The 243,793-nt window shown below is 50.0% G+C and overlaps 5 protein-coding genes and 2 long non-coding RNA genes across 27 annotated transcripts; all 7 read left to right on the forward strand.

Annotated features, from left to right (window-relative positions):
* The first annotated feature begins 13,852 nt into the window (after positions 1–13,852).
* On the forward strand, positions 13,853–21,405 carry LOC142070155 (uncharacterized). The gene is made up of 4 exons (XR_012666133.1): positions 13,853–14,228; positions 14,662–17,277; positions 17,711–20,326; positions 20,760–21,405. It is a non-coding gene; the product is annotated as an uncharacterized LOC142070155 (long non-coding RNA).
* Positions 21,406–24,547: 3,142 nt separating this feature from the next.
* LOC125626467 (uncharacterized) lies at positions 24,548–29,918 on the forward strand. Its single transcript, XR_007353781.2, has 4 exons — positions 24,548–26,424; positions 26,858–27,107; positions 27,715–27,836; positions 27,959–29,918. It is a non-coding gene; the product is annotated as an uncharacterized LOC125626467 (long non-coding RNA).
* Positions 29,919–33,629: 3,711 nt separating this feature from the next.
* On the forward strand, positions 33,630–69,181 carry PIWIL2 (piwi like RNA-mediated gene silencing 2). Of its 3 annotated transcripts, none has more exons than XM_075123433.1 (23): positions 33,630–33,707; positions 34,138–34,339; positions 36,484–36,583; positions 36,727–36,868; positions 38,452–38,667; positions 39,758–39,868; positions 40,656–40,773; positions 41,820–41,944; positions 44,378–44,458; positions 45,569–45,682; positions 46,070–46,258; positions 46,528–46,612; positions 47,442–47,531; positions 48,510–48,650; positions 50,343–50,456; positions 51,369–51,557; positions 54,745–54,846; positions 56,194–56,313; positions 56,993–57,081; positions 57,944–58,049; positions 60,474–60,727; positions 61,628–61,735; positions 65,575–69,181. In XM_075123433.1, the coding sequence occupies exons 2-23, from the start codon at positions 34,145–34,147 to the stop codon at positions 65,729–65,731; spliced, it is 2,946 nt and encodes a 981-aa protein (XP_074979534.1). In that variant the 5' UTR covers positions 33,630–33,707; positions 34,138–34,144; the 3' UTR covers positions 65,732–69,181. The 3 variants fall into 3 exon arrangements, with proteins under 3 accessions (XP_074979534.1, XP_074979535.1, XP_048685428.1); XM_075123434.1 differs by lacking the exon at positions 33,630–33,707 and adding an exon at positions 33,719–33,864; XM_048829471.2 differs by lacking the exon at positions 33,630–33,707 and having other exon boundaries at positions 34,078–34,339.
* A 15,953-nt stretch (positions 69,182–85,134) lies between these two features.
* On the forward strand, positions 85,135–115,001 carry SLC39A14 (solute carrier family 39 member 14). Of its 4 annotated transcripts, none has more exons than XM_048829277.2 (10): positions 85,135–85,223; positions 96,537–96,630; positions 98,549–98,830; positions 100,464–100,650; positions 105,814–105,983; positions 107,596–107,718; positions 108,417–108,602; positions 108,782–108,989; positions 109,977–110,161; positions 110,770–115,001. In XM_048829277.2, the coding sequence occupies exons 3-10, from the start codon at positions 98,564–98,566 to the stop codon at positions 110,914–110,916; spliced, it is 1,473 nt and encodes a 490-aa protein (XP_048685234.1). In that variant the 5' UTR covers positions 85,135–85,223; positions 96,537–96,630; positions 98,549–98,563; the 3' UTR covers positions 110,917–115,001. The 4 variants fall into 4 exon arrangements, with proteins under 4 accessions (XP_048685234.1, XP_048685235.1, XP_048685238.1 ...); XM_048829278.2 differs by having other exon boundaries at positions 85,135–85,218; XM_048829281.2 differs by lacking the exon at positions 85,135–85,223 and adding an exon at positions 87,406–87,694.
* A 2,267-nt stretch (positions 115,002–117,268) lies between these two features.
* On the forward strand, positions 117,269–171,518 carry PPP3CC (protein phosphatase 3 catalytic subunit gamma). 6 transcript variants are annotated; one of them, XM_048829170.2, is made up of 15 exons: positions 117,271–117,518; positions 139,086–139,283; positions 139,584–139,708; positions 151,001–151,112; positions 153,632–153,777; positions 155,091–155,230; positions 156,263–156,340; positions 156,455–156,549; positions 158,480–158,605; positions 159,669–159,746; positions 160,433–160,459; positions 161,344–161,425; positions 162,073–162,170; positions 165,223–165,252; positions 166,597–171,518. In XM_048829170.2, exons 1-15 carry the CDS (start codon positions 117,467–117,469, stop codon positions 166,770–166,772), a joined length of 1,563 nt encoding a protein of 520 aa, XP_048685127.1. In that variant the 5' UTR covers positions 117,271–117,466; the 3' UTR covers positions 166,773–171,518. The 6 variants fall into 6 exon arrangements, with proteins under 6 accessions (XP_048685131.1, XP_048685127.1, XP_048685128.1 ...); XM_048829171.2 differs by having other exon boundaries at positions 161,347–161,425; XM_048829174.2 differs by lacking the exon at positions 165,223–165,252 and having other exon boundaries at positions 117,269–117,518.
* Positions 171,519–180,110: 8,592 nt separating this feature from the next.
* Positions 180,111–217,306, forward strand: SORBS3 (sorbin and SH3 domain containing 3). 9 transcript variants are annotated; one of them, XM_048829250.2, is made up of 23 exons: positions 186,745–187,419; positions 192,892–193,001; positions 194,496–194,615; positions 195,472–195,861; positions 196,682–196,790; positions 197,655–197,899; positions 198,871–198,934; positions 199,386–199,421; positions 199,880–199,955; positions 202,465–202,561; positions 203,312–203,383; positions 203,991–204,050; positions 204,629–204,715; positions 206,368–206,420; positions 208,815–208,960; positions 210,466–210,557; positions 211,072–211,118; positions 211,830–211,944; positions 212,654–212,779; positions 213,825–214,346; positions 214,700–214,806; positions 215,245–215,351; positions 215,585–217,306. In XM_048829250.2, exons 2-23 carry the CDS (start codon positions 192,972–192,974, stop codon positions 215,644–215,646), a joined length of 2,763 nt encoding a protein of 920 aa, XP_048685207.1. In that variant the 5' UTR covers positions 186,745–187,419; positions 192,892–192,971; the 3' UTR covers positions 215,647–217,306. The 9 variants fall into 9 exon arrangements, with proteins under 9 accessions (XP_048685210.1, XP_048685209.1, XP_048685214.1 ...); XM_048829253.2 differs by lacking the exons at positions 186,745–187,419; positions 192,892–193,001 and adding an exon at positions 180,111–180,458; XM_048829252.2 differs by lacking the exons at positions 186,745–187,419; positions 192,892–193,001 and adding an exon at positions 180,111–180,449.
* A 6,087-nt stretch (positions 217,307–223,393) lies between these two features.
* On the forward strand, positions 223,394–242,896 carry PDLIM2 (PDZ and LIM domain 2). Of its 3 annotated transcripts, none has more exons than XM_048829259.2 (10): positions 223,394–223,521; positions 226,979–227,123; positions 230,199–230,350; positions 233,961–234,030; positions 234,351–234,544; positions 234,714–234,798; positions 238,655–238,794; positions 240,451–240,596; positions 240,847–240,964; positions 241,969–242,896. In XM_048829259.2, the coding sequence occupies exons 2-10, from the start codon at positions 227,031–227,033 to the stop codon at positions 242,165–242,167; spliced, it is 1,197 nt and encodes a 398-aa protein (XP_048685216.1). In that variant the 5' UTR covers positions 223,394–223,521; positions 226,979–227,030; the 3' UTR covers positions 242,168–242,896. The 3 variants fall into 3 exon arrangements, with proteins under 3 accessions (XP_048685216.1, XP_048685215.1, XP_074979514.1); XM_048829258.2 differs by lacking the exon at positions 223,394–223,521 and adding an exon at positions 226,459–226,566; XM_075123413.1 differs by lacking the exon at positions 223,394–223,521 and adding an exon at positions 226,817–226,838.
* The last annotated feature ends 897 nt before the right edge of the window (positions 242,897–243,793 follow it).

A 243,793-nucleotide genomic window follows, 5' to 3' on the forward strand; every position in this document is an offset into this window, starting at 1 on the left:
CAGAGTAACTATGAAGAGACCACCCCATGCTATGATGCAGGAGAGGGTCCTGCTGCAGGAGGGGGAAGTGAAGGCAGTAGGTCAAGCCCCACCTGTCCTCAATGGAGTCCCCACTATCCTACAGCATCTGGGTGATTTGCTTTATCTGCTGCTTGTGGAAGTAGTCACGGGCATGTGATAGATAGCAGCATCCCTGCACTGCTCCCACAGGTCACTGCTCGAGTAGCTGGCTGTTTTCTCCATCAGCTCCTTCAGGTTCACAGCACTGCTGGGGGCAGGGCTGGTGCCTGTGCCAACATGCCAACCTGACCATTCGCACCCCCAGGCTTGGGTCCTGACGCCAGCCTCATCCAGATGGGGAGAGAGGTGGTACTTTGAACTGGGCACTGCGAGTGGCTGACCCTTCCCTATGCCCTTGGGCTCCTCTTGCTAATATGGCCATGACCCTATGTACACCCATCCTGTTGCTGGGTCCTGACTCCTTTATCAAAGAGCATCACATTGGGCAGGGGTGGGGAGAAAGTGGCCCACAGGTGAGCAGCAGTGGAGGGAATGTGGGTCAGCAGGCTGAGGTGGGTATTTTCCTGAAGGGAGCAGAACCCCAATGACCAACCTGCTGCTGTTTCTGCTGGGATGAGGGGTTAGCAGCCACCTGTGTACGTGGCCACTCTTGCTCATCCCAGTGTAGCTGGGGCTTTACAGGAGCTGGTGTGGGAACACAATGTAGGCTATCCATTGCATGATGCATGGGGTATGCTCATCTCCCCTGCCTCCCGCTTCTCTGGTTGGGGGGAACTTTGCAATGTCAATGCAAGCTGTTTCCTTCTCCCCACCTGCCACCCATGGGCTGGTCACTCTTGGATCATGGGCATCTTGCCTTTTTGGAGGCTGTGCCCCTTGCCAGACCACAGGTCTGTGCTGAACAGAGCAGAGAACGGCCTCCTGAGCACAACGCAGAAGGAGCAAAGTGCAGAGACGCATATTTATTCTGGTCAGAATGAGCTTCAGAATATCCTGCTGCTGCCTCAGCATCTGCAGGGAGAGAGGAGGGCAAAGTGTGAGTGCTGGGGTGCTGGGGGTGGGAAGATGTTTTCTTACAGGGTAAGATCTGGAAGGTGGCAGGCGTCCTCCTCAGGATGGCAGGGTCCACACTCGCTCCAAGCACCATCACCTTCGATGCAATCAGACACACAGATTACGTGTTACCAGTTGCAGCCTCTGAATCATGGATCTGGTGGGAAGTGCTGGGATTTGATCTGCTGCAGCTCCCCCTAGAGGTAACAAACTGGAACAACAAAGCACCAAGCCAGGTACAAAGAGGAAACCAAAAACACCCGCTAGGCTCCCAGCAACAATACTACCAACCCCAAATGTTCAAAAATCATGAGTTAGGCTCTCTAAAAATCATGAGATTGGCTTTAAAATCATAAGATTATGTAAAAATAATAGATGTGGGGTTCTTTTTATTTGTCTTCTGCTTTTTGAGCCTCTAGGGTGCACTGGGGCCACATTTTTAAGCTTTCTTCACAGCCATGAGGGCTAGAAACTGACTTTTTCTTTCAGAGGGAAGGCTGAAATCATCACATATCCACTTGACTCCAGGAGCTGGGGCTTTAAGGAAAACAATCATTATTATTAGACTCATGACAAAATCATGACAGTTGGCAACACTGTAACAACTGCCCTCTCCCCTGTCAGCTGGTACCTGGCAGTCAGATCGGCTCTCCAGCCCATCCCAGAGGCTCATGGCATTGGCTTCATGGTTAGCGCTGGAACAGTTCTGCAGAAAGGAACCTGTCAGAGACAGGAGCACAGGTACAATACTATAGCTGAAGCTCCAGCCTCATCCTGCCTCCCATTCCCCTGCACCACTAACAACCTTACCCCAGCACTTTATCCTGACACCCCTAATTGCCCCTCTCTGCAGAAGTGATGGCATCGTGCCTAGACGAGAGCATCTATTCTAGGATATCAGTATGGGGGCAGGAGACCCAGACTCTATTCCCAGCTGAGCTGGCTCTGCCATGGATTCAGTATGTGGATTTGAGTGAGATGCATCCCCTGTCTGGGCCCCAGTTTCCCCTTCTGTAAAAGGAGCTAATTATATCCCCTCTGTACAGCAGTTTGAGAGCAATGGGTGAAAAGGGTGATCTAAAGGGCTGTTACTGTAGCATTAGACCCTGCAGGTGTAGGGACCCTTTGCTTCCAGCCCTGAGGCTTGGAGGCATTGTGGTCCTGGGGCCTGAGCCTAGGAGCTTGTGTTCCTGGGTTCAAATCCCAGCTTTGCCACTGCCTTTCTGTGGCCTTGGACAAGTCATTTAATCTCTCTGCCTCTGCTCCCTGTTTACCTATTTTATCAATGAGGATGATGCAGAGCTGGATCTTGGTGACCAGTAAGAAAACAGCTGCTGTGAGCTTCTGTGATTCCCTGTACCGCTTGTCAGCCAGGGACGATGCCTGCAGGTGTATAAACTGGCACCCTGAGGCCTGTGCGATTGCCTTGGCAAAATGGGTCTTCCCACAGCCAGGGGAGCTATACAGAAGACCCTGCAGGGGGAGATACTTCAGCACCACCTCACAAGCTCCCCTTTTCCCTGAGAGCCCACTCATACCAGGCTAAAATCCCAAAGAAGTGCTCAGCTAACTGGGCCCCATATGACCATGCTGGAACCAGGAGGGGAAGGGAGCTACACTGCCTCTTAATCAAACAGATTCCTAGCTAGATGCTCTCTTGTTTGCATTGGATGGGCAGGCCCCTCTCCCAATGAAAAGTGCTCTGCTGCTATTGGAGATGTCCCAGCCTAGTGGGGATCCTTGGGGACTGTTATCAGCCCGAGTGAACATCAGGCCTTGGGGGTGAATGAATGTCTCATTCAGCCTTGCCTCCTTTGGCAGAAAAGGGTGGCTCTGTGCAGAGAACTGCTGGACCTTCATTGATTAAAACCCCAGGAAGGGAAGGGGAGGGTCCATTCCTAACCCTGCCTCAGAGCTCAGGCTCCTATTAGTTCAGCCTCAGTTTGAGAGTGGGGAGAACAAGGCACTTTTCTGTCCTCTCCCTACCCCACCTATCACCTAATCAATTAATTTACATTTCCCCCTGGACAGCTACAACTTTGATTTATCATTTACCTTTTTTTTAAAAAAAATAGTTCTTTCCAAACAGATGATTATAGTTGAGCATAAATAGCTGGTAATTGGGATTAAATAGTGTGTGGGTAATTCATTATTGATTATATGTGGGGGCATTATGGAAGACTTCCCCTCCCTATCTATTCCATCTCTCTCAGCATGCTGCCACCTCCTTATTCTGGGTCCAGCAAGGAAAGCTTCCCCATCTTTCCTATTGCTATTTGGAAACCCACCTATCATTGTGACCTTTTAGTCCCAATTAAACAAAAGGCCTAGGAAGCTTTCTACAGCCCAGTCCATAAAAGCGAAGGGTGCAGGGGGATTTAGGTTTGCTCCAGATAGATCCTGCCTCCCCACAAAAAAATCTGAAGTGTGAGTAGATCAATTTACCCTCACTAAGAACTGCATGTAGCATATTCTATTTCTTAAGGGGGAATAAAGGACAGAATTTCCATTTAACTCAAGTATGGTTTAAAATTAAAGGTACTGGATTGTGACATTTTGTTTCCTGTAGATATAATTGTGAAACTGTAAGCTCTTTCTTTTTGTGTACAATAAAACACGGGTTGAAAGTCTTTTGCCTAGAAGATTTATTTACACCTCTATGGATAAAAAGAATAACCTTGAGAACACACTATACTGATGGGTTGATAGCACCTCAGCATATTTCAGTGAGCAGGTAATTCCCTTTCTGATGCCTGTACAGGGGATATCTATTTACACTAGAAACTTTTGCTGTATCTTTTGGCTATATATGGCCCAGATCCTCAAAGGTGTTTAGCCATTACGGGAGTGAGGAGCCTAAAAGCCTTGGAGGATCTGGGCCGCTGTCTCTTGGCTTCTCTTTCCCGACAGTGGAGTCAGGCTGTGCAAATGGGAAATTGCTGCCTAAGGCTGGGAGAGGCCCAACTCCTCCCTGGGCTGGTGATGGGCTCTGCCAAAGTGCCTGGGATGGCACCATGGTGCTGGGGACGAGGAAAGCCAGGGTGGGCTTGGTGCTAGAGCCTGGGCAGCAGGGATGGGGACAGGCTTGGCGCTGTGAGGAAGCACAACTTTTTTTGCCTCTGTTTTCACGAACAAGGTCAGCTCCCAGACTGCTACGCTGGGCATCACAAAATGGGGAAGAGATGGCCAGCCCTCTGTGGAGATAGAGGTGGTTAGGGACTATTTAGAAAAGCGGGACGTGCACAAGTCCATGGGGCCGGACGAGTTGCATCCGAGAGTGCTGAAGGAATTGGCGGCTGTGATTGCAGAGCCATTGGCCATTATCTTTGAAAACTCGTGGCGAACCGGGGAAGTCCCGGATGACTGGAAAAAGGCGAATGTAGTGCCAATCTTTAAAAAAGGGAAGAAGGAGGATCCTGGGAACTACAGGCCAGTCAGCCTCACTTCAGTCCCTGGAAAAATCATGGAGCAGGTCCTCAAAGAATCAATCCTGAAGCACTTGCATGAGAGGAAAGTGATCAGGAACAGCCAGCATGGATTCACCAAGGGAAGGTCATGCCTGACAAATCTAATCACCTTTTATGATGAGATTACTGGTTCTGTGGATGAAGGGAAAGCAGTGGATGTATTGTTTCTTGACTTTAGCAAAGCTTTTGACACGGTCTCCCACAGTATTCTTGTCAGCAAGTTAAGGAAGTATGGGCTGGATGAATACAAGGTGGGTAGAAAGCTGGCTAGATTGTTGGGCTCAACGGGTAGTGATCAATGGCTCCATGTCTAGTTGGCAGCTGGTATCAAGTGGAGTACCCCAAGGGTCGGTCCTGGGGCCGGTTTTGTTCAATATCTTCATAAATGATCTGGAGGATGGTGTGGATTGCACTCTCAGCAAATTTGCGGATGATACTAAACTGGGAGGAGTGGTAGATACGCTGGAGGGGAGGGATAGGATACAGAAGGACCTAGACAAATTGGAGGATTGGGCCAAAAGAAATCTGATGAGGTTCAATAAGGATAAGTGCAGGGTCCTGCACTTAGGACGGAAGAACCCAATGCACAGCTACAGACTAGGGACCGAATGGCTAGGCAGCAGTTCTGCGGAAAAGGACCTAGGGGTGACAGTGGACGAGAAGCTGGATATGAGTCAGCAGTGTGCCCTTGTTGCCAAGAAGGCCAATGGCATTTTGGGATGTATAAGTAGGGGCATAGCGAGCAGATCGAGGGACGTGATCGTTCCCCTCTATTCGACATTGGTGAGGCCTCATCTGGAGTACTGTGTCCAGTTTTGGGCCCCACACTTCAAGAAGGATGTGGATAAATTGGAGAGAGTCCAGCGAAGGGCAACAAAAATGATTAGGGGACTGGAACACATGAGTTATGAGGAGAGGCTGAGGGAGCTGGGATTGTTTAGCCTGCAGAAGAGAAGAATGAGGGGGGATTTGATAGCTGCTTTCAACTACCTGAAAGGGGGTTCCAAAGAGGATGGCTCTAGACTGTTCTCAATGGTAGCAGATGACAGAACGAGGAGTAATGGTCTCAAGTTGCAGTGGGGGAGGTTTAGATTGGATATTAGGAAAAACTTTTTCACTAAGAGGGTGGTGAAACACTGGAATGCGTTACCTAGGGAGGTGGTAGAATCTCCTTCCTTAGAGGTTTTTAAGGTCAGGCTTGACAAAGCCCTGGCTGGGATGATTTAACTGGGAATTGGTCCTGCTTTGAGCAGGGGGTTGGACTAGGCAGCAGTCCTGCGGAAAAGGACCTAGGGGTGACAGTGGACGAGAAGCTGGATATGAGTCAGCAGTGTGCCCTTGTTGCCAAGAAGGCCAATGGCATTTTGGTATAAGTAGGGGCATAGCGAGCAGATCGAGGGACGTGATCGTTCCCCTCTATTCGACATTGGTGAGGCCTCATCTGGAGTACTGTGTCCAGTTTTGGGCCCCACACTTCAAGAAGGATGTGGATAAATTGGAGAGAGTCCAGCGAAGGGCAACAAAAATGATTAGGGGACTGGAACACATGAGTTATGAGGAGAGGCTGAGGGAGCTGGGATTGTTTAGCCTGCAGAAGAGAAGAATGAGGGGGGATTTGATAGCTGCTTTCAACTACCTGAAAGGGGGTTCCAAAGAGGATGGCTCTAGACTGTTCTCAATGGTAGCAGATGACAGAACGAGGAGTAATGGTCTCAAGTTGCAGTGGGGGAGGTTTAGATTGGATATTAGGAAAAACTTTTTCACTAAGAGGGTGGTGAAACACTGGAATGCGTTACCTAGGGAGGTGGTAGAATCTCCTTCCTTAGAGGTTTTTAAGGTCAGGCTTGACAAAGCCCTGGCTGGGATGATTTAACTGGGAATTGGTCCTGCTTTGAGCAGGGGGTTGGACTAGATGACCTTCTGGGGTCCCTTCCAACCCTGATATTCTATGATTCTATGATTCTAAGCAGGTGCAGGCAGGCTCTGTGAGCTGCTGAGGGACAGCAGGGGATGGTTTGGTCCTCTCTCCCCATAGGAAGAGGCCAGGGTGGGTGCAGTGGGAAATGGCCTGAGAGTGAGCTCTGTCCCTTGCACCTCCGGGGCCAGCTCTGCTCAGGACTGACCCCGCTGCGACCACAGCACCAGGCACCAAAACAGCCCCGGGCACAAGGGCTGAACGGAGCCCACAGGGAGCCACCCGGGGGCAGGGCTCGGGCCGGGCGGGAATGGGTTCAAGAGGGAGGGCGTTAAGTGTGAGGGAGCCCGAGTCAACTTGAGCTTGGGCCGGGGCTTAGAGTGAGAGGACGACGGGTGCCGACTGTGAGGCGACACTGAGAGAGAACCACTGAGGCGGCACGAGCCGGGGCAGGGCGCAGGGGCCGAGAACCATGTTTCCAGGCGGGGCCTGGAAATGCTGATGCTGCTCCAGGCCCTCAGGGAAGGGAAGGGGGAGCGCAATGGGGAGAAGTGGCAGAGGGAGGCCACCCCCGCACTTGGAGCCAGCGGCAGAACCGCCCCAGAGCAGCAAGAAGGTTGGCGCCAGATGGAACAAGCGCTGCAGGCTGGGCAGGGGGGTTCGGACCAGGCTCCCACATGGGGGCAGAGCTACGGGGCTGCGGCGGGAAGGGGTGGAAACACCACAAGGAGGGGGGCTGGGAAGCAGCAAGCAGCGCTGCCTGAGAAAGAGGAGCAGGTAGCCGGGCTGTGAGGTGGCAGCAGGGGCAAAGGCGAGTCTGGAGCGAGAGGGCACGAAGCAGCCGGGCTCTGGTGGGAAGCTCTGAGGTGGTGGGAGCTGGAGCCTGGGTTGGGCAGTCAAGAGGGACGTGGGGCGGGCACTGAGGCAGGAGGCACTGAGATTGCTGCAGAGCGGGAAGGGGCAACGCTAAGTGGGTGGAGGAGGCTGGGGGCAAACCCAGAGAGGGGGTACGGGCGGAGGGAAGGGCTGGGCTTGAAGGGGGAAGCGCTGAGGTCACTTGAGGGGGAAGGGGAGTGTCTGAGGGAGCACCAGAGGGCAGGGCTCCAGCCAGGCATGGAGGGGTCAGGGCACAAGGGGGGTTCACGTTCAGGCGGGAAATGTCGACGTCACTGGAGGGGGAGAGGAAGGTGATTCGAGGCAGCAGGCTGGTCAAAGACCTGAGGTGGCACGAGTTCGGGGATGGGGCTCAAGCTGAGGCAGGAAAGATCTGAGGTGACACAAGAGGAGAGGATCAGAGCCAGGGCAGGAAAGGCTGAGGTGATGCTGGAGGAGGGCTCAGGGTCTGAGTGGGAAAGGCTGAGGTAAGGCTGGAGGAGGGCTCAGGGTCTGAGTGGGAAAGGCTGAGGTGATGCTGGCGGAGGGCTCAGGGTCTGAGTGGGAAAGGCTGAGGTGATGCCGGAGGAGGGCTCAGGGCCAGGGCAGGAAAGGCTGAGGTGAGCTCAGGGTCTGAGTGGGAAAGGCAGAGGCGATGGTGGAGGAGGGCTCAGAGCCAGGGCGGGAAAGGCTGAGGTGATGCCGGAGGAGGGGCTCAGGGTCTGGGCGGGAAAGGCTGAGGTGATGCCGGAGGAGGGGCTCAGGGTCTGGGCGGGAAAGGCTGAGGTGATGCTGGAGGAGGGGCTCAGAGCCAGGGCGGGAAAGGCTGAGGTGATTCTGGAGGAGGGCTCAGGGTCTGGGCAGGAAAGGCTGAGGTGATGCAGGAGGAGGGGCTCAGGCACTGGGCGGGAAAGGCTCAGGTGATGGTGGAGGAGGACTCAGAGCCAGGGCAGGAAAGGCTGAGGTGATGCTGGAGGAGGGCTCAGAGCCAGGGCAGGAAAGACTGAGGAGATGCAGGAGGAGGGCTCAGAGCCAGGGCGGGAAAGACTGAGGAGATGCAGGAGGAGGGCTCAGAGCCAGGGCGGGAAAGGCTGAGGTGATGCTGGAGGAGGGCTCAGTACCAGGGCGGGAAAGACTGAGGTGAGGCTGGAGGAGGGCTCAGAACCAGGGCAGGAAAGGCTGAGGAGATGCAGGAGGAGGGCTCAGGGTCTGATTGGGAAAGGCTGAGGTGATGGGGGAGGAGGGGCTCAGAGCCTGGGCAGGGAAGGCTGAGGTGATGCTGGAGGAGGGCTCAGGGTCTGGGCGGGAAAGGCTGAGGAGGGGCTCAGGCACTGGGCGGAAAAGGCTCAGGTGATGGTGGAGGAGGACTCAGAGCCAGGGCGGGAAAGGCTGAGGTGATGCTGAAGGAGGGCTTAGAGCCAGGGTGGGAAAGGCTGAGGTGACACTGGAGGAGAGCTCAGGGTCTGGGCAGGAAAGGCTGAGGTGAGGCCAGAGGAGGGCTCAGGGTCTGGGCGGGAAAGGCTGAGGTGAGGCTGGAGGTGGGCTCAGGGTCTGAGTGGGAAAGGCTGAGGTGACGGTGGAGGAGGGCTCAGAGCCAGGGTGGGAAAGGCTGAGGTGATGCTGGAGGAGGGCTCAGGGCCTGGGTGGGAAAGGCTGAGGTGATGCCAGAGGAGGGGCTCAGGGTCTGGGCGGGGAAGGCTGAGGTGATGCCGGAGGAGGGGCTCAGGGTCTGGGTGGGAAAGGCTGAGGTGATGCTGGAGGAGGGGCTCAGGGTCTGGGCGGGAAAGGCTGAGGTGATGCTGGAGGAGGGCTCAGGGTCTGGGCGGAAAAGGCTGAGGTGATGCAGGAGGAGGGGCTCAGGCACTGGGTGGGAAAGGCTCAGGTGATGGTGGAGGAGGACTCAGAGCCAGGGCAGGAAAGGCTGAGGTGATGCTGGAGGAGGGCTCAGGGTCTGAGTGGGAAAGGCTGAGGTGATGGTGGAGGAGGGCTCAGGGTCTGGGTGGGGAAGACTGAGGTGATGCTGAAGGAGGGGCTCAGAGCCAGGGCGGGAAAGGCTGAGGTGATGCTGGAGGAGGGCTCAGGGTCTGGGCGGGAAAGGCTGAGGTAAGGCTGGAGGAGGGCTCAGGGTCTGGGCGGGAAAGGCTGAGGTGAGGCTGGAGGAGGGCTCAGGGTCTGGGCGGGAAAGCCTGAGGTGAGGCTGGAGGAGGGGCTCAGAGCCAGGGCGGGGAAAGCTGAGGTGAGGCTGAAGGAGGGGCTCAGAGCCAGGGCGGGAAAGGCTGAGGTGAGGCTGGAGGAGGGCTCAGGGTCTGGTCGGGGAAGGCTGAGGTGATGCTGGAGGAGGGCTCAGGGTCTGGGCAGGAAAGGCTGAGGTGATGCCGGAGGAGGGGCTCAGGCACTGGGCGGGAAAGGCTCAGGTGATGGTGGAGGAGGACTCAGAGCCAGGGCGGGAAAGGCTGAGGTGATGCTGGAGGAGGACTCAGGATCTGGGCGAGGAAGGCTGAGGTGATGCCGGAGGAGGGGCTCAGGGTCTGGGCGGGAAAGGCTGAGGTGATGCTGGAGGAGGGGCTCAGAGCCAGAGCGGGAAAGGCTAAGGTAACACTGCAGGAGGGAAATCTAAACTCGATCAGTGCTCATGTTTTTGCATGACTTACTTGGAGGGAAGAGAATCTGCAATGATGTTTGAATAAATAAAATGTAGCTGTTTGTATGATACTCTTAGAATAATTAAATGAATACAGCCTTTTCTAATTCACGGTGAAATAAAAGGTTTTTCACAGAAATAATAATTAAATAACTGAATTTTGGTGGAGAAGTTGGGATTTTTTTTAATGTATGTCTTCTATGATATCACTCTAATTGCAGAAAATACAAACACAAGACGAAGAAAGTGTCTGAGAATTACCAAGCGAAGAAGAGGAATAAAAACAAGTCACTGAAGAAGGAGGAGAAGGAAAGGGACTCTGGGCACAGCAACCTCCCTGTATCAGGCCTCAGGTCATGTAACTACACTCTACGGGGATCTCGAGCCTTTTAATACCTTGAGCAGCGTGACCGCCCTGTAAGCAGGGTCCAGTCCTGTGCTGTTTTGTCCTTTTCACATTATGCTCCGTTAGCTGGCTAGTGAGAGTGACTGCCCTGTAATCAGGGTGCAAGTCACACCCCCTCGCTTTCGAGGGACATTGAGCTCTTTGGTAACTTGAGCAATGTGACCACCCTGTAACTAGGGTCCGGCTCTCTGCCCACTTGCTCGTCTGGCATTACGCCATACACTGGCCGACTAGTCAGCGTGACAGCCCTGTCATTTGGGTGCATGTCACAAATATCTATAGAATGGGACATATTGAGCCTTTTGGTACTTTGAGGAGCTTGACCTTCCTGTAATTCAGGTTACGGTCTCTGCTGTTTGGCTAATCCCTGTGACCACCCTGTAATCAGGGTACAGGTTGCATCTCTCTTTTGAAATCTTATGGAATTGGAACCATTTCAGTAACATGGGCAGTTTGACCTCCCTGTAACTAGGGTTTGAGTCTTGGAGGCCCTTTGGGGTTCTTGGCATTGTGCTGTCTTCACAGCCCTGAGGCGAGGGACTGCCCTGTCTTTCAGGGCTCTGGTCTTTGCCTTCTAGTCTCTTGGCACTAGGTCAAGTGCAGCCCACTGATCTGAATGAGCACCCTGTAAACAGGGTACAGGTCTCATCAGACACTTTTTATGGTGCCCCCATGAGACTGTGTCCAGAGTCCTGGCCCTTTGCACTGCGCTTTCAACTTGCCTGGAATTGTGCAGCCAAGTCTCCTGCTTTCTGCTCCGCTTACTGTGCTCTTGGAGACCCGACCTCCTGCTGCTGTTGCTGGTAAGCTCAGAAAGGGAGGGTCCTATGGACTAAGTTTTGGACTAAGTCAATCCAGGCAGTTTCCCTTGTGACAATGACTTTGGAACACTTGTCCATTAATTCCGTACTGCCCTTACTCATCTAATTCCTCTTGATTTAGCCTGGAGCCCGCCTGGTGTAATAGTTGTCAAGGGGAAATGTGGAGATTGTGCCTCTGGAGTAGGATGGGTTTGGTATTTTTGTCACCCGGGGTGGGGCTTGGGAGAAGGGGAAAGTCCTTACGGAATTGTCTGAGGACCGCAGAGAACTATCTTGGAGCTGAACAGCCAAGCTGTCTCAGACCCGGAAAACAACACTGTATCGGTAGTTTACGCTCAGTTTGCGTCGGGGATGCGGAGTTGTCGTAAGAGCTTCTGACTGACACACGCCTGTGTGCTCCCTTTCTCTGTTTCAGACAGCTCGAAGCACAAGTGGCCAAGAAGGAAGTGTCAGGAATGTCAAGCAAAGAAGAGTACAGAGGACAAGTCACTGAAGATGGAGGAGAAGGCAAGGGACTCTGGGCGCAGTAACCTCTCTGTATCAGGCCTCAGGTCATGTAATTACACTCTACGGGGATCTCGAGCCTTTTAAAACCTTGAGCAGCGTGACCGCCCTGTAAGCAGGGTCCAGTCCTGTGCTGTTTTGTCCTTTTCACATTATGCTCCGTTAGCTGTCTAGTGGGAGTGACTGCCCTGTAATCAGGGTGCAAGTCACCTCCCCCTCGCTTTCGAGGGACATGGAGCTCTTTGGTAACTTGAGCAATGTGACCACCCTGTAACTAGGGTCCGGGTCTTTGCCCACTTGCTCATTTGGCATTATGCCTTGTTGTAGCCCTGTAGTCGGGATGACAGCCCTGTAATCAGGGTGCAAGTCATATTCCTTTTGCTTCTGGGGGATACTGAGCTCTTTGGAACCCTGAGCAGGGTGACTCACCTCCCTGTAATTCGGAGTCAGGTCTCTGCCATCTTGCTGTTTGCCGTCATGCCCTGCTGAGAGTCTACTCACTGTGACCACCTGTAATTCAGGTGCGTGTCACAAGTTTCTGTAGGATGGGAAATACTGAGCCCTTTGATACCTTGTGGGGCGTGACCGCCCTGTAATTCGGGGTCGGGTCTCTGCCCTTTTGCTCCCTGGCTTTATGCACCTTTATCTTTCTAATCGGAAAGACCACACCGTAATTAGGGTGCAGGTCGAAACCCTCTCATTTATCAGGGATTAGGGTTATTTTAGGGCCCTTAGGAGCATGACCGCCCTGTAATCAGGGTTCAGGTCTCAAGTTGTCTTCTGTGATTATGCTCTTTAATTCAGCTAGTCAGAGTGACCACCTTGTAATCAGGGTGAGAGTCACAATCCCCTCGCTTACGGGAGCTACTGATGTCTTTGATACTTGAGCCGGGTGACCTCCCTGTAACTAGGGTTCAGGTCTCTGTCCTTTGCTCCTCTGGGATTGCGTCTTGTTCTCAGCCTGGTCAGTATGACTGCCCTGTAATTAGGGTGCAGGTCATGCGCCTCTTATTTAGGGAGGACTAGGTTCCCCTTCATGCGTTGGGCTGAGTGACCACCCTGTAAGTAGGGTTCAGGTCTCCCCCTTTTCTCTTACTCGTGATGGATTTTCCATTAATCGGCTAGCCCGGTGGACCGCCCCGTAAGAAGGGTTCAGGTCCTTTCCCCTGTGGCTCCTTTGGGCTGTTGGGCTACTCACTTTGACCCCACCCTGTAATCAGGGTGCAGGTCTTGTCCCTTTTCCCTTTGCTTTTTTTGAGGGGAGGAAGATTGGTCGAGTTTAACACTGTGGGTCGAGTGACCTCTTTCGATGAGCTCTCTTTCTGTTCTGGGAAGTCCCCCTTTGTTTTGTATGGATGTGTTTGTGAGAGCACGTGATAGAAGTGGGTGTGCAAGCTTTTTAATTTTTAGTTATTTATTTTTATTTTTTTAAGTTAAATCGCTGCAGCGCTTTTTCTTTACTCTTCTCAGAATCGGAAAAAGAGCTCAAAGTGTATTAATGTTTTTATCCTCCTCCTCCCCACAAAAGGGAGGAGTAAGGGCTCAGATGTCATCTTTTATTGCCGTGGACAGTGTGACCTCCCTGTCAACGGGGATCTGGTCTCTCCGTTTAGGCTGAGTTCCATTTAGTGGGCTGATGACAATGACTGGCCTTTAAGGAGGCGGATTTAGCTCAGGTGCCTGTGACTCACAGGAAGTACAGCATCCCTTAGTACTTGGGCAGCATGGCCACCCTGTATCGAGGGTTCAGGTCTCTGCCCTTTGTTCTTTTGCCACCCTGCTACTTCAGCCGGTTGGTTTGAGTTCCTGACCTTGTAATTAAGGGATTGTCTGTGTCCTTCTGCCTGCTGGGGGATATTGAGCTCTGTGGAACCCTGAGCAGTCTGACCGCCCTGTAACTAGGGTCCAGGTCTCTGCCACTTGCTTATTTGGCATTAGGCCATGCTCTGGTCAACTAGTCAGCGTGACAACCCTGTCATTAGGGTACATGTCACAAATATCTATAGAATGGGACATATTGAGCCTTTTGGTACTTTGAGGAGCTTGACCTTCCTGTAATTCAGGTTACGGTCTCTGCTGTTTGGCTAATCCCTGTGACCACTCTGTAATCAGGGTACAGGTTGCATCTCTCTTTTGAAATCTTATGGAATTGGAACCATTTCAGTAACATGGGCAGTTTGACCTCCCTGTAACTAGGGTTTGAGTCTTGGAGGCCCTTTGGGGTTCTTGGCATTGTGCTGTCTTCACAGCCCTGAGGCGAGGGACTGCCCTGTCTTTCAGGGCTCTGGTCTTTGCCTTCTAGTCTCTTGGCACTAGGTCAAGTGCAGCCCACTGATCTGAATGAGCACCCTGTAAACAGGGTACAGGTCTCATCAGACACTTTTTATGGTGCCCCCATGAGACTGTGTCCAGAGTCCTGGCCCTTTGCACTGCGCTTTCAACTTGCCTGGAATTGTGCAGCCAAGTCTCCTGCTTTCTGCTCCGCTTACTGTGCTCTTGGAGACCCGACCTCCTGCTGCTGTTGCTGGTAAGCTCAGAAAGGGAGGGTCCTATGGACTAAGTTTTGGACTAAGTCAATCCAGGCAGTTTCCCTTGTGACAATGACTTTGGAACACTTGTCCATTAATTCCGTACTGCCCTTACTCATCTAATTCCTCTTGATTTAGCCTGGAGCCCGCCTGGTGTAATAGTTGTCAAGGGGAAATGTGGAGATTGTGCCTCTGGAGTAGGATGGGTTTGGTATTTTTGTCACCCGGGGTGGGGCTTGGGAGAAGGGGAAAGTCCTTACGGAATTGTCTGAGGACCGCAGAGAACTATCTTGGAGCTGAACAGCCAAGCTGTCTCAGACCCGGAAAACAACACTGTATCGGTAGTTTACGCTCAGTTTGCGTCGGGGATGCGGAGTTGTCGTAAGAGCTTCTGACTGACACACGCCTGTGTGCTCCCTTTCTCTGTTTCAGACAGCTCGAAGCACAAGTGGCCAAGAAGGAAGTGTCAGGAATGTCAAGCAAAGAAGAGTACAGAGGACAAGTCACTGAAGATGGAGGAGAAGGCAAGGGACTCTGGGCGCAGTAACCTCTCTGTATCAGGCCTCAGGTCATGTAATTACACTCTACGGGGATCTCGAGCCTTTTAAAACCTTGAGCAGCGTGACCGCCCTGTAAGCAGGGTCCAGTCCTGTGCTGTTTTGTCCTTTTCACATTATGCTCCGTTAGCTGTCTAGTGGGAGTGACTGCCCTGTAATCAGGGTGCAAGTCACCTCCCCCTCGCTTTCGAGGGACATGGAGCTCTTTGGTAACTTGAGCAATGTGACCACCCTGTAACTAGGGTCCGGGTCTTTGCCCACTTGCTCATTTGGCATTATGCCTTGTTGTAGCCCTGTAGTCGGGATGACAGCCCTGTAATCAGGGTGCAAGTCATATTCCTTTTGCTTCTGGGGGATACTGAGCTCTTTGGAACCCTGAGCAGGGTGACTCACCTCCCTGTAATTCGGAGTCAGGTCTCTGCCATCTTGCTGTTTGCCGTCATGCCCTGCTGAGAGTCTACTCACTGTGACCACCTGTAATTCAGGTGCGTGTCACAAGTTTCTGTAGGATGGGAAATACTGAGCCCTTTGATACCTTGTGGGGCGTGACCGCCCTGTAATTCGGGGTCGGGTCTCTGCCCTTTTGCTCCCTGGCTTTATGCACCTTTATCTTTCTAATCGGAAAGACCACACCGTAATTAGGGTGCAGGTCGAAACCCTCTCATTTATCAGGGATTAGGGTTATTTTAGGGCCCTTAGGAGCATGACCGCCCTGTAATCAGGGTTCAGGTCTCAAGTTGTCTTCTGTGATTATGCTCTTTAATTCAGCTAGTCAGAGTGACCACCTTGTAATCAGGGTGAGAGTCACAATCCCCTCGCTTACGGGAGCTACTGATGTCTTTGATACTTGAGCCGGGTGACCTCCCTGTAACTAGGGTTCAGGTCTCTGTCCTTTGCTCCTCTGGGATTGCGTCTTGTTCTCAGCCTGGTCAGTATGACTGCCCTGTAATTAGGGTGCAGGTCATGCGCCTCTTATTTAGGGAGGACTAGGTTCCCCTTCATGCGTTGGGCTGAGTGACCACCCTGTAAGTAGGGTTCAGGTCTCCCCCTTTTCTCTTACTCGTGATGGATTTTCCATTAATCGGCTAGCCCGGTGGACCGCCCTGTAAGAAGGGTTCAGGTCCTTTCCCCTGTGGCTCCTTTGGGCTGTTGGGCTACTCACTTTGACCCCACCCTGTAATCAGGGTGCAGGTCTTGTCCCTTTTCCCTTTGCTTTTTTTGAGGGGAGGAAGATTGGTCGAGTTTAACACTGTGGGTCGAGTGACCTCTTTCGATGAGCTCTCTTTCTGTTCTGGGAAGTCCCCCTTTGTTTTGTATGGATGTGTTTGTGAGAGCACGTGATAGAAGTGGGTGTGCAAGCTTTTTAATTTTTAGTTATTTATTTTTATTTTTTTAAGTTAAATCGCTGCAGCGCTTTTTCTTTACTCTTCTCAGAATCGGAAAAAGAGCTCAAAGTGTATTAATGTTTTTATCCTCCTCCTCCCCACAAAAGGGAGGAGTAAGGGCTCAGATGTCATCTTTTATTGCCGTGGACAGTGTGACCTCCCTGTCAACAGGGATCTGGTCTCTCCGTTTAGGCTGAGTTCCATTTAGTGGGCTGATGACAATGACTGGCCTTTAAGGAGGCGGATTTAGCTCAGGTGCCTGTGACTCACAGGAAGTACAGCATCCCTTAGTACTTGGGCAGCATGGCCACCCTGTATCGAGGGTTCAGGTCTCTGCCCTTTGTTCTTTTGCCACCCTGCTACTTCAGCCGGTTGGTTTGAGTTCCTGACCTTGTAATTAAGGGATTGTCTGTGTCCTTCTGCCTGCTGGGGGATATTGAGCTCTGTGGAACCCTGAGCAGTCTGACCGCCCTGTAACTAGGGTCCAGGTCTCTGCCACTTGCTTATTTGGCATTAGGCCATGCTCTGGTCAACTAGTCAGCGTGACAACCCTGTCATTAGGGTACATGTCACAAATATCTATAGAATGGGACATATTGAGCCTTTTGGTACTTTGAGGAGCTTGACCTTCCTGTAATTCAGGTTACGGTCTCTGCTGTTTGGCTAATCCCTGTGACCACCCTGTAATCAGGGTACAGGTTGCATCTCTCTTTTGAAATCTTATGGAATTGGAACCATTTCAGTAACATGGGCAGTTTGACCTCCCTGTAACTAGGGTTTGAGTCTTGGAGGCCCTTTGGGGTTCTTGGCATTGTGCTGTCTTCACAGCCCTGAGGCGAGGGACTGCCCTGTCTTTCAGGGCTCTGGTCTTTGCCTTCTAGTCTCTTGGCACTAGGTCAAGTGCAGCCCACTGATCTGAATGAGCACCCTGTAAACAGGGTACAGGTCTCATCAGACACTTTTTATGGTGCCCCCATGAGACTGTGTCCAGAGTCCTGGCCCTTTGCACTGCGCTTTCAACTTGCCTGGAATTGTGCAGCCAAGTCTCCTGCTTTCTGCTCCGCTTACTGTGCTCTTGGAGACCCGACCTCCTGCTGCTGTTGCTGGTAAGCTCAGAAAGGGAGGGTCCTATGGACTAAGTTTTGGATTAAGTCAATCCAGGCAGTTTCCCTTGTGACAATGACTTTGGAACACTTGTCCATTAATTCCGTACTGCCCTTACTCATCTAATTCCTCTTGATTTAGCCTGGAGCCCGCCTGGTGTAATAGTTGTCAAGGGGAAATGTGGAGATTGTGCCTCTGGAGTAGGATGGGTTTGGTATTTTTGTCACCCGGGGTGGGGCTTGGGAGAAGGGGAAAGTCCTTACGGAATTGTCTGAGGACCGCAGAGAACTATCTTGGAGCTGAACAGGCAAGCTGTCTCAGACCCGGAAAACAACACTGTATCGGTAGTTTACGCTCAGTTTGCGTCGGGGATGCGGAGTTGTCGTAAGAGCTTCTGACTGACACACGCCTGTGTGCTCCCTTTCTCTGTTTCAGACAGCTCGAAGCACAAGTGGCCAAGAAGGAAGTGTCAGGAATGTCAAGCAAAGAAGAGTACAGAGGACAAGTCACTGAAGATGGAGGAGAAGGCAAGGGACTCTGGGCGCAGTAACCTCTCTGTATCAGGCCTCAGGTCATGTAATTACACTCTACGGGGATCTCGAGCCTTTTAAAACCTTGAGCAGCGTGACCGCCCTGTAAGCAGGGTCCAGTCCTGTGCTGTTTTGTCCTTTTCACATTATGCTCCGTTAGCTGTCTAGTGGGAGTGACTGCCCTGTAATCAGGGTGCAAGTCACCTCCCCCTCGCTTTCGAGGGACATGGAGCTCTTTGGTAACTTGAGCAATGTGACCACCCTGTAACTAGGGTCCGGGTCTTTGCCCACTTGCTCATTTGGCATTATGCCTTGTTGTAGCCCTGTAGTCGGGATGACAGCCCTGTAATCAGGGTGCAAGTCATATTCCTTTTGCTTCTGGGGGATACTGAGCTCTTTGGAACCCTGAGCAGGGTGACTCACCTCCCTGTAATTCGGAGTCAGGTCTCTGCCATCTTGCTGTTTGCCGTCATGCCCTGCTGAGAGTCTACTCACTGTGACCACCTGTAATTCAGGTGCGTGTCACAAGTTTCTGTAGGATGGGAAATACTGAGCCCTTTGATACCTTGTGGGGCGTGACCGCCCTGTAATTCGGGGTCGGGTCTCTGCCCTTTTGCTCCCTGGCTTTATGCACCTTTATCTTTCTAATCGGAAAGACCACACCGTAATTAGGGTGCAGGTCGAAACCCTCTCATTTATCAGGGATTAGGGTTATTTTAGGGCCCTTAGGAGCATGACCGCCCTGTAATCAGGGTTCAGGTCTCAAGTTGTCTTCTGTGATTATGCTCTTTAATTCAGCTAGTCAGAGTGACCACCTTGTAATCAGGGTGAGAGTCACAATCCCCTCGCTTACGGGAGCTACTGATGTCTTTGATACTTGAGCCGGGTGACCTCCCTGTAACTAGGGTTCAGGTCTCTGTCCTTTGCTCCTCTGGGATTGCGTCTTGTTCTCAGCCTGGTCAGTATGACTGCCCTGTAATTAGGGTGCAGGTCATGCGCCTCTTATTTAGGGAGGACTAGGTTCCCCTTCATGCGTTGGGCTGAGTGACCACCCTGTAAGTAGGGTTCAGGTCTCCCCCTTTTCTCTTACTCGTGATGGATTTTCCATTAATCGGCTAGCCCGGTGGACCGCCCTGTAAGAAGGGTTCAGGTCCTTTCCCCTGTGGCTCCTTTGGGCTGTTGGGCTACTCACTTTGACCCCACCCTGTAATCAGGGTGCAGGTCTTGTCCCTTTTCCCTTTGCTTTTTTTGAGGGGAGGAAGATTGGTCGAGTTTAACACTGTGGGTCGAGTGACCTCTTTCGATGAGCTCTCTTTCTGTTCTGGGAAGTCCCCCTTTGTTTTGTATGGATGTGTTTGTGAGAGCACGTGATAGAAGTGGGTGTGCAAGCTTTTTAATTTTTAGTTATTTATTTTTATTTTTTTAAGTTAAATCGCTGCAGCGCTTTTTCTTTACTCTTCTCAGAATCGGAAAAAGAGCTCAAAGTGTATTAATGTTTTTATCCTCCTCCTCCCCACAAAAGGGAGGAGTAAGGGCTCAGATGTCATCTTTTATTGCCGTGGACAGTGTGACCTCCCTGTCAACAGGGATCTGGTCTCTCCGTTTAGGCTGAGTTCCATTTAGTGGGCTGATGACAATGACTGGCCTTTAAGGAGGCGGATTTAGCTCAGGTGCCTGTGACTCACAGGAAGTACAGCATCCCTTAGTACTTGGGCAGCATGGCCACCCTGTATCGAGGGTTCAGGTCTCTGCCCTTTGTTCTTTTGCCACCCTGCTACTTCAGCCGGTTGGTTTGAGTTCCTGACCTTGTAATTAAGGGATTGTCTGTGTCCTTCTGCCTGCTGGGGGATATTGAGCTCTGTGGAACCCTGAGCAGTCTGACCGCCCTGTAACTAGGGTCCAGGTCTCTGCCACTTGCTTATTTGGCATTAGGCCATGCTCTGGTCAACTAGTCAGCGTGACAACCCTGTCATTAGGGTACATGTCACAAATATCTATAGAATGGGACATATTGAGCCTTTTGGTACTTTGAGGAGCTTGACCTTCCTGTAATTCAGGTTACGGTCTCTGCTGTTTGGCTAATCCCTGTGACCACCCTGTAATCAGGGTACAGGTTGCATCTCTCTTTTGAAATCTTATGGAATTGGAACCATTTCAGTAACATGGGCAGTTTGACCTCCCTGTAACTAGGGTTTGAGTCTTGGAGGCCCTTTGGGGTTCTTGGCATTGTGCTGTCTTCACAGCCCTGAGGCGAGGGACTGCCCTGTCTTTCAGGGCTCTGGTCTTTGCCTTCTAGTCTCTTGGCACTAGGTCAAGTGCAGCCCACTGATCTGAATGAGCACCCTGTAAACAGGGTACAGGTCTCATCAGACACTTTTTATGGTGCCCCCATGAGACTGTGTCCAGAGTCCTGGCCCTTTGCACTGCGCTTTCAACTTGCCTGGAATTGTGCAGCCAAGTCTCCTGCTTTCTGCTCCGCTTACTGTGCTCTTGGAGACCCGACCTCCTGCTGCTGTTGCTGGTAAGCTCAGAAAGGGAGGGTCCTATGGACTAAGTTTTGGACTAAGTCAATCCAGGCAGTTTCCCTTGTGACAATGACTTTGGAACACTTGTCCATTAATTCCGTACTGCCCTTACTCATCTAATTCCTCTTGATTTAGCCTGGAGCCCGCCTGGTGTAATAGTTGTCAAGGGGAAATGTGGAGATTGTGCCTCTGGAGTAGGATGGGTTTGGTATTTTTGTCACCCGGGGTGGGGCTTGGGAGAAGGGGAAAGTCCTTACGGAATTGTCTGAGGACCGCAGAGAACTATCTTGGAGCTGAACAGCCAAGCTGTCTCAGACCCGGAAAACAACACTGTATCGGTAGTTTACGCTCAGTTTGGGTCGGGGATGCGGAGTTGTCGTAAGAGCTTCTGACTGACACACGCCTGTGTGCTCCCTTTCTCTGTTTCAGACAGCTCGAAGCACAAGTGGCCAAGAAGGAAGTGTCAGGAATGTCAAGCAAAGAAGAGTACAGAGGACAAGTCACTGAAGATGGAGGAGAAGGCAAGGGACTCTGGGCGCAGTAACCTCTCTGTATCAGGCCTCAGGTCATGTAATTACACTCTACGGGGATCTCGAGCCTTTTAAAACCTTGAGCAGCGTGACCACCCTGTAAGCAGGGTCCAGTCCTGTGCTGTTTTGTCCTTTTCACATTATGCTCCGTTAGCTGTCTAGTGGGAGTGACTGCCCTGTAATCAGGGTGCAAGTCACCTCCCCCTCGCTTTCGAGGGACATGGAGCTCTTTGGTAACTTGAGCAATGTGACCACCCTGTAACTAGGGTCCGGGTCTTTGCCCACTTGCTCATTTGGCATTATGCCTTGTTGTAGCCCTGTAGTCGGGATGACAGCCCTGTAATCAGGGTGCAAGTCATATTCCTTTTGCTTCTGGGGGATACTGAGCTCTTTGGAACCCTGAGCAGGGTGACTCACCTCCCTGTAATTCGGAGTCAGGTCTCTGCCATCTTGCTGTTTGCCGTCATGCCCTGCTGAGAGTCTACTCACTGTGACCACCTGTAATTCAGGTGCGTGTCACAAGTTTCTGTAGGATGGGAAATACTGAGCCCTTTGATACCTTGTGGGGCGTGACCGCCCTGTAATTCAGGGTCGGGTCTCTGCCCTTTTGCTCCCTGGCTTTATGCACCTTTATCTTTCTAATCGGAAAGACCACACCGTAATTAGGGTGCAGGTCGAAACCCTCTCATTTATCAGGGATTAGGGTTATTTTAGGGCCCTTAGGAGCATGACCGCCCTGTAATCAGGGTTCAGGTCTCAAGTTGTCTTCTGTGATTATGCTCTTTAATTCAGCTAGTCAGAGTGACCACCTTGTAATCAGGGTGAGAGTCACAATCCCCTCGCTTACGGGAGCTACTGATGTCTTTGTTACTTGAGCCGGGTGACCTCCCTGTAACTAGGGTTCAGGTCTCTGTCCTTTGCTCCTCTGGGATTGCGTCTTGTTCTCAGCCTGGTCAGTATGACTGCCCTGTAATTAGGGTGCAGGTCATGCGCCTCTTATTTAGGGAGGACTAGGTTCCCCTTCATGCGTTGGGCTGAGTGACCACCCTGTAAGTAGGGTTCAGGTCTCCCCCTTTTCTCTTACTCGTGATGGATTTTCCATTAATCGGCTAGCCCGGTGGACCGCCCTGTAAGAAGGGTTCAGGTCCTTTCCCCTGTGGCTCCTTTGGGCTGTTGGGCTACTCACTTTGACCCCACCCTGTAATCAGGGTGCAGGTCTTGTCCCTTTTCCCTTTGCTTTTTTTGAGGGGAGGAAGATTGGTCGAGTTTAACACTGTGGGTCGAGTGACCTCTTTCGATGAGCTCTCTTTCTGTTCTGGGAAGTCCCCCTTTGTTTTGTATGGATGTGTTTGTGAGAGCACGTGATAGAAGTGGGTGTGCAAGCTTTTTAATTTTTAGTTATTTATTTTTATTTTTTTAAGTTAAATCGCTGCAGCGCTTTTTCTTTACTCTTCTCAGAATCGGAAAAAGAGCTCAAAGTGTATTAATGTTTTTATCCTCCTCCTCCCCACAAAAGGGAGGAGTAAGGGCTCAGATGTCATCTTTTATTGCCGTGGACAGTGTGACCTCCCTGTCAACAGGGATCTGGTCTCTCCGTTTAGGCTGAGTTCCATTTAGTGGGCTGATGACAATGACTGGCCTTTAAGGAGGCGGATTTAGCTCAGGTGCCTGTGACTCACAGGAAGTACAGCATCCCTTAGTACTTGGGCAGCATGGCCACCCTGTATCGAGGGTTCAGGTCTCTGCCCTTTGTTCTTTTGCCACCCTGCTACTTCAGCCGGTTGGTTTGAGTTCCTGACCTTGTAATTAAGGGATTGTCTGTGTCCTTCTGCCTGCTGGGGGATATTGAGCTCTGTGGAACCCTGAGCAGTCTGACCGCCCTGTAACTAGGGTCCAGGTCTCTGCCACTTGCTTATTTGGCATTAGGCCATGCTCTGGTCAACTAGTCAGCGTGACAACCCTGTCATTAGGGTACATGTCACAAATATCTATAGAATGGGACATATTGAGCCTTTTGGTACTTTGAGGAGCTTGACCTTCCTGTAATTCAGGTTACGGTCTCTGCTGTTTGGCTAATCCCTGTGACCACCCTGTAATCAGGGTACAGGTTGCATCTCTCTTTTGAAATCTTATGGAATTGGAACCATTTCAGTAACATGGGCAGTTTGACCTCCCTGTAACTAGGGTTTGAGTCTTGGAGGCCCTTTGGGGTTCTTGGCATTGTGCTGTCTTCACAGCCCTGAGGCGAGGGACTGCCCTGTCTTTCAGGGCTCTGGTCTTTGCCTTCTAGTCTCTTGGCACTAGGTCAAGTGCAGCCCACTGATCTGAATGAGCACCCTGTAAACAGGGTACAGGTCTCATCAGACACTTTTTATGGTGCCCCCATGAGACTGTGTCCAGAGTCCTGGCCCTTTGCACTGCGCTTTCAACTTGCCTGGAATTGTGCAGCCAAGTCTCCTGCTTTCTGCTCCGCTTACTGTGCTCTTGGAGACCCGACCTCCTGCTGCTGTTGCTGGTAAGCTCAGAAAGGGAGGGTCCTATGGACTAAGTTTTGGACTAAGTCAATCCAGGCAGTTTCCCTTGTGACAATGACTTTGGAACACTTGTCCATTAATTCCGTACTGCCCTTACTCATCTAATTCCTCTTGATTTAGCCTGGAGCCCGCCTGGTGTAATAGTTGTCAAGGGGAAATGTGGAGATTGTGCCTCTGGAGTAGGATGGGTTTGGTATTTTTGTCACCCGGGGTGGGGCTTGGGAGAAGGGGAAAGTCCTTACGGAATTGTCTGAGGACCGCAGAGAACTATCTTGGAGCTGAACAGCCAAGCTGTCTCAGACCCGGAAAACAACACTGTATCGGTAGTTTACGCTCAGTTTGGGTCGGGGATGCGGAGTTGTCGTAAGAGCTTCTGACTGACACACGCCTGTGTGCTCCCTTTCTCTGTTTCAGACAGCTCGAAGCACAAGTGGCCAAGAAGGAAGTGTCAGGAATGTCAAGCAAAGAAGAGTACAGAGGACAAGTCACTGAAGATGGAGGAGAAGGCAAGGGACTCTGGGCGCAGTAACCTCTCTGTATCAGGCCTCAGGTCATGTAATTACACTCTACGGGGATCTCGAGCCTTTTAAAACCTTGAGCAGCGTGACCACCCTGTAAGCAGGGTCCAGTCCTGTGCTGTTTTGTCCTTTTCACATTATGCTCCGTTAGCTGTCTAGTGGGAGTGACTGCCCTGTAATCAGGGTGCAAGTCACCTCCCCCTCGCTTTCGAGGGACATGGAGCTCTTTGGTAACTTGAGCAATGTGACCACCCTGTAACTAGGGTCCGGGTCTTTGCCCACTTGCTCATTTGGCATTATGCCTTGTTGTAGCCCTGTAGTCGGGATGACAGCCCTGTAATCAGGGTGCAAGTCATATTCCTTTTGCTTCTGGGGGATACTGAGCTCTTTGGAACCCTGAGCAGGGTGACTCACCTCCCTGTAATTCGGAGTCAGGTCTCTGCCATCTTGCTGTTTGCCGTCATGCCCTGCTGAGAGTCTACTCACTGTGACCACCTGTAATTCAGGTGCGTGTCACAAGTTTCTGTAGGATGGGAAATACTGAGCCCTTTGATACCTTGTGGGGCGTGACCGCCCTGTAATTCAGGGTCGGGTCTCTGCCCTTTTGCTCCCTGGCTTTATGCACCTTTATCTTTCTAATCGGAAAGACCACACCGTAATTAGGGTGCAGGTCGAAACCCTCTCATTTATCAGGGATTAGGGTTATTTTAGGGCCCTTAGGAGCATGACCGCCCTGTAATCAGGGTTCAGGTCTCAAGTTGTCTTCTGTGATTATGCTCTTTAATTCAGCTAGTCAGAGTGACCACCTTGTAATCAGGGTGAGAGTCACAATCCCCTCGCTTACGGGAGCTACTGATGTCTTTGTTACTTGAGCCGGGTGACCTCCCTGTAACTAGGGTTCAGGTCTCTGTCCTTTGCTCCTCTGGGATTGCGTCTTGTTCTCAGCCTGGTCAGTATGACTGCCCTGTAATTAGGGTGCAGGTCATGCGCCTCTTATTTAGGGAGGACTAGGTTCCCCTTCATGCGTTGGGCTGAGTGACCACCCTGTAAGTAGGGTTCAGGTCTCCCCCTTTTCTCTTACTCGTGATGGATTTTCCATTAATCGGCTAGCCCGGTGGACCGCCCTGTAAGAAGGGTTCAGGTCCTTTCCCCTGTGGCTCCTTTGGGCTGTTGGGCTACTCACTTTGACCCCACCCTGTAATCAGGGTGCAGGTCTTGTCCCTTTTCCCTTTGCTTTTTTTGAGGGGAGGAAGATTGGTCGAGTTTAACACTGTGGGTCGAGTGACCTCTTTCGATGAGCTCTCTTTCTGTTCTGGGAAGTCCCCCTTTGTTTTGTATGGATGTGTTTGTGAGAGCACGTGATAGAAGTGGGTGTGCAAGCTTTTTAATTTTTAGTTATTTATTTTTATTTTTTTAAGTTAAATCGCTGCAGCGCTTTTTCTTTACTCTTCTCAGAATCGGAAAAAGAGCTCAAAGTGTATTAATGTTTTTATCCTCCTCCTCCCCACAAAAGGGAGGAGTAAGGGCTCAGATGTCATCTTTTATTGCCGTGGACAGTGTGACCTCCCTGTCAACAGGGATCTGGTCTCTCCGTTTAGGCTGAGTTCCATTTAGTGGGCTGATGACAATGACTGGCCTTTAAGGAGGCGGATTTAGCTCAGGTGCCTGTGACTCACAGGAAGTACAGCATCCCTTAGTACTTGGGCAGCATGGCCACCCTGTATCGAGGGTTCAGGTCTCTGCCCTTTGTTCTTTTGCCACCCTGCTACTTCAGCCGGTTGGTTTGAGTTCCTGACCTTGTAATTAAGGGATTGTCTGTGTCCTTCTGCCTGCTGGGGGATATTGAGCTCTGTGGAACCCTGAGCAGTCTGACCGCCCTGTAACTAGGGTCCAGGTCTCTGCCACTTGCTTATTTGGCATTAGGCCATGCTCTGGTCAACTAGTCAGCGTGACAACCCTGTCATTAGGGTACATGTCACAAATATCTATAGAATGGGACATATTGAGCCTTTTGGTACTTTGAGGAGCTTGACCTTCCTGTAATTCAGGTTACGGTCTCTGCTGTTTGGCTAATCCCTGTGACCACCCTGTAATCAGGGTACAGGTTGCATCTCTCTTTTGAAATCTTATGGAATTGGAACCATTTCAGTAACATGGGCAGTTTGACCTCCCTGTAACTAGGGTTTGAGTCTTGGAGGCCCTTTGGGGTTCTTGGCATTGTGCTGTCTTCACAGCCCTGAGGCGAGGGACTGCCCTGTCTTTCAGGGCTCTGGTCTTTGCCTTCTAGTCTCTTGGCACTAGGTCAAGTGCAGCCCACTGATCTGAATGAGCACCCTGTAAACAGGGTACAGGTCTCATCAGACACTTTTTATGGTGCCCCCATGAGACTGTGTCCAGAGTCCTGGCCCTTTGCACTGCGCTTTCAACTTGCCTGGAATTGTGCAGCCAAGTCTCCTGCTTTCTGCTCCGCTTACTGTGCTCTTGGAGACCCGACCTCCTGCTGCTGTTGCTGGTAAGCTCAGAAAGGGAGGGTCCTATGGACTAAGTTTTGGATTAAGTCAATCCAGGCAGTTTCCCTTGTGACAATGACTTTGGAACACTTGTCCATTAATTCCGTACTGCCCTTACTCATCTAATTCCTCTTGATTTAGCCTGGAGCCCGCCTGGTGTAATAGTTGTCAAGGGGAAATGTGGAGATTGTGCCTCTGGAGTAGGATGGGTTTGGTATTTTTGTCACCCGGGGTGGGGCTTGGGAGAAGGGGAAAGTCCTTACGGAATTGTCTGAGGACCGCAGAGAACTATCTTGGAGCTGAACAGCCAAGCTGTCTCAGACCCGGAAAACAACACTGTATCGGTAGTTTACGCTCAGTTTGGGTCGGGGATGCGGAGTTGTCGTAAGAGCTTCTGACTGACACACGCCTGTGTGCTCCCTTTCTCTGTTTCAGACAGCTCGAAGCACAAGTGGCCAAGAAGGAAGTGTCAGGAATGTCAAGCAAAGAAGAGTACAGAGGACAAGTCACTGAAGATGGAGGAGAAGGCAAGGGACTCTGGGCGCAGTAACCTCTCTGTATCAGGCCTCAGGTCATGTAATTACACTTTATGGGGATCTCGAGCCTGGAATTGTGCAGCCAAGTCTCCTGCTTTCTGCTCCTCTTACTGTGCTCTTGGAGACCCGACCTCCGGCAGCTGTTGCTGGTAAGCTCAGAAAGGGAGGGTTCTGTGGCAGTTTTCTAAGAAGTCAGTTTGTACATTTTTCCTGTTTCCATTAATTCTGATATCTGTGTGTTAATTCCATGCTGCTCTTGATTTTGTCATTCCTCCTGGTTTTGTATGAAGACTTTTTAACTGCTTAGTGTAATATGTGTGAAAGGGAAATTTTGAGACTTTGGCTTTCAAATACGGTTGATTAGGTAACATTCCTGTGCCTTTTTGCTGTCCCTGTATGGTGGTAATTTATTGAGTCAGGTAGAATTACTTTTCTTAAAATACATTGATAAATGCTTTAAATATTCCCCTTTTAGTTTTGAGGCATTGTTTTCTGGAAATATAGTTTTTTTTTTCATTTGTGGTTCTATAGGTATGTCTACTTTATTCGTGCATTCTAAAGCTTGAAATGGATACCTGTATTTTGACTATCAGTCTTCTTTTTCAATGACTGAATCTTTACTTTATCCTTTTGTCTACTTCTTTTTGAAATATATTTTGTTCTGTCTTTAAACATGCAACATGTTTCTGTTGTGTTTATCAAATAGCATTGCAAGTCTGATGTAACTGTCTTGCACACCCTTTACATCCTCTTAAGGAAAATGAGACAAAACAGAAGCACCCAACCGAAAAATGAGAAAAGAGACGCTAACAGCCTGTGAAGAAGAAGAAAGGAAACAAATTCTGAGAGCAAATTTTGTTGTGTGATCTATTTCAAAGGTAAATCATACTATAAATTCCTCTAATGTATCGCATTACTAGATTTCCTTAAGCAATATTAAATATTTCTTGTGTAATGTAATTAACATGGCATTAAAATAATATTTTTGTGTTCTCTTTAGGTTTATATCATGTCCAGCACCATGGCATATGAGTGCACTGGAAAGATAAATTGAACAAAGTGACTCACATCTGTCACCTTTCAAATGCTGTTTTATGTTAATAGGCAATATACAACAAACTCTGAAGCTCAATTACTTGTGGCACCACAGCATAGCCTGAAGATTTCCTGCTATGACCTTTCAGTTCTGTAACTACCTGTGCCAGATGAGAACTGATATATCATCTTATTTTATAATCATGTATGTCCTCTCTAATTGTCTTTTATTAATGAGTCCATAAAGCATACTTTGTGCATCATACTTTCACATTCTAGTAGAAAAGTGGGATGTATTTTTTATTTAATTAATCTTTACAATTCTTTGACGAGTCATTTTCATGTCATTGCTTAGTGATTTGGACTTCTGTTTAGCCATTTCCTTAAAGTCACTGTAAGCTACAACAAGTTGTTCAAAGCTGAAAAACTGTTTGAAAAAGATGGAAGAAAACTGAGATGTAGGGTGGCCACCCTAAAGAGTGTTGGAAAACCTCTTTCAATAGGCACACTATTCACCTTTCTCCTTTTTCTCAGCCCATTTTTTATACCACAACAGTACCATAGCAATGATACCATATGGAATTATACTAAGTTTCTACCTATCGCCAGTTAGAAATTGTCAGTACAACTGGTTATTTGCATCTAAATGTTGATTTTATGTAGATATGTAACCAAATATTTTAAAAGTATTTTAACAAGGTGACTACCTGATTTTATGTAAAAGAGTTACACACATCTTAGAAAATGTGTTCCTTTGACTTAAGTGTGTGACTTTTATATAGTTGGGCGACTAATGCTTTTGTATTTATTGTTTTTACTAACAGGTTTGTCACTAGGCACAAAGGAATAATTGTGAATCTGTAATGCAGAGATTTTAAACACACAAGCACTTCTATTATTAAGAAATAAATCATAATTTCCTACTGGAAATGCAAAGATGTAACTGAAGGGAGGGCATGTGTTTGTATTCTCCACTTACCCCAAGCTCCCCGCAAAAAAACTTCAAAAAAGTTAACGTTGAAAAGATTAACATTTACTCCAGATACTGTCTAACTTCATATTTTTAAAGCTCTGTATCTCTCACGCATCGCTAAAAACAAGCAACCAAAACTGAATGTTGTTCTGGAAACTGGCAGTTACTGCCCGCACTTCACAACTTTCAAACACCTACTCTACTTCAACGGTCACACCGACCAAACTGCACCACACGTTCAATTTTAACTTTGCACCTATTGTGTCAGAACAGTTAGAGTATTTTTTGGTAGTTGTGTATATTGATGTACGTGGTAATAGTTGTGTTTTAATGGATTTTTATGCTTATTGAATTAAGTGGATTCTTGAGGATGATGATATGGATGTTTTAGGTAGGTATTTTTCTGTGAAGTGTTAGTATTTTTGTAGAGGCGCAATATTTTGTGATAATGACTGTTTCTCAGGTATTGGTTTACAGTGAATTGTTGAAAATCTTAGATGTTTTTGCATTTGTATATTATTAGATGTACTTAGGGTGCAAAGTTGAGGTTGCCTGTTTGGTGCAATTTTATTGGTGTGAAAGTTAATTTAGGGTAGGTGTTTGAAAGCACTGAGGTTTGAATTTTAAGCTCAACAGGGATCCAGGACCTACCTGGCTACCTCAGTTCTTACCGTCATTACTAATTCCAAAATCTGGGATGAAGATGACCCAGAAGAATAAAGATATCTTCAGAGATTTTCAAAAGTTAACATTTCTTCAGCTGTTGGAGATCACTAAAACCTTATTGAGCTTTTTGAAGTGCAATAACTAAAAAACTTTTTACTTCTATTTCTGCCAGTTAAGTGTTGAACAATGATCTTTCTTAAAAGATTTACACTGGTAGTTAATTCTGTTCTGTGCTAAGGTCTTGCTAATATCACCATTTTATGATGTGTGAAATGAATTCACTAGATTTGATTATACCTACTTGATAAAAATTGGAATATTCCATGTTAAATTAATACATTTAACTTTGACTGTCATATCAACTTACTTTGCTTTCTGTAACTCTTTGTTTATTAATATATTTATTAATAGTTAAGTAATTAAATTAATAAAATGTATAAATTCAGGTGTAGTCTCAGTTCTGTCTTTGGCTAAACAAAAAAAACCATAAACTTGTGAAGAATTTTGGTATCATTAATTTTAACTTAATTATTATCTGTTTTTACCTTTTTCATGTGGGCATTGGAAGTAACTATCCTGTAATGGTGCAAGTTTCATTTTTCTCTTGCATCACACATTTTTGGGCAGACCATGGTGCGACCTTAAAATTGCCCTCCTTGAGCTTCTAACGCGCACAAGAATGGGACTTTGTTTGGTTCCTTCACTGCTCACAAGCTTGTAGATTTCTTGAGATCTGCAGGCTCTGTTCTTCTTGAGCACATTATTTGAGACCACTGTTTCTATGATAAGATTGGCCTAAAATTGGCAAGGTCTTCTGGTTTCTGCAGCATTCCAATTCAGAATTTTTTAAAAAGTTGATTGAATCAAATATGAAATTCAATGTTACATTAATCTCTTTTCAGAAATTAACTTTTGCAGTGTACTAAATTTTTAATATGGTTCTACATGTGAGGTAGTGTGGTCTAGTGGTTTAGAGTACTGGACTGGGATTCAGGAGATCTGGTTTGTATTCCTGGCTCTGCTAATGGTCCCTGTTGGAAACAGGGCACTGAACTAGATGGACCACTGATTTGACTCAGTATGGCAAATCCTATGTTATTCTATTGTGTTTAGCCATTGTACAAATGTCCTTCAGTAAGGAGCCCACTAGAATCTTTATTCAGAACAGGAGATGGAGGCTTAAGGCCTTGTGAAAATGGAACTGTATTCCAGGAAGTCCCCAGCCATCCTTCTGTGGGTGCCTCTTTGTCTCTCTAACAGGTGCCCCTCCTTTCCTCACCTTCACACCTATCTGCATGATCTCTGAAGTGCCATACCTTTTTTTTAGGTTCATCCTCTGTTTCTGAGTGGAGTCCAGGGCATCTGAGACCCACTTGATGCTGTAGTAGGTAGCAGCCCCAAAGACCGTCAGGCAGTGGGGAAGACCCAGCACCTCATTCCTTTATTTAAAAAAAATCATTATTTTTAACTTGTGTCTACTAAAGTTATATTAACAGTTCAATCCTTCTTTAATTCTACTAAAACAATATGAAAGATATAGTTTGATAACATGGAACAGATGGAATCTCTCTCTGACCCCCCCAAATAAATTATACCGGCACACTAAAAGCAAGGATTTATACATAAATTTCTAAGGGCAAGGAGACACACAAAGGTCACCAAAAGTACTTACAGATGGAGGTAAACACATTATGCTACTAGAGTGTCCAGTACTATCAGGTGCTGAGTACCTTCAAATCCTGTCATCATCAATAGGATTTGAAGAGTCCCACGGAATCTGGCTGATATTCAGGAAAAGGCAATGCAAGCCATAGTGAAAAGGAGAGATGAAAATCAATCTAGAACTCCCTTGCCTGGGAAGAGACTCACCATGTAAAGTCAAATCCAGACCTGGTGTAAGAGGGTGTAAACCAACTCTGAATTTGGCTGACGCCTAGAGCACAGGAATTACAGGACTTGATCCTCTTAATTCCACTGAATAATACAATGGGGCTGTTGCTACTTATCTCCAGCTGGAGCAGGCTCAGGTCCTGAGAAGCAGGGGAGAAGTGAAGGGGCAATTTCAGAGACAGAGTGAGGCACACAGAAAGAGGGAGAAAGGAAGTATGGGGCTGGGTTTCTCAGTCAGAAGGCCCAGCAAAAACAGGGTTCAGGCTCCAGGCACTGGAGCCATGCAGCATCGGTAAATGAGCAATTAAGAGAAATGCTCACATGGACACAATCTCAGGCTATGGCTACACTAGTGTAAAAGTAGAATGAATTATATTGAAATTATAATTCATTAAATAAATGCTACTTGAAGGGTTTGTTGATATATAGTTGTCAGGAAGAGAAACATTAAGGAGTGTGAGACAATGGGTCCTCAAACTAATTAACTTAGAGTTCCTACTGAGCTAGGAGATTGGTAAATGTTAATATGCAAATAAGATATGCATGTATATTTGTCAGTTTCTGCTTCCTTTTGTCTCTTATGTTAAATTGCCTTTGGCTTGTCTGTATAAATAAGTTAGCTTGAGCTTTTGCAGGGACTCACATATCTGGGTGCATTGGCAAAGCGCTTTGCTAATAAACAGAGTGGTCTGACAATTTATGTGAGTCCTGAATCTGACTCTGACACTAGAGAGCTTACAAGTGCTGCCAGTGTAGCCACTCCAAGCGATGGAAAGGAATTCTCCCATTGACTTAATTAATATACCTTGTGGGTTGCTGTCCGTGGTGCTGAATGCAGCTCCCGAGGGCCCAGCGGCGACAGAAAGGGATCAACCCCACAGCAAACGCATTGCCCCCTCTCCCAGGAGTGACTCCGCATCTGAACCCCCTTACTCCCCACCCCCATCCCGCGCATCCTGGGGAAAAGGAGCGTTATTCTCTGAGAGTCGGGCGGAGACTCACTTGCTGCAGCTTCCTCCTCTCTGGGCAAAGCACGCCAGACGAAACAAGGGCAGAGAGAATGAGTTCTATCTGGCTGAGAAATGCCTGTAGCCCTTCCCGCTCCCTCTACTAAGCTGGTGTGACCAAACTCTGAGGACTGCTGGTTTCCCTTCTGGCTCTGCAGTATCACCTAGCCTAGGAGCCCCTGCCATGGACCAGAACTCCATTGTGTTAGGAGTTCTCAAACTGGGGGTCATGACATGAGCTGTCAGCCTCTACCCCAAACCTCACTTCATTTATAATAGTGCTAAATATATAAAAGTGTTTTTAATTTATGGGGGGGGGGCGCTGCACTCAGAGGCTTGCTGTGTGAAAGAGGTCACCAGTACAAAAGTCTAAGAACCACTGCGCTAGGCTCTGTATAAACACTGAACAAAAACAAGGTCCCTGACCCAAATAGTTTACTAGCTAAGTAAATAGATTACCCTGGGCAAGTTGCTTCACTCTGCCTCAATTTCCTCATTTGGTAATAATGCCTAGCACACAAAGTGGTTGTGAGGTTTAATTGATTAATGTTTTATAGCACACTGAAATCTTGGGATAGTTGCAATTTTTCAATCTTTTCAATGAAAAGGGGCCTTTTTAAATGACATGTTTGTAGAATTGTAATTTTTTTTTTATTTAAAAACCAAGACTGGAAAAGCCAAATTTTTATTTCCATTTTTTTTGGGGGGGCGGCTTTTATCGTCTCTCCTTTGCCCCACTCTATCCGCAGGAAAAGGAGGTAGCTACTTGCGTTACATTCTAAATTTGGTTGTTTTTAATTGAAATTTAACAATTAGAGGCGCCTCTCTCCCAGGATAAACACAGAATGCCACGTGGGGATGAATAGCGCATGGGCTTCACCATTCACTATGTGGGGGTGATACTACTATATCCCCTGCGCTGCCCGCAGTACTAGGCACTGGATGGGAGGATAGCACCCCTTTGCTCTGCCCCCCCCCCTTCCCCTTAAATTTGGTAGCTCCCAGGCAAGGTCTGTGACATGGGCGGGCCCCGGGGGGGATAGTCTCCAATGGGAGGGTGGAGCTGAGTGACAGACGGCGGCGTGGCCCAATGGAGGGCAGCCGTGGAGCCGGGCGACAGGGCGAGGCGCTGAGGCTTGGCCGTGAGCGCGCGAAAGGGGAGGATCGCGCCCGGCCCGGTGAGGGCAGCCCCTAGCGCCGGGGGCAGGACGCCGGGCGAGGCTGGGAAAGGGGGCAGCGGGCCCCTGGGTGCCCCGGGGAAGGGGCACAGGAGGGGGCTGGAAAGGGCCGAGATCCCCCCCCCGCCTCCTCCTCGAGAGGGGGAGCCTGGGACAGGTTGGACCCCCGGGGGGGCGGCGGGTTGGACCCCCGGGGGGGCGGCGGGTTGGACCCCGGGGGGCGGCGGGTTGGACCCCCGGGGGGGGCGGGGCGGGGCGCTGGCGTTACAGCAATGGGCGCTGTACCTGGAGGTTGGCCCTGGACGGGGTCGCCCCCGAGCTGCCACCCTGGATGCTAGGCAGGGGGCTGCACCCAGGTCCCTGGCCTGTTGGTGACCCCACCCACCCCCTCGTACCTGCCTCCGTGCCACACGTGTTTTCTCTCCGGCAGCCTCGCCATGGATCCCTGGAGGCCCCCTTTCCAGGGCGCTGCCCCCTTTCGCAAGCCCTGTGGGGCCCGCATGCCTGGGCCTCAGCTGCAGCTGCCTCAGCCTGAGCATCTGGTCCGTGGCAGGGCAGCGTCCGTCCCACCTGCCAGCAGGATGCAGAGGGTGCCGGAGGAGCCACGGCAGCCAGCAGGGCTGGTACAGCAGGTAAACGTTCCAGTGGGGCCCCATCGCTGTCAAAGTCGTATGTCTCGCTAGGGAACATCTTGCCTATTCACGTATGTATTTGTATTGCAGTACTGCCTAGAAGTCCCAGTCACGGCCCCATTGTGCTGGGTGATGTACAGACTGGCTGAGCCGGGGAGTGACTGGCATTCCCATAACTGACCGGTTAGATGGAAGGAGATATTTATCTCTCTTAGGATATGTTTGTTAGAAAGTGTCATTTCCAGCTTGAATAGACAAACTTTCCCTAGCTCTAATCCAGCTGGCATACTACTGGTTAGCCCTGCCCTGAGTACAGCCCCACCCGAGATCCTCGTTATGTACTTGGGTGGCTAGTCCCTCATGCTGATCCAGCTATGCTTCTATTTTTAGCATGCTAGCTTGATCAGAGCTAGCACAGGTGATGTCTGCTTGAGCTGGAAAATACACCTTCCAGCTCCAATGTAGACATAGTCTTAATTTGTTTACTCTGTGTTGGCCAGCACTTTGCAAAGGGTCCGTTTCCCTTTCCTATGTATAGATAGTCAGTTTCTCTTACTGTGGTTGTGAGTTATTCTCGCCGCAACAAGCGGGAGGAAAACCAATTTTTAAAATTACAAAAGTTGCAATAAGTGTATGGGGGGCTTGGGCTGGTGCAAGGTGTGGAACTATCTTTAACTTATTTTAAATTGATTGGATCTTGCTGCCTTGCCTCTCAAAGTTCCCTCCCCTATCAAATATTTAATTTCATTTAATTGCTGTGGGTCATTTCAACACTAATCTAAAATGTCTTATTTGCAATGAGACCTCTTGGACAGGATTGGAAGAAGCAAGTTTTGCTTCATTCCTTAAAGCAGTGGCTCTCAACTGTGGTCCACCGCTTGTTCAGGGAAAGCCCCTGGAGCGCCGGGCCAGTTTGTTTACCTGCCGCTTCCGCAGGTTCAGCCGATTGCCGGCTGCGGTTCGCCGCTCCAGGCCAATGGGGGCTGCAGGAAGGGCAGCCAGCACATCCCTCGGCCCGCGCTGCTTCCCACAGCCCCCATTGGCTGGGCACAGCAAACCGCGGCCAGTGGGAGCCGCTATCGGCCTAACCTGCGGATGCGGTAGGTAAATAAACCGGTGCGCCGGGGCTTTCCCTGAACAAGCCGTGGACCACAGTTGAGAACCACTGTCTTAAAGAGAGCTATATAAATGAGCTCACTCATTTTACTCACTTCCCCCTTCAAAATTATAGCTTCTTCCCATCAAGGTAGTCTTTAAGAAGTGTAGCAAAATCTGACTTTTGATCTTTTTAATTCTTAATATAACAACTTCTAAGTAACTTAATCAGAGACTTGCTATGACAACTGTATTTCTAGACTCTGAGCTCTCCAGGGCAGACTGTCTCTGCTTAGGTGTCTACGGATCCGTGATAACATTCTAATTGCTTAGAAAATAATAGCAGTGAATGTGTTTGTTCTAGCTAAGGATAGTATGTTGACATTAACCTAAACGAGTGCAACTGAATAGCAGTTCTTATCACTGTGTCTGATGATGTTGACTAGTGGAATAAACTGAATATGCTCTCTGCAGCATGGATCATGTCTGAGCATTCGTTCTGTTGCTCTTAAGAGGCCTGGACATGTTTCCTCGTTTACTTTTTTGTAGGGGCTCTGTTGAACCTACAGCCAACTTCCTAGAATGCTACCTGTTAAGGTGTGGAACAAAAACTTATGACTTTATTATAGGATAAGAACGTCACCGGTAATTCAACTGCTTTTGTAATAATTTTAAATTTAAAAGGTTTAGCTTTAGAATTAATTGCTGCTTTGCAGTTGTGAGTGTGTAACTGGAGGTCTGTAGTCTACAAACCTCTGCAGGGAGACCTTACAGCTGCAGCAAGTGGATATTTTTTGCGGGAAAGCTAAGAAAACTCTGCTTTTGGTCTGCTTGGGTTGCATGCAAACACTGCTGTCAAATAAGCTGCTCCCTTAAGATTTCCCGAGAGAGGTTTTCCTTACTTTGTAGTTATGCTTCAGTACCTAAGAAAGAGTTTCTTGCATGATATGTACCTTGGAAGTACAGCTAATCCATTGAGATTGTTCCTTTAGGTCTTAATGAGGCTTCTCTGTCCATTCTTTAAAGCTTTATCCTTTGGCTTTCTGCAGGAACCTCTGGCATCTGTCATGACTCTGCCTTCCATGTTCCAAGGACTTGGTTTTGAGACCATCCCGAGACCTGCCTTGGGACGGGCAGTTCAGCCTTTGGGTAAGTTATCCCAGCCTTGTATAAGTTTCTGTTCTCTTCCAGCAAAGGCTGTTGTGTGGTGTAGTATTTAAACGGGGAAAGAAACCTCTTTCATATCTTGGGAGGTTTCTTCAGGCATGTTTTGAATCTATCCCTTCATTCAGGTCGAGGCATCTTGGGCAAGGGCATGGGTGGTATGGAGGCCAACCCTAAAGCAGTCATGCCAGTGCAGCCCACCTTTCCATCACCAAATGTCATGCCAGCTGGGTACAGCAAAGGGGAGAGGATGCCGCTTTTTCCTGGCAGGTGAGTAAAATGTTTGCTTGAGCTGAACTCTTGGTTCAGAAAGAACTGTGTATGTGCTACTTAGTCAGCAATAGCTTTCATATACCAGTGAACTAGGCTTGTACACTGCACATGTGCAGTGTATGTAACAGACATTGGAGATGGCTTACTAGACTAAACAGCAGGTTTGATCTACTAGTGCTCCTCAGCAGCACAGGCTTGAAATGCAGCAGGGCTGACTGAATCTTTTATTCTGCCAAGGCAGGTCGGTTGAGTGTGCTGCCATTTGCTATGTGCAGGTCTTTTGAATGAGATTGAAAACAAGGTCCATCTGCTCTATATGGGTGGTAAACATGGTGCAGTGGTTTTTTGTGTGAGTTGAAAAGTCCTTTGATGTCCTTGGCCAGAGTTCCCTCTCTTGTGGTGTTTGATTGCAGGCCTGCATGCCAGAGGTGGCTGCATTTCAGTGATAAACAAATTAATGCTTGTAGGTCAACTGGGGGATGAAAATGCTCTAGAAATGAGGTTTATTAGTATTAACACAACTCAGAGGGATGATCTTCGTCTCTCAGGGAGATCAGTACAGTAATTGCATTCAACATTGCCAGTCTGGAGGATTGTATGCAGCAGTTGGTATTGGTTGGGCTGGCTGATGAAAGAGCTGCATTCTAGTTTTCTGTGTCATTCTGCTGTAGAGTGTGTGTGGAAAGGGGATTGAGGTAGAGTGCCATTAGACAGATTGTCAAGATGTGTGTGGCTCCTCCACTGCAAGCATGCCTGCTAGTAAACTTCCTCACGCTCTTTGTAAAGGGTCTGGGCTGCTGTTCTGTCCCAAGGTGAACTAGGGTAGATATAGGAAGCAATTGTACTGATGAAAAATCAAATATACAATCCATGCGGAGGAGCAAAATGGAGATTATGGGTTGTGCTAAGAGCAAACAAATAAACCTCTGTTTTCAACCACATTTCAAAGAAAGTGGGTGAAGAACTTACTTAAAACTAGACTGGATAGAGTTTTGGGAGAATGGACTGTATCTTTACTACAGGCATAGCACAATGGCGCCTCATGCACTTAAGCACTACTGTAATACAAATGATAAATAAGAAGAATGTACCATAGGGAATTGTCTTGTACTGGCTTGTGGGGAAGGCTGAGATGGAACGTTAACAGCTCTCTTCCATCTACAATGTCCATGTCTCTCCTAAAACTCCCTGGGCAAGAGTCAGGTATCACTGGCATGCTACTTTTGTAGAGTTTGGGCTCTGGAACAGGGATACCAGGGAGCCCTCTGGGTGCAAGAAGTCATAGCTGTACCATTTGGTGAAGGACAAATCTGCAGAAAGAAGAAATGCCCTCTGGCTAATGATGCACAGGTGTGTCAAGTTTGGCCGCAGTCTGAGTCTTGTCAGGCTTGGATCTTGGTCTTAGGCTTAAATAAGCTTCAGCCTCAAAACCAGAGGAGCGGAATAAAGACAGACCAAAACCTGTTTTAAACATTATTTGACTGATGTGAATGCAGGTTATGTAATGTATAATGGGGGTGCAAACTTAAAGTTGGGGAAGGGTTAACGTTTTTACTTTTCTTTCTTGAATATGGATTCAGAATTCTTGGCCGTGGGCAAATGGAAGCTCCACCTGTCCCTCTTGGAAGAATGGCTGTGTCACTCGGCAGGGTGTTGTGCAAAGTTCCTACAGACTTGACTTCCCTGCACACAGGTGTGCTTCAGCCTCAGCTCTTGCAGCCACTGCTGTCACCCCTCAGGTTTGCATCCCAGCCAGAAAGTCCTCTTCCCATCCTTGTTGAACAGATGGAGAGAAAGTAAGTGAGAGATGGATGTGGTGAGTTGCACACTTATTTCTAAACGTGTCTTAGATCAACTAGTAGGTACATGGATGCCGTAGCCATTTATGCTGTAGAAACCCCTAAGGAAAATCCTCTGTTCAGTGATGTGGCTTGGCGCCTGGTGGACTCATTGCTGCAGACTCTCATCTTTTCATGTACTCTGTGTGTGTGTGAGATTATATTCCTACTGTATTTTCCATTCCATGCATCTGATGGAGTGGGTTTTAGCCCACGAAAGCTGGTGCCCAAATAAAATTGTTAGTCTCTAAGGTGCCACAAGTACTCCTTGTTGTTTTTACAATATCTAGGTAACCTTTCTCTGAAACTGGCTCATGAAAAATGCTGACAGTGGCGGCGTGTGTAGCTTTGTGCAGCTGCTTCCCACTGGTAGCTGCTGTCTTACACTCTAACTTGCTAATTGTAGAGCAGGGGGAGCCATTTTTGAATATATTCTAAGATAGACTGGGCACCTGGCTACCTGACTTAGTTTAGGACTAGTAACATGGATCATGCTGCGGGAGAAGGGTTGGGAACAATACAAGTGACCTTCAGGAAGACCCTTCCAGACCAAACAATCCAGATTCTAAACAGACTTCACACAATGTGAATCTACAGTATTGCAAAGCTGAGCCAACTCTACTGGGATAGGATATTGCTACAACTTGTCTCTCTTAAAACTAATATTTTTTTAAACAGGCATTGTGATAAGAACACTCAGTCACTGAACAAACTTTGGTAGGTCACTTAACCTCTTCTTTTTTCATAGTTTACGCATCTTGAAAAATGGATACCATATTTCCTGCCTTTCAGTGGGTGTTGGGAGTTGAAAAATGTTTGCAAAGTGCTTTGAGATGCACATGTGGAAAGTATTAATGAGATGTTCTCAGCACATACTAATTGTTGCACAGGTGCACAGTACAGAAGAGGTCTAGGGGTGGTGTTGATGCATTCAGATTTTTTTTTTCTCAGATCCTCAGCCAGTGCTGGCATCCTGTGCTGCCTCTTTGCATTAATCTAGACAAAATTATTATATGCCTTTGTCTTCCTTCCCTTCATATCTTTACAGAGAACCGGTAGTGAAGCAAGGATCTAAAGGAACTCCGTTCCCCTTGGGATTGAACCTGATTAAAATACACTGCAAAAATGAAGCCGTTTACCAGTACCATGTGACTTTCAGGTAGCGACACCTTGCACACTTGAACATCTATCTCAATTATAGTAAGGTTTGTAGAGGTATAGAAGCTAGTGAAATTAGCAGTGGAACTCATATGACTTCTGTGAACTTGCCCCTCTGAATGATTTTCAAGCGATTCCCATGGAGATTTGGACGACAGAGTGCCCAGGGAAAATATCCTTAATTTAAATTGATTTCACAATTCCTGAAATTAAGCATTGGGGAACATCCTATCCTTTGAGTATCTGGATTTAATTAGAGGAATGTTATGGTAACAATTCTTCCAGAATCCTTCTGGTGGTCACAACTATCCTGGAGATGTAACACAATACAAATCCGTTCTCTTGGCATAAGGCATTAATACTGTACCACGAGCATTAATAATGGCTCTGGAATAGCCACTAGATGGGGCAACAGTCACAAACGTTAGGTGATGTTTTAGGTCTTCGTTGCAATAAGTTGCCCTAGCACAGGGTAAGGATTGTGGCTGTGTCAGTTGCAATAGAGTTGATTTGAACCCCTGCTTTCTTCTTGTGTGTTGATATTCATCTGCATATTGCACTGATTTGTTTTCCTCTGTTGCGGTTTTATTGGCTCGGGTTTGGGTTATGGCTGTGACAGAGTTGTAAGGTGTCATACTAAAGCTCTCTGAGAGCCTGTAGTGGACACAATAGCGTTAACTAGAATTTGAATGCATACTCATATTTTCCAAGTAAAAGGATATTGCAGACCCTATAAAACATTCTCTCTTCTCTTCTCCCCACCTTCTCCTTAACTCCCTGACCTGCAGTCCTAATGTGGAATGCAAGAGTATGCGGTTTGGGATGATGAAGGAGCATAGATCGGTGACAGGAGACGTTACGGCATTTGATGGCTCTATCCTCTACCTGCCTATCAAGTTGCCTCAAGTAAGACATGATACTGGTGCAGAAAACACACAGGCTGACTCTTGCCTGGTGCCACATGGTTTGAGCTATTGTAGGGTGCCAGAGTGTATCATTTGAGTACCTGGCTTTTTAAAAAAGTGAAAGTGAAACTTATCAGTAAAAACTGAAGGTTTTTTATCCTGTGACTGGCATATCCTAAACCAGTAATTCTTAGGGCCTGGATTAGATTTCCATAATCCATGGGATATGTGTAAAATTCTTGTGAGCACAGAAACAGCTGGTGATTTCAGATGTTTTAAATGGCTTTCCCCCACTCTCACAAGTAAAGAAAAGCACGCATTCCCCATACACTTCAGGAACTAGAAAAGGGAATAATTTGCCTCTCTAACAAGTAGAGATAAAGAAGAGAGCCTGGAGTGTGTGGCAAGGGATCATGGCTTTGGTACCATTCTGTCTCCACTTAGCAGAATTGCTGCACAATTGGCAGTTTGGGGGACCCAGGACTAGAATAGACAAGGAATTTGCATGTCCAAATTGGTGTACTTCAGCGGTTACATCTGGGAATTTTGCACAGCACCTGTCTGCAGTACTTATCTTTCAGGAGCACAAAACTGTCTTTCACCAGCAGGCAGCGCGCACAGAGATTTTCCAATATAACTAAGTCTTGGAAGTTTCAAGACTGTATCACAAAACATATCGCTACGAGTCTACTGGGTCAGAACAAATATCTGGTTCAGCATCTTCATCTATCTCAGGAGCTGGAAGCAGGAGAAGGGAGCAGTGATTTTGCCAACAGCACTTCAGGTGGAGCGATGTGCCGAGACCAGATACTTGCATCTCCCCAAAAAAGTTTCCCCTCCTAGTGAGGATTATCTTGCATGGAGCCACTCTTGCTTGGAAGACATTGGATGCTCCCTGGTGATGCAGAGATTAATCCTTTTGGACAGCAGGAAGGACCTGCTGTAGCAAAATCTCAGCTACAAGGTGGCTCCAAAGGGGTTTTCTAGTTAATGGTCTGAGTAATTTCACTTCTTGCTGCTGCTAAGATGTCTTCATCTCTGTACTAGACTGTTGATCTGATATGTCAGAGAAAGACAGATGGAGCTGACATCACCATAAAGCTTCAGATGACCAAAATCCTAGAGCCCAGCTCGGACCTGTGCATTCCGTTTTACAATGTGGTCTTCAGGAGGTAAGGGAAAAGTTGAGGCTGGTGACTTGGCATGATGCTTAACCATTGACTTAAATGCAAGGCTACCAGCCATTTGACAGGACATCCCAGGCGTGTAATGGCTATGCTTTACTGGAGACTTGGGTTGCCTTTATTCAGTCTCTTGCTTTTGGGATTTGCTCAAGCTTCTAAACGGTTGCACATCTGACAGACTGAAGGGATGATGTTTGCCTCAGGCTGTACAGTGCTTCATTCCTGGTCTGAAGGTTGATGCCTGAGAAAAGCGAGGTGGTGGTGGTGGTAGGGGGGTGGAGAGGGGATTGTGGTGTGGAGTATAAAGGGAGAGGGAGTTCCTCAAAAAACATAAGGAGAAGAAGTTTGAATCTTCCAAAGCTAGATAAGGGACTGAGGAAGGAACCTACTACCCATATACCAACACCCTATTACTACAGGGTAATTTTTGCAGACACCTGCATCCTAATCTAAAATCTATCTGCTTATTCTGAACCACGTTCAGTGACCTCATCAGCTATTTAAGCACTGATCTCAGACTAACCATCTGCCTTGCCTTCTGATTATGAATGCCAGAATCTCTTGCAAGGATTCAAACAATACTTTGTATGTGTAGTCTGGGACATCAGAAGTTTCAGTCCTGTCTCAAACAATCAAGGAGAGTCTTGTTTGTCTTGTATTAGAACATCTATTTTTTTTGTATTGTGCTGTTTCACTCACTAGAGTCCCATTTCCTTGGCATGGTGTTTATAGTTCATTTAGGCAGATTGAACCTGTGAGCAATTTTTTTTTCTTTTGCTCTTCTCCTTTCTTTGCTTTGTTTTAAGGAACACTCAGTTCTTTATTTGGCAAGATTTCTCTAATCCTAATCCTGCGCTATGGTCATGAATGAAAGTTATGTCACTGACTTCACTGGATGCAAGATCAAAACCAATGGAGGGCTGGAGAAATTAACTGTTAAACCCAGGGACAACCATTTTATTTCCTTGCACACAGGGGATGAGTGATGGGAGAGAAGCACCAGGAACCATATTTTGGTTCTTCAGAGAAACTGAATGAATCTGTTTTTGTCCAATTACTTTATTTTTTTCTTCCATGTTGAAGTTGCACACGGTTGGTTTGTTTGTTTGTTTTTCAGGAGGTTCTATTTGTATTCTCCAATTTTCTTTGAGTTTTCCAATCTCCTTAAAATGAGTAAAATGGGCATTGGTAATTTATGTTAATTTAAGAAATTTTTTTTTTGGAGGCAGGGGGCAGGAAAGCTGTAAAGCCTAATGACTAAAATGCTCTCATGAACGCTTACAAAAAATGTCAATTAAGCCGTTGTTTTGGATTTAAAATTTTAAACCTTTCCCCTCCAGTGTGTTTGTAACACAGACATTGCCCCATTGGGCTAGTGCATGAGAATCTGAAAGTGAAGCCAGCTAATCTGTTTTCATTGCCCTGGTTGAGAGAGATGCAAAAGTGAACAGTAGTTTGTTGGTGAAATGTTGATTAGATTTTGAAATTATTTCAGTTTGAGTAATCTCAGGTGGAGATAGAAACACAAATGTACAGATTAATCTGATAATGGTTAACCAAATGAATACAATAACTTAAAAGGTTAGTTTCTTCACACATAAGGTATTCTAAAAGGGGACCTGCAAAGGGAGGGGCAATGTGTTTTGGGGCATTATTGGGAAGAAACATTTGCTTGCTTTCTGATAAAGGCCTGGAGGATTTTTTGTTTGTTTTTTTTTCCCAGAAAACTTTTTATATTGGAAACTCAGGCCTTGTCTGCAATGTCCTTACTGGAAAATTCTGTGGTTAACTAGAGAACTCATAGGATTATGATACTCCAGGAACCAAGAGACCAGAACCTGAGCAATGGAGAGCAAGAGAGACTTGATTTTTATTCTCTGTTTTAAATGTTTTTGTTGTTGTTTACACCAATTTAACTCGAACACTGACAAACTTGTGGGAGAAAAGAATTGTTTTGAAAGATTCAGCAACACCCCTTTCCTCCATGCCCTCAACTGAGGTCTTAGAAGGCTCCCTCTCCAGTTCTTTAGTCCTTCAGCAAAAACAGGGGAGGTGACATTCCTAATATATGAAGGTAAAAGAATAGGCAAGGAGAAAAAATTTAAAAACCAAGCCAAAACCTGCTTCAGGTGTCTTGCCTCAAAGCAAAAGGGCGCATACATATGCCTTTTCCTTGGCAGACGGTCCATTACTTTTTTCTTTTTAATGCACATAGGAGCCCAATCCTGCAAAATGGAGTTTTCTCCATTCATATTGACTCCATTGTGTGTTGAGGATACTAAGCACCTCACAGGATGAGACCCTTAATGACTGTTCTGTGGTGTCTTCCTAAGGGTAAAAGCTATGCAGTGCAGTTTTATTGGCTACATTTATCTATCCCCGTCCCCAGAATCCTGTAATTATCCTAGTTTTCTATTCTAGGGTGATGAGGATTTTAGATATGAAACTTGTTGGGAGAAATTTCTACGATCCCACCAGTCCTACAATGCTGCAGCAGTATAGGTTAGTACTGTTATTTGTCTCCTATTGCCATGGTACCCATGCACCTTTCAATGCTTAAAGTGAATAAGAGTGAGAAGAGCCTGTCCCTTCAGTAAGTTAGTCTAACAAGCTGCAGGATGTGTGCAAATGTTAAACATTCTAAAGGCCTGATTTGCAGAGGTCAAGGGCTGCTGGCAGAAATGGGTTCTGTAGGTGAGGACTATTGATTGAGAACACTCTCCCAACTGACCTGGGGGGAGGGGAACTCCAGGAACTGACTTTGGAAATGTCCCAGGAGAACATACGGGACTGGACAAAATGAGGGGATCTCTCAGCTACTAGCTCCTGAACCATTCACAGATTATTGTTCGCACTGCGGTAGTACACAGAGGCGTCAGTCTGGACTGGGGGCCTATTGTGATGGTGTTCTGGATGTTGTACAGGTTCAGAGGCAGATATAGTCCGTGCCCGTAAGTTTACAATCTGTCCAGGCAAAAGGAAGACAACAAACAAAGTGGATAGGGTGGTGGTTGGCTCACATCTTGTTTCCCACCTTCATGGCTTCTTGTGAGCAAAAGGCACGTCCCACAGCGGTCATGTCATGAAAAATCCTTCATTAATCTCCATCCTCATTCAGTGTGAGTAACCCAGGATAACAGTATCTGTCCTGTCCCTGACTAGTGGCTAAACCACTTACAGAGGTTTGGGTCTGCTACTGCCTCTGAGCTTATGCTTTTGGATCCTGAAGTCCCAGGTTCAGTCCTTCCAAACAAACCTAACCAGGCTCCACACTTGCGTTATTATTGTATTGGTAGGCTTATCACCATTGTATTTGAGCACCTCAGGTCTAGAAACTCAGACCTTTACAGCAAGGCCTTTGTCACATGTTTTCTGAATGCTGAGGTTCCTATCTAGTCATTGTTACCTGAAAAAACCTGCTTATTTTTTTGTATGCAGTTCAGAGATTTTAGCTGAAATTCTAGCTGCTGGCTAGGTTAAATGTATTCCCTGTGCCATGCTTGCCTTGTGTTCACTGTACATCGGTAGAACAGCTCTTAGTTCATATGCCGAAGTTCCCTATGACTTTTTTGGATGAGCATGCTGATTTGCATGCAATCTGTTTTTCCAAAGGTTGCAGATATGGCCAGGTTACTCAGCCAGTATCCGGAGGACGGATGGAGGTCTCTTCCTGTTGGCAGATGTCTCCCACAAGGTTATCCGGAATGATTCTGTCCTGGATGTAATGTGAGTAAGAGAAGAGAAATCAGAATTAAACATCTAGTGGTCTCAGAAAACAATGGTGGTGCATGCAAAGAACTGCTGTTTCAGTAAGTATGCCTTGGGGAGTAGTTCTCTGAAAGGGGGAGTGAGATGATCACCTAGCATTGTCCTCTGAACCTCTCACAAGGTTAGTTTCAGACAAGTGCAATTGAGTTGGGAGTTTAAGCACTGTTACTGTGCATCTTCTGTTTCATTACAGAGCAGTTAAACAGCACAGGTAGTGCAAGCTTCCCCCACGCTGTCTTGTTAGGGCAAATCATCCATGGCCTAGAGAATATTATTGTAGTGGTTCTTCCTTGTATAAGGAGGTGGTTGAAATCTGAGAGCTTTTACCCATCCTTCTCCACAAAGGCATGCAATCTACCAGCAGAGCGCAGAGAACTTTCAGGATGAGTGCACCAAGCAGCTAATTGGCAATATCGTCATTACCCGCTATAATAATCACACTTACCGTGTTGATGACATTGACTGGAACAAGACTCCGAAGGACAGTTTCACCATGTCTGATGGGAAGGAGATCACCTTCATAGACTATTACAGGTAGACACTTCTGTATTTGCCACAATGGAGGGAGGTGTTGTGGGAAGAAAGAATCTGATTGGTAGGCAACATTGAACAGCAAGCCCCAGTTTGTGTGCCATTCTGGAGCGTCGCCTTACTTTAACTTTTAATGAAGATGTAGTCTGACCCTTCAGTTTTCATCTCTAGCTCTGTTATGACAGAGCCTCTTCTGCAGTCTGGGAGCTGAGCTTGTTGTTCTGGTATCAAGAAAGTGCTTCTTTAAAATTGTTCCCCAACTCCTTTTCCAGCAAAAATTATGGTATAACAGTCAGGGAGCTGGACCAGCCGCTGCTGATTCACAGACCCAATGAAAGGCAGACTTCCCAAGGGAAGGTGAGTTGTTTTTGTAGCCGGAAAGTCCTAGTAGTGGAATTTCAGCCCCAGATTCCCAGTGATAGGCTGGCAGCCTTGGATTATGAAGGGGTCTACTCACAGGCAGTGGCCTCCCTTTCATGCCCATGTGCCACAATCCTGCCATAGAGGGGACCACTTCTAGGAGTCAGAGGAGTTCAATCCCGTGTCCTATTCAGTCTTTGACCTCTCTGCTGAGGCAAGTTAGTGCTGAATGTGGTGGCCCCTTAGGCAAAGACTACCCCACCCAAGTCCTCCCATCAAACCACACAAACAGTTATTTGATAAGGCAGCTTCACTCACTGTACTGAAAATTATATCTCATTACCAGTCCTCTCAGCCATCCAGGTCTCCTTCTGCAATTGTTCTGTGGCTTCTTTTAACTCTTCTGGTGTCAAGGGTTGGTTCTGCTTGATGTATGCCCTTATTATAGTTGGAAGTGAATTGTTTTGCAGCTCTACAAAGTCCTAAGCCTCAGAGTGTTCACTGACCTGCTGTTAGTTGGGAAGGAACCAATGAGGGCAGGCAGAGTATGTCCAAACTCTGCTCCACATGCAGTCTTCTGAGCCCCATCGAAGGCAACTGGGATATCCGCAGTGGCAGAAATAGTCCCTTAGGGTTCCTGGGAACTAAACCTGGGAAACACTTGATTCCATTCTCTCTCTTTTTCCGGCAGTACCAGCTCCCCCTTTTTTGCTTACCCCAGCAGTAGCAAGGGCTGGTAGTATTTTTCTTGTGCACGATATGGCTGGGAGCAACCAACTAGGCAGTATGTGTATGTTAATGTGTACTGGCTCCCCTTTCCCTTCAGCTTCAGAGGGGTGAGATTCTGCTGCTGCCAGAGCTCTCCTACATGACCGGGATCCCTGAGAAGATGAAGAAGGACTTCAGAGCCATGAAGGTTGGAGCTTTGCTGCAGCAGGGCAGGTCGTCAGCCCCCACAAGCAGACATTTCTCATTGCTTATGTCCTCTTCTCCCTCTCCCAAGACTTGCAAACTAGCACCCAGTTGGTGGTTTATCAAAGTGGGTCTAGAAGCCAGTTTGTACTGGATCTAATTACGCTAAGCACCTCTAATGTAATAACATTCATATTGATTTCTATCCACCCTGCTCTCTTTCCTGTCATGGGAGATACAGTGCACTAGGTTGTCTGCATGGCCAGTTCTGAAGATTAAACTCTGCACAGCCATTGGCTTGGTCTTCTCAAACCTAGTCTCCCTCTAGTGTTCTGCCGTAGCCCAAATTTAGAGATCTTAGGGCTCAGTGTTTGGTCAGGCCTTTGCAGGATTATGGGTTTATTTCAACGTGGGAGATTGGAGTTGTTATGGAGCTGGGGAGTGGGTATGGGTTCGCTAGAAGACTTGGGGGGCGGGGGTTGGGCTGTACAAGAGCGAGAACGTGGGATGGAAGTCAGAGGAGCTTGCAATGTCTAATAATTGCCTATAAACGTAAGGCACCTAGGTGCTTGGTAACGCTATTATAAACATCTAAGCAAATCCCCCAGATGAAGTGTAACGTGGCTCCAGATAAATGGGATTCAGTATCACTGTCCTTCCACCTTTGCTGTAAGGGGTTACCTGGGAACAACTGGACCAGAACTTGCACTTTGCCACACTCTGATCCTCGTAGCGTGTGACTTATTCATAAGCACACCGCTTTGTTATACCCCTGTCCGCCTTGTCCGTGCTTCTACAGCGCGCTGCTGCGTGTTTGATGGCTTATGGACCTGCAGCTGGGTTCCCTTGTGCCAGCGGAATAATGTGTGACCTCACCCTGAAAATGATTGCCTGCACGAGGCCCGGTATCGAGACGCTTCCACCTCAGGGTAGGGACATTCTCCAAGGTGACTTCTTTTGTCCCCTCACCCATCCTCTCTAGGACCTAACCCATCAGATTAATCTGAGTCCCAAGCAGCACCACGCATCCCTGAGTAATCTCCTGCACAGGATTGAGGAGAATGAAGCTGCCAGCAAGGAAATGTCACGGTGGGGACTATGTTTGGACAAGGACGTGTATAAGGTATTTCCCATCGTACATGAGTATTGTCTAGTGCTTGGAGCAAGGGACTGGATAACAGGGCTCTTCCATTCTATTATAGATTCTGCCACTGGCTTGCTATGGCCTGGGATGAGTCACTTAACCTTGCTGTCTCAGTTTTCCCATCTATAAAATGGTGATAATACTTCATAAGGGTGAGGGGGTTTAATGTATTTGATACCATGCTTTTATAAGCACTCTGAGAGGTACTATTGAAATGCAGAGTATTGTCACCCGTTGGGATTCTTTAAGGGAAGTGGTTAGTTCCTGCATCCTAATGCTGTAAGACTATGTAATATCTTTCTTCCTCTTCAGTGCAAACCCTGCAGATCTTATCCATCTGTAATAGTGACTTAGTAAGAGCATGTGTGAACTCCATAGAGAACAAGACCAGAAGCAGGTTCTGAATGGTGGGGATGTGGCATATCCTCTTGTACACGTGTACCACACTGCCAAGAGGACAATATGGCATTTGGTCACCACACTGCCATCTCCTATGCCCAAAACAAACAATTGTCTGGCTTCCTGGTGCAACCACTGGAAATCTGCCGATTAGCTAACTATAGAATGTCAAAAGGGAAAAGGAGTACTTGTGGAACCTTAGAGACTAACCAATTTATTTGAGCATAAGCTTTCGTGAGCTACAGCTCACTTCATCGGATGCATACTGTGGAAAGTACAGAAGACGTTTTTATACACGCAAACCATGAAAAAATGGGTGTTTATCACTACAAAAGGTTTTCTCTGCCCCCACCCCACTCTCCTGCTGGTAATAGCTTATGTAAAGTGATCACTCTCCTTACAATGTGTATGATAATCAAGGTGGGCCATTTCCAGCACAAATCCAGGTTTTCTCCCCACACCCCCCTCTCCCCCCAACACACACATAAACCCACTCTCCTGTTGGTAATAGCTTATCTAAAGTGATGACTCTCTTGTCAGTGAATTAAAAACCCAGCACGTTCTATGTCCTCCCATTGACTCCTAGACAGAGATGGAAAAGACCCTTGTAGGTGTCACTCCCTGCTAGTGCTGGATTATTCCATACGCGATACTCAAGTGCTTTGTCAATTCATTGACTTTTACTGGATCCTGTTCTCCATCAACTTTGCATATAGCTGAAAACCAAACTGCACCTCTTACTGTCCCCTTTCTTTAGTAACACACAGTGCGTTTAAGTGATGGTGGAAGGAGAGATCCCCTCAGAATGCTTACACACAAGGGCCAGAGTGTAAAAACAAAACGAAAAACCTTTAACTCTGGCTTTCCTGACTTCTATGCAATTAGTTTCAACCTTAACTCTGTTAATCAAGCTTTGATATTAATAGTCTGGATTTTTCTTCCCCATGGCTATACTCTTGACTGTTTAAAAAAAAATTTTAAAACAAGCTAAAAAAATTCTTCTTCAGTGTTAAGACACAGCTTAGACATCATCTCACAATACGCAGTTCAATTGACGCTATTTACGTAGTCTTCATTGGAAGACCAGTAGGAAGAAAGTCTCCTTTTCTTCCCATGTTGATGTATTTGGCAGTGGTATGTTGCACTACATGAAGTGAGATCACATGAAGTACTCATACTAGAAGGGCAGAGGGGCCTTCAGCAGCGTTTCCTGATGTCTGCACTATGTGTGTGAACAACGGTTGCGCATGGCTCTTGTTTTCTTCTCTTCAGACGCAAGGGCGCGTTCTCCCCATGGAAAGAATAAACCTGAGGACCAGCTCTTTTATGACTTCTGAGGACTTAAACTGGACCAAAGAGATAACAAGAGAAGCCGCCATCTCTACGGTAAATTCCTTCGCAGACAAAGAGGTTGCTTCCCAATACCAGGAATACGGTGGAGTAGCCTGTTAAGCCATGTTTTTTGAAAGTGTCCCTTTGATTTCTAAATTGGGAAGGCCACAAGCAGCATTGGTGCTGCCCAGACTGTTTCAGTTAGGGTGACCAGATGTCCCAATTTTATAGGGACAGTCCTGATATTTGGGGCTTTTTCTTATACAGGCTCCTATAACCCGCCCACCCCCTGTCCCAATTTTTCACACTTGCTGTCTGGTCACCCTAGTTTCAGTCCCTACTGGACATGGAGTTGGATTTTTCCAAAACACTAGATTTGTTAACACCAGCGATTGGTTGTCTTTCCAAGGTGTTAGTAGGAAAAGTCTTTCCTCAGAATGCTCATGCTCATTGGAGTGTCTAGTTAGGAGAAAGCTGTTTGGACGTGCTCCATCTGGAACTAGAAATCAGGATCCTCTCTTTATCACTTAATGCAATTTTTTAAAATTTTCTCCTCCCAAACTTGTGTAGATTGAAGTACACAGTGAGTCTATGCTTCAGGAGAGCAAGGAGCAGGGCCTTTGGAAGCTGACTCTGCAGTGCAAATGCACATTTTGTCTGCTTTCTGGCTGTCTTACCTCAAATTTGGTGGGATATGAAGGCAAGAAGTGTCTAATAGTTGAGTCTTCTGTGTCCTTTTCCCAGCTCTTCCTTTGATTAGTTCTTTGACTTTGGGCACGCCACTTAATTTCTCTGTGCCTTGGTTTCCTCATCTGTAAAACAGAAATATATCTATTTTGGTGGGTGGGTAGTGAGGCTTTATTAATGGTTTGATAAAGTGTTTTAAGATCCTCTGGGGAAATCACCACCACCTTCACTTATACAGGCTATTTGATGGTGATGTTGGCTGTCTGGTTCTGCTCCTAGATTCCCATGCATTACTGGGCATTGTTTTATCCAAAACGGGCTGTGGACCAAGCACGAGAGTTGGTCAGCATGCTGGAGAAGGTCTCTGGCCCGATTGGCATGCAGTTAAACCAGCCTGCCTGGGTGGAATTGAAAGATGATCGAATAGAGACCTATGCCAGGACTATCAAATCCATCTTGGGCACTGAGGTAATGGGGAGGAAGGGACAGAGTGAATGGGGTTTGAGTAATCCTTTTTAGAGAGCTGTTCAGTTGGCATTCTCGTACCTCTAGGACACTGGGGCACTCGGATTGCACATATGAGAAATGTATTGGAGTCTGTCCATTTGGGAGGATCCTTTAAAGTATCATCATCCATGGGCAGTCATGTGCACATAGGGTAGTTTCCCTGTGTTTCTTGTGCGTGCACCACATTTCCACTGGAGTCTGTAGGGAGGGCTCTGGTAAAGCATTGACTGCTGGCTTGACATCTGCTAAGTGCTATGTAAGCCACGCGGAGCGATTATGGCTACAGTATGCCTGGTCCTGCCTTGAGGTGGGAAGAAGCTGCACTTTGCCGTGTGTCTCATTTCTGCCCTGGAGGGTTGTCGTTGTGCCTCAGTGGGTCAAAGCTTAGAATGCCAGTTTCAGAACAGACTGCTGAAAAATAGGGTGGACTCACCCCAAACTGGTGGTTATTCTATCATTAGATTACACCAAGCCAGTAACAAAAGTAAACTTCTGTCTCACCACGCTGGTTAACCAGGAGTCAAAAATGCAGTCTCCTTAGGCATTCCAGCCCTTATTTCACCAGAGACCCATGGACTCTGTGTGGTTATTGAAAACCAGTTTCATCACATATGGTGTCCTTCTAATCCCAAGAGATCAGCCATATAGCCAGATAAATATGTAACTCAGATCTTACCCAATAATCATGCTGCTGCCAGTCCTTTAGTAACTAAAATCTAAAGGTTTATTAATAAAAGAAAAAAAGAAGAGGAGTTGTTAATGGTTAATAGATCATATACATACAATAATTGCGAAGTCCATATATTGGGTTTGTAGCAGTGATGGTACAGATGGCTGGCTTGTAAAATCTCTCCAGTAGCTTCCAAAAGATTGGAAGGTCCTCGGCCCATAGTTCAGAATGCTCCTTTTTAGTTGTAAATCCACAGTCCAGAGAATCAGGGCAGGAAAGAGACAAAATGGAGTCATCTCAGGGGGTCTTTTATACCCTTTGCCATGTGCCTGGAAATTGACTGGTTCAGACACAGCTCGCAACCTCTGTTTGTGCAAAGTCACTGCCTTAAGATGGAGTCTAGGGTCACATGAGCATATCACATGTCCTTTCACGCTTTGACGCACTGAGGCAGCCATTGGCTCCTTGGAGCCTGAAGCATTCTTCTATTGGGATATGTAAGGGTTAAGTAGAGACCTGGGAAACCGCTGGTGTGCTGACATGGTATTCGGGAGTAGAGTCACGGGCAGGCACTGTTTTTTGCGCTTGATAGATAAAGCGCTACCCCTCTCCCTTCCCTTCTATTTGGTAAGGATTGATAAGCGTTGCAGCTGCATAAGGAATGTGGTTGCTCCAAGGGTCCCCTTTGTGCAAAGAGGTGTTATCTCCCCCCTCCCTTCCTTTGCCAGCTACGTAAATGAGCTCGGGGTCATGGCCCCTTCTTCCCTTCCCTGTGAACTGCTGATCTAGGGAATTTGTGGCTGCAATTATTGCAAAGAAGTGTATCTTCAAGGTAAAATTGTCTGTAGAATATGCTTAATGCTGTAAACAGTAATCGGGGTCGGGATAATTATATTCAGCGTATAGCTTTTAATATTCATTGTCTGGGCCTTCCTATTACTCAGTAAGGATTTCGGGGGTGTTGTAGTACATGTAGGTATTTAGATACTAACATAGATAGAAAGAGTGTGTTGTAACGAATTTAGCACTTACTCGACAATTGGATCCAAAAGAACAAGTACCACAGTAAAGAAGCCCGTTTACTCAATCCGCCTCTGGGTCCTCCTGCTCAATCTCGAACACCCTCCATCCACAGAAAGAGTTGTCTGGGCAAAATGAGTTTCTTCTATGGCCCATTGTTAGCATGAAATGCCCTTAATGGGCCATCAAGCTTGAATAGCCCATTCACAATGGGCTGGCTAGACTGGATGTAAAGTACCTTGTGTTTATTCCTGGGGTAACCCCCACATTTGAGATACAATGATGATACGTGGATTTAAGCAGGATAATGTTATTTAGCCAATCATAACTTTTCCATTGACACCTTACATGACATACTTTGCACAAGATTTGTTGCAATCGAATAACAGTGGCAATATCAAGGATGTAAATGGTCATATTTCAATCCTACAGCATCACAAGAGTATCGGACTCTGGTATGCCCTAAATACAAATCATGGGAGCTGGAAAGCTCTGCAGTGCTTTGAAGGCCCTGTGCATGGGGAAGAGACCTACTTATCCACATTAGACACAGTCTACCCTTTGTGGACTGTTTCTATGGGACTTGCATATGGTGTTGCTCTACTCTTCAACTGCAGGCTATCAAAAGCTTATCTTGAATTAATATATTAACTATAAAGAGCTGCATGTTGATTGCGATGCTTGAAGATAAACGACTGATCAGCAAAGGTCTTGAGAGAGACTTTGCTACCTGCCCACATTCTGTTCCTGGGATCTAATACAGATGTACTTGTAATGTTCCTTTGCACTGTTATGGTGATAAGGCCTTGGCCTGTTTATGTTAGTTATTTGTGGAACAATTGTTTCCCAACCCTCCGCAGTAATGACTTCTGTGCCATGGGATCTTTCACAACATGCAGCTATGAATGCCTTGGTGCTTGTTATCTCAGTTAAACGAGGCACGAGGTTTGCTTTAATTGCTGTAGTTCATGTGATGGAGGTTGGATGTGAGCCCATAAGTGAAGGGCTTTGATACTAGAAAGGAACACTGGGGTTGCACAGTTCATGGTGGTGTTACTGAAGGCCTGTGCTCCCAAATCCAGTCCATCTCCAAGCCTTATGTATAAACAAGGGGGTGGAGGGAGCTGGGGAGACCTGACAACTAATGAGGTGCACAGTTGTTACTGTGAAGGTGCTAATCATACCAAATCTGTTCTTAAGAGTATTGGCGTAACTCCAGTAACAGGCTCTTGGCGAGGATTTGGCTCGCTCTCTGACAAATAGCTGCGATACTGCTCTTGGCTGCTGCTTTATTAGACAGTGGGCACCAATGTCCCAGGGTTGCGTGTTCCTTCCCTTCAGCACAGTGCTGCAAGGGGGGGGCGCTGCATTCATTCCATTGCAAAGGCAGAGCAAAGTCTGTGAGCATCCAGCAACATTTGTGGTGCGAAAGCCTGACTCTGCATTTGTCTCTTGAAGGGTAAGATGCAGGTGGTCGTATGTATCATCGCCGGGACCAGAGATGACTTGTACGGAGCCATTAAAAAGCTGTGCTGTGTGCAGTCTCCAGTAACCTCTCAGGTGAGTCAGGTCACTGTGGTATTATAACTTCTCGGGGTGGGGGTAGACGTGGGGGAGACAGGGATTCCATGCACACGGCTCTTGCCTGGCAGACCACAAAATCCTGTCCATTTCACCCTCATCTGCATTTGAAGCTTCCTGGCACGTTTCTCTCTGGAGCCAGTGCACCCCTAGAAGCAGTGGAGCAGGCAGGCTCATCTGGCTATATAAACAAAACCCTACAGTAACACAAAATCATGACCATTTAACCTAACCCTTAAGTGTACAGTAAACAGCCATATAATTTACTGTTTACCTCTAAATTAAGTCCAGTATAGCAAAGTTGGCATGCTTAGAAAAAGGCCTCGTGTGGCTGGAACTTCATCTTGGTCATCATGTTGTCTGTAGTAGAATAACAATAGATTGTATTTAATCTTGTAATTAGTCACATTCAGTGTGTTGTGGACTCTTGCCTTGCTTGTGACTATAGTGTCTAGTCTTAAAGAACTGTTGCATGGTTATCTCTGTAAGTATCTGTGGCTCGCTGGGGCTTCATAGTGTTTCACATCTCTGCCAGCGGAACAGCAAGGATAGAACTCCAATCCCCCTGTTCCAAAACCTCAGACCCCTGCCAATTGAGCAAAAGGAGTTTCTCTAGCTGTTGTGAATGTAAGACCTATGGCAACCGTTGAGGAGCTTGGATTCCATTCAGAAGAGGAAGATAGTGCAGATACAACAGCCAGCACATACAGTGTGTGTTTAATAAAAAAATAAAAAAAAAAAAAGTGAAAGTTGCTCGAAAGACAGTTTAGTTTGCTGAAGGATGTAATGCAAACATGATTCCGTTTGGGGAAACCTCTTTTCTTTTCCGATGGGTGGAGAGGGACATAAATGCTCGTCGAGGGTGTAAGCATCCTTAAAAATACTTCCCAGCTTTGGATGAAGTGGGGGTAAAGGGCTGGATGGGTATCAGTTTTTGTGTTCACTGCGTATGAGACTTTTGTTAAGTGAAGGCTAAATTCTGCCCTCAGATGAACATTCAAAACTCTTGACTTAATGAGAATTACACTTGCAGATCCAGGGACCAGAACTTGGTTACACGGGCTTTAACAAATGCAAAGTCTTTCTTTTACTACTTTGTTAAAAGATTTGAGAAAAAGCAAAGAAATAGAATACTAATGGAAAAACTTAACAGCCATTAAAGTTGTATAGTTGGATGCCTTGCAATATGCAAGTATAATCTGTTAAATTTATGATAGACTTTTATAGTAGGAATACAGTCTGGGGCGGAAAAAAGTAGATCCTGCTTTTGCAGTCTTAAAAACTTCGCTGGAGTTAACTGATTTTTAATATTTCCCATTGCTGCAGGTCATCAATGCTCGAACCATCATGACCCAGCCAAACAAACTAAGGAGCATAGCACAGAAAATTCTGCTGCAGATTAATTGCAAGCTAGGCGGGGAACTCTGGGGAGTGAACATCCCATTGGTAAGCCATGCAAAAGTTATTTCCATCGAGGGAGGCGTCAGCACACTGAATGACCTACCTGTAGGTGCAGGGCTCTCATCTGTGACTTCTCTGTGGCCTTTTATTCCTTTCCCCCACACGCGTGCATGCACAAATATTAATTCATCCTAGATCGGATAGAGGAAGAATAGTTCATAGTGTAAAAGGGGTATTCGGCCTCTCTGAAATGTATCCCCCTTCTTCCCTCTTTCACAGGGGAATGTACTTAACCTGTCTCTTACAGGCCATCAGCCATGCTAGCCTGGGGCTCAGGAGGCTTGGGTTTAATTCCCAGCTCTGCCACAGACCTCTTGCATAGGCACTTATTCTCTCTGTGCCTCCATTATCCGTCTGTAAAATGGGGATAATAGCACTTCCCTACATCATGGCAGGGAGGGTGTTGTACACCACAGTACCGATGAAGGATAGATAAAATGAACGTCTGGTTAGCTCTCTGGTAGTAACTAGTACTTTTGATTAATTCCAGGGATTTTATGACCACTGCAGGACTTGAGCCCGAGGGTGGAACTCCCTCCTGGCATTTAATTCAGCTCTGCTTTTTTGCTCTTTAGAAAGAGTTCAGATATAGTTTCCAGTGAAATGGTGAGTTCTGCCTGTGACTCTGTTCCCCACTGCACTGGGCTTCCTTTCTCCTTTCCAGAAACAGCTGATGGTGATTGGCATGGATGTGTACCACGATCCCAGCAGGGGAATGCGCTCTGTGGTTGGCTTCGTTGCAAGCACCAATCAGTAAGTTGTTTCTAAATTAGAGTAGGTTCTACCCCTTTACATGCCTGTAAAACTTGGACCTCTAAGCAGCTCAGTGTTTGGCTGATGTGCGCGCCTCACACTGCAGCCAGTGTTAGTAGAGAATCTGACACATGCCATGGACTGTAGAGGGAGACAGATGGATCTGTTCTTTAATGGAGCGTTCCAGATTACTCTGTCACAGTGAAGATCCTGCATAGTTCTCAAGTAGGGTAGTTGCTGTTTTGATCAATTTTCAACTGGTGTATTCCCCTCTGCTTTCTGAAGTGTTGGTCAACTAAGCACACAATAAGACCTGGCCAATAGCAAACTGGGAGACTCTCTGGGAAGCTTGTCTTACTCTTCCATGCTTTTGACAGTCTCTTGCTGGAGGAAAAAGTGGTGTCTGTGATTAAACTGCACATTGTCAGACACAGATGAAAAGCCTTCAGATCTTGAGTGTTTTCCTATACTTGCACTGCTAGGGAGTTGCATTTGTGGTGGAAAAGTTGCAACACTTGCCTGGAAGCGAAACTCTTTTCTTTATCAATAAAGTCACTTTATGGCACTGCCTTGCCCTTACTAAAAAAGAGGAGAGATATTGATTTAACCTTGGTTGTCCTTTTCAATGGGGTTTAACAACTTGTTTGTTTGCAGTCACCAATTCCCAATGCCAAGGACCAGCTGGCATTATCTCTGATCATCTGGTGCCCCTATTGCCATATGCCTGAATCCTTTTAGAAACAGTCTGAGAAAAGATGTATGCAAAGCCGGAGCTGAATTTGTTTTGATTTGTATAACTGTTTTGGGCTTTGGCTCACAAGAGTTCTGTAGGTAATATTTACCTCTCTCCTTCTGCCATGAGTGCTGTCACAAAGTGGTATTCTAGGGTTGTGTTCCAGATGCCTCATCAGGAAATTGCAGACAGTTTGAAGCTTTGCCTGGTCGGTGCCTTACAGAAGTTTTATGAGGTGAGGAAATGTAGTGGGTGACTCTTTGCTGACCACTACAAGAAATGGATAAAACTGCAAAGAGAAAAGTGTGCCTAGCTTGAAACATACATCTCCTTTTGTGTACTCAGGAGTGCAGGCACCATCTCTATTCAGTACCCTAGGGTGAAGAGTTGTGGGTGCCATTTTATTGATTTTAAAAGATGGGATAGTTCTATGGATATCAAGAATATCCAGAGTTGTTATATTTAATGACACACAGATTTGAAAGGAATATGAAACCTCGTGCTTCAGGGCTTAAGCCGATCTCTAACTATTAGAGACCAGTGTAAGGGGCAGATTGTCCCATATCTGAACGTGCACCTTGCACCTTTTTCTGAAACATCTGGTGCTGGCCACTGTCAGAGACAGAATACTGGATTAGATGGGTTTAGGTCTGACTCAGTCTGGTAATTCCTATGTACTGGATTGCTGTCCAAAGAGAGCACCAAAAACGGGATCTTACCCAGTAAGTGGCATCCACCTATTCACTGTGCTTCAGTGCATGAAAAATTAGGTTTGTCGCTCCGTGTGTTCATGAGGGTTAACATTCCCAACACAACCTGGAGTTCATTTTGACTGAAAAACTACTATAGTATCAGTGGAAGACATTAAATTGGGCTTTCTAAATGAAAAGTAGAACAAATAAAAGTTAAGCAAGTGAGTAAAAGACTTTGCAGACCTCACTTTGAATTTAAAAAGTGAAATGGCCCCTTGTTTGGCACAGCATGCATAATCTTCCTTCCTTATCTCAGGAACTTGCTTAATTACCTCGATGTGGCCTAGTGCACCACTGTGGCGATTGCTCAATGACTCTTCTCGCTTTCAATACCGCTACCTGTCTTAAGCGGTTAGATTCTCCTGTCTCTGAATAACCTCAGCCCTTTTATCTCACCATAAATCCCCTCGGTGCAAAAAAGGGAATGGTACGTTCTGTATGAAAGTGTAAGGACCATGATGTAGCTGCTTGATTATTTCACCACTTCAGCAGGTCGTGTGTATGCTTTAATCTACAGTGGGTGTCCGCAAGTAAAGCCATGCTCCCATACGCACGGTTAGGTCTGCTTTAGGGTTTTGGGTTGCAAAAGCACTAATTTAAAAGGCAATCAGTCCTATTTATAAAAATGTAAATTAGATATGGTAGATTTTTATCTCTTGAGTTTTTCTTGTGGAAGGTGCCGGATTAACAGCTCTGGAAACTGAAGTCCAGTCACCGGACAGGTCCTTCATGGGCAGTGGTCGGGCAAGCTTTTCCCAGTACTGTCCTGTGAATATGCCTTAATGGTGCTTTGGAACGAACCCCTTTCTAGTGGGAGAAGAGGGATTCAATTTCCATGGCCCGTTCAGTCTTTAGCCTTTTTGATGAGGCTGTCCAGAAAGGTGTTGATTGTGGTGGTGGCTTTTCGAGTGTGGATACTTGTCAACTTGGGACTGGAATGAGACCCAAAAAACTCATTTCACATGGGAGTCGATGAACCAGCATCTTCCAGGGCAGCAGTTAAGTTGGCATCATTTGTATCCAAAAGCAGACTGTCTGCATTTAAACCCAAAGGAAAAAGATCAATCGTCAAAGCCAGAAGTGTCAGTGTATTTGTGTAGTCTTTGTGGCCCATTCTGTTTCACAGAATGCAAGCTTTCACTTCAAGGAAAGAATGCGTTTCTAGCCCATATGGCTGGGGTTCTAACCTTCCAGATAGAAACTGATGCAGCACTGTCTCAGCCTGAGAAATACTTCTTCAAAATTAGGCGTTAACTCTTAATGCTCATAATAACACATTGAGTCAGATTTTTTCAAGCAATTTAGGTTCCAAGTTACTGACTTCTTTCCCACCAAGTGATGCTGCATACAGCAGTGACTTTAACTAAAAGGTCCATGTCCTACGCTCAACTTTGCAAACTGCCCTTTGATGTCAGTGGGTACTCCATTACGGATCAAGAATGGTACTTGACCTTATATTTGTGAAAAGAAAAGGAATACTTGTGGCACCTTAGAGACTAACCAATTTATCTGAGCATAAGCTTTCGCTGTAGCTGACGAAAGCTTATGCTCAAATAAATTGGTTAGTCTCTAAGGTGCCACAAGTACTCCTTTTCTTTTTGCGAATACAGACTAACACAGCTGTTACTCTGAAACCTTATATTTGTGGACTCTCAGACCATACTCTCCAAATATAATTTGGCCTCCTTCACAGCGTGAAGGTTCAATAAGACATCAAATTCACCCATGTTACCCTAGACCATTCTTAGAATCATAGGGTTAGAAGGGACCACTAGGGTCATCTAGTCTAACCCCCGCCAAGGTGCAGAATTTGTTGTTTCTAAACTATCCAAGATAATGGCTATCCAGTCTCCTTTGGAAAACCTCCGGTGAAGGAGCTTCCATTCTTTGTCTTGTTTCTTATTCAGGTGAACCACTGTCTCCCTGAGAAGATAGCAGTTTATAGAGATGGGGTGTCAGACAGCCAGCTGAACACAGTGGTCAGCTACGAGATCCCACAGCTCCAGCAGTGCTTTGAAGCCTTTGAGAACTACCAGCCCAAGATGGTGTTCTTTGTGGTTCAGAAGAAAATCAGCACCAATCTCTACTCTGCTTCCACTGAGCACTTTGTAACCCCTGCTCCAGGGACTGTAATTGACCATACTGTCACCAGCAGAGATTGGTGAGTGGCAGGCAACCCACAAAAGTCTGTTCTCTGCCAGCATCCATATATTCCCCCCCATCACCGTTCTGTAACCGCCAATAAAAGCGGAGAGTCAAGTTGCATTGCATTACTAGCTTGTGGAAACCTAGTGCATATTTCAGTTCCAGAGCAAAGGGTTGAATATGGCTCAGCCCTGGCCTGCCAATCACAGCCAGAGGGGATGGTCTAACGAATTTGGTACCTAGACTTTCCAGACCCCGAGAAGCTCAATTCAGTCCTTCGTTTACCTGCCTCAGTAGGATACCTTATGTAACAATGCCATTTACTCTGGAGCGCTTTCTCATTAGACCTTGCAAAGAGGGTCCCGTCTGTTCTCTATGTATGTTAAACATACCCCTGAATAACAGCTCTTTGTAAGCTCAAATTTGTTTCTCTCACCAGCAGAAGTTTCTCCGATGAGAGATTACCCCACCCACCTTGTCTCTCTCATATCCTGAGACCAACACTGCATAAAACATACCCCTAGCATTTTATAAGAAGGGGTTTTGCTCTGTCCTTACTCAAAATTTCCCATCCACTTCCCCACGGTACTGGTTGCTCTCCATCACAGAATGTGTGGCATGAATATAGACTGAAGTGGTTTGGGAATGAAAGGCCCTCTTACATATGTAGCTCTTAGGCATTGTTGCTGTATAATTGGTGTGTAGATGCTAGTGTACCCATGGGGAGGGTACGCTGAGGGAGTAGACAGTGAGGTCATGCTGTGATTTCAACTTAGAATGAAACCTTGATAAAGCAAACTCAACTTCAGGTGTAAAGCCCCTTTAGCAGACCTACCTAAGGAACTGCCACAGGCTTTTCTCTTGTTTACAGGTGGTCAACTTGACTCTTTAAAGTGTTTCTCTTTATCCTTCTCAGGGTGGATTTTTACTTGTTGTCTCATCACGTCCGGCAGGGTTGCGGCATCCCAACGCGCTATATCTGTGTGCTTAACACGGCCAACCTCAGTCCTGACCACATGCAAAGGTGAGAGCACTGAGCAGAGCGGTCTTCCTCAAACACCCACTCCCTACAAAGCTGCATGGCTGAGTAGCTGGAGGTGGCACTGATGACATGTAACTCGGGTCTTGAACGTTTTGTGACGTCGTCCAAATACTGCCCTAAAGAGAAGTGGAAGTTGCTCCCTTGTGCCTTCTGATGTGATTGCAGAGGTGCATTTAGCAGCTGCTCCACACCTCCCCCAGCCCCCCGAAATGCTGGCTATCTACTGCTGCGAGAGTCAGCATATTGGACTTACTGGTGCAGTGGTCTGATCCAGCATGGCACATCTTCATTTTGGAAATAGCTTCTGAGTTTATTTGCAAAATTTGTTCTACTAGGTGAGGCAGGATCGCTTGCGAGTTGGGCATTTTCGCATATTATTTCCCATTTTTCTTTTTCCAGGAAATACTAGCTCGAGATATTTCTGAATTTATTGAAGGGGTGTGGTGGGAAATTATGGCCAAAAGTCCAGCAATGATGATGTCAAACTCTGATTGGTTTGGCCATTTCTTGTAATCTCTTGTTCTCCAACAGGACTTAGTATTGAGAAATACTTTTTCAATGCACAGCTGCAAAGCTGGAACTTTCCCCAAGGCCTGTTGTTGCAAAACAATCTCCATTTGGAAATTAGCTAGAGATCAACATGTACCTTTACAAAGAATGAGGTGAAATGACTTCCTGTCATGCCTTAATTCATTGGCTCAAATGCTAAAGACTCAAAAATGAATGATACAGAGAAGGCAGATTGGACGTTCCTGTTTACCCTTCGTCATTATACAAGAACAGGGAGAGAATCAATGAAATTTGAAAAAAGTGATAAATGTAAATCAGATAAAAAGAAACTCTACTTTATACAATGTATAATTAGCAATTAGCCTGTGGAACTGACTGCCAATGACAATATATAATTGAGCAGGATTCAAAAAACGGTTAGAAATCTACGGATAATGAGCATATACACAGTTTGCATTAAGTAGGTCATTGCTGTCTTTTTAAAAGAGGATCAGAAACATACTTCCCCTGTGCTTAGATTATTCCATAATTGTGCACTAAGGATTTTTGTACCTTCCTCTGAAGTAGCTGGTGCTGGCTGTCACACTTGCTGAGGTAACTGCAGCTCTGATCCCCTTCATGGCCTCTTCAAGGGTCTCAGGCTTATAGCCATCACCTCTCTTGGGGCACGGTCCTTTCAGTCCCCTCCTCTAGACTGAGGATTTAAGTTGCAGTTCACTGTGATACTGTTGTCAAGTCTGACTTAAGTTCAGTACCTGCCGTTCTTCTTTTTCTTGGGTAATGGCAGGGTTAACCAGTGACCATCCAGCCTTCAGAAAGCAAAGCAGTATTTGTTCAGAACAGAAGCATTACAGAGAAAACATATCTTAACGTGTAGGTCTCGGCTTACCAGCCAGTCACCCGTCTTCTACATGGAGACCCTGTTAAGAACAGAGTCCTGAGTGTCTGTCTGTGTTGGTCACAATGTTGTTGTGACGCTTTCTGGGGTACCCAGGATCGTGAGGCACCTTGCTACCACCTGCCCTTAGCATGAGGAAGCCTTGTCTGTGCCTGGTGGGGGGTCGGCTCCACAGGCAAAACAAGCCCGCCCCTGTCAGCCTAAGCAGGCTCCACTGTCCCTCTGCGGGCTATCTCTGGGCCCATTTCAACCATCAAGCCCTCCGAGCTTCTCCATTGAGTGTCCAATCTCTGCTCCATGGACACTCACGGTATTCACCAATCCACTGCTCCCAAAGTAACAGTGTGCCCCACTTTCACCTCTGCTCACCACTCTACTTAACATAGATTCATAGATATTTACGTCAGAAGGGACCATTATGATCATCTAGTCTGACCTCCTGCACAACGCAGGCCACAGAATTTCACCCACCACTTCTGCAAAAAACCTCTCGCCTATGTCTGAGCTATTGAAGTCCTCAAATTGTGGTTTAAAGACTTCAAGGAGCAGAGAATCCTCCAGCAAGTGACCCGTGCCCCATGCTACAGAGGAAGGCGAAAAACCTCCAGGGCCTTCCAATCTGCCCTGGAGGAAAATTCCTTCCCGACCCCAAATATGGCAATCAGCTAAACCCTGAGCATATGGGCAAGATTCACCAGCCAGATACTACAAAAAATTCTTTCCTGGGTAACTCAGATCCCACCCCATCTAATATCCCATCACAGGCCATTGGGCCTATTTACCATGAATATTGAATTACCAAAACCATGTTATCCCATCATACCATCTCCTCCATAAACTTATCGAGTTTAATCTTAAAGCCAGATAGATCTTTTGCCCCCACTGCTTCCCGTGGAAGGCTATTCCAAAACTTCACTCCTCTGATGGTTAGAAACCTTCGTCTAATTTCAAGTCTAAACTTCCTGGTGGCCAGTTTATATCCATTTGTTCTTGTGTCCACATTGGTACTGAGCTTAAATAATTTCTCTCCCTCTCCGGTATTTATCCCTCTGATCTATTTATAGAGAGCAATCATATCTCCCCTCAGCCTTCTTTTAGTTAGGCTAAACAAGCCAAGCTCCTTGAGTCTCCTTTCATAAGACAAGTTTTCCATTCCTCAGATCATCATAGTAGCACTTAGATATGTTTATAGTGAAATCAAGTATAAGTCTATTTAACAACGCACAGGGTCAAGTAGTAGCAACTAGAAGTATTGGAAACAAATGGTTACATAAAAAATAAAGTCATAGCATGCATTCTAGAGCCTAGACGTAATTAACACGATATTTTATTAGATGTAAGAGTATTGCTCACCCAAAATCCCTGTAGGCAGGCCATGACCTTTTTGTTGTGAGTCATGCACGGTTAGCGTGCCTCTGAAGTGAAGGATTAAGTCTCTCTTTTGCACTCCAGGATATACCAGACCAATCATTTGTCATAATTCATGAACAGGACATGCACACTCCTGCTGTTTGTTCCTGTAGATTTCAGAATCTCCCAATTCACTCCTGCCTAAGTATGCACATAGGCACACAGCGTAAGGCATACAGTACACAAATGGCCAGGCAGGGAGATAGGTGTCATTTACGTCCTTCCTGAAAGGAACATTTCCAATCTGTCACCTCCTGGTGACATGCCTGAACTCTAAGAGCATAATTTTCAGTATAGTTACATAACTCCTTAAATATTATCTGTATGTACATTTTTCATGGCTTTCAGCAAAGGCCTCACACGCCCCGCTTGGTGAACTAGTATGCAGATGTCTGACCCAGGGGATCCCTGTATAACCCTATGCATCCCATGTGCTCTCTATCGGTTGGTATCGGGGGTCCCTGGGTTATAGCTATGTCAGTTCTCGGATCAAGTTAGAGTAACCTCTCGCTTACGTGAGGGTGGTCACTTTATACAGCTGAGTTCTTTGTTTGGTAGCCTCCTTTTAACCAGCTCAAACTGGTATATGCAACTTCCCACACGGCGGGAGCACTTCTCCTGACTTGTATACCTGCCTAGAGATTTGCATAGATGTATCACCTCCCGGTTATTTTAATTCCTGCAGGAAGCTCCTTGTAACTCCCCATGGAGCCAGAAGACAATCCCTAGCTCCTAAATATACATATACTGTTAATAAAGCTGATATAATACCCTTTGGAGATTCCTCGTGTTGCATGGGCTGCTGTCAGAGCTAGGTTAACGGTTTGCCCCAGGGTGGCAATTCAGTGAGAGAAAGTTTTGGCCCTTAAAGAGCATCTATCTGGTGGCCTTGAAAGGACAGCCCTCCACAAACACTTGGTGTTCACTGTGGGTTAGACATACAGTGTCCCAAGTAGGGAGGTACGAATTCTAATGGAATCTTCTTTCCTCCTGTTGTTTCTAGGTTGACTTTCAAGCTTTGCCACATGTACTGGAACTGGCCAGGTACTATCCGAGTTCCAGCCCCCTGCAAATACGCTCACAAGCTGGCCTTTCTCGCAGGACAGTTTCTGCACCATGAGCCAGCTATTCAGCTCTGTGAGAGACTCTTTTTCCTGTAACCTGGAAAGCTGGGAGGTGAAGGGGAGAATCTAGCTCCTCAAACAGCAGATGGAGAAGGAAGCCTCTTGGATGGGGCTTTCATTGCTCTGTGGTCACCCCCTGAAAGGACACTGCACACCAGTGCCTCTGACAGCCATATAAAAGGAGACTCTCTTCTAAGTTTGTTTTTATAAATATATATATTCTGCATTTCTTTTTACTTGGTTACTTAAAAGACACTTGAACATTAGACCCAGAAACACGACCTCCTTTAAAATGGATGCAATAATCTGGTGGGGAATTTTGCTTCTTGACTTCTGTTGCTCTCCTGCGTATGAAAACAAAAGCAGTATGCTGCCTTTACAGCAGCATTTTAACCCCACGTCCCCACTGCTGGGCTAATGGCATTGAGGTTGGCTCAGCAGCACAGAAGTAAATAGTGTTAATTTCATACTCCAAGGGAGGGGTGTGATCAGGTCATTGCTGGTCATAGGAAAGGAACAGAATCAGCAGAGGTAGGGCTGTCTTTACTGGAATGTTGACCTAAGGTTAAAGATACTTAGCAGTGGCTATTTATGAATGGGTGCCTGGTAACAGCCATTTGCAAAGGGATGTGAAGATGCGACAGGAATGGATAAATCTTGTTTCAAAGGGTAGTGTTCAGTTTGCAAACAATTAAATCTGTTCCCAGTCAGCTGGTTGCCCCAGGAAATGGGACTGCAGGGTTCCATTGTGAGGGAGAGTTTGAGCTTGCTTGCTTGCTTGCTTGAGCATATGCAGGTGACATGCTAAGGGCTAGTCTACACTACCGCGCTCCATGGGCTGCGCCAATGCAACTGTGCTGCTGTAGCGTGTCTGGTGAAGATGCACTATGCGGATGGAAGAGCGCTCTCCCATCAGCATAATTACTCCACCTCAACGAGAGGCAGAAGCTATGTCGGTGGGAAAGCGTCTCCCGCTGACTTAGCACTGGTGCAGACAGCGCTGAAGTCCATGCACTGTGTGTTCCTCAGAGGGGTGGCTTTTTCACACCCCAGAGCAATGTAAGTTACATCGACTTAAGCAGTAGTGTAGACAAGCCCGAAGAAGACAGTCAGGTATTTTTGAGCCTGGTGCCTGGATACACTGTTCAGAAGGAACATGGCCCACCTTTTTTATTTTATTTTATTTTTTTCTACTTTTTAAGAGCTGTCTCCGCTTGTACTGTAAATGCAACCTTCAGGAGCTTATCTCCGACAAACAACAGCAGGTGTTGGGTGGCGGAGAAAGCTAGATCTTCCCACAGAGTTCCTGTTTATATCTGGGATGATTTTGTTGCATTTCAGTGCTCAACAAATAGTTCTGTAGTGCAGGCTAAGGCCAAGCACAATGTAGAAACTATTTATGCATCATCGTGGTGGAAGGCAGCTTTCCCGTGAGCATTTCCTGTGAGTTTCTGCACTTCTACCCTAGAGCAGGCTGCAGTAGGAGAGTTGCATTAAGCCAGAGCCCCAAAAAAACCACTAAATAAGACAGCCTCAGACTTGGCAGGGGGAGGGTTATCTACAGATCGTCTGCAGTCCCCGCCTTCCTCACTCCCACATGGGCTAATAGGATGTCCTAAGGCAGAAGAAGTGGTGTGCATGGGTAGTCGCGCACACAGCTAGCGCTTGCAGTGACTGCTAGGATTATCTTCAGCTCCATTAAAGAGTGTGAGACTGAGTGATGATATGATGTAGGTGTACATTTTCACTCTGCCAACCTGGTGAACTGTCTTGATGATCTGCTCCTTGTGCAAACTGGAATTTCAGGAAGTGCTTGCTGCTGCTCCAGTCCTGGGATTGCCTTGCTGCTCTAGCACTTCGGTCGAATAGCAGGGCCAGCTGCTGCAATCGCTTGAGAGATGTCTGGTGACTCGGTTGAGACCACCATACTAGTTCCACTTGTGACTTAAACCATTTTAGTTCCTTAGCTTTCAGAAATGGAAAGCCACAGTATATTAGCCCACTGTACCAGCTACCTTCCATCAGGTGCTGCCTTTTGCGCCTATAGCTCCCTGAATAATCAGTTTTCTGTGTATATTATCCCATCTTAGTCTGTGCTTTGGATTAGAGAGTGTGAAAGTAACTAAATAAAAACTGCATTTGTTGTATGTTCATTCCTTTTTTCACTGCCTCTCTGTAAATTTTTTTACACACACCTATTCTGTGTAGTTTCTAATGTACCACAACAGATTACAATTGACCAGAAAACTCCTGAATTATATGAAACCATATTGGCCGGTTTATGCCCAGGATTTACACAGCAGTCTGGGAAAAAGTTCCTTTGAAGTTGTCAGTTGATCAGTTCAGAAAGCCAGAAGCCCAAACACAGATGACTCATGTCTCCAAATGTTGGTTTACAGAAGAACTAGATTTTGTGTCATTTAAAAAGGTGCTGAGGTTGTGAAATGATTCATTGTGGTCCATGAAGTAAGACTTCTAAAATATACCTTTAATTAGACCATTGGGTTGGCCACAGTCCATGCCTCAGTAGTAGTACATTTACAAGCTGTTGTATTAGTGACCAGGGAGCGTTTCTGGAACTGTTGTTGATCTTTCTGGTAAACCAGTTCAAACAAACGGTTCATGTTCCAAAAAATGGCTGTTTCTGGAATGAACACCCTGCCAATGCAAAAGTATTGAATACTTACCCTTTTCCTAATTTCTGAACCAAATCACTGGGTGTACTTGAAAAATCTGACGGTCTTCCAATAGCTCTTTTTGGTTTTTTTGAATGTAGTTTTCAGTGTGTGTTGCTGTGGGTTTTTTTTTTTTTTTTTTTGTGCTTTACAAACATTGGTGCTTGTATGAAACCAAAGACAACCTATTTGCTGAGCCAAGTCCAAAAAATCCCTTGTGACACCCTGGAATTTATTTGACGCTTTTACAGTTTCTACTTCATTTTCCTTTTTTTTTAATCTAATGCTTTAAAGAGCAGAATCTTACATTTTATTTCTTTTTGCAAATATGTGCTTAAAAGTTACTGGTTACTGTAAGAAAACTATTTTTTACTTCTTCCTCTTAAGGCTGGGATAGCTGTTCAAAGTACCAAAGTTTTCCAGTTGCCATGTAAGCATGCAGCATCCTCAGGAAAGATGATATATTTGAGCTTTTCAACTATTTAGCATGTTTTTACTTGTATGCGAGGGGATGAGGCTAAAAAAACCTAGAATTTTAAAACTGTCTATGAATATGTTGAGATGCTGATCTAGAACTGACTCTTGGCTTGAAGATTTCTCTGTGAATTGATTGGAATTCATTTTGCAGTTGCATTTGCAAAGTTTCTGCATCTGTCCAATGGAATGACGCCTCTCAAGATTGGGGGTAGATTAAAGACTCTTGTATCTGTTTCTGGTTTTGTAGCCTCTCTTCTCAGTTTTAATACCGAATGGTTGAAAAACTTTTGTATAAATGTGTAGTTCTGTTAAACACAGTAAAATTATAACGGAACTCTGTTAAACATCTTCTCTTTATTGTGTTGAAAATGTGTTTTGCATTGGACTGTACCAATTCTAAGTGGTGAGAACTCCAGTGAAATGCCAAAAATCTCCCATTAAAGAGATGGTTTGCTAGACTGGAGCAAGTGGGGGAAGCCCAGGATATTAAAGCAGGCTCTCACCAGGCATGTATTTAGAAACAGACAAATTCATCAGATTTAACAGGTATCTGAATGAAGAATGGTTTCAGAGGAACAGCCATGTTAGTCTGTATTTGAAAAAAGAAAAGGAGTACTTGTGGCACCTTAGAGACTAACCAATTTATTTGAGCATGAGCTTTCGTGAGCTACAGCTCACTTCATCAGATGTGTACCGTGGAAACTGCAGCAGACTTTATATACACACAGAGAATATGAAACAATACCTCCTCCCACCCCACTGTCCTGCTGGTAATAGCTTATCTAAAGTGATCAACAGGTGGGCCATTTCCAGCACAAATCCAGGTTTTCTCACCCTCCACCCCCCCACACAAATTCACTCTCCTGCTGGTGCCAGCCCATCCAAAGTGACAACTCTTTACATAATCAAGTCGGGCTATTTCCTGCATAGATCCAGGTTTTCTCACATCCCCCCCACCCCCATACACACACAAACTCACTCTCCTGCTGGTAATAGCTCATCTAAACTGACCACTCTCCAAGTTTAAATCCAAGTTAAACCAGAACATCTGGGGGGGGGGGGGGTAGGAAAAAACAAGAGGAAACAGGCTACCTTGCATAATGACTTAGCCACTCCCAGTCTCTATTTAAGCCTAAAGTAATAGTATCCAATTTGCAAATGAATTCCAATTCAGCAGTTTCTCGCTGGAGTCTGGATTTGAAGTTTTTTTGTTTTAAGATAGCGACCTTCATGTCTGTGATTGCGTGACCAGAGAGATTGAAGTGTTCTCCGACTGGTTTATGAATGTTATAATTCTTGACATCTGATTTGTGTCCATTTATTCTTTTACGTAGAGACTGTCCAGTTTGACCAATGTACATGGCAGAGGGGCATTTCTGGCACATGATGGCATATATCACATTGGTGGATGTGCAGGTGAACAAGGCTCATTCACCTGCACATCCACCAATGTGATATATGCCATCATGTGCCAGCAATGCCCCTCTGCCATGTACATTGGTCAAACTGGACAGTCTCTACGTAAAAGAATAAATGGACACAAATCAGATGTCAAGAATTATAACATTCATAAACCAGTCGGAGAACACTTCAATCTCTCTGGTCACGCAATCACAGACATGAAGGTCGCTATCTTAAAACAAAAAAACTTCAAATCCAGACTCCAGCGAGAAACTGCTGAATTGGAATTCATTTGCAAATTGGATACTATTACTTTAGGCTTAAATAGAGACTGGGAGTGGCTAAGTCATTATGCAAGGTAGCCTGTTTCCTCTTGTTTTTTCCTACCCCCCCCCCCCCCCCCCAGATGTTCTGGTTTAACTTGGATTTAAACTTGGAGAGTGGTCAGTTTAGATGAGCTATTACCAGCAGGAGAGGTTTCAGAGGAACAGCCGTGTTAGTCTGTATTCGCAAAAAGAAAAGGAGTACTTGTGGCACCTTAGAGACTAACCAATTTATTTGAGCAAATAAATTGGTTAGTCTCTAAGGTGCCACAAGTACTCCTTTTCTTTTTACCAGCAGGAGAGTGAGTTTGTGTGTGTATGAGGGTGGGGGGATGTGAGAAAACCTGGATCTATGCAGGAAATAGCCCGACTTGATTATGTAAAGAGTTGTCACTTTGGATGGGCTGGCACCAGCAGGAGAGTGAATTTGTGTGGGGGGGTGGAGGGTGAGAAAACCTGGATTTGAGCTGGAAATGGCCCACCTGTTGATCACTTTAGATAAGCTATTACCAGCAGGACAGTGGGGTGGGAGGAGGTATTGTTTCATATTCTCTGTGTGTATATAAAGTCTGCTGCAGTTTCCACGGTACACATCTGATGAAGTGAGCTGTAGCTCACGAAAGCTCATGCTCAAATAAATTGGTTAGTCTCTAAGGTGCCACAAGTACTCCTTTTCTTTTTGAATGAAGAATGTAACCAGTGTGGTGATAACCATCAGGAAGAGGAGCTGATGGTCTCCCAAATTGGTAAAGGGGGATGGGCGGTGTTATATGTAACTGCTCCCAAGCAGGGTTTCATTTGATTGATTCATTCACTCACTCAGTTTATTTCTTGACCTAACAGAACTGACTTTTTGCTTCCTCCAATCACTAATCTGGGTACAGGCATGTAAGTCCCTGGTGGCCTTAGGTGAGGGTGAGATTATATACCCCTCAAAGTCTGAGGCTAAAGAAAGGATTAGGTTGATAAAAATTGACGTGAAAGACATGTAGGGTTATCCAGTCGTTATCTGTCTTTTTCCCCCTCCTTCCCCTTCATGCCACCCTTCAGCACAGGGTCTTCTCCTGTGTTTTGTGTAGCCATCTTGAAATAACGCTAGTGTCCAGCTTTCCACAGAGTTGGCTCTTGTCATTTTTGCGGGAGGATTTTTTTAAAGAGGCAAGCTGGCTCGTCGGAATGTTTGCACGCTGTCTGGCAGATGCATTTATGGGAAATAGATGACACTTTTATGCGCAGGCTACCCGCTGCCCCACCCTTACTGTGCAGCCCGTGGGGTGTGGGGCCATGGTGTGTGCTTTCAGCCCTGCAGTAATGGAGAGGTAGCTCTGGGGACTGCAAAAAACTACATTCGATCCGTTTTTCCTGCTTGACTTATCTCTGTTACTTGATCTTGTCAGGGTGTAAACCCAAAGGGTCAAAACTGTGGTCCAGGTTTTGTGCATGAATGCACTGAGGGCCCATAAAAGCTGCAGAAGGCATGAGTGCGATGTATCTGAGAAAAGGGACAGGACAGGGAGAAATCAGTAAGTTTGATCTATGTCATTGTTCACCCTAAGTACATGCCCTTAGCAGTGTTTCTCCCACACATACTTATGTGCCCTATAAGTAAAAGTTCAAACTTGTGAAAAGTGCCCTGGAAACCAATATCCCCCGTTCGGGGGATGGTCATTTGGGCATTGCCTATTTCCCCCACTCTGCCAAAGTCCCTGATCCCTGATGTGAGAGAACCACCTCTGGAGGGGAAAGGCGTTGAGTCTCCCTCCGTAGCCCGTTCCAATCCAGATTGCTAACGAGGAGGGCAATTTAGTGCCAACTGTCACAGCTTTTTTTGTGGTCTAGACCCCTCTCCACTATGAACTGGGCAGCCACTGAACTGTAGTTGGATGGTAACCACTACTAGTCAGTGCTGACGTGGATTAGAGTTGAACTGGTGGCCTAGAAAGGAGCCGTCCCTCTGAAGATATACTGGTTTGAACAGGAATTTGACTAATGTAGAATGACTTGCTTTAATGCTCTTGAACCTGAATGGGCCATGACTTGCAATTTCCAGTTAAGTTCTACTCGGAGCAAGAAGTGTGGGGCTCTCACTTTCATACAGGAGATTTTTCAGTTCCATTGAACGTTCTTTTCAAATCAGGCTTCTGCCCCTCACCCCTGACTGTCTTGCACATTGGTAATCATAGATCTTAGCTGGTTCTGCTGAGTGTTGAAACAAGTGGCGGCTTCGGACTGCCACTGAGACCCAGCGGTGCTGTGCTGAAGAACGGGCAAAGTGCAGGGAATCTATCCCACTACGAGGCCTAATTCCCCCGCACCTCTAAGACATTGGTTGAACAAATCATCATTACAGTATCTGCAGGTGACTGGAGTTGGAACAAAACAGAGCTTCCCCTTTGCATTCAGGGTACTGCCTGACACCTAAGGCCTGCAGGTGTGCTTTTTGTGTATCTAATGCTGTATCTGCTATTGTGCAATAGTGGCTCCTCTCCCTTGATGGGATACAAGACATTCCCTGCATTGCTGCAATTCCTCTTACACCAGATGCTAAGATGTAGCCTGGGGACATTATTTTATATTGTAGCACCAGTGGTGTGCTAGGTCCTTTAGATAGAGATGAAGTCTGTGCTGAAGAGTTTACAATCTAGCTAGGTGATGTAGAAACAAAGCTGGGCGGGGTGTGTCTGTCAGTCAAAATCAAGGCAATGAGATGGTGATGCTAGACTCTGGTTCTGTTTTGGGGGGGCTGTTGGCCTTGTACATGTGAATATCAGCCAGAATCTTTGTTAAAACACCAGTCCCAGATTTAAAGGGGCCGAAGTTAGGGATTCTGTGCCCCGTGACTTTTGAACTCTGGATGCTTCATTTCACTACCTTAAATCCCCAGAGTTAGGCACACTGAATAAACTACCTGACTTCCAATAAGAAAAGGAGTACTTGTGGCACCTTAGAGACTAACCAATTTATTTGAGCATGAGCTTTCGTGAGCTACAGCTCACAGTGAGCTGTAGCTCATGAAAGCTTATGCTCAAATAAATTGGTTAGTCTCTAAGGTGCCACAAGTACTCCTTTTCTTTTTGCGAATACAGACTAACACGGCTGTTACTCTGAAACCTGACTTCCAATGGTGCTGGGATCCTGTAGCTCCTAGTGATGGAAGCTGAGCGTGCTCAGCCCCTGGCAGAATTAGGCCACCTTTATTTAGGTGCTTAACTATGGAGCTGGGTGCCTAACTTGAATTTTTGGGTCATCATTTCTAATACACTAAAATAGGGGGCTGGGTTGATAAGGCGTTTGGCCTCTTTGTGGGTTATGTGGGGAAGGAGAGACTCGTGTCTGGCGTTTCTCTGCCATCTGCAGACAGCCTGATGTTTGCTGGGCAACGATACCTGGGCTGCAGATAGGGCAACCTCGGTACCAGGATTACAAACCTATCAGAGGCCTTGAAACCTTTGTTTAAATATTAAACCGTATCAAGGTGTCCCGGGGGTGGACACAGCCAATGCCAGGGTGTAGTTGGCTCAGGCTGCCATGCTGGTGTCACAGATGGTGCTTCCCAACACCGGAAGCTGGCGGCACCGGGTCTAAACGCTGCTTCTAATGAAACTCGTCTCCAAAGGCAAGAGGGTCCTTGTCATGAGGGGCTGAGCGGAAAGATGGCAGCTCTCCTCAAAAGTAGGAGGCTGCAGGACAGCCGGGGATGGACCACCCTAAGCAAGAAGTCAGTGTTTTCTCTCTGCCCCCTTCCAATCTCCAGAACTTCTGAATGCGTCACATACTTCATTTTCTTCCTTTGGTTAATAATTTACCTTCTGTCAACTATATTCTCCTAACGTGCTAGCGATAGCAGGTTTTATCCTGTTTTATTTGCCAGTCCCACCTCAGCCCACGTGGATTTTGTCTGCCTTTACCAAAACCTGGTTAAGAACAAACTAGTACTGGGCTGAAGAAAGGACGGGGTTGGTATCCCTGCACTCGGTGTGAGCAAAAACAACGAGGAGTCCGGTGGCACCTTGAAGACAAACAGATTTATTTGGGCATAAGCTTTCGTGGGTAAAAAACTCCACTTTTTCAGATGCATTCTTCCTGCAAGCAAATTGCATTCTTCTTGCATCTGAAGAAGTGGGTTTTTTACCCACAAAAGCTTATGCCCAAATAAATCTGTTAGTCTTTAAGGTGCCACCGGACTCCTCGTTTTTGTGGATACACACTAACAGGGCTACCCCTCTGTTACTGGACACCATGCAAGGCTCTGTGTGAGCCATTGCCTGGGGCTCTCTCAATTCTTTGCAGATAGTTACATCCAAATTGCAGTGAGCATTGCGTTCAGTTCCAGGGATTGGTTATATTTTTGCAGTGACTGATGAATCCACAGTTGTATTTTTGGGTAAGCTTTGGCACTCTCCAATTGCTTGGTTTTTAAGGCTGAGATTTGCTCAGATTAATAACTGTTTCCTGGTATGAAATACATTTGGGGAAAGGTGCATGGGAAGCAATCCAGCAAACAGCCCCACATCCGCTCTTCCATGAACATCAGATCTTTGGTGCAGGCAAAAATCAGTTCTCTGGATGACAAGATGACCTCTTAGGGTACTTCCACTCAGCCAGCAGCAGCCCATGGCAGCATGCCTCCAAGCCTGGGTTGACAGATTTGGGGGGCTTGCACTACGGTGCTAAAACAGATATGTAAACAGCACTTCTAAATTGCAGCTCAGGCTCTGAAGCCCACCCCACTCGCTAGTCTTTGGAGCCCAGGCACCAGCCTGAACCGCAATGTCTGTGCAGCTGTTCTTAGCACAGTAGCATAAGCCTGAGCAAGAAGTACTGTGGTCAGCACTCCGTGGGTGGGATCCGACCAAACACCTGCTCCGTGTTGTGCTCTGATCTGTGTATGTTACCACAGCTCTGCCATTGGGCCGACTAGCTCTGGATGCTGAAAAGTTCTCCCTTCTTCAACAAATGTAGCATTGATGTATTTTGGCAAGATTCCATTCCTGCTTGTTGGCTGGAGGTATTTGCTTACACCTACTGTTTTGATAGCTCTCACTGTGACCTTTGCCAGATATTGTGTTCCACTCTTTGTTTAATCTTTTGATTTTTTTCACTTAATAGTTTTAATAACGCCGGGTGTGTTTCATAGAGTCCAAGGCCGGAATGCAGCCGTGTGATCATCTAGTTTGACCTCCTGTATAACACAGGTCATAGAACTTCCTCAGAATAATTCCTAGAGCAGATCCTATAAAAAAAACATCCAATCTTGATTAAAATTTGTCAGTGATGGAGAATCGCTACAGCTGTTCATCTTCAGAGTACTCAGTCCACATCTGTTGAGCTCTGTGATTGGTATTAATATTCCCCTGCTCCATTTTCATAGAATCATAGGCTGGAAGGGACCTCAAGAGACCACCTACTCCTGCCCCCTGTACTGACGCAGGACCAAGTAAACCCAGACTATCCCTGACAGTTGTTTGTCTAACTTGTGCTCAGAATCCTCCAATGATGGGGATTCCACAACCTTCCTTGGAAGCCTAGTCTATCTGACTCTCAGAAGTAAGAGAAAATGGACATGTATGCCTTGCTGCTAAATAAGGAGGAGCTCATTATTTCCCCCTGATTTTTTTGACTTTTTTCATAAATTATAGGGGCAGCTTTTGCCTTTGATCAGAATCCAAAAGAGTCTCTGCTGTTGAGAGACATAAGATATCTTAACTGACCAAGTATTTGGCCAAAGAAAACAGTGAGAAATAAAAGAATTTAACAAAACTGCACTGGAAAGAAACAAAATATTTTAAAACTCTGTTTTCGTCTACAGCATGAACTTACCTTCCTGTTTCCCTGCAATAACCTCTGCAAGAGAGTCTGGAAACACAAAATCAGAATGCACAGGAATATCCGTGAGCAGACCTAGCACTGCTTTCTAACAGAAGATGCATGCAATGGTGGTGTAGCCATATTGGTGGCGTGTGTAACCACAGCGGTGGTGTGTGTAACTTCAGTGAGCTGCTCACACATTGTCGTGTGGATGCCAGCTACAGCCATGCGAGTGCTGCTGGTCTTCCAGCACCTTCCCACCATTCTCCCTGTGGGCCCCAGAAAGGACAGACAAGTTCTCCTCCAGTAGGAGGAAAGAATTCATAGAGGCGCTTAGCTTACTGCATCGCAGAGGCTCGTGGGATGTGGCCCCCACGTGTCTTAGTGCCACATAGGAGTGAGTGCAGCTCCACTGATGACATGGCAGCCGGTGGGTTAATTTGCGCTGTGGCTGCTGCCACGCAAGTTAGGCCAACTGGAGGAATAACTCACGTATAGCTAACTCTGCGATGGAGACGCTATACGATGCCTTCACTGGGCACAGCTGTGCTAAACTGGACCAGACCGTGTCAGGCTCAATGTGCCCCAGAAAAATGTACTATCTCAAGGCTGTTATAAGTCAGACAATACTTAATCCTGCCATGAGTGCAGGACCTCGTGAGGTCTCTTCCAGTCCTGTGATTCTATTATCTACACTAGCCACATCAGCCAGGACAGTTATTGTCCTGCTCTTTTGAGGTCTCTGACATAGTTATAGCAGACGTTGGGTCCTGTTACAGCATGTGATTCCCCCTTTGCTTGGAATTACTGACTGACTTTGGAGGCTTTACAGCTAGCCTTGTTGAACTGTTCTGCATGGAATAAATCAGCTGGCATGTGGATTACAGCAGCAAAACCATTCAAGTAGGGCAGGAAGCTTCTGAAGTTCTAAATTGGCTTCTGCCGCCAATCTCGCTGAGCTGGGCAAGCAGCATCAGGATTCTGCCTGTGCTGAGCCCTAGGCACTGAAAGGAGAGCGGTTAACTCTTGGGAAGGAGGCCAGGTGCGAATGGAAGTGCGCTGCCCCGCCTCTGAATGAGGGCTCTGTGTGTGAGTGCATGAAGACATGCTGCTTTGTAAGAACGGCCATCCTGGGTCAGACCAAAGGTCCATCTAGCCCAGTATCCTGTCTTGACAGTGGCCAATGCCAGGTGCCCCAGAGGGAAAGAACAAAACAGGTCATCATCAAGTGATCCATCCCCTGTCGCCCTTTTCCAGCTTCTGGCAAACAGAGGCTAGGGACACCATCCCTGCCCATCCTGGCTAATAGCTGTTGATGGACCTGTCCTCCATTAACTTATCTAGTTCTTTTTTGAACCCTGTTATAGTCTTGGCTTTCACAACATCCTCTGGTAAGGAGTTCCACAGGTTGGCTTTGCCCAGACCCACTAGAAACAAACCCTGGTGTTTGGCTTCAGCTGCTATTCAGCCTCTCTCCAGTCTTAGTGCAGTAGTGACTGTCCGTTACTTTTCCTTGTTGTGCATTGTGTTGGCCCACGGCTGTCGTGGAGAGAACCCTAATCTCCGCGCCTGTACAGACAAAGGTGAAAGTAAATCTGTTGTGCGCAAAGAGCAACTCGCTCACCTAGCATTTTAATTTGAATCATGCCCTGCTGTAAAGTGGTAGATTTCCCCTTCAGACACGACCTGCTGCTTCTAGGGCCAAATCCAGGTCCTGGTTTTGCATCCCGTGAGTCAACACTTTTTCTTGCTGACGTGGTTCGAAGCAGCTTCCCACGGCCCAGCCTTGACCAAAGTCCCTGGGATTGGCCTCTTCAGTTTCTGCTGGAGGTATTTTCTTAGCCACTCAGACTGCCTTGTCATCCTTCGGTCACTGGGCACATCCCCACCTGCTAGAAGCAGATTTTGAGATAGCAAGAGGCAGGGTAGCTGTGGGGCCAGCCCCATGCCTTTGAAAAGCTTGGCTGGGGTTAAAAACTTTACTATATATTTTTAAAGCCAAACAGGCTTCCGTTTTGGCAGGTTTCAGAGTAGCAGCCATGTTAGTCTGTATTCGCAAAAAGAACAGGAGTACTTGTGGCACCTTAGAGACTAGCCAATTTATTTGAGCATGAGCTTTCAGCTCACAAAAGCTTATGCTCAGATCATAGAATCATAGAATATCAGGGTTGGAAGGGACCCCAGAAGGTCATCTAGTCCAACCCCCTGCTCGAAGCAGGACCAATTCCCAGTTAAATCATCCCAGCCAGGGCTTTGTCAAGCCTGACCTTAAAAACCTCTAAGGAAGGAGATTCTACCACCTCCCTAGGTAAAGCATTCCAGTGTTTCACCACCCTCCTAGTGAAAAAGTTTTTCCTAATATCCAACCTAAATCTCCCCCACGGCAACTTGAGACCATTACTCCTCGTTCTGTCATCTGCTACCATTGAGAACAGTCTAGAGACATCCTCTTTGGAACCCCCTTTCAGGTAGTTGAAAGCAGCTATCAAATCCCCCCTCATTCTTCTCTTCTGCAGGCTAAACAATCCCAGCTCCCTCAGCCTCTCCTCATAACTCATGTGTTCCAGACCCCTAATCATTTTTGTTGCCCTTCGCTGGACTCTCTCCAATTTATCCACATCCTTCTTGAAGTGTGGGGCCCAAAACTGGACACAGTACTCCAGATGAGGCCTCACCAATGTCGAATAGAGGGGAACGATCACGTCCCTCGATCTGCTCGCTATGCCCCTACTTATACATCCCAAAATGCCATTGGCCTTCTTGGCAACAAGGGCACACTGCTGACTCATATCCAGCTTCTCGTCCACTGTCACCCCTAGGTCCTTTTCCGCAGAACTGCTGCCTAGCCATTCGGTCCCTAGTCTGTAGCGGTGCATTGGGTTCTTCCGTCCTAAGTGCAGGACCCTGCACTTATCCTTATTGAACCTCATCAGATTTCTTTTGGCCCAATCCTCCAATTTGTCTAGGTCCTTCTGTATCCTATCCCTCCCCTCCAGCGTATCTACCACTCCTCCCAGTTTAGTATCATCCGCAAATTTGCTGAGAGTGCAATCCACACCATCCTCCAGATCATTTATGAAGATATTGAACAAAACCGGCCCCAGGACCGACCCTTGGGGCACTCCACTTGATACCGGCTGCCAGCTAGACATGGAGCCATTGATAACTACCCGTTGAGCCCGACAATCTAGCCAGCTTTCTACCCACCTTATAGTGCATTCTTCCAGCCCATACTTCCTTAACTTGCTGACAAGAATACTGTGGGAGACCGTGTCAAAAGCTTTGCTAAAGTCAAGAAACAATACATCCACTGCTTTCCCTTCATCCACAGAACCAGTAATCTCATCATAAAAGGCGATTAGATTAGTTAGGCATGACCTTCCCTTGGTGAATCCATGCTGGCTGTTCCTGATCACTTATAAATTTGTTCGTCTCTAAGGTGCCCTAAGTCCTCCTGTTCTTTTTGCGAATCCCTTTTGGGAGGGATTTATTTATCGGGTGGCTTCTGGGCTTTGGAGGTTGAACTTGGTTCATGTTCTTCAGCTTTCCTCAGCAACGAGCAGGGCTTGACACTTTCTAAGCTGAAAGCTGAGGGTCTCACAGTCACATGAGTCCAGGAGAACACCAAATAGCATGAGACTTGCAATAAAATCAGGGGTGCTGGCACAGCCCCTCAACCCAATTAGGTCGTCTGGGTGCTTCGTTGCAGCTTTACCAGCCTCGTTATCCGGGCTTCCTCACAGTTCTGAGAGTTTCTGCCAAGGGGCATCATTTTATTGTTTCTCTTTACAGTAGCCGCTGGAGGCCCCTACCAAAGATCAGTGCCCCAGCGTGCGAGGTGCTGCACAAACAAGTACAGAGATGGGCCGTAGCTCCAATTGCTCCAGCTCAAGCCTTATTTTTGCAATAGCTGGAAGTAGCAAACTGTGCCCTAGCGTCAGCAGGCTGGTGTACCTTGCTGGGGTAGGGCAGGAGACTAGGTCCACTCTTCGTGGAGGGACTGTTCTAAATAACAGGATGTAGTTATAAACACTAGTGATTAAAGAATAGTAGCTATACTCCAGGGGCACTTGTCTATCACCTTTCCGTGTGTGCTTGGGAGGGTGTGGGGGGAACGGGATCAGAGCACATGCATCTCCAGGGAAGCACAATCTGCAGCAATATAAACAATGCTCCCCGACCTCTTCCTTTCCTCCACCATGCTGTGCTCATGGGAGTATAGGGCAGAGCTGCCTGTGATAGCAGGGAGATGCACTCAATCACCCAGGAAGTCCCTTCCAGTCCTGGGCCCTATGAAGCCCTCACTGAGTGAGTATGGCCCTCTCCCTGTCCTGTATATGCCTCCTGGCCACGCTGCTTATGTCGTGTCTGAGCTCCACTTTGTAAGCGACTTAGGGCGGGGGCCTGTTGGTTTGAGGCACTGAGCTAGCCCACTGTGAGGTGCTAGCAGATAAAAGACCATACAGGTGGGGAAAGAGCACAATTTCCTTTGGAAAGAGTTAGAGGAGGCCTGGCCCATGGCTTTTGTCTTCCCTGTAGCTTTTGTTCAGAGGGGCTGCCTTAGCCTGTGCAGGTAACAACATTAGGAGTCCCCTGGCCTGCTGTGCATGGCCTGGCTAATAGGGGGACACCCGTACCGTCTACTCACATCTGCCCCCTCTGACATTACCTGCTCCACATCCTCTGTCTCTAGATACCTCCCTGGCCCCCATCCCTGTGGTTTCCAAGTATTTATAATTATCTCAGTTCCCAGGGCTGCTGGCCTAATAACAGACTTCTTTTTATAAACCGTCTTAATTGCTGCTTTAAGGGGACAAGGCCTGCTGTGTCCTTTCCCGGGACTGGGTTAAGCCCCTATCCCTGGAGCCTGGGAAAAACGCTGTCTTTTCAGCTTCAAGCTAGACAGCAACTGGGCCTTCTGCCTCCAAGGCCAGGAGTCTGCTCTGTAAGCTAATAAGTTGGGATAAGTGACCGACTCTTAGGTTAGGAATCAGAAATCTAGTACTGTAGTGCAGTGGTTCTCAACCAGGGGTCCGTGTGCCCCTGCGGGAACGCAGAGCTCTTCCAGGCGGGTACGTCAGCTCATCTGGATATTTGCCTAGTTTTACAACAGGCTACCCAAAAAGCCCTAGCGAAGTCAGTACCAACTCAAATTTTGTGCAGACAATGACTTGTTTATACTGCTCTGTATGCTGTACGCTGAAATGTAAATACGATATTTATATTCCAGTTGATTTTTTACCATCATAAGGTAAAAATGAGATAGTAAGCAAGTGTGCTGTTTTTAAGTGAGGTGAAACTTAGGGGTACACAAGATAAATCAGCCTCCTGAAAGGGGTACAGTAGACTGGAAAGGCTGAGAGCCACTGCTGTACTGTAACTGCTTTGTTATTTACGCTTGATACTCTGTGGGATGCTCGTACAAAGGGTACCGCAGCAGATAACAAAGGGTGAGGAGCAATCGGAAAGAGAATCGTGAAGTAGAAAACAGCCACCTCTGGTTTCTGCCTGCAGCAGCTTGTTTCCCCCTTCCAGCAGCGGAAGGGATGCTGTCGCTGGGGAAGGCTGTGGTTCTCTCTGGTATTGCCAGAAGAGGCGTAGAAGGAGAATGGGTAGCTTATAAACTATTCATGTGTCCCAGATCCCATTTCTTACTGTTCAGGCCCTTTGATCCCATTAGCAACTCTGATGTGTAATCCTACACCTGCTCCAGGGCCGCACTTCTGGCTGGGTCCAAAGTAGGGGGGGGGGGCCCTTGCTGAGCGGTAGCAGAGCTTGGGGGCCAGCCTTTCCATTTGGAACAGAAATTGGTGATGTGGAGTCAGGAATTTTCTTAGTATGATTTGCTAATTTACAAAACATGCCCCGGTGCTCTATGCAAACTGCCCCTTAGCAACTCCCTGGTGCGGGAGCCTCAGACTAGCCCTGCTGCCCTGTCCCAAGAAGCAGCTACCCAGGCTTCTGTCCCTGTCCAGAATTCAGACCAAACTCCACACTCCGTACCTATTTTTCTTCTCCTACCTTGCACTGTTCCCCTAGGAAGCAGCACGGCTCATAGGGACCACATGGCCTGGAGAAGCATAGCTACTCTGCAACATACGGGAATATTGGAAAGGTCTAACAGTCCAGACGAAGCAGAGTGCTTTAACCCACACAATTCCCCTAATGACCTTTGGATGCGATTGTCGCATGGCATCTTTGTGCTGTGGCATACCCTACAACACAAGATGAGAGCACAAGATCTGGAGACAACCTGGAATTATTTACATTGAATTGTGGGATTTCCTCAGGCTTATACCAGTTCTACCCGCAATCCCCAAAAGGACAGACACATTCTATCCCCTATACCCTGCAGAAGACACCCTGCAACAGTGCGGTTTGCTGGGGCACTACGAACCATGGCCAGCATCCCCTAAAATCTTTGCATTTCCCACAGTTGGGTGCAGTGTCAGTGTGGGTGCAGGGTATTACTGGAAGCACATGGAACTCAACTGCTCTTTTGCAACATGGCCAGTTGTGTTCTCTCGAAATTGACTCAATAGCAGTAACTCTGTGGTGAAGCTGAACCCTTCAATGGTTGTTCTGGAAAGTTCCACTCGTTCTTTAATAGCCCTCGTTCCTGTTGAGCATGTCCCTCTGTGGGGCTACGGGGAGCCAGGCTGCTGAAGATACTTTCTATTTAATGAGGCTTCAAACGGACGCCTTGACAACTTGTGATCATTAACAATCGCATGGCACACCTGCAAGAGTGTGGGTTTATTAATCCTGAGTCCTTGACGCCTTCTAGGTAGCTTGATTAACTGTTTTCTGCCTCCCAAAATTCTGCCAGCATTTCAGCTGGACACGGTGTTCTTTGCTGTCTTGCCTAAGCTGTTTCGTACTATTATTGTGCCCTGTTGAAACTGCTGCTGTATCTCGGCCCCCAACTAGCTGCAGTGAGTCTCCTCGAAACACTTCTTAAAATGCTCTAGAAATGTAACTAGGGATGAGGCTAGAGGGGCAAGAGGAAAGGCTGCCAGAAAGACAGGCATTTAATGGCCTTTTCCCTCACAACTGACATGGCTAGTGCCCTGGCTGAGAATTCTTCCAGAGTACTCTCGGCTGGCTATAGTTCAACAGTTGGCTCCAGCCCATGTGTGGTGTGCCGACTTGGTATCAGGCCCACAGATACTGTGTCCTCTCCTTTCCTTTGTTTTCACAATATGTAAATAGAAGTCTTAGCCGCTGCCATCACCTCGATATTTCTCCGCATACCAGCCACATTTAATGAGACAAAGACCGATACCCACGAGGCTGGTTATAAAGAACAGAAGATTTATTATCTCTGGTTTCTCAAAGACCCTGTTTTCCATTATCAAAGGGGTTGGTTAAGCTTGACCCATCTCTCTAAACGCTGAGATGACAGAGTTGCTGTGTCACTGCTGTGTAATTTACAACAGTATAATTACAGTATAATTTGGGGAATGGGATGGGGGCTGCACATAACAGAAGGGTTTCTAAACCTCTTAAATAGGATTGCTCTGTGCTCATTTGCTGTAAGTGACCAGCCAGGCTTATGACCGAAAGGCTGTTGACCCGGTCACGTTCTATCTGACTTCCAGGGACAGACAAGCAGGTAGGCGAAGGTTTTGGTTTGTCACTATCAGCGCTGGTTCTGTCATGCCAAAGAGATGTCAAGAGGAAGAGATGCTAGACTCAGAGGATAGAGCCTCAGACGGGGCCTCAGGAGATCTGAATTCCATGCCCAGCTCTGCCATAGGCCTGCGCGATGACATGCTCGTGCCCGGTTGCTGTGGTGGGCATTGGCTCTGGGTCCCAAAATCAGTTTGCTGTGCTTCAGTTTCCCCATCTGCAAAAGGGGGACCTCCTTTGTAAAGTGCTACCAGGTCTGTGGGTGAAAAACGCTACAGAAAAGCCGGTTATTGTTGCAGATGGGGATGAAAAGGCCAGTGCTTGAGCATGACACCAAGGGCGGGGAGGTGGATGTTCTTTTGGTTAACGTGCAGGTCTGGGAACCCGGATGCTTGTTTCCTGTCTCTGCCCTTGACTTGTGTGTGACCTTGGGCCAGTCTCATCCCTTAGTTTCTCTCTGTCTAAATCGTGGATGAGGCCGCCTTGCTCCATGGGACTGTAACTGAATTCATTAGGGTTTGTAAAGAGCTGTGAAGGCCTCAGGGGGAAGGGGCTAGAGCAGGGCAAAGGGTCATTTGTATTCATTTATTATTTATGCTCTTGTCATGCACCCTGTTATTATGTTGTCATCCACCCTGAGCCTGTGATTCCAATCAGGCCCCACTCTGCATGGGAGAACTGCAGAGCCCTGCATTCCTGGGGCGGGGTGCGTATGGGTGCGTACACACGCAGACGCACAGGCAGATGTGCAAGTGTAGATCACAGTTTGAATGCACAGCTTCCCTCCTCCGCCTACCCCTTATTTATTAGTGGTAGTGCAGAAGCGTCTAGCAGCCCCAGGCAGGAACCAGGAGCTCACTGTGCTGGGCGCTGTATAAACGCAGAACAAAACGAGGGGCTCCCCCTACCGACTACCCCGCCCCCTTCCACCGCCACTGCGGCCCAGGAGAGAGGCCTCCCCACCCGCGCCACGTGGTGCTCCTGGCTTCCGAATGGGCGTGGCGCGGAGCCAGCAGGGGCGTGGCTATGCTAATCGACGCGGGCCAGTGGCGAATGGCTGTGTGCAGGAGGCGGAGCCGCCCAGCTCACCCCCTGCTACGTAGCGTGCGCCGCCAGTAGCGTGCAGCCTGCGCGGGCCCGTGGGGAGCTGGGGACAGGCCGGGCTCGGGGCCGAGCGGACAGCGCTGCGGGGGCTGCAGCTCGGGCGGTGAGGTCAGGGCCGCGTGGCTGGGGGGGGGAGAGTCAGGGCGCTGGGCCGAGGGGGGGATCAGGGCACTGGGGGGCCTGGGCTGGGTGGGGGGAGAGTCAGGGCACTGGGGAGGGCTGGGATGGGTGTGGGGGGTCAGGGCACTGGGGGGGGCTGGGCTGGGTGGGGGGAGAGTCAGGGCACGGGGAGGCTGGGCCGAGGGGGGGATCAGGGCACTGGGGGGGCGGGGCTGGGTGGGGGGAGAGTCAGGGCACTGGGGGGGCTGGGCCGAGGGGGGGATCAGGGCACTGGGGGGGCGGGGCTGGGTGGGGGGAGAGTCAGGGCACTGGGGGGGCTGGGCCGAGGGGGGGATCAGGGCACTGGGGGGGCTGGGCTGGGTGGGGGGAGAGTCAGGGCACTGGGGGGGGCTGGGATGGGTGTGGGGGGTCAGGGCACTGGGGGGGGCGGGGCTGGGGGGGGGAGAGTCAGGGCACTGGGGGGGCTGGGCCGAGGGGGGGATCAGGGCACTGGGGGGGCTGGGCTGGGTGGGGGGAGAGTCAGGGCACTGGGGGGGGCTGGGATGGGTGTGGGGGGTCAGGGCACTGGGGGGGGCTGGGCTGGGTGGGGGGAGAGTCAGGGCACGGGGAGGCTGGGCCGAGGGGGGGATCAGGGCACTGGGGGGGCGGGGCTGGGTGGGGGGAGAGTCAGGGCACTGGGGGGGCTGGGCCGAGGGGGGGATCAGGGCACTGGGGGGGCGGGGCTGGGTGGGGGGAGAGTCAGGGCACTGGGGGGGCTGGGCCGAGGGGGGGATCAGGGCACTGGGGGGGCGGGGCTGGGTGGGGGGAGAGTCAGGGCACTGGGGGGGCTGGGCCGAGGGGGGGATCAGGGCACTGGGGGGGCTGGGCTGGGTGGGGGGAGAGTCAGGGCACTGGGGGGGGCTGGGATGGGTGTGGGGGGTCAGGGCACTGGGGGGGGCGGGGCTGGGGGGGGGAGAGTCAGGGCACTGGGGGGGCTGGGCCGAGGGGGGGATCAGGGCACTGGGGGGGCTGGGCTGGGTGGGGGGAGAGTCAGGGCACTGGGGGGGGCTGGGATGGGTGTGGGGGGTCAGGGCACTGGGGGGGGCTGGGCTGGGTGGGGGGAGAGTCAGGGCACGGGGAGGCTGGGCCGAGGGGGGGATCAGGGCACTGGGGGGGCGGGGCTGGGTGGGGGGAGAGTCAGGGCACTGGGGGGGCTGGGCCGAGGGGGGGATCAGGGCACTGGGGGGGGCGGGGCTGGGTGGGGGGAGAGTCAGGGCACTGGGGGGGCTGGGCCGAGGGGGGGATCAGGGCACTGGGGGGGCGGGGCTGGGTGGGGGGAGAGTCAGGGCACTGGGGGGGCTGGGCCGAGGGGGGGATCAGGGCACTGGGGGGCCTGGGCCGAGGGGGGGATCAGGGCACTGGGGGGGCTGGGATGGGTGTGGGGGGTCAGGGCACTGGGGGGGGCTGGGCTGGGTGGGGGGAGAGTCAGGGCACGGGGAGGCTGGGCCGGGGGGGGGTCAGGGAACTAGGGGGGGCTGGGCCTGGGGGGGGGTCCGGGCACTAGGGGAGGGTGTCTGGGCACTAGGGGGGGCTGGCCCGGGGGGGGTAAGAGCACGAGGGAGGGCTGGCCCGGGGGGGGGGTCAGGGCACTAGGGGGTGGTCAGGGTACTGGGGCTGGGTAGGGGGGGTCAGGGCACTGGGGGGGCTGGGGTGGGGGGGCATCTGAGGATCTGCAGGTCCTGGCCAGCAGTGCGGGGTGGGGCCGTAGGGCCTGTGGGTGAGTGTGCGGGGTTTAGGCTCCAGGAGAACTGGGGGTTGGCCGAGGGGGATGTGTGAGCTGGGTGTGATGGTACAGCAGAGTTGGGATGCTCGTGCCCGGTTGCTGTGGTGGGCATTGGCTCTGGGTCCCAAGGCACTGGAGTGATACCAGGGCAGGTGCTGAGGGCACTAGGAATTCGGCGGTATCAGTGTGGCTGTGAGCGGGTGGGTCTGCCTGCGGGGCAAGCGGAGAAGGCCATGGCTATGGAGTATCTTGGGGTATGACAGCAGGGAGCTGAGCACTGAAGGGCACTGGGTAGGTAGAGGGTGAAGAGAAGCCAGGGGAGGGGGAAAGAAAGTCTTTGTTGGGGGTGGGGAAGGGGATCTCCTGTTCCTTGGGAGTGGAAGAGGTAGTGGCATCTTTGAGAGGGTGTAACAAAGACAGCGGGCTTGGGGGAGAGCTGATATTAAGGCCTGGGCGGGGGGCATGTAGGGAGCAGAGGTAATTTGTGGACATTCATTTGCCTAAAGGGGCACTGCAGGGCAGGCAGGTACACGCTTTGGGAGAGCAGAGAAACTGGTGGGCTGGTCACAGTGTGCACTTACGCCTAATGGGTGCCAGGAATAAATTCCCCCCAGAGGAGTGGATGCTGCTAGAAGCCAGATATTGCACTGGAGGGGCTGCTCTTCTCTTCTTATCCCAGAAGGTACCCTAGCTCCAGGTAATGCTGTAATTGTTGGCCAGGACTGCAGTCCTCACATAGAGCACATCTGCTACTCACAGCTCTGGGAGGGAGGCAGAGGGTCAGAACTCTTGGGTTCTGTTGTGGTCCTGCTATTGACTCCCTCTTTGGGCTTGTGTGAGTCACTTACTCTCTGCCTATCACAAAAGGAGATAGGGTTACTTCGCAGGTGGATTGAGAGCCGGTGGGTGGAATCTGCACAGCCTATTGGTAGAAATTTTTTAATCACGCAGACCCTTCCTTTGTGTTTAAAAGTTTCCGTGTCACAACTTTCCCTGCCTTGCCACTTGGCCCTTGTGGCATTGGACTGAGGCTGGAGAATGGGAAAAAGGGTTAGAAATAGAAGTGAAACTGGCTAATCCCTCATCTCTCCCTGAGCTGGGGGAAATGCAGAAGACCAACTAATAGCATAAATGCTGTGAGGTCAGTTTCGCTTTCACAGGTCCCTCAGTTCAAATTACTAGGGTGTTACTAGTAGTGTGGACTTCTTGTTTGTTTTGTTTTTTTCTTTAAACATGATTTTTAATCTGCTCTCCTCCCTTGTTTGTGAATTGCTGTGATATCTGTAGATGAAAAGCAATACACAAGGCAAAGGGCAGCTGGTATGCCATTCAGTCCTTGCCTTCTGCGGGGAGACTGCCAACAAGAGGGTTAATTATTGCCCCTGGTGGCAATGATTTTTGCTGTCTGGACACCTGCCTATGGGGAACTGGACTGAGACACACCATCCCATGCCACATAGGACTCTCCGTTTTGAAAGAGAAGGCACGTGGGCCAGATTTAGACAGCCAAGAACTGTTTAGATGGGCATGCCTATTCCCAGTAGGTGGTAACAGGGATACCGTTACAAGGCCAAATGCAGTACTGGTGTGAGCAGACACAATTCTGGTGAAGTTAGTGGAGTTGTTTCTGCTTGCACTGTTGGCCTGTTGTGCATGTGGTGTAAGATTGTGGCGTATTGCACACTCCTTTATGGTTGCAGTGAGCAAAAATGCGGGGAGAGAATGTGCTTTAGAGGGTTGAGAAACATGCCTGTAGCGAGAGAGGAGAGGGGAATGCATCCTTGCTGTGGTACCAGTGTTAGCATTATGCTTCCCTTTCCGGCCACGCTCTGGGAGGAGAAGTGGGGTTGAAAACATCAGTGTTGAAGGGCTCGAATAGTCTGGAGAAGTCTTAGCTTAAAGCATGAAGGGAGTGGTTAGGCATATGGAAAATATGCCCTTTTGACCTTGTTTCAGTAAAAGCTGCAGTGACTTCTCCTGTCCCCTCTGCTGGAGGTTTCAAATGCCGTTCATGTTGACACAGCAAGTGTCTTGTGCCGTTTCTGGAATGTGGCGTGGGTTATGAAGAGGCGTGATGCTGAGACATCCCAGGGCCTTTGTCAGAGGATTGTAAGCTGATGGGTAGCACCTTACTGGTGAGCAGGAAGGGGAAGGGAGCATGATGCTTACACCACCATATGCTCTTAACTCCTCCTAGTTTGTGTGTGTTTGAACAAACAATACACATGCTTGACAATAATAACTTTCTCACACCAGGGTGTCCTCTTGCCCTGGGAAACATTGGTTCTCCCTCTAGCTGAAATTAACATGTTACTTCCAGGCTTGTGCTCAAGCATCACAATAATGTGTAATACTTTGCATTTCCGTTGCCCATTCAAAGAATTAGATACACTTTAAGGACTAGGGTCTACCCCTAGCTCTGCTCCCGACTCATTGTTTCCCTTGGGCAGGTCGTTTTCCTGCTCTGTAAGATGGGAGTAATGACTAATTCACAGGATCCTGGTTCTCAGTCCTCTACTCACTGTGTTTCCTCCTGACATTCAAACATCCTGGGCTTTGATAGCAGCGGAGCCAAAGGTGGGGAGAGAGACAAGGACAAAATATTGTTCTCTTCGATTCCGAGTAGGTCAAACGTCAGCCCTGCGCTGCTTTTGACTGTGTCATTTTCCAGGTGTTGGGGCTGAGCCATCAATGGGTGCTTGGGAGCTAGATCTGCCCTGATTGAGACTCAGGCCTCCCATCCCCTCTGTTTAAAAGTAATGCGGCAAGTCTCTTCTCGAATGAAAACGCAGTGGACTTCACAGTTTTATCAAGAATGTTCCTGGTCAAAGGGCTCGGTGAGCTGACAGAGAGGCTAACTGGTGTTGAATCAAACAGAGGATACCTCAGAAGGTCAGTCTGTGGTGGAGGTGGAGAATTCATGAGATGGAACAGGCAGGATGCCAGCCAATCTAGCAGGGGATTTCTGAATGTGTGAGAAAGGGGGGGAGGTGGTGTTTTACTGCGAGTTGTGTGAGGTGTCTCTTGTAACCATTGCACACAGGCAGCTGGACTGCTCCTGTTTCCAGCAAGCCCTGGAAATTCCTCCTCCGTTCAGAAAGGAGTGCTCCAGACCCGCAGCTTCTTTTCTTTCCAGGTTATTGCCCTGTACTGTTAGTCTCCCCTGTTCTCAGGCTTTCGTTGCCTTTCCTTCCGAGAAGGCCCTCTATCCTGTCCTGCCTCTTCTCTAAACGACACCGGGGGCTCCAAACAAATTAAGTCGTGAATAGGGGACAGGTAGGGCTTGATCCCTCCAAGCATAGGGAAATAAATCTTGAAAGACATCCTCCATGCGTTTCTTTAGCACCTTTCACTCAGCAGCAGCATGGGAGTAGATGTCTAGCGACACACAGGATCTGCACTATAGAACTCTTCCTGCATGCTGTGTCCTCACTATTCCTGCATGCTGTGTCCTCACTATTCCTGCATGCAGCAGGGATGCTGTTGCCAATCTGAAAGGGTCCCTTAGAAGAAACTTCTGCGGTCTCCCAGTGCAGCAAAAATGGCTGCAAAGCAACATGGGGTTCTTCTGACTAGGGGGTTGTAACATTCTGAGAGCTACACGTTGTGTAGTCATGATCTAGGAAATGCTGACAAAGGCAAGAGGCGCCATGAGGGTGTGATGGGGAATCTCTTTGCGATTAGATCCGATCTGTGATCCCAGTACACTATCCACTGAGAATGCCTTTGCTAGCTGGAGAAGCTTCTGAACCTTTAAAAGAAATGCAGAAAAAACACCCTGCTCCCCAGTGCCAATGAAGTTCAGACTGAGCTCCTGGAGATCTAACCCTTTGTAATTCCTGCAGTGCTAGTGAAATATGTTGGCTTGCCATCCCTGGAAAGTGAACTATCCCCAGGGCAGGCACAGCATGTGGCTCACCATCCACTGCCAATGGGTTTCAGCCCCACTTGGGAGGAACTTCCTTTAGGGAAGCGAGGAGCTTGCTCCCCATGGCCCATTCCATCCTTGGTCTCTTCCAAGATTGCCAGCAGGCACGCGGCAGTGACTTGTGAAACTGACACCAGTCCACCAGATCTTTCCAGGTCAGCCACTGAACAGGTGTCGGGGGAACGAGTTTTGAACTCGAACAGCGTGGTCTGGTTTTGAACTGCCAACTTCAGAGTGAGACTGAATCCTGTCACCAATTCTCCTTTGCCATTGAGGCCCATGTAAACCCTCGTCATGTACTGTGATGGGTCTCTCTCTGGCTGCTCTTGCATTGTTGTGCTCCACTCTTGCAGTGGTTATGGGGTATGTTCTTTCACAAAGAAGACCAGGCACTTTAGTTTTACTGTGAGGTAAATTTTTCCAGAGGTCAGCTGCGGGGTGGGGTGGGGTTTCCTGACGGTTTATGTGCTTGGTGCGTGTTGTGTTTTTTACCTTGGGACAGCTCACACGTATTAACCACCCTAAGGTAAAAAACACAGCACCGTTAGCACTCAAGACAAGACCCACGCCACATGCATTGCTTAGCAGGCGTCCTTTTAAACTGTAAAGCGGTGGCATATGCGAGAACAGTGCTGGAACTTTTACCGCATTGAATAATCATTCTTGTTTCACGCCTGCACCTCAGGATACAGAGCTGGCAGAGAGAAACTTGGGAGTGGTGTGATCTTAGTGACATACTCATAGTTTCCATGAATTCCAGCAGCTCAGACTTCTGGGAAGGTTTTTTTGTCTGTGTGTGGTGTTAGTTTAAAATTTCTTCTCCAGGTAGTATAATGCACATACTGTATTTACTGAGCAGATGACTTAGGTGGTCAGTTTTGAGCAAGGCAGGAGATTAATAGGCTGTATATTTTGGCCTGGAGCTGTTCAAATATATTTAATCTGGGAAAGGGGGTTGGACAGTGGAGACAAACATTTGTGGGTTAGCTAGAAATAAAGGATTATGAGGCGCTTCAGAGGGACCTAACCACATGGAATCAAATGAAATTCATTGCAGGTATGCTGGAAGCAACAACTTGAATTACTCCTACGTGTTGATTGGTGAGAACACCCTTCAGGGAAACAAACCTGGGTGTCATTGTGGGCAGCTCAGAGAGGAAGTGTTTAAGGATTAGACATCTCTGTGAATAAGGATATCGTCTGCAGTGACAGTAGCTAGGATAAAAACAAGAAGGAGTCCGGTGACACCTTAAAGACTAACGGATTTATTTGGCCATAAGCTTTCGTGGGTAAAAACCCCACTTCTTCAGATGCAGGGTAGAAGTAGCTAGGATAGAAATGTGTAAGGGGTGTAAACCTTCACACCTCAGGGTACGAACTAGCCACTAACGGTTGGTTGTCAAAAAGAAAATTCGTATGGGCAGGTTATTGCAGGGTTTTACTCTCTTGTAATTGTGGCACTGTGCATTTGGACCATTGGTGTGGTTGGCTCTGACAATTTCTTTGTTCTATGGATTTGGGGGATGGAAGTAGCTGGTAAACTGAGTGCTGGGAAGGGGGGAGACAAGAAACCTGAGGCTATTCTTCCCTTCTCACCTAGCTGCCAACCCCATTTAAAAAGACAGGGGGGGTTGCAGCTGTGTCACACTCCATCCTCCCAAGGGTGAGTATGTGGTCAGGCTGGGCTGTACCTTTAACCTCAGTTGCCTGTCTACGTGCTGCAGATCTTTACCAGGCCTTGTCCCCAGTTCTTTAAAGCAGCAAGGAGCTCTGAGACGGGGTGGGAGCAAGGGGTGGGTACTGCAGAGTCTTCAGGGAGACTGGCGGAAGCACTTGTGTCCCTAGCACGTCCCGAAATGTGCGCTGCACTGCTTCCAGATGCATTGCCTTTCTCCAGATTTGGGAGGGGAGGGGTTAAATCGGCAAAGCATCCCCCTCCCAACCCCCCCCCCCCCCCCCCAAGCCCTTGCTAAAACCTCCCTGGCCAATTCCTTCTCAAGGAGTTCCTGGTGCTTTTTAAAAAACAAAGATTTCAAAGTTGCAGTAAGCTCTTGAGACTCTGAGAATGTCGATCCCTTTTTAATAAGAAAGCATTGGATGTGGCCTAATAACAGTGTTGAGCGCCTGAGTTTGGTTTGCTCTGATTAGCCTTGAATTGGTGACAACAGATCCTCTGCTTCTCCCGCCCAGCCCTGGTCAATGTGAGGGGCTGGGAGGACTGCTCCTTGCAGGGCAGACCCGTCAGGAGAGGCCTTGCCAGTCCAAATATGGCTCTGGCCAATGAGCCAGACTTATTTTCAGAACATTTGGTTGAGTGGAGTCCAAAAATGCCTTAGGTCAACTTCTAGAGGAGACCAAAGTCTGTAACACATCAGCAAAGGTTTGTTTTGAATATGGCTGTGGGCCTAGTGAACGGGAGCACAGCCCGAATTCCGCTCTAGGTCATAGATGAGGGAGGGAGTGTTTGTGTGTGTGTGTGTGTGGTGTGTTAGCAGAGCAACAAAAGTCCGTGTCTTAAAGTGAATGCGCTGCTCGTATGACGCCGTTCAGGCAGAGGGCATGTTGCACCTGCATCCCACCCATAGCCAGAGTAGGCACCACGAGGGGAGGGGAAGGGAGATCAGTCCCCCTGGCCCATTCCATGCTTGGCCTTCTCACTCTCTGATCTTTCCCCACAGACTCATTTCACAAAGAGCACTAAACAGCTGCCAGGAGGGAGCAACTTTGAGTCCCTACCAGCCTGAGCTGAATACAAACCACCTCCAAGACCTCACAGTGAATTACCCACCCCTGAGCCTTGCGGTCGTCTGTCTGTGTCAAAATATCAGAGTGTGTGTCAAACTTCAGTGCACTTATTCTCACAACACCCATGTGTAGCAGGGGTGTGCTGTTATCAGATGAGGAAGTGATGCACAGAGAGGCTAAGTGCCTTGCCCAGGGTCACACAGGACATCTGTGCCAGAGCTGGGAATTGAACCTAGATATTTGGAGTCCTAGGCTAGCATCTTGTCCACTTCACCACCCTTCTCTTGGGCAGTTGAAGTAGTTTATGGAAGCCCAGAGTCCTGAAAATAACTATGTCCACAGCAGGGACTCGGAGCAGCTTTTCCTTAGGCTTAGTGGCTAAGATACCCCACTTGCTAAGATACTGGGCACCACTGTGGGATGTGCTGCTACTCCTGTACCAAAGTCTGCTTCAGCAGCACGTGGCCTGAGATCTGGGGAGAAATCTAGCAAGGTCTAAGCTAAGAACCTAAACCATACTGAAGTGTGCAGCTGACCTTCCTGGAGAGCTAGTCCAACATTCCCTGGCACCCAAGGTTTTTTCCCTGATAAGGTCTCAGCAGCACAATATGTCAATGTTCCTGTATCCCAGAGACACAACTTTCCCCTCCCGTGGAAACAGTCCAGCTCAGCAGTGCTCATCAGAATTGCAAGCCATAGCCTCGTCCCTGGACTGCAGCAAGAAGCCCCGTGCATGCTGTGTCCGGGCAAGTGTATTCCGTTTCTCAGCCTTGTGGATTTATATGGAGGCTTAATGATCTGTTCTGTGCTGGGTGCTGTAATGCACCTCCTGTTGCTGTGCTGGGGAGTGTTTTCCTGACCCCAGCTGGCCATGAACCAACTGGGACAGAAATAGCTGGAGTTGCCCCCTGAAGCCTTCGCATGGGTGCCAGGTGGCTTTACCCTGGAGAGATTTGCCATGCAGAGCACAGCGGGTGAAATTCTGGCCCCCCTTAAGACGATGCTGTCACTGCCATTTAACTGGGCCACTGTTTCACCCAACACACCGGGGTGACTTCACTGGACACAGGAAACATTACCTACATTAAGGCACTCTGTAAGCCTGTTTATTAGAATAGGTAGGAGAAGCCCTAGATCAGCTCCTGTGCGTGGTCTGGTGACTGTCCTGGCAGTTACAGGACACTGGTATTGGTCAGTAATATTTATAATAGTATTTTTTAATAAGAGCCTGGAAGGGATTTTGACCCTCACGCTTCAGAGCTTCAGCTGGTCTCAAGGTATCGGGGGGGGGGGGGGGGGGTCAGGAGGAAACTTCCTCTGATGGCAGGTAATTCCATAACTGCCTTCTACAAGGTTCTTGCATCATCCTCTGAATCAGCTGGTACTGGCCACTTCCAGAGACTGGATGCCAGACCAGATGGGAGCACAAGTCTGATCCAGCCTGGCAATTCCTATGTTCTTATGTAAGGCTGCCCTCTTTGTGCCTCCAGGCATATTGCATGGCAGAGCTGGTGCTGCCCAGCGTTCGAGCTCCATGCTGTTCTATTGATTTATATAAAAGATTATCAGTCAAGGACCCGGTAAATATAAATACATATACGCCTCCGCCTGGGGAAGAGGCCGCTGGGATGTGGTTCAACTTATAATTAGCAGCATGGTTAAAATATAACATAATGAACGAATCTTATTCCTCAGGCCCTCGAGCTGCTGCAGGCATCTCCTGGGCTCCCAGACAGCTCAGAAGGACTCGCTACAGCCCGGAACCCAGATTTCCACAAAGCTGCACATGCTGATCGCTGTGCTGTCCTCTCTGTGCCTCCTGTCTGAATGTGGCTGTGGGATTTGTGTCAGTTAAGCTGGAAGCCTGTGGAGTTAGGGGCCTTGTCTTGAGTGTGCGAAGCCTGCACTGGGGTTACTCAAGGCCCTATGTAGGCTGTCAGGGTAACTGACCATATGGGGAGGGATGTGGTTGTAGGGGCAGAGGTCTAAAGCCGTCGTCTCGGCAGGCTTTGAACAGTGGTTGTAACTTAGAAGATAGAGAGGGGTGAATAAAACCAGGCCTGGTGCAGCTTTCAGGCCCAGAACTCTGCACTCAGCTAATGTCCTGGCTCCTGGCTGTGGTGCCCATCCGTCTACACAGAGCCCCAGCTGGGACCTGGGTGCAGTAGGTGGGCACAAATTTTCCACCTGCACCCTCTGTGGGTCTTTGTGGAGTGGGCCTCCTGGTGCTCGGTGTCCAAAGGAAGCGAAAGCTGCCGCAGCCAGCTGCCAACTCCTTGGCCTGGCCCCTTCGCAGGAAGTTTCCCAAACCTCTGACATGGCTGCTCTGGTTTGACCCCATGTTTGTAACGCTGGGTCAAGGCTGCCGTGTTCAGCCTCCAGGCACTGCAGGGACTGGGGCAATGTTTGCGCCAGGGCAGTGGTGGCTGCTGGTGCATGGGATGTGCTCCAGAGAGCTGTGCAGTCTTGGAGGAAGCGTGTTTTGTGGGCTGTCTCCCTCAGGGCCCTGTAGATGTGAGCGTCCCCTAGAACGCTCCACTGCATTACTGCGGTGGCTCTGCTGGCCTGGTGTGCTAAGAGCCTGACAGCCTCGGCGTGCTGGCGCGAGAAGATAAGAGGTAGGGGAAGCAGCCTGCAGCTGGCTCATCCCATGCGTTGCAGAAGCACAGAGGGTGTGCTGGGTCTGGGGCAAACACCTTTCAGCAGGCAGCCTTAACCCCACATGTAGACAAAACACTTTGCTCCTCAGTAGCTCGCTGTCCTGTCCCCTGGGCAGAGCGTTGTGGCAGCAGGAGAGCAGCATGAACGCTATGGTCCTCCTGCTGCGAACTCCATCCTCCCTTCACACTGCCTCTCCCCCCTCCAGGGACCGTGAGCTCTGCTGCCCGTGAGCATTCGGCGCACCCTGCTTGCCAGCGGCTGTTCCGGGTTACTCCAGCGTGTCTCTGGACCGGACGAAGGTGAGTGCCCTGTGTCGGGGGAAAGCTGCTATGAGCATAGCTGGGGTTCTCCCAAGCAGGCAAATACCTGTGTGGTTCTGGCAGCAGATGCTCCGAGGCTTCTCCCTTCATTCATGACACCATGTCTCTCGAGGTCTGCTCTTGCGGTGCCACATGGGGGTGGGGTGAGTGAGGCAACGTGGCCCTGTCTGCCACCAGAGCTCGGTTAGTGCTGCTGGGCTGGAGAGATGGACAGTCCCCTTCCGCTGCTGAATCCCTTCAGTGAGACAGCACTGTCTGGTGCCAGGGCCTCCCAAGGATAATTCCCGAGTCTGACGGAGAGTCCCTCTGTGGGTTGGGGCAAGTCACGCCTCTCTGTGCCTCGGTTTCCCCACAGGCCAAACATTGGTGGTAATCCTGACCTCCTCATGTCATCGGGGGGAATGTTTCTGTATCTGCTGGATAGCACCATCCTGCAGAGCGGGGTGCCAGCCAGGGAGCACTGTGTAGCTGCATGAGCAGCTGAGAAGCTGCTAGGCACAAACCCAGCACGGTGGCCAACGGAGACTGAAGCGGTGGCCTGTGGTACCATTGCCAGGCCTGAGAGTTTGGAAATTATCTCCCAAGACTGATCTGCAGCCTGGAATGCGCATCGCCCCCACACCCAGCTCCTAGAGCTCCCAGCTGCTGTGAGAAGCACTGTGTCCCCCAGGGCTTGCCTATGCCACCAACCCCTCATCTGACCTCACGGCATGCCAGACCTCTCCATTAACGTTTCTGCCCATCTGCCTGGATGTTGGTTTTCTCCCTTAAAAAATCTTGACCTGACTTGACCTTCCTGGAGTCACTTGACAGCAGCCGTACAGCCTCTCTCTCCCTTTCCGCTCCAGCTCCTCACATGCAGCAGATCAGCAAGCAGAGCCTTTTCTGGCAGGCCTTGCAGCTGCAACCCTTCGGGAATGGGCCACATGGCAGAGCTGCTTTCCTGGCAGTGTCTGCCTGTTTCGCCCCGTGAAATTCCTACGTGGTGCAATTGCTGGTGTTTAGTAGAGCTGTCATGGACCCTGGGGTCCTGATCCGGGTACAGACTGTGCGGGGGGGGGAGACTCCAGGTACCTTTCCTCTGCCAGAGGGATCGGTGCCACTAACCATGGCAAGTGTTGGAGTTCTGTTCCACACTGAATTGTTGTCCCTGTGCTGGTGAGAGAGAGTGTGGCTATCACACTAACAGCTGGATGCCTGCAGGTGGCATGGGGTTCAGTGATGTTCAGCTGCAAAGGGAATCTGCTGCCCCCTGCAGGGCACACCGCCATACCTTCACAGGGCGTAGGAAGGCCTGTGTCATCCGCACCGCTGGGTGCACGTTATCTTGTGTGGGGAAGTCGAGTAAGGGATAGGACAGCTGGAAGGACGGGGCCTAACCCAGCCAGGCAGGGGTACTGGAACTATTTGTATAATGGGGGTGCTGCGAGTGATTGAACCGAACTGTAAACTCTGTATAGAATTCAGGGTAGCAGCTGTGTTAGTCTGTATTCGTAAAAAGAAAAGGAGGACTTGTGGCACCTTAGAGACTAACCAATTTATCTGAGCATAAGCTTTCGTGAGCAACAGTTGCATCTGATGAAGTGAGCTGTAGCTCACGAAAGCTTATGCTCAGATAAATTGTTAGTCTCTAAGGTGCCATAAGTCCTCCTTTTCTTTGTGTATAGAATAGAAACCACTTCAAGTCAGAGGGTGCAGCAGCACCCCCAGTTCCAGCACCTGTGCAGCCAGGTGTACCCACTGGAGAAGGTCTGACCCAACAAGGTGCTGACTGCATACCTTAGCAACTGGGCTGTCTGTGCCCTTTCAGTCCAGCAGCCAGTGGTTGGTGATTCCCTTAGTGCTCAGGGCTGCAGGGAATACTAAAGTTAACCACACTGCCTGTCTCCTTTTGCAGGATCGCCTGGTCACCATGATTCTGGGTGTGAGTCCCCGATGCCACCTCCTGGTGATGCTGCTCTGCCTCCTGGGCATCTCCTGCCAGACGCAGGCTGGCACGGACGCCTCGCTGCAGCCCGCCGTCACTGCAGCTTCCTTCCTGCAGGATCTCCTGCGCCGCTATGGCGAGAGTGACGTGCTGACCCTGCAGCAGCTCAAGGCCCTGCTGAATCGCCTCGATGTGGGGGTGGGGCACGAGAACATCTCCCGATCGGAGCCGCAGCGCAGGAACCTCTCCCGGGTAACATGCCATGTGAATTCCTGTGTCTCTTCCCTGCAGTGCCCAAGGAGGGATGGCCCAAGCTTAACACACTGCTGCCCCCCTGCCCCTCGTAAACACAGAGTGCGAGGTCACCATGCCATGGGCTAAGCTTGTCCGGAATGGACAATCAGATGGGCCATGTTCTCTGCAAGGATACTCCTTGGGCTCACGTGGGCCCTGTGTCACCCATGCAGGGAAGCTGCTTGAGCTCCACTTGGGAGACCATTGCTTCTCCTGCTATATCAGCTTGCTTCGCTCGCTGCCCCAGCTGCTGTGCATTGTGTTCCCATTCCTTCGGTGTTCTGCTCCCAGGGAGCCAGCGGGTGAAGTTGGGTGAAAGCGGGGAAACCCTGGTTCTTGTGGGGTGGGGGAATCCATTACAGTGCAACCAGAACTGCTGTGATGGTGGCAGGCAGGATATTGCCTCTGTGTGGAGAAAATTCTCAGGGAGGGGGAGGAAAACAGCCCCTGTAGATGGGTGGTTCGTGGGACCCATTAGACCTGCAGAGGGGGCTAGGGCCTCACATGCAGTGAGATAGGCCCGAGTCCAGTGAGGGGCTGCTGTGTGTGTATTGTTAGAGAGCTTATTCCTTCACTCTCCCACTTCCCTCGTTCTTCTCGCATGAACGGAGAGCAGCAATACCCGAAGTCCGAAGGTGCAAACAATTCGATGTTTATTGGGGTGAACTTCCAGCAAAAGCTTAAATCCAAGTTCCTTTTTCCTTATTTTTGAATCCCAACTCACTTCCTGTTTGCCCCTAATTTATATAGTAATAGTCTTAGCTATACCTTAACTAATCATTCTACTGAAATTTAACGAACCAATCCTAACATATTGTAACATGATTAGCTAACCAATTATATCCCACCACCTTAATTAGTTTACACCCAGCAAAATTAATTATACAGCAGACAGAAACAATCACAGAACCAGACAGAGGCCATGCCAATAAACAATAGCAAAGTGGGAACTATCATGACAAAACAATACAGAAGTGAGGATTTCACAACTACATCTATAAAGACATAAGGGTTTCCCAGCTGTGTCTATTGATAAGTGAGTTCTTACCAGACAGAAAACTATCAACCTAAATTTCCTTTTACATCTTCTAGGCACTTCCCTTTCTCTGGAGGTGATAGGCACTATCAGGACAGGAGTGTATTCCTAACAGCCCAATAGCACCTTCTTTCAATGTGACTAGTTTGGAATGTGAGGATGTGACCGGTTGCTTCCCAACTTATGGCTGCCTCTGTTGCTTCCCAACTTATGGCTGCCTCTGTTGCTTAGCCAAAGGCCTTAGCCTAAGAACAGGGCCTCAGACTGTCACAGTAAGAGAAGGACCTTACACTGGCAGACAGTGATTTTGATTCTTTCTTTTATTCCTCTAACTAGCCAAGTGATAAGAATACACCTAAATTCTTAAAGTACAGGCCTTTGCAGACAGGCCTGAATATCTGTATCCTAACGTGTATTGGGCCAGGAGGGGAAGGAGTTAGCAGGGGGAGGAGGGAGAGGATGCAATCGAAGAGCCCTCTGGGGATGCCCATATTGCCAAGCCAGACAGCAGAGCACAACCATGGGATGCTCAAGGTCTCTCTTTCCCCACGCCAGTGCTTCAGCTCCTCAGAGCTCTTCACCGCCCACAACCTGAGCGAAGGGTCCCATGTTGGCCCGAGCAAGTTCCAGGAGTTCTGCCCGACCATCCTACAGCAGCTGGAATCTCAGGCGTGCACAGCAGAGAACCTGGAGAACGAGGAGAATGAGCAGACGGAGGAGGGGAAGCCCAGCTCGGCAGAAGGTGAACAGATAGCCAGTGGGCACGGAGAGGGGACCGGGACCGGCGTTAGCTCTAAAGGCATTGCTGAAGCACAAGCTTTCCGAGCGCCTCTCTTGAGTGCAGGGCACAGATGCTTTTTCTAGCCCTCACTGCAGAAATGGGGCATATTCTGGGCTTAATGTGATAGCACCTGTTCATAACCCTTCCCTTCCCAGCCTGCTAGGGCAAGCCATGGCTTCAGCCCTGCAGCAGGAGCGACGCACTGGGGCTGTGTCTTTGGCCGACAGTAATTAGAAAATGGCGCTAGCCTGCCCAGAAAGAGAGGAACCATGGGATGCAGGGAACGGAATCATGGATTTTGGGGAGTTTGACTCCCAAGTCCCAGAATTTCACTAGCTTCACGACACATCCCACCATGTGCAGCGAGGAAAAATCCCAGAATGCACTTGGCGAAGCAAAGAAGCATGGGATACCCACCCGGAATACCACACGCTTAGCGTGCCCCGCGCCCCGCCGTACGTACACAACGATGTGAATTGAAACAGGGCACAGCTGTCCCACGTTCGTGCCGTTAGCACAGCATACGTATCACGCACCAGCTAGTGCGTGTCAGCACAGTGTGAACTCATTCCCCATATAGACCAGCCCTTAGTTACACAGGGGAGTTGTGGGGACAGAGATCCTAGACAGCGGGGCCTTTTTTACATTTAAACCTGAGCTTTTCCAACAGGCAGCCCTTTGAAGGTGCTTTCTGAGTTGAATGTGGATTCGGGCTGGCACTCGTGATGGGGCTGCTTGCTAGGTGCTAGCCCTCCGAATGCTAGATGGCAGAGTGCAGGGACAGGGTGGTCTGTCGCCATCCCCCAGCTGTGTTACGTTACAGAAAGTCACATCAAACACCTCCCCACAGCTCTGTTTTCCCATCTATGATCTGAGTGGCAGTCCTTACCTGCCTCCCAGGAGGCTTGCCTGAGAGTGAAGTGCTTTGGGATGAAAGATGCTGTCAAAATGCACTGTACTGCTATTAAGCCTGTCCTCTTAGCAGTGGCTTTGGGGCAGTTGTTTGGAACCAGAGGCACCCCAATAAAATCACCCCTCCACACCTGCATATGCAGGGCTGGATTTTCTGTCTTTCCTTAGGTCATTCCAAAGACTCTTCGTTGTAGGTGAGGAGAGACATTTCTCTTGTGATAACCTTGGAAAGCTAACTTTCCAAGGGTAGCTTGGAATCTTGATGGTTTTCCTCCAGTGTAATTTTCTTGCAGATTCCATGGAAAGTGCAGAGGCACTAGTGTTTGCAGCCTGTTGAATCTGCCCTCGCCTTTCCTACCCATGGCACTGCGGGGCAGAGAGAGAGCAGGAATTGGACCATTGACAATGCAGAGGGGAGAATTTGCTGCTGGGACATGTGACTTTAGTTCCCAGAGCAGTCAGCGCGCTCTTGCTCCATAGTTCTAGCAGAGGCAGTGCTGTCTATCAGTGAGGAAGTGGTGCTTGATTACCTGTGTTTGTTACTGCTACCCCAGCCCCACACACACTCTCACATTCTCTCTCACACGTGTTCCAGGTTAATTCAGCTCAGGAGGGCCTGTTTTTTATCTTTCACTAGAGGATCTTGTTGCAGGTTAATAAATAACAGGGATTTCTATAGCCCCTTTCATCCAAAGCACATTACAAACGGTTTACATGAATTGTATTTTGCCCACCTCTGAAACGCTGCTGCCACCTCTGAATGGACCGTGGCAGCTGTCTCAATAGCCACACAGCAGCGCTGTGGGACGGACTGTGAAGAATAGCACGCCATCCGTCACATGGCAGTTACGGGAGTTCAGGGACGCAGCATGCGGTTGCTCAGATTAGAATTTCCCACGTATGCCAGGGTGCTGGTGGTTTGTAGTGCCTAGGAGCCCAGCCGTGGACCCTGTTGCGCTAGGTGCGGTGCAAACACTGCCCCAAAGGAGCTTTTCAAAGCAGAGTCCTAGGTTAACTTTCCAAAAGTGCTAGGGGACCTGTAACAATCCAAAGCGGCCCAGACGGCCGATTGGCTTCTCGGAACCATAACGCCCCCTATTGGAACGCACAGTTATGGTCTCAGGAACTCCTTGTTAGACCTTCTCTGGTGCCTGCGATTCTCCCCGCTGCTCGCAGGTGTTCCTGGCTCTGGCTCACTCTTTCCAGCCTGTTAATGGCATACAACTGAGCTCAGTGCCTGGAGCTTAATTATTCCCAGTGCCCTTTAAAGTAATTCAGAGACATGGAGAAGCATTAACCAGATTTATTTCTCCCACCGTTTCCCCGTCCTGTAACTGTCTCACCATTAAAGTATCCCAAGCAGCGCAGTGGATGGGAGTGATCCTCTGTCATAACAAGGCCCCCTCCTCAGTGAGGCCTGACTCCCCTGGCCTTCCCTGCCCAGCTGTATCCAGAGCTGCTGGCGTCTGGCCCTTCCCACCCCCAAATAGCCTTGGTAATCCAGCCCTCATTTCTTCTTGTTCCGCAGTGTGGGGCTTTGGCTTTCTCAGTGTGTCACTGATTAACTTGGCCTCCCTCCTTGGAGTCTTCATCGTGCCCTGCACCAACAAGGCCTTTTTCCGACGGCTCCTCACTTATTTCATCGCGCTCTCCATCGGGACGTTGTTCTCTAATACGCTCTTCCAGATGATCCCAGAGGTGCAGTAGAACACACCCTGCCCTTCTCTCTCTCTCTCTCTCTCTCTCTCTCTAAGGGCTGGCTCTCCCGCTCGCCTTTACAACCCAGCTCCTCCCAAACAGATTTCTCTGTCTCCAAGGCAGAGGGAAACTTCTCTTCCATACTGGCTTCCTGCCAGTGGCTTTCCAGGACCTTCTTGCTCCTCTGAGCACCAGGAAACATCACGTGGTCTCCTCAGGGTTAACGTTTGGTGTTCAGGCAGCATGGGGAGCCCTGTGCCATCCTAGCTTGCTTCCTCCTTCCTTCCTGTGGGGTTGCCTGCAGCCTCTCTGAGAACAGCAATATCCTGTAGTTGCAGTGCAGCTGGCAGGGATCCTAGCTCTGGAGGGAGGGAGAAGAGAGCTTCCTCCCACACGTGACTCCTGCTGGGTGGTTACACAGCCCCTCTCTTCCGCCGGTTATAGTGGTTCGAAACATGGGTGGTCCTAGCTCCTGTGAGATTGTAATAATAAAGATCTCTTGCTCTTCATGTTCCTGGTTGCCAAAGGGGAGACTTCCCAAAGCTTGCCCGTGATGAGTGACACTAAGCATAGACCAAGCATGTGCGAGTATGTCAGGCAGCATCTGGGAGCTTTAAGAGGACAGGGCACTCCTGTGCTGGGTTGGCAGCATCTGTGCTGTGTCAGCGTTGGTCTGATGGGCAGAGGCTGGTGTAGGGGCGTTCCTGGGGCTCATAAGAAGGGTGTGTGAAAGAGGGAGGAAGGAAGGAAGGAACAGAGGTAAAAATGCACAGAAGGAATTGAAGAAACCCCTCCTGCCTGGGGATCCCAGCTTTCTTCTGGCTCCCAGTCTTGCTGATTAAAGGCAGCAGAGCCCCTGGAAAGATCTATGCAAAGTGAGGTTTCCTGGTGCCCTGATGGGTTTGTCAGATACATTACAAACTAATTTTTGTTTTAATTGCACAATTCTGGAGCTAAATAAATATTCCCATGTGCTTTACAATCAGGTGTTGGAAACACACGCGTTCCTCCAGCATCCTGCTCTCTGGCAGCAGGATTTTCTCAGCAGGGTCTAGGTACTTAGGGACCTCAAATCCATTTAGATCCTCAAACTTTCAGCCTAGAAGTCATGGAATTAAAATCTCAGCTTCTCACTGGAGTGATCCTTCCACTGTGATCCCAGGGCTGCTTTGCGTTCAGCATTTGTGTGTGCATTGTACTGCCCTGAAGAAGACAGGATATCTAGTCGTAAATGGATATTACCCTTCTTTGCCAGTGCTCCAGAGTGCAAGATCTCTTGGCTGTTTCAATCAGCTGCCTGCTGGCAAGCAGAGGGAGTTGGGGACAACAGGATTGGTGCTTGTTTCTCTCAGCCCCTCGCAAGCTAAAACAAAGCTAGTATGTTTCATGTTGGGTCTCCAGGCCTGGTGGTCTTAACCTAACTCCCAGTATTCCTGCATATTCCATGCTGGCAAGGGCTGTTATCACATCTCTAAACCAGAGTCTGATGGAGCCCCTTGTTTGTGGGACTTGGGGAGGTATTTTTCAGCTCCAGAACTGTAACTTTGTTGTATTTTTCCTCTTAAAAACCAAACAAAATGCCTTGTTTCTGGATCTGATGGGAACTGAAATGATGGTGTACACTCCACCCCCATGGTATGCACGTTGCAGGAGAACTCCCACGGCATGGAACGCAAACGCAGGTTAATCCATTAGGCCGGAAGGGTCTCGGACAGCCCAGGCAGAGCACTTGGCCTCTCTGATTTTGTCTGGTGCCCAGATACTCCAGTGATGAGTGCACTAGGCATGCACAGGGTGAATCGGCTCCACTGTGCGATGAGGGTGGAGTGTACGAGATGCTGGCTGTAAAACTGAAGTGCTCCATGGAATGCTGGAACTCTGACCCCGCCCCCCCCCCCCCCCCCCATTAAATGGGCCTTATGCCTCTGGGAATGACATGTGCCCACTGGGAGTCTGACAAGGTCACCAGGAAAGTGAATCTGTTTTGGGAGTAGAACCCTGATTTTATTTCTCTCTTCAAAATACACTTCACGTCCACCTGCCACAAGCTAACTTCCATTCTTGGAGTGTTTATTTTAAAGTAAGAGCCTTGTTAGGATGAGGAATCTCATTCCTTCACCCAAATCCCGGCTTCCCCAAGGAGAGAATCCATCCTCTCGTCAGTCTGTGGTGCAGTTAGTCACAGCAGCCGCATTCTGGAACGTGGGCTGTAGGGCCAGCTCTGATGATTCACGTTCCCTGTAGTGTTCCAGCCACGATCTTTCCCTCCCCAAAGGGGCCAGCATGTCAGAGTTCCAGAGCCATCTTGTACCAGGTTTGCTTCTGGCCTCCCTGAACCAATTCGAGATTGATATGAAATCACTAATAAATGTCCCTTTTTCTCCTCCCTTCTCCCCCTCCCGCTCTCTCTCTCTCTCTGGTGTGGATTCACTTCTTTGCTGTCCTGTGTTGATTTCCTTGGACTCTCCTGCCTTCTGTGGTGTAACTGGGGTGGGGTTGGCACGCACGCTGAAGTCTGGGGTTACGGTTTCCTCTGCGTGACCGTCATCTCCCTCTGCTCCCTGGTGGGAGCCAGCGTGGTGCCCTTCATGAAGAAGACCTTTTACAAGCGGCTGCTGCTCTACTTCATAGCTCTGGCGATTGGAACTCTCTACTCCAATGCTCTCTTCCAGCTCATCCCTGAGGTATGGTGAGGGCCCTCGGGCCTGTCATGTGTGTCTGTCTGCCTGCGCTCCCTGGTTTGAGGAGAAGCCGGTGGAACTTGAAGAGAAACATGAGTGAATGTTGCAGGGAGACAAAGATCTGGTCGGACCTGGTCTGTGCCTGCATCTGGGAGCTGGAAATGTTTAAGATCCATCAGCAAGGCAAAATGCTGCTGTATGACTGTGTTAAGCTCCTAGCTGCTTTGCCATTGACCATGTGACCGTGGACAAGTCACTTCCACCTCACCTTTCGGTGCCTATCTATAAAATGACCCTGATTGTATTTACTTATCTGCCAGGATGAGGTTCTGGCCATGGTCTAGCACTGCTCAGAGGACCTCAAAGCCTTAGGGTACGTCCACACTATGGAGACTATATTGGTACAGCTATGGCTCCATAGCTATGCTGGCATAACCCCATAGCTTAGAAGCAGCCTGCACCAAGGGAAGGGGTTTTTTGTTGCTGTAGGAAGACCACCTCTCTGAGCTATAGTTGCTGTGTCAAAAAAAAGCATTTGTCCGTCGGCCTAGCTATGTCCACCGTGGGGATTAGGTCAGCATAGCTGTGTGTTTTTTCACACCCCTGAGCTATGGCAACCTAACTTTCAAGCGTAGACCAGGCCTTAGCTGTTCTCAGGCCATATAAAGAAAGTGGCTTTGACGTGTGAACAAAGCCAGGCTTGACTGGGTCACTTTTATGGTAGAGAGCAGATGGGGTAGAGAGAAGATTCCATGTTGAGCGGAGTCTGAGCTGCCTGTTGGTGCCACTCGCGTCCCTTATATACGGCTCAGTGTTCATGCTGGCTGAGAGTGGACGTGCTCCAGGCTATAGTCTCAGTGGTGAGTTCGTTGTGAGAAGCGACTTACACCATCTGGGCTTTGATATAAAAGGATCCCCAGCCCCTGTGCTAGAAAACACCTTCTATGCACACAAGAAATGAATAAGCTGAGAAAAGTGGAGTTACTGTCCAGAAATCCCCAATGCAGGTGCCTGATCAGCGATTGTTGGTGCAGTTGCTTCTCCTGATTCTGTGCTCAAAAGGGAGAGGACAGGACAGGACAGCTAATGATGTTTTCTGGGAGTGGACTTGCTAATACAATAGATTTAATTGGCCCACCTGCCTATGTTTATACTCACATCTGACTTGTGAGAGGAGGGACAGTGAATTTAAAAACCAATAGATTTAAAGCAAAGGCATTTTATAATTAACCGGTGGAACTCGCAGCCACAGGATATCAAGATGAGTAGCTGAGAGAGATTTATAGAGGTATTGGACATTTTAGATTAATGTGAGTAGGATCTGCAGTGACACTGTCTGAGCTAAAAATGAGATGGGCTAACAATCCTCATGCATCAGGGCATGAGCTGATTACGTCTGGGGTCAGGAAGACAGTCCCTTCTAGCATGCAGTAGTATTGCACAATTAGGTGTGTTAAGCCTTTCCCTGAAGCATTCATTGGGGGAGAAAAGACTAACTGAAGTGCTCTTCTGCTGTCCCTGTACTGAGAGCTCCTAGAGACATGGGTAGGGGAGGTGAGGGACGCTGCTGGCGTTTATGGTTCTCAAATCTTTCTCTGTTGCCCCTTGTCTACAGGCCTTTGGATTCAACCCTCAGGAGGATTATTATGTCTCCAAATCTGCAGTGGTCTTTGGAGGCTTTTACTTGTTCTTCTTCACAGAGAAAATCCTGAAGATGCTTCTCAAGCAGACAGATCAGGTGAGGTTGAGTTAGTCCCATAGGAGCAGGTTAGGCATTCCCAGACGGTACCGCTGCCAGAAAGGTGCTTCCCAATGGGTTTACTCTGATGCAATTTTCAAAAATCCATTTTTTTTCACCCCGTTTTTCAGTTTGGAGTGGAATCTAAATCTGCTGCATGCCCTTGACTGGTGCACTCTGGAAAGGCCACCTGCTTTACTGACTCTTAAATCCTGTGTGTGAATAGAAAAGCTTAATCTTTGTACAACAAACAGTGGTTCCTTTTTACATTTGGGGGAGGATGATATTTTTGACAGAAAAGGGGGAAGTAAGAGGCACTTGGGCATGATGCTGTATGTTTCTTCCTTCTCCTGATCCACCCCAACAGCTGTCACATGCCATCCCAGAAGTAGTTATAGTGACTCGTGTGTGTGTGTAGTTTGTACAGTCAGTTAGCAGAGGTGGAAGTGCTCTGGGATGAAAGATGCTATGAAAATGTACAATCACAATGTTGGGCTTCAATAATCAAAGAGACTCTAGTTTCCTAGTGGTTTTAGTCAGCTTCAGCATTGCCGTGTCTGTGAGGTTTCCTGTTCTAGCTTGTGGGCAAGATAAAATAATCAGCATGCCCCAGGCGTTTATGAGCCAGAAATGTACAAGTGACTGCATGCATCCATGCTGCATGTGGCTAAAGCCTGTAAATCTGTGTATCCTTCCAGCACCATCACGGGCACAGCCACTACAGCCCTGAGACCCTCCCCTCCAAGAAGGACCAGGAGGAAGGCGTCACTGAAAAGCTGCAGAATGGGGACATGGATCACATGATCCCTCACAGAACCAGTGAGCTAGAGTGCAAGAACCCATCTGTGGATGAGAAAGTCATTGTGGGCTCTCTGTCTGTCCAGGTTAGTGCCTATCTCCCCTGGGGTTACCAGTTACAGCTGTTTGGAGGCGTTGGCTTAGTCTGCAGAGATGGGCATGACACTGGGCAGCGCAGTAAGACAAGTGGAGTTGTCCGCAGTCGGGCGTGGGTTGGAGACCCAGCCAGTGGGGTTCACGTGTGACTTGGGGTGCTCCCTTGCAGGACCTGCAGGCTTCCCAAAGTGCGTGCTACTGGCTGAAGGGGGTGCGATACTCTGACATTGGCACGCTGGCCTGGATGATCACCCTGAGTGACGGGCTCCACAACTTCATCGATGGCCTGGCCATCGGTGCCTCCTTCACCGTGTCTGTCTTCCAAGGGATCAGCACCTCCGTGGCCATTTTCTGCGAGGAGTTCCCCCACGAGCTGGGTACGTGGCTCTTCAGCTGTGCACCTTAACTGCGTTTGCTCCCCATCCAGCCAAATATTTAAGCATGTGCTTAAGTGCTTAAGTCCTTAAGGAACGCATGAAAGCACTTGTTTAACTTGAACCTATTTCACCATTGTCTTTCAACCGTCAACAAAATGTACCAACTTCTCAGTCATTTAAAGAGACGCGTGTGCATGTGGTGGAGGACGGTATGTGAAACCGTGCTAGCCAGGGTAGGAAAACTGTGGAATCACATGGTGTAATCTGTTCTGAAAACCAGGGGTGTTTGTGATTAAATTTAGATTGAGAGACAGCTGGTAAAACGCCTGTTATGTGTTTGTGTTTGAATGTAGAGAGTGACACATGGAAGTAGATGTGGACCTCAGGCACCTGGCGAATCAGCGATTCTGTCAGTGTTGCAAAGTTTTGGTTCCCTTGGGCTAGGGTGGCCTCATTCTTGCAGTTAACTGCATTGATTTGTGGCTTGACACAAGACTGCTTCTTGAGCAGTGTAGGGCACTGCTCTGAGGGTTAGGAGGACCTTGGTTCTATTCCTGCCTTTACTGCCAGCTCACGATGTGACCTTAGACCAGTCACTTCCCCTCTCTTTACTTCTGTTTCCCCAGGTGTAAATCAGGATGATGATACCCTACTCTCTGTTTAAAAGCACTTTGAGGTCTATGGATAGAGATGCTCTATAAGAGCAAGGCATTATTATTATTTATTTTTATTATGTAAGGCCTTGATTCAGCAAGAGGAATGAGCATTGAAGCATTTGAATAGTCCCATTGACTTTGACTTCAGTGGGGCTACTCACATGCCTAGAGTTACGCATATGCTTAAGCACCTCAGTGAACAGGGGGCCTGATTGCTGAGTGCTGTTCTCCAGTGGGATGCTGCATTTGGGCAGCTGATGCATCCATCCCATAGATGGTCATGTGTAGCTGTCTGTCTCCTCCTCTCCTTACGTGATCCTCCCTTTTGCAGGTGACTTTGTCATCCTGCTAAATGCCGGAATGACAATCCAGCAGGCGCTCTTCTTCAACTTCATCTCGGCCTGCTGCTGCTACCTAGGGCTGGCCTTTGGGATCGTGGCAGGCAGCCACTTCTCTGCCAACTGGATCTTTGCTCTAGCTGGTGGGATGTTCCTCTACATTGCACTGGCTGATATGGTAAATCCCAAACCAACAGTAGCTGCTGGATAGGGGATCGGAGCATTGCAGGGTTTTTTTCTGCAGTGACCACTGGCCAATGAGCGCTGATGAGCCTCTGTCAGGATTATTGTTGTACAGGAAAGCTTTGACGATACAGGGCTCTGGGAGCTAATAGGACTTGCCTAACGGCAATGCTCTGTAACATCACGTGCAGTACAGTAGGGTTCCCTCCTGGCTTTTCACAGTGAGGCCTCTGGGTGATTTTGAGGAGGGGTATTGACTGGACCTGTGTAAGTCAGAAGTATCTGCAACCCTGGGCACGGAGGGGAGAATGGGGGAAAATAGAGCATACAGAGGGATGGTTATTCCCTCGTGCCCACCAAATGTAGGGTGTGTAGCTAACCCATAGCCAGACCACTTTGAGCTGTAAATTTATCAGATTTTAGCCTAGCAGGATTGGACAGGGTCAGGGTCAAGAACACTTGGCCTTGATTGTGAACAGCTTTATATAAATTAATGCCTAATAATAGATGGGGGTATACAGCGCTGGGATCTGCATGTGCAAATTCACAGAGATTGGAGGGCAGAGAATTTCCACGACTGAAACATTCCAATTCTTTTCTCAGTTCCCTGAGATGAATGAAGTGAGCCAGGAGGACGAGCGGAATGGCAGCGCCTTGATTGCCTTCGCTATCCAGAACGCAGGGCTGCTGACGGGATTCATTATCATGCTGCTGCTCACCATGTTCTCAGGCCAGATCCAGATAGGGTAGGGACGGGCCTGGTTTGATTGGGCTTTCCCACCTGCAAGCATACGGACTGACAGCACCTGTATGAGACATCAGCATTGCAAAAGCACTACAGAAAAGAGGCATTTCTATTAAAACTGTTCCATAGACTTTGTATCGTTTATTTCAGGGGGGCTGATGAAGCTCCTTGCCCTATATCTAAAGTGACCCAAGGACCTATTTCCAGTGTAGCATCCCTTCCTCTACTCTCCTTGCGTCAAAGGGACTCCTGGAAAGGACATGTGTGAGGATCAGGAGAACGGGCTCACTGGCTCCTTTCTGGCTACATCAACCCCTTCGGAGAGCTCCAACCATGGACATGACTTCTTCCCATCCTCTTCGGGTGGCTGCGGCTGGGGGATGGATGTGGGGTCAGCGCTGGAGGTGAGGCTACTTTACCAAGGCAGACGCTGTGCTTGAGGCTTGTGCCTGTCCATCCCTCGTACTCAGTCCCTCCACGGGCAATGGAAATGCGAGGCAGGGGAACAGCCATGGGTCCCAGGACAGCCCCAGTATTTACCCGCGTTACCTGTAGCCTCCAACGCTCCGATTGTGCAGGTATCTGGTGTTTCTCTTGAGCATGGGGAGCATGCCTGCCTTTTGGACCTAAATATGCAGTCAAGAGACCTGTTCGAGAAAGGGTCTCCTTCCTCCAAAAGCTTCACGTGCCAATGTCTCTGCAGAGTGTGCTGGGCTGGAGGAAAGGTGCGGCGTGTGAAAGAGAAATGAAGAGGTCTGGGAAGGTTGCACAGGGAGAGGGATGAGCAAGAACGTATCCTGCTGCTGTGCTGGAATCGATCCTTTCCTGGCACAGGTAGTGGGTACTGAACTGGGCAGGCAGCCTTGGTTTCCCTGCCCCCCCTGCGCTTGAAAACTAGTCACAGCTGTTGCTGCTCTGGTCTCTTCCCACTGGCTGCAGAGGCAGCACTGAAGATACCAGGGCAGGAGAAGTGTTTGATATGCAGTCAGACTGGCTTCGGCGGGAAAGTTATGCTGCTCCTGTAGGGGTTTAATGAACTATACGGTTGCATCTGCTGGTCAGAATGACACTATTGGACACTCCTGGGTGGCTTCCAGGAGGTAGAACAGCTAAACGCCGCGGCCTCTCCCAGGAGTCCCTCCATCCTAACTCGGGACACTTTGAGAGCGGAGGGAGCTGTGCCGTGAAGCGAAGATGCTGCAGGATCTCACCATTGCAAGGGAAGGGCATGGCAGCTGCATTCAGACCGGGGCGGTGTGGAGCACAAGTCCTGGTGCCAGTTTCTCAGGCTTTCCTGCGAGAGCGATCCTTACACTGTGACCAGGTTCACTTGGAATTGGACATCTGGTTTTAAACACTGACACTGCTGAGTTGCAAGGTTGTTGTTGTTGTTTTTTTAAATACTGTACTTTTTCTTCACGGCACAGGGTCCCAGGAACACAGTCTGGAACTGGAACCCAGCTCTGGGTAGCAGCAGGAGTTGGGAAGGGAGTTAAAGGCATTTCAGAGCTCTGCTTCTGGGCTTGCTTTCCTTCGATTCACTAGATGAACTGACTTATCGTTAATGTTTGGCCCCTTCAGCTTGGGCAGGGAATGAGGTTCCCCTCACCCTTGGGTTGTTCCAGATTCTGCCTCCCATGGTTGTGAATTTGTGGCTGCTGACTAACAGAAGTTCCTGCCTCTGCTACTAGCTTGCTGGGTGACCTCTGGCTAGTCACTCCCCCGCCCCGCCCCCCTTTCTGTGCCTCAGTTTCCCCATCTGGAAAATGGGGATAATGATGCTGACCTCTATGGTAAAGTGCTGTGAGATCTACTGATGAAAAACACAAGATAAGAGCTAGGGATGGTGATTATTCTTATTTCTGTGGGGAGTGTCGAATTTATTGCTGCCAGTCTCTCTTTCTCTCATGATCATTCCATCTGCCTGATCGGCTCCCTGGTAAGGGAACAATTGTTGTCCAGTCCCTTGTCTCGTAACTTGTCCGTTGACACACAAAGTTGTGTTGCCTTGGTGTGCTGTCCTCGTGGCAGAGGCTGAGCAGAAGCTATTCCTGATGGTTTCCCCCTGCAACCCTTCAGAAGAAAGGTGAAAGGCCTGTTCATTTATCATACGCAATGCTTTCACACCCTACACCTCAAGGGTTTAGGCCCCTCTTTGGTAAATGTGAGCTGGGCAGCTACACCCAGGCCCACTGCCTGCCTCCCTTCAGTAAGGGCAAGCTGAGATCGGAGTGACTCCAAAGGAATAGATGTCAGAACCAAAACCACCTGGGACAACAGCATGCGCTGTGGCCGGCACAGCGCCTCCAACAGGATCATGACTTGGTTTGACTGCCGGACCTCTGCCTTCTAATGCCTATTTCCTTTTAACGTGCTCAATGAAGACTGGATATCAAACCCCAATCTCCTGTAGCTGTCAGTCATCCGTCCACGATTGGCCCTAATGGAGAGAGAGAGCTGGGTGTCATTTACGTACGGCAGAAACCATAGTCCCTGTCTCCTTTGTAGCACTCCCAGAGTCCTTGCAAACATGTTGAACAGGAGAGGGTACAGTGCAGAACCCTGTAGTAATCTGTGCAATACAGCCTTTTGTTTACATGACCAATTATCCATAGTAGCCTACTGGGCTGCCCTATTTTAGAAAAGGATCAAAACCGTTTCAGAGCAGCTCTGTCAACTTGGGCAAGGGACCACAGCCTTGTCAGCGGTATCTCACGTTCACTGCCTGTATCTTAGGTAGCTGGCATACTGTCTTCCTCCATTGCCAGGAGAAAGACTTTTCTTCACGCCATTCTTGCTGTTTATGGCCCAGGCCTAAACCCTACTTAGTTGAGACCATCTTTTACCAATGAATGCTTGATACGGGTTGGCCCAACTTTGCCAACTCCATTTCACCAAACCCTTCCTTGACATGTTTATAAAAGAACTAGAATAGGGGCCTCTGGAAAGCAGTAGAGCCATCTCCTTTCCCACAGGATAACCATCATTGTGGGATTCCTGCTGCCCAGTTGAGAGGTGAATGGAATAGGATGGCACTCTTTTGTGTGAGTCACACGGGAAATTTTTTGGTCAGGCCAGCATCTGTCATCAGCAGCTGACCAGGAGAAGTTCTCATTGTAACAGTGAGGAGGCGAGCTTCTGGGAACAGTACTAGAGAGGGACGCTGCCTGCGGTCAAAAAGCATGCACTACCACTAGTAGGAGAGCTGCAGCCCTCTAGCTGAGTTACGTAATGTTTGAGAGTGAGAGATTTAACCCCTGTCTTAAGGGGAAAGGTCTGGCTTGCCTATTCTCTCTCAAGGAAATTTTTGGAAAGCACATGACATCTAGTGCATTCCAAAAGGGAGAAGAAAATGGCTTAGCTTTTTCATAGTTCCAGAGCTATCTCTGGCAAGGATGGTTCAATGGTACATGGAGAGGAGGCACTGCACTGTCAGCATCTGGCAAATCGGCCCATCTCCTGGAACAACATCCCCCCACCCCACCCCCAAATTGTACTTACTAACAAACCAACTAGAAACTAAGCTGTGCTCCAGGTGGTAGGAAACTATAAGAACCGATGTGTAATTTCCTCTGGGCTGTTCCGAGCCCTTGAACGTGACAGAGAAATCCTGAGTCTTTTCTCTAGTTTCCCTTCAAGGTGTTCTTGGGAGCTGACTACATCAGGAAATTTGCAGGCTGGAAATTAGGGAGAGTTACCTACGAAACATTCTCTAAGTACACGTGTAGCTGGGGGAGGCAGGTAATCAATGTGTTATTTCAAAGGGGTGCCTGGAAGAGGCTCCTCTCTCTTGTTTGTGCAGGATGGTAGAAACCTGAGGGAGGGAAGGTGTGTGTGAGAGGGGCCGGAGGGATGGCTGAGAAAGGAAATTGACATTAAGTTGAGCTTGTGAGTGTTTTTATTTATATTTCCCTTTACACATCTGATTAGAAACTCAAGTTCCATCTCAGTATTTTAATATCTCAGGTGTTATAAGAAATACTTGTTGAAACACTTCTTGAAACAAAGAACATAACTTATGTCTTGTGAACTGTAAAGTTTTTATTTGTAAAATTCCATAAATTAAAATCTATTCTGTAATGAAAGAGAATGGCAAGTGTGCTCTGTGCAGTATTGAATTCTGATTTAAAGGCAGTATATAGCCTGAATATTAAAGAACTTCCCTGCGGTGAGATCTGTTCAGGTTGCAGAATAGTCTCCCTTGGGAAGAGACTGAAGCTTCATTACTTCAGATGTTTAAAACTCGACTGGGGGGCGCGGGAGGTAGGGGTGGCCTGGAGGGAGCGATCCTACATTAGAAGGCTGGGCTGCATTGGATGATGTAATATGACTTTTCCATCTATAACTTCTGATTTACCCAGCTTGGGCGGATGCTGGCTTTAAGTGCAGTGCTGCATTTTAAACAGAAGATGGCACTGATGCCCACTCACGCATCATTTGATCGCTTGGATACTTTGGTTTGTGGTGCCCCTTTCTCACACTTTGACTTTGTAAGTGTTCACCTTCTTAAAACGATATGTCCATTCAAAATGCTGTCTTTGTGCATGCAGCAAGCCAGTTGCCTGTTATGACTTTAGAGTCCCCTAGAGGGGCTTGGGGATGCCTTGTGGATTTCACTCTAGTTCACGTGAAGCGAGTCTGGGCCAGAGGTGCCTGTGTCATTCTGGCTGCTTTATTTATTTTTTTAAAATGAGCATAGTCAGTTTTGACTCAATATCACGTTCCAGGCTCTTGTACGCTTAGCCCAAAACTGCAGTAGCCTGGTTGTAACCACTTTTGTTTAAATAAATTTTTTTTTTATTGCTTTCAAAAACAACAGTTTCCCACCAAGTTTAAACAAACAAACCTTGAACCATCCTGGCTGCGCTTACAATACATAACACTGAACAATAAATTTTGGACAAATGTGACTTACTGCTTTCCTCCTAATGCAGTGTTTGAGTTGAGAAATCAAGCATGCTCATCCAGATCGTTGATCAGTAAGGTTTCTTCAGGATTAACTTGGCTATGTTGGGCATAGACCAGAGCTTCTTGACTGTTTTAAAATCATGGCTACACAAGTACCTCTTTTTATTTATTTATTTATTTATTTATTTCTGTCAGCAACTCTGTACCTCAGCCTATTGGCTCAGTTGAAATCCCAGAAACGTTTGCAATTTTTGCTACAGTTAACCCCTCTTCTCTGCTAATTTAAAATGACTTTTCCCCAATTTTAAAAATGGCTCATTTAAACTGTTTTCTCTAAAGATGGGTACCTGTTTACCAATAATTCTCACGCTCCTGGTTTCAGTCACTGCTGCCTATCCTTTATCTCTAAATTTGTCAGTCTCATTCAATTACTCTGCCTGTATAGGAGTACTTGCAATTCCCTTTTTTCCTGTTTAAAGGTGAGCCTAGTATTCTTGTTTTGTTAAATGCATACCCTTTGAAGAGCGTGCCTGTCAGATTAATGGAGCCCTGTGTTCTGAGTGGGTGATGTCTCCTTTTGCCTTTTGAAGGGCTAGCTTGAGCCCTGGGCCTAGGGATGATGGCTGAGTGCCCTGCAGCCTGTTATTTCTAGGGCGGCGGCGAGGCAATGTGCATTAGCAGGTAGGTGGGCGGTTGGGCAGAGTGGTGGAGGCAGTGTCCTCTGTGCATCGCAATCCCTACACATGTCATCAAAGGAAAACTACTGCACGAAGCTGGGGAGGCGGGGTGGGGGGAGGAGAGGAGAGGGAGTGTCCTCTCACGACCCTGCCATGCTTTCCTGCAGGATGCAAAATCCTGTGGTCTGGGCCACGCTTTGGGCCTCTGCCGCCGTTGGGCAGGAGGCCTTTCCCCTTAGGCGGTCCCTTCTGTGAGAAGAGGATGCTGGGTTAAGGGGGCCCCTGCAGCTCTGCCCTCAGAGCGAGCAGCACCAGCCCCCTCTTCCCAAGGGGGCAGCGAGGGCGACCCTGGGTCTCCTCCCGGAGGGGGCACGAGCTCTGCGGTCCAGGAGCTGAGTCAGGCTCCGGGAGGCGACCCTTAGCCCTGGGCTCAGGCCGCAAGCAGGGCCGGACCCTCGTCACCTAGCAACACTGGTCAGGCAAGATGGGGGGGGGAGGAAAGGGTTCCCCGCAGCTTGGTCACGTGCCCTCCGAGGCGGGCCGTTCCGAAAGGCGCCTGCGGGAGAGCGTCAGCGCGGGCGGGGCCCTGCGCGTGCGCCGGGCACGGGCCGGGCGGGGGGGGGGGCGGGGAACTGGGGAGGAACACCAGTGGGGGGCATGCGCGCAGAGGAGCACAGGGACGGGAGGTGGCGCCTGCGCACGAGAGGACATGAGGGGGTTGGCGCCTGCGCGCTCTCTGCTCGGGAGGCGGAGGCAGGGCGGCGCCTGCGCGCTAACGGCGTAGGCTCGGGGACGGGGTGGGGAGAAGAAGAGCTCGGGAGGAGCCGCCGCTGCCCGGACACCGAGCGGATCCGGATCCCTGCGGCGCCGCCAGCAGCGGGGCCTGCTCAGCCGCCGTCGGAGTCCCAGCTCCCCGGCGGAGGCCGCGCGGGGAGGGGCGGTCCGGGAGCCGACGCGGGGAGGCGGCACCATGACCGGGCGCGGCCACAACAAGCTGCCCACGACCGAGCGCATCGTGAAGGGTGAGGGGCCGGGGCGCGGCCGGGCGGGCGGGGCTGCCCCCCCCCCCCCCGGTTCTGTGGCGACGGGGCTGCCGCGCTGTGACTGCCGAGGGGAGGGGCCTGGGGGTTCCCGCGGTCTGGGCCCGTAGGGGGAGGCTGGGGCGGTTGGGCTGGGCACCGTTAGAGGCGGCGGGGGGGGGGGGGGCGGTTACTGCGCTTGGGGAGGGGCCCCCGAGTGTGCGTGCGGGGGCTGGGGGGGGCCCTGCCTGCAGGGAGCAGGTGGGTGAGCGGTGCAGGGTGGGGAGCTGGCTTTCCTGTTGAGCTCGCTCTTCACAGGTAAAGGAGGGGGGCGAGGTCAGGGAGTTGAGGGTTGCGCCCCCCCCTCCCCCCGCAGGTGGGGCGGTGTGGGCACGTGGGCGACCCCACTTGCCCATTTCCAGTCTGGGCACTCAGCTTCACGGAGAGGAGCCCTGGCCAGTGCTGATGGGCTTTGGGCTCCAAGAAGGGTGGAGATTTGCCCTTGCCCTCCCTAGCCCCTGATGTGCAAGGCACCTCGTTTTGTGCCTGCGGCTGAGTGTCTTCCTGAAGTCCTTCTGCTTTGACATGCTGTGCTTGGTGCATGCTGCCCTGGGCTGAGCACCTCACCTCCTCGATGCTATTTTAAAAGAGCTGATGATGTTGGAAGCGGTTAATAGAGAGGAGGGCAAAATGTTAATCGAGAAGTTCCTGGATTAGTTGGAAGCTTGTACAATGTAGATTTAGCTGCCCTAATTAATTTAATGCCATCTCTCATACCCACGTATTGGAGAACATCTATGTTATATGTTTGATTTGTTTAAATTTTTGCTCAGCAGCCATCCCTGCTATACAATTGCACCGTTACAACAGCTGCTCACTTGGGCATCTTAAATTGTTCTATTCAGTCATGCTACCCTGAACCCATCCTGTGACAGGGACTGAGATATGGACAGAAATATGTCAAATTTCACATGTATAGAGCCTCTGCTGACCATTTAGCTGCTTACACTGTCACTTCTACCTACTACTCTAACCTGGGCCCAAATTAATTTTTACCTGTTCAGATGTTAATAGCTGCTGCTTGATACATAGACAAAGTGAAACAGGGTGACAGCCAGGACCCTGAGGTTCCTATGAGTTGGTTAGATGTTTAACATTTGGTCTTTTTTGTGATTTTAGTTTAATATTGCTGCTAGAAATGAGAGGGTAATGTCAATTCAGCTCTCTTGTATATTAACACAATGTAAGCTTACATTGTAGCTGAGCCTTTGGACTCATTTCTGGGAAATCTTATTAACAACGATGTGTGCGTTGTGGATGCACTAGATTGAATACATTCAGTAGAGAGAGTATCTTTGGGTCTAGACAGCAGTGCGATATCTAGAAAGCCAGAGTTTGGGAATGGCCTTTGATAATTAGTCCTCAGCCAGGTGGAGCTCACACACATGTAGTGAGTTATTCACTGGAGCTTAAAGGGAGACCGTATGATCATTCACTACACAAATGCATGCTGACAGTATGTAGTGAAGCATGGGGGATAGTCTCATAAGGAGGCTGCCCTATAGCTAGAGTGCTGTGATTTGGACTGGCTTTGGATGCCTCGGGAGGAATTTCATCGATCTTTTAAAAAAAAATATTAAAAGGTGGTTGCATTGCACTTATTAAAAGGTGGTTGTAAAATGTATTCACATTTTAAACCTAAAGAGAAATCAGAGCTAATTTTGTTCAATTCCTGCACTGAAAAAGTTTCTCCTGTTCTGTTACAGATTTTAATAATGTTTGTCTTAAGAACTTACATTTCCAAAGGACTGTGAAAACATTAGCCTTAATTATGTTCAGTCATAAGCAAGTGGAAACACTGTAGTTCCTCAAGTTTGTCTACTTATACCTATTATTTTAAAGCAGCTCAGTTTTTCAGTCCTGTGTTAGACCCCCTTGTATTTCTGGTTCATGAGATATCACTATTAAGCAGCTCGGCACAAAACCAAGTGATGTCTGTTTTAACCAAACATCTTAATCGTCAAACATTGTTAATAGTTTCGACATGGCCAGAAGTAGGTCTCAGTGGAAGCTGTCAAGACATTACTTGAAGCAAAATCACTCAGCTATTAAGATAGGTATAGTTTTGCATATTTTTTTTTTACTAAAAAGGCCTGGCATAGATCAAAAGCCTCTGAAGTTTTGTTGCATTTCATAATGGTGGAATGTGATACTTTAGTTAGATGTAAACCCTCTGAAATGGGACTGCAAATGAAATTTCTATTCAGTCCCCTTATTAGCAGTCTCAGCAGTGAGGTTAAGAATTGGTAAAAAGAACAGGAGTACTTGTGGCACCTTAGAGACTAACAAATTTATTTGAGCATAAGCTTTCGTGGTCTGCGGCCCACTCCATCAGAGGCATAGAATGGAACATAGAGTAAGAAGATATATATACATACAGAGAACATGAAGTTGCCATTCCAACTTCCACCTTTTCATGTTCTCTGTATGTATCTATATCTTCTTACTCTATGTTCCATTCTATGCCTCTGATGGAGTGGGCCGCAGACCACGAAAGCTTATGCTCAAATAAATTGGTTAGTCTCTAAGGTGCCACAAGTCCTCCTTTTCTTTTTGCTGATACAGACTAACACGGCTGCTACTCTGAAACCTGTCGTTAAGAATTGGGTGGACCATGGGGGCTGACCTCCCTTCTCACGCCTATTGGTGGATCATCCAGGACAGAGGTGAAGCATGTTGTCAGGGAATAATGCTGTACACCTCTCCTCCTCTGGGTAAATAGGGCATTGATCTACAAAGAAGTAACTTGTAAAAATAGGCCTTCAGACATGTCTGTTGTACGGTAAAGGTTCTATTTCGTTGTACATGAAGGATAAACTATCACCCTTGGGTGTAAAATAAATAGTCTGGAAAGTAGTGGTGACAGTGAGAGTAGCTGTCTGCAGTGGGGATCCTGATTTTTTTATCTTAACTAAAAGTTATGTCCTGATGACTCGAGTGGACTGGAGAGAGCAGCCTGACGACTGAGCTATATTTACATTTGTCTTTATGAAGAATTCTTAAAAAAACCTGATATTGTTATTTTAACACTTGGCCAGATCAAGGCAAAGAAACGAGAGCCTCATCTTTACTTCTTCCTGAAAAAAAGTCACCAAGTTATGTCAGTGTGTTGGGATCTTGACTAATCGCTATGAGGAACTGAATTGCTAAAATCTAGTATTTTCTCTTTTGGCTACAACCACCGTTTCATGTTTCTCAGTAATCCGCGTAATAGCTTTATAATGTAATACTTAACACTTATATAGTGCTGCTGGCTAGCCACTAATTTGCAACCCTTCTGTGAAATAAGGAAGCATATTCACTGTTTTACAGCTGGGCAAACTGAAGCCTGCAGTTTCCACGGTATGCATCTGATGAAGTGAGCTGTAGCTCACGAAAGCTCATGCTCAAATAAATTGGTTAGTCTCTAAGGTGCTACAAGTACTCCTTTTCTTTTTGCGAATACAGACTAACACGGCTGTTACTCTGAAACCTTAAGAAATAAAGTGACTTTCTTAAGGCCATGCTGTGAATGATAGCTAATGCTGGGATTAGCATTTAGCAGTTCCTGCTTTGGTCGAGACCACATTGATAGACATCTCCCACAAACAAGAATTGTTTCTTCGGGTTAAGATAGTTTATCATCTTTCAGAACTCCCTGTGTGCTCTCTCACAAACACTCAAACTTTGTCAGTCTCATAGCTGCATACGCAGCTTATTTGTATTAAGGGAACAGCATAAGAGGGGGTGAGTTTACAAGCCCTCAGCTTTTCTTTGCTAGTGCTTGAGCTGCTGCTCTGACAATTCACCCAACAAATTTATCATAAGAACGTTTAGTTGATAAAACAGTGTTTCCTTTCTCGTTTCAGGAGTCTAGTTCTTGGTTTGGATTTTCCAAACGTGAGTTAGATCTCAAGACCTATGGCAGCATGCCATTGAGGAGTTAGCCAAGAGAGTAAATAGCAAGTCTAGGAAAGAAGGACTCCTAATAAGAGGTAGCCAAAACTTGGAGATTTCAGTATTTATGGGAATGGAAGACACTGTGTGCTGGTCAAGGTGATGTCTTAACAGTATGCTTGTTCAGCTCAGATGAGGCATAGTTTTTGAGTGGAATATAAATGCACAAAAGATGGTTCATCTTGCTCTTTTTGTGCAGGCCATGTCCCATATATCAGTTGTGGCATGGGCAACTCTTAGTATAGGGCAGCTGTTATTTTTAGAAAGATGGGGTCTGATTATGCAGTCCATATTCGGGCAAAACTCCCAATGATTTCAATGAGAGCTTTACCACTGAGTGAGAGCTGTAGGGTTGATTCTAATTTGGTATATTCTGCTTTTCTGTGGCTTTGAAGGGGTTCCTTCAGATTGTGTCAAAGCGAATCAAGATGGAGCTAGAAAATTCGCTGCTTTACCATGCTAGGTCAAAACTGTTCTGAGGCCTTGCACTTCGTAAAAAGTTGTGGTTTTAAAATATATACCTTGTTAATATACAGTATTCTTATTTTGAAGTTGAATATATTTCTCCCCTATCTGAGGTACTCACAGATGCTGTACAGCTATTTCATAACACACCACATGGATAAAAATATCAAATACTAGCCTAAAACTGCATACACTGGGAATGGGAATCTTATAAGGAGGCACAGAGTATCTATTCAGGGGACACCATCACAGGGCCTAATAACATCAGCCTAATAACTATCAGAGGCTCGTTCACCTGCACATCCACCAATGTGATATATGCCATCATGTGCCAGCAATGCCCCTCTGCCATGTACATTGGTCAAACTGGACAGTCTCTACGTAAAAGAATAAATGGACACAAATCAGATGTCAAGAATTATAACATTCATAAACCAGTCGGAAAACACTTCAATCTCTCTGGTCACGCAATCACAGACATGAAGGTCGCTATCTTAAAACAAAAAAACTTCAAATCCAGACTCCAGCGAGAAACTGCTGAATTGGAATTCATTTGCAAATTGGATACTATTAATTTAGGCTTAAATAGAGACTGGGAGTGGCTAAGTCATTATGCAAGGTAGCCTGTTTCCTCTTGTTTTTTCCTCCCCCCCCCCCACCCCCCCCCCCAGATGTTCTGGTTTAACTTGGATTTAAACTTGGAAAGTGGTCAGTTTGGATGAGCTATTACCAGCAGGAGAGTGAGTTTGTGTGTGTATGGGGGTGGGGGGGATGTGAGAAAACCTGGATTTGTGCAGGAAATAGCCCGACTTGATTATGTAAAGAGTTGTCGCTTTGGATGGGCTAGCACCAGCAGGAGAGTGAATTTGTGTGGGGGGGTGGAGGGTGAGAAAACCTGGATTTGTGCTGGAAATGGCCCACCTGATGATCACTTTAGATAAGCTATTACCAGCAGGACAGTGGGGTGGGAGGAGGTATTGTTTCATATTCTCTGTGTGTATATATAAAGTCTGCTGCAGTTTCCACGGTATGCATCCGATGAAGTGAGCTGTAGCTCACGAAAGCTCATGCTCAAATAAATTGGTTAGTCTCTAAGGTGCCACAAGTACTCCTTTTCTTTTTGCGAATACAGACTAACACGGCTGTTCCTCTGAAACCTTAATATGAGGGAAATGTTTATTAAAAGACATAAATATATGTGTGAGGGTCTGCCATAATATTTAATGTTTTCTTTTGTGAGATTAGACAAGATGAACCAACTTAATTGGTTTATCTTGTCTAATGAGAATGAATTTATGAAACACTTGGGGGGTGGGGGAAAGCCTGCTGTAGGTAGTGGTTAAAAGTAAGGACAAAGGGTGCAAACTTGTTTGGGGGACAAGGGGAGCTTTCTCAAATCTTTGGAGCACCACGCTAAAAGTGCCAATACCAGCTGACTTAAGACACATCAGTGGGATCCCTAAAAGCCAGGTGGTGTCACAGCACAAGTACTCATCTGGACAAGGCTCAAGATCTTGAGCATAGATATGGCTATACCATTAAGGGCTATAGAAATCTGGAGATCTCACTGAATATTCCTTAATTAATGACTGATCTTTTCTGCCCCAAAGACACTTCTTAGCTCAGGTGGTCTTAATTTGATGTGGTTTGAGATGGGACAGCTTGCAGCCTGGGCTTGAATTGTCTGCTGCAAAACTCATGCTAACGCTATCAGATCATGTGATGATACATCCAAAAGTGCAACAGAAATCAAATGCATTGCAGACCGTGGCACTCTAATACCTTATGGAAGAGTGAAAGATTAAACTATAATGTGCATCTGGGATTAAATGTCTCCTGCTCAGTCCTGCATATTAGAAGTGGGACCACCAGTTCATGTGTCTATCAACCTTTATAATATGAACCTGGCTTGAGCAAGTGCTCTAAACTGGGTCTTGGTAGCTAAAAATATGACTGCTCTCTCGTCATTATGCTATCCTCTGATTTATCTGCATTTTAGCAGAGGTGTCTAGGCTGCTACCAAAGCCTACAATATGGTAGCAAAGATATAAAATCATTAGAAATCATTGATGAGGCTTTGTGAAAATATAAAATATTGAGGTGCGTTTGTATTCCTTTGGAGAACCACATATGAAGTGCCGGAATGGTGCAACAACATGGAAAGGAGGGGGAGAATCCCATGTGTAAGTGGCAAGAGTTGCTGTTAATGGGTGAATCTTCTGTATATAATGTGATTTTTCTCTATTCCTACTATCTGGATATTCTTCTGTGAAAGGTTAAAACTCTGTTCTTCATATTAAGGTCTGAACCTGCTGCTCAGAAGCCCAGTTCTCTAGCAGTCAGAACAAATGAGTTCAAATCAGCCAGGTATCTTGATGAAATTAAAATGCTTAGCATTTTTCATTTAATAAAACAAAAAAGACATGACTCGAATCTACCACTCCTAGCTGTAATATCATTTTCAGTGTTTAACTGGTTTTATGGCTAGAAAATGAAGGAAGGCTGCTTGCTTAGGAATTGAGTCTGCAGGAAGTAGGGCAGGGTGCCGGCTTAAAATAGTAACGAAGGCTGGCCTGTTTGTGATGAGCAGAGCTATTTAGGTAAATCCTGGAGTCCCAGTGGAGGTAGAGCCACACGTTAATCTCAAGATATTAGCTTGTAGACCAGTAATTGACTGAGTTTATCTCTGATGACTCTTTATTGGTTTTCAGGCATCTCCTGTTCAGTCCCTTACGCTTCTGTACGGATTGCCTTGCGATGCCGGGTATGTTTACTAGCTGTACAGTGTGTTAATGGGTTTAGACATTATTAAGCAGTTTGAAGCAAGGGAGCGGGCTATGTGAAAGCAGCAGTGTTAATATATAAAACTCAGCTGTAAAGCCCTTCTTCAAGACTGGTCTCTTGGCCTGCAATACTGAGCTGGGTTGGAGTCCTGGGTCAGGAGTACAATGAAAGCTTATGGAGAACAGAATGATTTCTGTTTGATTGGTATTGGTGGGCTCCACAGGGAGGTCAGTCTCTGACTAAAAGGCTGATGGGCTGACAGGATGAAAAACAGAGTTGGGAGGATGGGGGTTGGAAATGGGATACATGAGGAAAGTCCACATTGATGTGGCAGACCCCAGGAAGGATAGGAGAATGAAATCCTGTTCTGCTCTTTTAAAAGACTTAATTTGCAGGGAATGGTAGTGTTGTGCTATCTAGACTGCACTCCTGACTTCAAACCTCCAATCTCTGAAGAGGAAGTCTCTCTGGCTTCTCTAGCAGCAGCATCTCCAGCTATGAAGCTATAATAGATTCTCGCTATGTTGCCATTAGTAGCAGAGGTGGAGGTGAGTGTATTGAGTAATATGACCTCTTCCAGCTGGGAGCCTGGGTATGTTACTTACGTGAGACTCCTAGATTTTATTTATGTGGGATCCAGAAATCTAAATCCATCTCTACACTGTTAATTTTTTTGAGGGTGGGGGTGATGATAAATACCTTCTGGCTTCTGCAAGAGCAATGATGATGGTTTCTGAGACTTACATTTTGCCCCTCTGCCCCCACCCCAAGCTGAGCAGGACCAGGTGAGAGAGAATATGCAGTGTTAGCTCCCATAGCTAGCTGCAAAAGGCTTTCCATTTCATAAGCAGGCGAGGGATGGTGATCAGGCATAAAATGGCTTTAAAACCAGTAGCAAGATAATTCATCTTATAAAATTGCAGTGCTCAAATTTGTAACCTGAAGATTTCCTAGAGCATGGCCAATAATAAAGATATGAAGAAGAATGTTCATTCTGGTGATAGTTGTAGGTTTCTTTGTATGATTACTGTAAAGTGATTTCACTTTTTACCCATGTTCATACCTGTAGGATTAATTTTATGGCACTTACCAGGTTTTATAACTGATTTATGAGTAAGGCTGTAAGAAAGTCCATGATTTTTTTGGTTCAAAAGTTGTTGCCACGGTTTGCTAAAGCTGTGGCTTTGGTGCAGGGCCAAATTTGAGTGTGCCAGGTGCAGTGCCATTCACTCAGTTGGCCTGGCCACCTCCCATCATGACAGAGGGGCAGCTGGGCCAACTCTGAGTGAGTGGCTCTGAAACCCCGTGAGCGGATGGCATGACGGAGAGCTGGCCAGACCAAATTTGAGTGAGTGGTATTGCGACTTGGTGCATGTGATCGCAGTGCTAATCAAATTTGTGGGAACTACAAGAAGATGTGATGTGTGTTTAAAAGTTTCTGTTTCTACAACAAAATCACAGCCTGTGATTTTCTTACAGACTTGTATAAGAATCTTTTGATATGTTACAATGGGGTGGAATAACTCCTCTTAAAATGGTGATTGAATTTAGGTGATTTTATAAAGGGGGTTTGCTCCTGCTTCGCTTTATAAGTTGCTTGGAGGTGAACTGCTCCAATTGAGCTCTAATATAGGCTCTTTGGGACTGGAGGGTTAGGTTTTATAATACCATATATTGCAACATCTTTCCTACAAACTATCACAGTGATTGCAAGACATTGTCTGGGTGCAGATGACCGGGAACAGTGGAGTAAAGACATTGTACAGTGATTTAGAATCTGTTTGTAACCAGAACTGATCCCAGTGTAAACAGCGCTTACACTGAAGCATTCAGCCATATTGGAAGGCAGAGAAATTGTGTCATCCACGATTATACCGTGTGACTTGGTAACTTTTCTGCAGTGGATAATGCAAGTAATTGAAATCTTTGCTACTGGTAGTGATTGTCTCTTGCTCAGTATAATGCAACACTTTGGTCTAAGGCCTGCTGGCTGGGCTCTGCATGCCTGTGTCACAGTTAGCAGTGGAATCTTATGAAAGTGTTTGTGGATGTTACTTTGCTTAGGTTTCCCATATGGAACAGGTCAGCTTATGCCTACAGAGCTGGCTTGAGTCTGATCTTAAAAGTACACTATGTGCAAAATCACGTTCACTTAAAGTAGGTTTAAAACTAGAGCCAACCCCTCAACCTCCTCTACCCCCTCCCCCCCATGCCGCTGATAGCATCAGATTTACATTTACCAGCAGGTGGGGAATTTGTCTTTGATACAAAGACCCTACTGTTTTTGTATTAATAATCTATTAGTGGACTAGCTGTCAGCTTGCTAACCTTGTGAAAACAGGTGGTGAATTTCCCTGTCTGCTGACATCTAGGAATCCCTTCTGGTCTCCTTTGGTTAGCTCACTTTTTTAAGTAGCTGCAGCTGTTTGCTGGGGACCTCATGCTTTTTTTTTTTTCCCCCTCCAAGCTTAGTGATGACCCTCTCAAGTCAGCTGAGGAAATTATCCAATCTGATGGAGCTGATGAAAGGAAAATGACAAATCTGATGTTGGGTGGCATACTGTTGAGTGATTTTTCATAGTAATATGTGTATTTTTAACTGCTGAAAAGTCTGTAGAGCTTCAGTGTCTCAAAGATTTTTCAGGGCTTACTGCTCTCCTTTCTCTACGGCATCTAGCAGTTTGAGATTGCAGTTCAGGTTCCTTATGTTACTGAGCCATCAGAGTACTGAGTCAGAACAGAGTAAGTCATGGTCCCTGCCCCAATAAGCTTAAAATCCAAGACAAACCAAAGACAGCAGATCAGTCATTCAGCTTTGGCTCATTAGGAGCTGGAACTGTTGCATAGCAGTGCAGACACTTTAAAACTAAATTCAGCTTTCCCAGGCAAGTAGAATATTGGTGTCTTAGTCATCAGTGGGAAAGGTGGGCGAATAGATTTACTGTTCGAGTGGGTAAATTTTCATGACTGTCTTGCAAAAACTGAAGTAAAACAGGGCTTCTGCAGGTAGAAGGCTAACACTACTGGTCTTCCCAGAAGACATGTGTCATGAATTTGGGTCTCGGCTGCAGCCGAGATGTTGAGCTTGGTTTGCAGGGAAATCCCATTGGCAGGAAATGAATCCATGCATGAAGAGTTAATTTACATAATGAAAGTTTTGTAGCTGCTGCTCTTGCTATGAGTTGGGTGGCTGATGCATAGCAGCAGTCTTAAGTTGCCTCTGTTTTAATAGTACTCCTATTTCAAATCTCACGGCACTCTTGTGAAACCATAGTCCTCTCTCTACAGATGCTGGGGAAAAGGGGAGCAACATGCCCCCCTGTGTGTGCAGAGAGTCTTGTATCGAATTCCATTAAATGGAGAGGTGAGAAATGGCAGAGTTCTACACTGTCTTAGACTTAGTCTGCATTGGAAAAGTTTTCCCAGCATAACTATACCAACAAATGCTCCCAGTGTAGATGCAGTTTATCTTGGCTAAAGCACTTAATTGCATCTGCTTGAGGGCATTTGCCAAAATAAAAATATAGTTGGGGGCGGGGGAGAATCTCACCCCTGACTAACAATGATGTGCCAGCAGAAGTTACTCGTTGGAGACCTGGCCTCGGAGCAGTAGCTGGAAGGTTAGGCTGTGTTGTATGTTGCTTCCAAACTGTTCTTGTGGACTCAGATTTAGTTGGCTTTTATTTTCTAACCTCCTTGTATTTACCAGTAGGTCCCTCCACAGGGTGGGAAGGGCTGTGGGGTACACTTTCAAAAGGAGCTTTAAAAGTGATTACACTCTTGGCACATACTTTATTATGTCTGTTTGCATTTTGAAACATTAAAGTGTAACTTGATTATTGGAATTAGATGCATGTGACTTATAAATAGACATAGAGGGCCAAATTCTGTTACGCTGTTGGAACAGAAAGGTGAACTTGGCCTCAAAGGTTGAGCATTGCTCCCTTACTGGAATGCAGTTGATAAGTGATGTAGTGGTGAGACTTTAGGTTCTGATTTCTAAAGGGAGCATTTCAATTCAGTGGTATATCTCAGGGTGACTTGAATCTAGTATTGTGATAACTTACTGTGTTTCCCTCTTCCCCCATGGAAAAAATTGTTCAACTTTAGTATGAATGATTTTTTTAAAATATTGTGTAGATTGTTTAGGATTTTTTATAGGCAGCTGTTTTTATCCTAATTTCAGAAGAAATGATCTGGTTCAGTATGAAGGGTAGGGTAAGCTTTCTGAATCTGTTCCATATAAAGGATTAATTTTCATTCAGAAGATACAGCTGTCTTAGACCGGTTTCATATTAGATCAAAATTTTTAGTGAGCCCTAAAATCACTCCTCGGAAATCAGGTGCTTAAACACTCCTAATCTATTTGAGGTAGTCACCATTCATTAAAAAATGAAGTATTCTGTAAAAACAGGGAAGGAGGGTAAGATATTCAGAGTCTGAAATTCAGCATATCTACGTTAATAGGGACATTGAAAGTGAATCCAGGGACTGTCATGGGGACCTTGGCTGTCTGCGACAGTAAATACCCACATGATGACGATTGGCCTGACTTCCAAGGTGCTGAGAACTTGTAGCTCTTGTCCAATTCAACTGGATTTGTGGATGTTCTGAGATTCAGGCACCATATTCATACCAGAAAAGGAAAATTACGATTTACAAGGGAAATACGATAATCTGCAGACGTTTAGGTGGTTAGAGAGGAACAAAGAGCAATAAAGTGGTGTAATAATAAGTATTTACATAGTGATCGTGACATCCCTGTGAGGTAGATGCTCGTTTTATTAAGTGGCCTGCCTAAGTCATGAATTGCGTTTGGATTAATAGGATCAAACATTAATGGAGCAAGTTATATTCTTCGGTGGGTAACAGGTTAGAGGAGCTGTTGTTTGCTTCATGTTGTGATTATTCAGTTTCCATGGTGCTTATTTAGCTGAAGTGGTAATTCTGCTGTGGCTCATCAATATCCCTACTTGTGCCAGAGTTGCTTTAAACTGAATAATGGCAAAGATTATTTGTCTGGGTTGGTCCATGCTTCAGAAAGTTAGGATGAAACAGATCTCAAAATGGGGCTCTAGGAATGAAGAGAACCTGGGGTTACCAGAGATTTGTGCAGATGATCATTTCAAGAAGTAAAGATTATTCAATGGAAAATTTAATTCTAGCTATAAATATATTGGGGGAACTAACAGCAGGTTTGAATTTGATGAGTTTACTTAAATGTTAAGGGTCAGCCTGGGTTCAACCCCTTTGAGGAATCAGTCTGGGGAAAAGGTAAGAAACCTAACTTGGTTTCCTGTTTAGACTGTACACCTATAGCAGTTATCCATAGGACAGGCCTGGTCTTTTTTAAAAATATTGGGAAGCCTCTGCCTGCCATTAATGTTTACAGCTCTGGTTGTAAAGGCAATTTTATGCTCGGTCTCTTCCACTTTACAGCCTCTACTTTTAAATATGATTTCTCTCTCCTGTTCCCTCCCCCCAAATGTCCACCTTTAACCTTTGCATCGTGCTTCTGTCAGATCTCGCAGGTGACGCAGGGTTGGGTTGGTCCAAGGTGCTTCAGGAAGCGTGTGTTGAAGATTTAATATGTGGTATTCTTCCTTCTGAGTCAGTATGGGCCCAATGCCCCAGCATATTGCTGAGGACAGTCTATTATTTATTTGTATTCTAGCACGTAGGAACTGCTGGTGCTGCTGTTAGCTGGGGTATAAAACAGATACTGATGGCTTGTTAAAAATTCCATAGCACTCTTTTCATGTGTCTTCGAGATGTCAGCCCAAGAGTTCTGCCCAAATTTCATCTGGAGGGATTACATGCTGCCTACCTGTCATTCCCCTTGCAGTTTAACTTCGCTATGTCTGTTCATTTCCCATCTCTCAGTTGTGTACTTGGTTTGAGCTGTTTCTAAAATGCTCTAAGGTCTTGGGATGAAGGGTGATATAGAAGAGTAAATTAGTAAATTCTGCATGTGTGGGGTGACGGAAGTTTGCAGCATAACGCAGGCTGAAGGAGAATCTTGTTATGGTGCCATGGAATAAAGAGAAATAGTGACACAGATTGACTAGAATATTGCTGTGGCTGTATAAAGATGTCATCCATTGCTTGCCATCCAAGTATTTGTTCCCTGTTAATTACTGTTACAGCTTTGCGCATTGCTGAAACTTTAGCCTTCTGTGGACACAGGATGGCACACTGGTTACCTTTCATCACTGAACCAGGTGGATTTGTTCAGATTGAGCCAATTGACTGTGAAGTAATAGTCTGAACCCTAAAAATATGCAGTCAGCTCTGTTGAGTAGAAGAACGTTAAGTTACAAGTGGACAAAAAGAGAAGATCTCAGGAAATATAGCATTGCAATGTTTTGGAATAGAAAATGCCAGAGACCTGACATGCATGCTATTCATAATTTAACACAGGAGATAGTTTCTTGTAACCCTTTAAAAGGTTTTACAGAACTGAATCCAGTACAGCATTTTTATTGTGAATGTTCCTACCTTGAGCATCTGGGTTTGATCTTGGCAATAATTATTTCATAGAATCATAGGGCTGCAAGGGACCTCAAGAGGTCATCTAGTCCAACTCCCTGCTCAAAGCAGGACCCATCCCCAAGTTTTACCCCAACTCCCTAAATGGCCCCCTCAAGGATTGAACTCACAACCCTGGGGTTAGTAGGCCAATGCTCAAACCCCTGAGCTATCTCTGCTGTAACAGGTGGACATCTGTTGTCATGAATTGTCAGACTGTTAGCTGATTGTCAAACTTTTTAGATGTCTAGTTGCAAAGTGGTAGAAAGCATGAAATGTTTGGAAGCTATTAGAGTCTCCTTTAAATAGATTTACGTACTATCTATTACCTAAATCTATTAAAGGAGACTCTTTCAAGTTAACTTTTGTATGAGTGTAGAAATGACAGTCTCGCCAAAATCCACTGTGACTTGTACTAAGGTGAAAGACTATCTGAAAGGGTATGGTTCTTGTCAGAACTGTTAACTGTTCTTTCAGAATGCTTGAAATGCCTTCTTCCTCTTCCCCCCCCCCCCCCCCCCCAGGCTTTTAGCCATCTGTTGAACTAACCAGCTGTAATTCCTCCACTCATCTGACTAGAAGCAGACAAGAGAAGGAGCCCATTGCAGTGAATGACTTTTCAGGTATGCTCCCATATTGGGTTCAGGACTTGCAGCATAATTTCTCTGATGTTCACTACTGAGCAATACTCTGTCATTTTAATCCTGAGCTGCTGCTTTTGACTGGAAGTCTTGGATGGTTTGAAACTTAAAATCTGTCTTCTCTGTCTGGTTCTGTCCATCAGAACCATTAATGGAGGGCTTGGGAACAAATTAGTCTGTACCAATCATCATTTTAGGCAAATGCTTCTTATTCCTTTTTCAGTAATGAGTATTGGTTGTTATTTTGTACAATTGTCCGAGTAATTGTAGTAATAGAGTTTTTGTGTTTCCGTTTTCATGGCATGGGTCTGATCTTTTTAAAGGTGTGGATTACTTAACTCTGATCTTGTTTAATGCTTGTTACCATGATTTCTTTGATGGGTGATAAGCATTTTTTTCTGAACACATTGACTACAGTGTTATAAAACTATGCTCTGGATTGCATTGCCTAACCCAGTCTATGCTCAAGAAGACTATTACCATGTTTAATAGATGTGTAGCATTAGTGCAGCTGTAACCATCTTATGAACATTTTAAGCTGTAATGTAGAAAAGGTGCAGGCCTTCTACTTAAAGGGCATGGAGATTTGGCAGTGGCAGAGTGACTTTTTGTGGGTGAGTGGGTTCCACACTTGAGCTGCCTGATATCTGGTTTTGCAGTGTTTCAGAGAAGTGGCTTTTTGTCAGGTTGTCATTCTGTAAATAACCTTTTGCCATATTCAGCCTCTTAGTTTGCAGGCTAAGAATACCTACAGTTGGTGTGTACACCTGGACTTGTAAATATAGAGCATGTTAATTTCACCAAACATCCATTCTTGCACTGCAGTGTGCTAAGGATATTGCTATCCTCTTACTTTTACTGAACTTCTTGAAACACAACTGACCCCTTAATCCATTTTAGATCATGGATGTTTACACCTCAAAGTTCACGTGCCATCGTGTCCCTTTGTCTTTGCATGGCATGTGGTATAAAATGTGTGCTGTTGTGCTAACCAGGAATTCTAATCTATTACTCATTATACTAGGTGTGTATGGTGCTTTGCAAAATCGTATGCCCCTGCCACAAGGATTTTGTCGTCTAAATTAGATTTGACACAGGACATGATGGTAAACAAAAGGAGCGGGCACGAGGATCTTAGTGAATGATCATGAGAAGTTCAATGTTATGTGCACCTTCCACCCTCTTTGAACTTTCTTAAACTTAGTATTTATGGGCAGTGTCTTGGGAGCCTCGTATCAGATCAATTTAGTAGTCTTCATCTTCAGATTACTTTGACAGTCTGTAACTATCCTTCTCATCCCCCTGTGAGATAGGTAAGTATTTATACCTTCTACAGATGGGGGAGAATGAGGTCCAGAGAGAAATGTATAGCCCCATGGTGTGAGATGATGGCAGAGCCAGGGATTGTGCAGCTTCCAGTCTCTTGATCTAACCACTAGATGGTGCAGCCTGTACCCTATGCTAACTAAAGGTAGTACTATAAAGAAACTTCCTCCACAGCACCTTCTTACAGTATCGACCATTTCAATGGGGTTGAGTGCAAATGAGGGCAAAATCTATAATGGTGAAAATTAGTACATGGAATAATTACTTGCAGTGAGTTGATTAAAGCCTTTATTCAAGTTATGCTGGCTAACAGGATTATTTGCTTTGGCAACACTAATTACTTAAGTGCTCATCCTTATCACTTACTGTGTGCAGGAGGCATAATCATTGCTTAATAATATTGGTTGGGTTTTGTTTTGGTTAGAGCCTCAGATTTTGACCTCTCTGTCTGGTTGGGAGGATTTTTCATCTGTCCTCCTTGTGGACTCTGGCATATTTGGTCCTCTCCAGGTATCACAACATGCTTAACTACTATTCCAGCACCTTTTGACAATACTGGCATAAAGAACAGAGAACACTGTTTTTGGCTTGGTCTGTGGGAAGTGAAGTGAGGAGTATATTCCCATATACAGTAGGAGAAGCAGTAATAATTGGCACAGATTCTCCTCCTTGGTGTATGGTGCAGCACCCATTCCGCTAGGGTCACTGCAGAGTGGTGGACAAATTGGCGGAGCAGAAAATAAGTTGATCATGTATATCCGATTCCATTGGGAGTTAACAATCACATAAAGCTAGCGGTGAAACTTACATAAAAGTTCTTGGCTGCTCACATCAATGTATTGGCACAAATAATCCTCATTTTATCTTACATAAGACTCTACTAATTAAGACTACTGGGAAATGGCAAGGCAGAATTTGCCAGAAGTTTTTCCTGGATTGTTTCTGAATTGTGGATGGTCACTGCCTCTTCTGTGGTCACATACCCTTTTCATTAAACATGCTATCCTAAATTCTGTGGTCTGACTTTTTCTTAAGTGCTTTAAATGCTTAGGGTGATGTTAGAGTTACTGGCCATCTTTAAGACTTGAGAAAGCAGTGACGTGGTTGTGACGTTACACTCCATATGCTTTATGGAAATATGCTTATGAGTGTGAATATGATGCAACTGGAATATGCTTTATGCAACAGGTCTCTTGTAAGGTATCATAAGAGGTTAGGAGTACTTGTGGCACCTTAGAGACCAACCAACCCATTTGAGCATAAGCCCCCGTGAGCCACAGCTCACTTCATCGGATGCAGACAGTATGCATCCGATGAAGTGAGCTGTGGCTCACGGGGGCTTATGCTCAAATGGGTTGGTTGGTCTCTAAGGTGCCACAAATACTCCTTTTCTTTTTGCGAATACAGACTAACACGGCTGTTACTCTGAAACCTGTCATAAAAAAGGTTATAACCTACTGAATATATTCCTTCTATTCGTATGCATGTATCAGTCTTGTATCTGAAGCTAGAAATATGAAATATAACTCTCTGGGTCCTATTGTAATTATGAAAAGTGTGGGCCATTAATGGTCGTTTAGAATCTTGATGGCTCCCATTGACTAGGACAGTTGGTTGTAAATGGTTTAGTTACCTGCACGCCTTCCTGTGTACTCGTGGCCCAACCTAGGAAGAATGGAGTCTAAGGGTTTTACAGTGAGATGTGACCATATCACATGATACTGGAATCCATCTTAATCCTTGTACTTTTCCACTGATGAGGTGGGGGTGGGGACAAGCACAGACAAGATTCCCGCCTTGTGCCTAAGCTATAAAAGGAGGTGGAGCAAGACAAAAAGGGCTGCCAGTCATGAGACAACCCCTGCTTACCACTTGAGAGGTTTGCTGGATCTAACACAGACTGTACCAAGGAAAAGGACTGGGCCCAGACTAGGAAGGAGTCTAGTCTGTGGAAGAAGCTTATTGGAACATCTTTGAGGGTGAGATATTACCTGTAATCAGTTTCTTAATGTATTAGGCTTAGACTTGCGTGTTTTGTTTATTTTGCTTTGTGACTGACTTTGTTCTGGCTGTTATTACTTGAAACCATTTAAATCCTACTTTTTATACTTAATAAAATCACTTTTGTTTATTAATAAACCCCGAGTAAGTGATTAATCCCTGGGGGAGCAAACAGCTGTGCATATCTCTCTCTCGGTGATGCAGAGGGTGAACAATTTACGAATTTACCGTGTACAAGCTTTATACAGAGTGAAATGGATTTATTTGGGGTTTGGATCCCATTGGGAACTGGGTGCTGGAGACAGGTAACCTGCTGGGCTGTTTTTAGTTAGTCTCTAGCTTTGGCGGCGTGGTCCGGTCTGTGTTGCAGCAGGCTAGCATGTCTGGCTCAACAAGGCAGGGTTTTAGAGCCCCAAACTGGCAGGGAAAACGGGCTCGGAGGTATTTGAGCACATCAGGTGACAGTCCCAAGGGGATCTCTGTGACCAAACCCGTCAGTGGTATATTGGCTACATAAAATAATTCCTGATTTACCTTGAATTTTCTTCTCTCCCTTATGAGTCATTTGACTTTCAAATTCTATGAGTCCGCCATAAGGCGGAGCTAGCAGGTGGCAGGACGACTGCTGAGTTCCATACAAGAATTAACTTTTAATATGATTAGTTACTGTAGTGCCTGAAAGCCTCAATCAGGATGAGGCCCTAGTGTGCTGGGTGCTGTAGACAGATTTGTACTTCACTCATTAGTGTCCCTCTCCTTCTTTCCTTCCCCTGCTTCCAACCCTACTCAGCTGCCAAATCCTGCAATTTCTTTCTGACAACTTTCAGTTAATAAAGTTACGTCACATTATTCCAGTCACAGAGTGCTGGACTGGGTCTCCTTTCATTACATCCAATCTTGTTGTTCTTCTGTCCTACATTCCACGTTATTTGGAAAATAATGTTCGGCTTCTAAGACACTCTCTGCGTATGCCTGCACTGCAATTATACGCCCTTGGCTGGCCCATGCCAGCTGATTCAGGCTTGCAGGGCTCTAAAGGCTAAGGGTCCCAGAGCCTTGGCTCTGGCCTCAGCCCAAACGTCTACTCTGCAATTAGACAGCGCCTTAGCTGGAGTGAGCTGGCAGAGGCCAGCAGCAGGATTTTAATTGCAGTGTAGACCTACCCTCTGGTGTAGACTTGCTGTCTTTCTCTCTGCCCCTGGGTTCCAAACTAAGGGCATGTCTATACTATGGGGGAAAGTCGATCTAAGCTACACAATTTGAGTTACATTCGTAGCGTAAAAAGAAAAGGAGTACTTGTGGCACCTTAGAGACCAACCAATTTATTTGAGCATGAGCTTTCGTGAGCTACAGCTCACTTCATCGGATGCATACCGTACTCCACGGTATGCATCCGATGAAGTGAGCTGTAGCTCACGAAAGCTCATGCTCAAATAAATTGGTTGGTCTCTAAGGTGCCACAAGTACTCCTTTTCTTTTTGCGAATACAGACTAACACGGCTGTTACTCTGAAACCTGTAATTAGTAGCGTAACTCAAGTTTGCGGGGTTCACACTATGCTGTGTTGATGGGAGATGCTAGCCCGTCGACTCCCCTGACTCTTCTCTTTCCAGTGGAGTACCGGAGTCAATGGGAGAGCGGTCTGCAGTCTAGCCGATCTTCACTCCTTAGGGCTTATCTCCATTTCCATCATAGGTGAAGACAAGCCCTAAGGAGCTACTGTATTTGCAGTTAAGAGAGATCAGTTACATTCCTGTTACTCACTGTATTGTTTGATAAGCAACTTTACCGTGCCTATAAATTCAACAGTTTGGCATATTGAACCTCTTCCATTGATGATTGCTAGGCACATCAACTTCATTTGTATTTCAGTAATATTTTTGTGTTGCATCTGGTTTAGAGTTAAGAGCAAATCCATTTTCCCAGCACATGGTCATAACATTGAAGTTGGGGATGGGAAAGACCTGGTACCTTACCTAGTCACAGTTGGGTTTGTGTGCTGTGACACTTGGAGATGCAGCCCATGCAGGCACACCCAAGGGTGGGAGTGACTAAGGTGTCTTTAAGCCACTTTTGTGCCCTCGGGATTCTAGGTAGTTCCAAGGGCAGTCCTCAACTGCTTAGGGACAGCAGTGCTAATTACAGTCTCCACAGAGATATGCACTATGGCCTGTGTCACAGTTGATAAGGGATCTGCATAAACAGTACCTGCACCACAGGAATTTTCCCTGGCCAGATAAGGGGTTTTTCCTGTCAATTTATGCTCCTAGTGGTGTGCAGTGCCCCAGGGGAATCCCTAGAAGCAGAATTCCTCCTAATATAGCTGTACCCTAGCCTCTTCTTCCCAATGCAGAATTGTTCGCTATGGAGCGTTTTACTAGTAATGACGGGTTTCAGAGTAGCAGCCGTGTTAGTCTGTGTTCGCAAAAAGAAAAGGAGGACTTGTGGCACCTTAGAGACTAACCAATTTATTTGAGCATAAGCTTTCGTGAGCTACAGCTCACTTCATCAGATGCTGTAGCTCACGAAAGCTTATGTTCAAATAAATTGGTTAGTCTCTAAGGTGCTACAAGTACTCCTTTTCTTTTTACTCGTAATGCTTTATCTTGAGTATTTAGATACTGCAGTGATGGGGGCTGTAGGAGAAAAGCCGAAGCTAGATGGTTGAAAAGATACGTGGTTATTTAAGATGTTTCTAAAAGGAAATGGAAGCAGGACCCATGATCATCTCTACACTACATCTTTGTGATAAGAGAGGCAAATAGCTACAAGCAAGTTAAGTTGTATGTTGTCACCATCTTTAGTTGGGGGACACTTTTACATCTGCATGACTGGATTTTACCTTTAGTTTCCCTTTCTTGCTGTTTGGAGAACACCCACAGCATTCAGTTTTTCTGGAGCTAATTTTTCAGAAATAGAAACACTGTGTCCTTGAAATACTATGCAAGGGTCACTTGTGTTTTATTATTTTTAATTTATCCTGGCCTGAGAGATAGCAGATGGGAACCTTAATTTGACACCTCTAACAAATCATTAGAAATTTTTCTTCCGAATTTCAAATACTTCCCTTCTCCTGGAAGCCTCTAACAAATAACACAGTTCTGTTTCATGAAAGTGTAGTGGCTTTTGACGTGTCACCTTCTTTAATGTGGTAAAAGTTAAGCAGTGCATCTCAAAGGTACGCTTAGATATTGAAGTGATGGGTGCCTTAGAATATGTACAATAAATGAATACAGGGTATCATCATGGCTAGCCAAGTGGTACCCTGAGCTGAGCCTGTATGAGTCACACTTAATTTGTGCATGTACTGAATAAAGTGCAAGGTGTTGTAGTGGTGAAAGCAACTTCCTGATAAGCTATGCAGGTTGAGCTGCAAGCACTAACGGTCATCCCCTAAGCTCTAGATAACCAACATTTGATTGCTGTCCTCTACAAACAAGTACATTTGGTTAGTTATTCTACTGGTATATAATATTTGCACCCATAACCCATCCCTTCTAAAACAGTGTTATGGTAGTGGTTTCCCTCACTAAAGTCAGGAAACACTTCAGTTCCTACATCTACTGTAGTTCTGCACCCCTTTCACCTGCCCCAGGTACACAGATAACATTTTGCATGGCTGTATATGGTGAGCTCTAATGTGAGGCTGCCTGTTAGTTGGGTTGGAAGCATAACTTTGATATTGTTGCATTTGAGAAGACAAATGTGTATTGAAACAGATGCTTGTGACTGTTCATGTCTGAGCGCTGGACAGAAGTCTAATGCTGAAATGTGAGTATGAATCCCTTTAAAGAGACACATTGCTAATGTCTTTGCTTCTGTTTTCTAGCTGTCCCATTTCCTCCCACGCAACGGCTCACACTGAAGGAAGTGTTTGAGGATGGAAAGCCCAGGCTTGATGTCTTGAAAAGCCATTTGGTGAAGGAAGGGCGGCTAGAAGAGGATGCAGCATTGAAGATAATCAATGATGGGGCTGCCATTCTGAGGCATGAGAAGACAATGATTGAAGTAGAGGCTCCAATCACAGGTCAGAGAGAGCTTTCTGAAGCTGAAGTCACATATAAGGGCTGTCTAGAATTGCAAGCTGCCAAAAATAGCAGATCTGCTGCTGCGTGTTCTTTCCATCATTTTTCAGGCAGTGGGGTTTTAAAATTGCCTTTACTCCCAGAAGAGGGAGCATTTTGGTAGCATAGGTAAAGTTTTCACAGAAGCTGGATATAATGCCACAGTAGCTTAGGTCAAAATGAAGCCATGCTCCCTGTTGCTGCCATGATCTTTCTCTTCTCAGCATGTAATTCCCTTTTTTGCTCTCCTTCACCCCCCTTAGTGTGTGGTGACATTCACGGGCAGTTCTTTGACCTGATGAAGTTGTTTGAAGTTGGAGGATCACCCAATAACACCCGCTACCTCTTCCTGGGAGACTACGTGGACAGAGGCTACTTCAGTATAGAGGTGACAAATAAACCTGTGCCTTTGGGGATTACGATGTTAAAGTCTGAACTAAGCCGAACAAATATTTATCTCTTACACCATTTTTAGGTTCTAGTATGCTTCTGCATAAGAGGAAGGCACGTTGCCTATAGGTCCTCTACTTGCAGTGTGATTTATTAGAGAAGTTTTAATAACCAATGGGACATTATTTTTGAGGCAAGTTGAAAGTTGTGCCCTCAATATGTAGAGACAGGAAAACAACTGTGGAAGGGTTAATGTCTAAACTCTTGATTCTGAGTCTATAGCTTTAATTTCACATGTGGCTGGCTGTCTGATTGTGAGCAGAGCAAGAGGAAGAGTTGATCACAGGTGCACTCCTCATATCGCCCATAACACACAAGGAAGCAGTGAGTTTCCTAGCAGAGGAAGAAGAGATACTATCTACCCATAAGCCCCTAAAGTATTCAGTGTTGCATGAATGTAAAAGGCTGGAGTTAGAGGGTGGAATTTCATCCAGAACATTGGCCTGAATGAGCCACACAATAATCACAGTAGAGTGTCCTCTAACTACATACCTAACTATGTTGTAGCTACATGCTTTGTCAGTGTAATGTCTGTCATCACACCAGGATTTTGTGACTCCATTCACTGATCATGTGGTATTGCAGCTAGGCAAAGTTGAGAATTGTTGGTCTTAAAGGACAGATTTAATTGACTTTGATCAGTCACAGTTAGCTACTAGCTCTCTGAATGGTTCCTGGTAACTGAACAAGCACATAGTTCTCATGTCAGGAGGTGGTTGTGGCTTGTCTCCATGTGGAAGAGTTACTAGTAAATGCCACAGACCCTCAGGGGTGCTATCTCACTTTGCATGAAAGTGGAGTTGACTACTAAAGAAGTGCTTATTCTAGGTACAGACACAGTATAACAAGTGACATTTGAGACTGTCAGAGGACATAAGATGGCCAAACTAATGATGCCAGGGCTTGTGGGTCTTGCTTCTAAAGGTAATAGAATAAGATGCTGCATAGCAATGTCAGTTAATGTCAGATATGAGAACAAAGGTAATGAAGACCTGACCTATTGGAACTCAAGCAGAATTTCTGTTTGCAGAGATCAGTTAAGATATAAGTCGGGGACTACAAAAGGCAGCAATAAGGGTATGTAGTGTAAATAGTTCTTTGAAGGGTATTTAGTGGGGTACCACTGACTGACTGTGTTTTGGCAGCTGCCTGGTCTCCTTTCATCCTAATACTTCTGGGCTCCTACATATTGACTTTAAGCCAAGGTGAGACACTGAGCAGTTGCTGGGAGAGTGGACACATTGATGCTTGAGAGATTGGATTTCTCATGTTCAGCCAATAGGATTTCTGGAGTGCTGGCACTGGTGCCTTTGTGTATTATTTCTGGAAGGGAGAAGGAAGGACTGTAGTTTCATACTGTTCCTACTTAAACAGTTTGGTTTGTGCATACTCCAGTGTTGTGTGTTTAAATGGATTTACCTGTCAGAGATATTGCTGGATGCCAGTTTAATCCTTCAGTGATCTGAGGAATATTTCTTTTGTGATGTTAAAGTTGTGCATACACAACAGCATATGCTCTACAGAACATGGACAGGGAGGTGACTCCCCACTCCCCAGCCTTTGATCCTGGGATCTTATCACAGATAGGCTAGATTGTCTAGCATGTGGGAGAAAGATTAAGGAGTAAGTGCTTAAGTACTATGGTGGTGGGCGCAATTTGGACTAAAAATGGGAAAGCATCAGAACCAGGAAAAAGTGTGTACAGCAGGCAAGGAAAATGGATCACCAAGTAGTCTTTCTGGGGAGAGAATTGAGCTGAGAAAATCTTATCATGGAATAAAGGCAGCAAATTTGAGTTAGTCAAATTTTGCTTGGTCTGGTCCCTTTTTAAGCCTAATACATCTTAAAAGTTGGAGACCTTTGTAGAGCAACCCAACCCTTTCAGTCTTTGGAGACATTTGGGACAGCTGTTCTTTGTAAGCTGTCAGCATGAATCCCTTTCATGCCATTCTTGACCCTCCTCTCCCCCTTTCCCTTGAGTCCGCAGGGGAGATAAAGCCATGAAGCATTCTCTTTCCCCACAGAGCAAGCATTGATCTTTCACGAAGCAGGGTGGGCTTTGATTAGTACATGCGGGGGCTGATCCAAATGTCACTGATAAAACAGAATATAGAAGGCTTGTTTCCCTTGTGCTTATTGATGTGTGCCTTTTCTTTCCACCTACTGCAAAGTGTTGCCTATATGTTGCAAAGTGTTGCCTAGAGAGATTCCCATTTGGGTGTGTAATAAACTGCAGCAGCACCAGTTTCTATAGTGAAATGTCAGCAGTTCAGCAAACAGCTTGGACAACAGCTGTGTGGGCAAAGAAGTGGCTAGTTAACAAGTGGCTGGTTAATCTAGTTTTTTATGGTTTTTTCAGGGTTTCTAACATATACAGTGAAAACATTTTCAGAGGTGACTGGATTCAGAAGGCTGGCTGCTGTGATCTGAGATACTTGAGTGCCTTAGTTTTGCAGGCACAGTCTCTTTATGACAGAGATTCAGGTAGTTGCAAGGCAACCAGATTTTGCTGTGCTTTCCAGTTTAAAAAGGTGAGGAATGCTGGCATCCACAGGCCCTTTTGTGAGTCATGGCACAAGCTTGTGCATCCATATGCTGGGAGGGATATTATCAAGTGTCTGCCCAGAGCTACTGATGATCATGACCTTTTAACTGAGTGAAATAGGATGTAATTGTATAATTGCCTCCTGATGTATGCAGTCAGGAAGCAGGATGCAAAACTGGGGATCAGGGAGGTGTTAAGGCAAACTGTATTAGTTGTTGGGGACCCAAGTGACCCCTGGAAGATACCTGTGTGGCCATTAATATTTAATGGGTTGCCAGGGTAAAAGTGGCTGTTCATAGCATACAAACTGAGTATTCAAATATGCCCAAAAGTCAGTTCGGTCAGCTCAGAGATCTTTACCAAATTCTTTCTGGACCCACTGTTTGTGTGTTGTAGTTTAAAAGCAGCATCCTATGGTGATAGTTAAAATGAGCACAAAGATGCCACAACATTTTTTTGTTGTACAGAAGTTGAGGCTTCTGATTGCAAAAGGGAAATAGTCTCCGGGAAACGTTTGATCTCCGTGCCTGTCATTTAAACCCATCATTGCAACTGGGTCTAATTTAGCTCATTATTTGGCAGCTATTGCAGAAGACAGGGATTGACTAGGACCTAGAGACTGAACTCTGTCTCTCCAGAGTGGGGTTGTTGATCCCTATTGTGTAGCAGTCTGTGAGGGAAGCTGGCATTGTTGCTATTGCTGTTTTAGTACCTGTTCTAGGGATAAACAGAGGCATCTGGTCTCCAGAGCTGTCAGCACTAAACTCACACCCAATAAGTTAAAAGTAAAGGAAAATGTTCTCATTCCTAGTGATCTCTTGTAGTGAGGTGCAGTCTGGATGCTATACTATAGGCTATATGCCTAGCACAATGGAGCCTAACATGCAGGCAATATCTGTGCTAAATAAACATGCTTCATTTGTTCCCTTTCTCAGATGCAAGACTGTAAGCCATTATATTACAATATTCAGAGGCTGGTTAGAATTGTGGCTCGGATTGAGATCAGTTCCACATAGCTTCCTCTTTATGAATTTTTCCTTCCTTTCATATCATGGGTGCCTTTCTCGGAAAAAGAGATTCATTTTGTTATAGATAGTATTGTAGGTCTCCTGCAGGTCTGGTGGTAAAAGCTGACTGGTATTCTTGCTTGTAAGGAGCCATGATTTTGCAGTCTTTGTAATTCTATTATGTAAGTTCTGGCTGTTTACTGGACTGTTTTGTTTCACATACGAAACATCTAAGTTTAAGAAATAAACAGCCTGTGCACTAGCAGACAGTTTTTCTGCTGCCAGTGATGTGAAGGGGGTTTGGTGACTGATTATCCCCATCATCTGGAAGTGAGAGAGGAGCTGCTTTTTAAAACATGCCTATATTATTATGTGGTTTCTATAAGATTTTTAGTCAAACACATTCTGTGCATCTTCCACTTTTGCGAGGATCTCCTGTCTTAGAGGCTCCTACATACAGGCATTTCAGCAGTTGTGTGTTACCCAGTGTGTCCTGTGCACTGTATTCAGAAAAGGACCTAATGTATAAGCACCAACAGCAGGAGTGATACTTTAACCTAATTTTTCCCCTTGAAAATATCAGCGGCTAAAGGACAGGGCTCTGGACTGGGACTCAGGAGATCTGGGTTCTACGTCAGATCTGCCAGTAACCGTCTGTGGCATTGGACGATTCACTTCCTCTTTCTGGTCCCCCATCTTGTCTCTTGACTGAAAGCTCTTAGGTGCTGGGAATATCTTTCACTCTGTGCACAGTGCTTCATGTGATGGGGTTCTCGTCTTACATGGAAACTCTAGGTGTGGTACCATAATACAATTTAATAAAATCTGTTTTCTTAGATATAAAATAAAAGAAATGACCAGAAACAGAATCAGTTTTATCTATCAGTAGAGGTGAAGTGATGGTAGTGCAGAGCTTTGCTGGATTAATTTGCCAAGTTAGATTACATCAGGGCTCCTTGTTGTCATTGTTTAATTACAGAATTTAATGTATGGTACCTCGGCAGGGCTAGAGTGTACGGTTTTATCCAGGATGATTAAATATTGAAGCAACACAGTCAAAGTTGGTAAGCCTAAAATTAGATCGAACAGCTCTTGTTTTGGTTTTCAGGTATATGCACCGAGTAGAATTCCTATAAATCTCACTAAAACTAGAAGGCAGCACTAAAGAGGTGTGATATAAAATTGCACACCTAGAGTGCTTGCTTTCTTTTGCATCCCTCAGTTTGGAGGCCAGATGTACTTTTTTTTCATGATCAGAGGAAATCACCAAAAATTGACCTTCAGGTTGGCACTGATGACTGGCCCATGTAAAATGAGTTTTGGCTCACTCCAGTTCCAATTACCAGTAGAAGTGTCCTTAAAAAAAGACACAATAGCTCTAATAGACCCATTTTCTGGAGCACTCCTCCGAGTGGCCAAGATTGACCGGATTCAGGAGACCAAACCCCTAGAGATTGTCTAGCCAAATAAAGGTTCAGACATGTTGACAGGAAACCTTGCATGGTCATGGTTGTAGCTCTTCATTGTGGTTTAAGAGAACTTTGGTCTCTAGAGTGGGATTTCTAATTTTAGCATATTTCACAAAATTCACATTAAAAATTAATATTCTAGTAGACTTAATGTGGGGCCTGCCAACCTTGACAATGTCACTACAATTTCTAACAAGTGTGCTTATCACAGCCTGGTTGACCCTGCTGGTGATTCTGATATTACATCAGAGAGAGAAAAGCAATGAATGTTTGAAGGGAAACTGACCCCTCTCAGAGGGGAGGGCATGTTTTGCTTTTACACCTTTTCTTTCAGTTTGACTCTGTTCTGTCTTGTTAGCATTATTAAAGAAAGCAGTGATAAGCTTCTCTTGCTAAACCATGTAAGCTGTAAATTCACTTTGATTTAACACACCAAACTATGTGCAATTGTAAATAGAAGCTGGATTCATTCTCTACCCCATCCTGCAATAAGACTGAATAATTCTCAATGTCTGTTTTCGCATAATATTTTCAAATAGCAAACATTTAATCATTTTCTCTTGCTTTGTCCATCCATTACATTAGCAGTATGCCAGAATACATAACCCATTAAAGAAAAAAGGCGGTCTGAGCAGAAGATAGACTTCTGGAGCTCTTTCTTTCTGTTCCCTGCTTTGCCAATGACTGCCATTCCTCACCCACCCCCGTACCTGTTTGCCTATCTATAGAATGGCAATACTTGCCTATTTCAGAAGAGGGATGGAAGGCTTATTATTTATAAGCACTTTATAGATGCAATTTTTATTAATTTGTAAGTCTCAGCTGACCTTTTTTAAAGGAACATATCTCTGTTTATAATGCTAGTTATGTATTTGCATAAAGGGACTCTTAAAAAGGTTCTTCAAGGCCCCCTACAATTTGATTCCTTATGCTTCATTTAGGAAATGTTCCATCATGCTTTATTGCAGGCAATTCTGATCTCCTTCTTGTAAGTAGTGGTAAATCTTTTGTATGAGTGTCAGTTTGTAAGGGAAGAAATTAAATATTCATGTACGCCTTGGTGCATGGCTTTAAGGTCACAGACAAAAAAAAGGGAAATTGCATTCTTAAATCTGGTAATCCATAATTGTCTCAAGTTGCTACTGCAATGTTGTAACCATTTAGTAATCTGTTTCTAGGCACAGAGCCTTGGAAAATCTGGATAAGGGAACTCTTTGTAAAACACCAACTAAAAAAATCACATGAATGCAACTGTAGTTATCTCTCTTACTTCTTATCATGGCTCCTGTAGAGACATCAACAGGCTGTTCAGTGCTCTTTGAACTATGTTTCTCCTTATTTGTTCCCTTTCGCAACACCAGTGATTTTTTCAGGTAATTGTGAAATATCCATACACAATTTGAGATTAAAATGTAAAGTTTGATTTAGAGTTCTGTAGATTTTGTTCTGTTGTCAGAAAGCATTGTTTCATGGTTACATCCATTATTCTACATGACTATATTTTTTTTTAAAAGTACGTATTTTAAATAGCTCTTCCCCAGGTTGCTAACATGATGAGAGATGATTTAAAACTGAAAGAACTTTTAAACTCTGATTTCCACTCCATCATTTCTATATTCCCCCCTCAGGCAGTGAAACCAGCTTCGTCAGTTCCCTGATCTTCTGTCTCCATCCCTCATGTTAGTTTGTGTCGTTTATAGTAACTTTCATTTTCTGGTTCTCATGTGCTACCCCTGATCTGTGACATTTAGGTTGCAAACACACCAGGATAAAGTTGAAATTGCAGAATATTTATAAATTTGTGGGAACATTTCTCCTATAAATAGTCTTAGTAAAACATTTTATTCTGGATCTAAATGGGCAACCTAAATTACCTGACAATGTTGCATTATCTGTAGTAGTAATTTAAAATTAGGATTGTGTAAGCATGTCTCTTCCTTTAAGGTTTAAATTCTGTAACATGCAGAGAGATGCTTCAGAACTACATGGGGCTCTGGAAATCCTTACATTTACCTAGGCAGAAAGGCTCCTTATTCTCTGGAGATTTTAAGGTTTCAAATGAGTAAATCAGAGTTTGCCTGGAGGTTCAATATTTAAGTACCTTGATGTTTTAGCCATCTGCAATAGAAACTGGATTGAAGTTGGTTTGTCTCTGCTCTGGAATTAATTTTTATACCACAGCAGCTGGCTTCTGGAATACTGTGCACCCAAACCAGCATGTATTAAGTGCAAAATTGGCTTTCTGATGTCAACCTTCATCTTTCATGTTGTGAAAGAAGGTACAGTTTTTGCAGCATGTCAGCCTAAAGGGCAAGTGCTTGTTACAAACTTTAATCCAAGCCATACTGTTTGTTGTCATAACAGATTACCTTCCAACTCTCAAAATCGTCAAGGCAAACTTGATATCACTTCTCCCATGTTAGACAAATCAGCTGGTTAAGTCAGTTTGCCAACCACAGGATGATATAAGTATCTTCTCTTTAGAACATTTATCTTCAGAGCTTCCTTGGCAAGCTAGCCTGGAGTATTTCCCTGGCCCTAGTAAGGCTGTTGTGTCAATTTGATATTGGTCTGTTCCACAGTGACACTGAGGCACTTGTTCAGTGACACTGTTCAAAGCAAGCTTGTGAAACTTTTTTCAGCCCCCAAAGGGTTTTGAGTTTTTCCTGTTTGGGGCTTTTTCATTTCTTCAAGCATCTATATCACATGAATATAACATGTACTCAGAAGTTTGGTTCCCCCCCCCCCCCCATACTAGAAACATGAGGCTCTAACTAATATTCAACGCACTTGATATAATGGTCAGCAAGGACATAATGATCTTCAGTTTAGGTTGCAGGTGGGACAGCTGTAGAGATACTGTCCATCTGTTTGTGCTTAGCTGCTCTGAAAATGAGTGTTCTTACTTTGGTTTCTGCTGATAGGGAGGAAGGAAGGAAAAGCTTCCCCCACCCAATGCAAAGTTGGTTTCAGTTGAATGAGATCTCATCTGTCAGTTCTCTAGCTCAAGCCTAATATAGAGAAATGTGTGCTGTGGCTTTTCCCCCCACTGGTGAAATTGACCAAGATAAGATCTGATGCTGCTTATGGAACTAGGTTGCTCTTAAGGTTCTACTTGAAATCAACTTTTTGGGTTTATTTTAAGACAGATGAACTTGAATGCCTGTTATTAAATGAGGATATTGATATAACAGGCACCACAGAAACTTGGTGGAATGATGATCATCAAAGAGAGACGATAATTCTAGGGTATAAAATATATAGGAATGACAGAGTAGGTCACACTAGTGGGGCAGTGGCACTATATGTGAAAGAAAGTATAGTCAAATATAGTAAAAATCTTAACTGAATCAAACACAGAATCTCTATGGATAGAAATTCTATGCTTGAATCAGAGTATAGCAGTAGCAGTATATTACTGACCACCTGACGAGGATGGTGACTATGATTGTGAAATGCTTAGAGACTAGAGAGGCTACAAAATCAGGAAACCAATAATAATGGGGGATTTCAACTATCCCCATATTGACTGGTAATGTGTCATGTCAGGATGGGATACAGAAATACAATTTCTAGACATCATTAATGACTACTTCTTGGAGCAGCTAGTCCTGGAACCCACAAGGAAAGAGGCAATTCTTGATTTAGTCCTAAATGGTGCACAGGATCCAGTCCAAGAGGTGAATGTAGTTGAAGTGCTTGGTAATAGCAACCATAAATGTCATTAAATGTAACATCCTTAGGGAAAATACCAAAGAAACCCACGACAATAGCATTTAACTTCAAAAAGGGGAACACAAAAGTGAGGAGACTAGTTAAATGGAATTTAAAAGGAACAGTCACCAGAGTGAAATGCCTGTAAGCTGCATGGAACCTTTTAAAAAGCACTGTAATAGAGGCTCAAACTATGTGTACACCCCAAATAAAAGAGAAAACAGGAAAGAGCGCCAAGAAAGCCTCCTTGGCTAAACAACCGAGTAAAAGAGGTGTTTAGAGATAAATAGACATCTTTTAAAAATTGGAAGTCTGATCCGACGGAGGAAAATAGAAAGGAATCGTAGGACTGGAAGGGACCTCGAGAGGTCATCTAGTCCAGTCCCCTGCAGTCATGGCAGGACTAGCAAACATACACTCTGGCAAGTCAAATGTAAAAGTATAATTAGGCAGGCCAAAAAAGAATTTGAGGAGCAACTAGCAAAACACACAAATTAACAGCAAATTTTTGGAAGTACATCAGAAGCAGGAAACCTGCCAAACAATCAGAGGGACCACTCAACGATCGAAATGGTAAAGGAGCAATCAAGGAAGATAAGGCCATTGCAGAGAAGCTCAGTGAATTCTTTGCATTGCTATTCACTGCAGAGGATGAGAGTGAGATACCCACACCCGAGCCATTCTTTCTAGGTGACAAATCTGAGGAGCGGTCCCAGCTTGAGGTGTCAGTAGATGAGGTTTTGGAACAAATTGATAAATTAAACGGTAATAAGTCACCAGGACCAGATGGTATTTGGCCAAGAGTTCTGAAGGAACTCAGATACAAAATTACAGAACTACTAACTGTGATATGTAACCTATTGCTTAAATCAGCCTCTGTACCGGATGATAGGAAGATAGCTAATGTCATGTTGGGTTTTTTTTTTAAAGGCTTCAGAAGTGATCCTAAAGATTATAGGCTGGTAAAATGAATTTCTGTACTATGGTTTCAACCAATTTGCCTGGTACTGAACAGAATTATCAGACACTGAGATGAACACAGTATGTTGGGGAAGAATCAACGTGGCTTTTGTAAAGGGAAATCATGCCTCACTAATCTATTAGAATTCTTTGAGGGGGGTCAACAAATTTGTGGATAAGGGTGATAGAGTACTAGACCTTCAGAAAGCCCAATGTCCCTTGCCAAAGGCTATTAAGCAATGTAGGCAGTGTGGGATAAGAGGGAAGGTCCTCTTGTGGATCAGTAACTGGTTCAAAGGTAGGAAACACAGGATAGGAATAAATGGTCAGTTTTCACAGTGGAGAGAGGTAAATAGCAGAATCCCCAAGGATCTGTATTGGGGTTAGTGCTGTTGAACATATTCATAAATTGTGTGGGGAAAAAGGGGTAAACGGTGAAATGGCAAAGTTTGCCGATGATATGAAATTACTCAAGGTAGTTAAGTCCAAAGCTGACTGAGAAGAGTTAACCAGTTTTGTGAGATCCTTTTGTGACTGGCAACAAAATGGCAAATGAAATTCACTGTTGATAAAGCAAAGTAATTAATGCACATTGGTAAACATGATCCCAACTATGAATACAAAGTGAAAGGGTCAACATTAGCTGTTACCACTCAAGAAAAAGATCTTAGAGTCATAGTGGATAGTTCTCTGAAAACATCTGCTCAATGTTCAGTAGTGGTCAAAAAAGCAAACAATTTAGGAACCATTAGGAAAGGAATAGCTAATAAGACAAAATATCATAATGCCACTACATAAATTCATGGTACACCTTGAATACTAGTTGTCCCATCTCAAAAATATTAGAGTTGGGAAAAGTACAGAGAAAAGCAACAAAATTTATTTGGGGTATGGAACAGCTTCTATATGAGAAGAGATTAAAAAGACCAGGACTGTTCATCTTAGAAAAGAGACAATGAAGGGGCAATGTGAGAGGTCTAAAAAATCATGAATGGTGTGGATAAAGTGAATAAGGAAGTGTTCTTTAACCCTTCACATAACACATGAACTAGGGGTCACCCAGTGAAATTATTGGGCAGCAGGTTTAAAACAAACACAAGGAAATATTTCACACAACACACAGTCAACCTGTGGAACTTGTTGCCGTGGATGTTGTGAAGGCCAAAACTGTAACTGGGTTCAAAAAAGAATTAAATAAGTTCATGGAGGATAGGTCCATCAATGTCTATTAGTCAAGATAGTCAGGGAGGTAACCCTATGCTCTGGATGTCCCTAAACCTCTGACTGCCAGAAGCTGGGACTGGATGACAAAGGATGGATTACTTGATTAATTCCCGTGTTCTGTTCATCCCCTTCGAATCATCTGGCACCGGCCACTGTCAGAAGACAGGATACTGGGCTAGATGGACCGTTGATCTGATCCAGTATGGCCATCCTTAGGTTATTTCAAAACACTCTCAGTAAAGTCTATAGATGATTAGTGCCCTACAAAAGGTTTTATGACATACCATCTTCTCCTTCCATCTCGTTTGTAGTGTGTGCTGTATTTATGGAGTTTAAAGATAAATCATCCCAAAACGCTGTTCCTGCTTCGAGGGAACCATGAGTGCAGGCACCTCACAGAATACTTCACCTTTAAACAGGAATGTAAGTATGCCCAATTCTCCTCAGTAATGACATAGATGCACGAGCACGACCTGGCCAGGAAGTCCTCTATTGGGCCTGCCTTGGATGGCCCAGCTGGCTTTGGCAAATGTATCTGCACCTAGCTGTCCTCTTGTTTCCAGTATTCTAGCACGTTGCTTTAAATGTGCTCAGTATTTTGGGTTGAACCAATCCTATGGAGTACTGAACATATGCTAAAGTAGCATTTGAGTTCTCTTGGTAAAAGGAATATGAATGCAGATAAAAGGAGCACAAGCCCATCTCCTGTGTTCCTGTCTTACTGACAAATAGTTGCATGCAAAGTCCCCCCGTCTCCCCCACAGCTTCTAGACCTAGCACCCTATAATTACTGCCAAGTGACTTTCAGTTCAGTTTGTGCAGCTGGAATTGGTGATTACAACTGGAAGAAAATAAAGGACTCTTCCTAGTGTTTGTACTGGGCGAATCATTACCGCTAAGATAATTTTATTTTAGTTAAATATAGTATTTATAACTTTTTAAAGTATGTGAAACTAGTGCTGGTGAAAGGTCAAGTGGCGTGCCAGCCCTGGAGACTGAGATCCTCTCTCCACACAACAAGCATAGCAGAGGCAGCAGTTGTGTGTGCTTTGACCCTTACCTGAAAGAGTCGTCTCTAGAAGGCATGCAGTAGTTCAGTTCTGTGGCTCAGACTGCTGTCAGAGGGGTCAAGTGTGACAGGAAAGTACCTGTTTGTTCAGAAATGAGCTGAGGCACAGCTTGCTTCGTGCTGAACACTGAAGAGCCATCTGATGGTGGTCGTTAATGCTCCTGACTGAGCTGTGCTGGATTTGAGCCAGTGTGCTAGAGGTTAAAGGTTCTGTATTCTGTTCCCAGTATCCCCTGTTAAAAAGCATAATAAACAAAAACTGCCTTTTCTTGTACATAAATGTTTCACTACAGAAGCCTTTTTGAGCCACAGAAATAAGGGCAGGAGAAAACGAAAAATTCAGTAATACCACTTTTTCCTTGTAGATGAAGGTCAATCTTACAGTAACAGTAAGATTTTTCCAAGACATGGTTGAGATGAAACATCACCATCTAAGATGGCTGCCAGACACGAGACGATGTGTACTTTGATATGGTGATCTCCTAATGTGACTGCATGATGTTGTAGGGTCTTACTACTTCAATAACACCTGAGGGGGAACGTTTCTGAATCCGTCTGGCAGCTTGTTGTGAAAGCTTAGTTTCTGCATTTAGGAAACCCATATCAATTCTGTGACGCTTACTGAAAACCTTCCTAGCCTGTCTGTTAAAACAAGCAGCAAAAGACATCCAATTGCAGAGCATTAATGGTTAAGCCAGCAGGTGTCTGGACATATTGCTGCTTAGAACAGCACCTCCTGTTGTATCCATAAAAAGAAATTGAAAACATTGGCTTTTAGAATGCATTTTAATGTGGAGATTGGTGAATGTGACTTTTTTTTTTTTTTGGAGCCGTTTGGGCCAACTCAGCACGCTCAATAAGAGAACTTGTTCTCAGTGGCTTCTTGTAGGGGAAGGAACCAGATCACTTTGTGTTCTAATCCAGTCGGGCCTCGGGCGGAAAAGGTTGGGTCAGGTCAGTACTCAGGAGCCCCTGAAATAACACAAGTGGCAGGGAATGGTGCTGAAAGTGCCCTGAAGGGCTCTTTGCTCTCTGAATCAGTAATGAGCTAGTGCCTCAGCGTGGTGAGAGAACAGCTACTAGTTGATTGTCCCCCTGATATCAGGCTGAGGCATAAAGCTGAGAACCTGACCATATGTGGGCATTAAAGATTATATGCTATTTCTTGTAAGACTTGGTGTGTTAACCCCTGGCATCCTGGTCAAATTCTAGCTCCTTAGCCTCCCCGAGTCTCCCTTGGAGCACTTGTATCCAACTGAAACTGCAATTCCTGATCTAAACCGTTACATGGTACTGCTGTGCCAAGTTCAACAGCTGTTGCAGTTCCTAGTGTATCGTCTGCATCGTAGTTGAAGCTTGTAAGATTCTTTGGGGTCCTTTGAGATGAAAGGTGCAATATGACTGTAAGATATTTACGTGATTTTATTCGTCAACCAAGTTCTTTCTAACGGTTGGCAAATGCTGAGGCACCTCTTCCAGGAAGTTCTTGGTATGGAGGTAATATGCACTAGGATAAATTAATTTCTGAGCTTGAGGGGAGAAGATTAAAGTAAAAGTTCCTAACTGGGGCCACATTGGAAGCCTTTTGACTTTCAGGGTCATAAAGTATTTTCCTAGACAGCTCTATTAGTGGGCTAGAGGAAAGCTTTGCTTAGAATGTCATAGGTGTAGACTGTTTCTATTTCACTGTCTATATTGGCTTCCTGGAGTCTCTCTGACAATGCTCCTACAGATCAAGGCCTTTGCTGCCAGTTCCTGTAGTATGTTAGTCTGAATGCACGAACGGTCTGGAACCTTTTCATTCAACTTGATCAACCCTCATTGGGTAGAAGATAAATCATCTTCTCTCTCTCCCGCCTGCTCTCCCCATTAGGTCGAATCAAATATTCGGAGCGAGTGTATGATGCATGTATGGATACATTTGACTGTCTTCCTCTCGCCGCCCTCCTAAACCAGCAGTTCCTGTGCGTCCATGGAGGACTGTCTCCAGAAATCACATGTCTAGATGACATTAGGAAAGTAAGTAATCTCACTCGTCATTCACACTGACATTTTTATTGGGCACTTGTATTATGAGGGTTCGATTTTTAGTTGCATACTCACACAACCCATCTCTGGTGGACATGAGTTATTGCTTCCTCTGGAATCTTGGATTGTTGAAGTTTGGTCTTAATAGGGCTTTCTTTGATCCCTTTACCGAAAGGGGTTGTCTGCAGTTTAAGCATCGGGTTCGATACCCTCCTGGGAGCCCAAGATCCAAGCAGGAAAAAATCAGCTTTTTTTCTTTCTGAGGTAAAGAAATTGAGTTCCAAGCAGTTCAGTGTGTGTGGGCCTTTTGGACACTGTAAACAAGCCAAAGCCCTGTCTATTGCACGGACATTACACTCCTTAGTCCTTATTATGGAGCGTTCGGTGCACTGGTTAACAGCCTTTGCACCCCACAGGTGGCTGCTGCATATAAGTAGTTTGACATTCTTTGTTGAAAAACAAGCTATGGACGTTTGATATTCCTCCATTTTATCTGCTGTTTCTGATACTCCCCCATGTATCTTGAGACAGCATTATGGTCTGTAGTTCTGCAGCACAGCTCAAGCTACTTTGTGTTAGAGGGTAATGGATCACACACTTTTCTTCCTCTCTCTCCCACCTCATCCTTAGTTCTCTCACGCAGCCAGAGCTGGTTGGTTGCAAGGGCCTGACAGATTGTCCCAAAGTTGGGCCTTCAGTCAGCAAAACTCCAGGCTAATTAAAGGCCTTTGGGTTGGTTACTATGACTTGGTTCCAACTCTTCTTCCTAAATTGCTACTTGGTAGCTTGTCACTGGTATAGTTTGCATTTTTAAGTCTGCAGTATGTTTTTTGTTGTTGTATAGAATTTACTTTTTCTTCCACCATGTAACAAGTTAATAACATCCTTGATGCTGATGGCATTGAATTTCTGTAGACACTTTGAGTGTAGGCAACATTCTCTAGTGGTTAGACCAGGGAGCTTAGTCAGATAGTATATGCTGGTTCTCCCACAGCGAAGATCTCTTCTGAATGTTTTGAGGGAAAAGGGAAAGCAGGCAGGGGCAGAAAGCCAGGTAACTCATGAGCATCCAAGTGATGACCAGATGGCTGCCACTCAGACTTTGCTCCCCAGAAGATTGGAAAAAGGGAAGGGAGGAAGCTCAAATCTGTTGAGTAGACTCAGTAAGAGAGGTGTCCAAAGCTCTAATCCTAATTCATTCAAACTAGCCCATCTCCAGAGCTCTTCTGCTTAGGGGCATGTGCCCCTTCGTTACAAAGCCACTTGACCTCCACAATTGTCCTCATTTTGTGTGCACCTTCCAGTTAGACAGGTTTAAAGAGCCTCCAGCCTTTGGTCCGATGTGTGACCTACTCTGGTCTGATCCATCAGAGGATTACGGCAATGAGAAGACGCTAGAGCATTTCACTCACAACACTGTTCGAGGCTGCTCCTATTTCTACAGGTAAGCAGAGTTTCAGTGGGGCTCAGATGAACTATGGCTTCTGACTTGCCCTGGGTAGTGTTTTAAAAGCAAATGGAGAGAGGGATTGAAATCCAATTGTGGTGTTAAATGCCCCTACTTACCAAGTTCTTGGGTTGTCTGTGTTAGCACAGAAATACATGAACTTGCTTTAAAGCTGTTTTTCCCCTATGGGAAATCTACTTGGGTGGTACTTGACTCCCTGAAGCTGGCCAAGGATGCATCACTTGATGAAATCGCAAGTATCCAAGGTTGTAATGAGACTTCTGGTACCTGTTGTGGTGCTTTTGGAGAGCCTTTCAGGGGCCAGAAGGTATCAAGGGGATTTCAGAAGGAAAGAAATAATTTTAAAAAATTAATTTTTTGTACTTGGCTCCTTGCAACCTGGCTGGTTGGGATTTAGCATAGGAATCCAGACTGACTACTGTTTCCAATGTGCTTTGTGATGAATCTTTAAAAGATGGCACTATACATGGTTGTGGCCTTATTTCAGAGGCGCTGAGTGGTTGCAGCTTTCATTGGCTTTGAAGGGTGTGACTACACTGCTGCTGGGAGTGAGCCTCCCAACCTGGGTAGACAGACTTGTGACTGCAGGGCTCTAGCTAGCATGCTACGAATAGCATTGGGAACGTTGCTGCACTGGCCGAGGCTTGCTCTAGCCACCTAAGCGCGAAGCCAGAGGATCAGGTGGATCCGAGCTCGGCGGCTAGTGCAAGCCTCCACTGGTGTACTAACATCCACGCTGCTCTTTTTAGCACACTAGCTTGAGCCATGCAAGCATCAGTCCCCCAGCCAGGCTGGGGGCTCGCTCCCAGCTGTAGGGTAGACCTATGTAAAGATGCTGAGTACGTCTGAAATCAGCCCACAACTATGTGCAGTGCTTTCATTTAAAGATTTAATTCCAAAGCTCATGAGACCATTAATGCTCTTTGTTCTCATTTCTCCTGCCTCCCTAGAGGAGGGAGGATTTTTGTCTTTGCTACCTGCTAATGTATTTAAAACTCTTCTTTTCAGTTACCCTGCCGTTTGTGAATTTTTGCAAAACAATAGTTTATTATCTGTAATCCGAGCTCATGAAGCCCAGGATGCCGGGTAAGTGCTGCAGTGCTAGGACTGTGCAAGAATGGGTTTTCTTGATTTTTTTTTTTTTTTTTTTTTCCTACCCTTAGCCAGACCAGAATGCTAACACCATGCCCTGCCTTCTAGGTACCGAATGTACAGGAAGAGCCAGACAACAGGCTTTCCATCGCTAATCACAATCTTCTCTGCACCAAACTACCTAGATGTGTATAACAACAAGGGTAAGGCTGGCAAGGCCGCATCTCTGCAGTTGTTTTGGATGCCAGTGCTGTTTTAATATTAACCCTTAGGAAACCCCTCTCCAACTTCCTCCTTCTGTTTTGTTGGCAGTAGCCCCAGCTCACTCCATCCTTCTCATTTGAATGAAGCCTCTTCCACTTCCCTAGGGGCGCGCACAGCCTGTGAGCCAGAACATGCTAGTCACTGAGCCCAACTGCATCGTGCTAGCTGCTGTGTGCTGCTACCCCTCTTCTACCAGCCTGGCCTGACCTGCTGATATGATTCTACTCCCACTCATCTGGTTCTCAGCTTTCAGGGGGAGGTGGGTGTCTGGGAAGTGACAGCTGGGGAAGGAGGTGGGACAGCTCAAAACAGGCTCCTCAAGATCCCTGAAGTTAGTATTGCCTTTTATCTGCCACAGTGGTCTGATGGAAGCCTAAGAAAACATCTCCTCTTCAATGTGATGTGTGCCTGGGGTAAGCTAGGGTTGAATCCAAAAGAGCTTCATTAAGTGTCATTTTGACAAAAGCCTGTCAACTCATAGTGAAGGTTGCCACTCTGTGAATGACTTGACCCTATCCCAACCCATGTGTTGAAGTACCAGTGCACAAAGGAATAAAGAAACCATGGAGTTAGTAGCTTTGGATCTGAATTTCTTTCCTTTAATCAGTTGAACTTAGATACTTCAGCATCACATTATTGTCCTTTTTTGGGTGATGGCACTGAATGAGAAGTAGCTCTGCTATTAGCATTGCAGCTGCATTCAAATTGGCAGCAGATTGTTGTCATTGCTAACTGAAGTCACGCACTGTTTCGTTGACATCATCAGGTCAGTGGGTCCACAGGACACACTATAGCTAGAAGCGTTTGACACATGTAAACATGAAGGAGAAGGAGGAAGAAAATTGTTCAGAATAGTCCGTGGTGGTTAGAAATACAAATAATGGGATGAAAATGAGCAAAGGTAAAATTTAGGCTGAGAGCAGGAACTCTTTCCTAAGAGCCTGATCTGTAGGGCAGAGGAATAGTCTTGAAGAGAAGTTGGTGGCAATCACTTAGTTACTCTGGACACAGACCAAGTGTATGCTTCAGAGGGAGCAATCTTAAACTCCTTGGTCAAGAGTGCTTAATAGGCCTTCACCTCTGATTCTGGTATCTGTGGGAGTGTCAGCTTGTACCATGTCATCAGGGGCCCTTAAATGAATATTGACATGCATTGGGAAAAGGAGGATTGTTGTGAAATTAGAACCACACTGAGGACTAAAAGCAGTTGTGAATCTTGTTTCTAAAACTAAAAGCTAAAGCATTTTTCTTAGTCTAAACTAGACTAAGTAGCAAACTTAAGCAAGAGCCCTTCTTTCCCACTCTGACTTTAACTGGCTTTAATTGGTTATTATAGCGTCCCCCTCTAAGATGGCAAGTTTGCATGCTGTTATAACTAAACTGTCCAGTTATAAGCCCTGGGGGAATGACATACATGCTGGTAATGGTGACTGTGCCACTGTAACATGCAGTTGCTGTCCATGTTCATAAACTGTAACCCCTCTGATATTAAATAATCTTATAACCGCCTATCTTTCTAACCTTTACTTAGGATCCAAGAGTTTCTAGTTCACGGTTTCTTTGAGGTGACCGTTTTGAGGCTTCTGAGCAGAGTGTACTTTTTCTTTAGAGTCTCATTATATTGTCCTGGGGAGCTATATGGAAGATGAGCTATTGTGAAATGTCTAAAACTTCATGCCCTGTAGTCGTCGATAAACTGAAAATACCACTTAAGCCTCTTAATTCTAGATAAGTAGTAGTTTGGTGCTGCGCAAATGGAACTGGTTGTCATTGTTTGATCACTAACGCTCAGTGCTAGAGGGAGACCGTCTTTGCGCCTCAGAGCTCACAGTGCCTGCATACACACACTCCCTCCCTCTCCTTTTCTAGCTGCTGTGCTGAAATATGAAAACAATGTCATGAACATCAGACAGTTCAACTGTTCTCCACACCCCTACTGGCTTCCAAACTTCATGGATGTCTTCACATGGTCTTTACCTTTTGTAGGGGAAAAGGGTAAGAAAAATAAAGCATTCAGATTTCTGTTTGGCCTAAACAGTGACAGATCATAGCCCTGTATGTGATAAAAGCCTCCTGAGGGTAACTAAATATCTGTAAATATCAAATCAAGGGATTATCTCGGAAGTTTTAAATATGTGGTGCAGCTTGGCCGTGTAAAATGGTATGGATAAGTAGTTCAGACTTATCATGACCTATTATACAGTAGTAGAACTCTGATTGCTAAAGTTCGTCAGATTTTAAGTTTCTTTGGGGAAAAAAGTCTGCTTTGCCATTACCAAGAAGTTAAATAAAATGGTCCCTGTTTCACAGTATTTTTGTACTGATGAACCAGCCCTGATTAGGTAATTCCCCCAACTGTGCTGACATCTTCCATGGTACACAAAGAAAGAGGTAAATACGATGTAGATGTGTGGTCCATCAGAAAGAGCATTCACCACAGTCAGGGAGAGGCTTTGATTTCAGCTTTAATAAGGTATGGCTGCCTAAAAAAACAGATTGTGCCAAAATTCCAGCTTCTTCATAAAGGAGCGCTGCTCTCTCCCAAACAGTCTAGATTCTCTTTCAGGGCTTTAGGTTTTGGGGATAGCTTAAAGGTCTAAAATGTTGACTCTGTGGAACCAAAGATTGAAATTCCAGAAGAGCTGACATTCCCTGAAACAGATGGAGTATTATGCAGTTTTTATGGGGTAGGGGGAGATGAGGGGGAATGGGAAGGGCTCTTAACTGAGACCCAACCTCTTCTGCATGAACACTGTGGATACCACACTCCCTGACCAGTTCCCATGCAGTTGTGCAGCATTCTGTGCAATGCTCAGATTGCACCCACCTCTATGACGGAGGATCTCAAGTATCTAATCAAATGTATTTTGGGATCCTCTGCAATGAAAGATGCTGCAGAATGTAGCTATAAAATATCTTTGGGCTCCCTCTTCAAATGTATAAATGACTGATCTCATTGGTTCAATCCAGCTCACCATCTCAGATACCCTCCCCCCTTGAGCAGTGTGAGCGCCAGCCCCCTCTAATCTTCCTACCGATTTGTCACTACTTCTTGCAGTCACAGAGATGCTGGTCAACATCCTCAACATATGCTCTGATGATGAGTTGATTTCAGATGGTGATGAAACTTTGGAAGGTAACAACCTTTATTACAAGTTGGGCTGATAACAGTGGTGAGGGAATGGTTTAAAGCTAAGCTAAGAGATTGGCATCCACTTTAGAACTAGAAACAAAACTGTCCCTTTGCGATCTAGTGACAGTGAAGTGCATAGGGTTGTACTTATTTGTGGCAATGCACTCCTCGCTAGATAACCTGAAGAATGATTTCCTGGCATTACGAGGTCATGGGATTATTCCCCATTTTATTTTTTCTGACTCAAACATTATTACCCAATCTACTGCTGCAGACAGTCTTTCCGCTGCTACTCTGCCCCTCTAGATCTAAACTTTAACACTCAAGCACTGGGCCAATTTGTCCTTCCTTTTCATACTAGCTCCAGAAATAGCAGCCAATTATTTGGTCCTGATTAGTGATTTTTGAAGTGATGATGTGTGAAGAAAGCTGAATGCAGGTGGAGTAATACATAAATTTTGATAAATGGAAAAGTACTGAGAGAAAATAAAGTAAATGTGGCATGGAAGTAGTAGGGAGGTATAATGTAACAAGGTGCCACTTCTATCAACAGGTGGAGACTTTAACCCGCTTCTCCCATTGAATTTCATTTTTGATTTTTTTTTCCCCCTCCCTCCCATGAAAATTAAATTTGTTTCTTCTATCTCTGTCTTCATCTCCTTGTTTCTTGGTGTCTCCTCTCCCTGAAGATCACTACATTTCAAGCTATCAGAAAGGTACCCAGCTAGAATTTGCTGCAAGCTTAATTCTCACTGCCTGTGTCACCAGATTCCTTGGAGTGGATTTGAATAGCTGACTAGTTGGGGAGGCTCTCCATCCCCCTTTCAGTTTTAACATAAGCGCCGTGTGTTTTTTAACCCTGCTATGTTCCTCTAGGAACTTGAGAGTTGGGGTCACATTTCTATTTGGCTTCCAAATGCAGCCACCTAGTGCATGGCTGAACCATTGGTGCATGTTCAATCTCCAGTTTGGCTTGTACTGTTCTAATGTTTGATAGTGCCATTTGAAGAGTCTTAGCTGAGAGGAGATGTATCTATCCTATTTTATCATCAATCACCTTCCATGTTTTTCTCCCAGCATACATAGTAAAAGGGGAGTACACCTACCTCACTGTATGTTTGAGTGAGAGTCAAAGCAGAGTTGCAAGGCAGTGTGTGTTTATGCCAGAGGTGATGCTTGTGTGACCACTCTCCCTTCTCCAAGCACAGCCCAGCATTCCAAGGTATTCATCAGCGGTCAGATTTGTCTGTGTTCTGCCTTACCAAACTGTCTACATGGCTGAGTCATTTGTGTTACATTCTGTGTAACGTGATCTGACCTGTCGAGTAAAGATCTGCTGCTTCCCGCAAGAACTGTGAGATCCATTCTTCTGGTGGTTCTGCTCTTTCCTTAGACCTTTATTCTGTGTCATTTTGTCAGTGTCACCATTCTCATTTCCATTCCTACTCCCTCCCAAGAGATTGTTTTCTAGAGAACATAGCTGTAAATTTGTAATCCATGATTTCTCTTTCCTAGAGCCAGACAGATGCCGCATACTGACATTACCTGTGGCTTTAAAAGGGGGGCAGAAAATCCTTACACAATTTGTTTTCTTTCAAAGCAGGCACGACCGTCCGTAAGGAGATCATCAGGAATAAGATCAGAGCCATTGGGAAGATGGCGCGTGTTTTTTCAGTTCTCCGGTAAGAAGGCAACTTGGGAGTGTTTTGTGTGTGAGCTTAAAGTGCAATCTGGGTAGTGGGGGGTTGCTCCTCTGTCTGACCCGTATGAGTGAAGGTAGTAGTATGCAGGCTGGAATCCAGCTGAGAGAGACTGCAAAACTATATCAAAATGGGGAGTCTGGGTTTGGGGAAATTGCTCCCATCTATCCGTAGTCTGGTGCTGCAAAGCTGATGGTCAGTCCTGTTCTTCGGGGACTACAAAAACCTCCATCCCATCAAAGCTAGCATCCTCATCAACAGAAAAGATTAGACCTGTAGTGGGGATCCCTCCAGATCAGAGGTGCATTTCATTTAAATAAGGAAGTATTGGTTGAAGTTGCCATTGGCTTTGCTGCACGTCGTCCTAGTAAATAGAGCACCTGAGCCTGCAAGGTTGTATTAAACTTCCTGGTGGAAAAAGACATTAAATGGAAGCTGTTTGGATCACCTTCGGCAGTTTACTGCCAAGATGGTACAGACCTAGGCTTGAGGGTTACCCAAAGGTAAGTACGTAGCATTCCCCTAGGAGGGAAGGAATATTTTAGTGAGCATGCCGCTGGCTGTAACCCTCTTGCCTGAATGCTGGTTCTGATAAGAGTAATCCATCCTTCTGCATCCTTTTTTTTCAGAGAGGAGAGTGAGAGCGTGCTGACTCTCAAGGGCCTGACTCCCACAGGTACACTGCCCCTGGGAGTCCTCTCAGGGGGAAAGCAGACTCTACAGACTGGTGAGTACATGCGAAATAACCCTTTCAGTGAGCTCCATGCACAGTGTATCTCATGCTCCAGTGTTACACGTGTACATAGGTGCTTCTCGACGTGTGGCTTGGGACATGCGAGGGAGCCACCAGCACTTGTTTGGAGGAGTCAAGATTCTCTATTTGCCATATCTGGTGTTCTGCTGAAGCAGAGCTAGCACGGAAATATCTGGCCTTCGGGTGCCACCATAAACCATTGGGCCAGTTCCTACAGTTCCTCTCCTGCAGCACCATGGGAATGGGGGCAAAGGATTCTCGGGAGGACCATTGTGTGGGATCATAGGAGGGAACGGTTGAGAACTCCTGGTATGAAGTGATACAAACTGGGGTGGGAGGTCTTTTCTAAAATACTAGTATAATCTCGTGGTCAAAGGGTTGTCCCCCCGCTCTTAACATTGCCTCCAGGCATTCTCTGCTTCAGCTACGCTGCTGCTGCTGTGTAACAATGTACATGAATAGTACGATAAATGAGTCTGCTTTTTAGGTTTTTTTGTCAAAATAAATCCCTTTGTTTTCAACCCTAATATTATGATTCCAGGAGGGGGGAACTTATATTTTTACTTTGAAATAGGTTAGTTCTCTCAAGTATGTTTTTGAAGTTCAAACTTGGCAATCCCAGTGACTTGGTCCATTGGGTTTGAGTAGCTTTCCTGTATGCTTGTTACTTTCTCTGTATTTTTGGCAAGTACGCTTGTTGCTCCCCACCTGGGCTTCCCACCAATCAGTCTCAAATTATATTAACGTTCTGAGAGTAGCACTGATCAAACCTCACATAAGTAATGTGTTTCAGGCCACAGGGGGTGGAGATTGGCTGGTGGTCAGGGAATGAGTTATTATCGTAACGTGTGTCCCCCAGAGGGAATCCCGTAATCTAGTGTTTTAATCCTTTGCTGCTGCCAGGTCTTCAGTACTGGCATATAATCGGCCTGCTTTCCTTTCCAATGAGCATTGGGTGATTTCCTGATGGCTCAGAAAGAGATGTCTCTTTGTTTAAATATTTCATGGGTGCTTGAGAGGAGACTTGCTATTGGGTTTAGAGGATGTAGCATCTTCCCAAGCTTTGTAGGTTTTCTTTGTCCAAGGAGATGTGCGAGTTTACTTTATGCTCTGTCCAAGGTGATTTCTGCCACACTGATTAAGCTACAGGCATGAGAATAGAAAGTCAGTAGGTGAGAGAGCAGGTGTTCACCTTGAAGGTGTTCTGATGACCTTGGGATACAAAAGACTAGAGCCGGACTTAGTCATGTAGCATTGTTTTATGCAGCTCTAGTTTGAAGGATGATGCATGTTATAGACCGGAGAGATGCAAACAAGCTTAGGACACAGACTTCTGTCCATTGCTTTTTTAGGTTATTCCTCTCCCCAGAACGCCCACCTCCTCAGAGGTGAGGTGCAATGCAGACATGTCCCAAAGTTTCTGAAGAGCTACGCTTTGACCTGAAGTGAAGGATTTTAGCTTTACACAGCTTCATAGTGAGCTTTGTGGTTTGATCATAATAGTGAGAGAGATGGCAGATCAATTAGATAATTCCTGCTGCTCTTACCCTGTTCTCCCTCCTCCTCGTTCAGTCTCTGTTGACTTCCCCTCTTCTGTATGAAGTCTGAGCTTCTCACCTTCAAGGCAATCATAACTCCACTGCTACCTGCATCTCCATGCTCTGCTCTTAAGCACCATCCTGCTTCTCATGCCCTCCCCAAGCCTCTCTCCTGGTCATTCCTTGTCCTTCTTGTCCACTCCTAACTTCATGCTGCCTTCCATGCTACCCGTATGCTTGGAACATGCACCAAATGCCCTCCTTCAAAAACCACTCTAGAAACTCCCCTGTTCTGTCATGCATTCCACAGATAATGTCCACACTGAGTTGTGAGCATTCAGTGTTGTATTGGGTCATCTTGTGCCCTCATTGTGAGGGCGGGGGGGCTGGGAGTTGGTTTGCTCCCCTTCTCACCGTCTCTGCGCCATTTACAGATCTTTAATGACATGAGATTAACAAGAGTCAACGAAAGATGCTCAACCCAGAGCTACAATGTTAACGCACAACGTATCCCTTCCTCACCCTCTGTCTGGAAGCCTGAACACGTGACCTGTGCATTATGCCACAAGGATTTAACAATCTCAGGCACTCTCAAGCCTAAAGGGGAAATAAATTCCAGTCAAGGTCCCTCCATTGAGAATGCCCTGCTACCAGGTGTTCTGACAGGGGTTAAGCGCACAAGCACGTTGACAATCACAGCCGTTCCGGGGGCGGAGGGAGACATGACATTGCTGAAACCTTATGGTGTCCTGTTGCTTAGTAACCCTTTTTGTGGGAGGAGTTGAAGCCAAGTAGGTTTGAAATATCTGCCTGTGCTGCGTTCTACTTCAAGACATCAGGAGCCGAACAGCCTAGTTACTGTGCTACTCAGCACTCCGCTGCCAGAAAAGGAGCCAACCCCCTTTCCTTCCCCTCCTGTCCAAGTGCCAGCCTGTTGGTTAAGGTCAGCTGCTTCTTTAAATGACAAGGGCACTTCTGCCACAGGTAGGTTTGTGCACTGCAATCTCCAGGAGGCAGTGAGTTCCATCCATGGAAGTCTCCTTCCCAGAGCATCACTAAGCTGAAGGCAATAGCTGGTGCCCATTAAATGTGGCATTCTTCAGTTCGGGAGGTACCAGCCCCATGGCTGTCATGGGACACACATGCACCTGGCCCAGGGGGTGCTGAAAGGCCAGCCCTGTTAGTTGCTTTGTTAATTTTTTTGGACTCAGCAGTTTGACATGGATGGTGAACTTCGTGCCACTAAGAGGAAGGAGGCTCCCAAACAGCCTGAAGCTTGAATCCTCAGCTGAAAATCCCAGCTGAGTGAAATCCCCTTCCAGTCCTTCTGTCTCTAGTTCCTGTCAGTCCTTCTCTGCCAGCTGATCTTCATCACGATCCTTACTGGGGCGGGGAAGGTTGTGGGTCTCTAATGGCAGCAGTAATGTTAGTTCACTCACTCTTTTCTGTCTTCATTTTTGCATGCCACTGTTCCTCCTGTTTTACAGCCACAGTAGAAGCGGTAGAGGCACGGGAAGGTATGGCTAGAATCCTGCGAGAGACTCAATCATGTTTGTCTGCTAATTTTAAGGAGCTTTATCAGCAGTATGAAAGCTTTTTACTCTTGCATCACCAAAAAGGGGGGAGGATTGGCCCCTTCTGGGGAAATAAATAACATATTGGGCTACCTCAGATCTGTCTCAGCCTTGGTGTCCCAGAGATGAGTTGGAATGCTTAATTTCATGAGACCGGGCTTCTGGGACTGCTGTATTTCTGTAGCAGGATCCCAGACTGAGAATTCGGGTGTCTCATCAAGGTCCTAGTGTTGATTCCTGAAACTTCATCACTGGATGGTTTGTTGCTCAGCTCGGGCCTTTGACGATATGTTTCTGAAGGCTGCAAGAACAGTTGACCAAAACAATATAGGAAATATTTGATTGTATTTATTGCTATCGTGGCTCCTTGGGATCTGATCTCAGCCTTTCCCTAACCTTTGGGTGGAGTGAACACAGTGTGGAGAGGCAGTATCCTCTCTGCAGTTAAAGTAGTAATACCAGAGTAATGAAATTACTGCTTTGGAAACTTACATTCTCCTTCGCAATTTTATCGGATTTACATTGGGTAAAACCGCACTATTTGGAGATTACAATATCCGAAAGAATTTAATCTTTAAAAACACTTGGAGCAAAACCTTTTACTTAAATCTATTGTAAAGCAAACCAGCTAAATGCTTTGTGTAGGGCAGTCCCTGCAAGGAACTTGAATTACTGCAAGGTTGAGTAGAAACAAAGACATACGCATCTGCAGTGGGGCTCTGTCCCATGTGTTTAGCTCCTGGTCATGCAAGATAAAATGCTTCCTTTCCGATCCAAGGATTAGCTCTTTCTCCTCTTTGTGGTGTTGCAGTGCGTGGTTTTTGTGTTGAAGTAAAACACCCTTTGTTGATTTGTCCTCACTATTTTTTTTAGTATTACGTTTTTCAGCTTTGAAAGTGTGCTGCTATTTCACTGCATTAACTCTTCAGAACACAGGGCACATGTCTGGCCTGCAAGTTGCCCCCGCTAAACAGTATCGCAAGGGAAGTCATAAGTGAAAACCATGCAAATGAGCACTGGCTTTATTTGTGCTGCTGAGTAAATTGAACTGGGCCCTAGAAATCGGTTTAGTGAAAGGTAATGCAACTCTACATGTCACCAATAGAACTCTGCCAAGTGCATGAGACAATAACAGAATCATACAGAGATCTGCTACTTACTTTTTCTTAACCAGACATGTGCTCTGTAGCCACGACTCTCGGTTCTGTAATATGGTGTGTGCTGATAGGCTGTTCCTTGGTATGCTGTTGCACAGACTGACGCTCTTCTTTCCCCTCCTTGCTCTAGCCATCCGTGGATTTTCACCGCAGCACAAGATCCGCAGCTTCGAAGAAGCCAGAGGGTTGGACCGCATTAACGAACGCATGCCGCCGCGCAAAGATTCAGTGCACCCAGACGGGCCGGTGAACTTGGTAACCTCAACAAACTCTGCGGACAAGAACGGCACAGGGAAGAAAGCTTAGTAATGGTTCTAATGCCCAATCTGCACCACTAAAGGATCCAAAACTTAATGAATTTTATTTATTTATTATTGGGGTGGGATAGGGATGGGGAGAAATAAACTTAACCTGGAGGCACGTTCATAATCCAGTTTGCATCCATTCTGTAAGAAAGGTGACCATTTTGTAATTTTTTAATTTATGTTCAGTATATAAAAAGTCCATCTTTTTTAATTTAGAAACCAATCTATTTGCTAGTGCATATATGAAGTGTTGTGCTGTACAGCTGACCTCTCCCACACAGAAGGGGATCCTCTGAGGATTAAAAAAAAAAAAAAAACCCACACAGAGTCCCAAGCAACTTTGACTTTGGTACAGTTTTAAATTAGCCTGTGCTTTCAAAAGCAGCAACTTTCATTTTAAAACATGTTTTCACAACTGTCTTCACTGAATTTGCTGTTGTTTTCTTCAACTTTTGTTGTCTAGCTGCATCCGCTGCTTTAGCAATTGATTTTGTGGAAGATGGCATGCTGCGTGGTGCGACTGGCTCAGACCCATCCTTCACTTTTTGGAAGAATTTTTATCCTAGGTGATGTTAAAGTGGATAGTTCAGATTCCAGCTGGGGTGTTGCATTATCTCTTGGGGATAAGGGTACAAATTTTCCAGTTCTAGCATATTTTTTTCAGGATTCCAATAGAACAAAAAACTTGTTAGTATGACCTGGAAGGTGGGCATGGGAAAGCATCCCCTCTAGTCACCATTCTTTCTAAAGCTTCTGGTTTTCAGACTCTGTGAAGCAAACCATTTGCATCGTTCCATCAGTACAGACAACACTTGAAGTGCATCTAAATGTTCTTTACAGAACACCATGCATTTTGATTTACAGTCCATTGAAACAGGAGTAGGTCAGTGCACACTAGGGAGCATTTAGTGCACAACAGCAAGATCCATATAGCCAGTTAATGCACTAGGATTTACACCCTAGCTTGCCGTGCACTGTGTCTTGACAAGCCCTTGGTGTTGGTGTTGCCACAGGCAGTAACAACCAGGACAGACAGACCGACCCCACACCCACCCACCATAAGGGATTAGGCGAGCAAGAACCTAGTGGCCAGTGGAGGTATGGAAGATGTATGCTGTATGGAAGATGGTGAGCCATCCAGGGAACATCAGTGACTCCATCTGAAAGAGGGAGTAATTTACCTGGCCACAGATAAGTGGATAGATGGCATGGGGAAGGATTGGTGATGTATATTGATCATTGCCCCCTTCCCCTAAATATCTGTGCTGTTGAATGGTCAGTGCAGAGAGGGACTTGTGAAACACGTACGTTCTTGGAAACCTCTGTGTCCTTTGGTTGTACTGCGGAGGATAATTTTTAGAGAAGAAAAGTGGCTTGGAGAACTCAGTGGATCTGGGCTAGAGATTCTTGAAGGCAGTTTGTATAGTATATCTCTTAGTGAGTTGGGGGAAAGGAGATCTCTTTTGGGGATGGTGGGTTTCTACTATAAATGCACCAGTGGGGATGCCAAAAGATGGCCACTATACACTGTAAAGTGTTTTGAAGTTGGAATCTAAATAAGCAAAGTACCCAGTTTGGTTCATTTACTTATTCAGACTTTGACTGAATCCAGTTTTGAAACCGACTTTGAAAAATCCAAACCTGGTTGCTTATTTTTACAAAATGCAAACTCCTCATTTCCTGCCTTTCCCTTATTGGTCATTTTAGCTAAATCCCCTCCTCCTTATTCTATTGCAAAGCAGCATCACTCAAATGCTAGTCCCTGGCTGCTTTTCACTCGCCTTCCCACTTGAACAAATGTATGACATCTTGTGCCACCAAGCAGATGAGCAGGGTTAAACTCTACCCTCTAGGTGATCCACGCACCCTGTTCTCTGTTTTGTCTTGAAGTCCCTTGATGTTACTATCTTTCCTTCATGCTGTGGGCATAGTCGTTGATTCTCAGTCCCAGAGGAAGGCAGCTGCCTTACAGGAATCTTTTAAATTGTCACTTCTAATGATATGTCACAAACTTAATTTCATACCAGTTATTTAGGACACTGCATCTGAGCAGATGGGGGTTTTAGCGATGGACTCTTACAGTCACGTGTCACCATTTTTTTTACATGACTGCCACTTTGTGAAAGTGAGTGTTTTTGGAAGGCTTGTCTGTTTCTTACTCCATGTGGGGCAAGGGGTCCCTTTCGATGTCCCTTTTCTTTCTATGGCATCTGTTCCAAAGCAGGAATAGACCTAAACATTACATCTTCCTTTTAAAAGATGGATGGTAGTGCAGTATGCTGCCCTACACGCTCTGACCTGGCTGAGATCTTCTCTGAGCAGCATCTCTGGTTCAAGAGCCATGTGGCAGGCACCAGAAGGAGATGAATCTGTCCCTCCTTAGGGGTTAGTGAATAACGGGGGGCAGATGTTTGACTAGGTGGGATCCCTCCTGTACATAGTAATGGTGGGAGGAGAAGACACTGCCAAGGTATCCTCTGCTCATCACGCTTTGGAAGCTTAACACTGACCGTTGTTTCTGCGCCAGTTACAACGGAAGCTTTGCTCCTGGGCTCTGGGCTGCTGGTGTTGGCTTTCTTGAAAAGAAAAGGTGTTTGTTCATGAAACGCTGTCCTGTTCTGTGCTTTTTTTAAAAGCAGGTCGCACTTCAGCCCTACCAGCTTCTACTGTAACCCTCTTTGCCCTTACTCCTCAAAGAAAAAGATCAGTTTCTGTTTCAAACCTGGAGGCTCACCATAGCATTGCTTAAGTGGTGTTTGCAAAGCATGGAGCTTCGAAACCATAGTTACTGGAGCTGCGTGCTTGCCGCAATTATCCATCCTCAAATAATCGGGGGACATAACTGGGGGTGACAGCTGGCTTCCTAAATTCTGATTGGCTTGTGACTTAGCAATACGTTGAGCCAGAGGGGGCTTGTTTTTAAGCTTGTTAATTGTTGGGTGTTCCTTAAACAGGAGTCCCGAGTCCTCTGCTAATTGTCAGTCAATGAGGCTGTCTCCGATGGGGAGGAGCCCAGCTCTCACATTAGTCACAATCAGTTTGAATGAGCAGTACTGAGCGGCTCTGACAGCAGTCACCAGCCCAGCATGTTGTGGGCGGAAGGAGCTCTCTGGGTGACTCATGGCTTCCCCATGCAGGAGCTATCCGGTCTTTCCCCTCCTTATTCGATCAAGCTGAGAGCTGCTGGAAACGTATTCCATATCCCACACAAGCCCATGCAGATAGGATGCTGTCAGGCGAAGAACAGCCTCCCGTTGCTATGGGAACAGTGCCAGGGTCTGTGTTTCTTCAGCACAGTATGCAGTGTTCTTAATGGGGCGAGGGGGTGAGCAGCAGTGCAGATTGGGGAGAGTGGGTGTTAATTACCCCTTAATTGATGTTCATCTTGTAACCTTCCCTGTCCTGGCTTTTCCTGTTTAATTCAGAGGTTAACTAGCTCCTGTTGCGCCGAGTGGTGCTGTAAGTGGGTAGCCGTCTGTGAGCAGTGGTGATCGTGCATTGACAGTCGGGGAAGAGTGTACCATCACCAGCTGTGGTTGTCTTGGGCATGTTGAGATTCCACCTGCAATCAGAGCCAGGAGTGGCCAGGATTTTTGCTTTTAAAATGTAAACAGTATGTGAACCAACCTTCAGTGCTAAGCATTTAAACCTTGCAGTCCCCTTCACTTCTGTTCTTTGTGTCCCAAGGAAGGAGGGGGAGAGATACCTCGAAGCCTAGGCCTTTGAGTGCTGGGCAGCTCTGTAAAGAAAGCAGAGCTCATTCCCAGCAAAGCATCATCCCACAACCACAGCCTTTGGTGTGAGAGGGGCTCCTGTCCTTCTGCATTGTAACGGACAAGTGCAAAGAACTGTGGCCTTCAAAGCCATGTCTGAGAGAGGGAGGTGCTTAAATATTTCCCCTGCTCCCAGTGCAAAAGTATTGCAGAGACATGAAGTAGTTTCTCCTCTTCCAGCTCCCCATCCCATCTCCCAGAAACCCAGCACTGGTTCTGCCTTGGAACTATGCATGTCTAAAGAGGCCTCATCTCAGAGCTCCATTCCGTCCTCTGTTTCCATCCCCTCTTGCCAGCCAGCTGCAGAAGCTTGACAAATGAGACTTTGCAAAAAAATAAAATAAAATAAATAATTAAAAAAAAAACACAAAAGCCAAGGAGTACAATCAGTCCATGGAACTCCAGACTATTAAGGGCAGTGCACTCCTTTCTCCACAAGGCTGTCCCTAGCAGCCTGTCTTATTTTTGCATGTTATAGCAAGGTGCATGTAACAAGGAGGGAGTCAGCAATGGGATATTTTAGCATTGGGAACAAAGGTGCATTCACCTTGTTTTGGGAGAACCTTTTACTGTGATGCCATCCCGCACACCTATTTTTAAGGGCCTTCCTTGGCACACCACCACACTCGGGTAAATCTTACCTAGCTAGATTCTTGTAACGGAACAGCTCGGAGGCTTGTCTGCCTCAGACCCAAAGGACGGTCAAGCCCCTAAGAACATGTGTTGGATATGGTGATGATAACTTAGGTTCTCGCCGCTGAAGGAGCATATGCCCGTTGCCTGGAGACTGCCTCCTTTTTTCTTGCTTTTTTTAGTTATGTTTAAAGAAAAATGGTGAAAAATGTTATTTATTGGCAGAAATTATTTAATATAATTTCTCTTTTTTGTGAACAAGGAATGAATTTGTTAGAACTGTCTTAATGTAAATTGGAAGTCATCTTTAAAAAAAAAAGTTAAAAATTAAATGACAGTCATTTGGCTCTGGAGTCTTTATTTAAATCCAATTCACTGTGGTGCGTCTGAGGATCATAAGAACAAGAACATAAGAATGGCCATACTGGGTCAGACCAAAGGTCCATCAAGCCCAGTATCCTGTCTACCGACAGTGGCCAATGCCAGGTGCCCTAGAGGGAGTGAACCTAACAGGTAATAATCAAGTGATCTCTCTCTTCTGCCATCCATCTCCACCCTCTGACAAACAGAGGCTAGGAACACCATTCCTTACCCATCCTGGCTAATAGCCATTAATGGACTTAATTTCCACGAATTGATCCAGTTCTCTTTTAAACCCTGTTATAGTCCTAGGCTTCACAACCTCCTCAGGCAAGGAGTTTCACAGGTTGACTGTGTGCTGAGTGAAGAAGAACTTCCTTTTATTTGTTTTAAACCTGCTGCCATTAATTTAATTTGGTGGCCCCTAGTTCTTATATTATGGGAACAAGTATATAACTTTTCCTTATTCACTTTCTCCACACCACTCATGATTTTATATACCTCTATCATATCCCCCTAGTCTCCTCTTTTCCAAGCTGAAAAGTCCTAGCCTCTTTAATCTCTCCTCATATGGGACCTGTTCCAAACCCCTAATTCAGGGTCTGGTAAACTTTTTGGCCCGAGGGCCACATCGGGTTTCAGAAATTGTATGGAGGGCCGGTTAGGGGAGGCTGTGTCTCCCCAAACAGCCAGCTGTGGCCCAGCCCTCACCCCCTATCTGTCCCCTCCTGCTTCTCGTCCCCTGACGGCCCCGCCAGGACCCCTGCCCCATCCACCCCCTGCCCCCGCTCTCTGGCCCCTGACCGCCCCCGGACCCCCTGCCTCCCCATCCAACCCCCCCCCCCCCCCCCGGATCCCTGCCCCATCCAACCACCTCTTCTCCCTGATCCCTGACTGCCTCCCGCTGCCCCATCCAACCCCTACTCTCCTTTCTGACTGCCCCCCATGGACCCCTGCCCCCTCCAACTATCCCATCTCCCTAACTGCCCCCGGAACCCCTGTCCCCATTCAACCCCACTGTTTCCCGCCCTCTGACTGCCCCAACCCCTATCCACGCCCCTGACCACCGCCCAAACTCCCCTGCCCTCTATCCAACCTGGACTCCCTGCCCCCTTACTATGCTGCCTGGAGCACCAGGGGCTGGTGGCCCAGCTGCGTCAGGGCAGGCACCTGGGCTGCCCGGCTGGAGCCAGCCGCACAGCACAGAGCACCAGGTCAGGCCGGGGATTGCCCCAGGAGCTCACAGCCCCATGCCCAGAGCATTGCACCAGTGGCGCTGAGAGCTGAGGCTACAGGGGAGGGGGCGAGCCTCCCTGGCCAGCAGCTCAGGGGCTGGGCAGGAGGGTCCTGCGAGCTGTAGTTTGCCCACCTCTGCCCTAATCATTTTAGTTGCCCTTTTCTGAACCTTTTCTAATGCCAGTATGTCTTTTTTTTTTTTTTTTTTTTTGAGTTGAGGGGACCACATCTACGCAGTATTCAAGATGTGGGTGTACCATGGATTTATATAAGGGCAATAAGATATTCTCCGTCTTATTCTCTATCCCTTTTTTAATGATTCCGAACTTCCCGTTTGCTTTTTTGACTGCCGGTTGCACGCTGTGTGGACGTCTTCAGAGAACTATCCACGATGACTCCAAGACTTTTCTCCTGATTAGTTGTAGCTACATTATCCCCCATCATATTGTATGTATAGTTGGGGTTATTTTTTGTACATTTATCTACATTAAATTTCATTTGCCATTTTGTTGTCCAATCACTTAGTTTTGTGAGATCTTTTTGAAGATCTTCACAGTCTGCTTTGGTCAGTGGGTTTCCAGTCATTGGCATATAAGGCCTGGAGAGGAAAATCCTGCTTCTGTTTGCACAGGGATTTGTTCCTCAGAGTGATATTTTTGGGATAGGAATGCCCTTTCCATGTCACATGACCTGCAGCCACACCACTGTTGTGGTGATCTCACATGGTAACACTGCTACCTACTTCTTATGTATAACACTTTGGCCAGAGATCTCGCGCCCTATAAAAAGGAAGATAAGTATTTGACAGATGGGGAATCAGACACAGAGAGGGGAAGTAACTTACCCGTCACCCAGCCGAGCCAGGAATAGAATGCAGGTTTCCTGACTCCGTCCATTGCCCGAGGCACTGGCCCACACTGTCTCCTGCCGCTAAGTCTGGCTGGGCTGACTCAGAACTTGATGGGAGGCTTCGAAGAAGCAGGTTGGGGGTGCAGGAAGTTCTATTTTATTTAGGTGTATTAATACCATGGTTATCACCATAGCCTCAGAGTACCTCTGTGGTGCCCTGGATCTGGTAGGTACTCTCCTCTTAGCATGGCTCATGGAGCTGTGCTCTAGGACGGAGTCCTCTGCGTAAGAGGGGCTGAATAATCATAGTGATTAAAGATGGCCAGTCTTTTCTTAAAGATGCGGGTGTTTAAATACAGTGAAACTCCAACTCAGCTAACACTACTGTGCCTGGCTAAATTCCCTCTTTTGTTTCCAATGGATTCTTCTTCCCTTCCTACCTTAAACTGTGGGATAGTGCATTCACCACAGCTGCTGCATTGCAGGCTAGAGGTTGCTGATATTCCTACATTTCACCTCCCTCCCCAGGTAGGTTGAGGGTTAATTATAGTTGTAAGGTGCTCAGATCCTTGTCTGAAAGGCAGAGCAGTAGCTGGTACTATTCCAGCAAATGCCTGTGAGTTGTCCCCCAATCGCTATTCTGTAAATAGTGTTGTCCTTTACAGTCCCAGGGCTTTCACGGGGAAGCATTATGGTCTGGAATGGGCTTCATTTTTAAATTGTACTTGGGGGTAGCTCGTCTTTACCACCCCCCTCTACTGAAAACTCGACAAGCCAGTGCCCGATTCCCACGTTCTGCCTGGATTTGCTGTGTTCACGGCTCGTGCTGCCGTTACGCCAGCAGAGGGGGCTGTTGCTCTTGCAGAGAATCCCAGGTCAGGTGCTGAGATGTTGGTGTTGATTTATTTTCAACATTCAACACTGAACAGGGTTTATTGATAAGTCGCTTGCACCCGGCCTCCTCCGCTGTCTCTTCCCCCCTCCGCCCCGGCCCCTGTTTAGCACAAGCTGGCGGGAGAGACATTTCCCCCGAGTCAAGTGCAAGGATCTGAATGGATCCAGGCTAAGGACTCTTCCCTCTTGTGCTTCTGTATTTTTTTTTAATTCCCTGGTCATGTCTGTGCAGAGATAATTTCCATTTTCTGAACTGTGGCCATCGAATAAGACGTCACAGGCTCACATGTGGTCTTACTATTAATTTATATTCCAGGAGGGCCTCAAATCTTCACCTGAGACCAGGGCACCTGTGTGCCAAGCGCCGTACACAATGGGTGGAGACAATCCCTGCTCTCAAGAGCTTTCAGTCTAACCAGACAAGACAGGGACGGGGAAGGGTGTTGCCCTAGGTCACAGACAAGTGAGTGGTTGAGCAGGAAAGAGAACCCAGCTCTCCTGACAGCCAGTCTGGTGCCCGATCTGCTGAGACAGGCTTTCTCTCGTAAAGCTGGGAGTGGCATGTGAACACCCAGTAAGATTACAGAGGGTGGTGATAAATATTATATATGAGGCCTATGTTTTCCGATTCCTCCTTGAAACCGCCCCCCCCCCCTTCCTCACCCTAGAGCAGCAGTTCTTCCCCTACCCCCTCCCAGTGGCATTACGGAGCAGCAATTGAAATTCTTCCCAGTTCAAGTTTGACAGGGAGGGTAACATATGAGTCAAGTGACATGTGCGTTACAAAGACACAGTAAAACTAGGTTAACCTAGGATGGAGATCTCTGTGGAGGAGGAGATAGTTCACCAAGGATGACTGAAGGAGGATTAGGTAATGTGTATAACATGACTCTGATCTTGCATAACAGTTAGAAAACACTGCTGGGCTTAGTTCCGGCTTTATTACTGTCAACAATGATTGCGTATAGACTGGTGCCAACTGCCTTTTAGGGCCCCTCTGCCCTTCCCCTGTAATGCTACAGATCCTGTAGTGAGGAGAGCCATGTAAATACCAAGAGGAAGCGATGAGCCTTACTGCACCTTATTACTGTGCTGTTCTCGCTGTTTAAAATGATCTCGATGTGAATCAGGGGCCTACGTTTTAGACCAGGGGTAGGCAATCTATGGCACGTCTGCCAAAGGCGGCCCATGAGCTGATTTTCAGTGGCACTCACGCTGCCCGGGTCCTGGCCACTGGCCCGGGGGCTCTGCATTTTAATTTAATTTTAAATGGAGCTGCTTAAACATTTTAAAAACCTTATTTAATTTACCTACAACAATAGTTTAGTTCTATATTATAGACTTCTAGAAAGAGACCTTCTAAAAACGTTAAAATGTATGACTGGCACGCGAAACCTTAAATTAGAGTGATAAATGAAGGACTCAGCGCACACTTCTGAAAGGTTGCCGACCCCTGTTTTAGACAATCATTGCTGTCCATTTATCACTGCCCCTTGGAATATGTGCAAATGTCTCCCAAATTTGCTGTAGGGGATGGAGCCCTGTTCTGAGAGCGACTCCCTCAGCAGGGATTAACTTCATCCTATAGCTTGTTCCTGCTAGTGTACGGTGTCCTTCTATGGGCTTTTCAGAGGTTAAACAAACACTCGGCTATCTGGTTCTCTTGCTGGCCTAGATCTCTGAATGGAGATTGAATTCCACCTGCTGGAGTTACACCTGCTGTTTCTCTTTAGAATCCTATTCCCCCTCCTGCTAAATTCTGAATGGTGGCTTTGCAAACGTGACCAGTCCCATGCTGCTCTTTGTGGTTACTTACCAGAACCCCCCTTGGGGCTGTGGCAGGTCTGAGCAGAGGCGATTAGAGGCTGCAGTTGATGCCTTAACAACACACCACAACAAAACATGTTCGACTTACCTCATGCTGTTCCGCTGTATTGCTGGTCCAAAAATGACCCTACTGCAGGCAGAGCTGCCAGAACAGCTATACCATATACCCGCAGGCCCCGTCCTCTCACGTCTTCCTTTTTAGGATCTCCAAGCACTTCACCAGTTGTGATACATTCAGCCTCTCAGTGTGCCCAGTTTGCAGATGAGAATCCGAGATTCATAAGCATTCAGTAACTTGCCCAAGGTTACATAGCAAATAAGTGCCAGGGCTGGCAATAGAACCCAGGAGTCCTGACATTCTGCATTTGTCTCTTCTCCCTGTGCAACAGTGCTTGTCTAAGCAGTAGAGGTCATCCTGTGCATGGGGTGGACCCGATCCTGTGTGGTATGGGAAGCCCTTGCTGACTGCTGGAAAGTATGCCCCCCTTGCACAAGGCGACACAAATAGATACGCGGCTGTTCCTCTGGGCTCGCGGGGACTCGATCAACATTAACCTAGGCCAGGCACAAAGGAGCACACAAACCCAGGTGCTGGAGGGCAGCAGCAGTGGCTGTCACGTGTGCCCTTCCTGGAGGCATCTGAGGGGGGCTTCCAGTTGCTTGCTGATCTGATGGGGGTAGCGACGGAGTGTGGCTTTTGAAATGTGTTGATGTACTTCACGAGCATCCTCAAGGGAGACGGGGCCAGGTCAAGTCCTGCCGCCTGAGCCTGCTGCCAATAAGTCCTTGGAAGGTTATGAGCACGAAGACCAAGGGTAGTGCTAAGCCAAACAAGCGATGAAGGGCCCAGCTGTGGCCTGCTTTTCTTATCAGCTTTCCTTTCACCTTGTGAAATCTAGTCAGTTACCTTCAGCTCAGCAACATATACCCAGAGCTAGATGGCTTGCTTACTACACCTTATTACTTATTCATTATTATTATTTTTTAACATGTGCTGTTCAGCGCTTGCCCACTCTGGTGTCTTAAAATGCTTCTGCTGCATCAATTCCACTGGATAATGGTGAGTTCATCTTTAAATACCAAAGGAAGAACTTTCCCTGCAGGACAAGTGGTTTTCTGAGCCTTCAGCATGTACATAAGCTCTATTAGGCAGGTACCTGTACAGATGAGATATCAACAAGCAGACGTAGCCCCCTGATTGCACTCTTGTTATTCATTCTGCCCATTGGGATATGCTAGGACATCCAGGGGTTGACTTGTTTTCCTAGGGTAAAACATGGAGTTAGCTACGCTGCCTGCTTATACATGAATGCCTCGTGCAGCCGCTTGCTGGACCTCAGTCCCCTGCGAGAGCTTTCTGCTTGAGTTATGGAAAATCAAGCTGGACAGAGCCCTGGAGAATATACCATAGGGAACTATACTGCCTTGGCCTGAGGTGCCATAGACAAGGTGTAATCTCATCTGTCTTTCCCCATTTCTCATTTCTATGGTGCTTTCAGTGTGAAATATGAGGCCAGTGACTTTGACTGCATGCACTAAGCCAGTGGTCCTGAACTATAGATAGCAAAACTTGCCTAGACTTCAGCAATAGCGGGAGAAGACCCCATAGCCTAGCCCAGGCAGGAGGACCTAGGCAGAAGCAGAGTAAAATAAAGGGTAGCATGAAATCTCTCTCTCCCTACAGGTTCCTCTATATCCCCCCATCACAGTAGAAAATCTGAGCCAGAGCTGATGCAGGTACAATTTATTTTTCTGTATTATTACTATTCATGAGAATAGCATGAGTAAACAAAGGCCTCCAACCAGTGACTGGGGCCTCAGGGGCCCAGGTGTGGGACACATACAATCTAAGGCCTGGTCTACGCTTAAAACTGAGGTCAGCTTAGCTATATTGCTCAGGGCTGTGAAAAATTTCATGCCCCAGGTAAAGTAATTAAGTTGACCTAACCCCCCGGTGTGGGCTTAGATAAGTTGATGGAAGGATTCTTCCACCAACCTAGCTCCCCCCTCTGAGAGGTGGATTTACCACAGTGCTGGAAACACCCCATCCATGACTGCAGCAAGTGCCTACGCTGTAGAGACATAGCTGCAGCTGTCACTGGTCGTGTGGACATGTGCTAAGTCGGGGAGCTCAGTGTAGGGGAATCCAGCAGGCACTTTCCCGGAGTTGGAAGTACTGTATTATAATCATGGCTCCTGTTAGAACATGCTATGTGCCTATATGGCTACATTTCAGGTATTGTTTTCCCTTTCCTTAGGGCATCAGCATTGTTATGCCTGTTTTAAAACAGACTGGACCCCTCCTCTCTTCTCCAGTGCCCCAGTCCCTAACAGTGTTTTCCCTCCCCTGGCTCATTGCCTCCATCCCCTCAACCTGCCCATCTCTCACTCACTTTCCCCCATTTCCCTCCACCCCTTCCCCCCACAATCATTCAGTTATGTCGGACAGAATAAATAGTGAGAAGGGATAAAAGCCCCACCTGTTTCAGGGCACTGACTCATGCAGGTCAGGAAGGAAGCCCACTCACAGGTAGGTTATTGCCTAATTAGCCACTAGGGGACTTTCTTGCACCTTGCTCTTGAAACAGCCAGTACGGGTCATGTCAGAGCCAGGATACCAGGATACCCCTGCTCACTGCCTCTGGTCTTGTCTGTTTTCTCCTCCTCACTAGGACGGGGAACTTATTTTTCTGAGCCTCCTAAGAACATAAGAACGGCCACACTGGGTCTGACCAAAGGTCCATCCAGCCCAGTGTCCTGTCTGCCGACAGTGGCCAGTGCCAGGTGCCCCAGAGGGAATGACAGAACAGGGAATCATCAAGTGATCCATCCATCCCACCACCACGCCCAGCTTCTGGCAGTCAGAGGCTAGGGACACCCAGAGTATGAGGTTGCCTCTCTGACCATCTTAGCTAACAGCCATTGATGCACTGATCCTCCATGAACTTACCTAGTTCTTTTTTCAGCCTATTTATAGTTTGGGCTTTTCCAACGTCCCCCGGGAACAGGTTCCACAGGTTGACTGAGTATCGTGTGAAGTACATCCTTACGTTTGTTTTAAACCTGCTGCCTATTCATTCCATTGGGTGACCCCTAGTTCTTGTGTCATGAGAAGGAAGAAATCACACGTCCTTAGTCACTTTCTCCGCCCCAGTCATGACTTTATAGACCTCCATCGTATTCACCACCCCTCCGCCCCCGGTAGTCGTCCCTTTTCCAAGCTGAAAAGTCCCCATCTTTTTAACCTCTCCTCATACGGAAGCTGTTCCATCCGCCGACTCATTTTCGTTGCCCGTCTCTGCACCTTTTCCAATTCCAATAGATCTGTTTTGAGAGGGGGCGACTAGAACTGCCCACAGCATTCAGGCATTTATAAATCCTTAGATTTATACAGAGGCACTGTGATATTTACTGTCTTCCGATCCACCCCTTTTCTGATGGCTCCTAACGTTGGTCGCTTTTTTGGCTACTGCTGCGCATTGAGCGGACGTTTTCAGAGCCTCCTCCTCTTTAGTGCTGGTTCCCTGGAACTTGGTGCTCTCCTTGGAGATCTCCTTTGCACCATGAAAATTCCCCCAGGCACGCACCCACCCACGGCAGCTGCCTATCCAGCCTAAGCTTTAAAGCTGCCCCCTGCTGGGAGTCAGAACTCCTGGGTTCTAGTCCTAGCTCTCCCTCCTTGGGGAAGCCACAGACTCTCTGTAAATTGGTGATAGCATCACTGGTTTAGGTTAGAGACCCCTGAAATCCCTGGGTGAAAGCTAAAGCTTAATATTGTGAATGCAATGCCAGGCGAGTGAGTGCTGTAAGAGACATGAGCTCTGTGCACCCGGCTTTCCCTGCTGGAAGGGAATAATATCTAATCAATCAGGCCATGCCTGCATACTCCTAGAGCTGTCCGGCTTGCACCGTGTTATCTAGCAAACAGGAAACAGTCGAGCTTTGTTGATTCTGTCACAGTCTGCGTGTTAAATATTTATCTGTGACCGAAGGACGGTCCGGGCTCAGATCAGCAGGAGCAGTGCAGCGTGAGGGCGAGTGAAAGCTTGTACTTTGAGAAGGAGGATCGCAGGGCGAAGACCACTCAGCAAGGAGGAGCCAGGGAGGTGAGTGAGGTCTGCACAGACTTTGTGATGACCCTTGTGGATGTTAGCTGGTTTGGTGGGAGCTCTCTGGGTCAGCAAGGCATGTGACGACATGGGGCTGTGGCTGTGTGTCTCCAGCTACAGAGCACTCTGAAAGGATCATTCATAGGCAGCTGCTCTTTCTCCTTATGGCGTTGTGTGTGCATTGGGTACAAAGGCCACCAGCCTGTTAGGAGCTGAATGCATGTCATTCAGATCTCATTGCAAGGGTCATTTTCAGTGAGATCTAGGGCAGTGGTTCTCAGGCTTTCCCCTTCTGGGACCTCCCGCATCTAACTGGGATCTCCCCAGCAACCCGCAACCATTTAGCAGGGAAAGGCAGGGTGGTCAGAACCCCTCAACACGTAACTCCCAGGCTGAGAACCCCTGGTCTAGGATTTAACCTCTGGGCTTGATGACATGAGCTATTTACACTCCTTGCCTGTGTAGTATAGAGGCAAATGTACTGTTTTGATGGAAGATGGGTTAGAGAGAAATTCCACTAGCAGAGACAAGGCCAAGTTCTTGTCCCTCCCTGTGTTACCAAGACCACCAGTGATTGTTAAATCTCACACAGAGGACTGTAAAAATCCAGCTTGTGTGTCACTAGTTATGCTGTTGCTTGCTCTTTGCATTTTTCAGTGTTGTTATTTGCATTGTGGTAACTCCTGGGAGCCCCAGTCATTGACCAGGAGCGCCCTGTGCTGCGCGCTGTACAGACAGAACAAAAATACAGTCCCTGCCCCCCAAAACATAAATGAATCATGATAACTGACTAGTCGCTTTCCTAATCAGTTTCTTCTGACCCTGCTGCGATGAACACCTTGCAAACTTGGCAGGGGCCTGTTCACTTAATGAATTTATTTAACTATTTCCTCTGGAATTTAAAAATGGAGGGGGGGGAATCCTGGGAGTAGTTCTGTTGGTCTGAAGTTTTGTGAAACTTTTTTTTTTTTTTAACCAAATCTAATTTTGGGGGATCAGATTGGATCTGACAATGTCAGCTTGCATGTTAGAAATGAAGGCCACAGTCCTGCATTGCGTTCCGTGTGAACCAATCCCTGCGCCCACATGCTGTCCTCCTCACGTGCCTGCTCACTGCAGCCTTGAGGTTTAACTTGTTGGCACTGTCTGTGTGCTGTGGAAGGGGAGTGGCGGTGGAACAGAGCCTGTTCTTAGCCTTTTCACTAAGATCGAGCCCGCTATGACCCACAGCGGGGATCCTTGCCCATCTCAAACAACTGTGATCTCACTATCGGAACATCGTGATTGACTGGAATCGGTGGTGCCTCTCGGCCTGCGGGATTTATCTACTGTAGTAGGCCTGTTCTTTTCTGATTCTTCATTTCTCATCCTGTGTACTCCCCAGCCTCATCTCCTTTGGAGGAAGGCTTTTCTTATATGGTGCTTTATGTTTGCAAACCAGCAGGAGGTGCCCTGTTAACTCTTCTCAGGCGGAGGAAAATGAATTCATTGTTTAAACACACATACTCACCCCTCTCCAGCAGGTGCCTGAGTTTCTGGCCAGTCTTTAATTGGCGGGCTTTGCTGGGGAAAGCAGCTTTCAGTCTGTGTGTATTCAACTCTGGGCTACATGCCTTCGGTAGCAAGAATGCCCACTGCGGCACTGGACCAGCTCTATGCTAACTCCCCTAGATCTTTCCAGACCCTGAGTGATTTGTGCCAACATCAGCTGTTTATACTCTGTCAGCATTAAAGCAATGGACTGGTGCTCAGTTTCTCATGCAAAGGCAATGTGGAGTAGTGGGGGGACAGGAAGTGAGGGATCTGCTTTAGCCCGGGCTCCATCCTCTCTTCCAAGACGCCTCTTTATCTGGATAGCGCGGATGAGATAGACTCATTGAGGGAGAGCCCAGCAGGCTCTCGCTGCAGAGGGGTTAAAGATGAAAGAGCAGGGGGCTCTGGGAATTCAGCCACAGCCCGTTCTTGTGTGCCCGAGGCTCTGGATCATTGAAGGAATGTCTCAGTTCTCTGACAAAAGGAAACTAACCAGTAAGGTATTGTAGGTTGCTGAGCTGACTCCACTTTCCAGAGGCTTTTCACCCCCTTGCACAGAGTGGCAGCAGCTTGTCACTGAGGCACTAGCTGGGAACTCCTGGGGGATGGGGCTATTGGTAATAAGTGACCCAAAGCAGTGGCATGTCCCCCCTCCAGCTTCTACACACACGGGCAGCCAGGGGGCTCCGCACGCTGCCCCTGCCCCAAGCGCCGGCTCTGCAGCTCCAATTGGGTGGGAACCGCGGCCAATGGGAGCTGTGGGGAGGGTGCCTGGCCGCGCCTCCGCGTAGGAGCTGGCGGGGGGAATATGCTGCTGCTGCTGCTTCTGGGAGCTGCTTGAGGTAAGCGATGCCCAGAGCCTGCATCCCTGACCCCCTTCTCACATCCCAACCCCGGGCCTCAGCCTGGAGCCCCCTCTCATACTTTGAACCCCTCAGCTCTACCCCCCAGCCCAGAGCCTGCTCCTGTACCCCAAACCTTTCGTTTCTGGCCCCGGGGGGGTGGGAAATGGAGTGAGCGGGGGAGGGGCATTGGAGAAGGGGTAGGGCTCAGAGGAGGGGCGGGGCAAGGGTGTTCAGTTTTGTGCCAGTAGAAAGTTGGCAACCCTAGTGCGGAAGGGCAGCCTGAGAGCCAGTTCGGCCACTATTCCCAACTCTCCCTCCCCTTTGTAGGAATGTTGATTAAAGGGAAGTGCAGGCAAGTGCCTTGTCACCTTCAGCTGCCCTGCTGGATTAATCCCTTCCTCCTGGAGATCCCCCTTGCTTTTACTTCCCTAGAGCAGCAACAGCGTGGAGTCTGCCCCACCTCACAGGGCTCTGGTTCCAGCGACGGGGGCAGATCAATACTCATCTGGACACTGCGGGGTCGGCTTTGCCTGCTCAGGGCACAAGATAACGAGAGCTCTCAAGTCAGGGCCTGGGAAGAGCAGGGCTGGGGAGGTGTTGCCCCATTTCCTGTGTGTGTGGTGAGCCGAAAGAGCAGTGGCTGTAGTCAGAGGGGAAGGAAGGCCCAGACAGTGCAGGAGAGAGAAGTGGAGATGACCACGATGTGAGGCAGGGCTGGGGAGCAAAGCCCCTTGTGCATGCCCAGATGCACAGCAGTGCCGGTCAGTGCTGGGCTGGTGAAAGGGATGCGGGGGTCAGAGCTGGGGCATAAAAGCCACTGTGGCCTCCAGGATAGTGCAGTCAGGTGCAGGGCTGGGGAATGATGCCTAGAGCGAGGCTTGGGTGGGGGGGGAGAAGGGAGGAAGGACTAAGGAATCCTTGCAGGGGTGCAGTGCTGGGATTAGTGGGATCAGACAGAGCTGGAAGGAAGGTAAGTCTCCTAGCTTTGACTAAACCCCTGGGAACTAACCCCAGAGGCCACTTCCCTGTCCCCTCTGGCCACAGCGACATGCTAAGGGAGCTCTGTCCCGGGGTGGAGAGGGACGTAGGGCTCTGTGCAAGTCACCATTGCTTCTGCATGGGCCTGAGGCTGCAGCTGGGCAGGAGAGGGTGGGGCTTCCATTGGGGGGCTGCCAGGACACTGGAGCAGGAAGCAAGAGATTAAAGCATTGTCTAAACAGCCTTCGCAGCTGCCCAGCTCCTCCTCCAGTGCGGGATGCGGGACGCTCGCTCGGGCTCGGTCTAACATACACACGCCGGGGATCCATCCTTTAGGGCTAGAGCTGGGTTTCCAGCACAGCCTGTCCACAGTCCGCTCACCTTTAGGGGTCTGCAGAGCTCGCTGTGGCTCGTGCTTCCAGTCACATGGCACGGTCCCTCGGGAAACCTGTCTCTGCCTTCCCTCTCCAGCATGTGCTCCTGCCCACAAGTCCCAGATGGCATGATGCCCCCTGAGCATCAGGCTGTCCAAGGCGGGGGGGGAGAGGTTTAGCTCTGTGATGCACCTGTGAAGATTTGACCCCAGGAGTGGCTGCATACCAGCAATGCAGCGCACCCGCTGTACAAGAACCAGGGCAGCTCCCCCTGCTGTGTTTGAGTCCCCAACTACCTGCCATCACCCCTCTAACCAAATCCCTTAGAGCACCCCTGCTCCCGGGGCACAGGTCCTGCTTGTCTGCCCCGAGGCTCCTTGTCTGGTGCATGCAGCTCTGCAATGGTCAGGGGCTGCATTTGTTCCCAGTCTCCATTCCCCGCCTCCCCAGTTCGCCCTACCCCCTTGAGTCCTTTGCTGGTGCTGAGAGGATGGAGGTAGCCGGAGAGACACCCAGCGGATTGGGAGGAGCTGCTTCTTCCCAGATTCCTGTCTCACCGCTGGACTCGGGTTGGGGCTGGGAGTCGAAACTCCTGGGTTCTATTCCCAGCTCTGGGAGGGGATTGGGAGTCTAGTGGCTAAAGCGGGGGGGGGGGGGGGGGGCTGGGTACCAGGACTCCTGGCTTCTATCCTGAGCTCGAGGAGGGAGTGTATTCTAGTGGTTAAAAGAATAGATGGGGTTCTGCTCTTGGCGCTGGAGGCTGCAAGCTCTAGTGGTTAGAGTCGGGGATTGGGAGGCAGGACTCCTGGGTTCTAGTCCCACCGCTGCAGAGTTCTTCGGAAGAGCCAGCGCGCTCTGCATGATGTATGTGCCTCGCAAGCGGCTGCAGTGGAGGGGCGGTAGGACCTGGCTCACTGCCCCTCTCTGCGTGTCGCTTGCAAACACCCCAGCGTGGAAGCCAGGCTCATCCGGACCAAAACCAGAGGAAAGACACGAGATGAGAACCTGCCTGTACCATAGCTGCAGCCAGTCATGCCCGGTCGTTTCCACTCCATGACCTCATCTCTTCCCTCCAGGGAGCTGGGCTCAGAGAGCCATGAGCTGGATCATAAGGCTAAGAGAGACTACTGCCAAACTCCCACTGTGCACCAGGGATGGATCCCTGAAATAACCTCACAGCCAGTTCAGGGGGGCAATGGCCCTTCTCAGCTCAAGGAAGCAGCCCGCCTCCCCCTCTAGTTTATCCCACCCAGCCTAGTCTCTACTACCCCCACTTCTCTTCCATTCCTCCTGCATGCTCCGCCTCTGCCTTGCTAGACCATCTCCCACACTCGGGCGATCCCAGGGTGGTCTGCAGAGCAATGGTTTCGCGATGGGGACTGTGCTGCCCAATATGCCGCCCACAGCATATTTGTCTGGCCTGCAGCAGCAGATGGTGAGATGAGAAATGGGCCGAAAGCAGAACCTTTGATCCAGCTAAAAGAAAAGGAGGACTTGTGGCACCTTAGAGATGAACAAATTTACTTGAGCATCCAGCTGACTCCCCTCATCCCATCTCCTAAGAAATGTGGCTTGGATACAATAGAGGCTGGGTGCAAAGATGGAGAATGGATCGAAGGTGAAGAATGGATCGCACGCGGGTGGGGTGGCTAGCCCCGGGGCTAGTCCCTGGTTCAAACACAGCCCAGGTCAGCAGCAACTGCAAGCCGTTCCCGTCTGGAGCCCGTGTGTGAAATGAGTTTGTCTCAATCCAGCTCCTAGCACAAGAGGCGTCCACAGCACCAGTGCCTCAGCAGAGGGCGCTGGAGACTGGCCAGCCTCTGTCGGGACTGACGCAGGTTGCAGGGAGCTTGCTCTGCTGCTTCTGGGGCAGAGGAGAGACCAAGGTCTCCAGGCTGCAGGGCTGGCAGCCTGTCACAGACTCTTCAAGGAGCAAGGAGAATTGATCAGGGGAGTGAAATATGCATGTTGGAAGGGCATGCATGGCCAGTGGGTGTGTCTGGCAGAGGCTGGCACCCTACCCCTCACTAGACTCTGCATGGGGGTCTGGGTTGGCATGTTTGTGCCAGGGCACTTCGGGAATATGCTTGTCTGTATCTGTGTGTGCACATGTGTTTGCATGCATGAATATGCACATGAATGATCGCTAGTCATGTATGCCTCCATATGTGTCCAGAAGTACATGTGTGGTGGGGGTGCATAACTGTCTCCATGTCTCTGTGGATGAACGTGTGGCCCTAGCGTGTATGCTTGCGTGTGAGAGCCCGTGAGTTCTCAAGGCCTGTTTTGTAACCAGGCGGAGTGTGTGTGTGTGTGTGTGTGTGTGTGTGTGTGCAGTTCATTATTTCAGCCCTCTGGCTGGGCTCCCTCTCCCTGGAACGCGTCCTCACTCTGGAAATGTCACTGGAAACTCTGAATGGCCTTTCGCCGGCTCCGGATCCATGTTTGTTTTAATTGCAATGCTGCACAGTGCTGCCAGCTTTCCAGATAAGCCGGGAGGGACAGTGGTGGCCTGGGGAGGGGAGGGAAGGGAAGGGAAGGGACAGACTTCTTAGGCACTCTGTGGGCAGGCCAGAGGGGATTTGCTCAGCTGCTGACCTTGCTAGGGTCACTAAAACCCCAGAGCAATGGGCAGCTTGTCCTCAATGACTTTTCCCTGCAAATTCTCTGCTCCTCGGAGTGTGTCCCCTTGCGTCACTATCAGTCTCTGATGCTTGCTGGCAGGGGACATCCAGCCCTGGGAGAAGCTGTCTCAATCCCACAGAGTGTGTGAGTGAGGGAAGGCTCTCTCTGGGGCTTCCTCAAAAGAGGGACTTTTCCCATGCTGCGGGCTAGCTGCAGGAGCATGGTGCTCGCTGGCGGGATGCCCCTGGAGCAGGGAGGGCCAGCTTTCCCTCCATCCCCTGGTGTCAGAGGGCACGTTCCCTCTCCTCGGATTGTTTCCCCTCCAAGTTTGCTTGTTTTTCTGGTGTGTGTGTGTGTGTGTGTGTGTGAGTGTGAGTTGCTCCCCCTGCAGCTTGCAGCACGACTATTAGATACAGAATCCCACACACTCAGCCCAGCGCTGCCCTCCCACTGCACCGTACTGCTGCTGGGAGCCAGCCCTTCGGACTCACTGCCTGGGACTCGGTCAGCGTGGACAGCTGCCACCCGGGTGCTGCTAACCGTCCTAGCGTGGGAAGTGCCCTGCTCTCTGGGGATGTTGGACGGAGTTCCTTGCCAGGCTCCTCTCGGAAGGTAGGGAGCTGCCTTCTCTCTCTGCAGTGTGTGTGTGTGTGTAGGGGGGGTGTGGATGTAGGGGGGGGGGTATATAGGCCAGGACGGGGGTGGAGGGAGTGGAATTCTGATCACGGGAACCCTCCTATTCGTAAAAAGCCAAAGGCATGAAGGTTTTTAGATCAATCTTTATCAGACACCCCGTGCCCCCGGGTGGTGCGATTCGAGCCCAGCCTGGATTCCCTCCTGCACCAAACCCTGCAAACTCTCAGCTCCCCACAGCTTTGGGGAGAGAGACCAGAGCTGCAGGCGGTTTGTGTGCAGAAGGACCGGAGCCATGAGTACACTCAAGCCTGGAGCATGAGTACACTTGCAAACAGAACTTCTGATGTCTTTTGCCTCTGCCTGTCTTATTCCTGGATTATAGGGTACATGAGCAGAAGGGAATGGGGTCCAGTGGTTAGAGCAAGAGGGACTGGGAGTCAGGATGCCTGGGTTCTCTTCCCAGCTCTTCGGGAGGAGTGGTTAGAACAGGGGGCTAGGAGTCAGAACTCCTGAGTTCTTTGCTCGGCTCTTGGAGACAGCGTGATCTAGTCGGAGGCTGAAAGTCAGGACTCCTGGGTTCCTTTCTGTAACCGTGGGCAAGTCACATCTCCCCTCTGTGCTTCAGTTTCCCGCATACAAATCAGAGATTATAATAATCCCCACTTCACAAGGGGGCTGGGAGGTGCCGTTTACTATTGATAATGGTGATTCTTGTGTTTCCAACATGACTCTCAGTGCACCATGCAACTGAAAATAACAGCGCTCAGCATGTCTCCAGCCCAGCACCCTCTACCCCAGGCTGTCAAAGTGCTGCACCCAGAAACCACAACCCCCCTCTCGTTCTCATTAAAAAGAACAGCCAGAGGCAGTGTAGTCCAGTGAGCAGGGCACTAGACTGGCTCTCAGGACACCTGGGTTCCATTCCCAGCTCTGCCACTGACCTACGGTGTGATCTTGGGCAAGTCACTGGCCTGTTACTCTGCCTCAGTTTCCCCTCCCAGACTTTCTCTTGTCTGTTTAGGCTGAAACTCGTCAGGGCAAGGACTGTCTCTAGATATGTGTGTACAGCACCTGGCACAGCTGGAGTGGGGGGAATATAGTTCTCATTATCCTTTTTTTGAGTCTTGCTAAGTTCTAGGTCTCTGTGATATCTGTGGCTGTGAGCAGATTTTCCTTTCATCGTTTATAAATATGCTGCCTTTCAGTTTCATTGCCCAGGCCTCTGATCATGTATCATGAGGAAGGGTAAAGAGGGGCACCCAATCTCCCCTCTCTCTGCCATTTAGCTACCCGCCCCTAGCCTGTCCCCTCTGACCCATCTGCTCTGTTAACTGACCCATCTTTGCAATCTCTCTTCACACAGGAATCTCTCCAGCCCCCAGCCCCTCTATCTGCTCTTTCCTGATCGAGATGGGTGACCAGAGCTCAGCACTCCAGCTAGGGACACCCCATTTATAATGGCATCATAATAGGGTCGTCTCCTTTGGTTTGCTCTTTGGACTTACCCCTTAATTGGGCCCAGTATTGGTAAAGTGCTTTGAGATCCTTGAGTGCCAGTCCCCGGAAAGGAGCGAATGGTAGCGATTATTATGGCTCAGCGTTAAGCTGTCACATTGCAAGCTGTGGGGGTGGCGGCTGGGTGGGGAATGGAAATGTTCGAGGGGACGCCAAAGGGAAAAATGCTTCGCTGGCTCTCAGAGAGCTACGCTGTCCCCATAATTGCATCCAGACTCTTGCACGCCCCAAGCAAAGAGTGATGCAGGCTCTCTGCATTTGAGCCAGGCACAGCCTGGATTTCCTGGCAGGGGTCTGAAGGTAAAGTGTCGGGCACTAATGTGAATAGATGCCCCACCCAGCAACCTAGCTCTGGGGAGAGAGTTTCCTTTCTCAGAGTGAGGATTGCAAGGGGCAGATAAACGCACTGGGCTGGCACCATGAGAATTAGACTTTTGCACTGTGATAGAGAGCAGTGCAAGCACTGGGTGGGCACGAGGATGGTGAGAGTGGCGTGGGCACCGGCTAGGCATGGGAGCCGTGAGAGTTGAAGAGTACGTGGCTAGCTGCCCCAGGGTGAAAGCACAGAGAGGGGCCCTTTCTGCAGGTTGCGTTCCAGCCCGTTCCTCCTCAAACCTGGTGCTCCCCGCTGTGTGCCAAGCACCAGCGTTGCCTTGGGCACCCCTTGGTGCAGAGGCCTCTGTGCCAAATCCCCATGGCACCCCCTCACCCAGCTGCGTCCAATAGGATGGGAACGGTGCCCTCTACACCAGGGAGGGAGTGGGCCGGAGAGCAAGGACCCAGGCTGGGCCTTGGGCCGAGACCCTGGCCAGGGCTGGTTCTGGAGAAGGAATCTCCCCTCCTCCACCGCAAATGCCTTTGTCCTGTGCTGTAACAAAGGCAGCCTCTACAGAGAGGCAAGAGGCTGGCAGGGCCTCAGGGAGAGAGGGGGGCAGCAACTGGCCTGAGGCTGCAGTTCAGAGCCCGTCCTGTCCTCTCCGGCTCAAGGCGCTGGCAACCTGCACTGCAGGGCGCTCCATGGCCTGGGGATTCAAAGCCAGGAGCAGCCAGAGATCAGCAGCTGTTAAAGGTCAACTGCAAAGGGTTCATCGCTGCCCTCTCAATGCCTGCCCGGTTCTGGTTGGGTCATGTAGGGGTGGCTTGGAATGGTGAGTGGGTGATGGGGACCTCATGGGAGAGAGGGGTGCAAAGGGGGTGGATGGGCTGGGCTGGGGAGCAGGGTTGGAAAGGTTATAGGAAGGGGTGCAGTGGGGTTGGAGGTGGGGTGCAGTGTGGGGTGGTTATAGGAAGAGGTGCGGTGGGGTTGGAGGTGGGGGACGGGGAGCAGTCCCGTGTGGGGTGGTTATGGGAAGGGGTGCAGTGGGGTTGGAGGAGCGGGATGGGGTGCAGTGTGAGGGAGGAGATGGGGAGGTGAGGGAGCACTGTAGAGGAAGAGGTTGATGGCTCAGGTGACCAGGTAAGTAGTTCTTGGATCAAGACAAAGGCCATGCTCCAGTGCAGGGGGCAGTGTGGAGTTTGTATGGCCGCAGCACCCCCGGCATGTTCGAGTGCTTCACAAGTGTTAACTCATTACCTCTCACAACCCCCTTGGGCCCTGGGGAAATAAATACTATCCCCATTTCACAGATGGGGAAACTGAAGAAAAGAGAGGGAACGTGACTGGCCCAGGGTCACTCAGTAGGTCAGTGGCACAGCAGGGAAAGGAGTTCTGGATCCTAGCCCCTTCCTCTAACTCGCTGGAGCCCACGACTCCTCCCTGAGCTTGGAGTAGAACCCAGGAGTCCTGGTTCTGTTGTATGTTGAGCAGCTCAGTACCTAAGGGGCAGTGAGAGTGAGAGGCTGATTAAGGGACCTGTGTGCTGCTTGGGAAGAGCGGAGCAGCTGGAGAGACACTGGGACACATTCCCCCTTTCCTGCTCCCCCACCCTGGGTGCAGTGCCAGGCCCGGCTCTGTTTTATAGCAGTGACTCATCCCCTCAGCCCCAGAGCTGGTGGGTTGTCCCTCCCCTCCGGATTGTTCTCCTGCTCCAACACGCTGCTCCAGCCCCCTCTCTCTGGGCCTGCCTTTCTCTGCAGTGTTTGCACTGGGATGGTACTTGGCTCTGGAAATATTTGCACACCAGCGGCACTCCAAAAGCTTCACCCTCCCCCACCCGCACCCCCCTGCAGGGCAGCATTCTCCTGCCAGAGCTAAACCAGTGCATCGAGTTTCATCCAGCCTGAGGGACTATCCCTGGAGTCGGGGGGTGCCCAGCTGGCAGGATGGGGGTGCTGAGGTTAAAGGAAGGGGTGTCCCCTCCTAGTAAGGGGAGCAGGGAGGTCAGAGTGAGACTCATGGGGAAGGCACTGCTCAGATCTTGGTGCCAGGGCTCCTGCCCACACTGGTCCGGGAACAGTGAGCGCATGTCCTAGTCATGTGGTTTCCGTGCACTGGAGACTCCAGCTCCACACCTGCACCTCACCCCAGCAGTGGGGGAGACTTGGCCCTGTGCCAGCAAGCAGACCCCCCCCCCAGCCTGAGCTGGAGCTGCAGCTCCAGGCACGGATGAGTTGGTGGCAACCTCAGATGCTGGTGGGGAATAACGGATCCTCCTTGTGGTCCTGCCCCTCCACTCTGCCCTGGGCATTGGCATCTGCGTACCCCCCTGGGGTCGTCCCCTTCCCGGCCTCTGAGCAAGGCTGCAGGGAGGGAGCAGCAAGCTGGCTGGGAACAGAGAGAGAGAGAGACTGGTCTGCATTAAGGACCATGTCTGGGGAGAAGGCTTTTTGCTGAGACATTAATGTCCACAGGGGAATCCCAGCTGGGTTTGTTGGTGGTTGGAAGTTGGGGGCAGATCTGGCCAGAGTCTCTTTCCCTCAGGCTGGTTTCTTCCCTTTCCCTCTTCTCCCCGTCTCGCTCACTCCCTGCTGAGTTAACAGCCACAGTGCCAGAGACATCTGGGCTCAAGGATGCAGGTAAAACTGAGGGTGGGAACTGGCAGCTGCATCTCCCTGTGTGCTGCCAGAGAGCTGCCAGTGTGGGCGAGGGAGATAAAAGAGACAGGGTGAGTGTGTGTTTGCGTTTAGGGCTTTACTAAACAGTGGCAAACAGATGCAACCACAAATACTACAATATTTTGGTGTCTGTTTCCGTCAGTTACTAATGGGTTTTGGTTCTTCTCTTTTGTGCAGTATTGCATTATGTACACGTACTCACATACAGTAGTATGTGATCATGTCATTAAAGACAGGAGGGACCCTTTAGAGCCGCCACGCAGATGTCTGCTGCTTGAGCTAACAGAGTGACCGATAGCAGTAGTAGGCTGTCATCCTCCAGGTGGACCAGGACTCTTGGGTTCCATTCCAGGCCCTGGAGGGGAGCGTGCTGCAGCGGGCCCTTTCCCCTCCAACCTGTCCCAGTCCTGTCTCTTCTGCACCCCTGACTCCTCATCCCATTCCCACTCTATTCACCTCGCCAGTCCCAGTCTCCACTACTCAAGCTTCTCATCCCCATCCGAGTCTCCTTGCCCAGCCCTTCCCAGTTCACCCTTCCACCCCTTGGCTCCTTAAAGCCCCTGGCCCAGCCAATCCCAGTTGCGTCCTCCTGGCTCCTCATTCACTCACCCCCGCACACCGATGTTCCCCTTTCCCACTGGCTCCCAGGCTCCTTGTCCAGTCTCCATATCCTCACTTCAACCTGGCTCCTTCTCCCCGGCTCTTTGTGCACAGTTATTTTAATCCAGCAACTACAGGGTTAATGAGTTGTTGCCCGCACATGTGCTGGGCTGGAGTCCCATGTGAGCGGCTGTGTTTCTGTTGGCTGGAAAAGCCTGGGAAACCGTGTATTTCCCCCTTAGGTTGCAAGGTTTTCAGGGCAAGGCTCTGTCTGCTAAATGCCGAGCGCCCTGTGGATGCTATATAAATAACACCAAGCTGTTGCATCTGGTGTTCTAGCCTGCACCTATGCTTGTTGTGCCGACCACTGGGCGGCCAGGGCGGAGAAGAGTCTGAAGTGGATTTCTGCTCCGTGCGGAATGGGCATGGCTGCTGGGGAATGGCGCCAGGTGTGTGTTTGGGCCCCCGGCTTCTCCTCGGCCCCTGCTCCGTGAGCCCACGGCCCTTCTAGCTGTGGTGCAGGGCTCCGTCCTGAGCAAGAGGGTTTCGGCGATGGGTCTGCGCTTCCCACTCCATCGAACTTAGCCTGGAGGTCGGGGCTCTCCTCGTCCCATCTCAGCCCCGCCTCCTGCCCGCCATGGACAGACGAGGGGCTGGAATCTGCCCACAAAACTCCTAGCCAAGGGGGGTGCCCCAGAGACAACAGGGGGCCCCCAATGAGTGGCACTGCCTTAATTGTGCTGGCTTAGCTCCATGCTCAGCTCTGCCAGTCGGGGCTGCCTCCAGGAGGGGACTGTCACCTCGCTGGCCTTCCCCAGGCTTGGAGAGGGACAGGGGTGTTGCGATGCTTTTGCAGGTGGCTGCTGAGCCTGGCGTGGAGAAAATGGGGGGGGGGGGGGCTAACACGGGAGAGGTTGAGGGAATGGGGAAGGCTCCTCAGGAGGGGCTTTGCTGGGAACCCCACAAATCCCGGGGCAAGCACCAGAGCAGGGCAGGGAAACCAGGCCCCACAGTGCAGGGCCAGGGCCCTATCTCTAGAAAGGCCGGGTGTCACCCTCTGGGGGTGCCCATCAGGCAGGGCCGAGTGACCCTCCGACTGCTCTGGCTGTTCCGAGCCCTCCCTGGATTGTTCCCCGTGAGCCCCGGCCCCAGACACGGCCCCCTCCCTTCTGTTAACCCAGTGCTGCCCCCAGACGGCTCTGCCACTCCCACGATGGTGGAGCCCGGCAGCAGCTCCGACTGTAGCTTGTTGTTCAGGGCTGAATACAAGGCCGTGCCATTGTCATAGCAGCAGGGAATGGCCAGACACAACGTTCGCGCTGGCAGGGAAAGGAGGTAGGCCCTGACCTCGCGGTGGACCCCCACCAGTCACGGTGGCGGGGGGGTTTGTTTCCCAAGAGCGGAGTGTGCAGCGCTGACGGGCTGTGGCCAGGATCTCTCTGGAGCTGGGATTTAGAGGCTCTCCCCTTCTGCCTCCCTCGTCTGGGGAGAGTTGTAGCTGGGAAGGAAAGAAACTGAAGCCATTCCAAATCCCATGCTGCTGCCCGCCAGCACTGTTGGATTCCCGCACCCTGAGAGCCCCAGTTTGCCTCTGCATGCAGGACTCAGCAGGTTCGCAGGCCCTGATCCTGCTGTCTGTGGGGCCACTGCTGCTTCATTGGCTCTTGTCTTGCCCTCGGAGTGTGACGCTGCAGCCCCAAAGCCCTGGCTGGCTACTGGCTTGGTGCCGTAGGCGCCCTCGCCAGCCTGAGTGCTCGGCGGCCCTGGTAGAGGCATGAGGCTGCCAGGCAGTGAATCCGGCCTCTGGATGGGGGTGGAATGAACAGGGACAGGCAAGCTGGACCCCAGTTTCCCGACCAGCGAAACCCATGTCTGCTCTGCCATGTCTCCATCCTGGCTCAGGCTCAGGGCCGCGGCCACATCTCTTTCCCTCTGTGTTGCAGAGCCCTGCTGTGCTGACCCCTGTGCTCCACCCTCCCGCCCCGTGGTTCCGGGCAGCTGAGAGGCATGAGACAGCAATGGCGTTCCAGGCAGCCGGATCTGGGACACTGCAGCCCCGGAGCGTAAGGCGTTGATTCCCCTGAGCTCCTGTTGTTTTTACCATCGCGGGGTCGATGTGCGAATAACAGGAAACGCTCCCAAGCAGCCCACGCAGTGGAACTGGCTCCCCTGGGAAGCCTCTATACTACAGTCAGTGTAGCGAGAGCCATCTGCTGGGAATGGTCCTTTGCTGGGACAAAGCAGGCCCTAATAGATCTTGGCCTGGCAGCCAGGACTCCTGGGTTCTATTCCCGGCTCTGCCACTGACTCCCTGTACGCCTGGGTGCTCCAGCCACACCGTACCTGCTTGAGGTCTCTCACCCCTCGCTGCGCCTGTCGCCAGGTGCTCAGTGCTGATGGCACGGGGCTGCTCATGGGCGGGCAGTCGGATTGGGGCGATGGTGGCTGCAAAGCGAGGTGGCGAGGGAACGCCTGCTCAGGAGTCAGAGCGTTGGGCCTCTGTCCCTTCCCAGCTCAGGGCCCCGGCGGGGATGGCTCAGGGGAGTCCCATCTTTGTTCCATACACAACAAACACAAGGTGTGGCCCCCAGCTCAGGAAATGGAGGGAGGGGACTGTAGGGCAGGCCTGAGAGGCATCAGCAGAGCTGTTTGACGCGGGGAGCTCCCGGCTGGAATAGCAGGAGGGGCTGAGGGTTGGGACTGAGGGACCCACGGGAACCGGGAGGGGGTCCAGAGCTTGAACGGGGGTGGGGCACTGCAGGACAGGACCGGCAGAGCTGGGCTGGAGACCCAGGGCTGGAACAGGACGGAGGGGCACTGGCTGGGTGTTGGTGCACGGTGGTAGAAACGTGCCCAGCACCTGGCTCTGTCAGCCTCCTGCTCTCATCAACAGTGAACTCATTCCTGCCCCTCCCACAGGTGCGACCCCTGGAACCTCTCCTGCATGGCTGGGGACCGGAGCCTGCTGCGCAGAAAGCACTGCTCCTCGGCAACGTCTCTCTTCCCGCGCCCCTGCAGGGGACATTCAGGGCAGCTGGGAATCCCCATCTCTGGGAGAGACACGGTGTACATCCAGCAGGAGCAGGGGGCAGCGGCTGCTTTCCCCACAGTCTCTCCTCTCCAGTCCCCCATGCCACGGCAGGGGGTTGCCTGAACCCTGAGGGGCCCCGGGGCCCCAGCTTGGAAGACTTCGTCCCATCCCACTTCCAGAAGAGGGAATTCCTTCCTGCTGCCAGGAGCCCGGCAGCCCCCACGGCCACATCCCCTCAGCCATCCATGTGGGTCCCGCTGCGACACAGAGGACCCAGGGTGAGTGAAGCCTGCCCTGTCTGGAGCGATGGCATGCCAGCCCTGGGAGCTGGGGGTGCTGCTTACACAGCATGGCTCAGTGGTGTTGGAGTCAGAGCCACCTAAGCTAGCAGCCCTGCTGGGTCTCTGGCCCAAAGACAGAGATTGACCTCACAGGGACAGCCCAGGCTTCCCCCACACACTGCCCCACCCAAGTGCCTCACCCCAACCCTCAGGCCCATTCAGCCCTTGGCCCTTCCCCGGGGCTGCCCATGAAGGGGGTGACTGATGCCGATGGGGACGGTGGCCTTTGTGTTGTAGATGCTTCGCCCACTGGACTGAGACCCACCCAACCAGCCTCTCCCAGGGGCCGCCGAGTGGTCGTTGGACAGCGATGGGTTTTGGTGCCGGCCAGCCTAAGCCGGAGTTGAACCGATGACCTGGGGTCGGAAAGCTCAAGGGGGAGTCTCTTTGCTATGCAGTGTTGGGGCCCATGTCTGAGGAGGGATGGGCAGGAGACACATTCAGCCCCCACTCGAAGTCCAGACTCCTTCCCCACCTGTTGTTGTGTACGGCTAGTTCCAAAATCAGAGAGGGGAAACTGAGGCCTCAACTTCTCTGGCACCTGCTGCCTCCTAATCAGCCCAGCACCTGCTCCCTGGCACCCAGTGTGCTGTGACTCCTCTGCCCCTCAGCTCCCCCATGCCTGCTGTAACCCACACTTCCCAGTGCCCTCTGTGCCCTGACCCCTGACTCCCCTGCACCCAGACTCCTTCGTGCCCACTGTCTGGGCCCTGCTGCACCCTGCATAGCAGAACCATGTTGTTTTCCTCCCCCATAGGTGCCCGTGATCCATAACTGCGGCTCCAACACCCTGAACTTTGAGTTCCGTGACACGTCTCCCTGCAACGGCACTGCCGAGCCTAGGAGAGCTGCCCCCAGGAGCTCAGGTAACTCCAGCCAGGGACGGTGGCCCACAGTGCTGGGCTCAGAGGCCCAGGAGAGCCCCTTCTGTCTCAAAAGCCCTTCCAGCCAGCCCCGTTTCTGGGGACCATGGACCGTGTGACTGAAGGCCCAGATCTCAAGGTGCAGCTGTCTCAGTGCATCCCCCTAGGAGCGGCCGTCTGCCTGCAAGCCGGAGGTCCCAGGAAAGGGCGGAGCACAGAGCATTCTCAGGGGCTGAGAAGCAGGAGAAGCTCAAATCCAGGCCGCTCCCTGCGCCAGGTTTAGGCCCAGCTCCTCTCCCAGACCAGCCCTGACTAACGAAGCAGGGGGCAGCCTGGGGCAGCCACCGAACTCAGCCAGCCTGGGGAGGCACCTCTGGCAATGTGCTGGGGGCAGGGAGAGAGGTGTGGCCCCTTAGTGACAGAATGGATGTGTCCCCTTCTCGAGCTGGATAGTACCGAGCAGTCAGGGGAGCCGGGCACATCCCCACCTGGAGCAGCCCATCGCCACCACAGCCCTGCCCCCAGAGCTCACAGAGCAAGGACTGAACCCAGCCTCGGATTTGCCTTTCCCAGCACTGCATTTAAAGGGTGGTGGGGAAGAGACACTGAGTGGGGAGCTGAGGCCTCCCATTAAAAATAACATGGCTGTTCTGGGTTCCTTGGACTCCTGGCCCCACATCTGGACACTTGGTGTGGCAGTCTGTCTGTCAGCCCGTGTGTCTGTCCAGGGGACGTGGGCCTTGCTGTCAGTGGGGCTGCCATTGTGCTCACCACCAAGCACCTCTGGCATAGCAGGACCCATAAGTCTTTGACTGACCATGCCCTGAACCCCATCTCTCTGTCTGTCTCTCCCCGCCTTGCTTGCAGTGAGCGACTGGTACCAGACCTGGCCTGCCAAAGAAACGAAGACGCTGAGTTCTCAGGCAGTGCCTGTTCCCCTCCCGGCTGGGTCGGCAACGAGCCCCCTGGAGAACGGCCCTCCGCCTGTGCCCCGCGCAGCCCCCTGGTCTGCCACCTGGACCAAGGATAGCAAGAGGAAGGACAAACGATGGGTGAAGTACGACGGGATCGGCCCGGTGGATGAGACAGGGATGCCGATCGCATCACGATCCGTGAGTCCAGAGAGGGAGTGGATTTAACGGGCCTTTAGAAACCCCACTGCTGGGCTGGGCTGCGGGGAAGGGAAGCATGTAGGAGGTGCTGGCCCCTCGCACTCGGTTCTGATCCCAGTGCCCTAGTGCGGTGCAAAGGGGGGCAGTGCTCCAGGGAAGGGGGCTCTGGAGGAGGCACTCTCCCCTTGCAGCCAGTGCTGACCCCAAGGCCCTAGGGGGCACAAGCTGGTGCTGTGCCCCAGGAAGTGGGGTGGGAGGATCAGTAGGGGGCGCTGTCCCCTGGTAGTCCGTACTGACCTCAGTGTCCCAGTGTAGTGCTAGGGGGCGCTGTGCTGCAGGAGGTGGCATCTTATGCATACGAGTTAAATGCAAAAAGAAAAGGAGTACTTGTGGCACCTTAGAGGCTAACCAATTTATTTGAGCATGAGCTTTCGTGAGCTACAGCTCACTTCATCAGATGTGTACCGTGGAAACTGCAGCAGACTTTATATACACACAGAGAATATGAAACAATACCTCCTCCCACCCCACTGTCCTGCTGGTAATAGCTTATCTAAAGTGATCATCAAGTTGGGCCATTTCCAGCACAAATCCAGGTTTTCTCACCCTCCACTCCCCCACACAAATTCATTCTCCTGCTAGTGATAGCCCATCCAAAGTGACAACTCTCTACACAATGTGCATGATAATCAAGTTGGGCCATTTCCTGCACAAATCTAGGTTCTCTCACCCCCTCACCCCCCTCCCAAAAACCACACACACAAACTCACTATCCTGCTGGTAATAGCTCATCCAAAGTGACCACTCTCCCTACAATGTCCTGGCCATCATTTGACACCTGGCTGGGGCCAGTTTCCCTGCCCCCCACCAGCCGTGGCATATCGACCCCGCTGTAGCTTTCTGCTCCCCGCTAGTCTCCTTGCTGCCGGGCTGCTGCTCCTGATGCCTTGTGTGTTTGCTTCCCACGGCAGAGCGTGGACCGGCCCCGGGACTGGTACCGGAGCATGTTCCAGCAGATCCATCGCAAGCTCCCGGGTAAGGTCACCTCCTCCCTCTGCAAACCTTGGAGCCACACGCTGGGTGCAGGGGCCTTCCTGCAGCAGCTCGGCTAGAGCGAGGCCACGCACCTCTCGTGCCCTCCCACGCTCCCCCCTCCCCCCCGCATGGTATGTAACGAGTCAGTGTCGTTCTGCCCTCTCCCCTGCCACGTGTCTGTCCTTATCCTGGGACAGAGGTCAGGGACCGACTAATCCCCACCGCCCCACTCCCCTGCGCCTGTTCCTGGCCACATCCCTGCTGCTCCCAGAATTCCCATGCGCCTCCCCCCCTGCCCTGCTTGCTGGGTGGGGTGAGGGAGCCTGCCTCCCAGCAGACAGGGTAGGGAAGATCCCAAGCTGGGGTGCTTATTTCTGCACCCCCAGCGTGTGCCACACCAGACGTTGCCCCATCCGGGAACCTGCTCACACCAATCTCCCTCCTCTTCCAGAACCGCAGCTGGACTGGGATTTCCACCACTGCGTGGGTAAGCATCACAACCTGCTCGCTGGGGCTGGGAAGTATCAAGTCCTTTAACATCGGGACAGAGAACAGGGCCTGGGGATCCCCTCACCCCTCTCTGCAACCACTGTTCATAGAGAGCAGGGCTTGGGGCCTTCCTAGGGACCACAGCTTCCTGCCCCCCTGTTCATAGAAAACAGGGGTTGGTGTGTCCATAGGGATCTCAACTCCCCTCACGAGTCCCTGCCCCCATGTTCACAGGGAGCAGGGCTTGGGGTGTTCGTAGGGGAAGGCCCTCACCAGGCCCTGCAGCCCCCTGTGCACAGAGAGCAAGTGGCTGGTGTTTCAGTTCTCTACACTCGGGGTGGAGTGTTGGGCTCTGGGATGGTGCCCTGTGGGAGGGCACAATCCTTTGCCTGGCCCTCCAGGAGTCTGCGCCGCACCCCTTTCCGCACTGGGCACTGACCCGTTTGTCTCCCCCAGAGCCACGCCCTCCGGCGCTTGCACAAAAGGGCCCCGCTCCAAGTGGCTCCCCTTACCTGCAGAATGGCCTGGGCTGGTGAGTATAGACGTGGGAGTGCTTGGTGGGACGGGACATGCACACCTCTCCAGTGGGGAGGAGCAGCAAGCCAGAGGTGCGGAGGGGAAGAGCCAGGCCTCTAGGCTGGTATCCCTGCCCCGGAATAGATCAAGGACTCATTGGTTCAGTGTCCCACTTCCTGCCACGCCAGATCAAATAATTGACCAGGCAGCTCTGCAATCTAACCTGGTGCCAGGCTGGAACAGACCAGTGGCCGATCTAGCCAGCTATCCTGCCTCTGACAGTGGCCAACGCATGATGGTTTAGAGACGAGTACAAAACCCTTCCTGTGCCACCCCAGTGTTCATTATCATCTCCTGTGAGGACATAACTGGCTCTGTGGACGAAGGAAAAGCAGTGGACGTGTTGTTCCTTGACTTTAGCAAAGCTTTTGACACGGTCTCCCACAGTATTCTTGCCAGCAAGTTAAAGAAGTATGGGCTGGATGGACTATAAGGTGGATAGAAAGCTGGCTAGTTTGTTGGGCTCAACGGGTAGTGATCAATGGCTCCATGTCTAGTTGGCAGCCGGTATCAAGTGGAGTGCCCCAGGGGTCGGTCCTGGGGCCGGTTTTGTTCAATATCTTCATAAATGATCTGGAGGATTGTGTTGATTGCACCCTCAGCAAGTTTGCAGATGACACTAAATTGGGAGGAGTGGTAGATAAGCTGGAGGGTAGGGATAGGATACAGAGGGACCTAGACAAATTGGAGGATTGGGCCAAAAGAAATCTGATGAGGTTCAACAAGGACAAGTGCAGAGTCCTGCACTTAGGACGGAAGAATCCAATGCACCGCTACAGTCTAGAGACCGAATGGCTAGGCAGCAGTTCTGCAGAAAAGGACCTAGGGGTGACAGTGGACGAGAAGTTGGATATGAGTCAACAGTGTGCCCTTGTTGCCAAGAAAGCCAAGGGCATTTTGGGATGTATAAGTAGGGGCATTGCCAGCAGATCGAGGGACGGGATCGTTCCCCTCTATTTGACATCGGTGAGGCCTCATCTGGAGTACTGTGTCCAGTTTTGGGCCCCACACTACAAGAAGGATGTGGAAAAATTGGAAAAAGTCCAGCGGAGGGCAACAAAAATGATTAGGGGACTGGAACACATGACTTATGAGGAGAGGCTGAGGGAGCTGGGATTGTTTAGCCTGCAGAAGAGAAGAATGAGGGGGGATTTGATAGCTGCTTTCAACTACCTGAAAGGGGGTTCCAAAGAGGATGGCTCTGGACTGTTCTCAGTGGTAGCAGATGACAGAACAAGGAGTAATGGTCTCAAGTTGCCGTGGGTGAGATTTAGGTTGGATATTAGGAAAAACTTTTTCACTAGGAGGGTGGTGAAACACTGGAATGCGTTACCTAGGAAGGTGGTGGAATCTCCTTCCCTAGATGTTTTTAAGGTCAGGCTTGACAAAACCCTGGCTGGGATGATTTAGTCGGGGATCGGTCCTGCTTTGAGCAGGGGGTTGGACTAGATGACCTCCTGAGGTACCTTCCAACCCTGATATTCTCTGATTCTCTGATTCTATGCCTTTCTGGCCCCGGCTCTTGATCAGCTTGTACCCTGAAGGATGAGGACCAAGGGCCTTTCTAATCTGACCCTGGCTAGGGGTGCAGGTGCGGAGTCTCTTTGAATAAAGCGAGGAATCCATTTCAAACCACTGGCCATAGCAGCAACATCCTGCAGCAGTGTGTTCCACAGGATAACAGCACTGTGTGGAAAGAAATACCACCTCATCTATGCAGGCTTTTCCTGTTCTTTGTGCCCAGACAGGTGTGTCCCTGCTGCAAAGGGCAGGGAGGGACTCCTCCCCTTCCAAACAAACCCTCCACCAGCTTGGAAAATGAAGTTTGTTGGAGCTTCCCCCCCCACCACCACATGATTACACCCACCTGGTACCCAGCTTAGCCGCCATGGGGCAAAGCCCCCCTGCTTCAGAAGGGTCTGCAATGATGGGATGGCTGTTAAAGGAAAAATCTGGGTGTCTTAACAGCCACTCAAGTGCCTTTTACACTCCCAGCCTTGAGGCCAGGGGTAAGGGCACCTGGAACCTGGGTGCTGAGCTGCCAGGGGCCGGGTGGGTGGCACTCCCTCCTCCGAGTCAGTGCTGATCCCAATGCCCCAGCATGGCCCTAGGGGTGTTGTGTTATAGGGGTGGGTGGCTCAGTAGGGGGCGCTCTCCCCTCGCAGTCAGCACTGGCCCCAGTGCAGCAGTAGGGGGGCCGTGCTATCGGGAGTGGGGTGGCCGGCTTAGCAGGGGGCGCTCTCCCCCTTGCTGATCGCAGTGCCCCAGCACAGCCTCTGTGCTGCAGGGAGTGGTGGGAGGGCATCTGCCCCTCCGTGTGGCCCGTGATCGGGAGGTAGGGGGCGTGCAGCCCTGTTGTGAGAGGGGTGAAGGGAGTAGCTGTGCCCTTTGCAAATGCCTTGGGATGCCCTTGGGAGCTAGGCAGCAGGGCAGAGCTGCACTCACCCCACTCCCTTTCCTTGCAGGAGGGGCCAGGAGGCAGCCAACGATGCCGCGATGGAGCCCAGGAGCATTTTCAACTACGAACCCGGGAAATCGTCAGTCTTTGACCATCCCAATCCAGTAGGGAGCCTTCCCTGCCCGAGCACCCCCCGACCCCGTGCCTGTTCTGTGGGGGGGGGGAAGGGGCTCTTGGCATTTCCTTTGGCACAGACGTGTCTCCACACACCTTAGCTCCATTATACTGGCTAGCTCTTGGGCTGGGGGCATTTTCCAGGGGGTCTGCACTGACTCAGGACAGCCCGAGCGGGGAAGCGGAGCCCCGGCTGCTCTCCCTCTAGCTGCAGCGGTGTCTCCCTGCTGGAGAAAGCCGCACTGATCTTGTCAGACTCTTGGGATCCATCCTGGGTCGGCCCCTTGTGCCAGCACGGCTCCAGGGGTCGGCCCCAGAGCTGCAGCGGGCTGTTTGCCTTACTGTGTCCCGGTCCCGCCTGATCTCTGACTTGGAGTCCGGCTTGTGCTCCGTGCCACTGGCTGGGAAGGCGGGGAAGCAGAGCCTGAGGCTCCGTGGGCATGGGGGGTGACAGTGTGGCCCGGCATGACGGGTACGTGTGTGCACAGGACATTTAGCATGTCTGTGTACGTGTCTGCATGAGGCTGCCGGGGGACTATGTCATGTGCTTGGCGTGCCGCGCTGCATGCCCATGCATTGCTGGACGCTATCACTCGTGTGTGTGCATGGGAGGCTACGGGAGACCCTGCCATGTGCCTGGCTCCTGTGCAGGGCGAGATCCCCAGGCTGCGGCTCCGGGAGTGCTGGCAGGGGCCTGACGTAGGAATGTGCTCGTGTGGCTCTGTCTGTCCCAACTGCAGGCTGCAGAGCCCCTGGCGGGAAGTGCTGACAGCTGGTACCAATTTCTGAAGGAGCTGGAGACAGGGAGCCTGGTAAGAGCCTCCTGGTGCTCTTCCCCCTCGCCCCCAAGCTGCTATGGGGGCTGTGGGATTGAGAGGGCTGCTTGCCGCTATCTCAGGTCCCCCAGTGTCCCTCTACCCCCCGCTTCCTACCCCATCTCCTGCTATGTCCCATCAGTGTCTTCCCTCTGCAAGGGACTTTCCCTGCAGCCCCCTGAACCAAACCCAATCCCCCTCTCTGTGGACGCTGAAGGGGTCCTTTGGAGTGCCTGGCTCCCCTCACCTGTAGGCTTGTTCCATGGGATCTGAGTCCAGCCCCCCGTGACACCCCGCTGGCCTCGCTCAGTGTGCAGGCAACCCCCGCAGGGATGCGTCCCCCACACCAGCCCCTCCTAGAGATGGGCTGCTGGCTCCCTGCCCCACGCCCAGGGCGGGCTCACCACCCACCTTACATTGCAGGAACCCTGGGAGGGAGCGAGGTGGCTGGAGAACAGTCAGCGGGAGTGGCAGGAGCACCACCGGGGTGGGCCGGGGAGGGAATAATCCTGCCTCGCTCCCTGGCTGGAGCGGATCCGCCTTCTTCCACTCCCTGCTAGAGCGGGTGCTTTGCTGACTGCTGCCCACTCGTTGACTTTTGCAGCCTAAGAAGCCCCTGGCAACGTTTCCTGTGGAGCCTCCCCCGCCATCCCAGCCAATCGAGGTAAGTGCCGTGCAGCTGTGACGGCCGGGGCATGTGCCGGGCACGCGCTAGCAAAGCCGGGGCTGCCCTCCGCCCTGGGGTGCAGCCCAGTGAGCGTGTGCTAAAGGCCTGAGGGGGGAAGGGGGTTGTGGCTGAGCGATGACCCTTCCCCTGCAATGTGCACTCCCAGCCCACCCCGCACAGCTGTTCTGCAGCTGTGTTTACTGGCTTCCATGGTGCTTTGTTTTTCCCCTCCCCCGCTTCCACGCCAAGGTCAGGCGGAGGTTTCAATTGGTCAGCAAAGGCTCTGGTGCCGAAAGGGAAAGAGCCGCACCATGGGGCCACAGCGCCGGGGCATCCTCACCCCGTGGAACCTCCACGCCCCGTCGCCGTGGCAACGCCACACTGTGCCAGGGCGGTACCGATGCGGCTTTGCGGTGTCCTGGCGCTGGGGCACCATGCCGAAGTGCATCCCCGCCACCACCACCCCGGCACTGCCGGGCAGGGTCATACCCTGGCATCGGCCCCTCCATGAGAGCGACCGGGCAGTGTGCTGGCTGGGCCCTGACACACGCTGTCTCCATCTTCCCCCCAACCAGGTGTTGCTGGAGAGAGAGCTAAAGCAGCTAAGCGAGGAGCTAGACAAGGACATGAAAGCCCTGGAGACACATCGGCACCCTTGCAAGGTATCCCGCCTCCACTCCCCGGGGGCAATCCTTTCCGCATAGCTGTCCCTGCTTATTGCTTCCAGCTCCTGCTGACCAGCTGGCTCAGCTGGTGCCCTTTGCCGTCCACATCCTCTTACCTCTCCCACCCTGCAGGACTCGCCAGCGCCTCCTGGGGCCTGTGCTGATCACTGCAGAGCAGCAGGGACTGGTGTTTGTGAAGGGAGGGGTGTTTTTCCTCTTGACTTCACATCTCTGTGCTGGCTCCGCGTGTAAATGACATCCGTCGTGTCAGCACACGGCGCTGAGTTTGCATCCCAACAGAGGGCTGTCCGTTTCTCACCTCCCGCGAGCAGAGCTCCTGCTGGGGACTGGAACCACGCTCTACGGACATATTGGCCGTATTCAGCCCTAGCTCCTGATGTACTATCCGTACATACCCTTCCCCAGGATGTTAGCAGCCAGTGGGACACTGGCTTTCTTTTGAGACCTCGCGTGACGGTCTTTGGTGAACCACAGTGGACGTACCAAAAGCAGGATATACCTCTGGGCCCCCATGACAGCTGGTGTTAAGAACTTCTTGGGTCGCAGGGATACAGGGCCTCTCCCCACCTCAGGGGGCACTGACTCTAATCCAGCCCCAGGTTGCGGGGCTGGCTGGCTCAGGGGGACAGGGAGGGGGGTCCACACGCTCACACACCTTCACTCTCCTCAGGAATCAGTCGCTTGGCATTGACCCTGTGCCCAGTGGAGGCGTTGCCAGCAGCTCTGCTCGCTGGCTGGGACAGGCGGGCAGCACCAGGGTAGCCCAGGACCGAGGGTAGGGGAAGCTCTTACAGACCCCGCCACCGGGGTGCGCAGGTCGCATGGGCCTGAATTGGCTGAGCTAATCCCCAGCAAGAGTCCGGGCACTCTGCGGGTAGCGGTGTCAAAGCCTCGTCCAGGCCAGGCGCTGCCCAGCCCTCTCTGCCAATAGCCATGCGGGGTACCCGGCTCTGCCTCTGGACTCACGCTGCTCTCCCTCCCTTCTGCCCCCAAAGGCAGGGTCTGTCTAGCTATTTTGTAACACCTGCCCGCCCCCGTAGGCAATTCTCTGTCTAATCTAATCTATCACCTATCCCCAGATACACTCTTCCTTTATCCACCTGTCATAGTTCTAACACACCGTCACCATAGCGTCAAGGCACTGTCCGTCTGTCCTCCGTCCATCTGCCAGCCTTGCCCTCCCTCTGCCCCCGACCCCAAAAAAAAGAATCGGTCCCAGATCCCTCATTCGCCCTGACAAACCCTGGGTTTGGATGGCAGCTTGGGAGCTTACAGGACACACCTCTGTCCCTCCCTGCCTGTCTGTCCATCTCTCTGCCTCCCTCTATCTCCATGGCCCTGAGCCCCTGGCCCTCTGTCTGCCTGCCTCCCTTGCAGTTGTCCCCCTGGCTCTGCAGAGGCCTTGGCCCCAAGACCCCCGGCCTCTCCCCCTCAGAGATGCTGGACTCTAGGACCCTGCTCTGGCCCCACTGGCTGGCTCTCCCTCCCTGCCGGATGGGCCAGTTCTCCCTGCTGGCTCCTTATTGGCTCCTCTCTGCCAGGACTTAGATCCCAGCTTCCCGCACAAGACAGCCTCTTGGATGATTAATTTTCTCTTTCCCCCCTTCTCTCGCTGTCTCTCCCTGCAGACTTCCTCGGCTGCTCCCTGCGCTTGCTCCCCTTGCCTGGACTCTGCCGCCCGGTGAGTACAGCCAGGTAAAGTGGGGCATTGGGGCTGGCATGCTGGGTGCCCCCGCCCAGGTGCGGCAGCCTTTGGTTAGCTGGCGTCATCCCGCAAGCAGCTCGGTCCGCCCAGCAGCCTGGGGCTGGTTAGCTCAGAGCGGATTACGAGAGGTGCAGAAAAGGGGGGAGCGAGGGAGAGCTGAAGGGATGAGCGAGCGAGGCAGAGAGAGAGGAAGGAAGGGTGTGACAGCAGAAGAGTGGAAGGAAAGAAGAGCCCCTTGCTCATAAGTTAAGCATCAAGAGTTAGGGCTCCTCGGAACCGCTTGTTCTGGGCAGCAGGGGTACAGGGTACAGGGGGTACAGCGGGGGTACTTGGGAAGGGATTGGAGGACCAGAGGATTGGTGGCAACTAGCAGCCGGCCTCAAGGGGCCGTGCGGGCCTCTATGCCAGGGTGCGCCTGGGTGAGCACACGCCTTCGAACACCCTGCTGCCTGGGCAGCCTGCTGCTCCCTGGCTGCAGCTCCCAGCCAGGTGCCTTTCCCGGGTCGCATGCCCCTGTTCCGGGGATTTTCCAGCCAGCCGGCTTAGTTCACATTGATCTCTGCCAGGTCCCACCCCACAGCAACGCAGATGTTTCCCAGCATAGGCGTGACCTGAGATCAGAGCCTGGGGTCTGTGCTCTTTCCATGCACTTTCATTTTGGAGCAGATCATCACATTCTTTCAGCGTGATCAGAATCCAGGGCGGTTCCCCTCCCTCTCTCACCATCAGTCACAAGGGCAGTGCCTACAAGGGGTTAAGCAGAATTCCCAGGAAACTTTCCCCAGAAGCCTCAGAGTCTGTCCCTGCAGCCACAGGAATCAAAAACAAACACTCCACTTGTAGGTCCTACCATAAACAATGGGCGGGTAGGCCCTGCAAGAAGCCAGGCCTTTGCTTTCCTTCCTGGGGGCTGCAGTGGATCCATAGGGGCCTCCCGGGGAGGAGGGCAGGGAGTAAGTCTCGAGGAAAGTCCACTCCCTGTCTAAGTCTTTGGACAAGGGGGGCATAGGGCAGGGTGGCCACCATCCGCCAGGTGTCCTGCTCTGCCATGCACCCTCTCCGGAGTCCCACTTGTTTTCCCTCAGCATCATTCAAGTGCCTGGGAAAGTGGTGCTGCTCCTTTAAGAATTCAAAGTTAAACTTTAGCCAAGTGGCTGTAGCCTGCCAACTCCTTGCTGCTGCTGCTGTCTCAGTTCCTGCCGTGGTGTACAGGGAAGGGAGGAACCAGCGCTACCCGCCTGGCTGCCAGGGTAGGAGGCAAACTTCGCGTACCCACTCTGGCTGAGGGGGGCAGGACATGCCGGGACCTGGCCAGGGGAATGGCCTGCAGGGGCAAAGAGAAGGAAGGGAAGTGGCAGGGCAGCTGCAAGGCAAGAACCCGGATTCCTGGCGTTCCCTTCCCCCAGCTGGAACTAGAACCCAGAAGTCCGGGCCCTGAGCTCCCCACCCTGCTCCTGGAGGTTCGAAGAGAACCCAGGAATCCTGACCCCCTAGCCCCCCACCCTAATCCACTAGACCCCACCCTGCTCCCAGAGCATTGAACAGAACCTAGGTGTCCTGACCCCCAGCTTTCTCCTGGTTTGGCTGTGGGTGAGATGTAGGGAGGGGTTGGCTCTCTGGGTGGGAGCAGGGTTCTGGCTCTTTTGGGGCCATGGAGGGAGGAGGGGAAGCAGGCTGAGAGTGGGGGCTGTGTCACGGGTTGCCTGGCAGCCAGGTTGGGCTGGGCCGGCTGCTCAGAGACTCCCCCTGGGCGGCTCCAGCAATGGGGCTGGTTTGTTTTCCATGGGCAGTGGAGGTGGGACCCATCAGAGACACACCCCGGGTCAGCTGCTCCTGGCCACCGCTCTGCACTGGTGAAGTAATGCCGGTGGGTGGCGTCTGTGACCTGGCATCCTGTTGGAACCAGCCCCCGGCTGGGCTGGGGGCACACTCTGCAGTAGGCTGCCTGGTAGCTCTCTCCCTTCCCAGACTGGAGCCCCAGTTACCCCGCTTCTGCCCCAGGAACCCACCCCTGCTGCGGGGGGGGGGGGGGGGACGCCATGCTGTCAGCACCCTGCTTATGTTACACCCCCTTGTACTCCCAAGCCAACCACCACTAGGCCCTTGGAATAGGAGGATCTAGCTGTTCCCGAAGGCCTGGCATCGGTCTGCAGGGGGGCTGTCTGGGCATGCAGGGTCTGTGTGTCGCTGCATGGGGTGTGCGTGTCTGTGAGTGTCGTGGGGGGTGCACATCCCGGCAGATAATCACTCCCTATGGGTCACTAGCCCTTGATTTCCTCTTGGGATCGGGCAGGGGCGCCCTGAGGTTTTGGGCCTGGTTATCCACAGAGGCCCATAGTCTCTCTGACTGACTCTCTGCTCCTGCTCCAGCAGCCCGCCGTCTGCCTGCCGTTCCCATCCTGCCTCGGGGCAGAGCCCCCCCACTGCCCACCACCGCCCACCTGCCAGCCCCAGCATGGAGAGAGGGGGCCTGGGCCTGGCCACGAGCAATTGGAGCAGGTCTCCCCTCAGGAAAGGTGAGGATCTCTGCACACAGGCATGTCTTCCGAGGAGCTGTACCCCTCTGCCCCCAGACCCTCGCTGCCGCTCATGCCTCCACTCTAGCGTTCTCCAATCTCTCCTTCACTCGTGCTGTTCTGTCTGCTGGGAATCCCCCCTGCAAACCATGGAGCCATTCCCCCCTCTTTGAATACTGCCTTGACACCTGCCTTTCCCCTTCCTCTTTCTCCCACCCAGCCTCCCCCTCTGGCTCACCTGTGGTCAGACCATGTGTGCAACACCCTACATGCACTGGTCTCATCCACCCCTCTGCACCCCAGTGGCTTCCCAGCTGCCCATGTCCTCAACCCAGCCATCTAAGGGCTCCTCCCTTTGAGCTGGGTTTTGGGGTGGGGGGGAAGGTAGCTGTACTCTTCCAAGCTCCACCCAAAAACCAAGCTCTGCCCACTGGAGTAGTGACCTAAGTAACTCTGCTGACACTTAAGTGACACTGATGGCATCCGAGCTAACCCGCTCTGCGATGAATGGGGCAGTTCGCCCATCTCAGAGTGATTGTTTCAGGCTCTCTGCAGACTCAGGCAGATATCACTGCATTACCTGCGCGTGGTTCAAGTTTTCAAGGTTTTCTTCCCAACCACAAAACCATACTCCTTTTTTTACAATGAAAGTGGAGATTCTGGGGACCAAGGCAGCAGCTTGTGAGTGCACAGCTGTCTCCTGGCCCAGCCCAAACCCTGGCTCTGGGCCTGTTGTGCTGCTCCACACGCATGGCCTAAGGGTGGATGGTGTCACAGAGAGAGAGCCAGTAATTTGGACACTGGCTGGTGTAGACAGTAGCAGAGCTCTGGTCATGTTCACTGGGGAGCAGCTGGATTGGCAGAAATTAAGAAATTTGCTTATTTGAGTCTATTTTGGTAGATGCAAAGGAGTCTGTGTGGCTGTGAACTGTCAGAAGAATGTTAATAGGCAGTATAGGTGGATAGAGCACTGGACTGGAGCTCAGAAAACCTGGGTTCAGTTCCTGGGTTCAGTCTGTTGGGTGACCTCAGGCAAGTCACTTCTCCACTCTGCCTTGGTTTCAGGGTAAAATGGGGCTAATGATACTGACCTCCTGTGTGAAACGCGTTGAGATCTGAGATGAGCTAGGGGGGCTGGAGACTGGAGGGATGGGTGAGAATGATCGTCCTCAGCTTCCAGAGAGAGAGGAAGCAGCTCGTCCAAGTTCGTGGCAGAGCTGGGACGAGAACCAGGTCTCTTGACTCCCAGCCACCGGACTATGCTGCCCTGGTCCTTCCGTCTCAGCCGTGCGGTGCCCTCCCATGCCGGTGGCTGGATATGGGTGGGAAAGGCAGCTCCACCGGCACCTTGTCTCTTCAGATTCAGAGCAATCCCTGGTATTGGAACAGTGCTGGGTGTCTCCTCGTAACACCCGCCTTCCTCAGCCACGGGGGCTGTCAGGAGAGCTGTGAGTGTCCCACCAGAGGGTGACGTACTCATCTCCCTGTTTCATGATTCTCTGCAGATCCCCCAGGCCACCCTGGGAAAAGCCCCTGGGCTGATGGGAGTGAGTCCATAGAGGCGGTGGATGGACCAGTGAAGAGAGAGGACAAGAAGGTGAGGCATGGCCTTTTCACTTGGGAACGTCTGTCACTCGCAGCTGACAGAGCTGGGACACTGGGTTGGCGAGACATAGGAGAAAGCTTGCCGGTGTGTCTGCACCTGGTGGGGCAGCAGGTCACTTTCCATCCAGCTCGCGCGGGCCTGGCATCCGTCATTGGTTCTGGGGATTGCCGTGGTGCCGAGTAACCATAGGTGCTACCAAGCCAGCTCCAGGGCTAGGGGGCCTAGACAAGGGAGACTGCCTCCGGTCTGTGTATGTGAGAGAGGAATTAGCCAGTGACTGGGGCTGGCATCTCTGCAGGGGACCCAGGAGCACTGGGAGAAGTGACCAAGCAGTGGGTGGCTTCTGGGTCTCCCTCAGGAACTAGTGACTACAGGGTAGGAGGCTGGGTTCTAGGGACTGGACTTGCCTGAGGGCCTGAGACCAGGATCTTCCTGGGACCCCAGGACTCTGGCTGTGATCTGATTTGTTTTCACCCTCTTTAACTCTTTCTCTCCCCCACCCCAGATGAAAGCTGCTCGCGTCAAGTTTGACTTCCAGGCTGAGTCCCCAAAGTAAGTGGCACCTGGTGGATCTTTGTTGTTTCCAGACCCGAGATCCCCTGAGCGGGTCTGTTCCTATCAGTGTAGCCATCCCCCTCTGTCCTGGTGGACCCAGCCACTGTGCCAGCTGTGGAATTGACCTGTATTTTCTCCCTCTCCTGGGGGGATTTAGTTGGTCAGTTTGAATCCTCAGGGAATCGTCTCTGGCGGGGAGTGGTGGAGAGGGACCTGGCCTATGCGATGCAGGCTAGCCCCTCTGTCCCCTGGCTGCTCCTGCAGAGATAGGAGAGTAGCTGGGGCAGGCCGGGAAGAGGGTGCCGACTTCCCCCTCGCTGGATCTAACCTCACCAGAGAAGAATGCGTGGAAATGAAGTCTTCCCAGGGGAGCGATTATGGACCAGAGTGGGGCTGGCACGTCCTGAAGGGTGAACTTAACGCCTGGCTCAGCCTCAGGCTCCACTGTCTGGAGAAGTGGGGGGATGGCCCCTTGCAAAGTGGGCATCCTGCGGGACTGGGTCAGCAGCAAGAGAACTCCCTACAGCCAGGGGTTGAGGTGTGTCCCTGCTGATGGCAGGGAGGCAGGACTCAGCCCCGCATCAGGAGTCACAGGCGGGGATGGCCCCGCGGGTGTGTCTCGGGGCGAGGGAGCTCCTGGCTGGAGGGGGCAGGCGCCAGCCCGCGGGAAGGGCCTGTGGGCCGTGACGCTAGGCCTTGACCTTTCAGGGAGCTGACCATGCAGAAGGGGGACATCGTCTATATCCACAAGGAGGTGGACAGGAACTGGCTGGAAGGAGAGCACTATGGGAGGGTGGGCATATTCCCCTCCAACTACGTGGAGGTAAGGACGGGGCTGCTGCTGACATGATTGCAAGCCTGGCTGGAGGGGCGCATGCCCAGGGCGGGTCCCCAACTCTCGTGGAGAGGGGGACAGACGTGCCCAGCTCTCCCATTGCCCTGGGCGCTGACGGCTCGGCGTCAGCCTGGCATCGAGGCTGGCAAGCTGCTCCCTGGACAGTGTTCTCATTCAGCTCTTGGCCCTGGTGCAGGGAGTAATAGAGACGTGCCCTCTAGTGGCCAATGCTGGTGTTACGCCTGCACCGGGACATGGGCAGCCATCAACACCCTCTTCCAACCCCTCCCGCAGCCCCAAGGTAACCCAGACACCAGGACAGCGGAAACCCTGGCAGGACCAGCTGCCTCCCAGTGGGGACCGAGCGATCCCAGACCCGACAGCTCCCTCCTCCCAAGCACAGCCTAGACCTTCTCTCTGCTGCTGCTGAACAGGCTGGATGTGCCGAGCCTGCGGAGCTAGAATAGACCAGGTGTTCCCTAATATCCCATTGGCATGACTGGCTGATCGCAGGGTACAGGGAGAGAGCCAGCAGCACTGAAAGGGTTAACCCCGTTCCCCTACACCTGGGGGTCTTGAAATGGAACATGCCCCACCCCAGCAGGAGGCAAGGGCTGGATGGGGTGCTCCGGACAGACAGCTGCCCACCAGCTGCTGCCTTGCTCCGCTTACCCTGCTCCCTGTCTCTCCCAAACAGATCCTGCCTCCCACCGAAGTGCCCAAGCCCATCAAGCAACCCACCATCCAGGTGCTGGAGTATGGAGAGGCCCTGGCCCAGTACAACTTCAAAGGGGACCTGGTGGTGGAGCTGTCCTTCCGCAAGGTACAGAGCCCGCCTGGTAGGGGTGCTGGGCGCGGTGAGCACAGAACGGTCACGAGGAAGCTTATTGCAGAAGCTGTTACCTTCAGGTCACAGTTCAGTGCCTGGTAATGACCAAAAGTCATTCCCTCCTGACAGCTGTCCAGTGGCCTGTTGCTGGGTCTCAAACCAGTGCCTGGCCCTGTAGCTGGCAGCCTCAGGGAATCGCCCCTGACGGGGTGTGGTGGAGAGGAACCCAGCCTCTGTGAAGCGGGCTAACCCCTCTGTCCCCTGGCTGCCCCTGCAGTGTCGTTCTCTGCACTGGTCCCTCCTGGGACTGAGCTGGGGATGCGGCATGTGTGGGGTGGTGGCGCATCATAGAATCCTAGGACTGGAAGGGACCTTGAGAGGTCGTCTAGTCCAGTCCCCCGCACTCATGGCAGGACTAAGTATTATCTAGACCATCCCTGACAGGTGTTTGTCCAACCTGCTCTTAAAAATCCCCAATGATGGAGATTCCACAGTCTCCCTGGGCAATTTATTCCAGTGCTTCACCCCCCTGACAGCTGGGAATTTTTTCCTCATGTGCAACCTAAACTGCCCTGGCTGCAAGTTAAGCCCATTGCGTCTTGTCCTATCCTCAGAGGTTAGCATCAGGTGCGCTTGGCCTGAACCTGTTCTGTAAGTGCTCAGAAGGTGTCGGTCTCCACAGTGGCTTGTCCAGAGCCCTTCCTCAGTGCTGAATCCACTTGCAAAGAGCCATGTCGCTGTGCATCACCCTCAGGCCGCATGCTCCAGGGGCCGAGCTGCACCACCCCAGCAGCACTCCCCTCCATGGGACAGCACTGCGCAGCCAGCTGGACTGGACATTGCATGACTGGACAGACCAGTGGGGCTAGAGGGGGCAGGAAACCAGACTGGCTGGGCTGTTGGTGCGGCCGGATGGACCTGCTGGAGCAGGAGATAAGAGAACCAGGGTGGGCTGGTCTGTTCTGGAAAGGCAGGAAGCCTCAGGGGCCCATGTCCCCATCCCGGGGGCTCCTAACCTCGCCCCTCTCTCCATCCACAGGGCGAGCGCATCTGCCTGGTCCGCAAGGTGGATGAGAACTGGTATGAGGGACGGATCTCCGGCACCAGCCGCCAGGGCATCTTCCCGGCCAACTACGTGCAGGTGGTGAAGGAGCCACGGGTCAAGGCCTCAGAGGAGTTCCCCTCCTCCCCAAACTTGACTGCCCCTGCCTCCCCAAGGCTGCTGGCTCACGCAGGCTCACCGGCCCAGCTGCACTCGCCTGGTAGCCAGCGTTCCGATCCCTCATCCTCCTTCCTGGCAGCCTCTCCCACTGCCCAACGGCGCGGCATGGAGGGGGGCACCCTGTCGTCCTCGCCGCGCCATTTTGGCTTCACCTTCCCTGCCTCCCCCAAACTGCAGCATGCCGGAGTCTCGTCCAGCCTCCTCCAGGGGCCCCAGAGCCCCCATTTGGCCCCCAGCACCGCCTTGCTCTCCCCCCTGAGTCTGAGCCCGCAGCCTCCGGCCCCTTCCCGGCCACAGGAGAGTCCACCCACTGCAGCGCCCTCCTCGCTCCTTGGGCAGGTGAGACAGTCACGCTTCTCCTTCAGCCCCTCCTTCCCCAGGTCGTCCTGCCCTGTCCTGCCCAGCCTGCAGCACAAGGACCCCAGCTCCCTCCAGTGCAGACTCTGCAGCTGTCCCAGGACAGCTGGTGAACCTGCACGCGCCCCTGGAGTCCAATCACCCACCCCTGTAGCCCCCCATGCGTGCGGGTCAGCATCTGTCCTCCGGGCTCTCTCTCTCCCTCCCTTCTCCACACCACGGGGCTAATTTCCCCAGTGACGCAGTAGGAGTGCCCATCCCCTCCACCTCTGGCCCCCTCTCCCGGTGCTGCTCGCTGTTGTCCAGCGCACCAAACTCTTCCGTCTCCCTTGCAGAGCTCCGCCCGTGAAGCCTCGGTACCTGCAGGCTGCCACCTGGGCAGTGCTGGGCACCTCCCCAAGGCCCCCCCGTCTGACAACGGCTCCAGCATACAGTGGACCCCGTAAGTGCAGCCGGATCGCTGGCTTCTCCGTCTCGGTGAGGGGCGCAGAGGAGCAGGGACCCCCTACTCCTTTTGGAAGCCAGCCAAGCCGGACCGGGGAAGTGACCTGTGCCGAGGGCTGGCTGCAGACACCCCACGGAGGTGCTGGGCTGGGACAGTGTCCGAATTGTTACCCCAAACAAGGGCCTTTTCAGAGCCGCTCGCTCAGTGAACTGCGACCAGCGGATGCTGCTGGCGGCTGTACCAGGTCCTCCCCCACATGCAGACCCCCAGGCTGAGTGCCCCCAACATGCCTGTCTCTGTCGATGCAGCGCGGGAGCCGCTGGCGGGAGGGAGAGGGCTCTGCTGCCTCAGTGGGCCTGGCTCGGTTCCTAGCACACGCCGGGCCAAGCCAGTGCAGGTGGGAGCAGGGTCTCACGGGCTGACGGGGTCTTGCAGGTTCCGGGCCATTTATCAGTACAGACCCCAGAACGAGGACGAGCTGGAGCTGCACGAAGGGGACCGGGTGGACGTCATGCAGCAGTGTGACGACGGCTGGTTTGTGGGTACGTTTGCCGGCTGGAGGGAGGAGGGGAGATGCTACCCATGGGAGTGCTGGGGGGAGCAGGACAGGAACTCCCAGTGACTCCAGTCCCAGCCTCTCGCAGCGGGGGCGCCGAAGGGGATGGTGCAGGACTGGCCATGGGGGGGAGGGTGGTGTTGGAAGGAGGTGAGTTGCTCCCGCAGGGCAGCCTCAGACCCCTCCCTCACGGCCCTCCCTGTGTCTTCCCACCCCCAGGTGTGTCCAGGAGAACCCAGAAATTCGGCACCTTCCCAGGCAATTACGTTGCTCCTGTGTAACATCCCCCTGCCCCGCACCCCAGCACGAGCCAAGAGGAAGCTGCAGCTGCGACTCAGGCTCCTGCAACCGACCCAGAGCCGGCGCCGCACTCTGAGACAAGGCGAGGAACCAGGAGATGGGGATCGGGCCCAGCTCCCACGGACATTCCCAGCAGGACCCTTTTGGTGGCTGCTGCTGGGGAGCTCGGCACTGGGACGGGCACCTGCCTCTCCTAGTAGGACCTCACTTCCCTGTCCCAGTCACTCAGCTCAGCTTCCAGCACTGCCTCTTGGGGCTCAGGACCAGTCCCTCTCCTTCCCCCGCCCGTGGGGCTCCCTCTAATGGGGACCAGTCCCTGTCCTTGCCCTCCCCCCTGTGGGGCTCCCTCTAACGGGGACCAATCCCCCAGCCTTACCGCCCATGGTGCTCCCTCTAACCATGGTGCTCCCTCTAACGGGGACCAGTCCCTGTCCTTCCCCCACCCCCGTGGGGCTCCCTCTAACGGGGACCAATCCCCCAGCCTTACCCCTCATGGGGCTCCCTCTAGTGGGGACCAGTCCCTGTCCTTCCCCCTCCCCCCGTGGGGCTGCCTCTAACATGGACCACAGTGTTACCCCCCTGTGGGGCTCCCTCTAACATGGACCAATCCCCCAGCCTTACCACCCATGGTGCTCCCTCTAAAGGGGACCAGTCCCTGTCCTTCCCTTCCCCCCCTCCGTGGGGCTCCCTCTAACATGGACCAATCCCCCAGTCTTACCTCTCGTGGGGCTTCCTCTAATGGGGACCAGTCCCTGTCCTTCCACCCTCCACCCCGTGAGGCTCCCTCTAACAGGGACCAGTCCCTGTCCTTCCCCACACACCCCCGTGGGGAGGCTCCCTCTAACAGGAACCAGTCCCTGTCCTTCCCCACATACCCCCGTGGGGCTACCTCTAACATGGACCAGTCCCCCAGCCTTACCCCTTGTGGGGCTCCCTCTAACGGGGACCAGTCCCTGTCTTCCCCCTCCCCCCCCCCGTGGGGCTCCCTCTAATGGGGACTAGTCCCTGACCTTCCCTCCCCACCGTGGGGCTCCCTCTAACGAGGGACCAATCCCCCAGCCTTACCCGCCGTGGGGCTCCTTCTAATAACCAGTCCCTGACCTTACCCCCACATGGGGCTCCCTCTAACATGGACCAATCCCCTAGCCTTATCCCTAGGGCTCCCTGCTCCCCCATGGGGCTCCCTCTGATGTGGACCAGTCCCCCATCCCTGCCCCCAGGGCTCTCCTGTGCCCGCCTGATAGGTATCTCCCAGTCTGTGCCTCACTGCAGAAGGTGTCTGCATCCTGCGGGAAGAGACTGTTAGTCCTTTTTCTCCAGCTGAACCCCAAAGCGGGACGCTCCTTTCTCCCTGGGGAGGCACAGAGCGCTATATCTGCTCCCCCACGACCTCTGGAGGGAAGCGGACGCTGAGCCTGCCCTCTGCATCTCCATGGACCCAGCGAGTTGTGTTGTGCTGAACCCTGTGCGTGCATGCGGCTGACCTTAGCCTCGGCAAGGTCGCTGTCCTCTCCGGTGCTCCTGCCATGTGGGGGGGATGCGGGGAGGGCAGACTCCTGGAAGCTGCCTGTAAAGGGCCGGCTCACGCACCCGGAAACCTGATCTGCTTGTCCTCTGTTATTAAAGATCAGCCTCGCCCCACGCGAAGGCCCCGCCTGGTGAGCGCAGGGACGGGCAGGAATCCATGCCGCAGGGCAAAGGGCAGTTTGTGCTGGAACCCTGAGGCAAGGGCAGACGCCCTTGTTGCCAATGCCAGGATGCACCGAGTGTGATAGACCTTCTCTGAGCAGCAGGCAGTGCCCCAGCTAGGATCCCTGTGCTCCCCTTGCCCTCACGCTGAGTGCAGTCACTTCGGTTCTGTATCAGCTGGGCTGCTCGCTGGTCACCCCATGCTGGGCACCCCCTAAAGCATCTCTTCACACTCGGTGTGGCGATGGCAGACTATGACCCCTTCGGACCTGCTCAGGCCAAGCATGAATACGTAAAAGGGTGTTACAAAGAGGAGGGAGAAAAATTGTTCTCCTTGTCCTCTGAGGATAGGACAAGAAGCAATGGGCTTAAACTGCAGCCAGGGTGGTTTAGGTTGGACATTAGGAAAAACTTCTTAACTGTCAGGGGGGTTAAGCACTGGAATAAATTGCCCAGGGAGGTTGTGGAATCTCCGTTATTGGAGATTTTTAAGAGCAGGTTAGACAAACACCCGTCAGGGACGGTGTGACTGGGGTCCTAGTGGGGAGCTAGCTATGGTCACTCAGTTAGGGTGAACTGCAAAGAATGGGGCAGACAGACCCCATAAAGCTGGTGTACATTCCCATACTTAGATTTACCAAGCTAGATAAAACAGCTTCTTTATTACCTCACTGGTTACTCAGAAGTCCAGACAACATAGTTCCCTTAAAATGATCCAACCTCAGGCCTCCATCCAGGTACCCACTGTCACGGAGTCCCTGGGCGATGCTTTGGAACTGCTCCCCATGAAGCCAGTCAGGATTCTGGGGTGGTCGCCTTCCTGTGAGCAGCCTGTCTTCAGGACACAGCTTCCACCTTCCTGGGTCTGACCTTGGAGCATTCAGCATCCTCTGCCCCTCTGTGCGCTTCCCACAGCGAGTCCGCTCAGGCGGGGCTCCTGGGGAAGCCAGAGGGTCCTGCACCCCAACTTCGCGTCAGACGTGACTCTCAGCCAGCCAGTAAAACAGAGGTTTATTAGACGACAGGAACATGGTCTAACACAGAGCTTGTAGGTGCAGAGAACAGGACCCCTCAGCTGGGTCCATTTTAGGCAGTGAGCCAGACAACCACGTCTGCCCTTCACTCCATGTCTCCAGCCAGCCCCAAACTGAAACTCCCTCCAGCCCCTCCTCCCCTGGGCTTTGTTCCTTTCCCCAGGCCAGGAGGTCACCTGATTCCTTTGTTCTCCAACCCTTTAGCTCTCACCTTGCAGGGGGGAAGGGCCCAGGCCATCAGTTGCCAGGAAACAGGGTGTTGGCCATTCTCTGTGTCCAGACCCCTGCACACACCTGCCCTCTAGGGCTCTGCAATGATCATACACCCTTACCCCACTACCTAGATACTTAAGAACTGCCTAGGGGAAACTGAGGCACCCCCACACTATTCAGAGGAAACATTAAGAACAGTCCCACTTCGTCACACCCACATCAAATATGATGAAAATTTCTGTAAATCTTATTTCATCATATAAAAGAAAAGGTTCTCCCAGTCCCAAAGGATCGGACATGTCACCTCCCAGGTTAACAAATGTTTCAGATCTTACCCAAATATGCGCCTCATGCAATTCTTATTAACGAAACTAAACTTTATTAAAAAACAAGAGAGAGAGAGTATGGTTAAAAGATCAGTATACATACAGACATGAGTTCAATTCATTGAGGTTCAGATTCGTAGCAGAGATGTTTCAGAGTAACAGCCGTGTTAGTCTGTATTCGCAAAAAGAAAAGGAGTACGTGTGGCACCTTAGAGACTAACCAATTTATTTGAGCATCCGATGAAGTGAGCTGTAGCTCATGAAAGCTCATGCTCAAATAAATTGGTTAGTCTCTAAGGTGCCACAAGTACTCCTTTTCTTGTAGCAGAGATGGTGAGCTTTGTAGTTGCAAAGAGTTCTTTCAGAAATAGTTCATAGGTTATAGTCCAATGTCCAAATCTCATATTCAGGGCATACCAGCATAACTGGGACCCCAGTCTTGCGACTCAAATTTCCCCCGATGAAGCCTAAGCTGACAGAATCAGGACCCAAGGATCTGTTATATAATTACAGGTTTCAGAGTAACAGCCGTGTTAGTCTGTTTTCGCAAAAAGAAAAGGAGTACTTGTGGCACCTTAGAGACTAACCAATTTATTTGAGCATGAAGTGAGCTGTAGCTCACGAAAGCTCTCAAATAAATTGGTTAGTCTCTAAGGTGCCACAAGTACTCCTTTTCTTTTTATATAATTACATGTTTTTTGACAAGGTGGGAGTTCAAAAGTTAATTAGGATGACTTTGGAGGAGGTCCATCACCGGTACTTATCTATAGAATTAACATAAGGCAATTTGCTTGTTCCTCCACCATTCACAGATTATTTGCTATACATTTCAAAGAGAGACGAATACCGATATCCCGTGTTTACAATTCATTTAAATGCTAGGATGTTCTTTTGACCTCTGAATTATTAGAATACAGCATAGATAGGGACTGTTGATTACATTGGCGACCCTACTCATACATATGTAAAAACACAAACATTATCTCCCCACATGTCTTTTGAGGGTTACAGATGGTCTAGATAATACTTAGTCCTGTCCTGAGTGCAGGGCACTGGACTGGATGACCTCTTGAGGTCCCTTTCAATCCTACAATTCTGTGAGCTCCAGGAGGTTATTTAGTGACCAAAGGGCTGCTGACATGTTACAAGAGAAGTGGCTGCTCCGAGCTGGGGCAGATGGGATTCAGGAGCCTCCGGCTGCTCCCTCACAGACACTCATCCAGGGCAGCCTCCCGGCCTCAGTTGTGCGGGACCAGCCTATGGCTGCCCTGGAATCTCTTGTAATGACTCTGGTGGTCAAGGGTGGTGATTCAACAGGGCCGGGCTCAACCCAGGGACCAGGACAATATCGGCCCAATATTTGTACCACTCCTTTCCAGCCCTGGCCTCCTTGAGCTTCCTCTCCCTGAGCTCGCAGGGTGCAGATCCAGCTGGGGGTCTCAGCGGTTTGGGCCGCACAGGCCATTACACTGACCCATCCTAGGGGCAGCGCGAGGACCCACAGGCAGGATTCCTGGACAGTAGTATCTCCAGGCACTGAGAGAAGGCTCTGAGTTTCCCCAGCTGGAACATAGCTGGCCCTCGCTAGGAACAAGGGTGGCTGCAAACTTCCTCCATTTAATACACGTGAAAGGGGGACCCTGGGTTCCAGGCAGGCTCCCAGCACCCCAGTGAATAAAGTCTGAGCAGGGCTGGACACACTGGCAGCCACCTTTTGCTCTGATTCACTCACCAGGAAACCCCACTGAATCAATGGGAGTGCGCAGGGTGCCCATTGGCCCAGTAGCTGTGTATAGGGGGAGGGATCCGGGTGGGTGGTCCTCAGGTCAGCACCCAGGCAGGAGGGGCTGTAATTACAAGTTCCACATCAGCCCTTCTGCACTGCGTGGCTGCAGAATAGAGTCACGGGGCAGTGCTATTTACCTGCTGAGGGCCCGCACCGGAGGGGACAGCGTTGGGATACAACCAGAAGGTGGGTGACTGAGATTCCCCAGAGCCAGAGGGTCAAATCCTGGGAGCGCTTTGTTCCCCATCAGAAGGAGCTAACCCATGGGCCAGGCCGTTTATTAGGTGTGGAACTGTAAGCCCAGGTTCTGTCTGCCCTGTCTTCCCATTAAAGAGTCCAAGGCATTTCCCTGACAGGCTGGAGTTTGCCTTCGGCTGAGATTTCCCCTCACACAGCGGCTGTGCTGTGTTGCAAGGCCACCACCTTAGAGGTGGCTGCATTTCCATGGAGCTGTGCTGGGAGGGTGTCAGGATTTGCGGACAGTAGGTTGTCTTGGGGCTGCCAGCAGGAGGGAATCTCTGAGCTATTGTAACAAACCTCCAAACAAACTGTCCCTCTGCAGTGTGCTACAGAGCTTCGCAGCAGCAGCATGCACAGAACTCAGCTCTCCCTGCTCGAAATCACAGGCCCCTGCCACTTGAGCTAAAGGAGAGTCTCCATCAGCTGTCAGCAGTGTAGTACCTATGCCACACAGATGAGCACTTCTGATTCCATCCAGTAGATGGCATGCACGCACAGCCAATTAATCGTATCAGATCCTACAGAGCATCCCTCAGCCTGCCACCACCCCAATGCGGGGCAAGGAGCTACAGTGGGGAGGAAGGGGGAGAGAAATAACACAATCAGTTATCAATGAGACGAGGCACAGTTTCTTAGCACAGACAACATTGCCTGTGACCCTGGTGTTGCAAGCTGGCTCTTCCAAGGTAATGAATGCCGGTCTGTGAGGCCTGTGTGGGGACAGTGTCTACAGAGGAGAAACAGGAAGGGGGGAAAGGATTGTGTGAGCCTCTGAGGCCCCTATACAATCTCCTTTCTGTTGTCCTGCCCCCACTTGCACCCCCTCGTAGATCGTAAAGACAGCAGGAGCCATTCTCATGACCAGCCAGTCTGAGCTGCCTCCTGCCGGCTGGCCGGAGAATACCATCCAGTGATTCCTGCCTGCAGCCGGCCACCTGAGCTAGAGCAGAGCTCTTAGAGAGAAAAGGAGTACTTGTGGCACCTTAGAGACTAACCAATTTATTTGAGCATGAGCTTTCGTGAGCTACAGCTCACTTCATCGGACGCATAGTGTGGAAAATACAGAAGATGTTTTTATACACACAAACCATGAAAAAATGGGTGTTTGTTTGTATGAAAACATCTTCTGTATTTTCCACAGTATGCATCCAATGAAGTGAGCTGTAGCTCACGAAAGCTCATGCTCAAATAAATTGGTTAGTCTCTAAGGTGCCACAAGTACTCCTTTTCTTTTTGCGAATACAGACTAACACGGCTGTTACTCTGAAACCTCTTAGAGAGAGACGTCCATCCTCTTGTTGGGGACGGGGAATCCCTGGGCAGCCCATGCCAGCTGCTAACCACCCACCCCAACAGACAGGTGCCTCGGTGCCACTGTGACTGTCTCTCTTCCAGAGGCAGCCTGATGGGCCCCGTGACTTCCCCTTGTTCTCACTGCTCGCCTCAGCTGAGTTTGGTTCCTCTCCGGCGCTGAGGCCGGAGTGTGTGTGTGACGGTCATTCTCTGCTCTGGTCACTCTTGCCATTGGGTCATGTTTCCAAGAGCCGCTAGGTCACACGGGCGCCTGCAGGCCGTCCCCAGGAGCCAGGGTTCTCTGCTCGGTGTCCCCCTCTGGATCCCTAGTTTTGCACCTTTGACCTTCACTCCTGACCCTGTTCTTTCTTAGTTGTCCCCCGCGCTGATTTGGATCCCGGGTGCAGTGGTCCCTCCTGCACGGCTGGGGGAGGGGCCTTTAGAAGCAGAGGGGCTTGCACCCGCCTGCCTCCCAGAGCTTTCCAATAAGGCCCGTAGGAGTGATTTAGGCCCAGCTTGGCAAGGGTAGTTAGGGGCTTAACTTCAGGCAGGCATTGTGGCCAAGTGGCTAGAGCCCTGCACTGGGACTTGGGAGACCTCGCTTCTATTCCTAACCTGGCTACTGGGTAATCCCAGGCAAGTCACTTTCCTGCTCTCTGCCTCAGTTTCCCCATCTGTAAAATGGGGATGACACGGAGCTTCTTGGGAATGAGTGACAGGGGATGGATCACTTGATGGTGACCTGTTCTGTTCATTCCCTCTGGTGCACCTGGCACTGCCTGCTGTCAGGAGACAGGATCCTGGCCGAGATGGACCTTTGGTCTGACCCAGTAGGGCTGTTCTTATGGATGTTAGTGGGAGTTGGGTCCCCGCAAACCTCTGGGCTTCAGGCCCTGTGGGGACATGGGGGACCCTCGTTGCCTGAGTCACTGTTGCCAATGGGATGCGAGCTGCTGGGGCGGGTGCAAGCGCCCCGCTGCCCGGCTCGGGAGAGCCTCTGTGCCTGGGATCCACCCAAGGGACCGCGGGCGTCCCAGCCGGGCGGCAGGGGCGGGGCTGCGCCGCCAGGTGGCGCCGCTGGGCCGGCTCCAATTGTCTCATTAGCCGAGCGGGCGGCCCCTGGCCACGGGGCGGGAGGAGGCTGCTAGCGCCGGGCCGCCCCCGCGAAGGACACCGCGGGCCGGGCCGTCTGCTCGCCGGGCCGAGAGCGGCTGGGCTGGGAGCCCGCGGGCGGGGGCTGCTCGCTCCGCACCAGCTGCGCCCGGGCGCCCCGAGGTAAGTGCCCCGGCCCGGGCTGCTGTCGGGGTGCAGGGCGAGCCCGCCTGGGGCACGACTGTGCCCAGGGCAGCTGGGGGGCTGGGATTCCTGGGCTGCTCTGGCTCCTGCCCTAGGGTGACCGGATGTCTGGATATTCGGGACTTTGTCCTTATATATGCAACTCTACCCCCGAGTTCCCCGAAAAAGTCCCCACCTGCTTTCTGGTCACCCTACCCTGCCCCCCCAGCCCCCTCTGCGCTGGGATTCTGGAGGTGGGGGCGCCCGGGGCGCGCAAGGGGCTGCAGGCACACGCTGGGGGGCTCTCGTCCAGCTCTTGGGGCAGAGGAGCTCCCAGGAGGGAGCCCTTGGCCCAGCTCGTGGGGGGCAGGGGCAGGGGCTGCGGATGCTCTGGCCTCTCCTTGCAAGTGTTCTGGCCCCTGGGAGCGTCCCTGCCCAGCCGGCAGCTTCAAGCCTTGCCCGGTCTCCGGACTCTGATCCCTGCCTGCCGCGCGGCAGACTTGGAAAGCGTCGCTCCGGCTTTAGGGCTGCGGGGTAATGACAGGCTGCGCTGCTGTGGGGAGCCAGGGCAGGGGCTGGAGCTATTTTGGGACTGTCTAGTAAATAGCCAGTCTCCTCATGTGGGGGGAGGAGGGGACTGAGAGCACCTCGGCTGCAGGAGGCCTGGCTCCTCCTCACCCCATTGCCCCTGCTTGCTAACAGGGTGCTCGCGTGCCCCCTTGGCTGATCAAGCTTTGCCCCGGCTCTTTATTCAAAGACAGCCCCGTTCCCTGCTGCCCCGGCCTCCTGTTGCCACCCCTCCAATTGCCCTGCAGGGAGCTAATCCAGCCTGAGTACTGATGCCAAGGTGTCGTGCACCCGGGAGCAATCTCTCCCTCTGGGGTGCTGCCCACGTAACGCACGAGCCACAGGGCTCCCCCACGTGAATCGTTCCCCTCTGAAGGCAGCTCTCTGCCCGTCACCCAACACCGTGCCTCTCTACTGGCCTCTGGGTATGCGCCGGTCACTGGTGAGCTCACAGGTGTGAGGCAAGTCAGAGATGTTGGATGCCAAGAAGGGACCCTTTCTAGTGCTTTGTCCCATCTGGTTCTGAGTGTCACAAGCAAAGGGGCTCCCTGTGCCCCCCATCCAGCCTCTGGGATGGCTGTGTGGGCACTCAAAGGCACACAGGTCTACCCTGCTGCTGGGTGGGGTATGGTTTCAGCCCTTCTCCCACCCCCACTCATGGGGGCCCTGCTGGAGTCCAGAGAGGATTGCCAGGCACAGGGCATGTCTGTATCTGGTGTGTGTGTGTTTGCGGGGAGGCGCTTCCTACTGGCGCGGCAGAGCCAAGCACAGGAAATTCTTCCCAGCGGTTTCTCAAGCCCCTCTTTGTGTGCCTGGGATTTTTAAGATGTTTCCCTGACGGTTATGGAAGAGGTGTCGGGGCCAGCCGGCCGCTAGCCCTGCTTCCTCCCCCTCCGCCAAGCTGCATGTGAATCTAACCTCCCCGGGGAGGGGGCCTGCGTGTGGTGCAGGGATCAGGAGCGCTCGGGGCTGTGTCTGACCTATTGACTCCAGCCGCTCAGATGTGGGGGAGCGGAGCATCGGGTCATCCACGGGGCTGTGCAGTGGGGCTGTCCTCGTGGGTTAGGAACAACGCCGGGCAGATTGGTCCTTCGGGTGCTGGAGGGGACAGGGGCCTTTCTTCCTTCCTCAGTCAGAAGGGGACGTGCAAAGTGGGCTGGGATGCGAACAGCACCAAATGGGCTGAACTGGGCCTCCCCTTCCCCCCCCCCCGCCATGCTGCTGCCCGGATCCGACTCTTCATGTGTTCCTTGGGGTGGCCCCCCTGAGCTGCCTCACTGAGAGCCCTGGGCTGTTGTGCCGTCCCACCAAGACGGTCTCTTCCCACCCCAAACCACCACAGCCCGCCTTGGTGGGGGGCGGTGTCGGCACATGAAGGTGTCAGCTCAGCATCCTCTCCGGGGTGGGCTCGGGGAGCAGAAAAGCTTCTTCTGAGCCACAGGAACAAATGACTCAAACCTGTGGCTGCAAACTTCCTGCATTGTCTTGTCTCCACTTCCTGCCAGAGCTTGGCTCAGTAACCTGCCAAGACCTCTTCTGCCCCTCAATACTGACAGCTGCTCTGTCTCTGCTCCCACCATCTCCCTTCTGCTCAAGTTTAAGCGATCTTCTGCCATTGCACGGTAGCCATCTGCCTCTTGCCAGTCCCATGGCCCTCTCCTCTCCAACACGCACTCTTGACCAGCTCTTCTCCCGCCCCCCAATCCTCACTGCCTTGCCCGCAGCACCATCCTTGCTATCCATTCTGCCACCTCTCCAAGCCAGCTCCCCCAGGCCTGGCACTGCTCTCCCTTGGCTCCCCTGCCCTAGGTTCACTGCTCTCTGGACCCTGGCTATGTCTGGGTCCCAGCAGGTTTCTTAGCTGAACCTGGCTTGGTCCCCTTGTCTGCCCCAAGCCCTGCTGCGTGTGATTGCTCGCCCCCCATCCCCATAGCATGCTGGCTCACCCCACTGGTGTCATCCCACCTGCCGACGGCTCTGCCAGTGCACCCATTTTCTGGATTGCAAAAGGGCCTCAAGGTGTGTAGGGGGCAGCCTCAGAACGAGACTGATTGACCACCTGCAATGCTGGGTTAATGCTGGCACCATCCAGAGTCAGTGCCTTCCCAGTGTGCCTGATCCCTCTGCAGGGTGAAGCTAGAGCGTCCCTGTCCCTGTTCTCTGTGCCTTTTCCGGTTGGGCTGGGCAGTGCTGGAGCAGGCCCTGGGAGCCAGCAGCCTGTACCCACAGTGTATTTCTTTGCCTGGAGCCCCCTCCATCCGCCCCAGCTGCTTGTGGTTAGGAAAGGAAACCGTTGGCCTTATTGGCTGGTGTCAGGCCTGCAACGGGAAGGCAGAGGCTGTTTGCGCCAACCTGTGACAGTGCAAGACACTTCTCTGTGTCTCGCAGCTGCCCTCTCCGGAAGGAAAGAGCTGCCAGGCGAATGAACGTAGCGCGCCGATTGCCCTGCGAGAGAGGGCAGCGCTGGGACGACCCAGGGTGAGGGCCCCGGTTACTGCTGGGAAGCCCTTCTAGCTTTGATTTCAGGATTGGAGGAACGGGACTAGGAGTCAGGACTCCTGGGTTTTGTTCCTGGCTCTGGGAGGGGAGGGGGATATAATGCTTAGTGCTGTGAGGGGGTGGGAGTCAGGACTCCTTGTTCCATTTCTACCTCTGGAAGGGGAGTGGGATCTAGTGGCTTAGAGCAGTGGGACTGGAACCAGGACTCCTGGGTTCTGTTGCCGGTTCTGCCACTACCTGCTTTGGCCGAGGCAAGAAAGGATCTTTCTCTCTCAACCCTGGACTCCACAACAGCCTAAAGTGCTCATGCTGCTGGGTTCAGCTTGTGCCTTGCTCCTCCCTGAATTTCCTTGCCCCCAGCCCTGATACGCTGGTTTTATTCCATTTTCAGATCCTCCTCCAGGTGCTGCCACGCTGCCCATCCTGCTGCCGCTGGACTCGCCATGTCAATGACGGTGAATCTGACCGGCCCGGCCCCCTGGGGCTTCCGTATCACGGGAGGAAGGGACTTCAGGAAGCCTATCATTGTGTCCAAGGTAGGAGCATCCACATGCTGGGATTTGCCTGCTTGTGCTGGAGTGTGCTCTAGGCACTGGAACAGAGGGGCACTGGGAGCCAGGACTCCTGGGTTCTGATCTTGGCCCTGCCACTGAATCCCTGTATGGCCTTGCACAAGTGCCTTGGATGAGAAGGTGAGCATTGCCCATGCTCTGGAGGTGAATAGGTTTTGATGGGCTGGCAAGAGGAGTGGCTTGCTCGGCTGCGGCTTTGAGGATTTAGCGAACACTTCCAAATCCCAGGCGAGACAACCCGGGTTAACAGCCTTGTGCAGGCGTGTTAAACTGGCCGAGTTCAAGCTAGGCTCCCCTGAGGATGTGCCATGCCCAGTTAAACCCATGTCAAGGCACACTGCCTTGTCCAAGCTAGGCTAACGAGTGTTAGCGAACACCTTCCAAAGCCTAGTCTGGGAGCTGCCTGAGGGCGCGTCTGGGATCTCAGCGAAGGGATCTTGGCTGGTGGTGTGCAGAGAGAGTGGCAGCCAGGCCCCCAGCTGCCCAGGGCTTTGTGTTCTGGAAGTAGCTGCCGAAACGGGAGCCGGGAAGCCAGTGGAATGCCCGGAGTTATGGCTCTCCCTGCTAAGTGGCATGTGCTGGGCAAGCTGCAGTGGCTCATGGAGCCCCAGGTGAAGAGCAGCCAGTCCAGGAGGTGAGGTAAAGAACCCACAGAGAGTGGGAGGCTGTTCCCCAGCAGGATGCTGCAGGTGCGTTCCTGTGGGGATCTGAAAGGGGAGAGCCCAGGCAGTGGTTCCAGCTCCCTGTTGGTGTGGGGTCTGGCGAGTTTGATCCTGGGGTGAGCTCCCTGTGGGTTTCCCCATGGCTCCCTTGTATAATCTGGCTGGCTGTCACGCGTCTTTCCGCTGGCTTGCTGTCTTCTCCGTCCCCCTGTGCCAGAGCCACTTGCTCTCCTGTCGGCAAAGGGCAGGGGCTGCAGAGGAAGCCAGCTCCCTGCTGAGTGGGCGCGGTGCCAAGGGACCTGGGAGCAGATCCTGTTTACCGTCCTTGAGGAATCCTGCTCTGTGGGAACAGGCTAGAAGCCCCCGCGGCGCACGTGTGCGGAGAAAAACAACAAGCTCTAACTTCACCCATGGCCAAGAGGAGTTTCTCTCTGTTGTTGTTCTGGCCTTGGCCTTGGTGTCCACTGTAAACCTGGCCTCAGTCAGGGGAGATCAGGACAGGGAGGTGGGGCCTTCTGCCTCCAAGTCACCAGCTGGGACCTGTGAGCAAGCTGGCCGTGACCGAGAGCCCTTCCCGCCTCAGCAGAGAGGCCAAGGACTAAGTGGACCACAGAGATTCAACGCCCTCCCCCAGCCTTAGGGGTGGTCTCTCTGAATCAGGGTTTGGGGCACATTGGCAAGACAGGACTCCTGCTGTGCTGAACTGTGGATTTTCAGAAGCTTTTGTGCCCTGCGGCTTTTGCTCTGGCATCTTTCCCCAGCACTAGATTCATGTCACTTTATTGTCGATGGCGCAGGTGGCAAGGCCTACAGTTAAGATTGCTGGATGTTTTTCATTCTAAGCCCTATTTTTCCAAAGCCAAACTTTAAGCCTTCGGGCTGATATCGTCCAGGCTGACTGGCTGTCTCGGGCTGAACTTTTCTGGAAAGTTTCAGCTAAAACGGTTCAGCCGTTTCTGAGAATGGAATTTGCCTCACTTGTTGCAGAGGTTGGCAGGTGTGTCGTGAATGAGGCAAGGGGCTTCAGGAAGAGAAAGGATGGTCTCCTAGGTAAGGTGAGCGAACGCTGTCCTGGAGAACTGGATTCTATCCCTGCCTCTTGCCACAGAGTTCCTGCGTGATGCTGGGAAAGTCACTTAAACTGACATTTGTTTGACAGATGGTCAATAATTACGTGTTCCTCATTTTCTGGGTGCCTGACTTGAGACCAGATAAGCAGAAGTTTTGAGCACTCCCAGCGTTGCCTGAAGTCAGCTGGGAGCTGAGCCGTGAGCAGAAACATGCTACGTGTTGCTAAGTATGCTGAAATATCAGATGCCAGGCGTCTCAAATTGGACACGCAAAATTAGTTGGCAATTTTGGCTTTAAACTTTGTGCCTAGTTTTTGCACCTATAAGCTGGGGGGGGGGGTAATACCACCCCCTCGCCTCCTGGGCTCTGTGAATTTGTTAATTCATGTTTGCAGAGAATGAAGACTGCAATGAGAGCACTGTAGAAGAAGCCCACGAGGAAATGAATAATTCTGGACTCAGAGCAGGATTGGGATAGTGAGCAATACATCATGCATGGGACTGCACAGTGTTGGAGGGGGATAAGAGGAAATATTGCCCAACTTTGCTGAGCACTGTGCAGAGAGTAAGGCATGTAGTGTGGGGGGTGGGAGAGGGGTGTCTGGGGAGTCTCACCACTTGGAAACTCAGCTGAGTAGCAGTGTCCTCTGCCCCAGGTCTACTCCCTACACTGTGGCCCCATTTTGACAGCCGCTTCCCAAGGACTGTAGGGTATTTGGATGCTGTCTGATTTCCAGGTCAGGGATGGTTTTCTTCCCCGCCCCCACCCCTCCAAGTCGAGGTAGGATGTCTGGGAGAGAAAGCTCTAGGCCCCTGAGTGGAATGTAGGGCTCCTCTGGGCCAGGGGCGGGTGGCGAAATCGCAGGGTTTGGCCATCCCTTTGGGCTCATCCTCACTGCAGAGTTACCCTGTGTTACAGCTAGTGTGTTCTGGCCAGCTATGGGCAGGGCTGGAGGCTAGGCTGGAAGAGCTCCCACAGAGAAGCCAAGCTTGGGAAAAAGCTGAAGCTGGTATCATGGTGGTAGGTGGCCGTAAAGGCAAGCCCCAGGCAGGGCTAAGATTGGGCTAGTGTCTCTTCTGTTCAGAGCAGCTTGGGAAGGGCCCCCTGCTTATCTCCGCCTCCCCTCTCGCCGCTCCTTGGGCCAAGGTGCTGGCGATCCACCTGGGCGAGGGTGGCCATGTCTCCTGTGCCATGGTATGCTGGAGGTGGCTGGCAGGTCTCTGCCGCCGGCACTGTGCCTCCCCCAGGGCGGTTTGTTTCTCTGCAGTAATGCCTGGGTGTTCTCCCCCGCCCCCTGGCCGTGCAGGTGATTGAGCGCGGTAAGGCCGCTGCAGGGGACCTCCGACCTGGTGACGTCATCATCTCCATCAATGGCGACAGCACGGCCAACATGCTCAATGTGGAGGCGCAGAACAAGATCAAGCAGAGCTCCGGCCGGCTCCAGCTTCAAGTGGACAGGTGAGATCCGCCTGCCCGCGTCCACACTGTACTGTTCCCTCTTCCTCATCAGGGCAGGGATCTGCTCGGGGGGCCTGGCTTCACTATTCCCCCCCAGTCCCCCTGTGCTGTGGGAGCGCTGCAGCGTCTGGGTGGGGTGTCAGGGGTCTGTGTCAGAAATCTGGAGTCCTGCAAGTTCAAACTCGCAATCACTCCATCAGGATCCATCCCGGGCCCTTTTCATCACAGCAGCAAGGCCTACAGGGTAGAGCTGGGATTCATAACTCCTGGGTTCTCTTCCCAGCTCTGCCACTGACTCATTGGCTAGCCTTGGGCAAGTTACTGCCCTGCTCTGTGCCTCAGTTTCCCCTGCTGTGCAGTGGGGGATAATGATTCCTACCTCTCTCCCGGAGGGCTGGGGGTTAGTTAACCAATCGGTACAGCACTATTTACATCCTAATACAATATGCCATTACCAGGGCTCAGCCCTGTACTGCTCCTTGGTAAATGTCTACACCTCCTGCATGGACAGGATGTGGAGCAAGGGATGAGGGTTATTCCCCTCTGCCCCTCCGCGGTGGAAGCATGGGCAAAGGCTGAGCTCCAACCCCCTTGGTTTACATGGAGCAGAGACGTACAAGAGAGATCCGAGGCCTGTATGGGGGATACAAGGCTGGACTACAGAGGGGTCTTGCCTTAGTCTCTTTGCTACGCCCTGGGGACCACTGCTCTGAGATGCCGTGCCAGGCTTGATGCTGCAGCTCTGGCGGCTGGGAGGCATGCTGGGCATGGGGCTGTGGCTCCTGGGTGGGGGCGGGGGGCTGTGGCATGCTATTGGGGGGTGGGCATGCTCTGCTGTGGGTGGCTCTGGGGCAGGGAGAGGGGATCAGCTGTGCTGTGTTTCTGAGGCAGGGGCATGCTGGGTATGGAGCTGTGGCTCAGACAGCAGGCGGGGCAGGGCTGGAGTTCGGCTGTACCAGGCACAGTGTGTCTGTTCCTCCCTGCTTCGGGAGGCGCCATCTCTGTTGTTGGCCTCGGGGGCCTTTAGGCTGCTTCTGGAAACTAGCCCGCTGTGCACACGGTGGACCAGGCAGCTTTGACAGCTACTGCCCTGCAGCCCAGGTCTGACGGGTTCCAGTGAGCCTCTGCCCTCTGGGAGGGGCAGGTCAGGGGTGTCCTGTGACAGCCCCTTGCAGCATGGGGCAGGCCCCAGTCAGCAGAAGCTGCCTTGGGGGCTGTTATCCTCTGGGCTGTGGAGCTGGACACAACCCCCTCCCCTCCCCCCCAGGTGGCCAGGCTGCAGGAGAGGGACCCTGCGTGGCAGGTCTGTCAATCCAGTCAGCCCTGGGGCTGGCTCTCCACTACCCGCCCTGATTCACCTGCTTGGCCCAGATGAGCTGGCTGCATGTGCGACGCTTACAGTCTGAGCCAGACCCCAGAGGAAGGGGAGGCCGGGCGCTGTCTTTCCCCTGATAGGTGCACTGGAGCCAGCGAGTGGCCCCTGGGAGCTAGCTGTGCTGGTACGTGGCTTGGCAAGCTGGGTGGCTCAGGCTAAGCCTGTGTAGCTGGGTCCTGCCCCACTGGGGAGGTGGAAACTTTCTTTGCACTGTCTCCTGATGACTCTGACTGTCCAGAATGTGCAACCGTCTTTGCGGGGGGAGGTGATGGGTGCATCCTATAAATACCTCACTGCTGACCCGGGTGCGGCCACTTGCCAGCCTGACTCACGGCTTCCTCTTGCCCTCCCCTGCCATCTGCGGCATTCGCAAGGGATTGTTTGGCAAAGGTATCTGCCTGGCCTGCTGCCCCAGGCGTTGCACTGTAGGGTGAGGACATGCCTGGGAGCGCCAGGCAAAATCCTGGGCTGAGCCCCCGCCCTGCCCTGATCAGCTGCTCTTGCAGCAGGTCGCGTAGCCTGGATGCTCGCTCGCATTCCCCCCCAGCAGTTGCACGCTCAAATGCATGTGCGCACAAGCTTCCATGCAGTCACGCTTGCACAGGTGTGTGCAGCCTAGTTTCACCATTGCTGGTGCACGAGCTCCTGGGGAGCTGCCTGCCCAAGAGACCCCTCCCACACGTGAGAAGCCCCTTTCTCTCGCCAGCTCCCTTAGTAGTCTATCTTTCCTGGCTGCCTCTCTGCTCGGTGCTGCGTCCTCTCCCCCTCTCCAGCTGACTGGGACGTGCAGCGTGTCCTGATGAAGGGTGGGAAACCCTCATGGTATCTTGGAAGTGACCCAAAACCCACAAACCCAGCCGGAGCGGCTCAGGAGACAGCATTCCGCTCATTCCGGGCCCTTCGGCTCATCTCCTTCCCTTCCCCGCCTGCCCCGAGAGCCAGCCTGCTGTCCCTGTGCTCCCGCTGGGTCCCCAGGGTGGGGAGCCACGCCTCTCTGTCCCCTGGCTGCTGGCCCTTCCCCTCTGGCCCTTCATCTCCTGGCCTCTGCTGTACTACAGGGGAGAACAGCGCCCCACCTGCGTACCTTCCCCCAACTTACACACACTCACCCCGGGAACTGGCTCGGTCTCTCTGTGAAAGCAATGTCCCTTTTTGCTGCCACTGGGCATGTCTGCCTGTGTCTGGCAGTGGGAGCTGCCCCCAAAGCCACGCTCTTGTCACAGGGATGTCTGGCTAGGAGCCTGGGAGGCAAGCAGACAGCCGCAGTCTGCTCTGTGTCCCGCTGGCTGGGGCTAACCCCACATGGACCGTGGAGTGCTGGTCCCTATATTCTGTCCCCTTTGGGGCTGGGTCTGGGCTTCAGAACTCGAGAGACCCTTCCAGCCTCCTGCCCCTCTGCTCTCGGGAATATGGGATGTGGGGGCAGGACTCCTCTCGTCTCCCACCATCACGTTGCATTCCTATGGTCCAACTTGTACCCCTCCATTTAACTGCCCTTCATGAATTCCAGCTCCTGGCTACATCAAAGCCCCCAGCGGGTTCCTGTTGAGAGGGGGAGAGAATATAAAGTAGCCCTGTATTCCCCTCCTCCCGCCGCCTGGCCTCCGGGGCTGGTGCCGCATCCAGCACATCTGGGCTGGGACCAGGAGTAGGGGTAGAAGAAGTCCTCTTAACCCTTTGTCCTTCCAACTGTGCCTGGATAGGGAGGGTGCTGAGTGGAGCGAAGCCTCTGGGGTGAACTGAGTTCTTCCTCACTGACGGGGAGGCGTTACGGTAGCACCTCGAGGCCCCCGCTGAAATCAGGGCCCCGTTGCTCCAGGTGCTGTTCGTAGATAGCTCACTGCAGAATGGGCTGTTTCTTACCAGCCAAACAAACAAGATGGTGGGTTATTAATGTTACCCCATTGGACAGGTGGGGACTGAGGGGCTAGGGGTCTTGCCCAAGGGTGCAGAGTCTGTGGCGGAGCAGGGAGTAAACCTTGGGTCTCCTGTGTCCCAGGCCTGCGCCCCCAGCTTATCCTTCCTCTGCTTTCCCAAGGGGAGGGTAGTTACTGCAGGCTATCAGACACAGTATGCCGAGGAACATGGCCTCAGGGCAGGGCACAAGAGGGGGTAACTAGCCAGCTGCCTCCTCTGGTCCCGGTTGTCATCCCAAGGCCCCAAAGGTGGAATGGGGGCCAGTCAGGCCAGTCTCTCTCTCTCCCTCCATCTCCTCTCTTTTTCCATTGCACTCAGGTCCCCGTTGTTCTTTCCCGGACAGACCAATGGTGAGAGCTCCCCAGAGATGTTGGCCATGAGGTTCCAGGTGAGACCCTCCCCACCAGGTCCTTCCCCAAACCCTGGGGAGAGTGGAAACATCCAGCACCACCTGGCAGCGGGAGTCCCATGTCTTGGCTCCAAGCCCTGCCCCTGGGGGGGGGGGAAGGGGATGCTGTGCCTGTTAATGGTCCTGGGCCCTGATTTCAGGGCATGGCTGCCTTTGCCCACCCCAAGGCCTCTCCCCACACAAGGGTCCTTCCCGCTCAACCCCAAAGAAGGGGGAGCGATGGGGAGCCGGGCCATCCTGACTGGTGTGTGGGGTGGTTCCATCCCCCTGCCCGCTTGGCTGACAGTATCTTTCCCCAGGATGTTGTGCGAACCAGGGATGACAGCCAGGGCTCGGTGAGGTCCTCCTACTCCAGCCCGGCATCCCTCAGCCCCCGGCCCGGCAGCCCCTTCTCATCCTCGTCACCCGGGTACCGGCCTGGCAGCCCTTACAGCCCCCAGAGGCCCAGCCTGCCCTCCGAGGGCAGAGTGGAGATGGTGGTGAGCAGCCGCAGGTAAGGCCCAGAGCCAGGGAGAGGTTGGGGGTGGGGTGGGTGTGCCACGCATCTGGGTTTGAATGGCCCAGGTGTGGGGGGCTGGCAGGGTGGAGGCGGTGGGATACAGCTGACCTTTTTTTGATCCCCCTGTGAATGGGTTTCCCATAGACTTTTCTCCCCCTTTCAGCTTCCAGTCTCTGGCCAGTTCTCCCAGTGTCTTTGAGGATCGCTCCCCCTCACCCTATGGGCACCAGCGTTCAGGCAGCAGACAGGTGAGCAGGAGGGCGCTGGGGTAACAGCATCCCAGCTGCACAGCGTTCTGTGTTGGGGAGGATCCCCCCCACATCAAGCTGGGGTGTGATGCTGCAGGGGGCAGGTGTTGGTCTCGTACCCTGGGGACCTGGCATTGTGCTGGGGCGGAGGTATGTCTGTGGGGGAGAGTCTGAGTTACGTTGTCTCTTTCCCCTACCTGGGCCGCTGCAGGAAGCCTTGTGATGCCCTGTGTGGGGCCAATGACACAAGCTCCTCCAATTCCCGCCCCCCAGGGTTTGGGATGCTTCGTCTCTGAACGCAGGGCTTACGCTGTCAAGGGGGAGCGGGGCGCCAGAGGCCCAGCTGGCAATTCCTGTCGCTGGCTGTCCCTTCTTTGTCAGGTGGGGTAACTGGACAGTCTCACCCTAGCAAAGTCCAGTCTGTCTTCGCAGTCCTGCTGAGCTCTCGGCCCCAGCGATATCTTGTGGCAGCGAGTCCCACAGGCTAACCACCCATTGTGCAGCAATCTGAAACATGCTTCCCTTCGGTGTCACTGACTGGGGGGCTCCAGGGGAGGGCCACTGCCTCCCCTGTCCTACTCGCGGCCTGTCCATCTGCACCAGCTCTTTGCCACCTCTCCCTAGGCCCCATTCAGTCTCCCAGAGCCTGTCTCTGAACCCCCCTCTCCTGGGATATTTTTCCTTGGGGCATTTGCCCCTTCCCCTCCCAGTGCTGGGTCTGGGTGCAGGTGTATTTGTAGGATTGGGGAAGAGCTCCATTGTGGCAACAGGAGGGGATTTTACTGCCGGAGGGGGTCGGGGTGTTCACATCATCCCTTGGCGCTGTGACTGTCCTCTTTTGGTCCATCCAGCTTTGCCCGCCGCCTCCATGTTCCTGCCCTGCCCCGGAGGGACCCTCCTGGCAGAGTGAGGCCTTTGGCCTCCGTGTTGCCCCCGGGAGGCCGTGCGCTGGGCCCCGTTACTAAAGCAGCCGGCTGCCCGACTGTAGCCTCCCACTCCGTCCCCGCAGGCAGCAGAGCACCTGGCGGAGGATGTTTGCCTGTTTCTACCTGGCGTCTCCGAGGCAACGACTCAGGGCTGGGGAGGGAAAACCAGTTTGGGGAGATGCTGCTGCTCTCCCGTGGGCATGCAAGGCAGGGACGCTGGCAGGGGAGGCTGCCTCCACAAAGACACGTGGTGGGTCCTGGGAGCTTCTGCTCTTCCCTGGAGGAGCCGCTTGCTCCATTGCCTCTCAGGGCGGGGGGGAGAGGGGGCGCTGTTCAGTCTCTGTTCAAAGCTGGATACTGCCTGCCCCAGGGCCCCAACCCCAGCCCTGGGTGCGTGTTCTCTGCCTGCTGATAGCCAGGCCCCACTGGTGCCACAGGTACAGGGAGTTCAGGGCCGGTGAGCTGCAGCCCAGCGCCTGAGCCACGAGCCCCAGGTACCCGTCCTGCCGGCGCTCAGCAGAGCCCGGCTCCAAGGGGCTGCATCCCCCGGGGGCGGTGGGCTCCGCTCCCTGCTGCTCACTCCTGGCTCCGGGTACGTCCTTCCCTATCCCGGAGGTGCATGGGCAGTGTGGCCCAGGCCGGTTGCAGTGCAAGCCCCCAGTCGACTTTCTAGCCAGACCTACACCCAGGGGTGAGGTGCTGGGAAGCCTCTGGTCCACCAGGGGGTCTGGCTCCTGGACTCTCCCATAACTTTCCCGTTTCCCTTTCCCGTGGGGACCTGTTCTGTGCGCTCCGGTGGCGTAGGGCCCGGAGCCACATCCTAGCGCACCCCACTTGGCACCCACCGGCATTTTCTTGGCTCCCGTCCTCTCCAGCGTGTTTCTACTGGGCGCTGCTGCTGCTTCCTCCTGGCTCCGGCTCCGTGGCAGCCACTGGCTCCGAGGGCCCGCTCCCTCCCCACCCTAGTTCCCTTTATTTTCTTGGGGCTGGGGATATTTTTCAAGCCCAAATTGGGAAGCACGGTGGCCCTGGAGCGTGGCCTGTTCCAGCTGGCAGTGGGCTCAGCCCCGGCAGGCCCTTGGCTTCCCCTGCTTGTTTGTTCTCTCATTCCTTCCCAGCATTTATTTGCTTTGGTCTCTGGGCCCTGGTGAGCTCCTCCCTGCCTGCAGGCCACACCAGAGCTGGGGCCCTGCGGGTGGGATCGGAGATGGGGAGATGTGACCCCACTGGGCGGGAGATGGGCTGGGATGCTTTCCGTGAGCCACGTGGCTCAGAGGCAGCTAATCAGCCCTTCCTAGCAGCAAACAGTGCATCCAGGGCCCCAGAGGCGAGACCATCCCCCCAACCTGCCTGTCTCTTGATTCCCTCCCTCACCTGATGACACCCCCCCCAAGGGTCTGTCTTTGGGACGTTTGCTCGAGTTAACTGCAGGGCCTGGCACGTTGATACGGCCGAACCTTGCTGCGTTGTGGGAGCTGGAGTGTCGCTGATGGGAGGAGGGATGCTTAAAGTTCAGGTGGAACTGCAGGGAGAGTCTCTAAGGGATTGATCAGGGCTGCGGCTCTGGAGCCAGGGAAGTTGCTATGCACATGGCACAGGTACACGCTCGTGGGCTCTGTGCTTGGCTCCTTGCCGAGATCTGAGCCAGTCAGATCCCCTGCCCCTGGGGAAGGGGAACAGACCCCTCTACTTTCCTCCTTGCAGGGAAGGCTGAGCAGCTGGGCTCTGCTGGCTTGTGGGGTGTGCTCTGTCGAGTCTTTCTCCCAGAAACATTTGCTTCCACTTATCTGGGGTTTTGCCTTTCTTGTGGCTCCAGGGCCGCTAAACAGGAGCAGATGCCGCTGGAGGAGCGTTTCTGTGCTAGCAGCAGACAGGCTAAAAATAACAGGCTTTTCGGGGGGCGGGAGCGCGTGTCTCCTGGATTTGGCCAGAGCTGACCCAGAAATAGGCATGCTGAGCAGGGGCACAGCCCTGGCAGATAGGGTGCTGGGCAGCACCGTGACAGGGAGGAGAGGGGCATGTCTGCCTGGTGCTGCGTACCTGGCTGGTCCTTGCAGAAAGGAGCCAGGGCTCTGGCGGGAGTGGGGAGCAAGCTGGGAGGGGCGCTGTGCTGGCCACGTTCCCCTCCGCTCCCCATGGAGGGGGCAGGGTCTGGCTGGCCTTGGCACTGGCTTGGTGGGGGCAGCCAGGGACCCCTTCCAGGGCCTGCTCTAAGAGGGTGTCACTACCCAGAGCATCCTTTGCTTGCCCTGGGGTGGAATGAGCATGTGCAGCTCACCGCATGGTGCCAGGATGCTGGAGCCCTAGCCCCTAGAGCAGAGCCTCCATCTCCCCTGCAAGCTGACGGGGCATCTGCCTCTCCCAGATCCACCCATTGCCCACTTCCCCCAGCAAGCAGAGCCCTCTCTGCACTGCTCATGCCCCCGCCGGGGGCACCCAGGAAACCAGCCCTGCATCTTGGGCCAGGGCCATGCGGGACAAGGAGAGCATTGCTGTGTGTGTCTCCCCAGCCAGGAGCCGCCTGTCTGAGGGGTCCCCTTTGTTCCGCTGGGAAACGCTCCGGCAGCTGGAGGAGATGTCTGGACTGTGGGTCAGGGGCGTCCTCTAGTGGCCGGAGCATGCAGTGCAGCCCTGGGTGAACGTGAAAGAGCCGCGCTCTTGTATCCTGCGGGGTGAAAATGGGGTGGACCTGTTGAGTGTCTGCACAAAGCATCCCTGCCCTGCGGCATCCGGCTTGCTAGTATCCACAGCTCCACTTGTCCCTTGCTAAGGCATCGGGACGGGTGCTGTGGCCCAGCGAGCAGAGCTCTGGCTTGGGAGGGCTGAGCCCCCCGAGTTCTGCAACCCCCGGCTGGCGTGGCTGTCTGGCTCTACAGCCTCAGTCAGGGTCTGGCTCCTCACGCTCCCTCCTCCTCTCTCTCCTGTCTCAGGAGCGGGGCAGCTTCTGCCACCCAAGCAGCTCTCCGGTTGCAGCTCTGCCTCTGATCAACCGCACACCATCCCCTCTCGGCCCTTGGGAGATGGGGGGGGTCCCGGGCAGGGCCTCACCCTCGTACAGCCCCCGCAACAGGTAAGCCTTGCTCGCCAGCTGGGTCCTGGGCAGGGAAGGGGGTGTGATCCAGCCCAGAGCGAAGGATGCTGCGGGGAAACAGTCTGTGACCCACAAGGCTCCAGGGGAAGTGAGACATAAGCCAGGCTATCAAGAGGGCCTGCAGGATGCTGCCATTTGGGGCGAAGGGGCATTGGCAGAGCCGTGCCAGCCCTGAACTGATTTGGAGAGTGAAGTGTGTGTGTGTGTGTGGGGGGGGGGGGGCTCAGGTTGAGGTGAATCGCCTCAGCGGGGCAGGGAGGGGGCTGTAGCTCGAGACTGAGGCACATTGCGGGATCTGGCTCCAGAGAGGGGTCTCTTTGGGTCTCCCCTGAGCTGGGAGATTGAGGGTGAGGCTGTGGGGGTCAGTTTGGGGGTGAATAGCCTGGGGAGACTGGGTCTGGTTTGGGTTGTGGGGGGCAGGCTGGGACTGAGGCTCTTCACCAGAGCGTCCTGTTCCTACTGCCCCGCACCCCTTGCTATTCTAGTCCCACAGCCCTGCCAAAGCACCTCTGTCCTGACCCACGGCACCCCCTGCTGCTCCGCTGAGCTCTGCCAAGGCCCTGCGCAGGCTGGGGGCGGGAGGTGGTGAAAGGAGCCGAGCGCTGGAGTAGCTGAGAGTGGGGCGGGGCACCTTTGGAGAGAACGGGCCCTGGCTGAGAGGGGAGTTGTGGGGTCAGGGGAGCCCTCTGGTCTGCTGGGAAATCCCTGCCCAGTGATCCCAGGCCCCAGCCCAGGGCGCCATGCAAGGGTTAACTTGGCTGACGCAGGTGTGCGTGGGAAGGAGCAGGGCAGACCTGGGCGTCACCCTGGCCAGGGAGTGTCAGTACCTTGTCAGCACAGAGAGCTGGAGACTGGGCCTGCAGAGAGACCGAAGGGGCAGCAGGCTCGCCCTCTTGGCTGGGCCCGGGGGTAGGTATTTGGGGAGGGGGGTGAATTACCAGTTCCCAGCCCCGGGGGAGCTGGCCATGTGTATGGGATGCAGGGTGCCGGCTGGGGTGTGGCCCCGGGCTCCCTCCATGGAGGAAGTGCAGAGGCGTGGGCTAGAAAGGCACCCCCCCGAAGGCCTCAGGTGGGACGGGGTGATGGGCACAGAGTTGTCTGCACCTGGGTTGAGGAGTTGGCTCGGTCAGTGCAGCTCAGCTGCCGGGGTCCCTCCTCCCTTGGGATGGGAGTTGCAGGTGTCTCATCCTGGCTGAGGTCAAGGGGGGAGGGGGATCCTGCCAGTTCCTCCCTAGGGATGGGAGGCCGTGGCCCCAGGGGCCTCTTGGGATTAGGGGGTTAGCAGTCACCTCTGGGTCCCCAAGCTGGTACGCTGAGGGGGTTGGATTGTCTGAACACCCTGCCCGCGGCCAGGCTGCTGCTGCCTTGGCACAAAGGGGATTCGCTTGCAGCTTCGGCAGGTGAGGGGACCTTAAATTCCCCTTGTGTTGGGATGGGATGAGCCCCCTGCTCCTTTCTGGAGCACCGAGGCTTCCAGGTGGGTAGCTGCGCGCAGTGGGTGGTTAGCAGGGCTGGTTGGCCGGGATCTTGCTCCCCACCCCACAGCTTGGGGCTGGATGCCTGGGGCTGGACATGGCTAGGAGCTCTGTGTTCTTCAGCGGGGCTGCTATACACCAGGGCCTGCTCTCTCTGCAGCCTGGACTTGGAGCCGGCCATGCGGCGCTTGGAGGAGGACTCTGAGGTCTACAAAATGATGCAGGAGAACCGCGAGATCCGGGCCGCTCCGCGGCAGTCCAACACCTTCCGCCTGCTCCAGGTGGCTCTGGAGACTGACGGGGGAGGTGAGCAGAGGCCAGAGGGAACTGGGGCGGAGAAGGGAGTGGGCAGGAATCCAGAAGAGGAGAGCAGAGGGGCCAGGACAAGGGCAGGGGTGTAATAGTCTCCAGGGTTTGGGGTTGTGCATGGATGGAAGGGTCAGGGTGAAGGGGATTAGTCTCTGGGGTCCAGGGCAGTGGGCGGGGGGGAGGGGGAGGGTCTGTGGACATGGGAGTGCATCCTGGATCCTAATGTCTCCCTTGCTCTCCTTTTCAGTGGGCACCGCGACCCCCTTTCCCAGCCAGCTGTCCCCCAGCTCCCACAAGCCAGTCACCAGCTCCGTGGCCGGGGTCCAGAAGCTTCACACGTGTGAGAAGTGTGGCACCGGCATCACGTGAGTGTGGCTTATGCAGGGGAGGGAGACTCTGGAGACCCTCAACCTCCTTTTGGGCTGACGGCTCCATTTATCCCAGGATTTCTGCGGGGGAGGGCCCAGTCGGAAACTCGCAGCAAGCCTGGGCTGTCTTGTCCTTCCAGCCCCCAGTGCCAGTTCCCGCAAGCAAGGTCTCATCTCCATGTGGCAGGAGAGGGTGTCAGCCTGGTGCTCACAGTCCAGACTCCTGGGTTCAATTCCTGGCCAAGGGGGAGCAGTCCAGGTGGGGAGCAGCCTGCCCCTCCCATCTTGCTAGATGGGGGCGCAGAATGGCTTTGGCAGAATACAGAAGGCTGATGCGCTGGTATAGCGATGAGAGTGCAGGGGCTGGGAGTCAATCTCCTGGATTCTATCCCCACCTCTGCCACCAACGCCCTTTGCAAGTCCTGGTCACGGTCTGTGCCTCACTTTCCCCCGTCTGGGAAGGCTTCATGAATGTCTGCAGCATTGGAGCTGGGGATCCATCCTTCTCCGGGCTCTGGGGCAGTTCAGACCCACAGACCTGGCAGCTGGAGTCCGTGTGCCTTTACTGCCCCTTTGCTCGTTGAAGCGTGGCTAGGCATGGGGCTTGGCTGCCTTAACCCCTCGGGACGAGGCGCAGGTGCACACGTGGTCGCCCTCCTCTGTGCATCTCACTCTGTGTGCACAAAAAGGCTTCCGGGGCTACTCTTGCTCTCGGCTGGTTACTGAAGCAATGAGAGCTGCTCCAGGTGCCTGGAGCGATGCCATGGTGAGCAGCCTTAGGCTGGAGTTCAGAGGAAGGTGCCTGGGTCTTAGGGATGTCCCCACAGAGCAGGCAGGAACCCGTTGCTTGAAGGGCTTGGCCGTAGCTTGGGAGAATGGAAGGCGGAGCTGACCCTGTTGGGATATGAAGGGGGAGCCTGGGGGCAGTGGCGTCTGGAGATCTGGGACGCTGTTGGCCAGCTCTCCCTCCCAGCTGACCGCGTCTATGCTGTCTCCCGCAGGACCCAGGCAGTGAGGATCCAGGAGAGCCGCTACCGTCACCCTGCCTGCTACGTCTGTGCTGACTGTGGCCTCAACCTCAAGATGCGGGGCCACTTCTGGGTGGGCGAGGAGCTGTACTGCGAGAAGCATGCCCGCCAGCGCTACCAGGGCCCCGGGGAGGGCGCTGCTGCTGCCACGGGCATCTCCTCCAAGTCCTGAGTTGCCCACGAGAGCATGGGGCCTGGGGCTCCCTGGATCTGCCCCCCACACACACTTCCCGGGGCTTCCGCCAAGCACAAACGCCACCTCCCACGCTGGGAATCTTACTGATGTGTCCTGCTTTCAGCCTCCCTCGATTGGCTGCCAGGCCCTTGCTCCCGCTGCTCCCCAGCCCATCGGCTTCGCTGCTCTTGTTGCCTGTGGCCAATTGAGAGAGACCAATGAGGGAGCCTGCTAGGTATAGGGTAGGGGGTGGGAATGGGACAAAGAGTGGTCTTTTGCCTCTAGGTCACCAGTTGGAATCCAGCTCCCTCTGCTCAGACAGTCCCAGCTGGTGGTTGTCCAGCTGCAGAAATGAGCTTGTTTGGTTCTCCACCTGTTTCTTAAAAGGAGTCTGGCCTAAGGGGTGCCCAGCTGTGGGAGATGCTTGCCCTGTCTTCGTCCTGCTCAGTGAGCAGAGGGTTCAGACTCCAGGGCTGCCGGCCCCGTACCTCTCACCAGGGCACCTCCAGGACACAGAGACGCGCTGTAGGACGGCTGTATCCCCTCTTTCTCACGATCACTGCCAGGAGCTGTGTGCGCGTCTGGGTGCAGTGGGGAGGGAGGGGTGGCGCTCACACACTTAGGTACTGGGGGCCTTGCAGGGGGGAATGGGTTTGGCACAGCTTTGTACACTGACTTTGTAAAGCTTCTCTAAGGTATTAAACCAGATCTCTATATAAAATATAATATGTGTGTGTATACATATATATATATATATATATATACACACCTGCCCCGCACCCGCCCGCTCCTGTGTGTGGTCTGTGAATGCAGCCGAGAGGGAGGGGGAGCATGCTTTTTCCCAAGGACCAATGGGGCTTAAAGGAAGAGGGTGCGTCCCACCCACCTGAGTCAGGATAGAGATAGACAGGGTTGATGGGGAAAATCTCCATTCCTATCAGAGGGGCACACTCTGGAGGTGGAGGAAATGCACCTTCCCATTAGGGATGCAGGGGGATGCTCTGGGGTCTCTCCTTCCCATGATAGAGGTTGCGCAGGGCTTTGAGTCCCTTTCTGTATTCTGCCAAGCTGAGGGGGGTATGGAAGGGGGCACCTCTAGTCCCAGGGGGTGATGCAGAGTTGGGAGGCTCCGTGGCCAACCAACCAGTTAATTGAGCGGTCCGGGGAGATTTCCAGCCGCAGTGGGTCCTCTCGCTGCCACCAGCTCCGAGGGGGAGGTGAGGTGAGGGCGGGCGCCCCAGGCCCACGGGAGCCAGGTCTGCACTGTCGTCACAGCCTAGGCGGGGTGTTGGCAGAGGTGTCTGGGGGGCCTGGTTGGGCGTGTTGCTCGGAGGTCAGGGGAAGGCCGCAGCGCCTGGGCTGATGGATCCCACTGCACAGTGCAGTGCCTGCTGTCACCTGCCCCCTTTCAGAGTGCAGTGTGGGCAGCTGGACGCTGGAGGGCAGCAGCTTCCCTTCAGCACCTTGCACTGACTTGGGACAGTGCAGCCAGCTCAAAGCCTCCTGGGCAGGTGTGCGTGTGGTTGTGTGTGTGTGTGTATGATTGTTTGCAGGAGAGAATGCCCAGGCTGCTTGGGCAGCAGTGCATTGTGGGTGAGCTTGGACCAGGGCCTGAGGCAGCTG

The sequence above is a fragment of the Caretta caretta genome, chromosome 26, assembly GCF_965140235.1.
Source record: "Caretta caretta isolate rCarCar2 chromosome 26, rCarCar1.hap1, whole genome shotgun sequence".
In the NCBI taxonomy this organism is placed as follows: Eukaryota; Metazoa; Chordata; order Testudines; family Cheloniidae; genus Caretta; species Caretta caretta.

Bases quoted from the DNA above. Each gene is read 5' to 3' on its own strand.
- PIWIL2 (XM_075123433.1), top strand. From the start codon at position 34,145: ATGGATCCCTGGAGGCCCCCTTTCCAGGGCGCTGCCCCCTTTCGCAAG. The intron at 34,340-36,483 runs GTAAACGTTCCA...GGCTTTCTGCAG, and splicing joins CAGCAGGGCTGGTACAGCAG to GAACCTCTGGCATCTGTCAT. The intron at 41,945-44,377 runs GTAAGGGAAAAG...TTTCTATTCTAG, and splicing joins TACAATGTGGTCTTCAGGAG to GGTGATGAGGATTTTAGATA.
- SLC39A14 (XM_048829277.2), top strand. From the start codon at position 98,564: ATGATTCTGGGTGTGAGTCCCCGATGCCACCTCCTGGTGATGCTGCTC. The intron at 98,831-100,463 runs GTAACATGCCAT...TCCCCACGCCAG, and splicing joins AGCGCAGGAACCTCTCCCGG to TGCTTCAGCTCCTCAGAGCT. The intron at 100,651-105,813 runs GTGAACAGATAG...CGCACGCTGAAG, and splicing joins GAAGCCCAGCTCGGCAGAAG to TCTGGGGTTACGGTTTCCTC.
- PPP3CC (XM_048829170.2), top strand. From the start codon at position 117,467: ATGACCGGGCGCGGCCACAACAAGCTGCCCACGACCGAGCGCATCGTG. The intron at 153,778-155,090 runs GTAAGTAATCTC...TGCACCTTCCAG, and splicing joins GTCTAGATGACATTAGGAAA to TTAGACAGGTTTAAAGAGCC. The intron at 160,460-161,343 runs GTACCCAGCTAG...TTTCTTTCAAAG, and splicing joins CATTTCAAGCTATCAGAAAG to CAGGCACGACCGTCCGTAAG.
- SORBS3 (XM_048829248.2), top strand. From the start codon at position 182,447: ATGTCTCAGTTCTCTGACAAAAGGAAACTAACCAGTAAG. The intron at 203,384-203,990 runs GTAAGAGCCTCC...TGACTTTTGCAG, and splicing joins AGCTGGAGACAGGGAGCCTG to CCTAAGAAGCCCCTGGCAAC. The intron at 211,119-211,829 runs GTAAGTGGCACC...TTGACCTTTCAG, and splicing joins TTCCAGGCTGAGTCCCCAAA to GGAGCTGACCATGCAGAAGG.
- PDLIM2 (XM_048829258.2), top strand. From the start codon at position 226,511: ATGAACGTAGCGCGCCGATTGCCCTGCGAGAGAGGGCAGCGCTGGGAC. The intron at 234,545-234,713 runs GTAAGGCCCAGA...TCCCCCTTTCAG, and splicing joins ATGGTGGTGAGCAGCCGCAG to CTTCCAGTCTCTGGCCAGTT. The intron at 240,965-241,968 runs GTGAGTGTGGCT...TGTCTCCCGCAG, and splicing joins AAGTGTGGCACCGGCATCAC to GACCCAGGCAGTGAGGATCC.